Source organism: Solenopsis invicta, chromosome 4 (assembly GCF_016802725.1).
Source record: "Solenopsis invicta isolate M01_SB chromosome 4, UNIL_Sinv_3.0, whole genome shotgun sequence".
Classification (NCBI taxonomy): Eukaryota; Metazoa; Arthropoda; class Insecta; order Hymenoptera; family Formicidae; genus Solenopsis; species Solenopsis invicta.
The window spans coordinates 2,881,967-3,162,946 of NC_052667.1; the positions used below are offsets into that span (position 1 = coordinate 2,881,967).

Here is a 280,980-nt window from a genome sequence, read left to right on the forward strand (position 1 = left end):
ATAGAATCTCAAGATTTGACCATCTCAGATGAGACTTGACCGTCTCATTTATTTCAAACGTGATCTTTTGACTGATAATGTTAGTAGTCTTTTTGATATTATTTTTACGTTACAGCTCATTTTCTTATAAACTTTCCTCCTAGGTATCGATCATGTAACTTTTTCCCTAGAGCGAAAAGATGAAAAGTGAAGTCTTTAACCATTGAAGTTAATGGGGAAATTTTTCACTTTTCACCTTTCCGCCCTAGAGAAAAAGTTATATGATCGATACCCTGAACATGAGCCGTTTCCCCAGAAAAGAATTTTCAGGAAAAAGACATTCGATATTGTAGTCTCCAACGTCACTGTGTCCATTTCCACAACTACAGATTAACTTTAATCTCAGATTAACTTGCTCCTTATTTTTTCTTAATTTTTAAACCAAAATCAAAATTAATCTACATTGGAAATGGTTAAAATGGACATTAGGACTAGTTTCACAAACTTAACTGACCAGTTAAGTGTCAACTGTGGTTATTTCCAGGATTGAATAAGTTAATATTCCTTTTTAATTAAATTAAGTTAATGGCATATAAAATTAATTTAATTACGTTAAAAGTTAGGTACATGAACAAAAAAATTAACTCAATTAAAAATTACTTTTAAAATTAGATTAATTTAAGTTAAATGAGAAATTAATTTTGAAAAGCATTATTTATACTAAATTAGGAATTTAATAAAGTTGGATTAGAAAGAAGTCAGTAAATTAAAATTTATGTGCTTTAAAAATAGCTATTTGAAATTAAAAGTTAAATCATTTAAAATTAATTAAGTTAAAAGTTATTAACTTTTTACTTTTCTAGTTTCTACTCAACCCTGGTTATTTTTGATCAGTTCTACTTCATGACAAATACTTTTGGTCCGTTCCAATAGAAAAATCAGGTGTTAACTGGAGATTGTAAAACTAGTTTCTAAAGGATAAATTTGGCGAACAATCCGACCAAGCATTATGTTTAGTTTTTATGAATGTAAATGCATATTAATCTCGGTTCAACTTGCTCTTTAGGCTTTTCTAATTCTTAGAATAGTTAAACTGAGATTAAAGTTGATTCAGAAAAAGATAAAAAGAAAGTTAAATCGAGATTAAAGCTAATTTACATTAGTAGAAATGACACGTCTGGAAAAAAAAGAGTTGGACTCCTCGCAAATGCGACGTTTCGATATCGAAAAATATGGAAATTGCGTAACGCACGTAAAAAGTATAATAAAACGTGATGAACAAGCGGTGGATTTTACCTCGGGCGGGAGGTATAAGCAAGAAGAAACGTAAGATAGCGCGAAACGCGACGTCACGAATATGTGACGTGTACTACGTAACTCCGCGTACGTAAAGTATGTAAAGTGTGAATGCGACGCGAGATGTCAAAGTAGCGAACCATAGAGCGGTAGGGCGAGGTGATTTGACTTGAAATCGGGTCGATCGCTTCCGTTCGTTTCTCACGCGGAGGAGGCACCGCGGCGTCGCGATTCATCCCTGGCCGTACAACACGAGCATGAATGAAGTATCGCGTCTGGCTCGCTGTTTGTACGGTATACGCGATCGCGGGGCTGAGAGAGGAGGAGGAGGAGGAGGAGGAAAAGGAGAAAGAGAGCGAGCAAGCGAGAGAGAAGGGTCGCAGGCGTCACGGTGCGCCTTGTAGTGGCTGCGCGAGACGCTCGTGTGTGTGGGTGTGTCGTGTATATGTATGCGTAACTACCGCTCACGCATACCCGCCTTTCAACGTCGGAGCGCGCATGCGTACCCCACCCAGCCAGCGAGAAGATAGACGGAGGGAGAGAGACAGCGGCGAGCGGGAAAAGGAGACGGAGCGCCCGCTGGCGCTGTTTGTACGCTAACAGAGAGAGTCTACCAACGGCGCAGCAGCGCCGAGCATCAGCCGGTCGTTCCAGAAAGCCAGGGGCGCGACCGGAGCACCCGCGTGGAGAAAAGAGAGGAAAAACGGTGGAGAGGAAGCCCGTGGTTCCATTCGTAGCATTCGTAGTACTGCGTGAACGCGCGTACGTCGCGGCATCTCGGTGTTGTTGGATCGTGCGTGCATCGGCGGCATACGACGAGCGCGCGGCTGTCGCGCGAGTGCGTGTCGGCGCGTCTCGCCTCCTGCCCCCGCGAGGTCGCGAACTTTTCCGGATGTCCCTCTCCCCGATGCTCGCGACGAAATGCTCGACCGTCGACGGAGGTTAGGATACGCCGCGACGACGGCGAGTAAGAAGGAAGAAGAGGAGAAGGAGGAGGTTTAAGAAGAGAGAACGACATCGTCGAGATTGTCGAGAGCCGCCGGTGGCCCAAGCGGCGCGATGGTACGTGCCTGGCTCGTCGCGATCTACACCGGCATGGCCGCCGAGGCCAGCTGAACTTCTGCTGCGGCCGTCTCATTTCCGCGCGGTCGAACGAACGTCGCGCGGTCTCGCTCGCTCCCTCTCGCACGCCGATCAGCCGAGCGAGCGAGCGGAGCGAGCGAGCGAGCGAGCAACGAACGAACGAACGAGCAGCGCGCGCTCATTCGTTCACGCACACGCTCGCGCGCGCAATCACTCGCTCTTCGCGCCCCCTACGCCGCTCACCCGTCGTCCGGCTCCCTCGTCGATGGCCTCTCCTCTCCGTCTCTTTTTACTTCCTTCCATTCTGGCCCGCTCGTAATCCCGCGCGCCGTTCTCGTCTGTTCTCGTCTCGACGACGCCACGAGAGAAGGAGAGAGAAAGAAAGAAAAAGCGACACGAACGAGCGCGCACACACCGCGGGAGCGTATACCTCGTATCCCGGAGAGTAAGAGAGAAAGAACGCGAGCGAGCGAGTGCATGTGCATTAGTCCGACCGGAGGCTCGCCATTCGAGAGAACCAGCGGCGGAGGCGCAAATCCCCTACGCCGTTCGCGAGTCTGATCTATCTGTCGCGGATACCGCGTCTGCTCTCTTCTTTTCTCCCCCTTTCTCCAATCCCCTCCGTATCTTCTTCACCGAAAGATCGTGCCTGTCGTCGTCATTGACGCGTGTCGTCACTAAAGACGCGGCGCGGCGGCACGACGTTCGACGACACGAGAATAAACATTCAGAGAGAGAGCACTGTGGCACGTAGAAATTAGCGCAACGGGGACGGAGTTTGTCGGTTTTCTCATCTGGCGACAATGAAGTAGACGTCAACGAAACTATCGGCGAATCGGTCGAGAGCTCTATTGCGACACGAGAACGACGACGTCATCATCCGTCGGCACACCTGCCGTCGGCGACGCGACGTAACGCAAGACGATCACCACTAGCAGCAGCAGCAGCAGCAGCAGCAGCAGCAAGCATCCGCCCGCGCAGTCAACACATCCCTCGCGTGTATCGTAGAAGAGACAAGGAAAAAAGGACACCGGCGGCGCGTGCGGAGGGTGGAAGGATGCGCGAGGAGGAGCACGGCGACCACCGCCAACTCCCGCACGGCGACCACCGCCAACTCCCGCACAGCGCTTTTTCACGGAGACCAACGCGGTTATCTGAGATGCCAGCCGCGTGACACGAATGCGGGAGTGCGAGAGAAAGAAGAGCCAGAAACGCGGGAGGAAGAGAGAGAGAGAGAGAGAGGAGGAGGAGGTGAAGGAGGAGAGACAAAACGCGAGAGAACGTATCCGGCCCGTACGTACGAACGTACGTGCGTACGTGCATGCGTGCGTGCGTGCGTGCGTGCGTGCGTGCGAGCGACGAGGACGGGAGACGAGGGTGGCTATTTCTGTGGAGCACATAGGGGGCCGCTCGTATAAAATAAGCAGTGAATGAAGGAGCCTGTTTACTGGCAGACGGCCTACGCGAGATTCAGAGAGTCGCCTCTCTTTTTCCGTCTCTCTCTCCCATCTTTTTTCTCTTTTTCTTCCTCCTCCCCGGAATCGTCGGCGTATCTCCCTCTCTCTTCTTCCCTTCGCATCCATCTCTCTCGCGCGTCGCTGGTAATCGCGCGGTTGGTCTCGCTCGCTCGCTCGCTCGCTCGCTCCGACAGGCGAGTGAGTGCGCGCTTTGCGGGAAAAAGAGACGAAGATAGAGAAAAGTGGGAGAGAGAGAGAAAGAGAGAGGCAGAGAGGGAAGAAGACGGAGAAGGCAAGCAAGCAAGCAAGCAAGCAAGCAAGCAGGCAGGCAGGCAGGCAGGCGAGCAGGCAAGCGAGCGAGCGAGCGAGGCGAGAGCGCGTCGTGTCGGGGCACCGAAAGAGGGCCGTGTCTCGTGTGTGTGTTGGCTGGCCAGTGCGCGAGAGGACCCCGCGGTGTACCGATCTCTCCTCCTCGCTGTGTCGTGTCACCGCGCGCGCGCACGCGTTTCTCTCCTCTCTCCTCTCTCTCTCTTTCTCTCCTTCCTTCCTTCCTCCCTTCGCTCTATTACATCTCTTCTGTCTTTCCGTTTCGCTACGTTCGTCGCGGCCGCCGGTCTATTCAATTGCCGACGCGAGCGGCGAGAAAAGTCGAGGTTCGTTCGCTCGTCGTCCGCTGCTGCTTGGCTCACGCTCGCACCCGCGCGCGCGCGCGTGCGTGCGCTCCGGCTCGCCTCTAATGTCGCTTCCGCACTCCCTCGGATCGTGCTCGCCTTGGGAGATATACGTTGTACGTGTGCTTGCGTGCTGTGACGTTGTGACCTGTGCCGGAAGTGCGAGCGGAGGAGAGGAGGAGGAAGAGAAGGAGTAGTAGTAGTAGTAGAGGAGTCACAGAAGAAACGGCGGCGACAGTATAGTAGTAGTAGTAGTAGTAGTCGTCGTAGTAGGAAGAGGAGAAGGAGAAGGAGTAGCAGGAAGAGGAGTGGAATTCGAGTTCACGAACCGACACGTTCAGTCTCTCTCTCGGATACGTCGGAAGTGGCGAGGCGGGAGCTGCATCTCTCGCTTCGCGCGGTTCGCTCGTGTTGCCGCGTACACACACACACACACACATACACACACACACACAAACACATGCACATACACGCAGAATTAGGATTAACAAGAAGTACACGCGTGTTACATATACATATACGTATTCTCCGTTTCGTCAAAAGTGCGCGATCGTGCCTGGGGCACGACGACGTGATACACGACGACGTAACCACCCTGGGCGAGTGTGGAGAGTACAGGTGAAACGAAAGTGCCGAAAGTGTGGATACCTCGGACAACAACCCGCCGCCCCCGGCGCTGCCTCCGCGGCGGCCGCTCCGACCGCCGACGCGCCCGAACGCCGCCGCCGCCGCTGCCGCGTTCGTCGTCTTGAGGTGCGAGGACGCGCCGCGACGTACGGCGTCGACGGCGACGACGGATAATACGGCGTTAGCGACGGCGGCCACGACGACGACGACGACGACGACGACGGCGCCTCGGTGGGGAGAGAAGGAAGTGAACAACTTTCACGCGACGCCGCCGCCGACGACGACGACGACGACGACGACGACGACGACGATCCAGGTTGCGCCAGCCACGTTCTCCACGTCCCACGTTGTTCAAGTGTCGCCGCAGCAGCCGCTCTTGACGCCGCCCCAGTATCCTGCGCCTCCACGGCCCCCTAGTCGTACCGGTGAGTGCTCCAAGTTCTTTTATTTTCCCTTTACACTCTATTTTTCCTTCTGACGAGGGAAATCAGAAACGATGAGTCCGTCTTCCTTTCGTCTCTATACAAGTGCACGCGTGTCGCCGACGCGGCGTCTCTCGATCGACCTAGGATTGTACCGATCTACGAATAACGGCGTTTGACAAGGGTAATGTCGCGTTCTCACGACGCGTTCCGCGTTCCGCGTTCTATCGCCGGTGAGTGCGCGAAAATTCGTAATCGCATCTCCTTACGGTGCTTCTCGACCAGCGCCGCCGGCATTCCGCGCGGCGACGATGATGTGAGTCACTCTGGTGTTAACCGCTCGCTCCACGTGGTCTTCGACCTTCTCAGGTAGCAAGCTAGATTATTTTGACATCAAAATATCGTTAAAGATATCGTTTTGACGTTAAAGTAACAGTAGATAACGTCAGCTTGCTACCTGAAACGTTACACGTCTACAAGGAATTGCAACTTTTCTGAATTTGTTGAAAGTCTGCGTGTCTTCGTCGACTCTAGAGCCGTCGATTTCCTTGTCTTTCCTTTCGAACAAGAGTTAACGAAGAGTCGCTTTGCTATTAGCATTAGAATTATTTGTATTGTGCCGCGACATATTTCTGTATAATACGAAACGTTGAAAAAAAAAACGATTGAAATGATTAGCGGAGGCGAGTGTTAAGATGGGAGTGTCGAGGCCACTTTCCTCGCTTCCACCCTTGTCTATCTAAATTGCCGGTCTAAATCACACAATCATCCCCGTCCGGCAGCGCGTAATATACCACTCGCGGTATATCGCTCCTCGCTACCAGCGCAAATAATATCGCTGCCATTACGCTGGCATTATTACGACTATCGTTGGCAGCAGCGGGCATCGTGGCGAAGAACGAAACGGATGGGGTATTAACATTCCGCCAGATATAATGCCCTCCGGCGAACGACGGATGGTCGACCGGAGGGTTTATCGAAACGCCCGACGGCGGCGGCGGCGGCGGCGGCGGCGGCGGCGGTGGCGCGGCATGTACGATTTCGTCGGAAAAACGACGTCCGGGATGGACGGCTGTGTCGGGCAAATGACCCGGACCAACTGGCTCCCGACGCTCCTCTTTTTATTCCTCTGCCGCCCGTCGCACCATCGCCTTTCTGTTTATTTGCCCATGCCCTCCGTCCGCGATCTCCGTCCGCGTCAGAGACGAGAGGAGACGCAGTGTTTCGTAATGAGCGCATAACAGCCGATTCACAGCGCGCTAGTATCATTAGTAGGAGCGTACCGGAGCGCGCGTCTAGCAGATGTCCCCTCGAACGTTGCAAAAAAGAGTTATTAGCGTTTCCACTGTGTCCGGTGTGTTAATTGCCCTAGAATTAATAACGCAAAATAGCGTGTTCCATCTCGTCGAGGCGACCGAATTCGAGGAGAAACGTTTCGTGCTGACACGTTCGTCTGAAAAAAAACCTCGGCTTTAAAATGTGAGGCAATCTCCAATGTATAACATCCGCTTTGAAACACGAAATCCACTCGCGACACATCCGCTCGTCGAGTTTTCATCGAGCGAACGTCACATTAGGGCGATTCATCCAAAAGGCCGTGGGCCATAAGAGACACATCCGTTACGCTCGCGATACTACGTGTTATACTATTTACACGCCGCGTTCGATTCTCTTGGCGAAACGCGGATGGAACATCTGGAAGCGAGGAGACTCGCGGCGGCGAAGGAAAGAGATGGAGCGGGAGAGCGAGAGCGAGAGAGAAAGGGGCAGAACGCCGGGTATAAATCTAGAAACCGCGTGCTGTGCTCGTTTACGAAATTCCGCCTTGTTGTTTCCAAGCTGGCGCTAATCATCGTCGGCCGCGCGCGATACTCGGCGGAAACGGCCGGGAGCGATAAATCCCCGAAAAATATCTACGTCGTTCGCCGACGGAAATCGATCGAGAAATCGTGAGAGAGAATTCTCTCTCTCTTTCTCCCCTTCTGTCCCTCGATTCCGTTCGTTCTAACTTTTTGTCCCTGTACTTCTCTTCGCATCGTTTAAAATTACATTAGATCACTCGTAAGTTACGTCGAACGTCGAATCGTTCTTAAAAACGATTAATATTCTCAATTAATTTCTTACGTAAGTGTAAATTAATAACAATATTACGGAAAAGGCGATTTGAAGAAATTTAATTCTCTAAGTGTCATCTTTTTAAAGAATTTGATAATCTTGATTTCAGTAACATTATATTTTTATTTTGATATTATAATAGTTATTCGAACATGATTGTCTTGATAATAATAATCTTCTTTTCATGGAATTTGATACATTGAGAAAAAAAGTTAGTAACTTTGACTAAATTTTTCAACTTGATTAAATTTGTTAGTTCAAATATTTATGTATTTTAGTTAAATATACAAATGCTTAAACTGAAGTTCAAGTATTTTATAAATTTAAGTCAAATATATAAATACTTGAACTGAAGAGATTTAATTGAGTTGAAAAATTTAGTCAAGTTAACAATTTTTTTTCAGTATAATTATAATTTCAGTAATATGGTATTATATTTCTATTTCAATATTATAATAGTTATTCAAACCTTACAAAATAATTGTCTTGAAAATAACAAGGTTGCATTATTAATTCTTGCTTTGAAGATATTGCTATATCTTCAATATTTTTAGCCTTTATTTTTTTCTCTCAACTCATGAAAATTATTATTAAACAAGAATACATTTTTTTTTATAAAGTTACATAAATCAGTAATCAAGTTATATCTGTTTAATGCTATATAATTTTATTTCCACTTATACACTTTTAAAATAAAAAAAAATTGTTAAAATGAGGATATTTTTTACTGTGTACTTCAACATACAGAACAAGAGAATATTCTTGTACATGAAACGATAATTTTTAAATAGACTATATTATTTCGAATTTGATACGAATTTGATACTACTTCTTCTATACTTGTATCCTCTTAGAATTTTGATTCAGCAAAAGTGAATTGGGAATCTCTGAGGATTTTCCGCCTTTTTGCTCTCTCCTCGGGTCTGTTTTCTTCAATATTTTTAGCCGCTCACACTTCGATGTATTTTCATTGCACATTTGTTCTCTCGGAGGATTTTCTCGCGGAACACGATAAATCTGCCGGTCTCCCTCTTCGCGTCGCTATCTCTCTCTCTTGGACGAGGTCGCGCGACTTCGTGCCAACTCCATCGACGGTTAGACGAGCGTGACTCGTTGCGCGCATTGAGTCACACTACGCTTTCATAGAGACCGAACCAGTCACAGGGGCGAAGCGGTGAATGAAACCCACAGGTGTAGAAAGTTCGCGAGAAAGTCGCCGTCGCCTTTCCGTTCGTAAAACTCACACCATCGTGGCACACGCACGTGCGCTCGCGCCCGCGCGCACATCCTCCTCTCTCTTTCGTCATTATTGGCTGTTATTGATCGTTTAGACCTCAATGAAGCAATATCAGTTTTCAATGAATTTCGAAAAACGCATACTTGTCGCTGATAAGATTCTACGATATATAATATTACAGAGAGCGTAATTTCAGATATGCTTTCATTTTTCTCAATCATTGATTGCACCTTATCTGTCTTTATATTTTTAGAATTATCTCATAAATCTAAACAAGAATCATTCAAGAGAATGAATGAAATTATCTTGTTCAGGTCATGGAGACGTTTCGCCATTTTCCTCGCCTTAGCAAAACCTTTCGGGAGCCGTATTCGCGAGACACCCGTTACAGCGCAACGACGATCGCGTACGTGTGTGCACGGCTTATTGACACAGAGGCTCGGACACGTCGCTCGCCCGCTCTCATTGGCACCACACGCCGTGAATGCCACTCGGAATGGCACTCGGAGTCGCCGTGCGACTTTCGCATACGCGTCCACGCGGCCGTGCGTGCGTGCGTGCGTGCGTGCGTGCGTGCGTGCGTGCCTGCGCGAGTGAGTGCGTGAGTCTCTTGTGTGCAAGCGCGCAACGATACACATCGATTGTGTTCGGCACAGCCGTCGAGAATAGGTAGATACGCGTATTTCTCGCACGCCGCCGTGTCTCGCGCGAGTCGCGGCATACGCAGCGGCAGGAGCGCCATATACGCCTCGCGAAGTCGATCCGGCATGAATGAAACCATGATTTCCACGCATGGCGCAAAAGTAGGCGACTCGAGTGGCGGGGTGAGGCGGGGTGAGGCGAGGCGCGACGTGGCGCGGGTGAACTCTCGCGTGAATTTTTCACACGGCTCCTGCGCGACTCATTGAGAACACGCTCGGCAGGCACTCCGCGATAATTTAATTTTCAAATATCGCAAATTGACAATGCCTAATTGTCGCGTCTCGTAACGTTAATGTCGCAACATCAATTACGCTCGCGTTAACTTTGCTCTTTATCTTTGGGCTGATTAACTTATTATACACCCAAAGTTTTTCCTTTTGCAATTTTGCTCTTTATAATCACGATAGTCGCGCGACAACGTGGACACCTTGATAAATATCGTTGTTTGACAGAAAAACTAAAATTTAAAAGAATAAAAATAATAGTAATAAACAACATAACAAATAAACTTTATTATAATTTTAGTAAAAATGAGTAAAATTTACTGAAAATTTTTTAAGTTAAATTCCATAGAAAATTTTCTATATGTACCTTATATTTGAAAATTCCGAATGCTTCAGCTGATGGGAAACGATAAGAATTTTGGATGAAGAGCTCTCTCTCTCTCTCTCTCTCTCTCTCTGAACCCTTCCGTTCCCTTTTGTTTTACTTAAGCTCGCGTAACGCCATATCTCAAATAAAGAGTGAATAGCAGGTAAAGCGAATATATGTGCACATTGGTGCTGTTATATGCGCATAGTGACCGTTGCCCTCGTTTATTCATCGCCCCGTCATAGGTAGGAAACGGTTTCCAAGATAGTCCGGAAGTCGGCACTCATTTATATTACGAAGTATTTATATTTGAGTTATTTATTGCCGTACTAATCGCCTAAATACATTGCGAGAAAATTGCGTGGTATAAAAAACGCCTTTTATCAATACGTTCGATTGTTTTATCATTTAAAAAAAAACGTATTCGCTGTACGAGATTAACAATAAGTCGAGGAGAATTTAAAGCAGCATTTCCACGTCAAGCGATGCTCGTCGAACGTCACCGCGTTACGCGTGCAACAAATAATTCGGCTCCAATTTCTGGCAGCTTATTAATTTAGCTACACTGAGAAGAAGGTTGTTAATTTTTTTTTTTCAACTTGATTGCATACACATTTCTTTGATTCAAGTATTTATACATATATTAAATACATATTGAACTTCAGTTTGCGTTCAGTTTATTCATTTAACTTAAATAATAAGATACTCGAGCTGTAGTTCAAATATTTATGTATTTAGCTTAAGTAAATACTCGAACTAAAGAAATTTAATCGAGTTGAAAGATTTAATCAAATCGACATCTTTTTTCTCAATGTAATTTTACTTAGAATATATATGTATATCTAAGTCGAGGAGAGTAGATAAGATGAAATTACGTCGGAGGAATAAAAACGTGCAAAGATACTATCCTCATCTTTCGCAAGGGAATCAACCTTGTTTTGCCTCTCTACTATCGAGCAAGAATTTAATATAACGTAATAATGCACACAAAATGCGAATGCTGCCCAATTGAATATCTCGCTACTAGTTGGCGATCGGCAATCACAGTCCGACTGCACTTTACTATGGTAAATCCAACCGAACACGCGACCTTCTAGCAGTGACGTGTCTCTTGAAGCTCGACGCGCTATCGATACCTGGATCGTGTTAATCATACAGTAAGTAATCCTACACGCGCGCGCGCACCGCAGAGGCTCTCGATATCCTAAGGCTAAACCTATCGAGGCTCTCTCTCGACTCCAGTAGCGGATCGAACCCGCGCTCGAATCTCGCTATGTAATCGCGTTCTCTCTCGTGCCTTTTCTCTCTCTCTGTCTCTCTACCCTGCTATCTCCTTCCTTCTCGCTCGTTTTCTCTCTCTCTCTTTCTCGTTTAAGTAACACGAGAAACACCACGCTATCTTCATGTTTGCCAACTCCGTTATCTCACGTTCCTCCATTTCGATCTCCTCTCTCCTTTTATCCTCTCTGCCCTCCCCTTTTCTCTCTCCTTCTCTCTCTCTCTCTCTCTCACACGCGCACACGCTTACTTTTTGCTTATAATCTTTTCTCCTTGTCTATGTCCTGTCGACTCTTTCTTTCTTCCTCTCGTCTGGTTTTGCGCGAGCAGCGAGTGCAATCTACGAGCAAGTCGTCGTTATGCGTTGTCGCGTCACATCCGGCCTCTTCGCAATCATTCCCTCTCTCTCTCTCTCTCTCTCTCTCCTCCTCCTCCTCCTCCTCCTCCTCCTCCTCCTCCTCCTCCTCCTCCTCCTCTCTCTTACCACTGCCGACCGTTCGTCCTTCCCTCTCTCCCACCTCCTCCCGCCGCGCCTTTCATTCATTTACCGTGCAGCTCGAGTGTCTCTGTTTCTAGCACTCCTCTTCATCGACCTGTCCGGAGAATTCACGTTACGCGTCATCGATCTAAATGCCTTGTTCTCTCCGACCTTCTCTTTTCCTCTCCTTACAGTTATTTGGCAAAACGAACCACTCTGTCGAACCAATCTGTTCTCTTATCCCGTCTCTCTTTTCCCGGGTAAATAGCGATATCTTGGGATAACGTAAACTCTCCAGAATTCGTCATACGTTCGCAGGAAATCTTTTATTTACAACGGATACTGTGTGTGCCGTCTCGCGTCAAGTATTGACCTCTTCTCACGGTACACCCGGTATATTTCGTGGCAGAGATATTATTTCTTTTTTTCCCTCCCTATCAATCTATCTTTTTCTTCTCGCCTCCGTCCGATTACTCCGAGCGAGGGAATACAACGGGGTTAGAGCAGAGTAGCTTGACGAGCTCTCGCGGCACTTGGTCGATTTTTGACCGGAAGTCTGAACGTATCTGGCGATGCTGCCTCGCACCGATGATTTCCGGCGATTTCACATTGGCGGCAAGTGTCTTGATTTTATGAAGGGGGGGGGAGGGAGGACGATTAATCATGATTAACGCGAGTCTATACAGCAGGGCCGATTGATGCAGCGTAGATAACGATGGGATTACGCAATCGCGTCGATAACAAATGCGTTGTCGCGAGCTAGCTTGATGCTTCTTTGCTTCTCTTCTGGCAAGTATATTTGTTAAAAATAACTCGAATGGCAAAGTTAAAATTCAACTGCGAGAAATACAATAAAGTATATCATTTCTCTCATTTCTTTTCGATGCTTTTATAACATGTACATCTTGCGTCATTTATAATTCTTGCTTTGCGGCTTAGGATGGTGTTTTATAAAAACTGTTTCCATTCTACTTTACGTTGCGCTAAATCTTAAAACCGAATCTAAATCTACAATCAAAATAATATTTAAAGTAAACTAAATTAAATCAAATGCCGAAACAGTACCAAAACTGATTGCGTATATATTTTTTTCTTTACTAGGATTTTGTGTGATGCGCTGTAAAATTTAGTAACACAGGACGTAGAACAGCAGAATTTATTTTGACGTAGTAATTGTGAATAGAATATTTGACACCGGAATTATCAAATTAATCCGTCGAAGACGCAGGGAACGCGCGGTATTGTGTGTGTGTGTGTGTGTGTGTGTGTGTGTGTGTGTGTGTGTGTGTGTGTGTGTAAGATGCAAAACGATTCAAATTATATTCGCGCTTATGATAGCGTCCGGATCGGATTAAATGATATGTGCGTAAACGGTCGAGGTGAACGGAGGTGAGATAAACGAGATAAACTTATTTCCGGTGCATCGGTGAAAAACAAACGTCGGCGAGACGTCGTGGTATGCGTTATCCTGCTTACGTATATGCAAGAGGGATATTTCCTTTTTAGTTTATTGCTTTGTGTATCGTGTGCAATTTTCCTGCATCAGCACAAGTGGCACTTGTAATTGTCATCGCGCAAAATTATTCTCACGTCTACTCTTGAGAGAACTTTTTCTTAAAATCACGGTAGTCATTCTTCAAAAATTATATACTTTTAATAAAATTTTAGTAAATTTTGACCAAGCTATTTTATAATACAAAATTAAATTTTAATCTGATATAAAATTAACTTTCAGAAAAAATCTAGCCAAGCTACAGCCTTGGTCAAGATTATGAGACACCTACATCTATTTCATTTATCTGAAATTTTTTATCTGTATTATTTCAAATTATGCATAATGCATTATGCATAAATATAAAGGATTCCTGAAACAAAGAATAATTTTTATTTGAATTTCTATTTAAATCCTTCCAGTTAAAAGTATTTAAAAAACATAAGGTGTTTTTATAATTTTGACCAAGGTTGTATTTTCCTAAAAAATACAATTTTTACTAAAATCAAGTAAAATTCTTCAAAGTCCATGTTGTTCCACGACTAAATTTGAGGATAAATTGGAATTGTAAGAGAAAATCCTCTCCGTGCACGTATCGGCATGCGTCGGCGGCGTATTCGCGAAATGGATACGCGGAGGAACGAGAATAGCATGTGCGTCACGAATTAGGTGCGGTCTTGACAATTACATTCTGCTTTTATCCTAACGATGTCACGGAGCTTTCGACTTAAAAGGATTAACCCCCGTGTGTACCACACCTACTTCCCTACCGTACGAAAATATGCGATCTCCTGTGGGAACGCTACAATTCTTGCGCGGAAATTTGAGCTCTGTACCTTGGAGACGGAATTCAGAAGTCTTGGCGTGCAACAATTTCGAAGATGCGCGATTTCAGTTCGTTGCGAAAGGTGGTGCGGCGTAACTGATCATTTCTTCTGAGCGGAGAGAATTTTCTCGCGTAAAATTTACTCTGAAAATAGCATGGTAGTCACTTCAAGTGAATTCAGTAAAGTTTTTGTACACTGAAAAAAGAGTTTGGTAATAGCTATCAAATGTCGAGTGAAATAATGCCAATTAAATATTTGGTTAGCATAATCAAAAATAATTTTACTTTTCTGAATATTTAGCAAGTATCAAAGTATTATCAAGTTTACAAAATATTTAAAAAATTAAAATTATCTTTGGTTACATTCACCGGTGTATAATAAACTTTTACTCCTCGTTAAAAGTACAATAAAGTTCTTTCAAGTACATGTACGTTGTCCCACGCGACTAGCACGATTTTGAAAGGGACAAATCGTATAAGAGAAAATTCTCTCCGTGTGCCGCATCGCAAGTTATCGATTTAGAAATCGCTCACGTGATTCTCTTGAGTCACGTATTATCGGGAAAGGGGATAGATACACGAATGTCTACAACTTTGTTTTACTCAGCACTTTCCTCGCGCGCTCGCTAGGCATTCAGCGCGGATGCGGGGTCAATGCGACTCCGATGCACGTCTAGTCAAGGGTTAAGAGATCGAGAATCGATTCCCCTATCCCGTCTTGTCTTACCCGCCGCGCTTTCCTCCGCGCGTTGCGCGTCCCTCTTCGCTGCGACTCTCCTCGCATCCGTTCTCCCTTTGCGTATACGTGACTCTTTTACTGCCTCTTCCCCACACCTCGTTCCCCATACCCGGCTTCTTTAACTTTTCCCTGGCCGTCCTTGGGGGGGAAAGGGAACGTTGACCCCTCGCTGGTTCCTCTCAGGCGTGGTCTCGCTCGAGGTTTCATTCAGAATACAACGCCGAGAGCGAGATCCTCCGTCGATATATAGTATAAGGAATGATGTGGCGAAAGTGCATGAGCGTATGCTCGGCAACTATACAGAACTGTCCTAAATTTATAGGGCGATCTTCTCCTCGGGATACGTGCGATTGATCCTCGTCATAAATATTGAGGGGCGAAATCTTTAAATTAAATTGTCGAAAGTTTCATAGGATACCGGCGAATTGAACTTTACAAACGTAAACGAATAATGTAATATCATACTCGAGTTAATTTTAATGAAAGTGGATTGTGTGTGTGTGTGTGTGTGTGCGTGCGTGCGTGCGTGTGGGGCGAGATCTTATGGAGAGATTAAAGGTTTCGCATTCGCCGCAAAATCTGAACGGGGAATTGAGATTAAGATTGGCATTTGTATATAGGACGTGCCCGACTAGGCGGAGAAACGGCGGCTGCCGCCGCACTTCCGTTTATTTTCCCACTTACGGATTGACGCCGTTGCGCGAGTGCGGCGCCGAAGTTGCGGCCGTTCGGCTTTCGAGACGAGGCGCGAGACTGGTTGCGCATTGATCAATGATCGACGTCGGTCGTGGTGGACGTTGAATTGATTGATTGGCGCTTGAGCGAAGGCCGACGGGAATGGAGAGCGCGGGCGTGAGCGAGCGTGCGGGCGGGCGGGCGGGCGAGCGACTTGAATTAAACGGAGGCTTAATGAACCTCGTTCGAATGGGAGTCGCCGGCTTTAAATAGGACGGCAGAAGCCGAGCGAGCAAATTTGAAGAGCACGACGAACGTGTCATGGACGCGGAGGCGCGCGAGAGCGCGTACGTATCTTCGCGTGGATCCGCTTTATTTTAAGTAGGCGAGCCTGAAAATAAATTAGACCATTAGATCAATGAAAGATAACCTCCGTTGAGAGGTTATCTTTCATTGCCCCTCCCCTCCTCCCTCTCCTCGGAGATGGAATAAAGGGCGATTTTTTTTTTTTTTTTTTTTTTTTTGTTATTCCAATTGCAGAGCCACTCTTTGTTCGACTTGAGAAAGTTTGGAATTTTCATTTAACATCGTTGGCTAAAAATAATTTTTACACGTGCGGTAGTTTCGAATGCGCCATGTGTATTATCTTACGCATATCTAGAAGCAAAAGTAAAAAAACAAGTTCGAAAATGGCACGAAAAATTGTAAGTGGCGTCTATTTAAAGATAATTTTATTTTTACGAGAATGACGGCGTATGTGTAATTTGTCGAGTCGAGGCCTCTGATGTGTGTGTGACGATCATTGAATCAGCGTCAGATACGGTGAAACGTCGTCACAATGGGACCCGCCGTAATGTTGAATGAAACTACTCGGCGCGGCGGTGCACTCGGCGGGCTTCATTGCAATGCAAATTTTGTTGCGTAAATCTCCGACCACGTAAACACGTTCGGCTCGGTCCACGTTTGGTCCCCGTGAGCGTCCGGATTTTCGCACATTTTCGCTCGCGCCTCGTTCGTCGGGATTTCGGCGATCCGCACCGAAAATGGAGGTGGCATAAATTCCAGAACGGGTATCATTCGGCGTTAATGAGTCGATAAACGTTAGGAGGTCGTGTCGAAACTTAGGTTCGCGCGCGCACGCGCTAGCGGTCCGACGAGTGCGCGAAAAGGGAAAAGCGAAAATGGAGAGAAAAGAGTAAAGCGCGAGAGGAAAGAAAAAGAAAAAGAAAAAGAAAAAAAGAGGAAAAGAGGCGAATCGCGCGCGTCGCGCGTACACTCGTCGGCCGCTATAAATACGTAAGATGCAGTCGAATGCGGGCCGCGTGCGTGTGCCCGTGCGTACGCACGCCCACACGGGCGTGTAATTCCGACGTTCCAGCGTTTCTCCGCGCGTACACGACGCCGCTTGAATGCCGAAAATAGTTTTTCGCATGCGAGAGAGGAGGCGAGCGCGTGGGTCGACGTGCGTAGGCGTACACATCGTCTGTGTGTAAATATACATATTTATATGTGTTTTATATATATTTCATATATTCTTTCATTCGTATTTTTTGCACATGTATATATACCTACGTACGTACGTTGCCTAGCTAAATGTCGATGTAAGCGCATCTCAGAATCGTCACACTTGCCTTTCCGACGTTGCAGAGATATGTTAACTCATCCTTCCCGTCGTTCTATTTATAGAACAGCATCTCTCCAATTTTTTTTCTCTCCTTGTGTATCCAGCGCTTTTTTAAAATACTGTTTTGAGGTCTTTAGAGAGGTAAAAAGGTCGAGAGAAGTAATGGGTTACGGAAATCGTGAAACGGTGAAGGATCGATGTTTTAACATGAAAAATAGAGAAGAATTAAATATCGATGAATGAACCCGTTATGCTTTCTCCATTTCAAAAGTGGATTTTGCAGCGCCGGAACTCGAGCGTTCTTTCCTCATCTTCTTTTTCTCTTCGTTAAAACGGTAAGAATAATCGACGCGATCGCGCCAGATGTTCCCCAATTTGGTTTCCGTACTCCGTGCATTTCCGTACGCTGTTATTTCCTCATCCACATATTTCTGTTATAATAACCCGATAACCTTATACGCCGTTATGTCAAAGGAATCGGCTTATCTAGAGCTATGCTTCCGCTCGCCACAGACAGCCAGAGACTCATATCTGTGCGCAGGTTTTCGTCAAACACCACAGTTCGGTCTCTCGTTTTCGATTTTTCAACCGCGCTAAGGTCGTCCCGGAGAAACTCGATGACGATAATAGGCCTGCTTGTTCTCGTTGGTGTCGAGCACATCTCGTTCATAGGCCCGTCCCTGGGCTCAGCGAAATACGCAAAAAACGGGACACGGTCCGACGTAACTGACACACGCGTTCACGTATATACACACGTGCGAGGGAGACGATCGCGGGACAGATATATAAACTTTCTCGCGAATATCGTGCCTTGTGGAACGAGTGGGTGGTTGGTCGGTTGGTTGGTTGGTTGGTTGGTTGGTTGATTGGTTGGTTGGTTGGTTGGTTGGTTGGTCGGTTGGTCGGTTGGTCGGTTGGTCGGTCGGTTGGTCGGTCGGTCGGTTGGGCGAAGACCCCGACCATATGGCGTCCACATTCCGTTTCTCGGGTGGCAGCGATCGTGCGGGCGAATACATTTGTTCTGTCTGTAGATGTGCTCATCGTAGGAAGACGCGCGTAGTACGTTTAACTCTTTCGGCCCTAATTCTCTTTCCAACGGCAGGGGAGGGGGTACATTCAGCTCGGGGATACACCGCCCTCGGCGACGCCAAGAACATCAGGAAAAACTTCCCTTCCCGGTACTCGGCAGGTCCTTAACCCTGCCCACGCGTAAAAGCGTAAAGCCTACGCGCGAACGCGTGAAAATAATTAAAGGGAATTTAACGCTCGTTGATTCCGCGAGCGAGGAAAAATCGAGTGCCGATGATTGTAAAATGAAGGAAGTGTACGGAATACGTGTGAGCGTATTGCTACGAGTTAAATATTACTTTCCTGCAATGAGAAAAATATTAACTAAACGTTTAATTAGTGATTAAATGAATTTTGTAGTTATTGGTCTCAAAAACTTGGTTACGAACCATTTGGTTATAGTTGTATAAAAACCATTGTTTGGTTAGGACTACAGATTGTTTAAACAACTACATATTTAGAAAATTACAACTACAAAATTTACTTGATTACTATTTAACCAAACGTTTACTCTATCTCACCAAATAGTTCTCTCAGGGGCGAGCATGACACTTTCGAATTTTCCGCACACATTCCAAAGGAATGGTACATTTGAAATCCTATTGTTAAGAAACATGATAAAGGCGCATTTTTTTATCTTTTATTTTTGAAAAGATTTTGTATTGATTAATCTTTATGGGACGAGAAGTGTCACTATCCAGTGTCAAATTTTGAGTTAAAGTATTACAATAAATCTCAGTAGGAAAAGAAACTACATAGTGCCCTCCACAAAATCTGTTTAATCGAGGCATTTTTTAATACATGTAAATAAAATGGTTTTTTTTTGTTCAATACAATTTAACGAAATTTTTCGTTTATAGACCAATACATTTAAGAGTTGTGAGACTTTAATAGTAAACTTTCTCGCCCTTTAAAGAGATTAAGTATACATTTTAATTCATTTTTTCGTATGATTTTTGAGACGCCAAATATTATATCGATTTTGTGTCACACATCTATAAGATATTTTCGGAATCATATTTTCGTATTTATGCACTTAGAAAAAAAATTGTTGACTAAATTTTTCGACTTGTTTAAACTTTTTCGATTCAAATATGAATGAATTTAAGTTAAATATGTAAATGTATAAATGCTCGAACTGAAGGAGGAATTTAATCAAGTTGAAAAATGTAGTCAACAATTTTTTTCTCACTGCGAAGTTAGCTCCGCAGTACGCCCTCTGATTTAAAGTCCCCGCTGAACGTAAAATTCCGTCTTGCGACGGTATCCCTGATATGGAACTTGGCCAACCGTGTGTAAGACGAGCTTTATGTTCAAAAGGCTCGGTGTCGGTGACTCGAGACTGCAGGTACCTAGAACAATATCGAACTGCGAGCAGGTAGGCAGGTATCACGCTACAGTTGACGGAAAAGCCGGAAGACTGGGGTCGGAGTGTCCATTGTCCCCTTATGCTCCGCATGCCTCTCGTCCTCGCCAGGATCTCTTTCCCCGAAAAAATATCTTCGTTACATATCTTGGTCTCGTCCCGGGTCGATTTTACCTGCAACGGCGGATTTCTCAGCTGCGGCGTATAATGGCCACGTAATGAGGTACATCGTAAAGAACGAGAAAAGAAATCCTTTTTCCTGCCTTTACCTAGAAGCCCATAGTAAAACGGACAAGAATGGCCTTGAAAAACCATACACTGTCCGTGCTATCGATCACGCTTATCGATCATTGGGAAAAGTAAAATTCACCACGGAAAATTCGTTATCGCGAGTTGAACCGTTTTTCTTTTAATTTAAAATTTGAATGAAAGGATCAAGTATGTACGTCGTTAATTAAACGTCATCTTTTAATTACGGTTTCATCCCGCTTTATTGTTATAAATCATACATACGCCTTGCATTCGAATTTCGTACCGATCATCGTATTCGCGATTTCATTGATCGCCGTCGCTTGACAATTGTCGTCTGACTATTAGTTGCAAATCAGTTGTAACCGAGTACTTATTTATTCACTGATCCACGCTATTTTGTTGCTACGACGAGATGGATACTTTTGTCGACACTATATTAGACTATTGGCTACAAGCATGCACGCAAACTTGCACGGATGCACGCAAGCACGCCGCGTAGGCGTCGTCTGGGTGGTATCCGGTGTTTCGTATCCGTATGCTCACTCTTTATTATATCTTTCTCTTTTTCTCATTTCCTTCACCGCCGTGCTATTTCGCATGCTTTTCTATCCCTACGCAGCCATCGAAATTTCCATAATCCTTTCAGCAAACGTCCTTTCGCTGTTCAACATGTAGGGCGATTCGAGGAGCCGGGACAGTAGATGATTTATTGTGAATAAAAAGATTTATAAATATGCACATCGGATTCCGAGTAATCAACAAGAGTGGTAAAAGCAACTTCCAATTTCGAAAACAGATTTATGAGGCGGAATGGAATCATTATTATTTTTAATTTAAATTTTCCAAAGAGGAAGCAGATTATACGTCATTTCCCTTGGTTTACAGTTGTTATTTTCCATTTGATATTTCTTTCTCTCAATTCAAGAAAGTTATTATTGAATAATGAAACTATAATTTTTTTATAAAATTTTTTTGTGTGAGTAAGTTATGTCTGTTTAAAGCTAGATTATCTCATTTTAATTTTTATAGCCCTTATAATTTTAATTAATTGACAATCCTGAGAGTACCACACTTTGGTGTTTTACTTTGATTTACAATTCAAAAGGCTGTTCTCAAAGTAAAAATGTTTTTTTTTTTTTGTACGGATACGCGGTGGTGATTTTAAGATTTTTTACATTTTTAGGCTTAATTTTTTTGGAAAGGGGGGATACTTCCTGTATGTTTGTTATGTTGCGAATAATTCTCGGTGCGATATACTTCGCGCGATAAATCGCAGGTGGATTACGAGAGCAAATTGAAAATTGACTGTTCCCGTGCTTGATGGTATAACGTGCACCGCTCTATCCTCCCTGCCATCATTTTCCAGGCTCTCTTGCTGTTTTTTTTTTTTTTTTTGCGACATCCGAGAGCAAAACGCATGCCCCACGCGGCGAGAACGCCGCGACAGATGTTTTCGATTTGCCCCATTCGTCGCTCTCCGTTCATGACACCGGGACTAGATCTCATAAAATTTGCTTGCACAACGCATTATCTACAGAATCCCGTAATCCTCCGACAAAAACAATGTCCGAGCCACATGAGATCGTCGCCATGACGTCGCTAAATCCGCAAATATTTCAATCTTTCGAACCTCGAACGATTTTCTTTCTTCACAAAGAAAGTTTTACTGGCATGCGATTTCGTTAAACTTCTTCTGGAAGTATTTAAATCTTCAATGGTCAAGACATTTTTGGGATTTCTTTTTTCTTTGTTACATGAAGATTATATGCTAAACTATACAAAATGCTTTAAAACATACAAGTTTTATTTTGTCCTATGGATTACAAGTAAAATTTGCTGTAGATTTCTCTTTATCCGTTTATGGGTTTTCAAGATATTCTTAAGAAATTATTAAAGACTTAAAATTTTAATACAATTGAATAGAAAACCGCCCTATTCAACGTTGGAGCTTAGTGTTTATGATTTCTTGTAAATTTACATATATTTTCTATAACCCTTTAAACTTCGCCGAATATTTTTGATCTTGAAACACGTTTCTAAACTAAATTAGAACAGTAATGTTATAATATTAAATTTATAATGAATTTAATAATACTGTTAAACTAAAATGCATCTCTTAAAAACTACAAATAAAATAAATTATATATAAAAGTATAAATTCACACAAGGAATATTAAATACTAAGTACAGCTTGGACTATTTAGGACTTTCCTATCTTTTAATTATATTATTCACATAACTCTAATTTAATGTAATTTATGATTACATTTTTAATTTTATTAAAGTACGTATTCAAGTATATGCACTGAGAAAAAGGGTTTATTATTTCTGGCTAAATGTAAAAATTTATTATTATTTGTAACTGAATGTAAAAATAATTATGAATAAGAGAATAACATACAATGTGTTAGCATGAAATGATTATAAATTACAATCATTTTTTGTAACTTGTATATTATTATTATTATCATAATAGTAATAACTATAATAGATCTAATTATAATTATTTTTATATTCCGTTATAGTTATAAATAATAAATATCTTGAATATATACATTAAATAAAATTAAAAACATAATAAATAAAAATTAGAGTGTATATAATGGACATGGGGCATCGAAGGGTTGAAAGGGCGTTGAAACGGCGATAGGTGGAGGGAGAGTTGTCACTATTTATCTGGAGGCCTTTGCCGCCCCCTCCCCCCGTTCGTGTTACGCTCGCCGCGGAATTGCGGCGCGCATAGATTTTATCTGAAACGTGCGGGCGCACTCGCGCGCTCCGCTCCTCCAAGTTCGTTCGATTATGCGGCGAACGGCGCGACGTTTTCACGTCGAGTCGTACAGGATCTTCGTCGATCCGGGGGGGTTTCTTGGCAGTGGGATATTACCTGGAAACGCGTCGCTACTCTCGCGCGCGATCGCGCGCCGAGAGAACCGAATGTCGCGGCGGAAAGTTGCGTCCGTCGCGCTTAGCTAAGATCCTAAGCTTCGCTCGGCGAACCGCCTGTAAAGCGAAGATCGAGAGGATCGCGCCGACTAAAACGGGAGCTGAATCGTAACGCGTCTGAAATCGAAGCTGCACCAGCCTTTATTCCCCCGTGTAATCTCCTCCTCCCCTTCCTCCCCCTCCCCCGCGCGTTTGGACATAACTTTCTAAGTCTCACGTTAGATACGGTGTTGCGCTCAACGTCGACCACGTAAAACGACATTTAAATTCTATTTAAGCCTGCCAGATCGAGGACTTGGCGGATCTCGTTTCTCGCTGTCTCTCGAACGCGCCCCCCGCTGTCGAGATGACATAAACAAAGGCAACGCGTGGAAATGCAGGTACATAGTCCCCAAAGACTATACGCGAATCGTCGCGTGTACACAATTCGAATACTTAATTCTGTAAATTCAGGATCGTCCGACTTGTACAACTTTCCCAAGTAACGTCCTTAAGACGGGGGGGGGGGGATAAAATCGCGTCTGCCTCATCTCTGAATGTTTAAATCGACGCGACGGTTGCGCTATCGATTCGTTGTTTACGATAAAACGACTCTATTCCACATAGAATAAAATTCGAAGGAATACAATAAAGTATGCGCCGTAAAAAATTTATAGCCCCGCATGCCACCGGCTTTTTGATGTAGCTGATCTACATCCTGAGAAGAGGGTCGTGCTACTCTTTGTCTCGCGCTCTCAACTTTGCTCGCTCGCTCGTTTGAGAGAGTGACAGAGAGAGAGAGAGAGAGAACGCGCATCAGCCTTTCTTCCTCCCGATTCCGGGGCCGAAAATAAGCTGATCCAATTCCAGCCGCGGAGGATCCTTGATTTTTCGACGCCACTCTCGCGGCCGCCTCTCAAATTCCGGTAAGCATCGGGAGTTTTGCCGGCGCGGTGGCGGCGACGACGACTGCGGCGACACGGCGGCAGCGGCGCGGTCATTGTGTAATTGGCTCAGCCCGCGAGGCACGCGAGTCCGCCTCCCTCGCGCGCTCGCACACGCGAAATCGGAAATGCTCGAAATAAACCTACGCTCCTTCTCGACGCTCCGCACTCTGACGCACCGTCCGCGTACACGCGCTCGCCTCCTCGTGACCGTTGAGTACCGAACGACCGTGTCTCGCTGCTTTAATTTTTATTTAACGTCATATACTTGTACGTTTCGTATTATCACGTCGCATAGGTATGCGGAGAGAATTCACTCTGAGAATTTATCCTCGATTTACAAGAATTTTATTATAATTTTGATAAGTTAATTTAGTAATTTCAGTGAGAAAAAGGATAAATTCTAACAAGAAAGGTTTCTTTGGATGTAGATCTACATTTTTGACAATCTATCGAATTTGTCAATTGAATTTGATCGTTAATCTATTTATTCCCATGATCGTCCTCTACTTCAATTCCAGTTGAAATGCGATGCGTGATCGCCGCTTGCTTACAAAATTTGCGCGTATCTGCATACGTTACTCCGTTTCATTCTACTCTAATTCATGCGTCCCGCCACTATAAATAAGGATGTTTACTTCCGCAATATTGCGTCACGTCTCGCTCCCTCAAATATTTCTGAAGTTGACATCCTCGACGTTGCCCAAGTATCACTATCGTCTCGGGACATCTATCCAATTTTGTTAAAATATCAAAGGCACCGCGAGAGGAGATATTATTGAGGTATTGCCAAGAAATTCGTTTCTCGAGACGCAAGCGCCCCGTCTACACCTTGCGCGAAACTGTTTATTACGACGGCCGGCCTCTCGATTCATCGCTTATGCGAGCTCCGACGCGGGTGTGGCTGTTACTTCGCCGTCTCTCTGCCTTCCTCCGCGAGATACGACACGACAACCGATACGACCGCGCTGGAGAACGAGCGCGCCGCTTAAAATGGCGCACGTTGATGTACGCGATGTTGTACATCAATTGCGGATAGGGTGCTCCGCGCGTCTCCGTTCCGTTAAATCCCGACGGCGAAACATTTTATGGGGCCACCTGATCTGCCACGATTGATCTTGAGAATCGAACGGAAAAATTCGATCGAAAGGCAAAATTTGCAGGACAACGAAACTCTTCTTTGACTCTCCTATTTTTCTGTTCTCGACGCCGAAGAATATGTGTCAACAAATTTTAATATCAAATCTCATACAGAAAAAAAATTAGTGTATTAAACATTGAAACTAATATATTTTCTCTTTAACAATTATTGCCTCATACATAAGCAAGAACATAAAATATTGTATTCAAGTATTTGATAATCTTAAATATATGTATCTTTACGCAGTATAATAATTTTCATGAGATGAAGAAATATTGGAAATAACAAATCTTCAAAGAAAATAACAATATCTTCGAATTAAGAATTAACATTTTTGTATAATATTGTTATTATCGAAACAATCATGTGCTCTTTAGGTGACTATTATAATATTGAAATAAAAATGTATTTTGCTGAAATTTAAGATTATCGAATTCTTTAAAAAAGATTTTATATTCTTGTTTGTATATGAGATAATGATTATTAGATAGAATAGGTTATTTTAATTTGATATTTTAATTTTTCTTCTATACAGTATCTAAAATTTGTATCGAAGTCGAGATCTCTTGTGTATCTTTGTATATCTTTCGACTGATCGGACGAAGCTGTGGGAGAGAGAGGAGAGTACCGGATGTCGGGGGAAGCTTTAAATGACCGTGGTCCCTCGCAAGTCGCAGCTGATCGTCTTTGAAGAACGCGTATGACGTACTCGCGGGAGTAAAGAGCGTGTTATCGAGAGGGATAGGTACGAGTTATTTTCGCGATCAGATTTTTCGGCGTTAGAGAGGGTCCGCTCGCTTGCTCGCGATGCTGCTAAGCCAAGCGAGCCTTCGTCAACGTTTACTCGGCTGTTCACTCGTTTACTCGTTGCTCGTTGCTCGCCTGCCTCGCTTAACGTGCCTGCCTGCCTGCTTGCTTGCTTGCCTGCCTGCCTGCTTGCTTGCTTGCTTGCTTGCTTGCTTGCTTGCTGCTGCCTGCCTGCCTGCCTGCCTGCCTGCCTGCCTGCTTCCTGCCTGCCTGCCTGTCTGCCCGCCCGCCCGCCCGCTTCTCTCCTCGAATCAACGACGTACCGACAGATCGTCGAACCCTTGACGCTACGAAAATAAGCCAAAATTCTTTTGCTTTTTATTTGGCAGGAATCAAATAATTTTCAAGAATTTTCAAAGAAAAATATATCTTTGCAATTTTATTTTTTTCAATGAAATATACAAGATGATACTTAAAAGATTCTAAAAGATTTTAAGGGGCGATTTCTCACACTAATTTAAGACAAAAACTATAACCATATGTTCGAAACGAACGACTTATTAGTTTTAAAGATACAGAATGTCATAGTTGAAAGAAATATTTCTTTTTTTTTTTTCAAAATTTTGAAAACCATTTGATAGATTATTTTGATGAAACTTCAAAGAAATGAAGCATTATCTTTTTAGGGATCATATATTTTTGGAAAAAATAAAGTTTTTCTTTGACACACTGTATATTTAAAATTAAGCTATTTCAGTTGTACGCTGAGAAAAAAATTTGTTAAAAAACTAAAATATTTAGTTCAATACGTACAACTAAAAATTGAGTTGATTTAATTAATTCTTGGTTAAAAATTTGAATGGCAGACTTGGAAAAAACTGTACCTTTTTTGTACAACTAAATAATTGCTGAATCAACTCAATGTTTAATTGATTGTCTCGGACTAAATATTTTGGTTTTCTTACCAATTTTTCTTCTCAGTGTACAGCCGTAAAGTTTTCGTTTTCATTTAATTGAGAAATCACTATTTAAAATTTTTTAGAATACTCAAAGATCACTCATTGTCAGTATATATCGCGATACAATGAACGTCGATCGATCAAAGACTTAGCGTAGCGCAAACAATTTATTCTTACTAATAATTCGTTCGTAATGGTGAGATTGTAATCGGGACTTTTCCGAGAATGTTACTCCGAGACACAGACACTATTCTGCGCGAGACATTTTTCTAATAATAATAACTACGTCATTTTTCCGGATATACGCCCCGAATCCCACGAGCGTTAACATATGTTTCGCATTGCGTACACTGGTGGCAAACATTGGAAATGTCCCGACCGGGACGGCCGACTACCAGGAAACGATAAGTCAAGAAGTTTTGGCCGGTTCGCTCGGGTCTCGCAGCCGTTTTGCCGGAGAAACGAGGAGACGGCATTTTAACGCTCGATGCCAAACCCGTGGCGCAAGTGCTCACGCAAAATACCGGGAACGAGACCTCGCTGGCGGGATCCCCGACGTGCTCGTCTTTTGACGAAAGTCACTTTCGTTATGTCGAACAACTGGAAAATAAAATGGAACGTTCCCCGTCCGATCACATTGTCTCGGCCGACAAAACATTTTGGTCGACACTTTCAATCACTCGTTCCCGTTATTCGAATTGTAAATCTAATTATGTAAATAAGATAAAGAGATCAGTTTGATCATCGAATTGCTCTGTCTCATTTGTAGTTTTTGAATCATTTGTTCCAACATAACTTTGAAAGTACGGATCGTTTGATAAGATATTGGTGTTGAAACGAAGATATGGAACATTTCATTCATCATCGTGTATATCAATACGGCTCTTTGAGATCGCTCGAACGCTCGGGCTCGCGCTACGCGCGCGTACGTCACTGCAGCGCTGCGGATGTGTCAGATTGGTGGGAGGAGGGTGGGAGGGAGGAAAGGGAAAAGATGTCGCGGGGTGAAGAAAGGGGAACGAGTGGGAGCGACGTGCCCGGTTGCGCGAGCGGGAGCGGAGCGGTGGCGGCGAGAGGGAAAGAGGAAGCGAGTGAGAAAGAAAGGAGATGCGGAGAAAGAGACAGGTATAACGAGCGAGAGAGAAGATGAGAAGAAGGAGGAGGGGGGAATGTCGGCGATACGGGCGCTGGTCAGACAGAGACGAGCTGAATGAACGTGCGTGTTGCGCGAGCATGTAAGACGGAGAGGGAATGAGACAGAGCGAGAAGAAGGTAAGAGGGAGAGAGAAGTGGGCGCACGAATGAATGAACGGTACACGACGAGGATGGAATTAATGAGTGGGATAAATATAGAATCGAGTAGCGCGCCAGAACGAGACAGCCGCGCGCTGTTTCTCCTTCTCTCTCTTTCGTCCACCGTCGTTCTCTCTCTTTCCGTCTCTCTCTGTTCTTTTCTATACGCGCCCTCTGTCGGTCCCGGTCCCTGCACGCTCGCGAGCTCGCCTCGTTGCTCGCCCGTGCAGCCCGTCGTCCATGCTTGCGCGATCGTGAGCCGAAGCCGGAGAAGTAGCGCGATGAGTCTCTCGAGATCGACTCTCCTCGTGTGTAGGTAATTTTTAATACTTCAAATGACCCTAGGAACATGGGAGATCTGGAGGAACTCGCGAGATCAAACTTACTCCTATTTTATTCATGGAATGAACACTTGGATATCTACTTCGATGAATCATAACGTTATTTCTTTTCCCCTTTTTCCCTCGAATCTGAGATCAGCCAACAAATGGTTTTATCTCGTTCCAATTGTTACTATTATATTATTCTTCTCTATTTTTCATGTTCAACTGAGCGTCTTCGTAAATCCCACGCACCTATTCCACATGCTTCGCTTTCATTTCTGATGAAAATGGCGACGGGCAATGAACGTGTTTCGAGAAATCGCGTTACATGCCGTATCGCAAAGGGAGACAGAGAGGCTCTCCGTTCTTGAAACATCACGACGGTCACTGAAATGTGATGTCACGTCGTCGCGTCACATCACCCGCAAGTGTTTTTTCTCTCTCTCTCTCTCTCTCTCTCTCTCTCTCTCTCTCTCTCTCTCTCTTCTCTCTGTCATATCCGATCGATAATGCCTCCCTATCGATAATATTTCTTGCGCTCGCAAGACCGTATGTTGTTACGGTTGGTGAAAAAAGCGTGGGGAAAACGGGTGGGTAATTGACGACGAAGACGACGACATCGACGTCGACAACGCCGCTAGGCGGACGACGATGTCTCGTCTATCGCACTACCACCAGCACCATCATCATCATCATCATCATCATCATCATCATCATCATCACCACCACTATCATCATCGTCAGCGTCGCAACAGCTACCACCACTTCCTCCCGTCCATCGAACGCGAGCACGGCCGTCACTGGCGAGTCGCGCCGACGCCGTGTGTGACGGCGGCGCGGTGCCGCACGGCGGTGACGACGTAGAGGTAATGTTTTCATTCAATCCGAAGCTTCAATGATAGCTTCCGTCCATTCATAAAAAGCTTCGTGTGCGTCGGGGCTGGCCCCGGGAGCGGCGGCTCGCGTTGCGCCACGTTATCGCCAGATGGCGACGCCGTACCGTACGGCGCGAGGTGGTCCGCCGCCGCACCGCCCGAGGGAGTCCTTCCTTCCCCGGCCCGCCCCGCCGCTCCTCTTGCCGGCCGTACGAGACTTCCCTCCCCCCTCTCTTTTCCCCTCTCCACCCGCCTGCGCTCTCCCCGCTCTACCACCTCTTTTCACTTTTTCTCCTCCGTCCCCGCGTCCGACTGTCGCCATTCATGGCTTCCTTCCCACCGTCTCTTCCTGTTTCCCCTCCCTCCGCCTACGTTTCATCCCGCTGCTTCGCGCGTTCTGTCCCTCTGCTCTCCTCCACTGCCTTCTCGCTGTCTCTCTGTCTCTCTCTCCTTCCCTCCCTCCACCCTCTGACGTGTCCCCCTTCGCGTCGGCCGCCGCCTTTCCAGCTCGATTCGCTCGCGGCGTACCCATTGTCAGTCGTTGGTCGGCGGTCGTTGTGTGTGTCTCGTGACTTTCGGTATCTCTGTCTCACTCCCGTCGTTAATTCGCCGCTACTCCAGTATCCAGCTGTTGCCACGAGTTTCTTCGGCGAACGAGAAGGAGCCCTGTGCTCGTTTGAGAAATAGTGTGCCCGCGGGACACGGGAAATCGCGACGCGTGAGCAAGATCGTTACCCGTGATGTAATCCTCGTTGACGACTTGAACGTTGTCTCGTCGGTTGTACGTGGATCGGGAGGAGTACGTAAGCGACGGAGAGATACTCCGCCCCTCGCGTACAAGAACGCGTACGGACAGGCGAGGGGGCAAGTGTGGCAAGTGTGCGAAATGAACGGAGGACGAAAGTGCGAGTAGCGGATCTCTCGTGCTACCCGTCGTCGGTCGGTGCGCTCGCGAGCGAGCGAGCGAGCGAGCGAGTTCCACTTTGGGTCTCCCTCTCTGTCTCTCGTGTGCTCCTCTCTTTCTCTCTTCGTGGACGACGGCACGTCTCCGCCGATGCCGTCGCCGTGCCAGGTCGGGAGAGAATGCGGATTCGACCGTCGCTGCGAAGCGTCAGCCCGAACCCACGGCGACGACGGCGGCCACTCGGGAAGCACCGCGTTCTCGAGAGCGTTCTTCGCCCACGAGTGCCCACAGGATTCGCGTTCTTCTCGCCGTCGTACTCGCGACCGCGCGTGAGAGTGCGTTCTGCTGCTCCCGGCGAATCACGTCGGCCACGGCGGAACCCACGTTCTTTTCTGGCCGCTCGCTAGTCCTATGAATTTTCAGTAAGTTCTCTCTCTCTCTCTCTCTCTCTCTCTCTCCTTTTGTTGATATCAAACGATGTATAAAAAGAATCTATAAAGAAAATTATCAAACAACTAAAATATTTAATCCGATACGTTCAATTATTGGTTTAGTTAACTATTGATTCAAAAATTTTAATGATCGATATGAATGAACTATACCTTTTTTATGTATCTAAATAATTGTTAAATTAACCAGATGTTTAGTTGATTGTATCGAATTAGTTTTTCGACAAATTTTTTGTTGAGCGTATCAGCTAGCTCGAAAATAATTGTTAAATTAACTAAAATTTTCAAAATATTAGAGATGAGAAGAAAAGATCTCCTTGATCAAAAAAATTAATTATAAGTGCGAAATATTTTTTTTTTTATTTAAAGCAAATTAAAGAAAAATTGAGGCAAGGTCACTGTGAGAAATATTCGACTTTGTGCTTTCGATTTTCGGTCAATTGCGTAATTTTGAACTGGTTTCTTTCTTCTCACTCTTTGGTGCGATACAAAATAGAGCGATTTCGAAAAACCGTTTTTCTTAACAATTGTGATTTCTTTTAATCCGAGAATTTGTCGATACAAATTAGAATTGTACAACGAGTTTGTCGAATTTATTTATTAAATATGGCTGACGAACTCGTACAATTGGCACGTCGGTTTTATTATAGGTTCTTATTTTTCAAGATTTCCGGGCAAAGATACAGCCTTCCTCCTTTTTTCTCACAATCAATTCGTTATCGCTACTTGCAGACCGGATGTACATCCGCTAATATCGAAGTTGCGGCCGTAAAGTTCCACACGGCGGTTAACTGAGCTGGGCGAAGTCAGCCGAACATCAGTTGGTTAATTAGCTAGTTGGGCGATTTATTACTCGTGTTTCGTATTAATAGCGACATTAATTTTAAATCTGCATCTGAGTCGATGTTGCCAATTTAGCGGATTGTCTCTTAAAGTTGGAGTTTCTTCATTATTATTCCGAATTTTTTTTCCACTCAAAAGATTAATTTTTTTACGGCCAATAAATCTCTACACTAAGAAAAAATTATTAATTTGACCAAATTTCTCAACTCGATAAAATTTTTTCAGTTCAAGTATTTATATGTATTTGACTTAATTACATAAAATATTTGAATTTCAGTTTAACCATTTAAAAAAGTATTTAAATAATTAAGTATTTAAATGCATAAATACTCGAACTGAATAAATTCGATTATGTTGAAAAATTTAGTCAAGTTAACAACTTTTTTTTTTCAGTATAATAAAAGCAGAAAATCTTCAAGAAAAAGTCGGTCAAATTGACGATATTAATTTGAATTACAAATTTCGTTAGTTAACCGCGGTATTCGACTTCGAATCGTGGGCTTAGGATAGAACGGGATAGAAGATTTGAGGCTAAAAATTATCAATTTAACGAGGCAACATTTCGGACGTATTAATTAATGCAGACGGTCGTTGGAAACTTGTATACAAATCCTTGTCACTCGCGCCTCTATCTCTTGGAGTCTCTCCAGACGCGGCGAGATGAACATCGGAATGGAAGACCCGACGCCCCATAATCGCAAGCGTGGCGCTCTCGATTCCGATTGTAACTTGTAATGCGTTGCGTGTATAGGTGACGAGAGCGTAAAAACCCGCGATCGTGGTCTACGACGAATTTCACGAGATTCCGGCAACCCGCGATGATTTTCACGTTCGCGACACATCACGTGCACGCGCGCGAAGAGAGAGAAAGACGTGCGTTATCGTCCCATGTAATTGAAACTAGTTAGCGAATCGCGGCTATACGCACGAAACTGAAACCGCGCTGGGGAAACAGATAACGGGAGGAAGAACCGTATCCGGCCTTATCGCGCTCGTTTCCGAATGGAATTAAAGACCGCTATATTAAAACGCCCGGGGATTCATGAGCTCGCATCAAAGGAGCTTTATGCGCGCGACGTTCTAGCACTGGCTAGTCTCGATGCGACGGATAACGGGGTGAGACGAGTCTCCGTGTATTCATAAGGTCCCACACATTTTAAATATACAATCTCGCATTTGAAATGTGTCTTATAGATACGTGCTTCAAATATATTGATGAGAAAATATTATCCGTTTTGAAAAATGACACTTCCTCTTTCGGCGTTGTTCACACGATCTAATATCAAACTTATTGTTAAAATATATATTCTCTCTCTGCGCGATTTATAAAATGACTTCATAGACGTTTCTTTGTCCTCCGCCTTTACGTTCCGATTTTCTAAACTTTCAACACGTTTGAAATCCTATTCGGAGAGAGAATTTTCAACATAGTCTCCGAAGAATTTGATAATGTTTAAAAAATTATTGAAATTTTAATGAAATTTAATCAAACTATTTCATAAAGAATCAACATATAATATAAAATAGTTTGGTTAAATTTCTCGTACTAAACTTCTTTACTATTTTCTCACAAGTTTACAACAATATTCCAGATAACTATAAATTATACATTATGTTCGATCTTTTTTTAAGACTTTGCATTTTTTTATTGACTGCACTCTACACTGAGAAAAAAATTGTTAATTTGATTAAATTATTCACCTTCGTTAAATTTCTTTAATCATTTCTCTTCAAGTATTTATGTATTGAAGTTAAATATATAAATGTTTGAACTGAGGCAATGTAATTTAACATAAATATTTGAATTAAAGAATTTTATTCAAGTTGAAAAATTTAATCGAGTCAATAATCAATTTAATCAAGTTGACAATTTTTTTCTCAGCAATTTTTCCGGTTTAATAAAATTTCTGAATCATGTCGCTTGTTGTGAATTACATTGTATGACCTATTTCGCTCGAGGCTGGATAGTTTATCGTCCAGAATTCCCGCCAATTTACAAAATTTTACGATAATGTTGCTAAACGCGAATTTATTATGGTTCGCGGACAGAGACGTTTCGTAAATATTCCGAAATTCTTTCCCCTTATCGGCGTATTTAATGAAAACTTGTTAGTGCGACGGTTCGTTGGTTGTACATATCTAGACCGCAAAGGAAACCGATATCGGAGGAAGAACTTATCCGCTCTTATCGTGGACGTTTCCGACTGGCGTTAAAAAATGTTTATGCCGCGCGCGACGACGTGCATTCACTCGGTATCATGCTTCGTTCGCTCGATTTAAAATTAGAAAGAAGCTTACTTCACGAAAATATATACCGATTTACGATTTAATATTCGACTATCTCCGCTTGCGAATTATCTTTACATCTAACCGTACGCGGTTTGTTGAATTCGCACTTTTTTACAAACTTTCACACTATATAAATCTTCGATAAAGCTCCCTCACAAATGTATAAAATAAAAAAAACATTATTCGATCTTAATGAGCCTGTAAGATTCGAGAAGCATTATATTCCTTGTTTCTTTACACGATGTGAACCTAACATTCATTAGCAACTCGACAAACGTGCGGCACGCGGATATTGCATCGCATTATCATCGCGCTGTCATCGATTCGTTTATCAGAATTTTTTTTATAAACTTCTTTCGTTTTATGTACGCGCAACTTACGATTCAATATTTGTCTAATCACTACCGGGAAAATCCGTGAAGATGATCGGTCGACAGGATATCCGCGACGAAAAATAATGTTCAAGTATCTCCGCGAAAAGATTTACAATCCAATACGAAACGCGTCCTTTTAAAATCGATAGAACCTTTTAAAGATTTGCAAATAACAGATGGTCGTGGGGAATAAGTAAAACCGAGAATAAATTGACGCAAGTTAAACTGCATTCCAATAAGAAAAAAAAATGAGAATTTATAAAACCTACGATGTCGTATCGCGTGTTACTTGGGACTGTGTTTTCTCCTACACTTGCGAGTCTCTCGCAATCGATTACGGTTTTTTCTAACGCTCATTTTTCTATCTAACAATGTAGATTAACTTTAATTTTGATTTAATTTACTGTTTATCTTTTTCTAGTTATAATCAAAATATACTAATGTCAATACCACTCGATGTGATTTTACATATATCTTTTATTTCATAAAAATGACAAAAAAATTTACGTTGGAAAATATATTGTCTCATTAAACCTGTAAAAGGTTTTTCAAGAAATTTTTCGATCTCAGAGAGATACGAATTACATTAATATTAAATTGTTACATTAATATTAAATAAATGTTGCAAACTAAGAGTAGGTTTAACGTCCACTTTTAGCAATGTAAATTAACTTTAATCTCGGTTTAACTTTCTATCTTTTTCTACCTATTATCTAGTTCTGATTCTTAGAACTAAATGAAGATGAAAAGTTAAGCCGGGATTAAAGTTAATTCACAATGATAAAACTAGACACAATTCATATCCTTTCGCCGGTGCGTGATCTATTCGTCAATTCTAAGCGCAGCTCGCCGGACGAGGCGCATTTTCACGAGCGATTACGAGCGCTAGATTCAGCAAAATTGTAACGGCCAGCGAAATTATAATCGTACCGGGAGGGAAACGCGTGGTGTCGGGGGGCCACCAGTCGAAACGCACCGGCCGCACTCTCTTTCTCTCGTACGCGCGAGCTCGCTCGCGAAACGCTCGTCTTATCTGCGCGTTGCGGCGGACGGCTGGCGCGGTGCGGTTAAAAGCTTTGACCTATGGCAGTCGGTCGACGATAGCCGGCCCGTGCATTCCACTCCGAGCGCACCCTTTCTGAATGGCCCGCCTGTTTCTCGCCGCGATCGCTCGACGCCGCTCCGCTCCGCTCCGCCGCGACGACGAGCGCGAGTCACCGCCGCTAGCGTCGTCTAGCGCTCGAGTGGAGTAAATCCCGCGAGTGGCCGTAAGTCGAATTTTTAGATCAAACGCGTTGTCCGAGCGAACGGGGACCCCTAAATCTAAAGAAGCAGCTCTCTAAATAAAATAAAATATGCGTTAATCGTAATAGTTCATTTAAATGTTAATAATTCATTAGATACATCGATTTAAATATTATATGTACATAAAACCATTAGAATAGTTAAAGACCTAATGGACTCTGCCTGCTCGTTTGCGCTATAAATAGGTATTACCCGGATGAGGGTTAATAAGGCATCCACGATGTTCAAGAATGCAGTGTTCGTGCGAGGATTTTATTCATGATTCGAGGCTTTTATTTATTTATTTTTTTTTTGCGAGAAAAGACGATCGTGGGCTCTCGAGTATTCCGCGCCTCGTGAGCCACGACGATTAAAAAACAAACGCGTCGCTAACGTAAATAGAACGTTAACTGCGATTCGCGAGATAACAACGGGCGGACTCTCGGGCGCGGGCGCCTTGAGATTTTCGAACGGGATCGATGTATGTACGATCGCGTCGAGGGCCGCCGCGCCGCGAGTCGAAGCGCCACGCTGTACCAGGGGGAAACGACGAAGTGGAGCGAACTGATAAAACGGAGCCGGAGGAAACTCCGCGCGGCGGAGCGTCCACGATTAATGATCTCGATATACGCGCGATTCTCGGAACGCGTGTAATAATCGGGCGCGCCTCGAAAGCTGAACGCTCGCCGGGAGCTCGTTACACAGTCGCAGAATCTAATTCTGCGCCGTTCCACCGAGCCACGCCGCGCCGCTCCGCATCGTGTTGCGCCGCACCGCGTTGCGCCGCGCCATACCAGATCGCCGCCGTGGCTCAGGTGAATGAGCGCGGCGACGTGCGCGCGCGAACGTGTGTGCGTAATCGATGCAACAACGCGATTTCGAATGCAGGTTCGCGCGTAACTCGGGAGTGGCTCTCGCAGAGGAGTAGAACGTTTCAAGAGTTTGCTCTCGGAAAGTAATGCTCGGCTCTCTTGGTCTATATCACACACTCTCTCTCTCTCTCTCTCTCTCTCTCTCTCTCTCTCTCTCTATCTCTCTCTCTCTCTCGACTCTACGTTCATTCTCTCGGGATAGATTTTTGGCTTTCACTAGAAATTTAAATAAAGGAATATGTAAAATAAGTCGTAAATATTGTCACTGAAGACTGTCTTAAGATGAAATTTTATATACGTGTATAGGTATGTGTATTTTTTAAATATATACACTGAAAAAAACTTTTATTCAAGTATATTTATTTTAATATCAATTCCTTGATTTAAAAAAATATTTCCCGAGTTTAAAAATAAATTATTTCATACTGGCTAATATTTATTTAAATCAAAGAAATGATGTTAAAACAAATGTATGATGTTAATACAAATGTAACAATTTACTTGAACATAATCCAGAGTCCTTAGATCAATATTGTTTAATTTAAATTCTTACTTATTTAACTCTATTATTAACTCTTCATACGCTGAGGAAAAAAGTTGTTGACTTGACTAAATTTTTCAATTTGATTAAATTTTTTTGTTTCAAGTATTTATGTATTTAAGTTAAATATTTGTCTAGTTACGTCAAATATATAATTGCTTGAAGTTCTTTCAAGTATTTTACGCATTTGAATTAAATATATAAATACTTTGACTGAAGAAATTGAATCAAGTTGTAAAGCTTAGTCAATTTAACAACGTTTTTTCTCAGTGCAGTAAATATCGTATATTTCAAATTAACAATCGGACATATAAAGTAAATCTTTTTCACGCTTGATTATAACGTGACGCGCGTTAACATTCGAACAATTTGCTTTCCGCTTTCCATTTGCCGTACGAGAGTGTAAAAAAAAAAGTTAAAAATTCAAAGCGCGCGGCTTCAGTCGAGGTAAAAGCGCGCCGTCGAGGACGCGATCGGTCGCGCTCGAACGAGACTCTCCCGGTTCTTCCACACCGTGGGCGCCGCGAGTGGGTTGGTGACCACCGAATCGAGAACTACGCGGCCCACTCGTACGCGCGCTCGCCCACGTAGAAACCAAACCTCTCTTCGTGACCGCGTAGGTGCTGACCCGACGCCTCGCCGTAGCCCGTCGTCGTCTCTCGGCCATTCCAATTTCTTCGATTTTCGAAAACCCATGTCCAACGTCACTAGGAATCTCACACTTGGCAATGTGAATCGAGAGATTTCCATCTCTTCCTCCTACCTATTAAAGTACCTAGGAAAAATTGCGTTAAAGAAGAATAGTAGAAAAATCTCATGTTTTTTAATTTAATATTCTAATTGTTAATTTTTGGGGAATTTAAATAAGAGAAGGTGGGATTCAAAATTAAAACACTCAAAATATTTAAAGCATTAGATATTTAAGGACTTGTAAACTTAAACATAAAAAAATTTACTCATCTTAGGAACTTATTTAAGATAGAGATTTCATGTAAATAATATAAGTATTTTTTTGCACATATAAAATAATTGCTGAAAAGCTTTAGTATTTTTTAAGCGAAATATAATACGACGTTTTGATCGCAATGTTTTTAGGTGGGGATGAAGCGCGTGTCGCGAGGGCGAGAGGAAGCGGACGCGGAGCATTACCGAGCCCCATCCTCGCTAATGGAACGCCCTCGTCGAGAGTGTCACCACCTCGCGCGGGCCGGGCAGTGCGGACTACCGAGGCGACACTTATCCCAACGTCAACTCAGCGTCCATCGGTTCCAGATACATCGTCGACGTTCGTCGAACGATGGGCTAGCGAGCGGACGGCACCGGATTGGACGGGTCGTGCCGCAGCGTCGTTGTCAGCAGCAGCAGCAGCAGCAGCAGCAACAACGGCAACAAATACACGTGGAGGATCATTCTCCGCAGCGGATCGAGGACCAGCTAGCACAGCTGGTATCCGTCTCGAGCATCGTTGGATCGAGGAGAGGAAGGAGCTGGAGGCGACGAAGAAGGTGGAGCATTGGCAACAGCAACAGTGTCAGGATCAGCAGCAGCAGCAGCAGCAGCAGCAGCAGCAGCGGCGTCATTTCGAGACGCCAACGACGCAAAGTCCAGGAGCAGCAGGACGTTTTGAACTGAGCGGTCGGCCGATGTCGCGTAACGATGCGATACCGCCGCTCACGCGGCCTCCCTCCTCGCGAACGAACATTATCGCGGCGGATGGTAACGACGACGGCGAAGACGCGGCGGCGAACTCGCGGGTGCACGATCACAGCCGGCCGTTTCCGCCGCCGCGGTTGCCACTCGTGCACGTGACGTCGATGCCGTCCGTGCCGCCACCGCCGCCACCATCGGCGTCGCAGTCGGTGCCCGGATCGCCGACTCTTCGCGTAGCGCCCCTCACCATGCCTCTGACGCCGTTATCGAATTCCTTCCGGAGCAGGCCGTCCCTGCGTCGCCCACAGAACGTCGTCGTCACCGAGACGTCGTCGTCGCCGAGCGACGCGAATTCCAGGAGTCTGCGTCGCCGTCGTCCACGGACACGACGATAACGACGATCGCGACGTCGCCCAGGAGCCCGATCGGCGAGGTGAGTCTCGCCACGCCGCGACCGGACGGCGAGAGGACCATCAACGAGTACGTCGAGGCGCCGTTCAAGAACTCGCGTTGCAATCAGGAACGACGCCTCGATGCCGACAGCAAGACGGCCGGCGGCGACTGTCCGAAGGGCGAGAGGAGGCATCATCATCATCACCATCATAACCACCACCATCATCATAATAGAGGTCACGAGGATGCTACGGTAGTGCCGACGCATCGGGCGCGAGGTCGCGCGAGGAATCAGAGCGGTCTGCGTGGCTTCAGCGGCACGACGACCGGCGGCTCTCCCACCGTCGCCACGTCGGCGAACACGACGGCAGCGAACGCCGTCACGAAGCAGCCGGTCTCCTTCACCAAGGAGCCGGCTAACACGCTCGGCGTCAGGGACCCAGCTGGTCTGTCGATCATATGCGACTTTTGCGGTAGATGCCGATGCGAGTCGTGTCGAGAGCCACCTCCGTTGCCCAGCAAGTGGCTCTGCGACAATGCGTGCCTCTGTTCGGCAGAGACCGTCCTAGACTATGCGTCGTGCCTATGCTGCGTCAAGGGTCTCTTCTACCACTGCGTGGACGGCGGCAGCGGCGGTGGCGTCGCCAGCAGCAGCATGGAGGACAGCGAGGCCGCGGCGACGAGTTGCGCGGACGAGCCGTGCTCCTGCACCGGTAACCGCACGACGTCCAGGTGGGCCTGCCTAGGCGCCCTGTCGCTGGTGATGCCCTGCCTCTTGTGCTACTGGCCCCTCCGGGGCTGCGTCACCCTCTGTGAGGTGTGCTACGCGCGTCACGCCGCGCAGGGCTGCCGATGCAATCCGAACGCGACGACCGGTAACAGCAGGCATCATCCCATCACCAGCGATATCGGAGACTCGAGGGACCCGGAGAAGAGGCTGCTGGACCCGGTCACGCCGGAGCTTTGAGCCTTGGACACCTATCCAAGGTGTGGAAACGCCGCGTATTTTCCATGCCTCAGTGACTGGAAGGAGATCCAGGAAATCCAGGAACATAGGACCCTGCCTGCCCTGATGGACGTATCGAACGTGTGTGGGGAAGGGGTCAGAGGGAGCAAAAGTGAATTGCATCAAGTACAAGAGCTGCATTTAAGTCGAGGAGAACGATATCGGATTTTCACGAAACTGTACGTTTGACGTCGAATGCCTTTATTTATTATTCTTCCATGAAAAGTGCGTGCGTATGAGGGTATGTTCACACTTGGTGCGTTTTATGTGTGTGTGTGTGTGTGTGTGTGTGTGTGAGAGAGAGAGAGAGAGAATGAGAGAAAGAAAGCAGTGTACGAATGGGGCGAGTATGTTTTTGCGTGCGCGAACGGTAGAGGAATGAAGTACGCGGGTAGCGTATCGTCCAGACATACCACTTACGCATAGATAACTCTATACATAATGAATTATACGCATTGTACCACGCGCCGAGCGAAATCGAACGAACGGTAATATATCGGGGTCTGGGGCGAGGGGGGAGGGGGGAAAAATTACATACACACACAACAGAGTAAAGAAAAAAGCTAAAGTATATATTATATATATATAAATATATATAGATAGAAATGTATATTGTATATTATGTTTGTATAAAGAATAAACTTTTCTACGGTTAATTTATTTGCGGCTGTAACGCTAAGTGTATGGTTCATGATAGAGCGAGAGACGACTTGGTAGAACAAGGAGGGAAGAGAGGGGGGCGAGAAACGTAAGCAAATTGTACCAATGACGTGTGCACATGGACCAATATGGCCGCTGAGTTGAAACCCGCTAGCGTGATGAAGAAAGTTTTCTGATGATAAAAGGGATGGAGAAAGAGAGAGAGAGAAAGAGATAGGACTTTAAAGCGCTAATTTTTACGTTATACAATTGCGATTTATAAGTAATGACTTTTGAAACGCATTGCAAAGGAGCCATATTCGTAAAATCTAATTAGAATCACTGCACCAGTCACTGAAAAATCATTAAATAACAGTTTAAGAAAAATTAGAAACAATAAAAATTAAAAATAATAAGTTACATAAATTAATAAATTATATTAATAGATAATTTTTTAATCTAACTTTCATATAGAGTTGATTAAATTATTAATTTTTTATTTGAAAAAAAATGTAATTATATTAATCATGTTAAATCAATATATTGTTTTTATTTATTCTTTGATTGATTCAGTTTCTCGTCAATTCATTGACTCGTGTAGTGATCTTACATCAATGGTTGCACAAGCAAAAAAAAGGAGGGATGGGAACACGCGAGACGGAAAATAGCGAAGACTCGCCAGATCGTCGCGTTTTCCATTTCGTTAATCGTTTTCTCCAGTATTATCTAGTCTTGCGAACATCCTTTTCTCAGTTAACGTTTGTCATTTAAGAACGGGCCATGCGGCGTGCACGCGCGAGAACGAAGTCGCGAGAAAGAGGAAGTCCCTCTCCCTTCCTCCCCCTGTGCTCCCAGTCATCATGCCGTTTCCGGTGATTTCGTTAGCTATAAATAGGGACTTGAGATCGGTAACAGTTCGTAGATGAACTCCACGCTTTTCTCGCCGGTCGTGGCAAATGGCGAATTTACTTTTTCTCTCCATCTGTATTGCTCTTTTCTTCTCATTCTCTCTCTCTTTTTCTCTCGGGGCACCGGATGCGACACTGGTGCGTGATTTAACACTAGAACCACCATTCATTTTTACGATTTATTACGTTATTTACGCGTGCACACGTGCGTGTGCAAGAGTACGAAAATTTTGAACTTTGTGCTTGTACACATCACTTCAATGTGGTATAGATTTGTGTATTCTTGGCAGTTCTAAGTAATCGATCGTGTTAATCAAGGGAAAGAGGAATTGACCTACCAGGGACATGGCAATACGGTTCTAATGTTAAACGGTGACATGTGTGCGCCGGCGATTATTCTTTATTAAAAAAAAAAAAAATCAACCGCGCCATTTGTCGATGGGAATTCGTGTGTACGGCGACTGATTATTTTTTTCCCCCTTTCAGCGATATTCCTCGGCGCGAGTATTTTCGCACGATTTGGAAGCCGATCGATCGGAGTGGTACGGCTCGGTTTTAGCATTTCAGCGCGGGGCGTGGGCAGACGATTGTGTGTGAGCGAATGCTCGGGTGTAACTGGGTCGATTGCATGGGTAAAATAATCGCGCGCGGACGAAAACGGGCCGAGAGGCGACGTTGTTGCGAGCAGTATGCGAACAGAAAGACGCGATTCGATTTGAATGATCTATCATTGCACGCGTTCGAGGAGGATTACTAACAATAAGTGGAATGAGCGTTTTCTTTTTCTCTCTTCCTCTCTCTCGGTGGCTCGCTCGCCCTTCTCGCGAGAAAGGCGGGCACTGAGACAACGGGAATAAGAAGAGCACAATGGGACAGGAGCACGAAAAGAGCGTTATGGCCTCAGCGCGAGAACGTCTAGACGGTGCGAAAAAGCGTAACGAGGTTTCTAATGTAAGATGAATGCGACGGGGGAAAACACCGAGCCGGAATGATGTCGATGTGAGACGCCTTTGTCCTTCTTCGCGAGTCGATCGCGGACAATTATTGTCCAAATCCCAAAGAGCGTTTTCTCGCCCAAGTTGAGAAAACGGATAAACTATTTTTCCCGAGTCGAAGTGACTAGGGCCGGTATTCATAGACAATTCTTATATTTAAGATCGTCTTAAGTGTCACCTTAAAATATCATCAACCAATCAGAGAACCGTATTAGCATTAAGACATTACTTAAGACAATTTCAAATAATCTTGAAATAAGAATCCATCATGAATATCGGCCTAGAACAATAAACTCTGTCTGTCCAATCAGCAGACAACGTTTTTTAAATATTTATTCTTCATTATAATATTTTTCAAATATTAAAACAAAAAAACATTTTGGACGGATTCTTGGAATTTTTTAAAACACCGCTGTTAACGATGGTTTAATTGATTGCTCGTCTCTTTCCACTTCTAATTCGTTTTATCTCTTAATAGAACCAGAGTCAAGACTCACGTGCACCAGCCGTGTACATTTTATTTTATTTTTCTTTCGACATATCGCGAGATCGGTGAGATTTATGCTCGACTCGAATCAAAAATGCGAAACTGGACGTGGACGTTCGCCGAGGACAATGCGATTGCACGTCGATCAACTAGCGAAGGCGCGAAAGGACGCGAAGGCGCGAAAGGACGCGAAGGCGTGAATGGAACGCGAGAGTGCGTGTGTTTGTGTTCGTATGTGTGCGTGTGTATGTATGTGTGCATGCGTGCGTGCGTGCGTGCGTTTGTATGCACGCACGCGGGTGTGTCTCGCCGAGCGAAGGAAAAGAAGTTTTTATTCTTAATAAGTCTATACGATCTGTATATGTCTTGTAAATATATATATATACATATATATACATATATATATCATGCATAGATATGTATAACTTGTGCGTTTATTCGTTCGCAGAGAATTCTGTCTGCGGAGACGTATTTAACCATTCCGACAATTCACTTGTATCCTTTACATCCTTGATTCGGGAATAATCACTTAATTTGTTTTTGCCTGGAATAATTTTTAAATAATAGTGATTTTTACATCCCAATTAAAAATCAATTATATATATTACGATTGTTTTACAATTTATTAGTTTTGAGATCATTATGTATACATTGAAAATTTTTTATGTTTAAATATATGTATTTTAACATCATTTCCTTGATTAAAAAAAATATTTCTTAGGTTTAAAAATAAATTATTGTATACTGGTTAATATTTATTTAAACAAAAAAAATGTTTAAATATATTTACTTGAACATAAAAAAACTTTTCAGTGTAGATAAATTTAATATTTTCTAAAAAAAAAAGTTTCTCTCGATTAGTAAAGAAAATTACTGTGACTGATGATGAGCTTCGGTCTCTCGCTGCTGCGGTGCATTTAAAAATCAAGCATCGCAGATTTTGAACACTTTGAACAATGATGCTTCATTGCAAGATTTCGTCATGCGGCGCTACAACATTTCGAATATGAGAACGATCGATAACGGAATAGAATAAAACTCCACCATCTCGTTGTATCATTGGACATTTCGTCTCTTTCTCCTTTTGGTTGTGCGTATCCGAAGAGAGTACTTCCGTACTCCTGTCTTCTCATCATCGACGTCGCCATCGCCAAGAAGCCGAGATTCCTGCTTCTGCTCTGTTTGCTTTGCAGCCGATCGACAAGGCGATCATTACCGAGAGGTCCCAGATCGTCATTAGCGGGCAATTGAATGTGCCGTGGCGCGCGGTGAGGGAAGCGAGCGGATGTAAGCCCGTTAGCCCGGCGGCGCGCGGCGGGCGCGCGATGCAGTTCTGCCGTAACGCTCGCTGCAACCGTCGAGTCTCTCGAGGGATAAAATCGAGATAGACCGGCGTGGCTATACGAGGCGTTAACAGCAAGACTGTGATACGTCTTGCGCCACACGGGGCATAATTCATTCCAGGTGTATATGTAACGATCTTGAAATGAAGCGCCACTACTCTGCACAGAGATATTTTAGCAATGATAAAATAATCGGTGGATTCCGTTTTGGCCAAGTCACAGTTGATATCTATCTCGACGGAATTTTAATTTTTAATGTTAATTCGCGTGAAAACACGGTCAACACGAGAATGTCTATTAGCAGTATAAATTAATTTTAAACTCGATTTAACCTACTTTTTTCTAGTTCTAAAGAAAAGAAAATAAAAGATTAAATCAAGATTAAAATTGATTTACGTTGGCAAAAATGTTATGCTTCCTTGGTCTTTCATTATTAATCAGCGTTGTTTCGCACAGATATCAATACGATTCGAAATGTAATACCAAAGCAATGTCTTTATTCTGCGAAAAAGCATTATCTAACGATACCGCTTGACCGCAATGGTTCGCAGGTGCATCCCGCGTTTGAAATTATCGACCGGAGGTCCGCCGGGCAACGAATTCGTTAACGAAAGTCGAAAAACAGCCGTCCATCCATCCGGCGTCTGTTTCTCTCGTTCGTGACCGATTTGTGATGCCGCGCGTTAATCGAGAAAGAGGGAGAAGAACGAAGAGAAGGTAGATAGAGCGTAAAGGAAGAAGAGAAGACGTGGAGAGGTCCGGACGCGCGCGACGAGCCGAAAATAAGAAGAGAGCAAAGTGGCCGGCTGGTCCAGTGGTGTCATGTGACCGGAAGTGGCATTCCTTCCTCGCCTCCTCCCGTCCACCACTGCTGTCTTCCACGAAGAGTCTCGAGGAGCCAGTACCAGGCCTCCCTCTTTCATTTTCCTTTCCCTCCGCGACTCGTCCTCCTTCTCCATCGCCACCACCACCACCACCACCACCTCCTCCTCCATCTTTTCCCCTTCGTCCCTCGTCATGTTGTTACTTATCTCTTCCTCCACGCTCGAACGAACGCAGCGACAACGGAAGATTGCCCTCTCTTAGCGACTCGTTAAGCACGTCAAAAGACATCGGGGCATCACGAGGGACGTCGACAATGGATTTCCGCGTTTAAAACGCAATGTTGAGATACCGTGAAAATTATACGGGCGGATCCCTTTCCCGTTCCTCCTCCTCCTCCTCCTCCTCCTCCTACACGTCCCAATTGATGGGCTCAGATTAAACGTGGGAGTCGTTGCGCGACTGTCAATAAATCTGTTCTTTCTAGTCGCCCTATATACATAGTATACTATGTATTTTCCATGTATGAAAAAAGAGACCTACACAGAAGAAAAAGCTAGAATATTCTTGTTTCAAAAATATCTTTATTTTCGAAGTGTTAAATTGAAATGAGAGTATAAACAGACGTTAAACAGACACAGCTCGATTACACCTGAAGAAATTTTGTAGTTGCATGAAGAAAAATATTGGATACGAAATAACAATCTTCAAACTCAAATCAAGAATTCGAATTTTTTAGTATTATCAAAATCATATTGTGCTCTTTAGATAACTGTTAATATTGAAATAAAAATATAATATTTTGCTGTGTGTGTGTGAAATTTAACATCAAATTTTTTAACGAAAATAAAAGTTATATAAAAACAAGAGTAATTTATTTTTATTAAAGAATTTGATAATCGTAAACTTCAATAAAATAATATATTTTTATATTGTTAATATAAGCAAAAAATATAAATATTATATATATATATATATTTTTTTTTTATGAAATAATGATTGTTAAACAGAACATTATTTCCAATTTGATACTAATGTTTTTTTTAACGAATAGATTTCAAGTCACGAAAGTTTTGATATTTGCTCCATTTAACTCTGCTTCTTTCATTTTCCGCATTCGAGATAAATATTCATCCGGACTCTCTCTCTCTCTCTCTCTCTCTCTCTCTCTCTCTCTCTGTATGTGTGTTAAGAAAAAATATAAAAAATGTTGCAAAAAGATACGAGAAACTCTTTGCTCGAAAGAACGGTTTAAACTCGGACAATGTTATTCCGTGACCTGAAAACGGCAGAGAATAAACGTTACATCTACATACATTACGTTTTCATCCTTCAGCCGCTAAATTGCAGGATGACATCGATCTGGTTTCAAGGTATCGAAATAGGAGCCGTGCAAGATGACATAACGTTTTCATTCTTTCGACCCCTCCTACCGTCTCCCGCGGGCGAAGTTGGTCGTCAAATAACACCGATGTCGAAATACCGAAATAATATCCGGGAATCGATATAGGATTTCGCTTCCTTTCGCTTTCGCGAATTGCCGCAAACGACGCGACGGCCGGCCCGGTCCGGTCCGGTCCGAATCGACGTTCTCGTTTCGCGTCGCATCGAAATGAGAGAAGAATCACGGGAGCAGCGCGAGACGCCTCCGCGAATCGCCACGATAAGATCCCTGCGGCTTTCCTGCGGCGGTCGTTCCCGTTTCGCGATAGCGAGGGAACAGAGGAGGGAACGGAAGAAGGGAATCTGGCAGAACCGCGCGCGTTACGATCGTCGCCGTCGCCAATCGTCGATGCCACACTTGTTCCCGGGATATTCAAAGGTCGCTGCGTGCTACCGCGAGCGCACACCACTGTCACGGACAAAGACCTTCGACGAGTCCGGCTCTCCGGCGCGGATGTCATCCGCAACGGCGGCGACGACGACGATGACGGTAGCGGGCGGTGGCATTCGCCGAGCGAGTGGACACGAGCCTAATTTTAGGGGCCCCGCGCTTCGCGTCCGCCCGACCGAAGAGAGGAAGAAGGAGAAGAAGAAGAAGGCCAGGAGGAGCTGGCGACCGCGCGACGAGCCGAGCGAAAAGAAGGAGACGTTTTTCTCGGACGGATGAAGCGGAGAACGGGGGAGAGCGAGAGCAAGAGAAAGAGAAAAAGAGGAGGAACTCGCGCACGGTCGACGTCAGCGTGATGTTTTCGCGACGAAGCCGGCCGCGAGTGTTCTATATTAAACTCCGGGCGGACGCGAGCAGACCTATTGCGAAACGGACGCCCTGATATTTTCGTTGCATCGCGCGAGTAACTGCTTCCGGCCGAGTGTTCTCCGTCTCTCGGCTGGCGGCCGGAGTTCTCTCTCTCTCTCTCTCTCTCTCTCTCTCTCTCTCTTCGCTCCTTCTGTAGCTCTCCTCCTCTTCCATTCTTGCTACCACCTCGTCGTCATTCCGTCTCTCTTCCTCCTCTCTTTCCTTCTGTCTCCCCATCGTCTTTCCATCCTCTGCCTCGACCGTCCTCTTCTGGATCGATGGGCGCAGACGGCCGTGCTTCTTCAGCCGGCCGGAAACACCTACGCACCCGCTGGTAGCGTGTGAGAGCGCTATAAGGTGGGACGAAGGCAATGGGATAAGCCTACTCACGAGAGATTGCTGTCGTCGACGACCTCCTTGCTTCTTGCTCTTGTTGCGTTTCTTCCATCTCCTCTTCCTTCCCCTCTCGTTCTCCCCTTCCTCACGCCACCGCTCACCTCTCTCGCCATCTCTTCTTCCTTCTCGTCTTCCTCTCTTCCCGCCGACCCGTACGATAGAATTCACCCAAGTTTTTTGCGCCCGCGAATAAACACCACAGTACGGTGGAAGTAGAGACGACCCAACCCGAAAGCTGCGATCGGTCAAATCCCTCTCGGTCCTTTTCCCTTTTGATATTTATTTTCTACTCGGCCGGCGAGGGAAAAAGGAGCGGGCGTGATAGTGTTTATGACGAAATACGTCGGGCCAAGGCCCTCCATGTGGAATCTCTAATCAAAGTCTTGGAGACCCTAGACCGGCTCAGTCGCGATCCCTTTTCAACATTCGTTCCTCAGACCACTATTCTTCTGGTCCAGGATCAATGGATCGATTCAATATGAACATATAAATGACTATAGCTTTTAATAAAATAATGCATTGAAAGACTTACCGCTAAAGTAAATTTGCAAAAAAAAAACATAAAGGATTGTTAGTAAGCGAGATACATGCAATAGGCGTGACCTTTCCAAGGTCAAATTATACAAGGGAACAATAAGCAGAGCTCGACTGGATTAAGACATTACCTCTTCGATAAAGAAATTTTGAGTTCCCCAAAAAAACTGGTTTACTTATTTTCAGGATAACTGCACTTTTGATGCAATATAGACTTAATAAAGTAAATAAACAGAAATTTAATGCATCTTATGAAATTAGATAATCGCTATGTTCTATGTAAATATTGAAATTGCATCTTATAATAATTTTTCAGCAGTTTTATATTTTTTAAAACCTATTTTAAAACATAAAAGGATAAACCAGATTTCTAATCTCGTAAAGTTTTGCCTTATGTCTTTCTTCAGATTTGATTTAAATATGATTTTTCGTGCTCCAGGTCATTTAAAAGTCGCATCACAATTCATTATATTCTTCTTTTTGCTTGAAACTTGAAGCTTCAAACATTCAAAAAATATTAACAAGTTAAATAAAGCACTTTAACTTAGCATTTTTAGGAAGTTTTTATTAAAAATCAAATGAAAGAGACATAATGTTAAAGTGACAAGAATGATCAATTATGAGATAGAATTTTAATATTGATTTCAGATTTGTAAAAAACAATATAATTTTCTCATTGTTTTCAATCTTTAAAATCAAATATTTTCGAAAAACATTCAAGCAAAAATTAATAATTTGCATGTATAATATATTCCTAATTATTTTGTATACCCTTCGAGAAAACCTCATATAACATCAAAATCTCAGCACAAGTCTTAAGTGATGGAACTGTCTGCTGTATGTTCATCAGCCTGTACTATTTTTTTTTCAGTTTTATTTTGTGTAGTTGTATCTTCGCTTAATTTAATTTCTTCTTTCTCAGGTACTATTAGCTTGTGGTATCGACTTCCGGTTAATGGTAAGTGAGGTGCTATCGCACTTGGTTCCAGGAAGAGTGCCGGGGAAACCTTACGGGGAAATAATATATTTAGCTCCTATACTATTATCAACTCATCATTTATTATGATCGTTTGTTAGAATTGTAGACTTTAATTATTATCACTTCTAAATTAATTAATAATTAGAATAATAACATATTTATTTGCTACAACTTATATTTTAAAAATTGTAATTTTTCAGTTGTTTGCAAAAAAAAGAACAACTGTTTATTCAATATATTGAATGAAGAACTAATGATACTTTTATTTAATAATAAATAACAAAGAAAAACTCTCTTTATTTACAAACATAATCAATCGAAAGTTTAATAACGAGTAAATTGAAATATATCTCAATATATCTCAGATATTTTATTTATTTTCGAGTATAACCGAATATATCCTCTAATAATTCTATTCCAATTTAAAGTATCAAACGTTTTGACTTATACAGAGTTTTCTTCAGTGTATGATAGTAAATTTTGTTTTAAGAGATATTTAGTGGTATGACATTCAAACTTAATGAAACGCTATTAAGCTATCTTCAATTACAGAGTAAGTCAAAACGTTTGATATTTTGAATTTGAATTATTAAAGGATACAGTTATCCTCGGAAATAAATGAAATATCTATATATCCAAATGTATTTCAATTTGCTGATTATTGGTCGTTTATCCTTCGATTGATACTTTTATTCGTCTACATACAGTTATTACCAAAGCTGCATTTAAAAATAACAAAAATGCAATGACAAAATGCATTACAAAATTGTAATAACTTAAAACATTCACAATAACAAATGAAACTAAACCAATATGTAAATAAAGAAACGTTTTTTAAGCTTATTTCTTTCCTATTCAAATTATTTAAACTTTTGTTTTTTAACAATGAATAATAAAAGGCCAAGAACAAGCTATTTTTTGGTTTTTCGAATTACAACTTATTTCAATCTTAACAACCAAGATACAGTTAACAGTTGTTAAGATTGAAATAAGTTGTAATTCGAAAAACCAAAGAATAGTTCGTTCTCAGCTTTATATTATTGATTGTTTATTGATACGACCGTAAAAAATTTGTTTTTTAAGGTGTGTTGCAGCTGATGGACGATATGATATGTAATATATTTTTAATGTATTACGCAAATAAATTTGATGATGTTTTTATCTTCATTTAAATTTGATAAAAAATATAATGTTATTATGTGCATTACTTACATGAATATTTTGAACTTTAGCTTCCCTTGACGTAAACTCACGTAATAAGTAATTTTTCCCAAATTCATGGTAAATACGTGTATCATTTATTCTTAGCATTACATTATCGATTCTAAGAAAATATCGTAATAATATAAAAAAACTGCTGGGCATGACTCTCTACACAAAAAAATCAAGAAAATTGAAACATGTATACAACTTTGTTGCACATTATTTGAATCAGTCTATTATAAAATGACTTACAATTTTGACTGAGCTCACTGCAATGCCATTGTCATGAAGTTCATCTTCAAACAATGTTAAATCATGGTAAAACATAATCTTATCCCTCTGTTTTAATTTATCCATATCAATTCTTTCGTTTGTTTCCTCAATTTGAAAGCCAGATATTGTACCAGTATAATTAGTAGTAAACGTCCAATCAAAAGGCTTGATCTTTTCTTCTAAATATTCACTGCTTTCCGATCTGTTGATATATATGTAAATAGAAAAATTATTTACAACAATATAATTATGCATAAGCTTATTAAATTTAAGGTTCTCCAGCTTAAAAAAATGGGGAGGAGTCACATGAGATTTTTATATCTTTTTATGTATCTTTTAATACAGCTTCTGGGATTACCACCTTCAAAATAATTAATAAAATTTAAGTACTAAAATTAATTCATTTAAAAATATTTTTATGTTAATAAATATTGGAAAAAATTGAAAAAAATTATTTCTAATAATGATTTAAATGTAGCAATAAATGTTGCCATATTTCCACCACAGTATGTCATATTTAAAAAGAATTGATAACAATTTAGAATACATAAACATTTCATACTCTTACAGGAAAATGATACAATAAAACTTTATTTTTTTAATTGGCAAAATATTTTTTAAACTTTATTCCCTTGTAAATATAATTCTCCAAAGTTCTTAACTTATTGTTAGGAGAATTAGGAGAGTCTTAACTTAAGACTCCTAAGAGTCCCATTATACCAGTTACTGAACAAGTGTACAATCATTAGGTTATTTAAGAATTATATTAAAATAATAAAACTTCAAAATAATAAATTACAAATTGATATTTTTTAAATGTAATTTTCACAAAAATGTGATTAAATCATTTTTTTTACTTGGCAGTAGTTATATGAATTATTAATTATTAATTATATTAAGTTGTTTTTATTTGTTTGATTGGTGTAATGACTCTATTTTATTTGCGACGAAATTACTTAAAACTCTTCTTTCTTAGAGTTAACTGCTTTTAAGTTAATTAAAAAAAATATAAGCATTCCTGATTTTTTTTTTTTTATTTTATGACTGTGTACAGTCAAAAAATATTAATTGTATTAATCATAAACTTATTCTAAAAATTAGATGAAATTTTCACATTCTGTAATGGCTGAAAAACCTTAAAAAAAGCATTTCATACATTGCATTCATACCTCGATTCTTTCCATGCTTCAGCACAAGCGAGCTGCACATTGATCTTTCCATTGGAAACATATTTCAGAGCATCCAAAGCATTAAACTGCAGCAATGCCCCATTCTGATGCATCAGGGATAACACATTATTAGGAAATACCATGTCTGGCATGTGTGGTAATTCTAATGCATTACAATATCTATAAAAGAATGAAAGTTATATTTCTGAATGCACTGTTACAATATTTTCAAGAGAACTTGTTCTCGAGATTAACGAATAAAACATACACGCAAAACTGACAGGCATTTGCGTCATCAGTGCCGCAGCCTGTTTCGCTTTTGGAACACTTAGAGTGGAGTATATGGGACTGAGTGTACTTGATACGCCATGGAGGGCAAAAGTGTTCCTCCTCGTTTACCGGTAGCCTTAAAATATCGATGCCGCCGTGCACTTTTATAGCTGTCATGATCTAAAACTAAAAAGAAACTTCTGTTATATGAAAAGAATTTTACTTCAGATAATGTAAATTAGTTCCTAGAAGAATCGATGCAACAATTAGATATCTATAAATATCATTCTTGTTGTTGTACAATTAGAAAAAAATATTAAAAGTGTATATTATCATAAGAGACAAATTAGTACCCTTACCATTAGAATTAATTACCATTAGAATATTACCAAGCATTTATTGTCTTTTCAAAAAATGGAATTTAAATTTTGTCATTAATTAAACTAAATTTTTCAAAAATATTTATACTCTGCTTTTTATATTGTTTCATGTTCATTAGACTTACATTATAACAGCCGTTCTAAAAGTTTGTATCAATTTGTATATTTTCTAAGTGTTAACCTCACTTCATCTCACAATTTCACAGAACACCATTTCATGTCATGAATAAATAAGAATAAAGTAGTGCCAGAGAGGAACCCGAGAGGCGCCACGCCAGCCTTTTTCTACACTAGCGACGCACATCCATTTAGGCCGGAATATGAACTACAAGTCACATCCATTTTGCGACCCGCCGTTAAAAACAGTGTCTCGTGAAATGGATGTGGGTTGTTGTCCATACTAACATCCATTTTGCTATCGATAAAATCTGGGGGTCGACACGTAACTTTTTCCCTCGGGTGGAAAGATGAAAAGTGAAATATCTAACTATTAACTTCAATGGTTAGAAATTTCACGAATAATAGATTTCACAATTGTTCACAATTCCCCATTCTGATCAATTCGCAGATATTTCTCGCGGCTTCTGATTGGTTGAAATCTGTTGCCTGTTGTTATTTTCTGTTTCTATTGCCTGTGTTTTTCATTGTGCATTCAGCTTTATAGAAAAAAAGGCATGGCCGCTCTCAGGTTCCTCTCTGGCAACTGCTGGCAACATGCAACCGGCAATTTGCTGTTGGAGGAGTTAACCTATACGAGAAAAACATCGTGTTTTTGTAAATTTAATTGTCAATGGATTTGTCGAACGCTACGTAAAATAATATAGAAGTTCTTTATTTGCTTTACTATTTAGAATAATGCAGACGTTTATCTGATTTATTAATATAGATTAACGTTTTTACACAAATCGATTATCTTTTGTCAACACATCACGTGCGTCACTTTCAAGGAACAAGTCCTTTTTCGGTAATACATATTGAATATTGTTATTTTTCTATTGAATAAATAATTGTTAAATATTTGTTTTAGATCAATTTACTCTTTTTTTTTTTTTTTTTTTTTTTTACAATGGACGGTGTTGAGTTATTCAATGTGTTTCTCGCGACACATAAACCACAGCTCGACTCCTATGGCATCCCAAAATTATATTGGAAAGTTTTATATAAGAAGTTGAAAGATCAGATATATGATGCTGGCCTTGCCTTCCAGCTAGCAAGGGTGGAATATGAAAATGGAAAAAGACATGTTACAGAACCAATATGGAAGTTAATGGTATCTATGGAAAATGGTATTTCAGCGCAAGATCCCAATAATATTTATCTCATTGATCATGCGTGGACGTATGACGTTGGTAGCGCTCAACAGAATTTAACTCAGGTACCTCGTCTGCTTGATCGAATGTGTCTCCTCATGGGGTTGGACACCGAATTGGATGAGAGGCAAAAGATTGAGAATGTTACAAATGAGATGTGGCGTTACAATCAGTCGTATTCAGTCAACTATGGACAGATAGAAGACAGAATGCCAGTGTGGTATATTATGGACGAGGTCGGTTCAGCAATAAATCACAGTGACGAACCAAATTTTAGGGCTGTTCCCTTTTTGCATATGCCTGAAGCTGTAATTTATACACTTCTGTTTCCCATAAGAGACATTGCTATAGGGCATGAGGTTACAAGAGATTTTGTTGAAGGTCAGACGAAGGATCCTGAGAAAAGACGTGCGCTATTGCTGCCCTGGGTTTACAGCACCTTTGATGATGAAAATTTCGAGCAGAGCGAGCCAGACGCAGATTACTTTTCAGCGGGTCACATTCCCGAAAGCTTGCCGGAAATTCTGGATGCAATCAGAGCAGATAGGAGCAAAAAATTAAAGGTATTTTCACAGTACAGTTATGTGAATGAATACTTGACAGATCCAGCATTTGAGATTATCGACAATGAGGAAGAGGCGGACATACTGTGGCTTGTGACTCACTACAAGACGTACAAAGAACTGAATGCTTCCTCGCCCCACGTTTTTGTGAATCAATTTCCATATGAGAATGTTTTGACGACGAAGGATCTTTTGTCGATTGTATGCAGAAGAAAAGCAATAGACAAATTGTATGACTCGGATACTCTTGAAACTTATCCAGCGTGGTTGCCAACGACGTACAATCTCAGTACAGAATTGGTGCAATTTGTTACATATTTTACACAGCGAGCGAACAAGAATTTGGATAATCATTGGATTTGTAAGCCTTGGAATCTGGCGAGAGGCTTGGATACTCACATCACGAACAATCTTTATCACATTTTACGGTTACCCTGCACGGGCCCGAAAATCGCGCAGAAGTACATTGCGCGGCCAGTTTTGTACAACAGGCCGGACATTAATCAAGTGAAATTTGACGTGAGATATGTCGTTCTGCTCAAATCCGTGAAGCCGCTGCGTGCATATGCTTACACGAACTTCTTTCTGCGCTTTGCTAATCAATCGTTCGCACTGAACAACTTTGAGGCGTACGGACAGCATTTCACTGTGATGAACTATGCCGAAGAGAATTCGCTGTTCCACGTAAAGTGCGCCGACTTTATTGTAGAATGGGAAAAACAGTATCCTGATCATCCTTGGAAAACTTACGTCGAGCCGAAGATTCTCTCCGTTCTACGACAGACTTTCGAAGCCGCGGTTGCATTGCCGCCGCCGAGAGGAATAGCTGAGAGTCCACAGAGCAGAGCCGTATACGCCGCCGACCTGATGTTGGAGTGGAAGGACTGCGAGATGCAGCCTAAGCTGCTCGAGATTAATTTTACGCCCGATTGCCAGCGAGCATGCGAATACTACCCGGACTTCTATAACGACATTTTTAAATGCCTATTTCTGGATATTGATAATACAACTGTGTTTCATGCATTAGACTCAGTCAAAGAATAACATCATGATTTATAAAGCTTTATATAAGAGGAGATCAGATTTATCATGCTGGCGACGGGGGATTTATAAATAAAAAGAATTTGGATAAAATAAAACAGCGAGATCGCTTTAAAACACTTGTAAAAATGGACCTTGGCTATCCTCCTTCCGCCTAACAGTCAATAAATAGTCGTAAAAAGCACTTGAAGTAAAAGCCTATTCGGACAAGAAAACACGGATAGCTGTTGAAAAAGGGTGAAAAATATGCTTTTATGTATGAAATTCAAAGAAACTTTGCTTGCGGTCCATTTTTACGAATTTGATAAATATGAGACAAGTCACATTTTCACAATAAAACGCATAATAATAAAATGACATGCACAACGGTACCATCAACGCAGAGTTCCCGGCTGAGGCGCCAGGAGCCTTAATTAACTATTATGTTTTTGTGGCTGTTGGTTATAACTACATAATTAAATTATTCAAAATGCATGATTGTAAATGAATTCATGCTATGCATGATTGATGGAAATATATGTGATCGTTAAGCCTATTTCGAACTCGTATTCATACTGGTCCAATGAATCGTACGATATTTCATAATATCACCTTTGATATTTACATAGATATTTGATTTAGCATTAATTTATATTTGCATTAACTGAATGCAATAGGAAATTAATTACATTTGCGAATTATGTTCCAGGCAACTTTACGTTATCTTTTATTCATTAAAATTAATTAGCGTGAAAAATTATGGATTTAATCGCGAGATTTAGTCTGGTGTGTATGCAACTTCAAAATTAAGCGCCACGAATGGATTAGTTCGTGAGTAAACCGGCGTAGCAATCGCGACTTCTTTACAACCTCTGTTGGAGCAGTTTCTCCTTTCTCATCTCCTGCGTCTTCGAATTGTGTATGTATATTGACACGGGAGATGTAATTTTAACAACAAAATTTGTTCCCTTGCAATTAGAGACAATTATCCGACTATGAGAATTGTTTGCGCTGCGTTAAATTGCAAGTATTCCTCGGAAAGCGAGGATTCATCGAACGTCACTTTCATCAATTTTCCTAACAATGATGCGTAAGTAGAATATATTTTTCGATAGGTTAACAAACGTTCCACATTTATTCTTAACAATGCTTATAATAAACAATGCTTTATTTATTCTTAACAAGAGAAGGTTACCTCAATTTTAAAATTCAAAAAATTAAATTAAATTTTTTTTTATAATCTTTTGAATATATATTCTCTTAAGTGTAATGATTTCTTGTTTCCCAAATTTCCTGAAAGGGTAAAATTAATCTTAAAATTGACTCAGTTTTTGTTTTTGTTGTGTTATTCACCAACAAAAGAAGAAAGAACAAAATTTCATAGAGAAAATTTTATTTTTTTTTAATGAGAATAATTTATAAAAAAATTTATCAAAATGTAATTGTTTAATAATAAAACCAAAACAAAATATAGGTCATAATTTTCAGAAACTAATTTTTTCTCTTATATATATCTTTAATATATAACAAAATAAATTCATTTTGTTATATATTAAAAATCCCTCATGTATTGCTAAAGTTTTATAAATAAATTTCCGAGTTTTCTTTCTTAGTTAATAAATTCTTTTTTTCTACTTTCTCATTGCTAAAAAATTGTAATTATACTTAGTATTGTTTCAATAATTCGGAACTTGATCAATGATTTTTACAGAGCCAAGATCTGGGCAGAATGCTGCGGCAGATCGGATTTAGCGGCAAAGTCGAATGCGGAATTACATTTGAGTTATTACATTTGTTCTCACCACATTGAAGACCGATATTACGTGAGCAAAGCTGATCCTGTTATTATGGAAGAAGGTACCATTCCTACTTTATTTGGCACTGACTTGACTGCTGATGGTGAAGATTCAATAATTATGTTTGATAAGACGCAGCATCTGCAAGAAGTAGGCGACGGTACGTCTCTAACCTATTGCGATATGAACGTCGAGATAGACGATTATCACAATATTTCTGTAAGATTCGTCAATTTATGTCGAATCTGTGGCAAATCCACTATGGATGGAATAGACATCTTTGCAGCCAAGGGCATAGAAATGAAATTAAAAGAGAGGATAAATTTGCACATGCCCATCTCGATTGATATAGATGACTCGTTGCCGCAGAAGGTGTGTACCGATTGCTGTGACAAGTTGGAAATTGCGCACTCATTAGTCGTTTCATGTCTAAGAACCGACATGCGTTTAAAACAACTTCTAAATATCGAGAGAGAGGTAAGAGCTAGTGTATTAGTCGATTGTAACTGTAAATATTATTGTAAGTTACGTGTATTTGTGAAAAATATTTTTCAAATGCGTTTACTGTATAATCGGCGATTATTTTGTTTTGCAGCCAGAATATGAGAACAAGTACAATGCATTGATTGATGAATGTTCATTAGAGATAGGTCGAGAAATGTGTATGGATGAAAATACACATTCTAATCTATTTACTGCAAATAAGATGATAAATTCTAATTCAGAAACGAATTTGAGAGGATTGGGAAATAGCGAATGTTCTGAAATACGGAATAATAATTTCCAAAGCATTGGTAAGAATGTTGTGTCCTTAGAACTTGGTACTCTGATCCAAACTTGTAACGACAAAAGTAACGCGACTATCGCGGAAGAACTAGCAAAAGTTCAACAAATCCAAAATGAAAGTCTTAGCATTTTATGTCTTCAGTGCCAAACTCTGTGTGAAACACAGGAAATTTTTGAGAATCATAAAATATTTTGTAATAAGGAGCAAAATGTCTCTGGTCACATAGATACGTTTAGAACTAAGAAAAACGGAAAGTATGAGAGTAAGCACATTAATGACACTGAAGAAAATTGTCAGACATGCAACGAAAAATTTGATAGCGAGCAAGTTATCAATAATATTAAAAGCCATGATTCAATCCGCTGTACTGAATCTCGCAACCAAACATTCAAATGTCGGCAGGTCTACGATAATCACAAATATTTTCATGGAGATCTTACTGAAGTAAATAAAATATGTGGTCATTGTAAAAAGGCTTATCACAATAAGAAGGACTTGTTGGTTCATATCACAGAATCGCACAAGGGTCGATTATTATTCAAGTGTTTTACATGCGATAAAACGTACGAGAAATGGTCAAGTTTGGATATTCACGAGGCCACTCACAGAACAGATAAGCCCTATCTTTGTGATCTATGCGGGAAAAGTTTTAAGCATTCCAACAATTTAAGAGGACATAAAAGAATTCATTTGGACGAGTCCGTAAAGAAGAGACACGTGTGTGAAATTTGTGGCAACGCATTTAGATCACGGTAGTAATTACAAAGATTTACTCTCAAAATAATTTTAGCAAAACTCGTAAAAATAGAGTTATGTTTTATTTCTCTCGTTTGTATAGCTTTCACTTGCGGGAGCATATGAATCAACACGATGACAATAGACCATATTCCTGCGAGCAGTGCGGGAAAGCCTTCTACAAGAGGATTCAATTGCGACAACACAAATTATCGCATGGATCTAATAAGCACATGTGTTCGATTTGCGGTACAACGTTTAATCGTAGAGGGAACATGAACGCGCATATGAAACGGCATAGTAATGATAATGAAGGATATACATGCAGTGTAGGTATTTTACAAAATTTTTGTGCAAATTATTAAATTTCTTATCTTTAGTTTGTCATTAATATCACATTCTCATCGAAAATCGATTGGAAACGATAGGAATGATTGCGCTCTTTTATTATAGGTTTGTGCCTACAAATGTAAATCTATGAGCGAATTGAAGATACACAGGAAGAAGCATACCGAGGAGGAAATAGTGGACAGTATCAAGAGGAAATGTACCGACAAGGAGATATGGCGTTGTAACATTTGTAACAAAATATTTTCGAAACGCGCTACTCTGTTAAATCACGAACGCGTGCACGGAGACGACAAGTTTTACGAGTGCGACGAATGCGGCAAAAAATTAGCAACTAAGAGCTCGCTGATGTATCACAAGAAGTCGATGCATCTGAGGGAGAGGCCGCACATGTGTCATTATTGCGGAGACTCGTTCGTTTCGAGAGAGGCGCGGCTGATTCACGAGAGGATACACACTGGTGAACGTCCATACGTCTGCAAGGTGTGCAATATGCAATACAGATGCTCCAGCAATCTTAGCCAGCATATGAAGATCCACACAGGTCTGAAGCCGCACAAGTGTCGCTTTTGCAATAAAGATTTTGCGCGCAAAGGCACGTTAATTGTACACGAGAGAATCCACACGGGCGTTAAGCCTTATCCTTGCGAAACCTGTGGTAAGAGCTTCTCACAGAAAAATGACATGTTGAAGCACGCCAAACGCACGACGGCAGATCGATGTGGCGCGACCAGGTCAATAAGATCGTTAAACAAAAAGAAAAATATGTTGAAGCATTCCGCGGTGCATGAACAAGATGTCTTAACAATTTCGAATGTCAATTCATCACATATTCTTCAGGTTTACGTCAATACTAGTGCCTCTTCGGAAACTAAGTAATTTAGTAGTATCCATGTAATATAATTGTATACGATGAATCAAATGTCAAAGTTTCATACAAGAAGAACCAATTAAAATGTTCATCCTAGTTCAATTATTATCGAAAGAGGTATGAAAAAAATTTTACTTGGAAAACGCTAATGTTAATTCTGCAGTTGCTATATGCAGCACTTATTCGCTAAGTTACTCCTCATTCTAATTATCTTTTCATCTTACATATTACAGATTTCTGATTAGTACAAGTTTTTACAACAAATTATTGAATTTGTATGATTCATAGAGATAAAGATATCCTAAGAATAGATACAAGTTAAATAAAATTTTTATTATGGCAAAACAACACTTCTGACTGCTGTTATTGGAATATATATTGTTGAAAAGCTGAGAAGAGCTGTGCCAGAATATCCAGAAATCCCCATCTATTTGCGTGCATCTGAAAAAGTTAAATCGACGTGAGTACAATAACAAAATACAGAAATGTCATTGCCTTCTTTGAGAACTTCTCATCCAACATTCAATATTTGTACTTATATACATATATACAATCTATTTTATCTTCTATGATGTGCAACTAGGGTTTCGGTATCATCACGTTGTCATTACGCAGCTTTTTACCATATAAAATACTCGTAGCGAGAACTCTTAACGACAATGTCGATATCGTTATACTGTCATTGCGCAGATATTATATGTGGTAAAAAAACGCTGCACAACGACAACGTAACAATACCGAACTGTCGTTAAGAGTTACAAAATCCTGTTATTACGCAATAACAGTATAACGATACAGACACTATCATTTAGAGTTACAAAATAAATTTCTAGTAAATATTTAAGTATAAATTTTGTTCTCTTTTTTGCTGAATACTTCTTACCCCTAAAGTTAATTTCAAAAATCACATTTTTATTTAAATTCAAATATACGTAATAAATCTATTTTATTATTCTTTATGGTGAGACTAAGTAAATATTTATTGTCTAACATGTTTTCTAAATTTTCCAGATGTCCAAGAAACTACGTGTCTTCGTAAAGTGAAGATCATGTGCGATTTATGATGATTTGTTGGAGTCCGATGCTCTTATTTTCGCATAAGATTGTAGTTTGCTAACGAATCGCGTTGATACCTATAATACGAGAAAATAGCTTCGCAAATCATGTCTCGAATGTACAGGCAACGCTCAATCTGGTTTCACAAGCAATCATCTGTGAAAGCGCTTGTTTACATCTCGATACTCCGTCTTCCCGTATTGCTGAAAGATGAGAGGTACAATAAAAGCCGTTGTTATATATAGAATAATACTCTTTATTGTTTTTTGATAGTTGTTGTTTTTCATATCGTGCGCTGCAGTTTCTTTTTACTCAACTTTTGTCATTCAATATCCAGTTAAACGACACCCCGTTTTACTGTCAGTTCTGCTGCGGCTGCTGCTGCTAATATATTTTGGTAGAACAGTACGTGATACAACTCCACGATTTTAGAACAAAGAGAAACAAAAGGAAATGGCGACACGCCCGATCACTCGTGAACACACGTGTGCCGTATTATTCGTCGACCGCATATAGGACTAGAGTAATTGCGATTTCTCTCCCGTGTAACACTCTCGCTCGCCGAATATAATCTTTTTTTTTTTGTTCTCAATTCCTAAATGATCGAGGAGCACACGTGCTTTTGTGCGCAAGTAAAAACGTGCGCCCGATAGTCGCGTGCGTTTTTGTCTTGCTCGAACGGTGACGACTGACGGCCGCGGTGGTCTTCCTTCAAGATACGCTCGTTGTAATTTGCAAAGTTTTGTTTTTTTTTTTTTTAGACACAACGGCCTCACAATGCCACGTTTCCCCTACATTATGGTCTGCGAGTGATCGACGCGTGGTCGTCGACGATACAATTACGCATTTCTCAGAGAGTATAATCCCTGGCTGTTTTAGAAACACGCGTACCCGGCACGCGCATTGCGAGCGCACGGCATCAGGGTCAAATCAGGGCGGACGACTCGGAAGAGAGTTTGTTCGAGAAAGCGCGGAATAATTTTTTTTCTTTTTTTCAATTCGATGTCTCCGTTCCGATCGCGCTCGGTCAATCGCGGATCCGCACTCGCTCGCGAAACGGCACCACCGAAGGTGCGCTGCTGGGGGATGGGACAGCGGGAGAGAACGTTTCCGAGCTCTCGCCGTCCCCGTTGCGACGACGGGCGCTCACACACTTCCGGAGAGCGCTTGCGATCCGGATGATCCGAAAGTGCGCACCGCTGTGCCATGCGTTTGCTCGATGCGGCCGATGACACCGCCTCGATTCGCGACCGCCCCTCTTTTCCTTTTACCCCATATTACTCTCTTTCTCTCGCCTTTAAATTAATTATCTGTGTGTCTCTCTCTGTAACCATCGTTCTTCGCGCTACTATTTACAATGTACAACGTCGTGCGTTCTTCTTCCTGCCCTAATTTCTTACGACGGCGCCGTGCACGCCCGATCGCCTCCCGATCGACGGTTGCTCGCCATCGTCTCTCTTTCGCCCGAAACTCTTTTTTTTCTTTGTCTTTATTAACAACCTTCAACGAGATGGGACCGAGTCGAGAGGGAGAAATCGGTTCGCGCGATGACGGCTCAAGTTTTACGTAATACGCAAATTAAATGATTCTCTCTCGAACATCATTGTCATAATTAATTTACGTTTGTAACATAAGCTCAATGTTGAAACCAATTTTAATATACGAATCGATCGCGCTGAGAGAAAAATATTCTGGGTGTGACCTTTTTTACTAAATCTCGCGTGATCGTTAAAACTCGATCTTTGATCGTGAAGTTGGTTTGGGAGGAAAAAAAAAAAATTTGCTCACCGAACACTCTGAAAAAGAGAGAATTTCGATGAGTGACTACTGAATTGCCGCGAGCCGTCATGAGCGCGAATGAAAATGAATTTCGTCCGAATATCACCGCCGACGATGAGGAAGAATCGATCGCGAGCTCGTCACCGCCTCGTATTATTTACCAAGATAAATATATACATATATATGCATATAATAATAATAATAATAATAATAATAATAATAATAATAATCTTATACACATATACACGCACACGTACACGTATACGCATACATATATATATACAATTTTTTCTTTAATATATAATATATATCTTATTTATATATATTTTCTCAATATTAAACTTATTATATCCTCTTTTTCATTTCGCTTAAACGTATCTTCGCGCATGTGCTATTTATACTATTTACAAAACGCCTCCATCCGGCATCCCGTTAAAAAGGAAAAAAAAGAGAGAAAAAGGAAAAGGGTGCGGGGAAGGAGGGGAAGAACGGGAAGAAAACGCGAATAATCGCTAGAGTATAATCGTGTCGCACACACCGCTGCCACTTGTATGCACGTCGGCATATGCCGAGGACTTCGCACTTAACAGCCGTAACTTTCTCCCTTCGCGGCGGTTTTTAGGCACTTCACGAGATACGCGCGTCCGATCGCGAGTTACGCGTCAGCGTGGATTGCAAAGAAAAAAATAAAACAAAAAAAAGGCAAAGCCTCGCGTACCGATGCCGGCAGCGCTCGCATGATCTCGCGCTTTCGCCTCCGCGTAGGAGTCAAAGCGACGTCGGATCACACGGACGCAAAGAACGTCTCAGGGGTCTCTTGAACGTTTGAGAATGTCTCGGACATCTTCTAACGTTGAGAAGAGACTCGCAGACAAGAGCGGATTTCAATATCTTCTCTAAGAAGAAATACTTGTCATTGCACAGATAATTTTTGCACATTGGCTCAGGAACTGCGTGTAGTAACCAATAAAAATGGTTTTTTTTGTTTTATATCGGGATATATTCTTTTCATTAGTCAATTGTTACGTGTGATTTTACGATCGTGAGACGCTGCTGGCAAAGATATCCGGCACAGAGTTACTGCATCAATCGTTCAAGAATCACTAATAAACGATTATTTGACAACATTAAAGTAATAAGAGTTGATAATAAGAAAATAATAAATTGCAATTAAATGACATTTAAAAAAATCTAATTTTCATATGAATTTGATTGAAATATTATTTTTTAAATTGTCTTTACTTGTCTACTGACTGGTGCAGTGACCCTTTCTATATTACTTAATTTTTTAGAAATATGCAAATTTTTGTACCTGTTCAGATAAACAGAAGATACATAATATTTTCGAAATATATTAATATTGAATTTACTCAGTTTTTCTTTCTCTCTTTCTCAAAGGAGAAGGAAAAGTTTTATTTATGGAAACGTACGCGATTTGAGACACGCGACCGTATTATTCTCAGCTCTCAATAGCTTCGCTTGGTACTAACAACGTCCTAGAAGAACAACGCGGCTGCTCCACCGAAAAACAAGCAAAGCGAGCAAACAGTGTTGATGAATTGTTAATTCATTGTTTGCCGTTTCATGAAAGATTGGCGATTTACGGCGACTTACACTGAGAAAGAAATTGCAAACTTGACTGAATTTTTCAACTTGATTACATTTCTTTAGTTCAAGTATTATACACTTAAATATATACTTTCAAATTGAAAAATTCAGTTAATAACGTTTGTTTCTCAGTGTATATATAGCGACAAAATAATCACAAACATTAACAGCAATGTTAAAATTACAGTAAATCATAATTATGAGTAATTATGACAGAATAACGAATATTTTCTAAAAAAAAAGAGGATATTACATCATTCAGCTTTTCCATGGAGCAGTCAAACGCACACCGAAGCTTCCCTTCAGGTGTACAATAACTGGAGGGTGAACCTGAGGTTATAGAAACGAAAAACTCGCTTGTTAATACGTTTCCGCTTGTCTCGAGTCCAGTCGAAGCGAGATGTCATGATTCCAAAATCGAATATATTCCTAATTTCGGAGCTAGACGTTGAAGAGATTTAGAGTTGCGTCTTATCGAATTTAGTGTCGGAGTCGCATTCAGCGGATACAAGTTCCGTGAAACGTTAACAGCGAAAGATAGCCAATGACACAACTACGATACTTAAAATCTAAGACGAACTTCCTCTTCTCTTTCTCCTCTCTGCTGGAAAGGAACTACTCTTTCGCCTATAATCACGTTGCTCTTTTCTTGAGAGACGTGAGCTCCCGTATCTCCCGCGATCTCGTTCAACCCGCCGTTTACTAACGTTTGACGCCTAACGCGCATACAATGCACACGTAAGGGGCTCGTGTGTGACACTCGCGCGTGTGGATTTGTACGTACGCTCATTCCCTAAAATTCCCCGCGACTTGTTATAAGTAATATTGCTCGTCGTTTCCGCGAAGAAATCGCGCGGGGAGGGAGTATTATCGTCGGAGAAGGGCGGTTTGGTGAAAGGGGACAGAGGGAGAGATGGAAATGCACGTGTGAGAGGAGGTGTGTGCCGATCGTGTGTTACGGTACAAAGTAGAAAATAGAACTTGAGGAAGGATCTTCGAAGGAGCGAGGATAGTTGATGCGACTCGCGGAGTGAGGACGAGGGTGCGAAGGGTTCTCTTCTTTCTCGACGATTCGCGTTTATGCCTAAGAGCTTAGACTTAGTAAGTAACGCATGTTATATGTATGCATGTATGTATGTATGTATGTATGTATGTATGCATGTATGTACATACACATATGTACATACACACACACATACACAACAAGTACCTAGCATACCTCGCGTATATCTCCGTGTGTATGTATCGTGTGCCATGTGTGTGTCTGTCTCATATAAGAGAAAACATCATTATATTTAATTACAATTTAAATCAACTCTATCGCGATAATTACATCATCCCTTTTTACACACGCACACCGCTCCTTGCTCTCCCTCGTCTCTCGCACTCACATTCGCATTCACCCTCGCGTTTAAGTAATCAGTCGAGTCGATAAGTTATTATTATTACTCTCTTTCGTAACGTTAGACTTTCTTAAATCGTTTAGTTTTTAAGTATAGCTGCTCTCGAATAGATTCGTGGACGTTGAGGGCGAGATCGCGCACGGATTTCACGCGAGAAGGTGCGTCCGGGGTCGAGCGAGCTTTTAAATCGACCTTAACTCCGAGCGTTTCGCCTTCTTCACGCGCGCGCACGCCGGCCACTCTAATTTATTTTATATATATTTTATATATATTTTATATATATATATAAAAATATATATATATATATATATATATATATATATATATATGTGTGTGTACATATGATACATTTACGGGAGATCAGTGGCGCGCAGTGGCCACCGTGCGACGATCCGAAGGGGAAAACGTTATCCCGATCTCTAAAATGCAGGTACATTTGTCGACGTCGTATGTCAAGACACAAGATATCCACACGAAGGCGCCGGCGTCTCGCGTTAATCTCCTTGGGACGCGTGTCACCTATCTCTCGCACACATATACACACGCGTGTGTACATATATGTATACAGGCAGATATGTATGCGATGCGCGACGTGGCCTGTTGCACCCCATTTGTAATTATCTCCCTTCATGATTTTTTGATAATTTCGATCTTCTTCCGTCACTGAAGGGATAAATGATTCTAACATCTTTAGAAAATGTGATTTTTTAAATTCTCGTTATAATTCACTACGATAAATTTCATTAAACTTTATTTCACATTTCGTTTCTCTTCTTTATTCGCGATAATTTTAACTTACGAGTTCTTTATGCATTTTCTCTTTTTTTTTAATACGATGTTTCAATACTTTTATATTTATTTTTTATTTATTTATTGGCGGGAAGTCCGATGGTCATTCTGGTAAAATAATTAATGCGGAGTTCGCATTTAAAATCGAGTTACACGGCCCACGTCATGCATGTTAGGGTTAATCCATTGCGTTGAAGCTTAATGGACTTTGAAAACCTAATGGACTACTTTGCATGCTTAATTTTCACATTTCAACTGACGATTAGACTTTGTGATTTTGAATCGTGGCACACACTTCCTTGTCGAGTTGCGATGATTAAAGTACTGAAAAAATTCTAGATAAATATTGCTACTCGTCGAAATAATCAGTTGCACGGTTGATATTAATCAGTGAGTGTCTGTATTAAAAAACGTATCGCTTAACAAAAATTAAGTATTTTACAAAATTTTAAAAGTTTACATTATCACATTAATTCAAGTTAAAACTTTATATGTCCGAAACGACATAGTTAGTAAGGTACAGGACAAAAAAAATTCGTTTTTTTTTCAATTTTGAAAACCTCTCAGGTTATTTTGATAAAACTTTGTGTATATATCATAGAAAGCTAATCTTTTAAGACCATGCATTATTTTTTTATTCAATCAGGGACGAATCCAAAACAACTTTTGAATATAAGCTGTTTCGAACATATGATCATATAAAGTTTTTGTTTTGAATGTGAGGAATTATTCTTTGAAGTCATTTACAATACTTAAGAACCTTGTATATATCTGCGTCAACGTCATATATGTACGTGCGTTTATATCCTGGAGTGTAAAAAATCAAGATAGACAAAGATTATTTACGAGGTCATATCTCGTATGATCGCTGTATGAAAGTAACTTTTGTTCTGGTCGTAACGTGCTTAAACGAATGCACTCACTGGTTAAACGCGTGTTCTAATATCTAGCTTACGGTTTGTAATTTCAACGCAAATGTTTCAACCCTCTTTCTATTGTTCTTTCACTTTCTCGCAATACGTAAAACAATCGAGACCTTATTGCACCAACCCAATTCAGCCTGTTCAATGTGACTTGCTGTATCTTCATAAATTATTTTTATACGATAGACATTTCAACTCGAGTTTCATGTGCACATTTTCCAATTTATACATTAATTTATAATCAGACAGATGAAAATCATGTACAACCAAGTATTTCCGTTTTACTGAATTATATAGGATCCGATTAATTTTTTTTTAATCTACTCAAATCTTTTTAATTATAATATCCGCGATACGCGAGATGAAAATACTCGAACAAGCAGAATCTACGCTGCGACTGGTGGTGCTGAAGGTATCTCGAGATCGAGACGCCGACATCTCCGATTTACATCGTATCACGCTTACGACGATAGGACACGCGTCATGACGACCCCGAGCGACGGACGCTAAGCGAGCGATCCGTGCGAATTCGGTACGTCTTCGGCTTAATATATGCCCGGGTCTGTGTATATATGTACGTACATGCATGTGTGTTCGTGTGTCCAGAGGATACAAGCACCAGGATGCAGCCGCCCTGTAGCACCGTATGACTTGCGTGCACTCACGCTCGCACGTGTCTCTTCGTGTAATATAGGCCACAGCAGTTGTATGTATACTATCTGTTGTGCGTGTGTGTTGAATGCGTGTGGATACGTGTGTACATACACACACACATACATACATACATACATATATATATATATATATATATATATATATATATACACACACATACATACATACATATATATACATACAAATATATACACATACATACATATATATGCGCGGGTAGTGTATCGTCGGTGATTATCATCGATTGTTCCTCCCAAAGACGCGGACCTCGCACGCTGTTCCACGAAGGAAATTCCCCCTGGACAATCTGAGGCTGCGACTTACAAACGAGAACTGTGCGAGGGAACAGGAGCTCTCCAGGCCGGAAGACTTCGATCGCAACGTTCTCGTCGGTTTTTCCTGCCTCGAAGAGGAAGTTTCCTCGTGGTTGATACCATTTTCCCTCTTTCTCCAGCCTCTCGAATCTCTCTACGCTCTGCGTATTTTCTTGTACGTTTTAATTACCTTTCTAAAGGTTCGAACGTGGATTCTCGAGTTCGCAGATGCAATTGCAGAAACATTGCCTCGATCCTGTTATCCTATGGATGATCGTTATTACGCGCTATTGAAGGGTTGATGATTATCGACAGTTCTCTATCTCTCTCTCTTTCAAATCTTGAGACAAATTATCCCGAGGCGCATGTAAATTGCGTTTGCACCTGGTCTCGAAATTCCACGGTGGAAGAGATGATACGCGCGGGTCTCCATGATCTTGCACGCGGTAGCTCGATACGAAATTTGCCGTCCGAATATTTGTCAGGACACCAGATCATCGAGAGTAGCAGCACCTGTCGACACGCGGACAGTAAAGGCTTTCGTTCCCTTATTCTACACATACACACAACCCATCCTTCTCTTCACTCTCCCCGTTCTTAACTCGTTCGTTAAACCCTCAGAGCGCTCTATCTGCACCTGCGGATGCCGCGTGTCATGACGCGTCCGTCTCTCGGGGAGCAAATACATTGGGAGACACGTTGATTAGCGATAGTAATAATAATAGTAGTAGTATTAGTAAGAGTAGTGTGATATAGTATTACTCTAGCAATAGTAGCGATAGTAGTAGAAGTAACGATAACGGTAGTGGTAAATAGTCGCGGGAGGGATAGCAGTAGAAGTAATGGTAACGATAGAGTCAGTAATGGTAGCGATGGTGATAGTAGTAGTAGTAGTAGTAATAGCAGTGGTAAAAAGAGCGGAGGAAGAACAAAAGTGTCATAGAAGGTTGTATCGGTATCGGTGTACGTGTCCGATTGTATGTATCCGTGTGTACATGTGTAATTGACACGACAATAAATTAATACGAAACTGAAAGATGAAGGCGGCTCCTCGAGAGTCGCCGGCCGGATGTCGAGCGCTCCAGAGGGTGGGCGAGAGATCAGTATTCCATCACTTTGCCTCTCGCCCGCGCGCCTTTTCAGCAGCCCCGCGGGCTGCGAAACGCGGGCTGCATTGTCCATCGCCGCGGATTTATTTGCCCTGCGGCGTTAGCGGATAGAAATCGATGAGATGACTCAACGATGTCAAAGTCGAGGGCTATGATCCTACGCACATCAACGACTCGTGCGTACTACTGCTACTACCAACGTTGCTGACGCCAGCGCTTCCGATAACGTTGCTATTACCGCAGCTGCTGCCGCAACTGCTCCCCGATGACATTAGGTGTTGTTGCTGCTGTTGCTGCTGCTGCTGCTGTTGTTGTTGTTGCTGTTGATGATGGTGATGTTGATGGTGATGGTGATGATGGTGGTGGTGGTGATGATGATGCTGTTCCTGGGTCGTCGTTGTACTTCTCAGGATGTCATCCGTCGAAAGAGGCGTCAGCTTCCACCCGGGCATAAAATCCAGGTCGAGATCGGGCCCAATATCTACATCCAGTAGTTCGTTGTTATTGAGCGGGTCGAGCGGCGACTGGCTTGACAGAGACAGTACGCTACCCCAGTTGATCGATCGACTGTCGTCGCTATCACCAATGCCGGAATCGACGTCGGTCTCACCCGACGACGTCGGTGGCACAGGGAAAGGCGTTAACCTGCCCTGTTCGGGCGGTTGCAGTTGAGCGATCGGTGCCGGTACGACTGGCTCCATAGGTGGTGGACTCCTGTCCCTCTCCATCTCACGTTCCAGATGTCTCAAAGTGTTACAGATGAGTACCGATCGGTGGAGGCTCGGATCCGGGAATTGGCGGTACCTGGCGAGTTTGCACATAGAGATGTTGAGCACGGCAAGTCGCCGCTGTCGGTAGCAGGCCCGACCGCGCCGACACCAGCTGGATTTGGAACCTTCGCAACACCGTTCATTCGCACGGTAACTTGAACCAAGCTCCAGGTAGCTCTTGCCATTTTCCTCGCGACGTATCGTCGGCGGTTCGTAATGATGAAGGGCGCCCCATTGCGGCTGAGATCTCGATAGTTGGTTATAACCGTTGCTACCGATAGGGCTGACGGAGGCGCGTTGATGATGGTGATAATAGTGTTGCGCGTGATGATGCAACTGTGTCACCGTGGACGATGCCGACGTCGAGGGTGACGACGGCGATTGCTGCTGCTGCTGTTGCTGCTGCTGTTGTTGTTGCGATTGCTGCTGCTGCTGCTGTTGCGCCTGTTGTGGCGATTGGGAAGATGAATGGTGCTGCGAGGAGTGTTGCTGGGACTGCTGCTGCTGTTGCTGCTGCGAGGAACTCGTCGCCGAAGGCTGGCACGGATTCGTCGCCTGTAGGCAGGGCGAACTCACCTCCATCTCGTAATACGATGTCGGATTTAAGGGCGGCCCGTAACTATCGTCCATCGCCCACCAGCTACCATCCACACGTCCGAGCTTCGACGGACTCTCGCCTAAGTCCATGTGGAATTCCATGCAGCCGACACCACCCTCCAATTTGCGTTTTCCTGCCGTCGCCTGCAGACCCATCATTGCACAACTCTGAAAACATTCATAAATCGCTAACATTAGCTCCATGCATTTTTTTCTGCACATCCAACTCTATGCTAAAGTCATAGCTATCTCTAGTTTAATCATTTCATACATTCAGACGCTAATTGTGAGTTTGTTAAGAGTCAGCGTTATCTCCAAATTATTCTTCGGTGTTGATGCAACGAAGTCGAATGAGCGCGCTTAGTTTGTGCGACGCTCGGAGGCGAGAGAGTAGGCAAGAGAGGACGTGACTCAGACGCTCGGCACTCCGTCCGAGCGATGGAAAAAGTGACGTCACGCGACTCCCTAGCCCTGCCTGGAAGAAATCATCAGCGGAACGCGGACGATCGCTCGTTGGCAAGCGCGGGCCTGGCCTCAGACTTCCAGCAGCAATATCTTAGAAACGCTTGCTGACACTTACGAGAGAGAAGCTCATAAGCCGGACAGAGATGCTGTATATCTCATTTCTCGACAAGTTCTTAATTTTACAAAACAGCAAAACAGCTTGGTAACAAAATAATTTTTGCCTAAATAAAAAGATTTTTTTTTCATGTTGAGTTTAATTTAAATTAAAAAATTATCAAATTCTGTATTTTATTCGTTTAAAAATTGCATGCATTTTTCTTGCGAATTGAGAATGAGGTCGGGACACGTACGCTGGGATTATAATTTCTCTTCGTCTCGTCGTTGTCGATCGTAGGGTGAATCGAACTCGCGTGCGTATCTTGGCGCCGCGGACCCTACGAAAGCAGTACCCACGCAGCCGTGGATGATTTACGCGCGTACGAGGTCGCGCGAGTGAAAGTAAGTAAATAATCGTTCCTCCCTCCAAGCCCTTGCTCACCTCGGGAGACAGAGAGACGCGTTTCTCCGCTGGCGCAAGCAAGAACGCGGCTCTCGCGAGCGTGAGAAAGAGAGACCGGGAGTAGGGGAGTTAGAAGGGTGAGAGGATGATGAGGGGACGAGAGGAGGCAATGTATCGCCACGATAGCGTGCTCGGTTGTGCTCGGAGATGCCGTGAGATGTCACCAGCGACATGTTTGTCGGCTGGTCGAGTCCACGTGGCCTCCACATGACGTTTGATTTCACGGAAGGATAGGAAAGAGAGAAGAGAAGATATAGTATGTATGTATATATGTATACTTTATATACTTTATATAATATATATAAAACATTCTTTTTACAAAAAAGTTACGCACAGGTCTAGACTGTCGATCTTAAAATTGTTAGAACTTTGTGAAAAAAAATCGTATAATAATTTTCCTGGAGAAAGTTACTTAAAGTAGAGACTGCCCTTTAAAATGATCAGTGTATATATATATATATATATATATATATATACATCACATACACACACAAATAAACATGAATGTAAAGAGAAACGGATGCTGTGGGACTTCGAATGAGGGCGACGAAAAAATGACGATGACAATCATCGACTGAAAAAGGTGACGACGACTGTAGTTCCCTGTGGGCATACGGACGCATGAAATTCAAAATGAAGGAAGAAAACGTGAATCCTCCTCCCCCCTCATAATCACGCGATTAATCTCGTTACCGAAGTCGATTATCGTCTCTTTGACTTTCGTCGCTCGACTCGATTATAGAGCGAATTGCCACTTACCAAACTTTGATAATTCGCGCAACTTTCATAAATTCGCGTTAGAAATAGTTGCGGATACTATTTCTATCCCGAACGTTTCCAACTTACGACTTATCAAATTTAAAGTCCCCCTCTCCCTTTATCTTTCTTTCTCTCTCTCCTCTCACAAGAAAAAGGCGCTTCTTTCTTTTTACGCGATACGTAACTTTTGAAAGTCGAAAACTGCGAAATTAAATTATTCTATAGCTCCTTGACAGTCGAGAGCCTTCGGCGTGAGAGAGCCCTCGCTCGCCTTTTTTGTTCCGAAAAGTTGGAAATCGCCAACGCATAGTCGTAGCATACGTCTTTTCATAAGCGAGACCTGATAGATAAGAACGGCAGCGTGACGCGCGTTCGTCACTCCACTATGCTGAGCGACCAGCGAAATATTAAGTTTTATTAATTTTCAAACATATTCGCCCGTTCAAGAGGAAACGTTTTGCAAGCGAATTTTGTGCGCGATTTAATGGCTCGGGGAACAAACGTCACCGCGTTTCCATCGAACTCTCGGCGTCCGCGCGTCACTACCAACGCCGCCTCGAGCTGCGCTGATAGCGGCGGCCCCGCTGCAGCGGTAGTGAACGATGTGGTGACCGAGCTCGTGGCGAACGACGGACACTGGTGGACTTTGTAGGCAAAGCCAATGCGACGCGCGAACGCCACGTTCCCGCTATCGCAGCTCTATTCTGTATGATGATTCCGTTATATCCCACACAACAATAATAGGAAGTTCCAAGTTCGACAAAATCGACCGAGAAGCCAGTAAATAATAAAGTCAGTCTTTCGTGATTCGATTCATTTATATCCCGTAAATTACGCAATGTCGCGATCGCTATTCAAAGAGTTCCGCGCTATTCAGCTACTCGCGATCAAACGGGGCTTACGGGGCACGTTGGATTTGTGTGTAATTTTATACTCGGCTGAGAGTGACCTAGTTCGTCTTATCGGTCAAGACAGCAGACTTGGGTGGACTCTACTCCGAGCGTTTTCTACTTGCCACGGTTGCGGTAGCTACGTCCCTGGCCTGACTCGAGTGTCTCTAGCGGCAACGGCTCGCTCTTGCGACCGCGTACATCCGCCGCAGCCGGCCGTAGCGGCCTACTTGGAATATGACTCGCTCGCGGAGATTCTCCTTCTCCAACGCGACGACGGTGGTCAACCGGCCAGCTCGCAGCTCCGAGGAACGTTCGTGGAATCATCGTGGAGGAAAAACGACGCGCGATGGATCTAATCTCGCCTTCTAGCTGAGAGAATGATGCCGACTCTTTTCCAAACAACTTCTTTTTCTTTTTCTTTTTTTCGAACTAAAAGCGACATTCGCTGCAACAGCTCACTTCACGGAGTCCCTGAATGAGGATCTAAAAGACGTCTCGAGAGAATCTGAGACGAACGAATGGTATTAATTCAATGGTTCGAGAAAGATCTTGAAATTTTCGCTGCTTCGAGTCTATTAGTTACACTGTTTTGCTTATTATCGGACGGTATAGCAAATGTCTGACATTTTTATCTTCTATCCCACGCTTAACGCTGATAGATTACAATAGTGTACGAGTAATGCGAAACTGCTCGTTCAAATTGTTAAAAAGATTCACAAATTTCCGATTATCACAAAAAGATCTATTTGAAGCGAGCGGATCTCTCTACGTGTCGTGAAAGTGCGTTGGAAGGGAGACAAACTCGTGTGAAAATGAGGGTGTACGCGTAACGCGGGTTAATAATTTCGTCGATCGGCGAAACTTGGTCGTTGTCTCCCGCGGGGTAGGGGGTGGTACGTACTCGGGATACGTACTTGAAAATTTCGGCGAAACTCGGCGAATGGGGCGCACGCCCGACTACGGATGCGGATGTAATCTCCGGCATCTCCTCCTCTTACGTGCGATATTTGCGAAGCGTGACCGGGCACTTGTTGAATCGACAACGGGAACGGGAACAAGAGGAACCTGGGGGGCGACGGAGAAAGGAGGCGCGAGAAGGAAAGAGAAAGAGGGAGAGATCAGGGTAAACCGTGGAGGATAGTGCGGGAGAAAGGGGCAGGAGAGACGGATGGACTGTTAGAGGTAAGATGGTTAGGGAAAGGAGAAAGCACAAGGGGGAGGAGAAAGGACTAGGAGGTACAAAACGCGGGAGGAGGAGGTACGAAGAGGGTGACCGATGCGAAAGAGGGTTAGGGGTGATTCGGGAAGAAGAGGGTGAGGCGACGCACAGATGGGGCAATAAGGGTGAGGGAGGGACGCGGCAGGAGGAAATACACTGGAAAGGATTAGTTGTATGTGGTGATAATACGCGGTTCTTAACCGGCCGTAAATCAGAGTTGAGAGAAGCGCCACGCCCCGACGCTCCTTTTCCACTTGTGAAATCCTCGCGGCTTGCATCTCGTTTGTAAACCTCCTCGCGACCACGTGCCTGTATCGGCAGACGCCAGTGATTAATACGGGGCTTAATAGGGCCTTCGCTGCCACGAAGTCGCGATTCCACGATTAAAAAGTGACGATCATCTCGCAATGTATCACCGGCGTTTGATTCTTTTATGTTTGTGATATATGTGATAGGCTCAGCCGACTGCTACTTTATACAACGTACCCGAGTCAAAATTGTGATGCTACTTTGACATTCTTAAGCATAGTTTGCACCTACTTAAAGACTCTATGAATCGGGAAAAACCCTTTTTTGACGATATCACATTTATTAAATTTTTTTTAAACCTCTCTCATATAGAACAGAATAGTCAAGCAATGTTGCAACAATATTTCCAACTGTCTGTAACATTGCTGAAATATTGCAATATTACTGAAATGCTTTGTACTGTATGCGTCTAATTCTACAGATTTCATTTCAGTGTTACCACCAAGTTATTATGTAATGCTTCCCAAAGTTCTACTTTGACACTTAGATGCTCTGTAGTTGGAAAAAAAATTACTACCCTTGTTAAATCATCTTTTAAATCGTGAATTCCACAATATAGCTGAGTCAAAATTTGGACGCGTATGTGCATTCGTACGAGATTGGACGAGCCTAACAAACTTTCCAGGATCACGAGTGGTCGCGGGGGTGCACTCGCGCGTCACAGTTTCTCGAGAGGACGAGCTGCTGCACATAACTCACTTCGATATCGATACTTAAGTATAAAGGAAGTCGTAGATTCCGCGCGGCAGCTTTGACGTCGAGTGATAAAACGACCAGGATCTCGCCACGAGCGAGCAACAGGCGTCAAGCGAGAGCGAGGGAAGAATAACGAAAACACAGGGAATAAAACCCGGCAAAGTTTTATCGCGGTTCGAACTCGAGACGCGAGAGTGGGTAACGTAGTAACCCGAGGTGCGTCGCGGGACTTCAATAACCGCATAAATCGTCGCAGGGAGGTACGCAGGAGAGGGAGGCCTCGTCGCCGAAAGAATTCGTCGGTGCGAACCTACGAATGTGGATGATGGATTCGCGTTAGAAGTGGAGGAGCCTCGCGACGAATCCGACGACGTAATCGGATGTCGAGAGATAGATGTGAGTTCACGCGTGAGATGCACGGTAAGATACACTCGTGGACAATTGAACCAATCGATACATGAAGCGGGAATCTCTCGAAGGCAGCGTACGTAATCCCGGCGAGTTCGAAGTCCTTTGAAGTACGAATCGATATTCGACGTCTCCGCGACCGTTGGAAAATCCAAACTATCATTTATACATGTGATTCGAGTGCGCGATATAAGCGCAGACAACACAAGTTTACGGAGAATTCCAGATCTCACGGAGCATCATATCGGCGCGCTTAGACGTCCAGTGGGCGAGAGTGCTTTCGCTAATGAGCAAGAAATAACGGTGGCGGCGATAGATAAAGCCGTCGCGTCGGTAGATTGGTCGATGATCGTGCGGTAAGGGTTCGCGGACCGACAAGTACGCACGGCGCAAGGTGAAATAAAAGCTAGACGCGTTGCAAAAATTCAGCCAAGCAAAATTCAGCTATATATATGCGTATATATTATATATATATAAAAAAAAAAATATATATAAAATAGGTATATGTATAAATATATATATATATATTATAAGTGTGCATATATGTGTGCCGTATGTATATATACGCCGTTCTCGCGACGCGCATCCGCTCATCGGCTGAGAAAGGAGCGTTTTTGTCAGCGTGACGCGCGCACGGCAGTGGCGCAAGGTAGTAACGGCGCGCGGCTAGTAAAATCCTAAGTGGAGAAGGTTCACGGTGGATCCGGCTCTGCCGGACGATGAGGTAATGTTTGCCTCGACTCGACTCGACTCGACTCGACTCGACTCGACTCGGTACAGCCGCGCCGAGTCGAAGCTATCTAGCAACTCGCATAGACAGTACCGACGTTGGAAATCGCGGTGCCTAGGCCTCGCGAAAGTTAACAACGTTAGCTGAGAGTAGCTGCAGTCATACGTTGTTGTGTATCGCTCATCAAGAAGTAACTATAGATATTTTAAGTAATTTTTGCAGCTGTCTTCGCTGCAAGTGAAGGTCCTAATTATGGATTCTTTAAGGTTAAAAGTATTAATTCGTTTAAATTTAACGATCAAACGTCTGAAAGAGTTATTAATGTCAATATAAGCAGTATTATAATTTTAAAAAAAGGTTATTATATATTTCAAAGACTGATTGTGAATTTTGGAAAAAATATTTAAAAATTTAGGTATAAATCCCAATTGGTCAGCGTAATTACATAAATGCGTTAATGTTCTTTTTTAAAATATATTATTGTATCTATGTTTATTGTACTTAAATACAATCTACTAAGAGTATTAATTTTAAGAAATTATTAAAAAAATAAAAAAAAATTTTTTTGCAATTTTATTAATGCATGCCTGTTTGTAAAACATTTAAGTTTGTAAATTTAATACATATGTGGAACTGTCACCTTATATCATGGCTAAACAATGGAAGTCTCGCCAAGTTACAACATAAAATTTGTTTAGATTTTATTATAAAAAATGCTTCTCTTAAAAAATCGTCAAAAAAAATTAAAATTTAACGCGAATTGATTATTAACGTAACGATTTAATGTAAAGTGATGCTCCGTTAATGGATGTTTGATGCGATGTGTTTAGAAAAAGACGAGTGATCACTTGAGCCTTGATTAAAAGTGAATAATATTTATTTGAACGATGTCCGGAACGTCACTGGAGTCAAAGTCTAAATGAATATGAATTGTTTTTAAGAAAAAAATTAATACATATAAAATTATAACAGAACATTGCTGTATGTAACAGTTGTAATTTTTTATTGGCAAACAGAATAATTATGTTCTAAATTAATTCCAATCGGATAGCATCATTTTCCGGATGTTTTGTAGTATTCAACACTACTTTACTCATTCCTCAATAATATATCAGAATCAAATAAAAATTTAAACCAAGCAAACTAATTTACAAGTTTTACATTTAAAAGTTAAATATAGGAAACTTAAAATAATAAAATTCTTGATATAAATAACTGTATAAATATTTCATTAATAGAAACGTTAATAATTTAGATTCCGATACTTTGAAAGTATCACAAGACGATAAAATTTCATCAAATCTTTCAACTTCGCTCTCTATATCTACATCTTTTAGAAATTTTCTTCTATTTTTTCATCCTCAAAATTAAAAGTGAGAAAGAAAGAAATCAGTGTATGACGTCATCTTTCCGGGAAGAACATGATTCTTAAAACGATCAGACCTAATGTTGATTTTGTATTTATATTTCTAAATTTACTAGTGGCAGAAGTCGCCGTCTTCTGCCGGCCCTGCTGGCGAACGCGCTTCGAAGGCTGAGTCGGCCGAGAGACCAGTCGTCGGTAGATAAAAGTAGTCAGTGTATATGTGTGCGTGTGCGCGTGATGTGTGTATGTGCGTGTGTGCCGCGTGTGCTCACATGCGCTCGCCGTTGATATCGGCGCGATGGAACGAGCACGAGCGCGCAACGATAGCCGATGTACCTCCTCTATATGTGTGTGCGTATATATAAAAATATATACACACGCACGCGTATGCGTGTGCATGAGTAATGCCTCGCGTATGTGAGCGGGCGCGCGCGCGAGTTGAATTTTCTGCGCCGCGCAACACACGACGTCGGAGCGACGTTGGCGCGCCACGGTGGTCATGACAGCATGACGTCAACCGGCCGTGTGTTATTTTCGAAAGGGGACTCGACGGTGGCGACGCCGCGCGGAGAAATTGCGAAGCGGCGCAAACAGCCGGAGCACGTCGCTATCGGGCGGAGGAACAACGAGGCGAGCTTCGGGCGATGTGAGCGAGCGTGTGAGCGAACGAGCGAGCGAGCGAGCGAATGGAATATGTCGAAAGGACTCGCTCGGTTGCGTCTTGCGTGGATGGAAAGTATTTTTATTAAGGCACGCAAATCGCGCCACGACTGGAGCAAGAACCGTCGCTTTTTACGTAAAATAGTAACGAGCTTTTTATTTTTTACGATCGTGAGAAGACGTTTCTCTCCGGAATATATGTCGACTTACTTTCTTCAAGCTTTCTTATCTTTTATCTTTTTGCCTCCGATCGATATCTTAAATTATTATTATCTCCGTAATTTTATTTTTATACTTTCCAATTAATTTTTAAGATATTAATTATTTTAATGTAGCTTAGTCTCGGTTTATCTGATCTCTTTCTCTTTTCCTAATTTTTAAAACTAGAAAAGAATAAATCGAAATTATAAAAAAGCAAAACGCAAGATATGTCTTCGATATGATTCATGTCCACTTCTAACAACGTAGATAAACTTTACTCTTGGTTTAATTTATCTCTTTATCTCTTTCTAATTCTCAAAACTAGAAACGAATAAAAAGCAAGTTAAACTGAGATTACATAAAAATCTAAAATAAGTTTTCAGTGCGTTGCCATCTGATTTATGTCCATTTCTACCAATGTAGATGAACTTTAATCTCGGTTTAACTTATCTTTTTCTAGTTCACAGAAAAGTAAGTTATAAATTTGAGATTAAAATTAATCTGGTACTTATACTGGTAGAAATGGACATTAGACTGCGCGACACTGATTAAAATTATTTCGTGCGCGATAACAAATGTCAAAATAAAATATTTCGCAGTCGTCTGAAGAAAGAGTAGCGTGTTAATCTTCCACGTGTCTGTCTTTTTCTCTTTCCCTCTCGCTCTCGTTTTCTTCGTCTTGATACAGAAACCCATCCTGACGTTTCCCTTTCGTCACAGCAATCACGTGCGCACGACTGGATCGAACGGCTCGATTTGACAAATGTCCTCGGGGACGCGACCGGCGGTCCTCGAGTTTTACACGAACTGGGGCCAAGGTCAAAGCACTATCGCGCTTCTAAATCGTCGTGTTAGCGACGCGAAATTTAACATACATCCAAATACATCCATCATAGGTGCGAGAATTAGTCGGGGATAAAAATCTTTCTGCGTAAGCGCCGAAAGATATGGCGCGACGTCGAAAAGACGGGAGCTCTTGGCGCCCGAAGACGCCCGAGCGTTGAAATTCGTCGCTATTCTGGAGGCTGACCCAACTGATGCCGAGTTTAGCAGAGTAAAGTCCGCGGCAGATTAGCCACGCGCTATCGCAACGAGCGCGCGCGTGGATAAGATTGTGCTGCGCCGCGCCGGTCGACCGGCTTCAGGCTTCAAGGACTCCGCTTGTTCAAGGCGGTTAAGACGTCAAGACGAAATTTCTCGTCGAGACTCCCGAGTTGTCGAACACGCGACCTGTTTCACACAGCAGCGGCCATTGTGTGCCGCGATATAAATATTCAATAATAAATAGTAATTCAATTATAAATAATTATTTTAATGATAAAATATTTTTACACAAGAAAGTCCTACACGTAAATCGTCCTGTCATTTTTCGTTTAGAAATGCTAGCGTGATTTATATTGGAAAATATTACTCTTCTCGCATGATAGTTTTATCGAATCGTAAATTGCTTTCTTTCACAAATTAACTTTTCATCGAGAGCTATTAATGTATAGAATAATACACAATTCTACAAGTTTATTTCGCAAGTTAATTCCGTGCGATATTCCATTGTTTAACGTAAATAATACGAGCCCGATATGAATCTATATTTACACTGATGAAAAATTGATTGTTTCGAGGCACAGTTGTTTTTCTCGTCGAAAAAGTTTCAAAGTTTCTCATCATAAATGTCGACGGGAAGGTTGGCCGGTATTACAGATACCGTGCCGACCTTTTTCGGCAACACGCGACACCCGGCCGAAAACGGCGCGGAGATACGTCATCGGGCGCGAAACGCGCGCGAGACTCTGCGACGTTTCAACCCCCGAGGGACGACGGGCACGTGTACGAATCGGTGGTCGCAGAAGGGACGGCGAACGAGACGAGGCATACGGGGAGAGGGGGGTTGTTCCGATGCGTCTCGGCGGTAACTATCCAATAGGCGACGTCGACCCACTCATTCACTCCTCCGCCAACCCCCGGGGCACCCCGCGCGATACCAACGCGTAAGCGCGTAGGCGATCTCTCCCGCACGTAGGTACGCGCGCGCCCTTGCCTCGCTCGCACTATGTAACGTACATAACGCGCGTATATATGCCTCCCGACTGGTAAATACCCTACCCTATATACGGAGTGGCGAGGAGAGAGAGAGAGAGAGAGAGAGAACCTACGCGCCAGTCGGGCCTACATTAGGGGATGAATAAAGGAAGGTCGCCGAAAACGGAGGGTCGGTTCCCCTGGTCCCCAGTGTCTCTCATTTTATCCTAGAGGCACGCATGCCATGTGCGTTTTCGGGAAAACGTTCTTACGTTTATGCTCCTTTCTCGCACTGAAATTGTTGTTGATGAAAGCTGAAGTTAAGGCTACAGCTTTTCTTTACGTGTCTAAAGATAATATTAATTATCTTTGTGTATTCCATGTTACTATTAATGTATTTTACTATGCATGTGTGTATATATTCGGTTGATTAAAAAATAAAATAGAACTGATGATCGGGTCTAGGATTAGCTAACGACACGTGGCCTCTTTGCGTAAATCGGACTGAGCGCCGTTGATACCATCTATAGGGGCGCGCGACATCTGCGGTGTCCTGAACGAAGGGTCCTACCCCGAAAACCGGGGAATTGGGTGGGGGATCAGAAACGGGAGGAAGGCCGCGAGAGAGAAAGAAAAACTCGAGGACGGAAAATTGTGAGACGCCGGCGAGAGGGCGAGCGGAGATGAGAAGTAGAAAGGAGAGCGACAAGAGGAGAAAGAGACGGGAAATAGGAGAAAAAGGGAATCCTCGTCGGGATCCTCTCGAAATAAAGCGACGGAAAACGTCACCCTGTCGTTAATTGGTCCGTGCCAGTTCTAGAAGTCAAAGGTTTCCGCGCATCCCCCGGACTTCGCGATGTCTCAATTTGTTTCGACAACGGTAAGGACATTTCGAGCGTAGATGGTATACAAATTTAAGATGCTCTATTATTTATCAAATAGATATTACTTGTTTGATAAAAAATAATTGAATAGTTCTAATATATTTATTTGAATTTATTGAATCCAAATAATCTTTTTCTCTTATTGTTAGAAATAACTACGGTGACATAGTGAATAGGTAAATTATAATACTATAAAAAAATTAGTATGGCGTATTAATAGCCATTATTTCTGTAAAAATATACTATAATATATTATATTGTATTTTTACCATGCAAAGTAACGCGTGAGTCGTTCGTCATGAAAAACATAAATTCAAAGAGAATTGATAGTGGGTGAATATACATATATTTAAGACTATATTTGAAGGGGTAGCACGCACACGCATTCCGATATGATCAAAGTCTGTTATTTTTAACGAGTAAAAATGAGCTCTCGGCTCATCGAAAGCAATTCGCGTTAGGGTAAACTTCCCCTTTGTTCTATCGAGAATTCAAACAACTTGATGGATGCATCCGTGCGAGCATCGCGGTGCACGTTGCTCACGCATACGCGCGTACGCGTGCACGCACGCACGCACGCGGGTGGCTGTATCTTCTCCGTGTGGGAAAGCGGAGACGCACGCGGCGGCTGAAAAAGGGGGCCATATGTCGGGCAATGGCGGGCACCCCTTGCGCGTGGGAGTACCGGTGGGGATACGTATATACCACGCCACTCTCCCTTTCCGATACATTTTTTGCCTCCCGCCGGATTTTTTTTTAGCGAGGCGTCTTCCTGCTTACGCGCGTATGACGCGGCGTCCTCTCTCCCGGCCCGCCAACCTCCCCCGAGAGCCACCCTCCCCCTTTTCTCCCCCTCTGGTTCGCCTCGTTCGCCCTTCGGCGTTCGTCACCCAGCGTCATGTGGAGCACGGAGGTTTTTATTTCAAATATTTTCGATTTCGATGAAGAGACTTGTCGATGGACTCGTCTATGAATGGAACGCTACGATCGGTCACGCTGACGCTGTAAAGCGGTGTACCTCGCGAGATACTGTACTCAATATATGCTTATGTCGAATGATATACTGAGTGTTTTGTAAATATAGGCTACACTTTCAGCCACGGATTTTTTTAAATAAATTTCAAGTCATTCTTTTCGCTATAGTATAAATTGAAGTTTAAAATGCGTACTGCACACATATTCATCTGAAATTTTTTATATGTAAATAAAATATTAAATATTTTTATGTTAAATTGTGACGATAAATGTTGGATAAAGTAATACGTAGCCCGCAAAATTTCCACCTGTTTTGCTTAATGATAGAGCGAATCAATAAATAAAATCGAGAAATCCCCTGTCTTCCCGAGTTGTTTGTGTATACACGGACGACGGGGTTAAAATAGTACACCTAAGGTCCAAGTTGAGATAAAGCAAAACAAGTAAGGGAGAAAAGAAAGGAGAAAAGAGGAAGGCAGGGAGAACGAAGCGAGAGAGGCAATGTGTGTGTGTACGCGCGCGATCGCGCGCGCGGAACCTGTTCGCGTCTGACGAGTGGGCGCGCGGGATGAAGTTTACGATGTCCATAGGACACTTAAGAGAGAAAGAGAAAGAGAAAGAGAGAAAAGGAAAAGGACAAGTGGACAGTTCGGACATAGCAGGTGCCGGCTGGTCAACAATGAACACGCGTCTGGTTTGCGCATACGCGAGCACTTTCCACTTACGAGAGAGTGATGAATCGATGGTATTACGAAGAATGCACCGAATTACGGAGGGTTCGCGGTCGGGAAACAAAACCGACTACTCGGTTACAGTATCGTTTTGGTATCGACACGATACGGATACTTTTGCGGAGGAAAGTACAAATAGCAGAAATGAGAAATTTGGGCAGAAAATATTTCGCTGCAAAATAGTAATATTGCAAATATAGAAACTGAGCTTTGTAAAATTAAACTGAACTACTCCAGACCTGTTTTTCCTACCTCCTGACGTTTTAACTTTTAAAACGAGTAAAATATATTCGAACTGTAACGATTATTACCTATCTATTTTTCTCTCTTTCTCGTATAACAACATGTTTCAGTCATGCCAAGCCAATGTGTCATGACGCACAAATTAGTAAGATCCTATCCTTTTGTACTAGTCACGTACACGAAGACAAAGCCACCAAAGAATTTTGAGAAAGATGCCTGCTGGAAAAATTTGTCTTGGCGTCTTTTACCTACTTGTGGGGCCTGGGCATACCCTACCTGGGCCCAGGTAGGAAATACGGATGATCGTCGTGCTTGGGTCACGACGCTTGTGCTGCCTTGACGAGGGTCGGACGTAAGGGCGCATCGTGTGGTACGTTCGGAAGAGCCGACAATAAAACCCAGGGATTCTCATTTTAGCTTTCGTTCGTGAGAATGCAATGCAAGAGTGATACGGCAAAGTTACGTTGAAAAATGACCTATTGTAGAAAAGAGTAGTATTATAAATTTTGAATAAAATGGTTGCTAGCTAACTTTACAAACGTGTTCAATATAACAGTAATCGTGTTTAATTAATTGTGCTTTCAGACTGTACAATATATCGATAGGTTTATTTAAGGAAAAAAAAAAAAGAAAATTCTTCGAAAAAGAAAAGCTTTAGAAATTTGTAATTAATGAAACAATGCATCGATATTGATGTTTGTATTCGAACAACACATGTACATACTATACGAACAACAACATGTGGGTGGGATTCCGTTAATAGAAATGATCACCGTGCAATAGTGTATGAACAATGGTACACGAGGCCCTAAGGTTGAGATATGCTCTACTGGAAGCTGCGGGACCAGGTCGGATTTTGGTTCGGGGTAGTAGACCCTATATACACTACCCGAAGGGAGAGAGAACGAGGGTTGGAGCCTTTTATGCCGAAGGGTCCCCGGGTATAGTACGGGCTCGGCCCTTTTTGTTCGGACCGTCGAAGCGGCAGCGGAAAAAGTTCTTTCAGTAGCCAGTAGGTCTGCCGCTCCTGCGAATTGCGCAGGACGACCAGTTGGTTCGTTGTTTTGCCGTCAACATTTCGCACTCTAACGCATAATTATACTAATTAAATCCCAAGATACCCTAGAGGTTATATAATGCTTCTTACATATCGCAAAAATATAAAATCATTAAGATAATAAAGTCTTATTATAGACGATTCATACATATTAAAAAGATAATCTAGAAAAGGTTGTTTCATGTAAAATTTCAAGTTATATTCCGCTTATTTTAATTACCTAGATGTATTTTTCTATTTGATTTATGTAGTAAAAAGGAAAGCATTAAAATAAAAACTAAAGAAAGAGAACAAGTAAAAAGAATTTGGGGAAAAAGAGAAATAAATGTAATAGAGAAAGAGAAAGAAAGAGAAAGAGAGAAAAGGAAAGGGAGAGAGAAGACCCGACGATCCTTTAAAAACTTTAGAAAACTCAGCAGAAAATCTTTTGAAAATTACGAAACTTTTTATAGGCAAGAAAGAAAGAATTCCTTAGAACCAACAGAACCCAAAAAAATGTCAACATTTTCACTAGGTATTCTAGGTACTGTTCCTTGTTATACCTGAAAGATCGTTTTCAGAGTAAAAAAAAATTATAATTTCGATCTCGAAGATGTATCCGAATATAAGGCGAATCTATTTCACGTAATACCACAAAATTTACAAATAAATAAAATTAAAATAATAAATTTTTATTTTACTTCAAACTTCAAAAACCAAACAATTTACCCTTGAATTCAGAGTCGTAAAGTTGACTGATATATTGCGGAAAAAGCAGGAACAAAAACTATTCATGTCTATACTGAATGCTTTTTTCCGTACAAGCTTTCTTCAATTAAACTTTTCAGACTGTCAAATTTTCGGACATCGTAAATCCATCAAACAATTTAAAGAATCGTAAAGCAGCGACTTTCTTTAGAATTGTAAGAATCATCACAAAAAAAAAGTTTTAATCAAAACCATAAGACCATAAGCAAATCGATTCATCATTATAATCAAATTGCGTTTAGAAACTTACGTTTTAGAACGCACAATTGCGATTGGTCAATATGTTTACGACTTTACGGTTACGGTTTCTGTACGGGTATTGTGATGGCCTTAAGAATTATTTGAATCTTACGTCTCGACTTCTCGAACTACTATATTTGAGTAACTCTATCATTCTGCTCGTTCGATTCTATGTCTGAGCCCTACTTTCAATCCCTAAAACTATACGTAGTAACATACATGAAAAGAGACGCATATCGCATTTTAACACTCGTGAGTCGTTCGTGTTGGTTATTAGTTTAGAAAGCATTTATATAGATGTGTATTTAACAAAGGGCGTATATGAACGTTACAACTAATAGCCGGCAAGACATTTTTCAAAGAAACAAAATTATGCAGGCTACAAATATCTATTGTGTGTAATAAGTGTTGAGTTAGACGCATCAGCGTAACGAAAGCTCCTCAAGATCGAGGAGAGACAATCGCGAGCGTATTCTGTAAGAGTGACAGGAGAAATGTAATGAAAATCCTACAAGATCCTCTCCAAGGATTGTTGAAGCCGTCCGACGACGGAACAAAGCGAGAGAGACTTTACTGTTAGCTGGCTCTCGAGATGCGCGCGAATAGTCGTCGTATGGCCGGTCGCAGCGAGTGAGAGAGCGAGCGGGCGAGTCGAGCGACCGCGCCTGGCTGTTCCTTCGATCGGCAAGCCAAGTCATCGAGCTAGCCTAGCTAGCTAGCTAGCTAGCTAAGTGCGCTAGTCGAACCAGAGACCGTTGGGTTGGGTGTTGGTGAAAGGTGTGGCCGCATTAGCCACACGAGAAAAGGAGAATACAATATTCTAGCCATGGCGCACGATATTCACCGACGATGAGCGCCGCGTTGAGACGACGACGACGACGACGATGACGATGACGATGACGACGACGAGGAGGAGCGCAATCGTTCTCGTCCTGGTGTCTACCTTCTCTTCGTCGTCATCATCCAACGCAATATCGCGGCAGGCACACTGTAGCGGAGTAGAGAGGAGACTAAAGAAAAAGGAGAGAGAGAGAGAGAGAGAGAGACGCGGATGCGGAGACATCGGAGACTGAAAAAACGTCGGCGTACAGGTGGTCGGCAGCGAAACGATCGGAGAGTACCGCTTAATGGGATTCAACGACCTCCGTACGCCCGTTCGGTCGGCTCTAGGAGTACGCCGGCCTATATCGCTCGCCTGCCGATCCCGTCGGCACGTCAAGGCACCTCTCACGAGTCTATTTACTCCCGCATCGATCGCGCCCACGTCGCCAATATTTGGAACGGACGAATATTAACCGTGAAAATGAGAATTTCCCTGTTTGCCGGGAGAGACAAATCGTCACGTAGACGTCAATACAAAACTCGGATCATGGCTAATCGCGCCGTATCCAAATAAGCTGTACCAATGAGAGCGAACAAGAAAATTGCTCAATCCTCACTTAAATTTTAAATAGGTTTTATTTTTAATTTTTATTGTTTATTGAGCACAAGAGTAATAATTCGTGAAATGTCGAATGACGAAAGCAAGACAACATGACCCGTCGAATATTCATTAAGCCAAGGTCAATTTTGAATTCGAAAAGGAGAAAAGAATTGGGCGGAAGTGTGCAACGTTTTTCTCTGTAAATTCTATGTTGGGTAGATATCGCGTTCGTTCCAAGCGAACGATTCGCCGTTCGGCTTATTTTCTCGCTTTTTCTAAGGACGATTCGCAAGCTCGATCGCTAGGCGGGTCGCGCGAGAAATCGGCGCGATCAAAAATTCCCCGCGGACGGAAACACGATTTTTCGCGTCATAAATTCCTGCGGGAGGAGGGCGATTGAAGATCTTTGCCCGTAGCGGTACCGTCCTTGCCCGATCGCCTCGAGCAACACTGGTAACTGTTCCCGTATCCTGTCCCGACTATTTCCTAGCCGAGAGCGTCCGGTATGCTGCGCAAGCGAGCGTGCGATGTTCGAAATCGCACGCTCAAAATGGCGAGTCTCAGCATTTATTATTAGAGCCGCGCGTGTGAATGTCATTTAATATTCATAAGGCCATTTATATATTCCCTTTATATGGCATTAAAAAAAAAAACCAGATAAATTTAACTCTCTGCTGAATTTCTCTTGCTTAATAGACATCGTGAGAAACCAATTATATTTTTCAGAGAATTTTTGAGCTTAAAAAAATCTGAGCGAATCTTGGTGTGCTCTTTCAATAATTAGTAATACAATTTTACAGTTATTTAATTTGAAACGTTTCTTACTATTTTCGTACGTGTCCGAATTTAAGGTCGAGTAATTCAAGATCGAATAATCAAGATCTGGGTCTTACCAGACTCACGAAGTCTGCGGAGGGTTAAGAATGACGGCAGGAAGCGTATATCATGAAATAAGTGTTTATCGCGTATTCCAAAAAATCTAAAATGAAGAGTATTCGGAGAATCGTAAGGTAAAAATAATGAAACGTCGAAATTTTTAGCGCCAGCAACCAAAGAAGCCTCGCGTTCGTTTTGGCTATCCGCTCGTTCGGCACGTACTCGTTGTTCGACACCGTCCGAACATCATATCCGAAGTATCCACGACGGCGATCGCACGCCGCGGCTTTGAATTTACGAGTGTCAGCCGCGGCGCGCTGGGACAGCAAGATACTGGAGGGGGATGGCTGCTGACGGAGCCGGTGGCATCGGGGTCGCGGGACGCCACCGCGGTACGAAAATAAAATCCGTCTCGCCGTTGCGCGGCGAGAGAATCCGTTGATCGCGCGTGCAGCCAAGATTTCGAGTCCCGACCCGCGATGCTCCGCTATACAGATATACGCGACTTTCGTAGATATATTATCAGCACTCTTATTTAACACTTTCGATAATCACTCCCCGCAACGAGGCCCTAAAATGTTGTTCCGTATGCATTGTAAAGCTCAGCGCGCGTAGATTTCCCCTACAAACCCAAATACGATGCACTACGCACAGAAAAAAATTAGCGTATCAAATTCAAACTAATATATTATTCTACTTAACGAACTTTGTCTAGTTGATATCAAAGAAAAAATCATCTTTAAAGAATTTGTAATAATTTTGGACAAATATAACTTGTAGACATAAAAAATTTTTCAGTTTTATTAAAAGAAATATATTCTCACGTTATTCAATAATAATTTTTATTGAAAGAAAAAAATATCGGGTAAAAAATTGCAATATCTGGAAACTCTAAAAATAAGAATTTTTAATACTATTTCTATCAAAAGTATTGTAATCTTTGTGATATTGTGATAAATAATATAATATAGTATAAAAGTATAATATTATATATAGATATTTTGTCTATAAAGTTTAAAATTATCAAATTTTTCAGAATACAGAAAATTAAATTATACAGTTATATAAGCAAGAGTATAATTCCTTGCTTATACATAGAACTATATAATTGTTGAAATAAAATATATTAGTCTCAACTGATTACTAATGTTTTTTTTCTATTTTTATCATATCTTGCTTTCTCTTTACTCTTAAATTTATTTTAATGTGTGTTAAAATAATTTAAAAGCTTGTTGATTCAAATATAAGTGGCAGTCCTTCACGGATTTTTTAAGAACTTGTTTCCAAATTAAAATCAATAACACACTTTGGAAAACTCAACAATTCAACTTGATTCTGCTTTTCGATCTGCGATATGACTTAACTATACATCGGAATATACGTAAAGAATTGAGATCTGAAAAGCTTTTGCTTCAAGAAACTTGACAATGTATCAAGCACAGTGAATATGGATAACTGCGAATTTGTAAAATAATAAAATTTGACATATATGTCCTCTTCACGTAATAATAACAAGCAAACGATTGTCGCGATGAGAGAAGAGGGCCCGCGATAAACCTCGTCCGTCAAGTTTACGCCCGAAAGTCTACAAATACATCAACTCACAGGAGAGAAGTACGGGCTAAATAATTTCTGTTTTGCAAAAAGTGTAGGCACGGCCGAACAAATTTGCCTGGTGTTTTTACAGGCGCGAAAGTTTCGTGTGCGGAGCGGGAACGTGACAATTCGTCAACGAGATTTATAAATTCATCCCGACAAACACGCCGTTACCCAGCGACCAGGAAACTTTGCCCGAAATGATTATAATGCGTGTGTTCGCTAAGGACACGTATGGATAAAAACTCTGCCGTAACACGTAGAAGTCCGATAAAAATCCTGGAATCCATGGCGTGTAAGATATTAAAATTCCTGTGAAAAAAAAAAAGTCGAAACGGTGTGTGGCTCCGCTCCCTAGACTTCTTCGGCGCGACGACGCACAGCCGCGCTCAAGGCTATGTCGCAACGACGTTGGTAGCGTCATCGATATCGCCGTCCAGCTCAGCGGAGGAAGATACGAGCCAGCGGCAACAGTAACAGCGGCGGCAGTAGCGGTAAACGCAACGTGGACGATGTAGACGATGACGATGACGACGACGACGACGACGACGACGACGACGACGACGACGAGGAGGACGATGAGGACGACGAGGACCCGCTCCACCGCTGTTACTGTTATTTTTAACCCGACGCCGACGCGCCGAGTCCGTAGTCTAAAACCGCGTCTACCCTCCCGCGCCCCTCTCGTCTCCTCGTCATTCTTCCTCATCACGATTCTCTTTCTCTTTCTCTTCGGCTTCTTCCTCCTCGCCTCCTTCTTCTTCTTCTTCTTCTTCTTCTTCTTCTTAGCAGAGACGATAGGAGGGTTCGCCAGGCGCGCATATTTCGAAGCCTATTTTCAAAGTGACTTTCTATTTCCAAAGTCACAGGACGCCGGTCGGACGTTCGGGGCTTCTCGAAGACGAGAATCGAGCTTAGAAAGCGCAACAGACTCGATAAAGTTCGCTTTTCCCAAACACGTTACAGTCGTGAAGGAGACTACTCTCGAAAATAAAATATTGCCGCTGTAACACGGCGATCTAGTGTCGTTGTTCAGAAGTAATTTTAGATAACACGTTCGAGTCTATTTAACAAAAATAGACGTTACAATTCTGACTTCTATAATCATGATTTGGTTATATCGATGAAGATACTTAGTAATTTTGGAAAAAGCTGCAGCGCGTATAAAATATGCTGGCGCATATCGATTATTTTGCTTTGTGATTATCTTAGTTAATGCATCGAACAATCGACGCGATCAGTTTCTATGATCAATGGATAACGGTGCCTATGGTCGGGATTATCGCTCGCAATGTGGAGCCGAGCGAAAATGATTGCACGGTAGATGGAAATTGCGAAGAACAAGTCCTTCCAAATTGCACTTTATATTACAAGGGGAAGTGGAAATATCTCGCGGTATATTTGGAAAATTCACTACGAATCGACCTGCCTGATGTACTCTTGTTTCCGGTCATTAGCTTTCCATTTGCCGCGCACATTCAGGGCTACCGGCGTCACGCGTGATACAAAAGACAATACAATAGACGTGGTCTTTTATTGGGATGTCCCAAATCCGCTGCATCTCTTATTACCGCGTACATTTTTTTAATTTTATTCGCAAAAGCTTTTATTAATATGAATTTCAGCGCGAAACTTGTAGGTTTAATGTATGAGAAACTTGTGCATTCAATAAATACAAAATATCTGTATAGTTTTTTAAATAGTAGTTCATTTTAATTTTATAATCTTTATATTATCTTGCGTCTGAATTATAACGTATCCTGTTTAAATTGGATATTTGTCTGGTGATTGAGGATATGCTACACTGTTAAATTCATAATTATATCTAACTTGAGCCATTGTTCCTATTCAATATATCATTAATTAAATTAAAATAATAATTAATTTAATTCAAAAAATATATTTTTGATTCAATTTTAATTTATTATTTACTAGATCCCGTTTACACGAATGCTGCTTACCTTAAAACTAAACAATTTCAACCACTGAAATGGATTGATGGAACGTTTTTTTGATCATATGTTTTATATTAAAATAATAAATTTTGACAAATATAAAAGTTGAGAGAAACAAGCTGTCATTTAATTCAAAGAATTGGCTTCAATTTTAATCCTTTAAATTTAACAGTGTAGTGCTATTTTTCTACGTATCTGTGTAGTATTTACGTTACAAAATTGGCTTACCTTTAGGCCCAAAACATCTTCCCTTTCATTAGTTTTATGCTGAAAACAGAAAGAAAACAGATTGTTAATTCATTTAATCAATTTAATTTCAGGTTAATTTTTAAATGCTTTTTCATAAAAAGTTCAAGCTTAGTTAGATATAAGAAATGGATAGATTTATACAGAATGTAATTTATAATGACAAAACTAAATGGAAATAGATAACGTGTGCATCTTAAATGAGGATAAACGCGCCGTATATGCAACAAATGCGTCTATTGCTTTCTCCGCGAATGCGGTCATTGCTATTGTTATTGTTGACCGGGGGCAAACATTTTTCGAAAAATTCTCCACAATCGGAGTAAATCGTCGCTGGAAAGAATCGAAGCGGCTCGATGCGACCGCGGCTAGCGCGAAGTTAATGACGGTCGATAATGCTCGTCAAATGCCTGTTGTACCGATAGTCAGGTCCATGAGCCGAGCGCACAAAAGCGAGAAGCTAGCCGAGAAACGCTCGAGCCGTGTGTGCCCGTCGCGGGAAAATCCGTTTGAAGAGCCAGTTTTCCCGCCAGTCGAGTCAGCAACGTCGCGCGGCTCAGCGGCAAGAGGCGTCGAGGGAAAGAACGAGTCGGTCTGCTAGGCGCGAGGCGTCGGGGAGGAGGATGGCGAGGGAGGGAAAGGAGCGGAGCGGCCAAGGAGAGACGGAGAGAGGCGACGAAGAAGAAAAAGAGAGAGGAAGAGAGAGAGAGAACGAGAAAGAGGGAGAAAGAGAGAACCTCGAAACGTGACAACGCCGCGCTAATGCGTTGTAGACTCGGTTCCGTGCTGATACCCACGCTCCGAGGCCTCGCCTCGCCGCCTCACCTCGCTTCGTCTCGCCTCGCCTCAGCTCGCTTCAGCTCCGTCTTGCCTCGCCTCGCCTTGCTTCGCCTTGCCTCGCCTCGGCGGGAAGCCGCCGCGCCGCGTTGCCTCGGCGTAGAACGAAATATTTCTACTCGGCGAACTTTCTACTCGGCGCAAGAACCCGAGGGTTGCCGTGCGACCCGAGGTTTCAACCGATGCAACAGCACCGGGGTGGTGGAGATTCGCGCGCTTCCTCTTTTAATCCGTAAGGAATGCAACGTGCAGGGCGCGATGTGTCTCTTACCCCTACGTTGCATGAGATTCTAGTTTACGGTAATGGCACGAAAAAGGAAAAGAGATGCCGTTAATACTGGCATGTACCAATGCTTCATTCGCTGACATAGAGAGGATGGAGAAGATTTTGAATTAAAGGCAGAGCAATTTAATGCTGCGCCCCTACCTGCAGAGACAATTTTACAATTTCGCTAAGCGTAAAAGTCAAGCTTCGACTCCAATTACAATCGTAACGCTTTTAGACGAGGCAGCGCGGTATAAAATATTAAAGCGTAACTGAACCCTTCGTACATTATATACGGCGTGTAACATGTAGCAATGGTATATTATGTATACGCGACGCGCGCGCGCGCGCGTGTGTTCTGTGTGTGTGTGTGTGTGGTGGCGCATCGTTTGGCTTCCGACCAAATATACGCTCGATCGATCGCACCTACCGATCCGTGGCGAGCTCTCTCGCCGCCGCGCTCGCGAGAGAGCTAAACGCGGACGGAACGGATAACACGGGGGCTTTCGAAAACGCTCGGCGTTCGATCGCCCGCGCGTTGTTTTATACGTGCGGGGCTAGTGCTCGCGCACAGCCAGCAAGAGAGAGAATCGAGTGCGGCGCGCGCGCGCGCGCGCCGATCGAATTTTGCAGTTCGCCGGGACGCGCATGTCCGACGCGGCGCGACGCGGCGAGCGGCGTTTTATACGTAGAAAATATTCGCGGTTGAAATTCGAAAGGTAGCTCTAGCCCGAGCAGTTTCTTCGACCGGCGAGACGTCGGTCGGAGCAACTTTCTAGTTTAGCTGACGTGCATGTAGCGAGAAGCGTACGCGCGCCCGTGTGCGTACGTGTATGTGTGCGTGCATGTGTGTGTGTGTGCGTGTGTGTGTGTGTGTGTGTGCGCGTGGCGTGTGTACACGCGCTTACGGCTGCGCGGGAATGTGCGCGTGCATGCGGGCATACAACACACACGCGGACGTATCTCTCTCTTTCTTTTTCTCCTCTTCGTTCGCTCGCTCACTTTTATCTCTTTCTCGTTCTCTCTTGGTCTCTTTCTCTCTCCCTCTCTGTCTGCCCTTCTCCGACGCTCATGTCGAGGAAAACTGGTTTCAAGAGAATAGAGCAACTGCGCCTTACCAGCAACAGCCACGAAGAACGAAAGCTCCGAACACCCTCGCGCGCATGAGTTTAACATCGTATCCATATATGTTACCGAGCCGCGTTTAGGCGACGAAATAAGGGCATAAATCAGCGAAAACTTCGACGGGTGTCAATTCTTGCGTATATAATTGGCGGGATGAGACAAAATTCCAAATTATGCGAAAGTATGACCATTGATCATCTCGGAATCATCATAAATTCTTCGTTTATGTATTTTTCATCATTTCTAAATCCATTTTTAATGAAATTCCCTACAGGCTCAACATTAATAGAACAGGAATTGATTGATTTGTAAAACTAACATTAATATCAACATCTCTAATCTTGAAAAATAAAAATGTCACGGAATGTTATTTGGTTTAAAATGATCGAACTCGTCGACATCGCAGTAATATTAGTATTTTTTGTTCGGATCTCGATCGTAAGATGTAAGTATGTACGTCGATTATTCCTGGATGGAAAATTTTGCCGATTCCATAAGGATCTATCGGGAAGCGACTTTCCCCGTAAAGCGACTTCAGACTCTTCATCCACTCGGGCGTAGCTCGAGATACCGCGCGAGAGAGAAATGCCGATGATATTCTCCAGTGTGCAGCGCGTTATGTAAAATGCGAGTTTTGTAATGCTACAGGAGGAACAAAGTTTTCACAATTACGACACACCGAAATGGGTTTAACGCGGGCGGTGGATGACCCTGTTTCCCTCTTGCATCCCTCCACCAGTTTGTTGCTACTGCAAGGCGAATAATTCGTGGAACTTGCATCTTTCCGAGAGTAGAATCGTTATATCTATATTTCGTGATTACTCGCAAGTCGCGGGTCTTCGTCAAAGATCGTTGTCGCGGATCGAATTAAAAAAGCATGCGTGAATGATGGCCTCGAGATCTTTAATGCAGCGCGCTGCTTTATCGGCGGGGTCTCGTTACAGGTAGCGGCGAGCATCTAATCTCGCAATTTTGCCTGGTCTTTTTTCCACTCCGGCCACCCGTTTCTCTTTACCCCCGTCTCTATCTCGTTCTCCGCGCTCATTCCCTCCCTCTACATCTCCTACTTACTCGACGTATCACGTATATATTATATATATGTATACATATACGTATAAATACGTATATATACAATTTATATATAAATGCATTTTATATAAGTTATATAAAAAAGTATATTTTATATATATAATATATAAAATGTATATATTATATGTACACATATATACAGTGACGTGCGCGAGACTCCCTCCGCAATATACGTATCCTCGTCTGACTTCGGGATAGTTTTACCCTCGCGAGTGGGCAACGGGTTGATTGCACTGGCGGCTCCGCATTTGCCGGCTATCTTCCTCCAGCACGCGCTCTCTCGCTCGCCGCTCTGTTCTCGCTCGCTCCGTTCATCACCCACTCCCCTCTCGATATCACGTTGCCGTTTCTCTCGCTTCCACCCACCGTCGAGCCCATCACTCGCTCTTTTCTCTCTCTCTCTCTCTCTCTCTCTCTCTGTCTCTCGCTTTCCCATTCCCTCTCTTTCTTTCTCATTCCGCTCTTTCTCCCACCGACTTGTGCGACCAACTCGCTTCCCTCTCTCTCTCGCGCGCGCTTCGTCCTTTTTCTCTGTCGGTCGTCCTTTCGGTCTCTCTATTTCTGTCACCGTCTCCCTCTCCACCCCCCTCCCTCCCCCTTTCTCGTTCCCTCGTTCTCTCGCGTTGCCTGACGAGCGCGAGCGAAGGGATGGAGAACGAATAGGGGTTTCCGTGGTAACGCCCCATGCACGAGTAATGCCTTCTCTCCTTGTTCGACCACGCTGTCGGCGTCCTTCTTCCGCTATCGCGCTCCCTCCCGTTCACCGCCGCCGCTCCGCGGCCGTCGCTCGCTCGCTCGCCAGCAGCGAACACAGTGCGCGCACCGCGTTGTTTCTCTCCTTGCCGCGCGTTCCCCCTCGTTCGCCCACGCTCCCCACTACGAGCGCTTCTGCGTACAGGCTGCTCCATACACTATCGTCGAAAGCTTTTGCCGAGAGTCGGATGAGCGGACGAGCGAACGGAATTCTCTCCTCTGAACCGAAATTACGCGATCGCAGTGGCGAAAAGCGTCAGTCCGAAAACTGGCGGTTCATCGTCAAGTCGAATGTAAATTATATCTATCCGCGTGAAAATGAAATAAAATGGAGATCTACCCGCTCGATCCATCGATCACTGTCACACGCTCGCGATGTACGAAAACGGGAAATTGGCGATTGCTGGAAATTCAAAATTGTTTGAAAAATTAACGCTAGATAACTTAGCTGTTGTTTATAAGGAAAGTGGTAACGTTTCCTGAATCGAACCGTAGAATGCTCCGCGCCTAGTTTCCATCTAGCGTATAGATTTTCTCCATCTCGTCCGAGGAGGAGTACAGTTAGGAGAAGTTTAGTCTTATGGTTTTTTGAAAAATGCACTTTTTTGAAATTGCCGTAGCGAGGAGAGATAGGTCGGCGAGAGACTATACGGAGGCGTGGAGAAGCAGGAGGAAGGGATATATAGTTGGAGGCGGAGGTGGGACGAGAGGATGGGGAAGTGCGCGGTGGTAAATGCGCAGGTGTATGGGAAAAGTCGCTTACGCCCGTAGTAGAACCGGGGCAAAACGAATCCCGTTGAAGAGCAGCTATGGAAAATTTGCAAATTCGTGCCGGCGCGATGATGAACGTCTACCTAGCGAAAATAATTTCGCGTGCGGCGCAAAAACACGAAAAGAGAGAGAGAGAGAGAGAGAGAGGGAAGGAGAGAGGGACGTACTTATTATGTGAAAAGTAACTGATTTCGAAATGCCGCGTTTCACCCCGCGGCCTTAGGTTTAGGGGTACATTAAACCTGACCTTTCATATCAGCGTTATATCAAAAGCGCACGTGATATTTTCTTGGAATTCTAATGAACGCGTTATTACTGAAACGTTATTTTCCTCTTCGAACGTACACGCGCAAAGGTAGACCAGTGTGTTCCATTTCGCGTTGGCGGTTATTTTAAGGGAACGTTAGAAATAAATTCTGTACTGCGGCTAGTAATATTACGTTAAAAGTTTTCATACGATTCCACCATGATATAGCGCCCAAAATTTAATCAACGTTATTGAACGTCATTTCGTTTAATATATATAAGCATAAAAATGAACTATGACTCATTAATGTCTGAAATTTTGTTACGTAACAACGTCGTCGCAACAACGTAAAGGCAGAACGTGATGTTTTTATTCTTTTATTCTTCTATTCTTACAATATTAAGAAAATAACAAGGCACGTGTTATACATTTTTCCGGATCAACGTTAATGAAATTATCGTTCGCGAAAACTACGTGCAAGTACGAAAGCGATCTCAGTCTACTGGTATCCGTATAACATTAATGTTTTGTATCTGTCACATTAGACAATCATCAAGTGTAAAAGAATTTTCGTGAGTATCGCTATCGGCAATTACTCATGAAAGAATAAACTATCAGATGGATACACCTTCTTGATCGTCAGCACACTTCTCATCCCCCGCGGGAATATTTAGGCAAGGAAGACCGGTGATCCTCGTCTGGAGGGTCCGGCGTAACGTAACGCGGCTATCCAACGGGTAATTATTATTACCGGTTCGAGGTTCGTGTCGGCAATTAGAGACGGCCACCTCTAGCTACCGCGGAGACCAACAACAGTAAGCGCCATTAAGCAAATAACCGCGGGATTGTTACTCGTTAGTTGGCAGTTGCAGCCGACTGTAGGCATTCTCTCTCTCTCTCTCTCTCTCTCTCTCTCTCCCTTGCGTAACCCCTTCGTCACTCCCTTGTATCCTTTCTCCCTGCCCCCTCGACATTCACCCCCGCAATCACGCTTCTTTATTTTTTTCACTCACGTACACGCATCCTTCTTCATCTCTTCTCCTTGCCTCTATCTCTTTCCATTTCATCCTTGCGTGTAAACGAGAGAGAGTTGATGATACGTTCACCGTTGACACGCGGGGGGGAAAAAAAAAATAAAGCGAGCTTTCGGAATAACGAGTTACATGACGCGCTCGCGTATGCAGAGATCGCGAGCTTATTCTCGCGGTTACGCTTCCGTGTTGTTCTTTGGCTCGGCACACACTCGAGAGTTTTGTCCCCCGAGAGAGCGACAGTTACGAGTTAGCGGACACATGAATGCGAGTAATTATTGATGGGTATTCGGCCGAGAGAGAACTTTATTCTGCGGCAACAACTTTTAACAGTGGACGTTGTCAGTGGACGCATACTCGGTAAAGACCGAGGTCAGTAAATGTTCCTTTAAAAGTCAACGCTTCTGAGAGCGCGGTAGATGATTATCAACGAATATTAAATTTTATTCTTCGAGAATCACTTTCAGAAGAAAAAGTCATTGACGTCATAGAGATTTAATTCTAGAAGTACCGACGTTTTTTTTACTCTCTAAAAGGATCAAGCGAATAAATTACTATGAAACTGAAGAATGTGATTAAAAATCAAATATTTCATAAAAAAAAACACGATTACCAAAAAGTCAAGGAATTTCAGAATGTTCTTTTAAATTCAAGAAATATAAAAGTAATCTAAAAAATGGAAACAGTCAATAATGACCGCTTGGTACTCATAGCGTTAATAAGATCTGAATAGTTGAATACAGAATATGCAGTTCCGGAAATATGACTGCTCGGAGCAAAATTTTCATGTCTACACCCTAATTAAGGGAAGCCCCAATTTCGAAGGATTATTTCCTTTCCGCTAGTTCTCTCGAACTAACTCGGCGCACGTATTTATCGCTGAGGGAACATCGTCGAGTCGAACTATGTGGATCGTATTAAGCCGTGGGCCAAGTCGGAACCAATGAACGGGCGAAGGTTTTGTCAGACGACGGCGTGCACTTGCTCAAATATATGACTATCTCTGTTGCCTGATGAAGAAGGCGCTGCTACGCCGTGTTCCGTTTCGCGGAGAACTGGAAACGTCGAACGCTCGTCTGGCACCTTTCTCGGGACTAACACTTCAATTTCTCGCGTCTACGCTTACATTTCCGAGATCGAGTTAATGCAATCGCAATCGTTTGGATAAGGACGCGCAGACTTTACGTGCGACCATCGCGACCATTATGACCATTACGATTCCATTATGCGTAAACAAAACAGTTGTACGTACAACGTGAATAAAACGCATCGTTGTATGTCTTAGAATAAAACTTGGTTAAAAATAATTATACGACAATGACAACTACTACGATGAATTCCTATTCGTTGAGATAGTTTGTAGAATGTTCGGAAAGAGATTTGTAACAATTTTTTTATTACATTAATCGATACAATAATAAGTGACGGGAATCGGTACCATGTGCGATGCACGTCGAAAGTTCGGAGTGGAAATTATTGCTAGGGAGAATTTACGTTCGCTCGGTGAGCGAATGTTTAAACTGAAATTTAATTCAACTAAAATATACTAGAAACAATCTAAAAGGTAACGATGTTATTAGAATCTGTTCAGTCGCGTAGTTACATTATTTTAACCAAGTAATATTATAAATACAATGGTCGAGGGAAGAACTCTAAAGTTTGGTACGTTCTTCGTTATATTTTAGACAAAGTTTACATCTGGACCGCGATCTCTTTTTTTTTCCACATAAAACGTAATTTACTCGTTGTCTGTCGTGCAGCATTCGCTGTTCGAAATCTAAGAATGGAAAATGTCGCTGAATAATTATGTCCGCGGGCAAATGGATCGCCATTCGAGTTTACGCGCGTTCGATGACCGAACGAAAATGTCGCTAAATGAAAATTGACGTAACGCGCGCGCGAGAGAGGCGAAATCGTCGCTGTCGCCATCGTCGAAACGAAGCGCGGCCGATCGTCTCTCTCTCCGAGAAGCTGCGCGCGTTACGTGTGTCGCCGCTCGGAAAGAGCCCCGAAATTCGGCGGGGCGTCGGTAATGGCATAAACTGTATACCTCGTGTTCAGCGACTTCTCTCGCGCGCGCGATATATCCAGCTCATTCTGAGATACAGCTGTGTACGGGAGAGAGAGCCGCGGGTATACGAGCACCGCGCGTATATACGGCCACGTCCATGTACGTAGATGTACATAACGATACGTACCTATATACGTGCCATAGTTTAGCGTGGCGTGTATAAGGGTTAGGGGCGTGGTGGTGGTAGTGGTAGTGATAGTAACGATGGTGGTGGTAGTAGCACCGCGGTGTGTGTGTGTGTGTGTGCGAGCGCGATGCCGGGTGCGGGGATAAACGGGGAGTGAGAGGGTGAGATGAAGCGAGGCGGTCGGAGTTGGGGGTGGGAGGGGAGGCCGAGGGGTGGCGGTAGGTGACACGGGGGAATGACGGGGCTGAGGGTGGGCAGGGTGGATCGGGGGATGGCGGCCGTTCGATAGCGAGCGCACGTGGCCGCGCTTCCCGGAGCCGCCGTAGTGGCGCCAACGTCCTATTAACCCTCCACCCGGCCGATCCGCGTTCGCGAGCGCGCACCTACGCGCGGCCACGCACACAGACACCGTTCGCCACCCTCGCGCTCGCGATACGCCCTACCACCGCCGCCACATGGCCGCAGGACCACCACCGGTCGAGAATTTCCAGCGTCGATTCGCGCAGGCGCCTAACTTACTTAAAGGACACTGACTCCTCCGCGCCGTAGCGCCCTGATGGGATCCTCTCTCTTTCTTTCCCTTTTTTTGCGCTCTCCTTCTATCTCTCCCTCCTCCCCCCTCCCCTCCCTCCCTCTCTCACTCTTTTGCCCTCGCTCCACCTCGATACTTTTCGGAGGAGGTCGTTGAAAATAACGGCTGGCGTTCGCGCGCGCGAGAGAGAGGCGATATATTAAAACTTCGCTGGTCCGCGCGCAATCAATTTTCGTTAGCGCGAATATCTAAAATCCATGGATACTCGTGTACTCGGGCGATAGACACGGGCGATCGAGATCTTTTATTATGGAATACTTTCGTGATTCAAGAGAATCTTATTATGACCAAATAATAGGCAAAGCGAAATAATATATTATAGAAACAACCCTTTTGACCGGGCAATGCTATTTTCATGGTAATATATGTTGAGCAAAATACGAAATGCGTATATATTCTTTTCCATCCTCAAAATTTCCGAGAGGCACTTAACGCCGATGCTCTTTTGTGAACTGATACATCCTCTATAACGATCCCAATGATAGGGCCTCCACCGATTGCCGCACCAAGTTCAGCGATACGATCTTCTTGGACGGCATACGGGGTTAGATAAATGGCCGCGATCGGATTATCCGCGATCGTGCGAGGTAACGCTCACGCGATTGAATCGTCATCGCGACCATGGAATAAAAAAAGGGGGTGGGTGAGGCGACACCCGAGTAACGCGGCTCGACGAGTGGTCAAAACTAAACTAAAGCTTATCTCCGATGCTATCAGCTAATAGCCTCGGATTTTTTTTCACGGGAGAATATCTATTCGCAGCACGGCACGCCGAAGGAGAATGATTACTGATACATTTTTAGAATAATTATATTTGTAACGTGCTCAACAATTATTTGTCAAAGCCGTTTGTTAATTCATTGCAGTATCTCGTCAGTCTGCTGTCAATAGCTTTTCGAGGAAATACGTATTAATATTCGCCGTTTCCGGTACTCGGTACCGTCGGTCGTCCAAATTTAAATACCCTAGACCGAGGTACACGCTCTAAATCCGCCCAAACATACCGTTTACATTCGTTGTAGACCACGTTACATTGCCGTCATTGAAAATTGTGTGCTTACCGGATGACGCATCTCTAAAATAAGCCGGGACTGCGTAATAGAAAAAAAAAGAAGCGCGATCTACGCGCGAGCCTCGCGGCTATAGCTTGTATCCTGCTTAACGTAACCTATCCTGTTTGACGAACGTACAATCCGCGACGCAAATTGTAATTCTGGCGCCAGAACTCGTTGCTCTATTTGTAATTGGTGCGTTTTCTCGGGAGAAGAGAGAATTAGGTGAAGAGTCTCTATATATACGTATATATAATAAGAACTTGATTAGAGGAGCAAAGAGGGAAAGAAATTTCTGGATTTTTTTCCAAGAGCCTTTCTAAATAAAATTTCATTTTTATTATATTATTTATCCCAAACAGTACATTCAACAAACTTATATTCATACGAGTCGTATAATAAAATTTTAGACATGATTCAGATGACTTACATATCTAACAGATGTCACAAAGATGTTTAAAAGGTGACTTAAAGAAGATGCCTTTATGATGTCTTTTAGACAAGCGTGTTATCTAGGAATACAATCCTCAAATGAACTTTTTTTCCAAAAACTTGGAGAACAGAATTAAAAAAAAAAAAAAAAAAAAAAAAACACATAAACGCGCGGTTTGTACGTTAGTCAGTATAACTAGAAATAGGTCGCTTATTTTTCTATCGAATCTGCTAAACAGACAGAAATTTCAATTGCAGAGGGGAGGGGAGTGGGGAAGAGGAATCAGCAACAGTTTGAGAAGTTGACTATCGTTTCGACGATTGAACTTTCGTTGGGATGAGATGGGGAATCGTCCCGTTCTAATTCGAAGCGGAATTCTTCGGCGACCCCGAGTATAAAATTATACTCGAACGGGGAATGGCGATCTCCAGTTGCGATCGACGAACGGCGACGGCGGTGGCGGCGGCGGCAGCGGCAGCGGCGACGACCTAGCCTCGCGATACCCAAGCTCTCCCGCAGGATCAATGCGGACTATCAACCCTCGGCGCTATCGAGCGAGCGAGCGGAGCCGCGACGGTGACGGCGTAGCGCGTCGATCGCGCCAAAGTGTTATACCCCGTTCACGAGGACGACGGTGGCGGCGGCGGTGCGCGTCAACGCGCCGAGAAATCGCGCGATTGTTCGCAAGCGTTTGCGCCGGCGATGTTAGACACAATGTTGCCAAACGTTAACGTCGACCGCAGTCGGTCGATGAAACGCGAAATGTAGAGAAATCCGCCGACGTTAGGGAAAACGTAAAAAATTCTAGTTGCTTTAGAATAAAACGGTGAACTCGTAATATACTGGAGCTCACTTCTCTCTCCTCTTTCTTCACTTTTGCTAAAAAAAGAAAAATTATCTACGCTCGAACGTTATTCGAACGTAGCGTTTTATGTCATAAATATTTACTGGCCGAAGAGAAGTTCGATTGCGTAATTGCCTTTTACTCGACTGAAAGCTCCTGCGCGCCAAGATATCGCTTCTGGTACCGTCGCCTTCCCGGGCGTTACGTCGGCACGCGATAATTCGATATTATCGAAGCATCGATACGCTGTTTTCGATATACATATATCTTTTGCGCGGATATCTCACTTCCTTCAATCTATCTGGCCAATATCAAAGACCTTCGGTACCGCACCTGTGCCGGTATTGATGCCAAAACGTACTTGGCACTGAAAGAAATATTAAAATGAGCAAAAATACTCTGAATAATATCGATCCCGACAGAATATCCGGCAGCGAGATACGCATACGGTATATACCGGCGCGCGGGCAAAAAAAAAACGCGGTAGAAGGAAGCCACGAGTCGGCGCGATTAAGTTGACGAAGAAATATGTACACGCGTGTGCGCGCGGAAAGGGGGGAAGGAAGGCCGTCGCGAAGAAGCGCGCACGCCGCAAAAACACGTTGCTTGCGTGAGCGACGCGGCACGGCCGCGAGGCGAGGCGGGACGAGGCGAGGCGAGACGGAGCGAGACAAGGAGAGGTAAGGCAAGACAAGACGAGGCGAGGCGCTTTCGCGCGAGCGAGGACATAGCCGCGCGTGACGTCGGCGCGACGCGGCACAGTATGTGTGTATGTGTATGAACGCGAAGGTGTATCGCGGCGTGCTGCCACCTGCACGAGAGCGCGCGACTCACCGCACGTGGTTGGCCTTTCGCACGCAATAAAACGCGAGTCGCGTGCGTTGCGAAGGGCCTGGCGCGGCGACTCGCATCCCCCGACTTGGGTCGCCCTCGCTGTAGAATGGAATAACGTAAAAAAAAAGAAAAGGATGATATACACGCTCTGCATACGTATTTTGCTTGCGAAACAAAGTTTCAGGGGTACTTTTCCGACGTGATGGTATTGAAAAGCTACTAGACCTTTGCAATCGGAGTCTGGCCGTGGAAGGTCAGATTTTGTCAAAAGAGAGGATATACATTTGCGCTGGTTAGAACGAGAAAGAGCTATGTCTTTCTCTTCTATCTTTTTCTTATCTCTTTCTCTCTCCGGGAGTTGACAAAGCATGGAACATTCAAAATTGACTGTCTTATAGCCAGACTCTGATTCGAGTGTGTAGGAGCTACTAAGCATACTGAAAACATCTAAAATAAATTTGATATTAATAATATTTTGGAAATAATTTACAGATTTTATGTACAACATGTACATCCGATAAATTAAGTTTAATATTATCTGATATACAGAAATTTTTCGACTTCTCAAGATGAGACGAGTACGACTTATATACATATATATATATATATATATATATATATATATATATATATATTCGTTGAATTCTGGATATCTAAAATCTAAATTTTATTCATGTCTGCGAGAGTCGCTTTTAAACGAACGAAAAAAAGGATCGCTCAAATAACGAGTAATTGGAAGGAAACAGCATTCTCGCGCAACGCTGTTCTCGCAGCAGGTGAAAGAGAGCTGGCGAGGCCCATTCGCCGGCGCGGATCATCGTCTCGCGCGAGGACCATCTCGCAAGGGTACTTATTGCTGAATGAGAGTGCCGATATCTGCCTCGCGTCCGCGGAGTGGCCGCTTTTTACCGTCGTCGTCGCGCGCACGTTGCCGACTCCCGTTTGCATACGATAAGCACTCGTCGTTTCCCCCACTACGTTCCCCCGCGCGTTTAGACGCGCTTGCTATCTCCAAAGGGAGTCCGCCTGTATGCACTTGGCAAAAGAGCGGTGCCACCTGTGTGTAGGCGCGTGAATTTATAGCTCGTGGGAATGTCGCGAAGGGAGAAAGGGAGGAGCGGGCCGCGAGAAAAAGACAGGAGATAGGTGGCCGGGGGGACAGGGCAGGGCAGGGATAGGCGCGGGGGAGACGAGGGGCGCGAGGGATGACCCGAACCACGTGGCGATCTATTTGTCACGCGAGAGCGGTCACTCCTATCGCGTTAAGTTTGGTTAGGCAATCGATGGATCTTGGCCGCGCGACTCGAACCGGCGCCTTTCGCGAGACTGAAATACTAGCCGCGCGAATGGCAGCGCGAAAGATGATATTTCGCGGATTGGACGAGTATTTCGCATACGTGCCGAAAAATCGGAGACTGTGAACTCAGCGAGATCTCGGCCCGTCGGTTTAGAAGAGTTATGCGAAAACAATTTGGATCGGATACTCTTACCGTTCTAGACAAAGTTACGCGTTACGTATCCCGCTACACTGTAAAATCGGGGCCTCGAATTAAATTTCTCTAAATTGGAATTCGTTAAAAATTGATCGACGATAAGAAAAATACCCTCTTTAAGATCCATTCGCCAAAGTTCGTTAGCATGAACTCTTAACACTAAATAAATCTATAATTAGATCTCGACTAAAATTGCGCTAAGAGAAGATCGATCCTGATTTCGTAAGAAGACTATCCTTTTTCTCTCCCGGTTTTCTCTATCCACCCGAACACTCGAGCACTCGCGTATACTCTCGAGAGCTCGCATGATGCCTAGTACAACCACCGAGCATACACGGTACCATGTTGCTCTCTTGGTGGCCTTGAAGTAAGTATCATCGCATACTAAGGCTCAAGGTAAAGGAGGTAGGGGGCATAGGCCTGAGAGATCGGTTATCGGAGTCACACCCTCGTATCCTTCTCTTTCTATCTGTCTAGCAGCCTTTCCCGTCGTCTTTCCTGCTTCATTCTATTTCTACGTTCCGTCTTTTTGCCACCCCCGGTGCTCTACCGCCCCCGCTACCCTATCCTTTTCCTTCAATCTCCCTCCCTTTCTATAGCTCGTTTTTCCTCCGCTCTCCCCACTGCGCTGGCCTCTTTCCCGTGTATATACATTATATATCTCTATATATATATATATATATATATGTATGTATGTATATACTATATATACATATATATATCACTATCCTGCCGCATCCTCCTCTCGCTCCCACCACGCCAGCTCGTTTGATTCCGGTTCGATGGAATGCTATACGATCTTAGGAAGCGAAGGGAGGACAGAGATGCCGACGGAGAAGCGAGAAGGGAGAATAGGGGAAGACGACGAGAGAGAGGGAGAGAAAGAGAGAGAGAGAGAGAGGGAGGAAGAGAGAGGAAAAGAGGGAAAGAGAGAGCGTGGCAGAAGAGAAGTAGAGGGAGGGAAGAGAGACGGAGTCGACGGAGGAAAGGCGAGAGGGGAAGACGGAGGGAGTGACGAGCAAAACAAGGTGGGGGAAAGGAGAGTAAGAGTGGGGGTGTTGGAGGAGAGGACGAGGGATTGCGTACATGTACCTTCGGTACTCTAGGCGCACACGGTTGATATACATACAACGTTGATCGTTAAAAGAGGATTTCCATTACCGGGTCAGTGCCGGACGGAGGAACGACGAGGAGAGCGCTCTGACCGTCGCTGTCTCCGCTCGCGCAATCGCGAGTTAGCGATTAACCGGGATACGCCGGTCGTCAAAAGCGCCCGAAATTGCCGCGAGCGCCTCTCCGCACAGCCCTTTGCATATAGATGTAAAAATCATCTAATATTTAAGATGATGAAAACCCTGTTAAACGTATCGCGCACGAACGATAATTGTAACGTAACTCGTCGTGTTAGATTCTTTTTTATGTCGCAACTTCATTTTACGTACTCGCTCGTACGGTCACAAATTTGCAGCGTAAAGGTCACGACGTCAAACTATTTCAGACTCGAAAGCTTAAATGTATTACGTGTCTGCCGCTTGACTAGCTCTAAATCACATTGTTTTGAGTCGTCCTGAACTGACAGCATAATCCTGTCTTAAAGGGGGTATTTCTGTCAATAGGTAGTCATCGACGCTCGTTGTGTGAACGATTTACAGGATTTGTGTACGGCTTACGAACTAGATATACTCGATCGCATCGCCGGGCGCTAATAATAAACGTACGAATCGATATTGTTACTGAGTATCCGTCTGGGATTTGCTTTAACAATGTTTTTGCCAAATAACAAACTTGAAATAATTTTCAAGAGTATCTGCTTCTCTTCCATATTTATTCACAAATAAATGTAGTTATAAGCGATATATTTTTACTAAAAATACGACGATGAAACATTTCGCAAACATTTTAAACAAGTATATACTATTGTGAATTTTGTCTATCTCGTGACAAAATCTGACAACGATCTTGCGATTATTCTTTATGTTTTTTTTGCGAGGTAGCTATAAATTGTAAGCTTTTTATTATTTTTGCTTTTCGATTCATTATGCATCGGTCATTTTACCGGTATAGTTGCATGAACTTCCGCAAAAACGACACGCAAGAGATGGTTATAGCAGGATATAGCGTTATCTATAAAATATAAATATATGTGTGCGTGTGTGTATGTATATACATACATACATACATATATATATATATAAATAAAATACACACACATATATAGATATATGTATGTGTATATAGAGACACATCATATGTATATATGAAATATCTGTACAATATAACATAAATATTCATCGCTCAATAAAAACATCGGTGAAAAAAACAATATTTTAATCAATTATACTAGAGATATTTAAAAAACCGTTGAAAATACAAGGCTAAACCTTCAATAAAACGTCAAACTAGGCGCACTAATTTCTTTCATCGCATACCGAAATTAGATCAACGAGACGAGACACCGCTAAAATAATTCCGTTCCGTTCAGATTCCCTAAAGCTGCGAATCCCATTAATGATTAACGAAAGTGTGATTCTCTCAAGTCGTCGAATATAGCGCAGCCAGTTACAGTGACGGAAACTGATCCGGTGACACATTGGCCGAACTCCGAGTCAAACGTCTCACTGAGGCGATGAGGAAACATCGGGAGCCACCGTGCGCGCGTTGCCGACGTGTCACGGCACGACACAGTGCTCCAACTAGTGCTCGTAAGTGTCCGTGACACTCGTCGTCGGAAGCAGCCACCTCGCGCGCGGGAGAATACACGCATATCCGTGAGGGTATAGGCGCCACGCGGCCCGACGCACGGCGCGGCGCGGCGCGGTGCGGTACGGAGAGGAGCGGCGCGGCTACGGCTCCTTCAAACGGCGCTATCCACGTGGTTCCTAAACGCCCCTCCCTTCGTGTTTACGATCCCTTCTACGGCCCGCCCGCCCGCCGCTCGCCGCACCGTCGCATACCCAGCCCCTCTTTTTACCGATAGGGAAGGTAAACAGCCGTCGAGTGTCACCTGTTATTACTCGTACGCAAATAGGCTTTCATTCATGGTCAACCGTCGTGCACGCGCGTACGCGCGCCGCGCTCTAATCCGGAAACGTTTGCGTTACGAGCAATACTACGCGGCGCCTCAGGTGTGCCTCCTCTTCTTCCTGATACGGAGTCTTGTAACTTTTTTTACCTACTTTTATTCGCGGAACCTACGTCGTAACGCTCGGAATATACGTGTCGCATTTCTCCTTATGCGTCTGATAGAAAAATAATCTTTTACTAAAATCGTTTACTTTATTTAGACTTATTTGAATATATTTCACGTAGTTACTCATCCCATTTTAATTTCCGTAATAACAATTCTCCACGTTATGATACAAATTACGTTATTTCATTATGCATTTATCTGCATTACTTTTAACTCGTATTCTCGGATGAGCAATAAAAGACTAACGTAAACAAAAATTTAAATCCAATATTATATTTACCGTTTAATTTTTATGCGTTAAAACATAAAAAAAATAATAGAAATATTAAGAAAAGTACATGTATGGAAACATAGTACAAACGGTACTAATGAAAGTATCGCATATTCATAATACTTTCATAGCGATATTAATCGGATGTGACAGAATATACTCTTCAATTTTCTGCCATGTGGGTCTCGGGTCATTTCGAATGAGACAGATGCACGTGCGACGGACGCGAATCTCCGCGCGAACCTCGCCGGCATCCGAACCGAAACCGACTGAGCCGCGGAATAGAAGCAGCGGCGGCGACTACACGACGACAACAAAGTGCATCGCTCGTTGCACCGCGAGAGCGAGAGCGTCGCGGGGAAGAGATTGCGGCGGCAGAGAGCGAGAAAGAGGAAGAAGCATGAGAGGCGGGGGAGGACGGGGCGAGACGCACAACGAGGTGAATCTCCAGTGTGGTCGAAAGGGATGGATGCGGAAAGGCAGAGACGAGGGGGCAGGCAGAGCGTACGTAGGGCACGGGGGAGAGGAGAACACGGACGCGTGGGGCGGCGGGTGGCGGGGCAAAGAGGAGCGGTACACATAGCGCGCCGGCTGTGCCGGGGTGTGGAGGGAGAGAACATCTACAATGCACCCGACATGCACGCGCGTACACACACACACACACACACACACACACACACACACACATACGCGCGCGCGGGACGAATTCACGAACTTCGGTCGACTCTCTCGCGTAGTCTCCACCCTCCCTTCCTCCCGCCCGACGTGGGAAACCTCTTCCCCAACGCGTCACCCAGCGGGGCGCGTGTTGTCTATCTCTGTCACCCTCTCGTCCGTCTCCCTCCTCAAACTCCCTCACGCCTCCCCCTCCCCCTTCGTCCCGATCCTCCACCCAGTCGTGTGTGTTTATACCGCACTTTATGGTACATACGTACCATATAGCGTACGTATATACATCGCTCTCGTGACGAGCGTAACGCGAGAACCTCTCTCACGCATACGCGCGAGTCCTTCGTACGGCGCGCGCCGTAGAAAGTACATAAACCGTCCTCATTCACGTCGATATCGTCAACTGTTGCTTCCTCCGTCGTCGCGCCGGTGGGTAAACCACCGACACCGCGTGTGTCCCGCGTGTTAAGGCGGGCTCGCTCAAGAGGAGCACGCGACTCTCCGAACGTGGGAGGGAGGAAACCGAACGACCGTATTAAACCATCCCGCTGCGTGGAAAGGTCCTGTCTGCGGACTACACCAAGGAAAATTTCCTTACGTTAAGGCAGGGAACAATGACTCTTCGAGTTATGCGGTTTATTCAATACTTGACATTAGACACTTCTTCTTGACTGACCGCAGAGGGATAATAGATCATAAATCACTGTGACAAAATAAGTCGAAGATTCGCAATTTGTTTTGTTGCCAACAGCAGTGACAAAAGTCACCGACACCTGCCACGTGGACAGTCACGTCCTCCTGGTTACGAGTCCGAGAGCAGCAGGTGCCATTGTGTTCCGGGGAGGACAACCCCCGCCGCCGTAGGCTGATTCCCGCTAGCCATTAACTGGCGGTGGGCGTGAAATTCACCCGCACAAAAGGCTCGCGGCGGTCTCGTTAATGGAGAGGGAAGAAAACGGGGCCGCGAAACTCTCCGTTCACATCTCGTTCTCTCTCTCTCTCTCTCCTCCCCTTCCCTCTCTTTGTTTCTCACCCTGTGTGTCTTCTCTTCTCCCTGTTCTCTTCTCTTCTCACGCTTAACCTTAACCTACCGCAAGAGGACTGGAGAGTTTCGCGCGGCGCGCGACTCCATCAGAACGCGACGCATCCCCGGAAGCCGAAGGTGTTCCGTACGAGGATGTGCGCTGTGATTTAAGCTCGACCCACGAATTTAGGGCACTCACAAGCGCTAACCTTAACCTTTATGTAAGCTACGCGGTACGATGAGTATATAGCGTACCGTATTCTTTCGAAGCGGAAAATCACCTACTTTTTTAGAAATAGAATAGAAATACAGTATTTAATTTAAGGGCGTCTGTGATGTTTAAGATATAAGACAGTCATATTTTGTACTTATGAAAAATTATATCTTCTTGCTACAAGATCATTTAATGAATCTTTTGGCAAAGATTTTTAGAGCTGTAAAAATTTATTTTATTTAAATTTATTTATATCATCCGTATTTCTATTTTATGCGCCGTTTTCAATTATATTTTATATGTCGAAAGAAAATTAAAATCGCGTTTCGTCTAAGCAACACGTGATTCTGGCTTACGGAATGTAGTGAAGAACCAACGAAAAACTATTCAACAAGAGTTTCTTCATAGACGATATGAAGCTACCTCGTTCTCTCCGCGAGCTCGCAAAGTATCGCTAACGGTTACTTCTATGGAAGATTCCCGCGGACGGAATCGCGCGAGAAAAGCCCGGATGAGAGCGACGAGGCCGGACAAAATCCGCTATTCTTCCACTTAACTCGTGAATGGTCGCACTACGAGTGTTTCATTCAGATAAATGATTTTTTTTTCACGCAGTGATTATATGAAATATGATTTACAACAAGTATTTTCTTCAAGTATTTTCTTATTATATTTATGCGCGTGTACAGTACCTCTTACTTTTTCAGAGTCGTCACCCTACAGAATGGAGCAGAGTATTAGAAAAGAATTAATTATGTGTACGTGTGTGTGTGTTGTGTGTGTACGTGTGTGTATGAACGGTGAGTTTCGCGCGTTTCTACTTTCTAACTAAACGTACCCTTTGTTTCGGTGCGGTTTATCGCTCCACATTAATGCCAGAAAGATGGAAAACATAAATGCGTTTCTCGAGTGAGTATTTCAAATAGCGAAGAAACAGATCTCCGTTCCTGAAAAACTTGATTCTATTGCCTGTCTTTAAGTCCGTAGGATTTATTTCGTCGACAACTGTCAAGTTATAACAATTAAGAAGAATCATTTTAAAGCCATGCGCGACATACAACGTTGTATAATAAAAAAAAGTGTATATATGTTTGAAATTAAACGGAGAACAATGACATTTATTGTCTGAAATTCAATGTCTCAATAGAGCTTCCGTAGTAAAAAGATTCGATACCTTCTATCAACATCTCGAGAATGGATCTACTTTGTAGGGAAACTCTTTCCCTCTCACTTTGTCGCAAGACAGACTAAAACCGTCAAAGAAGGTAATTTGTTTCAAAACTAGGATGACAGCTCTTTAAAAATAAACGCACGTATCGATGAAACTTCTCAAGAATTTACGTGTTACATAAAATAAGTGCTGTGCAGTTTCCTTTATCGGGAACAAATCGTGTGAAAGGATCGACGGTGCTTTCATCTAAATCCGATGAAAGAAAGAGGGATGAATCGAGAGGGAGGTGCGATAGATTCCACGCCGCGCCGTCTTTCGATACTGATCGTACCCGCGTACGCTCGCCGCACATGATTGACGTATCGATTACGCCGGGCGAATTTTTCAATCGCCGCAAACCGCTCGTACGTAACGTAAACAAAACAATGCGCAACGACGCGATGCCGATGCGAGGCGCGTACGATGCACCACGTGCCACGATGTCTCCGATGTCGGCGGAGGGGGATCACGAGAGGTGGGGTCGGGTGGAGACAGACAGCGGACGCGTTACAATATTCGTAATTCGTGATTCATCGATCTCGTAGACGATATGCTACACGCGCTCAGACATTTTTATGCCGCAGGCCACGTGTCCGCGTCGAATTTTATTGGCGATTTACGACAAACGTGACCTGAATTCGTTTAACTTTTTTGTGTGGACGTTCTAATTCTGCGCACATGAAATTAGAAATTGTTGTGGACAAAGAAAAGGAATGTTTCCTAGTGTTCATTATGCAGGGTGAGGCATTTCAAATGTTAAAAAATATTACCTCTGAAACTATGTATCATAGCAAAAAATATTTTAGATAAAAGTTATGTGATCAGAAAGAGGACAAAAAAAAATGATAAAATTCTCGAAAAGAGGTTCAAGAGAGGTTATATAAAAAAGTTATCATCATTTTTTCAATGGAATTATGTAATTTCTCTCATTACTTTGCACACAAAAGCATTAAAGCAGTGTCATCGAAAAACCAATAGTTTAAAGATATTTTATATTTTATTCTGGTATTTTTTAAAATATAAAATATTTAATAAACTATTAATTTTTTGATAAATGTACTTTAATGCTTTTATACACGAAATAATAAATCAATTAGTACAAAGAAAATATTGCAAAGAAACGTAGTGGGGACGCTTTAAGTGCATCTTAAAGTGGCTTCAATATACATTTTTCTATTAGCAAATTTTTAATTCGGCTTAATTAAATTCTTCTCGTGTATTACATCAGTTGGAAACTGCTGAAATGATAACTTTTATCTGAGAATGATACACGTGCAAGATGAGCAAGAAAAAGAGGAGTAAAAGTTAAGAATGTAACGAGCGAAGCTGCGTCAGAAGGTCACCAACTCAATCGCAATATTATTAATGATACTAACGTTGCTTAATCTGGTACGAATGATATGATATCGAAAAAGCATCGACGTTGCAGAAATACATTGAGGGCTTTTATCCAAGATGTACCGACAACGATAAATATGACCGAGAAAAAAGATAAACGAGAATAAAGAGAAACTTGTTTCGCTTTTATTAGAAAAAAAGTATACACAATGCTAAAGAATTATAAAAAGCACGATAAAAATGTAACAAAAGACGCAATTTTTTTTTTTAGATTTAAGTCGCATCGAGTCTTCTAAAACTTCAGATTTTAATACTAGAAAACTTGGAGGGCTCGCGAGCGGAATCTCCATGCCTAACAAGAAGACACGTGAAAGGTCGAAAAAGAGAGAAGATGATGTAATAAATATTGCTTAATTTTCGATCACGTTAAGGATGGCGCTCGTCCAACCGATCCTCACGCATTCGGTTACAAGTCGCGATCACAGACACGCGCGACGAGGAGGACAGGCTCGAGGCACTCGTGCCCGCTTCCCATGCATTTAAAAACGAGGACGCCGGCCGTAAATCACGCGGTTAGAGCGGAGCCCGGTCGCGTAGCGTAACACGACGGAGGTGTCCGTCCCTCCGTACGTACGTATGCACGTACGTACATACGTACGTACGCCTCGTCTCGTGGTTGCCGCCGCCACCGCCGCCGCCACGTGGTTTCTGCGGCAAAACTATGCGGCCACCGCCGCACGCCGGCCCGGCGAATTTATGAATGGGAGAAGCCTATTGACAGATCGCGCGTCGATAACTCTCTCGTTAATGGCCCGTGATGGTGGGCGCGCGAGGGCCGCCGGCGGCGGCGGGACGAAGGAGGCGGAGGTGCTCTCGGAGGGCGGGTGGGAGATAGGGGAAACTTGGACTCACTTTGTACTGACTCGCGGCGCGCCGCGCCGACGGACGGACGGGCCGCCACGATATGCAGCGATCCAAGTAACGTGCGCGGGAACGCGGAGTTCGGAAATCGATCGAAATAATGCATCTCGCGGGGTATAGTCGGCGCGTTTAGCAGCGCGTTCATCCCGCGGCGCGGAGAGAAATGCAATATTGAAATATGATTTCGAGCGTAAACCGCGCACGTACGTAAGCCCTCCACACCGAGAGTTGAATATTACTTGATATTTTGACATATGCATTAAAAAATATGTGTACAGGTATATGTATATGTGGGTGTAGAAAGAGAGAGAGAGAGAGAGAGAGAGAGAGAGAGAGAGGGAGATTTTGTACTAAATAGTATAAAAATTGAAAAACTTCCGTATTGTCGCTCTCATTACTTTAGGCTGAATATACGTAATTGTTTCCGAGCGATTAATGAAGCGAGATCCATTCTCATATGCAATCCCAGCTATTATGGGATTAGCGTATACGTTTTTGGTTAGCGGTTTGCCTCTCGGCATCAAATCAAATGCGCGGTCCGGTACCGCCACGCCGCTTACGTCGATAATACGGAAATACATCGCGAACAGAAATAGATTTCGCGGAGGAGTTATGTCACACACGTTGCGCTGGATCCGGTGAATCGATCGTAGTTGTGTTTATACGCTCATCTCGATAAAATTTGCCGGTACAGAGTTACAGTAAGTCAGCTTACGTGCGTTCAACGCGATGCGCTCGTGGTTTCCCGCGAAAAACTACAGTTTATTTTCATCAACAGAATTTAGGAATCACTGTCGGCGAAAGACTAAACACATACGCGCTAAATGTCGAACAATGCAGAATGTATTTGCAGAGTGAGATTGTATTTCAGTTCAGTAAAAATATTTCAACAGTATTTATGCATATTGGCTATTCTTTCTCTGTACTCATTTCCACTCTCTGTATCATAAATTAGCCCGAGATAATTAAGAATGATTGATATTGAATTGATAATAAAAATATTGTTTCTTCTTTCGAATATTTAGAGAAAATATCCGCCTGAGAGATTGTATCAATCGTTAAAAATAATTACGTTATAATTCCAATTTTATTATGTAATTCATTATAATAAAATATAATATTAAAAATTAAAGATTAATTTGGAAACGAGAATAATGAGTACATTAAACTACAGGTATTTTTTGGTATCTCTTGTAAAGCAAAAAGGATGTGCAACTTTGATGATAGTAATAGTAAAAATAATAGTATACAAGGCTGACGGATCTATGTCAAATCCTAATATTAATTAGATTATTATTGCTTCGTGGTATCGTCTCGCTTTTAATAAAATTAATCGAGTCCCAGCTCAATATTTCCTATTAGGCTTAAAGCACTAAATCATCGCTTCTTTCAAGAAATGGTCGGTCTTAGTGTTTTTAATCCGAAAATATTGAAAATTTTAGGAAAAAAACTATTTTTCTATCCAAGTTTCTTTGTCATTCTTTGTTATTTTTTTTTCTTATGGCCCCTTTACTGTCTTGTACATCAATTCTACAATTTTCTTTCCTATTTAGAAGCTCCAAATAATTCATAATAAATACATATAAGTAATTAATAAGTGATTAATCAGTAAAGTTTGCTTTTTATACAATTTCTATTAGAGTTTATTTAAATAATAAATTTCTTTCTGTAAAGCAATGAATGTTAATTAAAAAAAAAGAAGCCATTCAAATAGTAATGTATTGATAACTTTACTAAATGATAAATAATTGTTTCGTGCATGTGCATATTTCAAAAATGTATTAGCAAGTTGTCTTTGTATTATAGAATAGAAAAGGAAAATTTGCAGAATTTTAGTACGAGGTTATACAGTTAAACTTTATTTTTGACAAAAATAAAAAATACTGATACTGTACTTCACATCTCATTATCAATCGTTTTTTTTTGTATTTTTCGAAAAAATCTCGGCTCTTTTTTCGATTTTATTTTCCCAGAAAAGTAAGAACATCAATCAAGCTATAAAAATGTGCTGCCCAAGAACATAATGAATTGATAAAAATTATCGCTCAGTACACTATTACATAATTATAAGGTCAAAAGCTACAAATAAGACTTTGTAACTCATTGGATTGAAGGACAATTTGATAATAATCTGTATTTCTCTTTTACACTTGAAATAAACTTGTATGCTTGCAATTAAATTGTTTTATTTTACTGGAACCAGTTTGTATCGAAAACCAGTGACCGAATAGACATGAATTCGTGCAAAAGGGCGTGAGAGCGCGGGCGCGAATTTTTCCGTCAAGTTTAACGATGCGCCGACGACACGTGCACACCGAGACAACCATTTGTCGCGTACGATGCGAAACCACGTGGAAAAACTGCTGGTTTTGTCGGTCATCGGGCCACCGATGGTGCACCGGCCGTCGGAAGCGCCGAAAAACCCTCTCCTCTCCCTCATCTCTTCCTCCCCGTGCTTGCACCACCTTCATTCCCTAGACACACTGCTGTATTTATCGCCCGAATTTTGGCGCGTCCGTCGTTTGTGCGCCAATTTTACGCAGAAATGCAACGCTCGTCCGTTTGACGATTCCAAACGATTACTATTTTCCACAGTCGACAAAAGTCGCGAATCCAACACACCAATTTACGCTTATTGCGATCTAATTCAATCTAATCTAAAAAGGATAAAGTGAGATTTTTTTAGATTTTTTAGATCTTAGATTTCCAATAGAGTGCCAAAGTTGTCGAAGAAAAATCTCGAAATATTCCAATACATTTCTTTTGGTTGCTCTTCCACCCTTTTAATTTGTGAATTAAAAGATTTCTCAAGCTCTGGGTATGTGTGTGTGTTGAAGAATTTTAGAAATTCCTCACTAATTCCTCTCAATTCTGTCCGCCTAAGAAGTTCTTGCAATGTAAATCTACGTAAATTTGCATAAATTCGTATACGGGGAACTTTTGAACCGTCTCGGGATTTGAGTGGCACGCGACGCTGTTTACATACGCGTTTCGTTGTGAATAGCTATTCTACATGAAGTCCTTCGGACAAAAACATGAAAAGATAATCCTATTATCGTTAACATCTAATGACAGAGCAAGTTCCCTATATACGTAGGCCGGTTTCTTTCTGATTTCGGATAGCTCTATTAGGAGCGATCGTCGAAAGCAAACTCGGTAAGGGTGTGTGTTTCGACGGTATAATTTCACAAGAATGAACCTGCAGGTAATCGCAGAAATAGAACGGCGTTCGCGATCAACACTAAAAAGTGTCACACGATAGAGCGGTCCTTTTTTTCTTTCAATAGTAAAAACGCAGCGGGCGACAAGTCACCAATAATTTTCCTCACCCAGAGTGATAAATTGAAAAAAACCCCGGCGTAATAACGTCGGGATAAACAAGTTATACGGCAGATTGAAAAAAAATCAGTACTTTGATTAGCTTCAAAATTTATAACAGGTTCAACTTCATGGCAATTAACAGACTCATTTTTATAGCAAATGAGATTTGCGAATAATTTTCTAATTGAATTCAAGAGCTGTATATTAAATTTTGTATCCCGCAATCTCCGTGCAATCATTGTCGAGGGATATGGAGAGAAGAAATATTCGATAGAGAATATTTTATCTCGAGGTTTCTTACGATGGTGCGATGATTAACAAACCGGGGTCTAAATAACGCATGTGACGGTAACCTTTCCGCCGCGGCGAGAAATATCTCGGAAAACAATTCGGATGACGGTGGTGCAGAATTATGAGCGCGCTCTCCTCGTGGATTACGATTCGACGATATCGCGCCCCTCTCCTTCGATTTTGTCGCAAAACATTTCGCGCCGCTCAAAGACCTCGTGATGAAAAACAATCGCTAGGAAGAGGAACAGGAGGAGGGGAAAAAGGAAAAAGGACGAAAGCGAGGGAGAGAAAGGTAGAGTGGAGAACTCTACGAGAGAGGGGGGAGGGGGGAGAGGGAGAGAAAGAGAAAAAGAGAGAGAGAGAGCAAAAGCGAATATGTCTTTAAAAACACCCCCCTAGACCAGATCGGGTTGTTGTCGTCGTGGTAACCATGACGACGCTGCCCCTTGATGGTTGGTTACAACCGTATCCCCACCTAGCGTCTCCGAGCCGACGCTAGGTTTCCTCGCGGCGCTGGCCAAGCGAAGAGGAGGCACACAGCCAGCAGCTTCGGGGCGATCTCGCTCTCCCTCTCTGCCTTCCCCCGCGCTTTCCCTATCCACACCACTCGCTCCTCTTCACCGCGCTCTCCGCGCGGTGCTCCCTTCTCGTCCCAAGCCCCACCAAGCGCTATCAAGCTGCCGCTCTGTCGTTCGCTCTCCTCCCCCCTTTTCTCGCCCTCCCCGCTGACTCCACGACCCACACACACATATACACACACACACACACACACACACACACACACACACACACACACACACACACATATACATAGTACGCAAGCCACCTCGTCGTCGTTCCCCCTTCGACGAGCTTCGCCTCGTCATCCTCTTTCCCCTTGCGGCTGCCCTCCCGCCGCGGCCGCCGCCGCCGCCGCCACCGCCATTCTCCCTCCCCCTGCAACCCCGCGCCGGGCCAAGGAAACGCGGGATCGCTTCGAATTCAAACTACCGAACACGAGGTTACCACGCGTCAAATCTGACACTTGGTCGTCCTCGCGCCTCGCGCGCGGAGCAAGTAGATTTTTCCATGGGTGCTTTCCGCTACGAGCGAGCGAGCGGGAAACGTCGATCGATTTTCAAGAACGATGTTACGCGCGCCACGAACGAACGGCGAGTCCTCGTTTCTTTTCTTTTTCGTTCTACTTTGCATCCAAAGTAGGCGGTTGTACGATAGAGCTTGCTATTAGTCGCGATTAAAAATTCCTCGATGATAAAACTCGGGATTTGATTTTCCCGGGAGAGCGCAATGTTTCAATATTTCTCCCATCGGTGTTTCGTGCGTGCCCCGCGTACCTAGTAACGTTGTTATCGAAAAGACTAAAGGTCCCGACGGCAAAATACTCGGAGTCGTCGTCTCGTCGCTCTCTTACGCCGAGCGACAAGCGCGCGCGCGCGCGGGCGATCACGTAACCCGCTCGCTCTCCTCGACCGGCACGTAACGCGGAAACGCGGCACGCGTGTCGTACACGCCGAAGGAAGGGAACGCGTACACACGGGGAAGCGCGAGCGCGCGCGAGGGAGGGGATAGGGGGTTGCGGCGAAAAAAGGACGGCGGCCTGAGCGACGCGGCATGCGGGAGCAAAAGTGAGAAAGAGAGAGAGAAAAGTGTATGTGTATGTGTGTAGGTGTATGTGTGTGTACGATGCGCGCGGAACCGCGCGCGAAACTCACCTGACTGACGTCGCACCACATTATTATTTCGCTGACACTGATGACAGCATCTTGGTACGCTGCTGCTGCACTGCCACCGCGCACGGTGCCACCGCGACGGTCCGTTTTTATTTTCCCTGCTCTCCGCGTGACTCGGTGATTCGCGGCGAGAACGGAGAGAAAAGTCACGACGACGTACGGCGGTACGTGGAACCGAAGTTCCACGTTACTTCAGCCGTGGGCACGATGAGGTTCCTGTTCCGCAAATGCCCGTCCCCTTTCTCTCTCTCTCTCTCTCTCTCTCTGTAACCTCTGTCTCTCGCGTTTCTCTTTCACACTGTGTGTCTCTTCACTTCCCGTCCGTCTTTCCCGGTAACGTGTCTGTTAGCGTTTCGTTACTTTCTTTCTTTTTTTTATTTTTTGTTTGATTCACAGTCTCACGAAAAACGCACTCGCGCGACGTTAAGTGTCGGCCGCCGGTAGCCCGGTTAGCTCCTCAAGTAACATCGCACGATCACTCTCCGAACAGATGACAACGCGACTGTCATCGACGCACACGACAGCAGCTAGCTGGCCATGCAAAGCATTACTGAATACTCTGACAACACTCCTCGCCGAGTAGCGCCGCTCGGTTTTCTCCCGAGCGCGCTCGGCCGTTTCCGGCTGCGCTCGGCCCACCTGCACTCCGACACGAAACGTACGCCAGTGCCGTAGACTCGCTCCGACGAGCCACCGTCTTTGCCAAGTGCGACGCGCGCGCTTTGTCGCCCGCGTCGAATTTCGGCATCGACGCACAGAGAAATGCCGTAATGCCGACGTACGATCGCCCGAGGAGCGATCATCCAGAAATAATTTGTTATCGCGACTCGCAAAATTGTCGCTAATGCACACGCTTGGAGAGAAAAGTACGAGCCTTCGACCTGGCGCGACCGTTTCGATCGACGATAACATATGCTTTGTGTCGTTCTTAACGTGACATTTCGAGAAAAAAAGTCGATCGCCCGTGCGGGGTGCATAATGCCATATTGTTAGCGCCCGAACGCCCTGATGGTAATTGATATAAATGGAAGGATACGTTTCATTCACGTCGCGTAAATTAATTACATAATTAATATCGGATTTAATATCGTAGGACTGTGTATGTCACTCTGTTCGCTCGCAAAAGGAAATTCATTGTCGAAGTGTGTGCACAGCTTTTCAGGGATAAACAATGCTTTTATGTCGAATGATCGGTGGCGCTCATTAGTGCGCGGAGTGACCGAGGGATGAAGGGGAGAGGAGGATACCAGAGGAGGTTGCGCGTCGTAGCATATAATAATAAAAGAAACGGATTCTCTAGGATTCGCGTTGAATATCCTCCTCTCCCCTTCATCCCATACAACATACTTCATCCGAAGGACATTTTTGGGGAACGTCTTTAGAATAGTACGAACGTTCTTAGGATGTCCTTCGGAGGAGTCTATGTTGTCTAGACTCTCCTCTCTGTCTTCCCCGCGATCGAGAAAAATCGTTCTGTACGAGAAAGTCCGTGATAGCGCGGGCTGGTCGATGAAAGTTATCGGAGAATGGATCGGCGTTGCGCGGCCGTTGAAATATTTCAGCGACGCAGCAAAAACTCAAAATGACTCTGCGAGCGCGCAGCCCGCGCGCGGATCGCGCCGATTCCCCGACTCGTCGCGCCGTCGTGCCGCTTAATATCTTACGAGACGACCGAGATAGCACGGTCAATCGCGCCACTGCGCGACACCAGGACCTTGCGCGGCCAGCAAGGTGATCACGCGCGAAGAGCGACGGAGAAGTGTTCCCCGTCACTTCTTTCGTTCTCCAAACAAAAATCAAAGGAACAATTTGTCCTATTCTATTTGACCAACGTGCATTCTACATAATTTTCCTTTGCATCGTGTGATGTTATTTATCGATATGATAACAATTGCGATATAGAAATTAAGATGAAATTAATCCGAGCAAGGAGAATAACACAATTAATATATTGCGAAAGGTGAATTTATCTGGTTAACGATTTCCAAAACGTACAACATTCGCTGAGACGCGACGTTCGCGTGTTGGCTCATGAGGAGGAAAAAAAGGGGAGAACCGAGAGAAAACGGAGAAGAGGACGCGCAGAGAGGAACTCCCGCGCGCGCGCGCGCGTGCGGGAGTGAGGCTACGTGAGCGCGTCCGTGAGTAAATTTTCATGCGGCCTTAAAAACTCAAGGCGTATAGAGCCTCGGAGGTTCGTACGTCGGGAACGTACGTTGAGAGCGTCGAGAGCAGCGACAGCGGTGGCGGTGGCGGTGGCGGCGGCGGCGGCGGCGGCGATGGTGGCGGTGGTGGTGGTGGCGGCGACAGCAGCAGCAGCAGCCTTCACCTCCTCGGGAACCTCCTCGTGGCACAGGGGCCCCCGAGAGCACGAGGGAGTCGGCCTAACGCCACTAGGTTCGAAACTCGCCACTGTGACTGGCTGGCTGTATACGGCGCGCAGCGTAAGAGAGCAGCTGAGAGAGGAGGTCTCGGCTCTCGCTCGCTCGCTCGCTCGCTCGCTCGCGCAGCCGAGCCAGCCAGCCAGCCAAGCCAGCGAGCCAGCCAGCCAGCCAGCCAGCCTGCGAAAGCAGCGTAAGCAGCGACGGCGCGGCGCGGCGCGGCGCGGCGCGGCGACGGGCGGTCGGGGACGGAGGAAAGGGCAGACAACGCGCGAGCCACGTTCTATACGGCACGCAGCCTAAGAAAATTCACCGGGAACATTTTTATTCCCTATCGGGTAAAAGGGGCGCGTCATCGGGACGCCGCGACGGCGAAAGGACGCTGGGGGACGTGCGCCGTCGTTCTACGATCGGCTGACCTCCCGGCGTCGGCCAATTCCGCGAATTTTGCGCGTCATTCCGTATGCGGCCGCGAGGCAGAGCGCGCGGGCTTCGAGGTCTTTCTCCACAGCGGAGAGACCGAGAGCGCGCGGGCCGTTGCTATACGCTGCCGACGACGACGCGGCTCCAAGCCGACGCGTAACGTCCGAGCCTCGGCGTTTCTCTTCGGAGGCGACGGCGACGGCGACGGCGACGGTGGATATGGCGGGGCGACTCGGCGTATATTTTCAGCATAGCTCATCGCGATATCGCATCAGCAAACGTGCTTCTTTAACTTATTAAACTGCGCGGAAAAAATGTCGTAAATATACATAAGGAGCTGATATTCCTTCTCTCTCTCTTTCTTTTCTTTCATACAATTTTAACAAATTTTATCTCTCGATACAATATTATCGAACGCGGCAATAGCGCTCTATCGAGCTTGCCGAGACTCGATAAAATCGATAGCGAAAATTCTTCGTGAAAAATTTTGAAATCGCGAAATATAAATTTACCATTCTTCTTTCTAATTATTTCATTTTTAAAGCCAAGATATTCCATCGTTTATCAGAAAGAACCTATGCGATGTGGATCAATGAAAACGACAGTAACTCAAGTTTCTTTATTGTACTATACAGAGGATGAATGTACAAGATGCATGAGATCGAGAGGAGATCGACGTTCGGCGGAAGCCAGATGTCCTGGCGAAGCGCGCGCCGGGATTTCCCGGTGACGATTCTTCGTCGACCGGCGCGTAACGTGTTCGGTTGTCGTTGTTGCCGCGGAAACTGAAGCCACGGAACGAGAGAGCGGCTGTGAGTCGTACGATGGATGGTGACTTTTAACTGGTCGGCGCGAGATTGCGCGGACATTGCCAAGCATTGAAACGGCCACACGTCGCGAGCGCGCTTACGTGGACGCACGGCGACGAGGACGAGGACGAGGACGACGACGACGACGGCGACGGCGACGAGGACGGTGACGAGGATGGGGACTCCAGCACGAGAGAAAAGCGACCGGCCGAGTTTACGATTGGCTAGCTACGGCACGGAGGATGAATTGTGGCCAATGAATGTCCTTGCTCGCCCAACGAGGCCGTGGCGACGCGAACACGCCTTATTCGAACACGGGGCGCGCATGCACGGCCGCGCGACGACCGCGAAAACGGCCGCGAGGTAGAAGGGAATTTAGAATTTGGCACGATGCTGCGCGCTTCCGCCCGCATTCGGTAGTTCTCTGCCTTTCCCATTCGCGACGTCGACGCGTCATTTCATTTCAAATATTTCAGACGAATCCTCGATAGTTTTATTATTAAATTATTATTTAATTATTTATCAATTATTTTATTATTAAATGTCTTCGTTTTGATTCGATTTCTTGTTAAACTCTTGATGATACGGAGTAATTTCTGCACAAGTATTTCTCAAATGCATTTCTCAATATACTTCAATGTATTTCTCAATATATTTCAACGTATTTCTCAATAATATATTTCACGCATAAAAATTCTAAAAAAAAAAGAGTATCGCATGGAAGGAAGAATTCCCTGGGACATAGAAAATATTTCTACAAGAACAATTCTATTGCAGCGTCTAAAAATTTAGTTAAGATGCAGATCAGAAAATAATGTTGTTGCGCAATCAAAATAATTATATAAGCATAATATTGCTGCAGTTATGACATTTAAGCAATCAAGTTAAGCATCTGATACAATTTTTTTAAATGATTCAACATAATTATTTTCAAATCGGTACTTCAGCAAAATTATTCTTTCCATGCATATTTATGATTAGAACAATCAATTTGGTAGTTTCAGACTGCAAGAGGGGCTATATTGTGTGTAACTGCGTAAAGTTACAGAACAGAAACTTGTCCTTGAATATTTTTATTTCCCATATTTCTCAACGAACGCACCGTTTAATACAAAGGTACCCGCAGAATTCAGTTCGTCGAGATTTGCCGCGCACAGGCGCCGCCGGACTTTCTCGCCGAGACTCTAGGAGCGTTCGTTAGTGCCTCGGCGAAGCTACTCGGCGAGAGATACCCAACGGTGGGGATCAGGAAACAGCAGAGATGTGGCGGGACGTTTTACGATCGTCTTCGAAAGCTGCGACTCCTGTGTGCATTTCCGGCCTGAATTCTTAAACCACTGTCGAATAGACTTCTTTACGCGAAAGACGAGAATCGTTCGACCTGTCTCGAAAACGCGACTCAAGAGCCAAATTCCTTCACTTATTAAACGCTCCTATCACGAACTGTTCACATTTGTTTTGCAGACAAGCAACCGCTTATTGGAAAATTTAACTTAATTATTAGAAAGCGAAATCCAAAATAAAATATAACACAGAAGTTAGATGAATGAACGTTGGAGCTCGTGAACGTTTATATATCGAGAAATGTTTTCTACGGAAATAGCAAATTTAAACATAAAAAAATATGTAAAATATGAACGAAATATACATGTATGTAGGATATATTAAAGAAAACCACGTGCTTTCTCGTCAAATATCAAATAATTCTTTTTTTACAAAAAATTATTACTAGGTACCTATTAATTCTTCCATTGATCATAACTTTTTATGACAAATTAATATCCATTTCTATCAATGTAGATTAACTCTAATCTAGACTTGACTTACTTTTCCTAGTTTTAAGAATTAGAAACATACCATATAAGGAGCAAATTAAACTGATATTAATGTTAATCTACATTGGTAGAAATGTAAAGAAGTGATCCAAAATAAAGAATTAAAATTGCAGATAGACATCACACGCAAGATTAACTGGAAAGATGCATCGCGCGTTACATCAATACGCGACGTCGAACCAAGCGAAATCCGCGCGTTGTTCGTGTACAGTTATGGCACGATTCTGCCTAGCTGTAACTCCGAGAAAGAGCCGGTGAAAACCGTATTACACCGGCGATGTGGTGCAGCAACAAGATATACCGGGACGGTTGGCTCAATTTTCCCGCCGTTCCCGCCACTCTCGCCATTCCCGCCTTTCGCCTCCGCGACACCAAAAGTTGTTTCACGGGCGCGTCTCTCTTGCGCCTTGAGAACATCGTCGCGGAGAGATGCGTCTTTGCACCCTCTCTCCTTCACAATGATGGTTTAATAATCTTCTTAGTCAAATTGCAGTGTACATATTTTCAATAAACAACGTTGTTAACAAATATATTTGGTATAATCTGTTTCAACCTTGTTACAGTTTATCTGTAGAAATGTATATTATAAGATACAGTGAAAAAAGATTGGTCATAACTATCAAATGTGAATAAAATGTAAATAATGTCAATTAAATATTTGGTTAACAACGAAAAATAAATTTAAATTAAGATCCTGGTTACACCAGTCAAAAGCAGTCTTAGTGCTCAGTAATATTTTCCTGAGTGAATTTACATACTAAAAATAAGCAAAAATAATTTTGGTAATATTTATTAAATATTTAAGAAAGTAAATTATTTTTTATAAAATATTTATTTTATTCAACGGTAACTATTGCTTTACTTATTTTATTTTTCTAAAAATTTTCTTTTATAGGGTTAAAAAAATAGAATTTTAAAAACTCTAATAAAGAGTTTTTAGAAAATAAACGAGTCGTCAAAATCTCTACGGCCATTTACAGTTTTATTCGAGGGATCTAATGGATGGCGCAATTTTTGACCGCATACATTCGTGTTCTATCTCATATGCCCTGCAAGATAAAACTCTAGCCACGAATCGAGCGGCGTTGCTCGGCGATTCGGAATCGGAGGCACCTGTTAACACAGGCCGCCTCGGCGCGCCGGTGACACCGACATCCGGGGACGATGACAGGTGCTGTAGGCTAATCGGTTAATTCGACAGCTCGTGCATACGCGTGACTTCCATTCGCCGAGCGGCTCGTGCCGATTGTTATCGGCCCATGAATTAGAGCGCTAATATAGGAGCAATCAGGGAGGGACGGCCAAATGAACAATCTGGACAAAACATCCTTACCGAGGGTGAGAGGATGACCGTGATTATTTAAAAAATTTCAGACTTTACCTTCAATACGGGTCAATTAATTATAAAATTTTCATAAAGATACAATATTCTCGACGTGCGTACGCGGATACCGATGAATTTATATGCGGATGCAGAAACGGTTACCGCAAAGTGTCGATCGTTAAGATATGTAGAAATATACGGGAAAAGTATTTGCATACAGACAAATTTGTGTGTTTTTTTTTGCAAAGTATTTACAGAGTGTCCGAAAGTTTTTCTTTCTCTTCAACGTAAAATGGATTTTTTCTCCTGTTATGGACAATATTTAATTATTCCTCGTATAAATGTATGTTTAATACTTTATTTTATTTTCTTCTGTCGAAAAAATCAGATTTCTCTCATCTATAATAATTTTATTTTTACCAAGTTTACTTTAAGTTTAAGAATTGGCCTTTTAAAAATTTGTAGCAATATGTGTATTGTGTAAGACTACCGACTTTTCATGCGTAGTCGAGCATCGTCTGATACCAACGTCGCGTCGATACGAGGCATCGATATCTGGTTTCGTCATAACTATCATAAGTCTATACATAGAGTGCTGTCTAAGAATCTCTAAGAAAACAGCTTGGAACACTTCACGTGGCCCGTCCAGCACATGCATAAGTATAAAAATGTATTTTTCCTATTACAGAGCGGTTAAAATCCACAAAATTAAAGCCGCAGCTTAAAATTGAAGAATATGAAGTTAGTATCTTTCTCACTCTGTTGCCTCTTCTAACAAAGAGATGCTACCGAGTTATAGTATGAGAAAGATACTACGACCGAAGCAATTAACATTTTCAATCTTAAACCGCCAATTATGGGCTTTCTGGCGGGCGGCGAAATCTTTTCTTTTCGGTCTACGTATATAATATCGGTGACTCTCTGAAGATGATCGTCGACCGCTAATAAAGCGGAAAGAGAGAAAGGAAGCCGAATGCATCAACAGTCGTTTCACGCGACACGTCTTATCGGCGCGTCGGGGGTGATAAGGCTATCTTTATCAGTGATAAAGTCGTTTTGAAGCTCGACTTTATCTCGGTCGCGAGAACACGAGCGCGAAAGTACGTCATAACGCACAACACGCAGAGATTATACGATGCTTCGAGATATCGATAATTATCTCTCGATATCACGTATTTTTAGTATCGATACTTTATCTTTGATATATTTATCAATAGAAATTAACGAAAATTAATGTATCATAAGAAATGTAAATTGAGATCATTAATGCCGTTTGATACAATTATATTTAGCGATTAAATTTCTCTGTGATATTTAAAAGATTTATCTTTTCATTTACACAATTAAGAGTATGGCTCAATTCTCAGACGACAAGTCTAAAATCGGATCATAAAACACCTTTAAGACGCCTCGTGGCCTGATTTTAGATTATGCGCTATTTGGCTTTTTTTGTAAAAGAACAATGAATCTACTATTAAAAGCGAATCTTACCTTAGATTTAATTATAATTCAATCAAAAATTTAATTGAATTTAATTATAATCATTTTTATTTGAAATTATTTTAAGAATTTGAATCTATGATTTTAATCCAAATTATTTAAAAAAATATATTTAAAATGTCCATCATCATATAATCAATCATGTAATCAATAGTATTTTCTTTTACATAAAAACCTTTTTTATTAATATATATTAAAATTTGATTCGAGAATAATTACGTTGTTAATTGAAAGTTATGTTTCGATTCGATTTAATTTAATTTAATTCGGTATCAAAAAACCTTTGCGCATTTCTATATACTTAAAGATATTATAAATATTTTTATTAATTTACTATTTCAATTTTATTAATTTAAGGGAAAAGCATCAAAAAGCATTACATCTTTTTTATTGACTAATGCAATAAATTAAATTAGGGAATATGACATTAAATATTAACATTTATCTTATTCATGAACTTTGCACTTTTCGCAAATAACATCATTTCATGGGAAACTGATGAAATTTCTCGCGAAATTAAGTGAAGAGACAACTGAATCTCTCATTACTGTGCGATAAATTGTGTTCTGCTACATTTCAACAAATACTATTTTAATTAATGTTGAATTTATTTAATTTATATCGATACGGTATATTGTATGCGCTGTATAGTGTCGTTTTTCCAGGACAACAATTAATCTCGAGGCTCGTGGGCCTAAAGTAGTGGATCGTCGTGCTGACGCATAAGTGAAACTGCAAAAAATCTCGGAACTATTTCGAACGGGCGATGCAACGTACAAAGTTCATTGAATTCTATATGTTTTGTGCAGAGCCATTGTTCTGATAAAAATCCTTCGATTTTCAACGGTTTCCTAATGTTAATCAAATAATTCCACGATGGTTGATCTAATTAGCCGAGTCGAGATAAATTTTTGCCTTCGCACGGAAATGATTCGCGATGGCCAGCGCAATTACTTCGAGTTCATTTTTATTCAAGGTTGGCATGCTGATATCATAGAGAAAGAAGACAGTAATGGATAAATAGATAGATAAATAGGCAAAGAGAAAGAGAGCGAATCCTCATAGTAGTAGTAATAGTAGTACGTAAAACTCTCGCCCCACCTCTTCCTCCTCTTCCACCCCCGCCTCTCGCCACGTTCCTCTTTCCGCCTCTGTAACCCTGACCTCCCGTAAAACACACCGAGAAAAAGACTTTTCCGGCGTGTACGCACGAGCGCACCGCCACTTCTGCCACGCTGCTGCCGCTGCTGGCCGAACTCATGAATGGACCCGCGACTCTATTTACGAGCGCGTGCGATTCGCCCGCCACCGCTCCGCTTTTATCGCCGTCTCGACCGTCATGGGACGGCGGGGTAAGGTGAGGTGCTTTCGGAATCCCCGGGGTCTCTCTCTCTTTCCCTCATGTACTTGTCGGAGGGTCTTGTCGGCTCTTCCTACCTACCTACCAGACTCCGACTATATCGTGCCGCGCCGAGATATGTATCGGCTCGCGAAATTGTTTTCGAACAGCCGATTGTTTGGCACACTCCGGCGTTACCGAGGTTGAAGAAGAAGAAGAAGAAGAAGATGCCGAGGGGATTTCTCTTTTCTTTTTCTTCTTCTACGTCCGTGGATATTTCGCCTTCGTGTAAACAGACGTGGAAACGCGGTCGCAGGAAATGTTTGCGAACGCCGACCTACCCGCGATCGAAACGCGCTCGGCGAGCAAATCGATGATGTATCGACGTTTCTTTGCAATTAATTAAAATTCTTTTTCTTTTCATCCGATTCAATGTTACTTTAGAAAATTATTTAAAGAAGAATACATGGTAAAGAAAGTAGATAAATTTCAGGAATGTTTATATAATCGCAAACTTATTCTAAAAATTTGATAAATTTCTTATATTATGCGAAAAGATTGGAAAGACGACATAAATGTTTTTACACCGAGAAAAACAGTCGAAATAATTACAAGCTCAATGTTACTTGTGACGCTCTCTTCGATATTTATTGGTGATAAAAAAGTTTCACTGTGATGACGGAATATAAATTTCTGTGAAATAAATCTTTTTTTTTTGTATTAATTGATTTATTTGCTATAAAAGAAATTTTGCTTCGCCGTATTTCAATAAGGATTTATTTCAATGAAATACATAATAGAATTATATCCCAGAAATAAATTTTTAAAAATCTTTTTTTTCAGTGCACTTGCGAATAATCGAAAATATTTATAACATCTACGAAATGTGTTTCTCGAGAAAATAACGATATTAATTTTTACATTAGTTTCTTCACAAGAATAAAAAAACAGATACTTTTAAGGTATAGAATAAATAAGATGGAGCATAGGAGCGGCGGGCCACGAAATCATTACATTCCAATTAATCAAATTGATTCTAAAAATCAATTTATAATTTAACAATCAGTTATAAACGTATTAATATACCGATAAATTCACGATAAATTATTTTCTCTCATATACCACATTAAATTTCAGTGTATACTGATACTTATTACTTGTCCCAAGATACGAATAAACGATTCTCTCCCTTTCTGTACCTCTACTTCTCTCCAATCTTTGCCTCCGATCATTATTGTTATTGCGCCGAGTTTATGGTGAGCGTAATTTGTCACACATATAAGAGGCGTATCCCGCGGACCTTTAAAGCAGGATCGTTAATAAGAAGCGCGCGGTTAAGGCCCACCATGACCTACGGTAAATTTCATCCCGCCGGGTTTTAAGTTCGATCGCACGGCGCGAATAACTAAGGATCATTAATACATCTCACCGGACTATAATTCATGTCGCGTGACCGACCGACGCAATGGTGCGCTTACGTGGTGGACGAAGGTCCGCTGATGAAAGCCGTCGATTTGAGAAATCTGCCTATTTAAAAAAAGACGTAATTTCGCGAAACTGGCGGAATCTTATTCTGGAATCTGTATACGCTTGGAGCGCGGGTTTTTTTTTTTTTTTTCAACAACGACGTTAGAATGCAACAACGCGGGGTAAACAAAGCTGTGAGGGTAAATATCATAACAGCATCTCGATGGAAGCGTTTCTTCTTTTCGCGATAGGGATAAGCTTGCCTTCTACTTGGAATATTTGTCTTTCTAAAGTTGCTGGTCGTTGCTCGTGAGAGAAGTATGAAAACTCGGGATTGATGGATCTTGCGTTTGCCGAACAACAATATACATCAAGTCAATTAGACGATATATCGTTGCGCTATTCATCCCGTTCGCAGTGAATGCGGTAAAGCGGTGTTTGCGTAGGATAAATCAGTTAAGTGCTTTCTTCCATTGCGATCGCAATGTATACGTTACATTGCGCAAATACGCGCTTGCGAGCGCGTACCGCGTATCGAGAAAAATTCGCAGGAATCCCAAACGATTATGCAGTAATTACATTGCGACTGCGATTCGGGATCTGCAAAATTAATATTACTCTTCTTATTTATTCTTGGATACAAGGAATGTCCTTGTAATATTTATCACCCCGTTATGGAATTTTCCATAGATTGAAAATTTTTTTCTTTTCCTTAAACAATAAATTTTTTTTTGTTTTTAATATTAGTATTAAATTCATCAAAATAATTTTTTCTGCTACGTGATTGGTTAAAAGTTTTTAGTAGGAGATTATGCACCCATGGTTTAAAGATAAGTTTTACCTACAGGTTTACTCAATCAATCTGAATTAGCGATTTCGTGCTCATAAAGTGTAGTCTTTGGTGTAAATAGAAGAGGAATTTATTTAGATGAAGACTGACCAATCTTAACTAGAACCAATCTTGGTACGACTGACTTTAATAGGTTTCGACAAGCTATGATTTTTGCGGTCGCGTAACAAGCTTGAGCGAATCTCGCTTAGCTAACTTTGGTTAGGAATTCTCCGGCTCTTTCTAAATTACAGTTCCTGACATAACATAGATAGAGGAGGAAACTTTGAGAAGGGATGACTAGGACTGAGCAACGTCGGGGGTTCCAATAGGGGTTTCCAACAATTGTCATTTTTGCGTGCACATAATGCAGCGTAACAGATATCAAATAACAAGTTGCCCTCTACTGAATCTACTCTCGTAATCAGAATTAGAAGTCACAGAACCAATCTCCCGCGCGTCAGCCGCATATAATTCCTACTCTTCTCCCAGACATCATCTTCTTTATTGCACCGTCTGTGTGCGCAGTATTACCAACGTGCTCGCACAGTGCACAGGTTCCATCGAATATCTAAAATGACATCGTCCAACCCACACCCCACTTCCCCTCCCCTCTCGGACTCGCTCCATCTCTCTATGGTCTCGCTCATCTCCCACCTTCATCTCGCTTTCCCTCCCACCTCTGCCACTCGAACCCTTCCACACGCCACTTCGTTCCCTCGTCCTCCTTCTCCTCCTCCTCCTCCTCCTCCACGAGAGTGCGTTCTGCCCCTACCCCACATCCACTCACCCTATCCTCCCTCGTCCTCCCGACCTGTTCGCGTTATCCTCCACCATCCCCTGCGTCCTCTGCGCGATCCTCTCCTATCGGCCTCTCTACCCCGTTATCTTCTTCATCCTTCCTTCTTCCATTTCCCGCCTTTCGTCCCTTACGAATTATCGACGGGCGCAATTCCGATGGATAAAAGCGGCGGCAGCGGCCTATTATCGACGCCCTGCAGTACCGACCAGACGTACGCGGATACCGACTAACCGTAATGCCAACGGACTGCGATACCGGCGCGCGGGGTCCACGATGCTGCGCTGATTATACGCGAAATGCGGACAAACCGGAACGCGGCGAGAAAAATGTATTGACACGCTGTAACGCCCACGGCGCAAAGTGCGAAGATATAACGTCGGGATGCATACCGTACGGGTCTCTCTCGTTAACCCGGCAGTAGCCACAAGATTTTCTGCAACGCGAACCGTTGGACAACATACCTTTTGCGTCATGCAATTACATATAATTGTATTTATTATGAATGTGTTTGTTATATAAATATCAATATGCATTTTTGTTATTATAATTTTATTTCTTAAAAAGTTATAAAATTATCTGATTATCTGATGAAATCGCGCGCACACACAGGCGTTACTATTACTCCTTATTATATTTTAAACAAGAATTGCGAAGCACTTTATTCATTTTTTAATACATGAAGTTAAAGTACATAAGTGAATCAATAAATTTATAATGACTAATTTTACCGCTGTACATACTTTATTTATTTTTATTAATAGAATGGTAATTTTATGTTGGTGAGCTTCAAAAAATTTCAACAGAATATAAAATGATTTAATTGAAATATATTCATCTTTTTCTCATTCTTTATTCTTCCTGTTTTTTTCATCTTTTCGTGAAAATATAACTCAGAAATTCTCAGCGGAATTGGATATTGAGGTACGGAGTATTCGGCGCTCTGAAAAGTGGAAGAGCCAAACGATGCGCGTCGTTATAATTGAAGAAACGAGTAGATAGGACGAGCTATGTCACATTTTTATAAAAGTTATCTTCGCCGTGGACAAATCATTATTTTCAACCGCGTTATTATTATTTTTTTTATTATATTCTAAATGCTATATGTACCTAGGTTAGTTTAATGATTATTGACCTTTCTGTTTCGTTATACTTTTACAAATAATAAAATTAATGCGCGGTATTAATTCGTACTACTGCGAACTTAAGTGAACTCATGAAACAAGTTGAAATTTTTCCAATTATATAGGGATTCAGTTCTAAATACATCAAGAAACGTGATCAAATTAAATTCAAATTAAAAAAAAAAAAAGACAAATTAAAATAAAGAAATTTTACTAATTTCAGTGCTATCCTTTTAACTATTTCAATTAGCGAAATACGCACTGTTTTTTAATGATAATACACTCATTCCGATTAGTGAGAATTTCCCCCTTTAATCGAAATTATTGAATAGACAGATTAAAACTGCCTGATTTTCACAGTTATAAGTATAACACTGCAAATCAGTGAATAATAACACTGATTCCGATTTAGAAAGTGGAAATCTAACAACACCATGAAATTAATACATTGCTTCCACATTACTTGTAGAGAGCTTGAAAGAATTAATTTGTGATTAGCTCCAAGTTATGTTTAACTTATGTTTAATAAAATTAATTATTAATAATTAATTTTAAAATATGCAGTCTATTTTTTCTCTCTCCTAAATAATTTTATATTTTTGACTCATGTCACTTGTTTTGCAGGGGTGCGTTATATTATTCTCCTACATTCGTTTATTATTTGCCAATACACAAAGATCGGATTTACATATAATTGTAGGATGTCCATCGTTATTTACCGAATTCGCGTTGTTAATATGTCATGATGAAAAGAGGCGCCGACATCACAAGGCAGAGAATGCGTGTCCGGTGCATTTTTATGCATCAATGATGCATGAGCAGCGCGCATATCGAGATGAACGCTGCGATGAATGGACTTTCGAGCTATTCGATTCGTTTGGATTGGAATAGTTATACGCAGCGAATTGCATATATAGCCACGCGTGCGCAACGTTAATTCCGTATGTAAAATGGCTCTCTCCCCGGCTGGAATTTCGAAAATGCACACGAAGCGAGCGCGCAAACCCCTCGATTCGTTCCCGATTCCTGAAAATCATTTGATCATCGACAACTTTCTACCACCCTCCTACCACCACCTCGCCCGTTGGTTCTCTCTTGTCCTCTCGTTTACGCGATCCCTCACAACCGAATGTCCAATGAACACGCAAAATTGGATGTTCGTTCCGATATTCTTTAACCCAATTATTCGTTCACGCAGGACACACGCACGCGATAAAAAAAATCAAATCTTCTGCCGCTACATATATATAAATAGAATTTGTTTCGTAAATTACGTTTTTAACTGAACATTATATCACATTTAATTTTCTGAAAATTGTATTAATATTTGTAAGATAGATATTGGTATATATTAATTTTCGAATTTTCGAACTTCCAATTTTATTTTTCCTTTGTAAGAAAAACCTCTGTTACTGAATAAACAAATGTGCGTTTTGTAATTTGTTCGATTCTCTTTGATTTTATATTATATTAGTAAAATTATTGAATCATTCTGACATTTTGTGTTTTCATGTATTTAACGATATGTTGAAATTGGCGTGAGTATTTTTCGCAGACAAAAATATTATAAATAAAAAAACATGATAAAATTAATCGATTGCAATTAAAAAAAAAAAAATTATCATCATATCATCTACGATCAATCTCATTTACTTCGGAAGTTACAAGGGGGCGTACGCCCTTATCTTTCTCGTTGGAGATGACCGTGACGGACACCTTTCGAGCCCACGTTCCCTTTAGCGCTCCGTAATTTGAAAGGTTTCTCATCTTATCTAGGAAAATTAACCCTAAAGCTTCCAAGAACGACAAACATCGCCGACGGTTAAGACACGAAGAATTGAACAAAAATTAAAAATTATGCGCTGTGTCGTTACATTAATTTTCGCCTATCGAATTTGGACCCCGTTTTTCACGAAGCCACGGGGCTCGAGATGATTTTCGTCCCGGACGATCATCAGAAATTACACACGGGACGGGAATAAACTCGGCCCAATCGGACAATCGCGATTACGCGAAATAGCACGAGGCGAACGAAGCTTTACTCAGGATTTCGAGGAACTTTTCCGTATCGATCGTACGCCCTTACGGAACCGTGGCCTTCTGCGTGTCTTCAACTCTCCGTGAACTCGATTGTAAATTTTCCACCTCGAATATTCGAACTTGAGGTGGACCACCAGATGCACTCCCCGCGAGATGACCGCCGGAGTGTGCGCGTGTGCGCCGGAACTCGCGATTTATCCGCGCAGAAAAATTTATAATACACACATCGCATGTGTCCGAAGTCAGCTAAAATATCTCCGGCGACTTTTCTCATACTGAATTTCATCCGAGAGCGACTAATCCAATTTAATCGATATGAGAAATGAATTTTTTTCTCATCGATAAATCTATCCGTTACGATCGACGCCTTTGATGTTCGCGCCTGGACCAGCTTATACGCGCGATACTTGGTCATATTATATAATTACGCTATAGTCGCCACAGTCCGTTCTATCATTACTTTCTTTTGATGACTATAGCCCCAAGAGAGAGTAATGTCGTTTTACTAATAGCGCTCTTGCAATATCGTAAGGTGAAGTTAGATTGCACCAGCGGGGATAATTTTGCCCTAATGAACGAAAATTGTAGTACAGTGTAATTTATTAGTTTCGGTGTACTTATCCTTCTTTTACGAAGGCAGAGATCAGAACTGGTATGATCGTCGCGTGTCCATTGTTAGGAATAAAGAGACCATTTTCCCGCATCGAATGCTGGGATCGACTTCATCGAAATTATGTCGATTCGTATCAGTTTCAATTCTTATTTTAACGAAGAGCGCGAGAGAATTACATAGATTTACAACGATTAATCGGCGTGGTATCGAAAATTCATCCCAGCTAAAAACGCGGACAATTTTAGCCTCGGCGTTGCTCCTGCTCTTCGAGCGGGGTTCGGATTTGGGTTTTGCCGCAGGGGTAGGTGCGCAGAGTGAACGCGGATCGATCCCCCTCGGCGCGAGTGCGAATGGGGGGTTGCGACCGAGTCGCCATCTCCGTTGCTCGGTATCCTGGCGTGTTCATCCCCGAAAACGGGAACGCGTTTAAAGGGTGCCACGTTACCCGACGAAACCCCCAAAATTCGAACGTAATTCGGCGCGGATATTGAAAGAGCTAGGCTCGTTTGGCGACGAAGAATTTTTTCTGCAAAGGGGAGAAGAGGGGGGAGGAAGCGGGCAGAAAAGAAAACTTAGATTAGAAAAATCGGCAAGACTATTTTTCGTGGAAAAAAAAGTAACGAGTCGTTATCGGCACGGTACGCCGTGAGTCTCATTATCGGACGCGTTTTATCAGACTTCGTACCGCCGTTATAACTCGAATGTAGGTTAGCGGCGGCGGATCCAAGAGAAGGGATGCCGAGTTTTCTTCGAAAAATCAATAGACATTTCTGCCCCTGGGTTTCACCTTGTCGCGCTAATAACGCCTGCCGTTAACTCGCTTTCGAAGATTCGTATCGCGAGTATTTGTATCGAAGGACCTAATAGCTAAACTTATGGGGGAAATCTTTATGCAGGATTCATTGCTACTCGTAAACGATTGTAAAGGCAAAGACTTTTTCCAAATACAACGTATTTGCGAACATTTCAAGCGATAGATCAAAATTTCTCTTGAATGTTTCAGTTTCTTTATATTACCATTGTTAATTATATGTAGAGTCTGCGTCAGAATAATTACCAAATAACTGTTTAAGAAAAATATTAAGATAACAAGATTTCAAAAGTATAAATTATAAATTATTTGATATTTTTTTAAATTTGATGCAGATTTCATTTTTTACGTGAAAATGTTAATTATATTATTGTTCTTGTTTGTACATTTTGAGAGCAACAATGACCCTACCGTTTATATAGTTTTGAAAGCACGTAATTCCCGTTTAAAATTAAATAAAAAAAATAAAATTTTTATTCGCATCGCAGTTTGCTGACATTTTATTATCAAAATTATTGATACTTCTCCTGATTTACACAAAAGAATAAGTCGGTTCTAAATTAGTCAAAGAATTTGCAAATGAAGGCCGTCGGAATGGACTTCGTAAACATCTCGTGTAGTAGTCCAGGATTAACCGCAGAGCGCGTGCATCTCGCAGTGCAACTCGTCTTGCAATAGATTTCCGACGTAATCGTGGTGCCACAACAATAGTGTCGCGAATAAATCCGCGCGGCCTTACGTACGCGCGTACACGCGATAATTCGCGGGTGGACTCTCGTCGATCATTGGTCGATCGTTGGTCGCGAATCGAAGTTGGGACGAGGTCGAGCGTGAAGAGATCCCGTTTACCTTCGCAAGTACGTTTCCACCTGGCTCGTACATACCTGAGGAACCTGTACAGTCATGCTCGCACGGTTTCTAGCGATCGCCGCTCTGTACCCTCAACTACTTCAGTGTCCAAATACTTATGAGATGCACTTATTACAAGTACGCGTGTAATGTGTCGTAATTAGTACTTCCAAAATATGCTAGCATTTATTCGTCTATCCGTGACATTTCTTCCGGTATTCGTGACTCATCCAATTTCATCAACGAGGAGTAAACCCGATAAGTCGTTCACGCAACGGATCTACGTAGAAACTAATAAAACTTAATCTTGTAACTATACGAAAATCTCTATGAAATAATGTTTGTTGAGAAATGTTGATCAATTTTTTGAATCTTATATATACATATATACATTGAGGAAAAAATTATTTTTAGGAATTTTTTTCTCTGTATATGTATACACACATACAACGGGATAAGCAAAATAATGTAAATACCTATGATATATGCTACTTTTTTATTAATATGAGAATCTAGTATTTAATATAGCTTTTATGATTATATGAAATGAAGTCATACAATACTTGAATAGTCACCAATGGAATGTTGTACTATATTTTTAGCAAAACATCTTTCAATTGATTAGATATTGAAGAAAAAAAATTGTTTTAAATCATTTTAAAACTACTCTGTTCTTCAAAATTTCAACATCTCAGAAATTGTTTTAAATATCATTATCATCGTATGAGTCATTGTGAGCAATTTTAAAAGGCAGAGTAGAAAAAAAAACCAAGTTTTTTCTCCAATGTCTCACAACCTCCAATATTTTTTAAAAGACATTCTAAGAAAAATGACATAATATTACATTGGTAATTATTTATAGTATTGTAAGACCTTAATGTAAACAAAGATAAAATTTGTGGAAATTGAGGAAAAACGTGTGATGAGCCAACTTCTTAATAAAATAAATTTCTGAGGTGTTCACATTATTTTATCTATCTTCTGTTTTTTTTTCTGTGAATATATTACCATTAACAGGTTTCCTTTGGTTACGTTATTGCTGGGAATACCCACAAGTATTTTTAATTTTAAAGTTCGAGTAAAAAGTCGTTATTATTTGTATTATATCGCGATTATTCGTCAAATACTACTGATATTCTTCTTCCTCAAAACAAATTATTCTTTATTTTTATTTTACAATCTTTTCATTTCTATTTTTATTTTAATAGATTTTTAATTTAAAGTTTAGCAAAATATATCGAAAGCTCGAGGGACTGCCAGTATATCCTTTCTTCAATTTTCTTTCACGTTTTCTCGTTTCCAATTGATTTTATTGTCCTCCTCCAGGATTGCTACCATTAACAGATGCTGTTATTAATTATACTTTGCTTCTAGATTTTTATTAGAACAATGCTATTATATAGAACTGCTTTCGACAAAATTTGTATTTGCGCAAATTTCGATAGACAAGCGCTGCCAATTATAAAAAAAAGATCAAACACAAAACCATTTTTTATGTTTCAATTGCCTTCATATTTTATATTAAATTGTCACTGCTTTCACATTTTTACCGCAATTTTACATATTGTGGTTGATATTCCATTTGCTTCATATTTCCCACGATTACTATATAGAATATTTCTGAATCAAATGACTCATGTATGAGATATTTTCTGAATAATTAAAAATGTGTTAAAGAAAAGTTGTCATAAGTTCGTCATTTCCAACACTTTACATGATTCACAAATTAAGAATTTATTCAAATCTTTTTTTAAATTAGATAAATAATATGATCTCATTTTCTGTTTGCGCATCTAAAACTTATTTTCTTCGAAACATTTTTTTTAATTTTAATTGCTCTCTTGAAAACTATTGATCTCTTAAAGTTTTTTTGGGAACCGTTAAAATAAAACAAAAAACCAATAAAATTAATTTTTAAAAAATTATTAAAAGATTAATAGTTTTTGAAAAATCAATAATGAGAAATTCTGGATTAATCAAACACTATATAATTTACGTATAAAAGATGATTTAGCAGTTTGTATCTCTTTGATAGAATAATGTCAGTCACATTTTCTCAGTCTCGAAAAACAAATTGAAATTGCGAGAGCAAGTCTAATACAGGATTAATCTATTTAATACAGAAATGCCGCTTTGTTATAGTAATTCTGCCAGTCTGCAACGCAATCCTGCTTGAGAAAGGACCGAGAGGACCTCCTCCGGCAGCCCCTACTACCCGCTCTCTACGATGCTGCGCGAGATGAACGGAGGTCCTATTTCCGGCCGATATTTAAATCCGAGGGGGACCGAATCCGCTCGACCTTAACCGAAGCGTTCGGGTCCGGCTGTCACATTCGTGGCGTACCGAATGCCCGTCTCTCGTGGCGGCGACGGCGACGGCGTACGGCGGCGGTGGCGGCGGCGACGGCAGGCGGCAGGCGGCGTATAACGCGTTAATGAAAATGGCAACGCGTCGCGACGCCATGCGGCAGCCTCGACGGGGTACGTACGGCCACAAATTGCGCTGCTTTATCAATCCGAAATAACGTCGGCGCGAGAACAATTAGCAACGACGTGAGACTTATGGGAACTTGGCTGACCTAAGGAAGGATCACGTTGCGGTATGGCTGACACGTATGTCTGATTTCCTAAACGTTACAACGAATCACACGTTACAGGGCAACACTATATATAGTTTTGCACGTTTTATTATAGATAGAAGGATGTATCCAGGAGATACCGTGACTGCGAGAGGTGTCGGAGAGTCCATCGTGACAAACAGTGTAAGTTATTACTATTTATTAATATTTATCAAATATTTTTTATCTGTCTCTCTATTGTTTTGTCAAAGCAGTTGATGAACATTAATTGTACGTTACGTATTAGTCTAGTGGTGTACGTGTTATCTATGTAAATGTTTTTGTTTTTTTGTTCCGGCATAAAACTTTGAATTTTGTAAAGTGTTTTATAAATCATGCAAAGATGCAACACTTAAAATTTAATACATTCTATGTTTTCTTTTATAATGGAAGAAATATGGTATAATTATGGTATAAGAATAAAAAAAAAAAAAAAATATAGATCTTTTGTAGCAGCAAAGATATCTCATATATATATATATATATATATATATATATATATATGAAAAAAAAGATGTATTTATGTATTACATACAGATGGTACTTTTATTACAGTTCATGTTATTAAAAACAGCTTTGATATATTATTTTCTTTCTTATAAATATTTTTATAAGTATGTAAAACATGTGTGCCACTCAAGTTCTTGATTAACTATCAAAAATAAGAAAAAATGTCAATGTTAGAGAAAGATAGCACTGTTAACAATTTAAGATATTTTTGGCACTACTTTTCTATAATCTTTCCATGTAAAGGAATATAAAAAGCTTTCATTATTGTTATCCTTACAGATATTTTCAGTTCGCAAGCAGAGGATAGTGAAAGCATTAATTCGCAAAACAAATGACATGACATATGCAGCAACTTAGAAATACACAAGGAACCTTCAGGATAGTCCAATGAGAAATATTTCTGGGAGAGCAGTGCATTTATTGTGTTAAATTTGCTGCAAAACTGCGTTAATAAAAAAACATTGTAAAAAAGAAAGATATTTTTAGGGAATATTAGTACTTTGTTTATATTATATCCATTCTGCCTGTGTAAATACAACATTGTCTATTCTGTCACACGTCAAGATAAATTATTCAACATCTTTTTTATAACATTACTTTTGGTTCTTATTTAGCTTCTTTATTGTATGTGTATGTATACGTCTGAATTTATGTATTTTGTCTGAAAGGTAATGGAAAACGTTTACTGTCCTAAAAAATTTATTTCATGTTAGCTTGTATAATTATTTTCATTAACAGATGATTTCTATGAACTTGTAAAAGGATAACATGCAACATAGTACAAAGTAGAATAGATAATATACTTAATATTTCAAAGTTTGGTTAATTTATCTTTTTAGGTGGCTTCTGCTTCCGCAATGCTAATTTATAATTGCGACAATCTATTTTTTAATCACGTGCATCACAATAAATAAATAGTAGCGTGCAATATATCTTTGATGTGATAATAAAGCTCCTGCTTATCCCATTGTGATTAAGTTATAAGTCTATACTTAACGATATCAATGTCGAAACTAAATCTAGATCTAAAGTTTGTGAAATTTACATTAAGGCACTCTCGGTCCTTTATCCGCGGCCATGTTGGATTATGACCTTTTATGATAGTTAATCAATGTTTACAACCATCCATTAGTCCACGTTCCATAAATCTATCCCATTGAATATGGAGTTGTGACATGCGCAAAAACTAATTTATTTCTACGCACGCGGCGCAGAAAAAAATATTCCATATGGCTATTCTGCACATCTGACGTTATGATCCAATGTAGTTTTAGTGGGACTGAGAGCCCTAAACATAATTTTCTAACTTAAGCGAAAAATCGGTGGATTTTATATTGGGCAGAATTTAATTTTAGGTTTATTTGCTATATTACTCATAAATTAATAATAAAATCGATGTTGTCGGTTAATGACGAGGCTCTTGGCGACTCGACGGGCGCCGGGGTCACCGCGAACTCACGGTCGACCCTGCCTTCGTGAATTGATCGGATTCTCTTAAATATCTATTTGTCCCGATATCCGTTTTTATCCAGTATTGCGAATGCTATTTTGGTGCATATTTTCTCATTTTACGTCGCCGGAATTGCAAATAACTATCCGCGGCCCATCGCTACAATTAACATTACAGTCTTTTTTTATTATTATTATTATTATGGCGCTGCGGTCGCGCGGATGTAACGCCAGTCAACGTCCCAACAAAGTCGGAAAATTTATCGCGAACGGCTCTCTCGGTTAATATACATAACGCCGGCTAATATTCGTCGCGCGTTTATATTTTTGTATAAATTTTACATCTCACGGTTACCGAGCGCGGTCGAAAATATCCGAGATTTTTATTCCGCTGCATCCATCGCGCGCGTCGAACGCGCTCTTCCCTTCTCGTCGTCGTCCTCCCTCCGCCCGTACCCCACCAACCCCTTTCCTGACCCTTCCGTCACTCTTCCACAGCTACATTCTACCTCACCGCTCGTTCGCTCGATCCTCCTCTCTCTGTCTCTCCGTTTCTGCGCCCCGTTGTATTGTCTTCCTCTCCATCTCGCCGCAACTTCGAGCGTTGTCGGGCACGCTCGTGCGACATCGGCTCTGACTTTTGTTGCGCGCTTTGTAGAACGTATAAACGGATGAGGCTTTTTCCGGGATCGGCAACGCGTGCTACCTTGTGCCGCTCGCGCGGGTAGAGTCAACCGGAGCGAATGCTTTCGAGTACGCTCTACTCCTCCAATGATTCGGGGTCGGTCATGGCATGCGATCAATTCCGATCTTGAATAAATTCAGTAACGTACGCGTTTCCGTCGCCGTCAAATTAATTCAACAGTAATAACACGATCGATTTAATGTATACGAGAGAGAGAGAGAGAGAGAGAGAGAGAGAGAGAGAGAGAGAGAGAGAGAGGGAGAGAGAGAGAGCGCGTGAATTTCTCGTTATAACATCGAAAGGCATATAATCGAGTTCTCCAGGATCTGCCGGCGCGGCGCGTCATTCACTCTCGGTCGGAGCCGGGTATAGCCCGTCACCGTGGCTGCATCACGGTTATACCCGTAGACTCTCTCGGCGCTCTCTCGGTCCCCGATGTTAGCGCGATCGATACGACGACCATCCCCCGTCGTCAGCCCGGCCGATTTTTTTCCGTTCGACCCTCGCGCTTGCGCGCACCGTCGCGGTCTCCCCTTTCCGATTCCGAGCGTGTGGCAGTTGGAGAGGAGGGTACCGCCACCCGGCGAAGCGGGACCGAGCGAACGGGCGAGTGAGCGAGTGAGCGAGCGAGCGCGCGCGCGCGCGCGGCAACAGCACGAGGCAAGAGACGAGGAGAGGCGAGATGAGACGAGGCGAGATGAGACGAGGCGAGACGAGGCGGGATGACACGAGGAGAGGAGAGGAGAGAAGAGAGGAGAAGAGAGAAGAGAGGAGAGCGAAGCGGAGAGGAGAGGAGAGGAGAGGAGAGGCGAGAGCAGGCGGGGCACGGGAGAAGTGGGGAAAGAGGAGAGCGCGCCTTTATTATAGCCGTGCGCTTCTGCCATACCCCCGGCGCTCGAGCCAGAAACTCGGCGCTGCCAGGGATCGCCAATACCAATTTTGGAACGCGCCAACGTCGACCGAAATTCACAAACGAGATCTCGGAATTAGCAGGGAAAATGTGGGACCGCGCGGCTCGATCGATCTCTCGAAAAATATCAGGAGGGCAGCAAGAGCGCGAGATTAAATGTATTTATGTACATTACGTCGGGGAGGGCACGGAAAGAGAGAGCGAGTGAGAGAGAGTGAATCGGGGGATGGCGGGACGGGGGGAGGGTGACGCATTACGCGCGGACGACGCGAAACGAGCGTGGGCGGGTAATTTAACGAGAGGCGCCGTATTATTTTCGAATGGGGCGTAAGGACGCTCCGCGCGCGCGGAGAGATACCCTCGCGCTTCTCTCTGCTCCGCGTCTTGCGCTTCGCAAGCACGAGTTTCGTGGAAAATGAATCTAACGAGAACCTGCTAGACTTTTGACATTTCTTGCGAATTATTCGACGCACCGCCTGCGCCCTCTCTTACGTCTTACGCATATTTTATTCAGCACTCGGCGTCTTCTATGATAATTTTATTATTTTTTTTATTACTTTTAAACCGAGTCTTAATGGATTTTATTGATTTTTCGATATACCTCTAATTTCTATTTCCATCCAAAATTGATATATTGATTTGAAATAACAACTTAGTCTTTCAGATATATACTAAGCGTGACTCAATAAATAATAAAATAAAACAGATATTTTAAAATATATAATATATACATAAATAATACATATATATATATATATATATAATATTGTATATTGGTTTTGATTTATCGGTTCAATATTCTCGAAGGCAGTTCAAGTTACATTGGTAAAGAGGAAAATTTGATTTACAATAGTTTCTATTGCAATCCTAAAACGGAAGTTGCATGCGACATTAATCGAAATAAGTCTCTGATCACATTCGCGATAGAAGTCTTCAATTTTACAATTTTAATGAATATTAAAATTATTGTGACGCTAAGCAAATTCGAGAATAGTATATTTTTACGAGCGTATGAAGGCGGGAGGATTAAACGAATTCCCTTTAGAATACTTAGTAAGAACTTCCTTAATTTTAACGAACTCTGACAAAACGAAGAAAACTCCTTTCATGACAATTCAAATTTGAAGTTTTAATATTACATCATAATTTAGCCAAGAAAAACGATGCATTCGATTGTTAAATTATTTTTATAATTATACAACAAACGCGCTGCGAATTGATGGAATCGAATTGGGTCTCATTTTTCATTGTTAAATGTACTTCAAATGCAAGCATTTTTGTCTTAGTCGCTTAGCGCCATATTAACGACTGGAATTGGAGAGTGAAAAGGGGGTGACTCGAAGACTCGTTTCTTAGTGAAAATAGTGATCGGCTATGAAAGTATAATTGTTTCGAGGAAATCGGAAAAGTTAGTAAAATTAATCTGAGTAAAATAAAAGTTACTGCTCAAATTTTTAATTTACAATTCAATACGTCCATTGTAACTATAGTGACAAGTACTTCGACTGTCTTTCACTTTATCCTATTCTCATCAGGTATCTTTTTTTTTAAATATTATTGTAAATTTTTTTTTTGTAATAACGTTGGATATTTAATAACTAAAATGATCAGCGAATAGACGACGATTAACGAGGAAAGGAGAACATTGACGTCAAGAAATTAAACGCGATTCATCGTAGGAGAGACGGTTCTAGAATTTCTACCTGCTTGAAGAAGGCAAAAAATTGAAAGCCGGAGAAACTAAAAATGATTGGAAAAACTACAAAATTCCTGAAATTTTTTATTACAAAGGGTGGTAAAATCGTATTGCATCAAATAAAGAATTGCTTGAGATCTGTTGATCTTGTCATTACATCAATTGTAATTTTTATAATTAAGATTATTGTAGTCATCCATAGTACTATAATTATCCATCATTATTTCAACGATGCAATATGATTATTATATTAAATAATTCATAAAATATTGTTCAATTTTTTATTTAGGCGAGTTTATGTTTGTAAAATAATGAATCTGATAATACTGGTTTCATAAATACATTAATTCTTACTCTGTTAACATATTTCCAATTATTTACGATTTTATGTCCATGAATGTCTGAGAGGATACAAGCAAAAGTAAGGATGAGATACAAACTTTTCAATTTTCAATTTTTCTCTTTTCAAATTTCTTGTAACAATTACAAAATAATTTCTGCAAAACACCTCCATTTATTTCATTGAACAACGAAAAAATTTCGACAAGTAAGCATAGATGATTAATTTACGCAAGCTTATGGATTAACGCTAATGAGGGAACTTAAGTTTCCTCATATAACGTTCGTAATTACCACGGATCGAATAGTCGTGATTGTAAAAGCGACAAAGCACATTATCGAAATTATCACCTAATTATTTACGTAATTCTGGCAAACACATCTCATCTCGTACATATTTATATTTATATGCATAAAATACGATTTTATAACAAGAGTGAAATTAGTATCAGTTATTTTGTGTATACTCTGAAGTTTCTTGTGTACATTGTATTTGCAATGAAAAAGTTAATAATAAAATTAGATATTTCTGTTTCAATCTGACTGAAATTTCATTAATTTAAACAAAATTTAATTTAAAGCTTAAATGTTAGAATATTCGAGAAACAAAATTATTGCTTCTATCAATTGTAATTCCTATCTTTCTTTCCCATGGGTTTTTTAACAATTTCTTTGGGTAATGGCTATTTCTGAGAACGTAAATCTTCGAAGCGCGTAATCCAGGAGAACTTGCACTTTTTACGCAAGAACATGCAACAATGATAGTTTGAAATTACAGAGTGACTGTTTTAATTTTTGCTTGTGCGAATTGATCGACAATTCGACTTGTGCTGTATGTGAGAAGGATATTAGTGTATCTCGTCAAGATTTTAACACAGCGATCGATCAAGTCGGAGTTTATCAGCGGTACGGCGTATGTTTATGCGTAATATATGTATACATAAACAAAAAATATATATATGCCTACTTAATTACAAAAAGTCGAAATCGTCGTCCCGTGGTCGAAATTCGGTTTGATCCCTTCTACGAACGTATATATTAAGCATGCTACAAAATAATACATGGCCATGGTGATGTCCATGCAGCTGCAACTGGCCGTGCAAGCTGGACGCGTAGCAGTGAGCTCTCTCTCTCTCTCTCTCTCTCTCGCTCGTTTGGTCTCTCGTTCTCTTTCCTTCCCCACTACCTTCTATCACGTTAACTCTCTCTCTTTCTCCCTTACTCTCTCGCTTTCCCTCCCATTTCTTCTCCCTTCTACTCTCTCCTACTCGCTCGTTCACTCGCTCGCGCGCGTGCGCGCGCGTACTTCCCTCCGTTTCTCCGCTTCTGAGTTATATTTAGGTGAACTCTGGTATTATCCGACGGGCTGACGGACGTACGAGCGGATGGACGTACGGACGGATGTACGAACGGACCCGTCGTACCAACTGGAACCAGAGGGCTTTTACTATCCTGTCCGTTACGTCTGACGGCCCGCGCGACACGGTAGCTCGCGGGTCCAGTTCGATGGATCGATATACGTCGACATCCGGCAGGCGCGACCGGCACGACGGTCGGACAATCCGCGAGTTTATCTCTCATTAGGCCGTTAGATCGACCGGCCGAAATCGACGATCGCTGAACTTTCGAGCGGTTCGTTCGGAAGTTCATCGAGAGTCACGAGGAAAATGTGCTGCAGTGAGCACGGCAGTAGTCGGGTGTTACCGACGAAGAAGAGACTTTACCGCGTTGAGTTTAATGAAATTCCTGGAGACGTCAAATTTCTGCATAAAATTTTTTCAAATATATTTTTAATTTCCATTTATATTATTATACAAGGCATACAGGATAAGTCTGAAAAGTCCACTTTTTTTTTTTAAATGGTAGAGATAGAAGGAAAATACGTATTGTGAAAATTGTAGAATTAATAGGGAGACATCTTACAATGTGGACACATTATTTTAGGTGGAGAAGTCTTTGAGATTTTAAAGTCATTTATTTTAATAGAATTGCGATTTTTTAAAAACAATATAATTTTTCTAATTATTCTGCATATAAAAGTATTAGATACGGTCATGGGAAAATTAATAATTTATGAGATATTTTAGACTTTATTTTAGCACATGAAGTATGATATATTACGTATAGCACTCATTTTATGATAACTGTACCTTAGTATTTTTATGCATAAAATAATGTGCTGAATCAATTGATGTAGAAAAAATATAATTACTTAAAAAAAATTTTTTTTTAATTATTTAAAAAATTGTACAATTTTTTATCTTTGTGACTGTATCTAATTTTATATATGATATAATTATGTGAATATAATAATAATAAACAAGATAATGATACTGTTATAATCTCTTTTCATCGAACAATATAATATGATAATAAAAGATATCAAGTTCCTAAAAGACATCACACATAGAAATATGCATACATATTTAATTATGTAAGGTTTTATTAATAATTATGTAATTATGTAAAGTTTTATTTTACTTAATTAATCCAAATAGTAAGGCAATATTAAATGACATGCTAATGACGTCTCTAATGTCAATAAGATATCAATGAAACGTCACATTATTACTTGGGCATTTATATTATAATCAAAACAATTTATTTAAAAAAATATAACTTTTATCTATGTAAAAGAGAATTATTGTAATAAATGAGTTATTATAATAGAATATTAAAAAGTTACTCTCTAATAAATGTGATACAGTATTCTCTCTAAAATAATAGTGTACATAATATTTTTAAATTAAAATAAGTGCAGAAGTAATAATTGTCTGCAATAAACTTACACATCGTTTAATAAATATTATAACTTGAAAGAAATAAACGGGAATAAAAAGATTAAGAAGTAATTAGTGTACCGTAATATTTTTATTATAAAAATATTCACTTTAAATTATTTCATTAATCCGTAACGAAACGCAAGCAAGCCGGCTAAACGTACATGCTTATCCAGGATGCAATTAGTATAGATACAGGTAAGAGAGTACAGAGGGTGAGGGAGAACACAGAGAGAGGGACAAAAAAGCCCATCAGCGTTATACAGATTGTACAAATTGAAGGATGTTTCGCGCGATTTTGGGTGGCCCGTGCGCTTCGGGAATCGCGTGGTACTATTTTGCAATTTCTATTTTATTTATCGCCACGCGCGCTGCGCGCCTGTAGAACAACGCGCTGCTACTAATGTTTTTTTATTTCTACTTTATATATTTATTATACTAGCTGACCGCGAATACTCGTCATAGCATAATTGTATTATTTGTTGGCCCGCGCGCGCTGTATATAGCCGGCGGTATATAGTGTTTCGAGCACCGTGTCGATGGATCGATACGTCCATCTGCTTTCTCGCCGCGCAATTCCGAGCGTAGAAGCGAGTCGAATGTTTTCCGTCGTTCTCGCGTCACCTCGATTCGATCGACTCCTCGCGATAAACGCCTCATCGCCGATATCGCGCGTTAGAGCCCGATTTTTCCGAAAAGCTAATCGGTCTCGGCTGTCTTGGAAATGATAGGAGGATACGAGATTGAGTAGAAATTGGAAAGACATTGCGCAGTGCGCGCGATTGACTTTTCACGAGAAGATATAAAAAAAAATGTTGAATGCATGGCAATAAAGTTCTTTTATTTAAAAACATGTGCCAATTTTTTATACTTAAGTATTATGGTGGGATTATATGTTTCTTATAACTTTTATTACTCTTATATTTATAATTCATTTTATTTTATTAAAAAACATTTATTAAATTTATTTTATAGAAATTGATTATTTTACGCTTAAGTGAGCCATTTACTAATTAATACTAATAAAACTATCTTTATTTACCACAATACTAATTTTAGTTTTCATCGCAAATCAAATTTTCAAAAATATCTCGCAAAATAATTACTGTAATTGGTTAAGTTTTCTCATTGTTCAATTATATCGATTTTATATATACAAGAGCGGACTTGATACTTTCATCATAGTTAAATAAATATAAATATTAATTGATTTAATATTATTATTGTAATATTAAGATATTAATATAATATAATATTAAGCATTTTAATATAATATATAATTACTGTAACATTAAAATTAATATTAATATATAAATAAATTTTAAGTTTTATATATTTAACTTACACAAAATATTATTTTAATGTTATTTTCCTAAAAATATTAACAAAAAATCTGCTACTTACTTTAATTCAAAATGAATCTAATATTACGATATGGAATGTAATATCAAAACAAAATCATAAAACATTTACGTTAAAGCGCTTAATCCGATTTTCCAGGTGTCTCCATGAATTTTTTTTAATGGCATAATTTTGGAGCAGTGTAAATACAGAGCTCGCGAAAGTTGGACGATATTGATCCGAAATTTTCGTAAATGTCGCGAAAGCAGACAAGCTTATTTAAATTAGTTATCAAGTAATTTTTAAGAATAATTTAAAAAAAAAAACGTCTCTCGTCAAAATTATCGATGACGTAGACAACGATAAATATAACCAGAAATGTTGGTATCTGATACTTTCAAAAATTTATGACAGTTTAATTGAAACACACAAAATTCCTCTCTCTGAGGTACAAAGCGACTAATTCCGCTGGTAATGCGCAGCCGTTACACGCGTGTATTTATTCGTTTGCCGTAATGCATACATTAATATCCTAATAACACCCTCAATATTGCGAATTTCAATAAATCCAATCGATTTTTCCACCATAGGCATTCGACAGGTTGGCTGTTTCGTTGCACGACGGGTACATGTTGCAAATAATATAATAGTTCTGTTTTTATAAAATATTACTCGTATATATTTATCTGATTTTTTTTATAGATAAAAAACATTTTAATATACAAACTACTTCAAAATAGACACCATTATGCGATATATTTCAAATACTATATAAATTTTAATATTTAATTGCTTAGTGATTAATAATAATCTAAATTGAAATACTACAGATTAAAGATTTAAAGAATCGCGAATAAATTTGTAGTACAAAATTTCAGTTTTATTAAAATATAAATCACACCGTGCGAGACACAAACGAGACTCGAAAGCCTCACTGCACTTTGTTGCATGCGACGCATCGTACTTGCGTAGAATGAGAGCATCTATCTAGAAGGAAAACGGGCGCGAGAAAGAAATTATGCGCGCGTTTCCCTTGTAGCTAGGTAGGCCAAATGATCGTCGTGAGAACGTAGACACCATACTGCCTATCCGCAAGTAAATCTTATACCCCAAGTACACTGAGAGAAAAGTGTTTGGTATGTGTGATTATAATTGCATGGCAAAATAATTATGATTAGAAACTCCATTTTTATAGTTATTATTGCTACATTGTCAGTAATAATAATCTTGTATTTATAGTTTACCAACTATGAAAAAGTTTTGCTATAAATTATCATTTCATTATAAATGATAATTTCAAACATTAATATAGTAAAATAGCAAGACATTGACGGTAAAAATAAAATGGATATTTCTATGTAGTAAATGCAATAATAATTATAGTAAATATAATTATCTATTACATTAATAATTAAAAAATTATGGTAATTGCAACCATTTTTTTTCTTTCAGTGTAATTACTTATAGCACCTTGCTAATAATCTCAAGTAGTTAATTGTTAATTTCATAATCGCTGTTAAGCAAGTTCTTAAGTATACATATGTAAGTATATATGTACAACCCATTTTGTAACAGGTGGAAATTGATGCGAATTTATTCCATGAAATTGCAGACTTATTTTTAGAACCACAGAATTAATCTGAAAAGTTTGCAATTTCTTTTTCGCTTTTTCTGCTTCTGTTCCGGACATAAAAATCGTGATGGAGACCAGAGACGTACAACACTCATGGCTAAAGTCGCGTTTTAGTAATAACAAATAATATGGACGAATGCACTTCTTAAATCTGAAATGTCAAATCGTAGCAAATGCCTTGCGATCGTTCATCGTCGTTCGCGGAAACTTTTGAGATTTTCGAAAAACACGAACGTTGCCGGAATCGATCGTGTGGTAGCAGGCAGTGACGATTTGCGGAATCGCCAACTCGGTAGCAGAATCATGAGAGCGACAGAGATAAACGAGAGAGAGAGAGAGAGAGAGAGAGAGAGAGAGAGAGACGTGTGTGTGTGTGTGTGTGTGTGTGTGTGTGTGTGTGTGTGTGTGTGTATGATAACAGCAGTAAGGGGATAGAGACAGAGTGATAGAGACAAATAAATGCAAAAGGAGAGAGAAGACAAGATAAGAGAAAAGAAATAAAGAGAGAAAAAGATAAAGAGAAAGAAAGATAAAGTTAAAATGTAGAAAGAGCGAGATAAGAAGGTAGGGAAAAAGAGTGACAGAGAATGAGGTAAAAAGAGAAAGAGAAGTAGTAAGACAGAGAGAAAGAGAGATGAGGGAGAGAAGGGGGGAAGGAAGAGGGGGTGTTGAATCGAGAGCGCTGCGCAGAAACCGCGGCAGCATCGTCGTCGTAGCCTCATCGACCTAACCTACTTTAGCGAGGGACGCCCGCACGAGGTCGATGGTGGCGCCGTCGTCTGAAGATGTTCGACGTCGACGGCGACGGCGACGGCGACGCGAGCGACGATGACGACAATGACGATGCCGTCGGAGTTTAGCGAACAGTCGTTCTCCAATGCGTCCCTCGTATCCACGGCGTATGGCTCATTTCGTTTTGTTCTCTCTCTCTCTCTCTCTCTCTTTTCTCTCATCCTCTCTCTACCCTCTCGTTTTCTCTTTTCTTCTTCGTTCCTGCCGGCACCCTCCCCCTCACTTCTCTCTTTTTTCCTCACCAATTCTTTTCCACGCCATTATAACCTTATCCTTTTCTCGTTTCCTCCCTTTTTTAATTTATAATCGCTCGGACCTCCAGAGAACAGGTGGATTAAAAGGAATTGGCGGGAATCCACTCGGAGGAATTGAATTCCTAATCTTCGAAAACGCGCATTGGTTACCGAATTTTTGAACTCCCTTCTATTAATCCTTCTGGTTTCGGCCAGTTTTGGGTCCTCTTTGTAATAAATTAGAGGGATGATTTTTTTTTATATTTAATCTTTCACCTATGTTTCCTTTTGTTACAAGCGTTCAAGCTCTTAAGTTTGTCCGATAAATGAAATCTTCCAAAAAGCAGAAATAATATCTGCAGTGGTTTTCAAAGATTTCGTACGCATACATGTCGTAACTGACAGCGGGAGCGGATTTATATTCATAAGTGCGTTTTTGTCGATATGCGTCTGCTGCTCAACAACGAACGGTTTATTATTTTGCGTAATTTCCGACCTAGAGATAAATTAGTAATGATATTTGGATTGTAAACGACGAAATTCCGTGGATATACAACAACCGTGTTCGCGCGTGTGTTACGAATTTCGTTTGTTATCCACTCAATACGCGTTCGCGATCATTATAAAAAAGTGGGTGAGATAAACGTGTGGCATTTCCTCCTCATTCGATCGTTCTAAAAATTTCATTACCTTTCGAATTTCGTATGCTTACGGTATTGCAATTGGTATTAACTTGGCAGTATAAAAAATTTTAATTCATTTAATTTTATGAAATGTATTTCGCAGTTTATACAATTTTCATGTATTTTTATAAATTATATACAAATATAATTGAAAATTGTGTACACAAGATGTGGACTTTAGTGATTACATTTTATACATTTTTTTTTATCACATCCGAAATAAACTTCTGCTCCAAGCACTGTACAATGAGCCATAAATATATATTATACAAACAGATTTATATCGAGTAATGAAATATACGCCTATTAATATCGGGATTAAGTTTGCGGCTTATTGCAAAAAATTGAAAGAAGTGCCGGTATTGGTGACGTGACACGCGCAAGCATACTCGCTTAACTCTTTCTTTCCACGACATTAACTGCGGGGAGAAGTCGCTGACTCGGATTGGAAAACGTTATGCCGTGATCCGGGTGCGCCTTCTACCGCGCGGCTAGAGCTACCGAAGCGACTAGAGCTTGAGTCATAGAGTGAATCACGCGTTATCCGCTATCCGCTCACCGCCCCGGACACATTCTTACGGGATCCATTCCTCTCTCACGTTAATGCGTCATTTGCAGTAATGCGTGATGGTGCAGGTTGAAGAAGAAAGATCATAAATCGAAGAGTCTCGATAATAACTCAATCAAGTTATATTTTATTTTAACATAAAAATATTCTCTAAATTGCAAAAGAACTTGATTATTTTGCAAAAAAGTTGTACAATTTTTATTTGGAATTTTTATTCACAACTTTTTAATTTTTAATTTTTAAATCGATTCTCCGAAACAGATAGGATTATCATAATATATACTTTCTTTCCAAAATAGTTTTAAAGATGTGGAAATTGACACGAAAATTTTGATGAAACCGATTAAAACAAAAATTATTTCGACAATGATAACTACGTAGGAACAAAATCCAGAAATTGCTCGAAACGACATTTCTTTTCCCAATCTCTCGAGAGTTGAGAAAGAAAGACGCAAAGCGGCAGGAGTGTACATAGAAACTGTATTGTAGCTCAGAATTTATATATAAGAAATATAAAACATTTCTTACATTTTTCTCCCATTCACAACTGAATTGTAATTAAAAATCTAAATCGTCAATTATAACATTATTACGTTATGTTTATATATCTTAGAATTTATATATTCTTATATCGTACAAAAAATACAGAATTGGAATAAATCATATTTTAGGATGATATATCGTATATTTTCTGTGTGGAAAAAAAATTTTTTATTTGACCGCGGACATTCGCGAGTTAAGGAAGTTAAGTAATCGTTGAGAGAGTGATAAATCGATGCGATTTGTCTAGCTGAGATTTTTTTTTCATGAAAATCACGTTTCGCCAGGTAACAGGCCGCCGGAACTCAATAATAGCGGAACGTTCATAGAAAATCGGGTTTTCTTGTTTTGCAATCAAATTAAATGCATATAGATGTATACTAATTCGGCAGCGCACTCATCAGCCCCGATCGGGAGTTGACAGGTGATAAATTATTAATCGTGTGGCCACCGAGAGTAGGACCGCGCTGTTTTCGACAGGTACGTGATATTAAAACGCCTTCTCTCTCGAGTGCCTTTTTCGTCATATTAAATTTCAATCAATGCCTCGTTCTAGCGGTGCACCGATTTATTATGTTTGAGCGCTGCCAACGATAAGAGATACCGATATGCGCCACTTGTCGACGAAAAAATCAAACTTCGAAATTGCCTTTTCTTACACACCGTGCTGTTATAGCATCGATATCGATTCTGCGGGAAAACCTTTTAAAAACAGTTCTCTCATGGAAAAAAAAAATAAAAGATTTAAAATAATATTTCAAAAGTCGTGCCTTTAAAAGATTCCTTTCGCATTAATTAACTCCGATCCTATCTATCATGAATAGAAACTTTCTTTATATCCTTTTTGCCTTTTTTTTGCGTGATTTGCGCTTCTATATCGGCCTGGATTTTTGCGCATCCGGTCACGCGAATATTCGTCCCAAACGCAACGGAAACGAAATATAATACAGCAAAAGAAAGCACCGAGACGCGAGAAAATACAAAAATAAGATCTGCAGCATTGTTATTTGAAGATAAATTTTACTAAAAGCGAATTTAGTTAAGCAAGTATTTCAAAAATATATTATGAGATGTAATTCATTCTCAAAATAATCAATATCATGTATTACAAAATAATTAGAATCATACATAAATAAACGTACAATTCAAATATTAAATCGTTCTCTTATTAAATTTTAATTGAACCGATTTAAATAATTTATATTCTTCATCCCATCGATGCATTGTGAATCAGATATTGTATAGTTATAAGAATTTAGATGGTCAAAATCTGAGTTGTCAAAATCTAAATTATAATTTTTCTAAGGAAAAATAATATAGATAATATAATTTTATATAAAAAAACATTCATTAAAATTATAATAAAACACGAAGATTTTGAGATAGCGTACAAAATATGCAATATCTATCCTGAAAGAATAATTTTGTTGAAATACAGATCTGAATATAATTATGTTGCACCATTTAAAAAATTGTATAAGATATTCAACTTGGTTGCTAGAATGTCAAAACTGCACAGAAAAAAATAATATGAAATCAACAATTTATTGTTTACATAGGCAAGAATATAAAATCTTCTTGAAAAAATTTGATAATCTTAAACAGAAACAAAATTTCTTCATGTTGGCAAAGTGTGTCTGTTTAAGATTATATATTCTTTCAAGATTTTATATTCTTGCTTATATATGAAACAATGTTGATACTATTTAATTTTTTTATTTTGGCCAAAATAAAATTATTTTCCGATCTGTATCTAGCTAAATTTTTACATGCTGTAGTAAAACTGTTTTTTCCGTATAGATACTATTTTATTTGTAATATCTAGATTATCAAAAATATAAAAATTTTATAGAATATTCTAGTACTATGTTTAAGTATCTGTGTAAAATTTGAGCATAGTTCACTTATTGATTTAAAAATTATTTAATTTTTTGTTTACTTTTGATTCTTACGGAAAATCGCGTTTCGCAATACTTATTTCCAAATTTGATGGGAAAGTAGCATTATCAATTAAATTTTTACACATACATTAATAAAACTGTAATAAATATTCGTGCAAAAATTCATTCAGATCCACAGTCGTTTAAAAGTTATTTATTTGAAACTGCAGCAAAATGTAATAATTTTCGCTGCAAGTCATTATAAATCAAATTGTTCATTGTTTTTTTTTCTTTGCAGCTAGTTTCAGGGTCAAAACTCGGGCATTCGCGATAAAAAATGTTTTCTTGTTAATTAGGAAAAATAGAATAAACCTAGAGAAACCTTCAGTTTTTAAATTTCGATAATCATTACCTCGCATCGTATAGCCAAAACATCTTCAAGAATATCAGTTCGGTCAAAACGTTTTATAATCGAAAAACCGATATTTGCCTCGATGCGATAATCGGTATACGTGGCCGCACGACTCGCTACGCCTCGCTACGACTCGCAAGGTCTCGACCTTGCGCGAACACGATTTCTCGCCCGGGAGAAGAGGAAAGATTTCGCCGCGGCGCGGCGGCGGCGGCGGCGGCGCGCTCTCGTCCGACAGCGGAGATCTTCTTTGGGGCTGAAAGGCGCGCGTGAAGTGGCGAGGTGAGTTTCCCATGCCGCGTGGCCATGGTATGACGGGGCGCGTGGTTTATCAAAAATAAATTATCAAGAGAGGAATCGGAGGAGGCGCGGCGAGGACGACGGGCGGCGGGTTGGCGCGGCGTATACCGCGTGCCTTCGCGCGTGCATGGCCGCATACAGGAAACTCTGGGGACCAGAAGACGGGCGCCGACTGGTGAGATAGGCGAGCGCGGCGAGAGGAGGAAGCTCGACGAAGACGAAGAAGACGCCGAAGAAGCAGCGGCTGTTCACGAGCGAGCGAGCGAGTCACGGGGGAACGGGGGAAGACACGGACCGACCACGAAGAAGCAACTTACGGCGACGCACAGCCGCTGCTCGAAGGACGGAAAGGTGGAAGAGCATCCTTTGGAACCGGTCCGTCTTCTCGAAGCTTGCTCCGAGCCGCGGCCAGCTGAAGCCAGAAGGCGAATCTTCGCGACGCTCGTCCTGGCGCGCGTCCGCCGAGTACGATGTTTCGTATTTCGAAAAACGATCCCGAAATACATCGTTCGATTAGAACAACATCAAAAGATCGATAGGTGTTGGCAATTATATGCGAAAATTCGATACTGCAGCATATGGTAATTTGCGAGCGATACTGTATTATTTTGAAAAGTATTTTCTCTTTTCTATATATAGAGATAGTCGATCGATAGTCGATATTCGCGTATACGGAAAGAACAATTTGGCTAAAAACAGATCTGTGAAAATAATTTTGTTAGATAACCATGAAATCATTGTGCAGGATGCTCAAGCTAGTTGCTAGAACGTCGAAAATTTTTGCGACGTGCTTATCATACTTGGAGCCCTACATAAATTATTTTCATGATTCAACAAAATTATTTTTAAATCTGTATTTAGCTGAATGTGTAGATACTTTAGTAAAAATGTTTTTCCCGTGTACTTCTTTAAAGAACGTCGCCACAGTTAAAATTGCTTTGGTATATACGCGACATCGTTGATATACGCACACAGTGAAAAATATAATTTTTATTCAATTTCGTAAGCAATTGTTGATCTCGTATTTGAAAATGTATATACTTTGCGTGTGCAACTCCAAATGTATGAAGTATGTTTCAAATGAAACGCAAATTGAAAGGGTTAAAAGGGTAATGACACGGCTGAGGGAATAAAAGGGTTAATAAGAGAACTCGAAAAAGAGCTCTGTTGCACGGGAACGGGATGAAACTGATCCCATCTTTTCGATACGTAGCTTATCATCACGATCGCAGGAACCAGTACTGTTACACTTAGAATGTATTATCCCAGTTTTGCCTTGTGTGAAAGTCATATATAATATCCCTGGTAGTTTTGCAGTTAGAACAAGTGTCGCATTCGGTACATTGAATGTATGCCGCAGAATAATATTGGCTGCTCTTCTGCGCGGCTTTGAAGTTGAAATTTAGTATAATATAAAATTTAGTATAACATTTAAATATCGCGTATTGTTCTCGCACAAAGTGCGCGCGTATCTATACTCGTACTGAACAAAAATTTTTATTTTTAAATAAATATATTTTTTAACATTTCCTTAATTAAAACAAATATTTCCCAAGTTTAAAAATAAATTATTTTATACTAATATTTATTTAAATCAAAGAAAATGATTTAATCGAAAGAAACTTTTTTTCAGTGTAAAAATTAAAACAACTTGAAAATTTTAATTTTAAAGTTAAAAAATAATAAATTTCTCGTATATTTCAGAGATTATATTTCATCTTCACGCGTGTGTCACAAAATGGCGTTGACTCCCCTACACACATTGCAGTTCTCACTAAATTTACAGATATGATTCAGCAATTAAATTTCTATGTATCGATACTTGTACTTGTTTTATTCAAGCAGTGATTCTTTAAATATTAAAATATCCTATTTTTTCTTAATTTCTCCTAATTCTCTGCTATTTTTCTTTGGTATTTTATTTCTACGATAAATTCCTGTATATGTGTATGTACATATATATCGTTAAATGCAAAATAAATTATATATATATATATATATATATATATATATATATACACACACACACACACACACACACATACATACATACATACATACATACATACATACATACATATATATAATTCATTTTACGTCTAACGGCGTGTAACGGTATTTCGTGATATAGCGTAAGCACATCGGAGCAGTAAGTTGATTAAATCGATTATCGACCTATTCGAATCTCCGAACTTTTCAATGGGGAGTTTGGAAATCATTAATTATAACAGAATGCGTCAAAATGTCAAATATAAAGTAAAACAATACTTGGGTTACGGAAAAGTGATGAGCCTGCGTAATTGAGAACAAGGATAGTGAATATTGAAGTGGAAGAGCGAATGAGAGAGAGAGAGAGAGAGAGAGAGAGAGAGAGAGAAAGAAAGAGAGAAAGAGGGGAGAAAGAGAGAAAGAGAAAGACATGGATGAGAGGAAAGAGCGGCAAGGAGGGGTAAGCAAGAAGACAAGCGGGGGAACCCAGGAGGGTGACAGGATCACAAGGTGAGAGGATGAGAGAAAGAGAGAAGAGGAGGGGGCATAGAGCAGGTTAAGAACGACAACGGAGAAAGAGAGAGAGAGGGAAGGGGAGGCAAAGGAGTGAAAGAGAAAAAGACACAGCGTAGATGAAAAGAGAAAAGAGGAAGAAACGAAAGGAAGGCGGCGAGGAGTGGGTGGAAGAGTGAAGAGCGAAGAAACGGGGACTGAGGGAAATTGTAAGGTTGAAGGAGGATATCAAAAAAGAAATATGCAGAGAAAGAGAGAAAGGAAGTGAGGGTTGGAGGTAGGCCTAGTGACAGCGTGAGATGGGGTGAGATGAAGGAAGGGGTGCAACCTCCCAATAATTGTGAATGGGGATTCGGTTTTCTCATCGGCTGTTTTGTATGCGAGAGAGAATGCCGTCGCGTTGCTACCGAAGAGTAAAGGAGGTCTGTATCGCGAGGCCTATGGGAGTAACTGTAAACGCATGGTATTATAGCAATAAACTTGTACTTGCCGGCGATGCTTGTGTTTTATGACGCTGCGATTAACCCTCATGCGACCGATATCTCTTTGTAATTAAAGAAATATTTTAGAACAACTATTCGCGTAGAATAAGTATTTAGAAAGTATTTATGAATTTGCAGTCGGAGAGAGTAGATTAGTTGAGAGATTTTAAAATAAATATTTGAAATTTTGGACAAATGTACGAAATAGAACCGAAATAGATACAGTTTCCGTTATCTAAAATAGAAACTTATAACCTGGTTGTTAGATAGAATAATTGACTCTAGCACATTTCTGTATAAATTGTATAAATTTCAATCTAAATGTTGTATACATATACATATTGTATATACATACAATTTTTAAATCATGTTAATATCAGTTCTGACTAATTTTGTACATTCTATAAGATTTATTTTCAAAGATATTTTAAATAAGATTAATCAAGATTATCGATCAAGTACGCGTTAAATATTATTCCACATGCATAAAAAAGATTGTTAAATACGTTTAGTTGAAATATATAAATTATTTATAGATGTTACTGATGTTTAAAAAGAAATAAATAAAAAAAATAATTAAAACCACATGTAAACGTACATGTATGATTAATGGAAAATCAAACATTCAATACATTTTGGCAGTGCCATCTTTACGTGACATTCAAAAGTACGACAGGACTTGGTAAAATTTAAGTCTCGATAAAATCGAAAATAAAGCACACTCGGTAAATCATAATTCTATTATAACATTCAATAACAGAATAAGCTTTGCAATATTTAATGCAAAATATGTATATGTTTCGCATATTTTATCTCCATACTGTAGATGGCATCAAATGATATTTAATAATTAAAAACAATATTTTCATATAAACTTTTTAAAAATCTAGTTTCTCATTATATGTATAAATTTATATTAATAACTCTATAATTTTACATATCTGAAAGTAACATTTTTTTTACGTTATTTACATGCTACATGCATGTATTTTAATGAAAAAAGTTATAGTCGGTAAATGCGTTTTACATTATCAACGGTCGAAGAATAACTTTAATCGTCAGTTGCTCAGGCAAATTTCAATGTACCACGATTGATATCACGATGTGGCAAAAAATACGAAATGGAAAATAATTGCGATCAACATAAATTAATCGTTTTTGATATGCGTTTTTAAATTTTTTAATATAAAAATCTCATATACGGAGACAAAGATAGACTTGAGATCTGAGAATAAAGCCATAGCTAAATCGTAGCCGTGACTACTCTCAAACTTTTGTTACGAAAAGATGTTTTTGCTGTGCTCAGGAAAAAAAAACATTATTTCTACAATTGTCTCGCGAATGACTGTTACATATTTTCCCGATTTAAATTGATTTTTTATGCATTTTCGTCATATAACGTAATTTTAGTTAGCACCCAACAAACACAAAGTTACAATTATATAAATGTTGTAATTTCTCATTCAGCAATGTAACTGTTGTACAACACACTCATGGGAAATTACAACCAACATTTATATAACTTGATGTTTGTTGGGTACCATCGGATTGTTCATCTAAAAAAATATAAAAAAAATATGTTTTACTTTCCCCAAATACAGCTAAAGCACACCTTTCCGTAACATCCGTAACATCTTTTCCAGTCACCCACAATTATACTTCGTTAGTGTAAATGACAAAGAATTAGAGAATTAAAAGAAAATGTTATAATTTAATGTCTCGTAATGTACGGAAATGGATGGGCAAAAACAAACTGCAAATATTTATCTACAATATTATACCTTCGCTATATATAAGTTTATAAAATTATTACAATGTGTGAAATTAATTTTTCTATTTTTTTTTGTAGCCCCTTTATTCTTATTTATCGATGATTTATGTCATATGAAAAAAATGATACGCAACAAGACTAGTAAATATTTGCCTTTTACTGAATGGAAAATTGTTTTAATATATTATTTCTAATTTTACTGGTTATCAATTATATTAAAATACTTGATCAATTACATTTTAAGTAATATTTGTAATAAATTATATAAATAAATAATTGTAATATATTACAATTAAATCGACAAAATAGCAATGATGAAACGCAAGACAAAGACAAATATTGTTCTTGAGATCTGAGAAACAATTACAAATTCAGATCTTAATCTCTCAGTCTTCTCTTTGTCAGAGAATGCACAAATACGCAAATATGTTAATTGATAAAATAATACACTCACCGAGATGTCTTCTTTCAGTCTCCCTTCACAGGTGTCCTGTTTCCTTGCTGTTCTCGAACATTCCGTCCACCAATGTCGTCTTGATATTTTCTTCGGTATTTCATTCCTGGACTTATTACGCAAACATCACACGCGAATGCGAAACGAAGGCAAAAGTTCAACTTGTCGCGACGATATTCGTCACTATATCAATGTACATTTGCACTTGAAAAATGCGTAAGCGTACGGAGCGTCCAATCAGCGATAAAATAAAAATAAACATGGTAACAGCAAGGAAAACCGTTAAAGCTGGAGCCGTGACGTCATGCAATGATATGCTACGTAGCCCGGGAGAGATGGCGAAAGCCATTTGTACGAATGCACACGTAAACACGGTAGAGGACGGGACAATTCGCTCCAGTTCAAAAATGTTTTGTCTAATATAATCGCACGATGACTACGCACTACGCGGTATTCACACACTCGACACACTCGCGGATTTCACTGTGCAAACGACGAACGAATACGCGCGCGCGCAAAGTTCTCGAAGCAACACGACAAGCAAAAAACGCCGCGTACTTCGTAAACGAGCGATCGCGCATTCTACCTACAACACCGTGTAACCTACGTTGACTTCCGTGTCGAAACAATCGTCCGGCTATTACATCGGCACTTTCAACACACCGTATCTGCGCAATTCAGATTTGGAGAACGCGGAGGAGCACGGACCGGCGGGAAAGCGAGAAGCAACATGGCCGCGACACCAAGTGGCGCCACTAGCTGGAGTAGCACTGCTAGCAGCAGCGGCGGTTCCGGCTGCCCGGGAGAGGTGACAACCATTAGTACGAATGCACACGAAAACACAGTGACCAGAGGACGGAACAATTCGCTCCCGTTTAAAAATGTTTGGTCTAATATGATCGCACGACGACTAAGCACCTTCCTCGACACACTCGCGGTATTTCGATGCACGGACGACGAGTGAACACGCGCGCGCGAAAGTTCTCGAAGCGACACGACAAGCACATGACGCCGTACTTGGTAAACGAGCGACCACGTATTTTACGCACGATCCGTTTGATCCCCGTATCGAAACAATCGTCCGGCTATTACATCGGCGTTTTCAACACATCGTATTTGCGCAATTCCGATTTAGAGAAGCAAGGAAAACCACGGACACGACGAAAAAGCGAGACGCAACATGGCAGCGACGCTAGTTAACTGGAGCAGCACTGATGGCAGCAGCGGCGATGCCGGCAATGGCTGCCCGGGAGAAGTGAAGAGTGCCATTCGTACGAACGCACACGAAAACACAGTGACCAGAGGACGGAACAATTCGTTCCCGTTTAAAAATGTCTTGTTCAATATGATCGCACGACGACCAAGCACCTTCTTCGACACACTCGCGGCATTTCGATGCACGGACGACGGACGACGAGCGAACACGCGCGCGCGAAAGTTCTCGAAGCGACACGACAAGCAAATGACGCCGTACTTCGTAAACGAGCGATCACGCATTCTACATACAACACCGTGTGACCTACGTTGACTTATGAATCGCGACAGTCGCCCGGCTATTACATCGGCACTCTCAACACACCGTATCTGCGTAGCTCAGATTTGAAGAAGCAAGGAGTAAGATGATAGAAGCGCCAAACGGCGCCAAGCGGCGCCAAGCGGCGCCACTAACTGGACGAGTCGACTGGTACTGCAGGTACTGGCGGTACTGCTGCGCAGCAGCGGCGGCGGCAAGCCGTGCCGAGCGGCGGCGGAGACGGCCGAGCGTCGCCGAGCGCCGCCGAGCGGCCCGGGCAGCCGAAGCAGCGCAATACCGTTGCTGGAGCGCTGCCCTTGCCAGTGCTGCTATCGCCATATTGCTTACAGTCCGCTCCGCCGTTGATCGCGCGCGTATGGAGTGTGATTTTCGGTTCAAGTTTGAATTGTGCGAAAGTAGTGAGAGTGACGAATATGAAATAGCGGTCTTGATACGCGAGTGACGGTATTGTGCGGAGAAGAGATCGTGCTCCTTCGTGAAGCGTGTCCTTCGGAATTGTGTACTTCGAGTAGAGTTCCCGCGGGTGCGTGTGCGCGGGCGTATTCACTCGGAAGAACGCGTTAGTAAAAATCGCGCAGTAAAATACCGCGAATGCCGAATGAGATGTTATTAGTCGTGCGATATTAAAATTCTTGAACGGGAACGAGTCATTTCGCCTTCGTCCGTTGTGTCTACGTGAAAATTCATACGAAAGAAACTTGTCTCGGGCTAGATCAGGGCTTGTGACGTCACGCTTCGCCGCGTCGGTTACGTGTACGTCACATTTAATTCGAATGTTCCGTACTTTCCGCATTTTTCAGGTGCAAATTGCTCACAGATCGGTGTCAAAAGTTACGATCATTTTAATACGCAATCGTGTGTGATACGTAAAAATAACCGCCGCGTGTGTAAAATATTTCTTTGTGCAATATTAACATCTGCAGCTGGTGGAGCACCCATGGAGCAGCTCATCGGTAAGTTTATTAATTTATTAATTATATTATTTCTATTATATCTATATAATAGATACAATGAATTTAAAAATTATATCTATATAATTATATATTTCCTTTTTATTTTTAATATTATATATTTTTATTTGTTTAGTATACTAAAGTCAGATATATTAATATTTTTATAGCTTATAATTATTTTTTTCTGTACTGTATTATCCAATTTATAATAATTTATATTTTTTATATTGTGAATTTCAGTGAAACGATGGCATCTGTGCAGAGAGCAGCGTGGTAAGTTTATTAATTTATTAATTACTACATAGTTCAATGTTTATAAATCTCGTAGCTAATTCAGGAGTGAGATTGCCTAAATAGACAGATGTGTGTTAGATTTATTGTTTGTCTAATCTGCTTCTGTATTATCCAATTTATAATAATTTATATTTTTTATATTGTGAATTTCAGTGAAACGATGGCATCTGTGCAGAGAGCAGCTTGGTAAGTTTATTAATTTATTAATTACTACATAGTTCAATGTTTATAAATCTCGAAGGAAATTCAGGAGTGAAACGGCTTAAATAGACAGATGTCTGTCAGATTTATTGTTTGTCTAATCTGCTTCGCTCATAATCAGGGTTGGGCATTAACTCACAAAATATAAATACTTTACATGTATGCAATGTAAATTTTATAAACTCTATTTTACTTGTTATCATGTAAACAACCAGTAGTTCACATAGAAGATTCAGATATCACCAGAAATAGTGAAAATTATATTTATATAATTATATATTTCATTTTCTATTTTTAATATCACATATTTTTATTTTTTTAATATACTAAAATCAGATATATTAACATTCTTATAATTTAATTATTTTTTTTGTACTGTATTATCCAATTTATAATAATTTACATTTTTTATATTGTGAATTTTAGTGAGGCGATGGCTTCCATGGATTGCAGCTTGGTGAGTTTATTATTTTATTATCTACTACATAGCTCAATGTTTATAAATCTTGTAGGTACTTCCCATAGGTAATTCAGGAATGAAATGGGTTAAATAGACATCTGTCAGACTTATTGTTCGTCTAATCCACTTCGCTCAGAATCAGAGTTGGACATTAACTCACAAAATATAAATACTTTACATGTATGCAATGTAAATTTTGTAAACTCTATTTTACTTGTTGCAAACAATTAGTAATTCACATAGAAGATTCAGATATCATTAGAAACAGTGAAAATTTATATATATATATATATATATATATATATATATTCTAATTATATATTCCATTTTCTATTTTTAATATTACATATTTTTATTTTTTGAATATAATAACATGTTTATAACTTAATTAATTTTACTGTACTGTATTATCCAATTTATAATAATTTACAATTCTTATATATTGTCTACAAAAGATTTGTGTAATAAATATAACGCAAATGATACGTAAATAATCCATGTAGACATAATATTGAAATTTATTGCACAAAGAGTTTAGTTAGCACAGAAGAGAATATCAAAATCATGGATATTACCTACAGGCTTCACAGATATTGGCTACGTAGTTTTACATCCATATTTAATGGATGTAGAGGCGCTTCAAAGTAGACATGCTAAATCACAGCTGTGATCACTTAAGGCTCCTCTTTGCTACGAAAAGGCATATATTAATGTGCTTAGAGAAAAAAAGGCATCATTTCTACAACCATCTTTTGCATTCAGAGTAATTTTATCTTAGTAAAAATGTTGAAAAATTAACAGTTGTCATATAAATGATCAAGAATAATTTTATCGAATAAAACTCTATGCAGAATTAGAAAAGATATAATATTTAGATATAATATTTAAGAGATTAAGAGTTCATAGCAAATAATATTCTTCATTGAAAATTAGAAACAATTATCGGATTTATAAAAAAATTAATTAAAGACTGAATGATGAAGCATTCTTTACTTCATTAGCAATTATAGTACAAATATATAAATTCTGTAGTAAATTCCGAGTATATAAAACTCACAATTTCAGTTCTACAAGAGAATTTTTTGCAGTTTGCATTATCAGGAACAAAATTTAAATCAAGACACTGATATTGCATCTTAATATGTAGCACTGTTTAATAGTACTATAAACACATGATGTTAGGTCTCAATTTATAGGTCTCAATAACAATTTGAGAATGTATATGTGTTGGGAACAACGTTTATACTATCACATAAACTGTACTTTACATAGTTATTCTCTGACTAAAATTTGTTATTCTGAGTTTGGCATCTCGATCAAGTCTTTTACCCGAAACTATACGAATCTAACAAATTAATGGTCCATCCATACACATATTAAAATTAATGATAAAAAAAAAAAGAAACAATTTTATCTTTCGTAAATCGATTGATTATTGATCAAGTTCGATTAGCATATGTATACAGTTCGCATTTTTTTTTTCAATACACATAACTTTTAGAATTCGTACATACATATTACACGATACGTTACATGGGTGACTGAAATAAAAATAAACGTCATAATTCTAGTTGCAAAATTTATTTATTTTGCTCTACGAATGCAATCAAAATTCAAAGAAAGAACAAAATTTACTGATTAGTTCTGTACAACGCATATTTTTGGGGATTTATTTAGTAAATATATAATATAGGGATCCAGCGATAGAGTGATTGATGTACGAGCAAATATAAATTAAAAAATCAAACTCAGCTATATACCACTCGTGTTTTCATAATCTAACGTACACACACGAATATTTGCGAGAACACTATGAAGAATAATAATCATAACTATAATTTTCCCGTGGGGAAAGAACTTAAAGCCGTGATCAGACTACCTAGAGATTGAGATTGGATTGGAATATGACTAATCGAAACAAAGTTCACTAAACTTGAGATTGGTTAAATTCCAATTCAATTTCAATCTCTAATCTAGCACGGACTTTAAGTGATTCGTCGAAAGCACAAGTGTGAGAAGAAAACGAAACTAAAGGGAAATGCGACGGGTTTGTAGGAACAACTGAGGAGTGGAAACCAAATACCAGATGTACATACAAAGTTGATATTCAAAGTGATAGAAAGATATTTCAAATTTTTTTAAGAGTGATTAGTGCCTTAAGATACATAGAATTACAAATTATAAAAATCTTAAAAAAAGAAAGATCATTTTAGCTGTTACATATATTGATGCAATCATTATAAATTAAAAATTTCTCAACCTCAGATTCAATGATAGAAAATATTTAGATACATACATATTCAAATTGTATATAAACGGCACAAATTATTCTTATTTTAAATAAATATATATATTTGCTTAAAAAAGTTTTCATACGTATAGCTCTATAATTAAAACATTAATAATAAACACATATAAAAAAACGAATTTTACCAAGAAAAATTATTAATTGAATTTTAAGTGAAAAATTTTCTTGGTATTTAATTTCCACTCTTCTCCCCGTGGGGATATCTAGTCTTAAAAGTTAGAAAGTATCGATGAAGTCCTTACATCTCTCCTACAATTATATTGATGTATTACAGATAATATAGCCAATGAATTACAAACAATAATATTGCTAATGAATATGGTAAGGTTACTCTTGTTAATAGACCTACGTTGGATTTTTTTTTATTCGAGCATTTCGCCTGTATAATTTTAACGCTTTGAAAAGACGGCAGTTTCTCGTGAGTTACGTTCGAATAAAGACGCAATGTTACAGAAATTTTTTTTTCTATTTTTTTTATCGGAGTCGCAACTTACAAATTTATTGCTAAATTGCGAAACTACGAAACCGCGTTGCACGTGTCGTCTTAAAATTGAACATAATCCGAATCTCAATAGTAATACATGATTGATATGGATTTTAATCGAGACATTTTCGTATAAACAACGAGGCAGTGTTACATCGGGTTTTGTTCATTCACAGTCTTTTATGCATGAGTTAAAACATTGAATGCATTAGACCTTAAACTGTTAAAAACTTTGCATTAATAATAATTGGAAAAAACATGATAATAAATATAATAATATTTGCCCACATACAGTGTAATGCATATAATAGAAAGATACGAAATTCTAAAAAATGTATTCAAATTTATATGATGTAAAGTCGATTATTTTGTATGAAATTATTTTTCGTTTCCAAAGTAAAAAAATTTGTAACAAAAAATTAACACAATACTTTGATATTATTTTCATTACTTCAATAAAATTCTAATTCAAAATTTAATTACAAAGATATTTAATGTTACAAATACACAAGCAGCACAAAATTTTATTTCAAAAGATTATATAAACTTTTATCGTTTTACTGAGTTTTACGAAATAGGCCCAAACGCAACAGTCTTAATTTTTTGGGGCAAGATCCCCGAGTTAAAATAGTCAATAATTTAATACTGTCCTCATTCAATATTATTTAAAGCTCGATAAATCAGTTCAATCATCGCTAGAATTAACACATTCAATGTTGTATAGATACATTTTTGTAAAAGCCCAATTAGAGATTATATATTCTATGATTGTAATTTAAATGTAAGTAAATGTTAGTTTTTTTTTTCAATTAGCAACATCTGCAAATATCTAACATTTCATACATGTTAATAAAACGAACATTGGCATGATCACCATGACATTGAAAGTGTTAAAAAATCATATAACGTGATCAGGAATTGAGTATGACTTGTACTCGAACGTGTGATCAAGATGTGCACTTTGGCCTTCTCGACTATTGACGCAAAACAGTAGTATGAATGATATGGAAGTGATGATTTGGGCGATGTCGTGAAAGTCAGCCGAAAAGAGCCTGGAACACATCGTCACCTCACCTTCGAGCTAACTTTTGTTATAAATCATGGCAGTTTTTTTTACTTTTATATAATAATATCAGTCAATGATCAGTCGATAGGTAGAAAAAATTTGAGAAACTCGTATCATGCGTTTCCTCTGATTATTTGATTTCTCAGTTAATCTACACAATTATAGGACATAACACTTGCCATTCTCGTTAATTCATACATCGATTTTAAAATCGCTATTAAAATGCGTATATATTCGGTGGAATAGATAAGTGAGATCGAGTCATTTATCCATGCCATCGTACATGTACATATGAAAAATGATTCGATCTTAAGAGCCTGTTCTACAATAGCATAAACACAAGACCGTAAGGTTGTAAGGCATGGTTTTAAGAGCTCGTAAGAGAATGAAAAATTTTCATTTCTTACATTACAACCTTACGTCTTGTGTTTACTGTTATTGTAGAACAGACTTTAGACTATGAGTGTCTCGGTGAACGTGAAAAACATGTTTCGCTCTTGTCTTGACTACTTCGAGACGAGTGATATAATGGTGAGAATAATACAATCTGTCGCAAGTATCGAACCGCCACACACCTTTTCGAAAGGACTTATAAATAAAATATGCGAGGTCTGTCAAGAATATATACCGTAAAATATGAAATTGTGCTTGCTCTCGTATTGATTATCTGTGTTCACTCCTGTTACACACTAACGTAGACGTACGAGACATATCGCGTTTCCTTCTCATCGCGTCTTCCTAGCATAGTTGGCAAACGTAATGTAAAGCAAACAACGCGAAATCGTCTATCGATCTATAGAAGTCTCCGCCACTTCTAACTTCTGACTGACTTCGACTAGACGCGGGCACACTAAATCCGAATAAAAATAATAGTCGCAATGGAATATCATTCGACGAAGACGATCGCTTTCGCGCATTGATAACAACGAATCATTTCGAGCAACCTATGTCTATCAATATTCTTAAATCACAGTCAATTTAACAGGAATGGATATAATGATTAGCAGTAAAAATAATAATAAGCGATTCTTTGCTGAAAGCGCGATCCCACTTTAACCGCTATTGTCATTATTTTCTAGTATTATTTCCATAGACATTTTAAAATATTGAGCATCACAAAAATGAGCGATAGTCTACACACGATATATCTACATTATCGCTTTGCACGTAATCTAAATAGTTAGCTGACAAAGATACAAAGTATCTTTATCATCATTTATCTACCTATAGCAACTTCATATAAAAGCACAAAAAGAAGATACACCAAAAGCTACTATAAAATATATAAAACTGGGTAAAATTATATAAAAGCATAAATATTTTGTCCGATAAAATCGATATTAATCACATTTTTGGCACAATATATATATTATATGTGTATACGTATATATACGTATATTAGATATAATATACATGTATATATGTATATATATTAGATGCTATGAGTCAAAGTACATGTATTTTGCATTTTACATTTCTATACTTGTGGATATTTTCATGTATAGTAGCTTTTAGAGTACATTAGTGCAGAGTATAATATGCAGACGATTACATTTACTATTAGATTAACTGTAAAGCGATAATATAAACGCGTTCCATATGTGTAGACTCTATAACACAATATTAATTTATAGGAATGACAGAGTAAATCTACCAGTCGATATGCTCTTCCGCGAGTGTTTCCCAATTATGTAATTAAACATAGAAGAGAATGGATCCAATTGGTTACGTAACTTTTATTAAAATTGTAATTACCGATTTATTCAAGTAATCATATAGAACCATTCCCCTCTAAAACTGAGCAACTGTGAACTAAATCACGAAACTGTAAAATATAAAAATTATAAAGTACACTTTTTTTAGGCTCTTTGAAAATGTTTCGCGACATTAGCTAGTCGACGGTTCCGTATTGCAACGTTCATTAAAAAGAAAATTACATTACGCGAACCATGTTAGGCAGACGACGGCAGAAAGCGTATCGATATTAAAAAGTCCTAATATTAAAAAAAATGTTAAAACCTTATGTAACAAAAACGCGAGCAAAATTAACGTAATCGAGTGAAGCTTATTGTGCGATGTATCTACAATTATTTAAACTTGAAATTCATTGTTTATTAATTCACAAAGTTAAATATGCTGTGCGCAACGAAGATTTATGATATAATCTACAAGATAGCAACTGTTAAAGGCGGTACCAATACCAGTCTTAAAATAATTATTCTTAGCCAATTTCACGGCAGCAGTAAAATAAAACATCGACCAGATCTCTGAATGTTACTTGTAAAATTATCAAGTGAAAAACACTAAAAAGAAAAATAAAGGCAACAAAATTTCAAACAGTGAAATTCATTTGGCACAGATACAATCGATATTTTAACATACTGCAACTCTATTGAAATTACCTATCCTATCAGTTTTCATGTATAGTTTCGTTTAGGCAGTATAAAAAAGATGTCAATACACGTTGTAGAGTAATATTAGAAAAAAGCCCCTCAAGAATACGTAGTAAATAATTATAGTTGACGACATATTTGATTACTTCTAGAACGATCACGTGCGAGATTACAGCTCTAAAAAATTTTGTAACTTTAATTACAACAATTCATTGTTTTTCCTTATAAAAATTGTCACAATCGAAAATCAAACATGAAAAAATTAACGATAAAAGCCGACTTTCGTAATATAGAAAAGCAGCGTATATATATACGAGTTAACATAAAACATTAACGATAAATAGAAGTTGATAATCATTAAAAAATTGTACAGCTGTGATAATAGAAGAATAAAAAATCCGAAGCGTCTTTCCGTATCATACTATTTTTCTAATTCTTTCGTTATAGAGCCGCCGAAACAAACGGTGGTTTTACGAACTGCATCTTAAAGTAGCGCGTTACGTTTTTGACGTACGATTTACATAAAGTATACGTGAGGATCAATTAATATCAGTTTATACCTGCGAATAAGTACTTGTGGATGGGGGTTATGCATGAAGGGCTTCCTTAAATTGTAAGAACAAAGTTAAGACGTCGCTACTACTACAGGAGGAACAACGTCGGATTCTCCGGCACCGTCGGCTACAGCGGAATCGACGACTTTTTTAACTTTTATGGATTCCGCACTATTTTCTGACAAACTCTCAGGCTCACCATTTTGCGCTGCCGCGTCTTCGTTCGTCGCCTCCTTCGATGACCCTTCATTCAGTCCGTTACTATGTAATTTGTCATCCAACACTGGCACATCCGTATCTCCGTTTTGCGTGGTTCCGTTGAGTTTTTGCTTTTCCAAATCCACTGTATTTTTGTCCTTCGTATCCACTACATTCTCTTCTTTCACTGTCTCCTCTTCTTTTATTGTCTCCTGCGTAGTTTCATTCTCACGTGTATCAGCATCAGTCGTCTTCGTTTCTATTCCTTGGACCGCCTTTTCTTCAACTTTTTCAGATTCTGCAACTTCTAAACTCTTCTCTGCAGATACTTCGGTAGATGCTGTTTCTTCTTTTCTTGTGTCCGTAACTGTTACTTCCGTTTCTGTCGTTACTGATACTGTTGTTTTTTCCGCGGCTGTTTCTACGGTCTCTCCATTTTCTGTGATATCTGTTGCAGTCGTCTCCATTTTTGTTACTTCTTGTTCGCTCTTTGCTAAAGAATTCTCGCTTTCAGATGTATCTGAAATAATCTTTGATTCTTCCTTTTCTTCATCTTTTTTCGCTGTCAAGCATTCTTCAGATTTGTTTGCTATATTTTTATCACAAATTTTTGACTGTGACTCAATGTCATCTGTTTTTTTGTCATCTTCAGTAGTTTGAATTTTATCGACATCTTCGGCCTGTTTATCTTTTGCAATGTCTGTAGAATCTTCAAGCTTTTTTTCGGAAGATGTGGGAGTGGTCTCAGACTTTGACACAGATTCTGATACGGATACATCCATAGAATCATCGGCAGCGGCAGTAATTTCAGTAGCAATTGTATCTAAAGTTTCTTCAGTCTTCTCTGTTACAGTGCTTTTGTCATCGTCTTTTGTGGCTAGAGTTGTAACATCATCTTTCCCGGTAGATTTCGCGTCTTCAGAGGAACCTGTATCCTCATTTGTATCTTTAGGTTTGGCATCGGATTGTGTTATCTCCTGTTCAGTTTTTGGAAGATCTTTCTCAACCGCCATTGATTCTTCCACTTGCCCAGAAGAAACTGAAGTATCTCCTGACGGTTGATCCTTTACACATTCGCTTCCTACCGATTCAATTGTTTCTTTCACATCGTTTTTTTCAATTTTTTTATCGCTGACATCAGTCATTTCTACATCTTCAGAAGTGTCCATTGGCTCACTGACGTTGGTTGTGCCTTCATCAACTTTGTCATCTGCTGTTTCTAACTTTTGCCGCTTTGTGGACGTTTGAAATGTTAAATCCGAGAAAGACTTAATGGTTGTATAAGTAGCTTTTTCTTCATCAGTTAGTGCAGCATTACCCTCACGTACTACGATTATTGTTGATAGACCTGCTTTGTTGGCAGCTGCAGCTTCTGTTATTGATTAAAGGAAGCAAAAAATGAGCAAAGAAAAAACATTTTCAATTATTGTCCAAATATGATATAGAAAAGTTCTAATTATTTAAATAATACTGTTAATTACAAATAAAAATTAATAACTTCCTTTTCCTAAATCAATATGTCCCTTATTCAGAAAATAAGAAAATATACGAACCTTTTACAACATCAGTAAGGAAAACAACATCGGATGCTTTCTCGTCGATTTTACTTAGTATATTTTTATAGCTGTCACTTTCTTGTTTTGCACCTACTTCTGTATCAAAGAAACCACTGAAATACTAAAACAAGAAAAAATATCATAGTTTATACTTCACTAAAACATTCGATAAGAAATCTCCATAGTCTGTTAATGTGAAATACCTTAAGCAAATCACCATGTACAGAATACCCGAAAAGAAGCTTTTGTGCCTCAACACTGCCACTTGAATAGACGTATATTTTTTTACTATTGCTTGTCCATGATTCAAACGCTTTGGGAACATCTTCATAAACGCTAAACAAAATGTAATCTGTGTTGAAGCTTATTATCAAGATTAACTTAAATTCTTTTTATTTTCTTGATCAATTTTAAAGTCTTTATTTTTCACTAAATTGTGATAATTTTAATATTAAAAAAAATTTAATTGTGGATACTATCCTAGAGAAAAATTAAAATTAAAGCTATATTTATACAATTTTTGAATAATAAAAATAGCTGTTTAGGAAGAAAGTAATTTGTAATGCACCAATACTCAGAATGTAAAATATTTATAAATTAAAGTATAAAATTAAAAACACAAGCACATCACAGAATTTATACACATAAAGGCCTACCTAAAATAAGTTATTAGTTGGTATCATAAGTCATAAGCCATAAGAATTGATCAATCACAGTCTAATATCCTCTTCACATGTGGCTGTGATTGGTCAATTTAAACGGATCTTATTTGAAGAATAAATATAAATAAGATGACTGAAGTGAGCCCAAGTACTACTATTCACCTCATTATTTAGTTATATGTCTAGTACGTTACACAATTTTTTGTATGTATGTCTTCACATTTTTACCTAGCTGTGTAATACCACTGTGTAATACCACTATAGACTGTCACAATCCTGTGACTTTGTTTTATGTGTGAGAACGATTTGTATAGAGATTTTATAAAAACAATGTAGTGTATATAGAATTAATTTAATTATTAAAAACAGATGAAACTAAATTAGAAAAAAAAGAATAACTTACTGTCCTTTAACTGTTCCTGTTTTATATGCTTCACGCCACATATGTCCTTGCAATTGTTTCAATGCACCTGTCTTACGATCGTTATCCATTTGCCACAAAATATTTTTCAAAAGTGATTCTTTCTTTTCTTCGGGATTATCACCAGTAATCGCAACAAAGCCATCTGACTTATCTTCCTCATCCTTTTTTGCCTAAAAAAGTGTATTAATAAACCATTGGTATGATTAATATAGAATTGATAAAAAACATAAAAGAAATTATTATTTGAATAAAGTAAGATATTAAAATGTACTTCAAAAGTGGTTGCATTTTGTACAAATTCATAAAATAAATATATCTATATACAGTGCAAAAAAATAAATGTCATTAAACATATTTATGTGAAAAAGTATAAAAAAAAATACACAATTAAAAATACAGAACAGAAATATTTTGATGTTAGAGAAAAGAATTTAATATTAGAGAAGATATTTGTACAAATCATACTAGAAACTTAATATTTTGAAAAAAACACTTTTTACTACTACTTTTGAAGGGATAAGGGAAAAGAGGAACAAGGATCATTTTTGTTTATCTATTTTTGATATTACAATTATATTATTTTTATTATAAGAATAAATGCAACATAATTATTCAATTTCTCTATTATAATAGGATCTAAATTTTATCATTTGTAATATGACAATCACTGATTGGAGATTCTTGTTTTTATTTGTATTACTAGCATAATTGCTAAATAAATGGCATTTTCTAATATGTATTTTAAACATTATTTTAAAACAAAAGATTTCACCTTAAAACTTTATAATAAGTCAGTTTCTTTTACATCATAAACATCATAAACAACATTAAATTGTTTTTCATCAAAAACATTCAATTAATGTAAACAAAGGAAAAATACCCAATGCTTCTGACGTACAAATTATGATACAAAATTCCTAGTGTGCATTTCTCTTACAAACAAAGGCGAAGGTCATGTTCTTCATCTTGTTAAATCCCTTTTATTTCCCTTTGACTAGTCAAAACCCTGTATTTACCTGTTCTTTCAACTTTTCGTAATCTTGCTTGAATTCTTCGTCTTCCCACTTTGTCTCGATGTAATCTTTCAAGTTCTGGCGCACGTAAGGAAAGAGGGTCTCCTGCAAGAGAAAACAAGCCGCGCTCGTAAGATTGGCGCAGGGGCGCCGTCTCGCCGACGAGAAACGTTCACGCTGGGAAAGATCACGCGCGTGTCCCGTTGTTTCCCGGCGGCGTTCTCCGCGGCGGCGTCTCGGCGTCGCGCCGCGTCAATATACATATAGCATGCCAGCGCACGACCGACGTCTAGCTAAAAGAACAGCATTTGTTTTTAAGTCGTGTTCCACGGCCCTCCGAGGTCGTCCGTCTATTAACGGTCGATGGATCGCGACCTTTCGATCGAAAACTCAAACCCTTTAGCTCGAAAAATCTCCTCGTTCTTTTTTCATTGGCGGTCACAAACACGGCGGTAGCGACGACAGCCGGCGGTGGTGGTAGTGGTGGTGGTGGTGGTGGCTGCTGCTGCGGCAGCGAAGGAGGAGGATCATGGTCGGCCGAAAACTCGCGACTCGAGCCGGCACACCGCCCCGACGCGAGGACAATAACCCGCCGCCGTGGAATTCGATGTATATACGCGCGACGAGAGCGAAGAGACGATCTCCTCAGCGAGACGACTTCCCGGGAGGAAGGAAAGGAGGGGGAGGGAAACCGTAAGCTCGTGTGCTCAAAGACGAAACGCCAAAAACGAAATCTCTCTCTGGAAGATTCGCGAGGCCGCTCCCCGGAATGGAGCCGACGCGAAACCGAGACGACCCGGCCGGTACGGTCTAGACTGCCGCGAGGACGTATTCGAGTTGTCGCCAATTCCGCGACTTTCCCTTTACCTTAACGAAGCTGATGCTCGTGGTGGTGCCTTCGATGTCGACGAGTATCGTCCTCGCGAACGAGATCTCGTCCTGATCCTGGTTGCGCTTTTCCCCGGCCATTTTCACGGAACCGACTCGCCCACGACCGTAGGATTAATAGCGGTTATATCTATATACGTTCTCCCCCTCGGTTAGGTTGGCGCTCACGCTGTGTATGTCGGCGACGACGCGTTCTTGTTGGGAGCCGGCGAACGAATTCGCCGTTGGCCGTGCGCCAATGTACGCTGCCGGTATATGCGTGCGAACTTGCGAGTCCCCCTCTGCTCGTGGCCCGCGCCCTGCTGTACCCGGTAACCATACCTGTAGCAAGACTTATCGTGTGCCCGAGGTTTCATCCGATCCGCTGATCTAACGTGCAGAAAAGTTCTTGGTCTTAAGACATTAGGCAGGATTGGATAATAACTACCGTAACAGCACGTGATATCTAACGAATATCGCGATATCGCATGATGAATGATGATATGAATATACGTGCGACATCACATCGCACAAATATTCGTATATGTGTTATTAGAGTAGTTAAAAAATTAACCTAGCTCCCTACACATGGGTCTGACGGACCTTACCCTAACAGCACAGATCTCCCAGGGACATCCGCACGTCCTAAGGATGTCTCAGAGACATTCCCTGAATGAAGTGTGCTGTTAGGGTATGCGAGCACTCATGTTTTGCGATTTTGTGCAACCCAATTTTTTGCATTAATCTTGCTTTTATTAGCTACCTATCTCTTAATTAACATCTTACTAATTTCTACATCGCGATCTTATTTTCTTAGCTAACGTTTCTATTTCTAATGGGTTTATTTCCGTGCAATTGTAGCTGATATGAGCGAGAAGTACAATTTTCCAAGAGGCAAGCGCCGGGTTCCGTGGCAAGTAACGACGACTCTGCATTGAATACAAAACTGCGGCCCGTATCGGCGCGTAGATACTCGCGTTCGCGCCGCGAATCACTCGTTCCACCTCGAGTTCTCGTCCAATGAGTTCGGTCGTCGCGAATCGAGATGCGCGCTCGTGTGCGCTTCGCGCACGCGACCCTCTTGCCTTCGCGAAATTTCGCGACAATGGACCTCGCGGAAAAATCGCCCACCTTGACGGGTCTCTCCGCGACGGATCGTGAAAATTAAATGACGTTACCTCTCGTTACCTCTCCCGCGGATGAAGGCAACGATCGGTTTAATCTTCGTAAATTCATTCGAATATCGACTCGTTGAACCTGTTTCGCCGATATCACTCCGCGAGAAAGTAGTCCTCCCGTCGCGTGTTGTTTTTTCACGTTGATTTTCGATGGTTGACACGTGACTCGACGAGCATTCTCTCTCTCGAAATTCTCCCGTGTCTCGTATGTCGCGATAACAGTCGCCTCGTGATTCTGAAATAGACATTTCGCCGTTGTGGCCAACGATCCGACAAACTGCCTTGATTGCGTGGTTGTTCGTGGATGAGCATGTTGGCGACCACCTGATTTTTACATTATCGCTGCGTCCATTTAAATTTCTGTGAGACGCGCGCACGATAGTTGCCATTTAAATTTGAATGAGGACAACCATGCCGCTTTGTCATCCCGGCGATGTTGCATCATGCGAACCTTTGCGCGATATATTAATGTAGTAACGTACGAGATATATACTACATCTTAATGATATTACTTAAGATGTGTCATAATCTCTCTGGGAATTAAAATAAAAAAATTTATTATTTGATTGTGTGGAATAAAAATTAAAAGTTAGAGATTAAGGAATACAATAAAAAGATGATGAAAATTAAAGAATAATTAAAGAAGATTAAAGAATAGCCACAACTAGATGAGGTGTGACATATCTCAACAAGAAATACGTGGATTCCTATAACTTTTAGTTTTTGTTTTAAAAGATTAAAGAGTTTATTCCCTTTTCATCTTGTTTTATTTGTATACCTTAAGGGACAAGAATCGCTGTTATAATTGTGAAATTACAGTCACATTAAATTAGTATACTTATAGTGAAGTATAACATGAGTAGCATGAGATATGAGATACTCCACAGGATGTTGACTTTTTCCACTTGGTTTGCGGAAGATGATTATTTATATGAAGCAAAACATTAATGTTAAATGCGAAATGATTGAATCATGAATGAACGACGCCTATGAAAGTATTAATACTAAGTATATTTATATTAAGGACATATTTATTCTTATACAAATTTTATTTTATATTGACACAGCTAAAAAACAAACTGAATTATATGAAATACGATAAAAAGTATTATAATGAAAACATACAATCTAAAATCTAAAATCTAAAAACATCAAAAATTAACCTGAAGATAATATTGAACGTACGAAAACACCATTAAGATAATTGGTATATTACAATTTATTATACGTCAATTTGTATGAACTAAATTTATTTATTTAATGTATCATGTAGAGCAAGAATGATAGAAATCATTTAATACAATTACTATGCTCTTGCTATCTTATTACTACATTTTATTTAAAAAAAATTTGTATAAGATTTTGTAAGATTCAAGAAAATTATTTTCATATTTTGTACACATAACTGCATTATTTCCGCGATATTATGGGGTTTTTAACTTATCTAATTTTTCGCCAAGATGATTATTCAAATGAATTCTGATTTCTTGCTTATCGCTACATTTCTGTCCGCACTCCGGACACTCAACCTCCTTGTCCCCGTGTGCCTTCTTGCGATGATTTGAGCGACTGGTGTAGTTAGTGAAGGACTCGTCGCAATCTGTGCATTGGTAAGGTCGACTGTTTGTGTGTTTACGGCGATGTATGTCCCTAGCGTCTTTTCGTCTGAAACTCATGTTGCAGTACTCGCAGGTGAACGGCTTCCTTCCAATGTGTCGCGAGACGTGGTGATATAGCGTTTTAACATCCGCGAATCTCTTACTGCATTGCATACACTTGAATCGTTTCTCGGTGTGTTTGCTCCTAATGTGATTTATTAGCATCTGCTTGACTCTGTATTCGATTTTGCATATATCGCATTGAAATATACGAGGTATAATTTTACCCTCGTGCACTCTCTCCTTGTGCGCTTTGAGCGACATTTGATGTTTAAATTTCTCCTGACACTCGTCACATTCGTGTAATGGTTTTTGTTTCATTATCAAAGGGTCTTGACAGTCGAGTTGATGAATTTGAGTCATGTGATGTCTCAACATGCGAAAAGTCGGTAACTCGCTATCGCACATGGAACATGTGAATTTTCGAGGCAGTGATACATTCTTGTCTTTCTTCCAGTGCTTCTCCAGATGCTCATTCAAATTCTGTTTCTTGATGAACGATTTGTTACATATCTCGCAAGTGTGGCGATGCGCGAGATGAGACTTCTTATGGAATTTCAGTGCGTGCGTAGTCATACAACGCAGACCACATATCTCGCATTGATAAGGCTTCTCACCCGTGTGTTTTCTAAGGTGTTCCTTCAATCGCACCTTCAGCTGAAACGACTTACCGCATACTTCGCAAATATGTGGTCTAACCCCCTTGTGCACGAACAGATAATGCTCGTACAAAGAATTCTCCCCGCTGAACTCCTTACCGCAAGTACTGCAGATAAACTCATCCATGTTTTCGTTGTGTCGCATCTCGTGGAACTCAAGTCTCTCCCGACGCATAAAGTGTTTACGGCATTTCGAACAGTGATACTGCCGCTGTGTAATCATTTTCGCTGTACTCCCAACCATCAGATATGTGCTGGCTTCTTCGCACGAATCGCACGTCAATACATCGTTGGTAGCATTAGGATCTACATTCTTTATCAGTTTTCTACAGATAGTGCATCTTCTGTGCTTCTGCTTTATAATGACCTTCTGTGTCTGATTGTTGTCCATATCTATTGGAATTGTTGGAATAATTGGAATATTTAATATAGTTTTGTATTTGGTATGCTTAAATTTTTTCTGATGTTGAAACAAGTTTGGTTTATTCACAAATGTTTTGTCGCAATCCAAGCAGGTATATTGTGTCGGACTCTTGTGCGTGTGGAGATAGTGCTCCCACAATTGGTTTTCATTTTTAGTCACTTTATCGCATGTTATACAAATGTATTTATCTATTTTGTTTAACTTGTGTCTCTCCATGTGAAATTCATATTTTAGCTGGGAAAAATAACGAGCTCCACACAAATTGCATACATGCCTTACTCTACGTGTTGAACTGCCAATGGCATTCGTATCGTTGTTAATACATTCTTCTTCAGTTTCAATCATGTCCATTATATTGGAATCTTTAACTTCTACATCGCTAGTTGTGCATTTTACCTCATTGTCTCCTGGTTGGAATGTCAAATCAGCTAGATTCAACATATCATAATCATTCATCTTCAATTCATCTTGATTCCTTGCATTTAATTTAATAAGATTCTTGTTGAGGCATTTGCTTTCCATTGTGTATTCTGTACTATATTTCTCTTTGTTTACTTCTTCACAGAGATATTCTACACCATTGTTTATTGGTTGAATTGTTATGAAGTCATTTATACTTGATTTATTATGATCATTGTCCAATTCATCAACATTTTGTTCTATTTCGTTTAATTTTGCTTGTAGTTTGTATAACTTAGCAGGCGTATCACCATCAGTTGTTTCAGTAAAAGTATTTTCTTGAAGCTTTCTCTTGTTACCTTTGAGTGGTTTACATGACATGTCAGTCAGAGTTTCTTGTGATGTAATGTAAAAATTTGAATGATTCATATCATTTTGTGAGCTCCCATGCACTTCATTGATACTTTGTTTGTCATTTGATGCATCCTCGTTGATGTCATTATTCAATGATGATTCATGTAACTCATCTTCTATACTTGCTTGCTGTGTATAGACGTTAACAAATTCTATTGGGTCTACAAGCATTTGGACATTTTGTTCATCTGATTTTATTAAATGATCTACAGCAGCTAATGAAATTTGAAACTCATAATTGTTATCCTCAGGATTGTTCGTTATAATTATTAAATTTGTGTTGCAATTTGGACAAGAATATATCATGTCACTTTGTATCTTAGAAATTATTATACTGTCCAATTTCTCATTTCTATTGACCTCCAAGAAAGTGGTTTTTGCTTCATTATTCTCTGAATTCGTCAATACATTTTGAATAAAATCATAATGACTGATAACTTTATTATAACAGTCTAAACATATATATTCGGAATGATCATCTTGTGAGACCTGTGAAAAATTGAAAATATAGTAATGTACTTATATACAGCAATTAAATTAATTACCTTAATTGGTAAAGTCTCATTTATTATCTGCTCCAAATTAGCCGTTTCATCAAAGATATATTTTAAATGCTCAATTTCTGATTTAATGCCACAAAGACGACATGTAGTATTTTCCATTTTTGTAATTTCTGTAAACTATATCTGAAAACTTATTGATGCTGTCAATAAGTTTTATATTTTCGAAAAACGCTTCATTGATGTTGGTATTGATGAGATTTTTTTCATAATATAACCTATGGAGAAAGAGAAAAAATGATTTAAACATTTTATAAAATAAATCTTGTTAATTACAATTATAAAAAATGAATTAATTATATAATTATCTCTGATCGTTTATACATACATGTGCATAAAAACAATGCTTGGTAAAATGATTTAATATCAAAGTGCAGGTTAGAACAAATATTTATCAACCAACTTTCACACGTACCATTTAGGAATATTGTAGACTCCATAAGATATTCTTACCGCTGAAATCGGTAGATATTTTTTCGTTAACTTTTTAACACTTTAAATTGCAATTGAATATTTACATATTATCCTTTTTTTGAAATGCCGAAGCGTTCAACGTAATGGCTGTATAGGTTAGAAGCATACAAGTGCATACAAGACTGCGCTCCAAAACCGTACTACTATAGTAACTAAAAAGCTATAGTTTACGTTACATATGCTATAGCTTTTTGTTGCAGTACGGTTTTGGAACGCACCCCAAGAGGTCACCGACGTAATAATAGTTTGTAACTAGGATCCTATCGGTAATTGAAGAGCATTGACATTATCGACTATTGTTATAAATTTGTAATTGTTTATTATAATTTAAATAATACACATTATTAAATTTATAATTTTTTATTATAAAATTATTGTATATTCCACAAAATTACAATTTTTCTACTGTTGATAACATTTTAAAAAATTGCAGTTTTAAATAAAAATTATTATTAATCGAGTATTATCAAGTTATAAATTTAGATACATGTGCCTACAAAACATCAGAATAGTAATAAAATAAATTATATACTATATTATCAGCTAAAGTTCCGTAATATTGTCGGTTTTTAATAGTAACTTGTTGGTATTAATCGTCCATTAAAGGGTCTGAGGTAATGAAAGTAATCGATATTTTAAATCGCGAATATAAATTTTTCAACACCAAAAAGTTATTATTTAATAATTATACCAAAAATTTAAAGATATTATTGTTAGGTAATTTTGTGTCAGTGTTATTTAACTTATCTACAGTTAGTAGGTGTATCATTCTAAACGATCGATTGAGGTGATTGCGTTGAAGGTTTCATCATCAAACGCGTACCGCGACAAAATCATGTCGCACCTTGAAATCTCGTGGACGTCATGGCCGGTACTTATAAGAATTTTATGAAACTATTGGAATCGTGGCCGTTAGACAAAAGCAAAGCTGGCAGGTAATTACGATATGATACTAGGCAAAGTATCGTGCATGTAATTGTTTCGAATGCAACGATTGTTAGTCATATATCATTGGCAACGTACAATATTTCTAAATATATCAGCTAGGTTAGAATATTTAGAAGTAATAGAATAATCCTTTATATTTATGCTTTCAATGAGCATTGATGAGAAAACATAATTTGTCATGTCATTAATTTTTACGACGTATTTAAATTTCTCTATCTTCCTATCGATCTGATTTGATTCGGTGGTTTTTAGCGACTTGGGACAACACATTCGTGACCAGTTGAAGATTGCGTTTGTGAAGGGTGAAGCTGCTAGCCAACCGAATCCGGAGCAGTGTGACCGATATTATTCGAGTTTGAAAAGGATTTCATCCAATTATTATGGGCAGCTTTATAAACGTTCTTTATTGAGCACTGCGAGTGGGTTGAACAGGGAGCAGTGTAATTTGGCGTTGACGCCAGAAATGTTAGAATATTTGAAGGAAGAGGATAAAGGGTTCTTACGTAGGTTTTATGGAACAATAAGAAATTTTGTAAGAAATGATAAGGATTAGGATTGTATACTTTGCAAATAGGTTTGGTACGAATAGGCGTTTTGTTAATAGAACACTATTGCTAGCGAAGACTAACTCTCCATCTTTAGTTAACGTGAGGCGATTTAGTTTGAAATACAATGTCGCTGATAGAAATTTTCATGTGCCCGTTATGGCAAAAGAAGTGTTGGATTATATGGCTCCATCACCTGGCAAAATATATATAGATATGACGTTTGGTTCCGGTGGACATACCATGAAACTGTTAGAACATTCACCCGATATAAAAATATTCGCGTTAGATAGAGATCCTTTAGCATATGAATATGCAAAAGAGCTATCGCAGAGATATCCAGAACAAGTAGTTCCTTTATTAGGTAAATTCTCCGAGTTACCACAGTTACTTAAACAATACAACGTTCAAGAAAATAGTATTGATGGCATTTTGTTCGATTTTGGTTGCTCGTCAATGCAATTTGACATAGCGAATAGAGGTTTCTCCTTATCGAAAGATGGACCGTTAGATATGAGAATGGACGGATCTCGGTGTCCGGAGCAAGTTACTGCCGCGGTTGTGTTAGAGAAGGCGACCGAAGAGGATTTGGCTCGTATCATAAAAGTTTATGGGCAAGAGAAGCGTGCTAAGAAAATCGCGCGTGCTATTATTGAAGCTAGATACATGTTTCGAAAATTAGAAACGACGAAAGAACTGGCACAGTTGATCGAGTCCACTCTGGGTGGTGAGATCAGGAAGGATAGTCTCGGTAGATTTTCGCACAGTGCGACGAAAACGTTTCAGGCGCTTAGAATTTTTGTCAATAATGAATTAAATGAAATTAATTACGGTATGCTTCTCGCGCAAGTGTACTTGAAGCTATCTGGCCGTTTAATAACGATCTCTTTTCACTCGCTCGAAGATACTATAGTCAAGAGGCATATTTCAGGAAATATAACAGATAATGTGGCCAATACTGTAGCGTTAAAATACGCGAATTATGGTAAGGTGTTTGATAAGGACGATATCGAACAATTGACGGAAACACCTTGGAAAATGATGCACAAGCATGTTTTAACGCCTACGGCTGAAGAAATTGAGGCAAATCCGAGATCGCGTTCGGCAAAATTGCGTGCTATCATGAAGGTGAAATAAATATCTTGTACGATATATTAAAGTTTGTAATCACACTTTTTTATCAATTTACAAACTTGTTGAGATGATAGATGCGTAATATGTGTACGCGATATATTTATTTTAACAGAATGTATTGTTTTGTTGTATGTAAATAATAAAGAATGTAAACTTTTCTTGAATACAAAAATATCTATTGTCGATTAAACATTATACATCGACATGTATTGACATATATGAACTTGCTGAGGAATTATTAATACACATCACGTATCGTGAAAATCTTTTTGAAAAATAGACTTTTAATTTAGAACAGGCCTTCTATTTCATTCGTTTCGCTATTCAAATCCATATCGTAGATACTTGGTCTAGTAGAAAGTCCGGGCATCATCATAATCTATAATGAAATATATAATGAAATTATGTGAAAATACAGGAGATAATTTTATTATTAAGTTTATACAATTGAAAAAATTATTCACCTCTCCCACCATGGGAACAACAAATTTGGCGCCAACCGAAACAAATATATCTGTAATATCAAGGGTGAAACCAGTTGGTGCACCTTTAATAGCTGGATCTCCAGTTAACGAATTCGATGTTTTTGCCATACATATTGGAAGTTTGTCGTATCCTAACTTGTTATAGCTTTCGATCTTTTTCTGTACCTGTAACGAATGGCAAAAGTTTATATATCACGATAATTTATATTATGACAATATAAAATATAACAGTAAACTTGCTTAACGTAAGATGTTAGAATTTCTTGTGTAACAAATATCATTTTACAAATATAACTAATTATTTTCTTCATATTAAAATATGTAATTCCAAATATTCTTAATAACATTAGTAATATTTTGTGGCAACACAGTTCATAAGTAAGCATAAAAATATTTCTTCACCTGGTCCGCGAAAACTACTTGACCGGCACCGTATATCTCTTTGGCGATCTTGTTAATTTTCTCTTCGATACTGTCCTCGAGATCGTACAATAGTTTGAAATTGGAATTTTTGTTAGTAGCGACTATCACTGCATCCGCAAGATCTGTAGCACCAGCCCCACCTTCGGCCCAATGAGTGCATATTATCGCATCAGTTGCACCGCTATCTAACGCTCCTTGTCTAACGAGCTCTAGCTCCGCTTGAGTATCGGTACTGAAAGATTATGTACTCGTCTCTGGTCACTTATATTAATTCATTTATAACTTTAATCCGTTTTTTGTTTAAAAAATTACGTTAGGATAATAATATCAAATCGTTTTAAAACAAAGTTTTAGAATTGTCGAAATTCTTAGCTGGCGTAAAACTTTGATAGCATAATAAAATAAGAATTACAACAAAAATTTTATATGAAACAAATAATACAGATTCAAGATTAGTATTCTTACGGATTATTCGGTTTTTGTCATTATTTATTTGTAAAAAAAAGATAAGCAACACACCTGTGAGAGTTGATTGCAACAACAACTGGCACGCCATATTTCAGACCATTGCTGATATGTTTCTGCAGATTTGGCAGACCTTTCCTAACAAGTTCAACATTTTCTTCGACATACTCTTTCTTTAGCGGTGCCCCGGTCGTCACCGTCGGCCCACCGCCGTGCATCTTCAATGCTCTGATAGTCGCCACGAGTACGACGGCATTCGGCACGAGTCCGGAAGTACGACACTTGATGTCGAAGAACTTTTCCATACCTATGTCTGAACCGAATCCGGCTTCTGTCACTACAATACCTTGCGGTCCTACCAATTTTAGGGCAATAGCGTCGGCGATAATGGATGAACAACCGTGGGCTATATTAGCGAACGGTCCAGCATGTACCATTACCGGTGTACCTTCCAATGATTGCATAAGTGTCGGTTCTATAGCATCTTTTAGCAGAATCGCCATTGCTCCCGTCATACCCTGAGGATTAGATAGATATTTAGATAAGCGCTGCAAATTGTTTTCGTTACGCGCAATTATGAAGACACAGAGAACATTGTAAATGGCGTATTTATATCTAATACCGCAACCGTACATGATTATACTATTTATTTAAATGATTAACGTGCATGTTAAACAAAACAGATAATAACAATAATTTCTGTATAAATGATAGAAAAATCGAATGAGAAAGAGATACTCTATACTTATAAGTTTATAGTTATACTAACAAAATCTTCTGCAGTTAAAGGCTCGCCGCTTTTGCTAAATCCGACAACGATATTACCAAGTCGATGCTTCATATCCTCGACACTAGTTGATAACGCTAAGATTGCCATTATTTCAGACCCAACGGAAATGCAGAACGAGGTTTCTCTTGTTTTTCCTTTCTCAGTTGGGCTCTGACCAATTGTGATCTTTCGCAAAAATCGATCGTTGATATCCACCGCTGTAAAAAAACTGTGTTAGTAAATACAATCTTTTTCGCGGAATATATCATTTTTAAATTTAAGAATTTAAGTATCGCACTTCGTTTCCACGTGATGTTGTTTGGATCGATGTCAAGTCTTGCAAATCGACGTTGCTCTTCTTCCGTTAACGAGTTCGGATCAGTTTTCGCGATGCCAAGCTTTTGCAATCGTTTCAGCTGAATTTTCGAGAATTTTCTGACACCCTTAATAGTCGGTACCAGCCGATCGTAGAGGGCTTTGTCACTTTGAGTCGATTCGTGGAAGTATCGCGCATCAATTTGCGCCGCCAAAAGATTATTCGCGGCGGTAACAGCGTGAATGTCCCCGGTCAGGTGAAGATTAAATTCCTCCATAGGTATCACCTACAATAACGATGTCGATGTTAATTAGATCATAATGAATGTAATGAACAGATGGTCTTTCCGTAAATATCGATAGTATCACTATCTGAAGAAATTTCTCTGTCGTACCTGTGAGTATCCTCCTCCAGCAGCTCCTCCTTTAACGCCGAATGTAGGTCCCTGACTAGGTTGTCTTACATTAACGAAAGAATTTATGCCTTTGTGCGCCGTGAGTGCTTGCACCAATCCGAGGGCAGTCGTGCTTTTTCCTTCGCCAAACGGCGTTGGCGTGATACCCGCCACCACGACATACTTTCCATTTTGTTGATTCCTTAGTCGTTCCAGCACGCTGAGACCGACCTTGGCCTTTTTGCTGCCGTAAGGGCTAAACTCGTTTGGCCCTAATCCGATTTCTTCGGCTAGTACGGTGATCGGTTTCGGCTCCTGACTCCTGGAGATGTCGATGTCGCTCGGTACAGGTTTCACTAGATTCAGTTTAAGAGGCCGCAATTTCCATTGATTGTCGAGGAGCTTTTGCGCTGATCTTTGCGCGGATATCACGGTATTTTTCATTAACATTGCCACTGTCATTGGTCCAACGCCGCCTGGTACTGGTGTAATGTACGAAGCTACTTTAGCAGCTTCCTGGTACGCTACGTCGCCCACCAAACGTTGTCCGCTTTTCTTTGTTGGATCTGAAACGTCCTTAATGTTATTGATCGAGCATGTAAATTCTTTGATTATGTTTATGTCTCGAAGCTTTCTATTAAATTATATTTATTTTTAGTTAAATATAAAAGAAAAAGAGAAAATTTTCTTTAAAATAAAACTATAATTGGCTGTAATATAGCTATTTGATGGTAAACTAATTCAAATTTATTGTCTTATACGAGTATTTTGGGAGATAAATGCTTTACATACTTGTGTGTTATCAGAAACTAATGTGTTGTGCGTGACGCACGTACTCGGACACGACTGATCTTGAACTAACAATCGACTATGTTTTCTATACGTTTTGTTCATCTTTAGAGATATGGGTAGGATAATATGTCTGTCGCAATGAAGGAAAGATCGGATACAAGCGTAAGACACAACCCGTAGTTGTAAGTATATTATATGTTTCAAGATAAAAATTATATTTACTAATTTATTTTTAAATAATAAGTTATAATATATTATGAAAAAAACTATAATAAATATTTTGCTTTTTCGTATCATCGCCGCAGTGCATTTATATTTTTTTAGTTCGAAAATAATAAATATGTTAACATCTCATTTAATTAAAGGCGATATATCAGTATTTTTCAAAGGTTCAAGACGTTCAAGACGTTTCATATAGAGATTAATTTTAAAAATAGATTCTTTGATGAATTCGAATTGGATGAATTTATTTTTTAAACGTATTGTAAAGAAAAAACGGAGCTGCATACCTGGTAAAGGATTGATACCGCAATCGATGACAACGGCACCCGGTTTAATCCAATCACCCTTAACCATTTCGGGTTGTCCTATGCCAACTACTAAAATGTCAGCTTGACGTACCTGAGACAAATTTTTAAAAATTTGCTAGTCTTGTTAGTAGGAGCTGACTTTAAAAAAAATTAAAGTCAAGCACATCTATTTTTTATATTCAGAATAACAATATATATTTAAATAACTGAGACTTTGCTCAACTTTGTTAATTAGGATAATAAAATCTGAGCTATACAGAAAGAATGATTTTGCTGAAGTATCTAAAAATTTAGATCTAAAAATAATTTTATTGGGTCATCAGTATAATCACGTGAGACACTAAAATTAATTGCTGAAATATCAAAATTTTTTACAGCCTTGCTCATTATGTTTGAGCATCTTATAATTATTTCGATGGACCAACAAATTATTTTCAAATCTTTAACTAAATTTTTTGATTTTTAGCAAAACCGTTCTTTCTCTATTTGAATTCGTTAATTTGAAAGTGAGCGCAAACTTGTTCGTATAAATAAAGTGTATATAAATAGTTTTACTATACTAAAGTTATAACTTGAATGATTGCTTACAACATCAGGAAGATTCTTCGTTTTCGAATGGCAAACTGTTACGGTAGCATTATTCCATTTTAATAGTTCGGCAACGGGAGTACCGACAATCTTGCTTCTTCCTAAAACAACGGCTTGAGCACCGGCAATAGTCACGCCGCTCCTAAAAAGTGTTTTCTCAGTTTAACACGTAATTGCATAATGATGAAAGAAACTCCTTGCGTCGCGTAATTAAATAATTTACTGAGATAAGTAACAAACCTCTTAATTAATTCGATACAACCGTTCGGAGTGCATGGTACAAATCCAGACATGTCACCGATCGCAGTTCGCCCTTCGTTAATGGTATTCAATCTGCAATTGAACAATTATATATTTGAATGAAACAAATTTATATATTTACGATGAGTGTATCATTGATATGAAAAAAATATTTTTGTGAAAGTTATTATTACAATGTACATTGCTTCTCTTTCTAAATTCTTAAAGCCGAACATGTTTGTTCGAATTGGCGCCTATGTGCTACTATCAAAGTAGTATGTCAAAGGGCACATTATTTCTGTTTTCTCTCTTAGTAATCATCCGTTAATGCGTTACAAAACTCCTTCGATATAACACACTTTCGTAACAACAAATATATCTGTTTTACGTATATCAGCAAGATGTCGTCAATGTAATAATATGTTAATAATTATCAATGATTAAAAAAAGTCAAATATATTAAAATTGGGATCAATACTAAAGATAATAATTTAAAAAAATACACTAATAATTTTATTAAAAATATAAAGCTAATGAAATTTAAATTAGTAAGTAATCCAGATATTAATGGCTTAAAAATCTATTGTTTATTAAGAAAGGAAATGTTAAGTTTAATATTATAATAATTATATGTTTTTAAAGTAATATTTTTTTTTGAGTTATAAAGCGCGAATTTTTGAGTGAATAATTTTTTTCATTTTTATTATCAAAATAAAACGTATTTTTTCAAATAGAAAAAGGAGGATCTATTTCAGAGATGGATCCTCCCCCCCCCCTAAATGGATAAAAAAATAAAGGTTATTTTAAATAATAGTTATGTATTTACCCATCGACGTCTTTTTCCGGTGAAACCAGATCGGTGATTAGATGAGAATTGATTTTATTGACACTGTCAAGCGGCATTTGTACAATAATTCCATGAACGTTTGGATCATTATTCAGTTTGCTAACTTTGTTGATGAGCTCTATCTCCGTTGTGGTGTTGGGAAGCTGACAACGTTGAACATCGATACCTATTTCGCGGGCTGCGTTTATTTTCATCTTTATGTAGACGTTTGAGTCTTCTCTCGCGCCTACCTGGACGATAGCCAGGCCAGGTGCGAAATCAGGTAATTTTTCTTTTAAAACGCTCACATCTCTGATTAGGCCTTGTCGGATCTCTCTATAAAGTTTTATTACGCATAATTTATTAAATACGCTAAAATAGGTTCATGTAAATTGCTTATACTTTTATGGAAAAATTAAAAAAAAAATTTAAGCTTTAAATTTCATAAAATTTACTAATTTGTAAAAGCTTTTCTGCACTTTTATAAATTTATTATTTATTTGCAGAATATTTATTTAAAATTAGATCTATATAAATAGACTATCTGCAATAATTTATTATAAGGAAACGTACTTGTATATAATTAAAAGTTCTCTTTTGATCTACCGACATTTGAATTTCGCGGCAATTTCTAGATACTCCTAATATTAATGATTAGGTATATTTCAAATGTAGGTGTAATGACAAAGAATCGCCATGAAATTTCAGTTCTTACATTTAGTTTATTACTCTACTGTATTCTTTTTTGTATTTTATTATGGAAAAACATGTTTTCGCATATTTTTAATACCATAACCTCATAAAGACACGTGATACTGTGTATATATGTATATTATTCGTTTTGAAACATTCTATATATATCATTCATTACAATATTCTTATACGTTTTTATATTATAATTAGTAAACTTAATAAGCATTTAAAATGTTATTGATAGTATCAAAAATTTTTTGACATATCTTTGTTAAATCGTTGTGTCACTGTTCCGAACGACTGTGTCGTTGCAGCAAATGATTAATTAAATGAACGATCAATCTCTTGCGTAACGAATGTTTGCACGAAATAAATTAACGTTACTCACTTGGCCAATTCAGTTCCAGACAATACAACTCCTCGCACGTCCGTGGACATGGCTCTGTTCAGAATTCTGGAAAATGAAAAAAGATTTATAAATTTTTAGTCAGTTTAATCGACATTAGATTTACTGGATTTAGAAATTCGATTAGATTCGGGTATCACTACTTCTTTACATTCACGAATCAATATGAATTGCCTACGGTTATGAACCGTATGTTTATTGACTGACTGGTGAAGATCAAATGGATCTCGTTAGTGTTGCCGACCGGTTTACAAGTGGTTCCCAGGTTTATACAAGGTGTCTTAAAAATACATATTACTCTAAAACTAATATACTCGAATAAACTGCTAAAATCTTCGACGAGAAGAATAATTTTTTGTCTGTTTAAGATTTACATGTAATTTCACTGTCATAAAATATTTAACTGTTTTTGGAGAAATTGTAAATTAATTTCCATTCAGTCTTTTTAATTATATATATTTATATTTTAATTATTTATATTCTTTGAAATCAATTTATGAAGACACTTTTGATTTTAAATATTTTAACGTAATATTAATGCAAATATTATTTGGATCGATGTATCGACCATTTTTCTGAAGCACCTTATGTACGTGGTTATCGTAGTTGTTTGTGTTACATCACTCACAGTACGATTCTTATATGCGCAGAAACTTGCACGATATAAACCAACGTAAAATCACCGTCATTCGTGACATGAATTTAAATTCTTGATGGTATTCTATGTCATTAAGCTTTTTACCGATTCAGTGGTTCTCATTTCTTTTCGCGAACATTTAAAAATCGCGTTTTATCAGCATATTCTAAATATTTTATAAAGAACTTTCTTTAATTATAAGATGCTTATAAATTTAAAAAACTGATAATTTTTATTATAACTTTTTTACAGTTTTTTTCGATTTTACAAAACATTTTAATGGAGTATAAGGTATGAATTTTAGTTTCAAGTAAATTTTTTCCTGATAGAAAAATTATTCTTGGAACATAATATTGGTTAAATGAATGCCAGCCTTACTTAAAGATTCCCGATATTCGTATCATGAGACGATTTGACGCAACGATTTCACGACAACTGTTAGTTTTGCTTAGTTTTCGCCGATAAATGTAACTTTAAAGTATGTAAAAAGTAATATTAGGAAATATCGAATGTGTTTGTTAATTATGCATATTACGATATTCAGCGCGATAAACTCTGACTCGTTGTACAATCGGATTTATATTAGAGCTGGCATAATTATGCTGTTTTCATAGATTTCCACATTTAATCTGTACACACTGCGTATATAAATTTGCAATACCATTTATTTAAATATTTGAATATTTATTCAGATGAAATACATCATTTATTGTTATACGCAAATTTGCACAATTATGCTATCATCGTTTGATCAATCACGCACAGTATGTGAGATGCATATTTAAATGCATCACTCGTTATCCGTTTGCCGCAGACGATATATACTTCGTCGTAATCAAAATCCATTCGTTACAATCATAATGGCACCGAATGTATCTCTATTTATCTCCAATCATATTATCTAATCTTCTTAGAATCACAAAAATATCAAAATGCAGTCATAATAACAAATATATCTTTACAGTATTGTTCAAACAGAAATAAACATTTAAAAAATCAGATCGTAAAATAATAGTGACTATTAATTATAAAGAGACACGATAGTGTTTTTGATTCTTTGGCAGAGGGAAAAAATTTCGAATTAATTGTTCTGAATTTCTCTTTTTAAAAAAATAGTTAAGTTTTATTTTTCTAGAAAGTTATTATTGCAATCACTTGGCAAAAATGTTATAGATGCAACTAAAAACGATTAATAAATTTGTATTTCATCAAATGAATTCTGATTCGATTGTCGTCAGCGACAATACAAAGAGAATTTGTTTAGAATTTAGTCAGTTTACCTGCGGTTAGTCCGCGTTGAACATCATCGTCTTCATCCCTCTATGCCGGTGATTGGCGAATCTGTAATATCGTTAGACCGCGGTTTTGATCGGCCACTGCGCAGTTCCGCCACTAGAGAACAATCTTTTGAAGATTAGTAAGATTAACCAAGATCCTCTTTCCGCCTGGATTGTTTATTCGCTGAAAGATCGCGTGTCCGAGAAAGACGTAATAACATGAAAGAATAATATCGTGAGCTTTTAGAAGCTTCTCGCGTCCCGATTCTTCGATCTCCATCATTTATTATGAATTTTGATGGTGAAATGAATTGTTATGATTTCAGAAAACTCGGTTGTCAGTTTTCTTGTTAGATATTACAATAGTTGATCGTGTCCTTTGTCTCGCCTGTTTAATTTGCAGTAGTAGCACTTGCTTGAAGGCAATCCATAGGTCTATTAATTATGGATTCCTACAGACAATTTGTCTAAATAATAATAATAATTTACTGATTGCAACGGGTATATTTACTCAGTAAATTATTATGTGCAGTTGATTACGTTATTGCACATAAGTGCTTTAAGATCGTGCCGTTTCGATATCTTTTAGTCTTTTTTTTTATTGAAATATAAATTGGAGTAAAAAAGGACATCTCCAGTTTGCATCAAAAGTTTGATATCTTAACGAGACTATCGCTAGTTTCAATATAACGATGACTTTAACTAAAGATATGTCCATCTTATTGAAACACTGTCCCTCACGGCGCATCGATCTGATACTCCTCCGAGACGCATCCAAATCGTTCTAAGTTCCGATGATTTCCTTGACGACCTTCGGCAGCTTTGCGCCTTGCGGGCCTCGTGCTCGTAACTTAAGCTTAATTAATTCCAAGTCGCAGCGACTAGATCACGTGGAAATTGGCGGTCTACGCGAAATTGTCAGATCGATGCCGGCATCCATAATTGCCCGACTCTAGTTTCGCGTCGGACTCCATAATCTAGTCGCCCCTCCTTTGAGGAAATCTCGTGGGTCCTTATCGTCTTTGCTGGTTGGATGAAGAGACTCGCTTTCTCTCTCTCTCTCTCTCTCTCTCTCTCTCTCTCTCTCTCTCTTTCTCTCTTTCTCTCTTTTCACTTTCGCATGTCGTTTATTCGCTCGTACCTTCATTCTTCTTTATCCTTTTCAATCTCAATCTGCGAATCTTGTCAACGGTGATTTCGTACGAAATAGATATGCCGAAAAACATGTCTTTTGAATTTAGCTGTTCTTCTTAACTACTCTTCAAACTACTTTATCAACTTAATGTCGTTGTATTTCCGTCGTTGTATTTCCGGGCGTAAGTAGTTATTCATACAGATTAGATGGTCCAGCTGCTAGTACGCTGACCGGTTTGAAAAGAGAACCAGAATCAAAACCGGAATCGCAATAAAAACTTTTGTATAAGATATAACGAAACAAGTTTTATTATGTTTCCGATCTCTTTCATCGTAAAATCTGAATATTTTTGAATGATTTTTTTCTGAATTGCTTGGTAATTATTGTGCGAGATACAATATATAAAGAAATAGCTTTTCGTTTCAAAAGCATTCTAGAAGAAATTTTAGAACAAATGTAATTTATATTAAAGCTAGTACAAATTTTATATAAAAAAAATATTAAATTGAAAATTCCACGATAAATTTAAGAATCTTTGAAAGAATTAAAAAATAATTATGCGATATGTTTAAAAAAGTGCTGTTGTTTTTAATTATTTTAATATATTGAAGTATTTTTCTTTATTAATATAAATAAACATTTTAAATATTTTAATATATTAAACTTATTTTTTAAAATGCTTTTAATTGCATTAATGTGTGTGTATATTATATCGAATCTTTGTTGAGAAGAATCTTATACGCTTGCTCTCATCCTAGTCTCTACCGTGATAATTGAAGCCTCTTGATCATCGAGGTCAGCAGAACTAATATACCTACACACGGCGAAATCTTGGGCTGCGGCTATATCGAGCGACGCAGCTTGCTACGAAAAGGGGCGAGTTTGTAGCTTCGTCGCGACGTAGGTACCTACAGATTCCAACTTCTGCGGATAGTTGGGCTTAAGGGTTTCGGGGAGAAACTAGCCTTGGGGTGACTGGGGGCTACGGATGATCGGGGCTGAAGCAAACCGTTGGGATGGGTAGTGCGAGGGCGAGAAGGATGGGCAAGGAGCCCAAGGTGTAGGGGTGAAAGGTCGCTGCAGATCTCGGAGAGCGTAGCAACTCGGACCGCAAATTCCTTTACGGTGTTCAGTGTGCGGCGCATTCGCAGTTAGAAGCAAGGAATCGGCTCGTTTTCGCTAATAGGGCGCGTCCAACTTCGCGCGGAGCAACCCGCGCCGGTGAGCTTCGGTGATACTTCGAAGGGCGCGCGTTGTCCCAATTCTCCGCTACGTTTCCGAGATTTCCGTTTCGGGATTTCTATGTTTATCGCGCCGCCGGACACACAAAGCTCCACAGAGACCGCTTGCGAGCGCTTGCGTCTCGGTGGTCCATTTTGATTGTTCGTTCATGCGTTTATATTATCGATTAGGCACATATTATTCTTTTTCAATTTTACTTTTATTCTTTTTAACTGGCTGTTAAACCCATTGCAAAGAAATGTATCTTATTTTGTAATGTTAACGTTCAGTATTATTTAATTTATAAAATGTTATATATTTAATGTTACAGACTTATTTATACCAATCAATTCTTGGAGTTAATTTAACTTGAACTTAATTCAAATTGTTTGATTAATTGAATATAAATTTAGAATATTTCTAATGACAACTAACGTAGCTTTATTAGTAGTATATCTAGTGCTCATGGATTTGTTGTCAGATAAGCCATAAATCTATATTGAAAGTGTGATAATTTCGGGACGGTTGTTTGACACGTTTATCAAATTTACGTTACGGTCGCTTCGTGTAATTTAGTCACTGTACAGGTGAGACTCGTGATGTGTTTTCCATCAGCGATCCTCAGTGGGGTGCTAGTGGAAATTAATGACCAGTCGCCACTCCCTCGTATCTAGGCGATATCTCGAAAAGAGAAAGAGAGAGAGAGAGAGATAGAGACAGAGTATTACCGGATTGGACGCGACCGGCAATAAATAGATGATTGAACGCAGTCCCGCCGTCAGACGGCGGAAGGGATATGAAATTAATACAAGTCCTGCAGGCCTACCCTTGCAAGGCGTTTATACCATCTCGCGAAGGTATTTCTGGCATCCTTAAGCTCCTCGAGCGGAAGGACCCTTCGATGCGAATATCAAGGAAATTAGAGACCTTAGTAGGCAGGCCTGAATTATCGACGCTTCGTCGGACAGTCATACGACACCGTCTTTGGTATTTCGTGATTCGTCCTGATGACCATTACAGCTATCTGCGGCTTTGGACCTCGGTCTAATTTAATTCTTTTCAAATTCAATAATTCTCCGGCGCATTCAATAAATGCACAGGTGGCATGTTTTAGTTTTAAATTCAAGAAAGATAAGATAGATTAACAAGTTTTTAGACGGGCAACGCAGGAAAGTAGTTTTAGCATCTTGTCTGTTCGATAGAATTTATTTTAGATGAAATTTCGTTATTAATTTTTATAAATTATATTGATAATAAATCAGCAGTGAATATAACATCTTTTAAAATTACTCATACTTGGAGTATTATAAATTTGATAATATCTACAAGGTGCTTTCCTTGCTAATTTTACAGAACGTGAAGATCGTTGCGTAGGAAACATGGTGTTTACGTGAGATTACACGGTGTCGCCCGTGAGATTACACGTCGGGCACGGACAGTCGCGAAAAAAAATTGGATCACGGCGATTTCCATAGAATTGCCGTAGTAACGATGAATTATGACTCGCGAAAATTGCACTAAAGCGAATTAACCGAAGCGTCGCGAAATATCGCGCTCTGGCACCCCCTTCTCCCCTTCCCCCCACGACCGTTCTTATTTTTCCCGACGGGTGATAAAATCTATGGCAAAAGTTTGAAGGTTCTACGAGATTGAAAATGCGTCGGGCACACGTAGCTTAAACTAGTAGAAGTTTATATGGGATAACTTTGCGGCAGGCTCACGAAATAGGATTGACATTATCGCTCCGAGTTTGGCTACTCATGCTGATTGGATGCGGAAAATCGATAGCTGCGTAATAGGTTTGCTCCGAAATAGAAAGTGCATTTTCATTCATATTATATTTTTTTTTTTTTGCAAACCACATTGGTACTGAATACGTCCGCAAGCGTTATATTATGCTGACACATTGTAACATGTAATTATATCGTTTTCAAATATTGCTCAATATTTTCGTGTAAATCGAATACAATTTAAACACAAAGAGATGAATATTGATCTTACATTCGATAATATACAGTTGAGTAGATATACGATTAAGATAATTCATTTGCATTGAAAAGAATGCAGTCGATACTATACATTTCATCATATAATAAAAGAATAGAACAGATATCTCTCTTATATTGTTATAAAAATGTTATAGCTGTTCTTGTCGTTGGAGAGTTGATTACTCACTCGACATGCTTTAGTAACCCTGATCTTCAAATATTCCATTTAAACGGAATATTATTCACATAGAATTATCGCCGTGATATACATATGGGAAATATTAAAGAAACTTGCGTCTTCTTTAGTAACATGAGCACCGATTGATCGTTACGATGGTCGAGAGTGGTTCGGTCAATAGTTGAGAATTTCGAGGGTACCCTAACTGTGTTCAGGGCAGGGGCAAGAAAGATAACTTTGTAGAGAGGGTAAGACGTGGCTTGCTGGGGGTTGATTGGGCGACCCCTCACCATCCTTGCCGGCTCGGCAACGTCACCCTCCATCCAGCATCCTGTTTTCTCTTCTCTATGATGAAAGCGATTTCATCCCTTCCGTACGCTTCCTAGAAAAATGGCCGACTAAATACAATTTTGAAGGGGTCCGAACAGTTCGATCTAACGGCCGAACAACGAACAGGGCGAATATAGACCGTTTTTGGCAAACATCACGAAAGTTTTCAACGTTTTTGAAGAATTTATTGTAATATAATATATTTTTACGTGTTAATAATCTTACGATATTTAATGAAAATCATGATATTATTTTTGAAAAATGTTCAAAGTCTGAAAAGTGATATTAATAATTTTGTTCGTATAATATATAAGAATTACGTGTTACAATATTGGTATTATAATATTAATATTTCAATCTTACAAATTATAAAAAAGTGAAAAATAAGAAATGTTTATGTTTTATGCATGGGACAGATGAATAATTATGTTTAATAATATTTCTATATAATTTTATATGATTCTCGATTGTTATTAAATTATATGTGTAAAAAAAGTCACTGTTAATAATGTCTTAAATAATTTTCTTTTTGAACAGATTGCGTAATGAACAAAAATTGCAGGATCGGAATTAACTCGAATGTTGTGATTGAATAAAGAAAATAAAGAAGCTAAAGAGGGTAGTTATCGTTAACAGGCGAGATTGATTTTCATCTAACGAGAATCACGGTAAATAACATAGATTCAGAAAAATTGGAAGATGTTGTTTAAGAGAAATGGGATAAATTCTTGATAAATTGGATGTCGGACGCGATAGTTAGAAAATTATCTGTGATTCTAAATCGAAACTTGATTACTTGATTAGTTCTAATTATGCAAGATTGAAGAATAATTATTGATGATATTTACGTTAAAATAACATTTTTCTTTAATAAATTTACGTAAAAAGAATTCTTATCTCGAAAAGAGGGGACTACCGCTTTTACTTGGATATTATCAAGCGATCAAAGTAATTTCATGTATAGAGATGTATCGAATTCTAACGCATACCGATTCGAAGGTGCTCTGTACTTGTACCGATTGTGAGAAGTTCACGTCAAAGATAAAGTTTCGCTGGTAAACTTTAAGGAATATCGAGGTGCAGTCGTGCCGAAGCATCGAGATCTCTCGTAACAGAACAATAGTAGAGACGCCGGATTCCCTTCTTAGATAGCATCTACATCGTCGGGGGAGGGAGGAGGGAGGTGGTTAATGCAGGAAGGGTAACTACAACCCATTTCTGACCTCCGTGAAAGTCCGCGCTTAGATCGTCTCGGGGTGTCTACCATCTTACCAGCCATATTGAATTATGGTTATTAGGAGGTCTCGTCCTTCGGATACTTCGTACCCTTTGAAGTCACCGAAGTTTCTATTCCGGGGCAAGTCAAATCGCCTTTTTGCTTGCGGTCGAGGGAACCATTTGATGAAGAGAATTTGTGCGTTCTTAGACTTTTCGTATGCCTGAGAGATTATAGCTTTACGATGCAAAACCAAATCATCTCTTCTCTCTGTATTTATACACTTAACAAGAGGAAAAAAATAAAATCAGGGATACTGAATATCATTAGAGAAATATTAATGGTTTAATTTAAATCAGTTTTAGAGAGAGAGAGAGAGAGAGAGAGAGAGAGAGAGAGAGAGAGAGAGAGAGAGAGCGATGTAGAAAAGGAATATAATTGTGGCTACAACTGAAACTGATAAGCCCTCATTACACTGGATCTCTTTTATGTGAAACTCAGTTTATTTTGCATTCGAAAGTTTTAATCTCTCTCTAACCTGCGGGCTTTGTCTGATTTAAACGCGAATACCCACGAGATTGAAATAATTCATGCCGTGCGTCACTCATCATCTTGGGTGCTCAGTCAACGCGTATTGCTTATCCAAGTAAGAACTTACTGACTCGAGACGCGCGTCGCATGGGATATTCCGTTCAATCACGATCTTCCGGTATTCCCGGAGGTGCGATTACTTGGCCAGGGGTACATCGATGCAGACGTATCGCGCGATGCATCCCTCCGGTCGGCCTCTCCTCCCTCTCACCCGGCTCCGATATTCCGCGAGCTTCTTGCCACCCTCGCCTCCTTGCCACCCGTCGCGTCCACGCACCCCCGAATAACCTTAGTTACTTTGCTCGACTGTTAGGTACCCGAAGCCAGCGCGCTGCCGAAGTACGAAACTCCCGGCTCCTAGGAGAGTCCTAGGTAATCACCGAACTTCGCTGCTCCCTCGGGAACGGGCAGCGGGGCCTCATCCCACGACTCCGATCCCGGCACCAGGAGCCGATATAACTTTGTTCCTGGGGGTGCAGTACCGCTTCACGAGCCAAGGCGACTCCATAGCCATGATTTCCATTGCCTTGTGCAACTCGCATTATCATTGCTATTCATATTTCACGTTTTAAAGAAAGTTTGAAAATATTGAAGTTTGAAAAGTATTTTGATTCAATTGCTGCATCTTCTTTCTGTAAAATGATAAAAAATCGGATTTCTTCCCCCCCCCTCACTTTCTCTCTCTCTCTTTGACTTGAAAGTGTAACACATGTTTAAAAATCTTTTATATTTTATGATTTTGGCGCTTAAAAGAATTCTATCCTGATACGTAATAAATAACGATTTTCTCTCTCTCCCATCATTATAAATTTTTCAATGTAACTTTAATATATAACATCGTATCGTACATATACTTGCTTATTGTGATTTTTCTTTATTTCAAAAGCGTTGCGTGAAAAAGAAACGGTTTTGCTGAAATATCTAAAAATTTAGCTAGATATATAAATCTGAAAATAATTTTACTGAACTATCAAAATAATTATGTAGAACACTTAAGCATGAGAAGCAAAACAAATGTTGATTCAAGAATGTTAATTTTAGATTTGTATTTAGCTATTAAGATAACATTATTAAAATAAAAAATAAATTTACTCATTCTATCATTTTATAGACCATATAGCATTCAATCTTAGAAAAACGCAATAAGTTATAAATTTTTTCTATTAATCGCCTCTTTTATTATTATATTTATTTTTTAAAGACTATAGGTCAATTAATATTTTTGAAGAATTTATCTGTCATATCATTTAGTTTATTTATATCAAAATTTATTTAATCCATATCAAAAGTAATTAATAAAAGTAAATATTTTAAAAAATAAAATTTTATGTTAATTTTTTTCTGACGTTTTCTGATTATTATATTTGTAAATACGTTTTTTTTTTTTAAATAATTTTGAACAGAATTAGATAATTTCCTCTAATATCCGAAGCTGCTTGAAATAATACATGGGCGAAAAGCAAACATTAACATTTAATTAATAACAAACTTAAGCATGTACAGTAAGCTATATATTTCTATTTAAGTTTTATGAAAGTATTAAAAATTAAATAATCTTTACTTTAATACAAAGTTTAACGAGAAATTTGATTGCGAGGCAGATTTAATAATTTGTCGGATAATTTTTTAAAACGACACTAGAGAGAGTTTAGAGCTCGGGTTTGAACGCAGTCGATTGAAGCGTTCTTGACAGAAAACGATGACCCGTGCTTGTTACGACCGGGTCTACGAATCTCGAGAATTTCACTCTTATCGCGGCTATTCTCGGCAAAGCGGGTCGATGGACAATAAGGCCGTTGGATGGATCCGCGTATCTCAACAATGGCGGCTTATTATCTCGAACAAAAGCAGAGTTATGCTTCCCCCTCGTCGGAGGTGGATGCTGGCCACCCTCGGGAAAGACGACGGCGACGACCGTAAGCCTACTAATGGATTCCTTCAGCGGCAGCTGTCGCCTTAAGATTGACCGACTTCAACTGAATTAATCTCAATGTCCGTGCCACGCTGTTTTCAGTAAATTACGGCTGCCAAGAAAACATACCTCTTTCGTTGCAGCCCTAATAAGACTTACGTAAACTTGGCACGGAACTAACAAGAGCTTATCTCGTTACGAAACATTTTATTTATTGTGCAAAATTATTTTATTAATAATTACATATTTTTTACACACTTGGCGCTCAGTCTTTGATTACATTTCTGACACATTTTTCATTCGTGACGACACTAAAATCGACTCCGTTGATACTTTTACGACAGAGAATAAGAAGTTAATTTGAAACGTTCTTGGAAGAAAACGCATTTGTTGATTAAACAAAGCAAATTATGTAACTTGTCCAGCGATTTTCTCAGAGATGGCGTATGGAGCCATTTTGCGAATTGCTCCAGCACGCAGGAGAAGGGTTAATTATTGATCGTAGATGCTCCGGCGCCTTGCTGCAGCCATCTACGCAACTTGGGGGTAAGTTTTTGGTCTCTGCTCTCCGAATTGGTCGGAGAATTGGTCGGTAACTCGCACGTATCTTTAATTAAAATATTAATTTGCAGAATTTCATTCGTTTTAAATTGTTCGTAGGCAAGTAGTGTTCAAAACATTTCTTTGTTCCAGTAAAAGACACACGATAACTTAGCTCACATATTTATTATTAATTAAAATTTATTATTTAATTTTTAATTGCACGGATTAAGTGGTCAACAATAATCGAGTTTAAACTTGTAAAAGAGTTTGTTTCTCTGAAGATTTGCTCTTTACGAAGCACTTTATATGTGTTTCCGGTGTGACGTTTCAAATTTTTACATGGTTGTTAAAATTCTCACTCGCCACTGTGCAAATCGAATTCCGTCTTACTCCCGTCGCGGTGCTTACTGATCTAACTACGGTTCGCCGCAAAGACCGATGAGAGATGAATCCCTTGCAAAGATGCGACTTTCCGAAACCAGTCCTCGCCCATTACCGGAATTACGAGCTGGTCAAACGCGTTCGCTTCCGTAACGGACGAACTGGTCTTGCGAATCGAGGTGCGCGCAGCATCGTGATGGACCAGAGAGCGGCGACCGGTTCGCATTACGCGCGAGAAAAGAATATCGGGGATTCAATTTGAGACCGGACATCGAGATGACCGACCGGTCCAGCAGATGTTACTTCAGCTGCTGGACTAGTAGCGATTATTAAACGTAAATGAAATGAACGGAAGGAGAAGAATGGGATGCGGATTCTGTTTTGTAGGACAAATTTTATTGTCACTCTCTTCCCGGACCATATAGAAATTTGTTTATTTGTTTCAAAGATACATTTATTGCTCGTGCAATATGAAACAAGTGTGCGCGCATTCGTGTCCAAAATAAGTTCTGTACCTCAGAGTCAAGCTATCGTATATTTGCTTCTCTTTTATTATTACAACAAGAAGTGCACTGTATTGTATTTATAAAAAATATAATGTTTTATACGTATTTGATAATATAAATTAGCACTTTTCTTTCTTATTAAAGACGTTTGTAAAAAATTTATTATAAAGTATATAAATATTTAACATTTACCTGTTTTGTAAATTTTTTCAAAACGATGTATGAATAAATGCGTAAAATCAGAGACGTCCCATTTCAGGCTTAAAAATAAGAAATCTATAATGCAAAAAAATAAAAATTTAAAATTAATTTTTTTTTGAATAATAAATATTTTTTACGATAGTTTGACTTTGAGGTGCAGATTAAATTAAAAGAGTAATAATTTAAGTAATAATTTAAGACAATATATTGACATAGAGTGTCTCGACGATAACGATTCATGCCATTGACGTCTATTTTGATAAATATGAATTTGATAAATGTATTCGCGCGAATAGTACAGAATGAATTTATGATTCATAAATAAATAAATGTTTGTTACATTAGTCAGGCATGTGTGAAGTAATTTACGTAATTAGAGGTACCATATTATTAGAGTAAATTACAATCGATCGAAAATACCGCACGTCGAACTAAATATCAGCTGATAATTGTTTGCCAGTGGTTATTTTAATTTGCTGAACGCAATAATCATTCTATCTTCTACAAGCATATTTTTTTACAGAGGATATTTGGTCAAGTTGTCACTCATCTAGCTAGTTGAAAATATAAGACAAAAGTCTCGCTAAAGCCGATACAGCACACGAATTTTGTACTTAAAAGATTCATGTTTCGAAACTTGATTTACAACAAAATCATCTCAAAATAATATACATGCATATGCGATTATCTGTGAAGCTTATGATGAAGCAATTTCTCATTTGTTCATGCTCGCAGAAATAAAATTCAAGCAACGTGTATATATTTCAACAGTTTTAATTATTTTTAGCGTGATAAAATTGTATTTCACTAAAGTTAGACCAAAGAAGTCCGGATTTTCGTTCTGTCCGGTTTGAAAATTTTATCTTTTTTGTACAATTTTCATATTTTTTTGCCATATATTTGTCAGGATGTACTCTGTAATCTATAATTTTTAATGATTATTTTCCGCAATACTATCAAATATATCGTTTGTACATAGCCGCAGACATTGTTTAAAATTTATAACATCCGTAATTAACAAAAGCAGTTAGCAATGATCAAAAATTCTCAAACAATAATTTCATCGCGCAATGTAAATAACGCAGTCCCTAAAGTCAAAGGAACGAAATTAAACTCGTTTAAAATGTGCAAGGGCTGATTAGTGCGTAAACACCGAGTAGTGGAGAGTCGCTTTGTAAACAATTAGTCGTCTGCAGGAGCCGCGAAGGTGGAGCATAGGCGGTGGCGATGTGTTAATAGGCCGCGATGAAGAATGAAACTTGCACGGCCACACCGGATATAATCCGCTGAAATGAAGCCGGTAAATAAATAATTAAATAATTAGCGCGCGCGCGCGCGCGCGGCAGTCGTCATGCCGCCAACTGTCGTGCGTTTTCTCAACCGCGCGTGTTTAACAGTCGCCGGCGTGAAAGAAAAGGTGAGAAAAAAGATGGTGCCTGCGGTAGAATTAGATGGGAAAGTGTTTGACCGTATTACGTTCGCGAACTACACCGAGGCCAGGGACAATTTCTTCGCGTTACCTCGCCGTCGTGAATTTCTCGTAAAGGCCTGAAAATAGCGAGCTACCCGCGTCCGGTGACTCTCAACCCTTCGTCTTCGCGAATTTTCGCCCTTCCGCGGAAATGCAAATTACGCGTTTTGCATAGTAGTGGCGAAATTTTTTTATTAGTGAGTTAAATGCGACATTTGGTGGTAAAATAAAAAGCGCTTTAATAGTGGCTTCATGAAAGTATTTCGTGAAAGATATAAATAACAACCTTGAAAGTATATCTTCATTAAATTTAATGTCGCGAATTTATTTTGAATATCCACAGACGTGTTTGTGTGGCGTAAGAAAATTTGTAGTTTGACGTATTATCGAGTTAATTATTTGATGAAGAATGAAATCCGGTTCATTGTTAATTACGATTACACTTTTTGATCTTATTTAATTTATTACAATTTTGCCATAATCAGTTACAGTTATATTACAATAGTTTTACTTCTTTATAATAGCATGAATCGTGTCATTGAAAATGTTTATTAGCTCGCGGACGAATTTCGCGAATAAAAGTCGAGATTGATATTTTGATCCTAACATATTCGTAAATATTAATTTATAAGTTGAATTTGTCCGTTAGTTAAATATCATATTTCTCTACTTCTGATTTTATTTGTAATGCAATCTTTCGTTTAAATGCATGCTTCGTCGAATCATGACAAATTAAAGACAATGTATAATGTTAGTTGTTGAGATCAATTTAATTTCAGTTGAAATTGTTTGAATTTTATTTGTAGAAATAAAATGTATCATGTAGATTATAATAATCATTAAAAATAAAAACGATGCGCGAATTAAGTTGTTGTTTAAATTAAAAATTTGGTATTAGCAACACGTGAATGATTGACATTTGTAAATGCGCGAGAGTTTAATACAAAAGAGATCGCCTACACGCTGACAAGCGTATGCCACGCGAAGAAAAAGACATCAAATATATTTAACAACATAGATTTTAATTTACAGTAGATGGACAGATTTGGATAGAATTTTTGTATTCTGTTTTTATATTTCTTTTCTTTCATTTTATGTGACTTTTTGGATAAATAGTAGAATTTGCAACATTATGTGAACATTATATAAACATGCGTATTTATGACATGAATTTTACATAAAATTGTAATCTTGAATTCTATTTTGTTCATTATAAATTTGTTCACTACTTTAACACAGCTTTTTTTTCTTTTGTTAAAATTTCTGTTTGTTAAAATAATGCCTGGAAGATGAAATAAAGAATATACTTTTATCTTTTCGTAAATCCGAAGTGTCTATAACTTTAGTTTTTTTTATAAAGTTCTTTAGGTTCTTTCTAACTTGTAGTTAAAATATTGATACTCTCTTTAACATTTTCAAAGTAATTAAACTTTGAGTAACTTAAAAAATTTGTAGATGAAAAAAGGGTGTACCGCGATGAACCCCAAGATATCAAGCGCTTCGGAGAAACAATTTAGCTGAAAAAAAAAAACAGTTGAGAAGTATAAGTTATATATGATTTTAATCAAGTTTCTTTCAACGAGCCAAATGTTTTCGCTACCGGGATCTCTCGCGACGCGTGTAAGCTTGCAAAATATTTGAACTCCCGTCCACCGTATTATTTACATGTTAAATCTCTGAGAGTCACCTAAGTCAGCGGGATGCGACGCGGGATATGAACTCTTCTTGGCCGTGTCTCTCCGCCGTTTCTACTTTACCGCCCTTCCGGTGGTGTGCGCGCGCGTGAAGCTAGAATGAGTAAAAAGGAAAAAAAAGAAGGATGCGGCAGAGCCGAGGGCGCAAGGGCGGGGTGTGACGCGAGCGTGTACCGTTTTATCGCGCGGTTTATCTCGCTGCCTCGCATCCCGTCGCCGTCCTGAAGCCCGGCATTTGCCCCGCGGCCGTCGAGACGGGGTAAGAACGCTAATTGGGAACCCGAGGCCGTTTCTTCCACCCGTCTTGGGGAAAAAAAAACGCGCGACTCCCTCTGCCCTCTGCCCTCTGCCGTCTGCCGGTTTTTTACTGACGCCCCCGTTAAAACAGATTAAGGCTCCGAGTCCTTCGCGCGCTCACTTACGCAGCTCGCGTTAATTTGAATATATGCATGTTGATTCGGAGAGAATTTCGTGATACGCGATTAACACAGAAGTCAGACTTATATTTTAACGCATCGCTCGTGCTTCCCAGCTTATTTTTTATGTGCTCGTTTACGGGATATGGACGAACCGGGTCGTTTTATTACTTTTTAGCCTGAATTTCAAGGCACGTGTGTGTCACAGATTGCATTGGAGCATATGGATTTTAGCATTAACGACGATTAAATTTAAATAGCGATTTAATTGAGATTTATCAGAAGATATGATTTACCGAAATGAATATTTAAGAATTCATGTCGATTTATTTCGATCTTGAATAGCTTCATTCGACAGCTTCAAAATATTTCTTAGATTAATTGAAATTAAAACGAGCGAGCGTGTGTATACAGGCAACTAAATTGCATCGCATGGGAGATTTCAGTCATTTTACGATAAAGTGAATAATTTGAGTTGCTATGTAAACGATAATATTAATTTGTGATATATGTATTTTAATTCCGGGATTACGTAGAGGTTTATTATATACCTCTCGTATGTTATGTCTCGTTATAAATTTCGTTCGTACGTCCTGACAACTTGATGAAATTATGTAAAAGCTAATTTTCAATTTGCGCATACTCCCAAAAACCCGCATGCAATAATCAAACGCTTTTAATACAAGAATACCAAGCACTTCTGTAAGACAGATTTATATGTTTTCCTTCACCGACTGTACATAGTCGAGGTTTCGAAACGGAAAAAGTTTTGTCCATTGAACGGGTTTGAACTTTTGGTCAACCCCGAACGCGGAGGGTTGGGAAAGGAAGGCGATGGCAACAAGGGATTTAAAGAATTCATGTAGGTAGTGCCGGAAGTTAAGGTCGCTGCATAGGGGCGTGGCAGTGCTTTAAGTAGTAGGACCATAACTTGTTTAATGGCGTGCTGCACTCTCGAAAAATGGAGCAGTCCTAATTTATTTTTATCATTTTAAATCGTAGTCGCGGCTCGTTGTCATTGCGTCGATAGAGTTGAATTTTCAATAACTCGTTTCGTTTATCATTGTTCATTGATCTTTTTTTATAGATTTTAATTAACTTTAATCGGACGAAAATCGCAATTATGTATAAATGTAGAATACTTGCGCTGAATGCAAATAGCAAAATTTAATAAAGAAACATGGGGAAAAGGTTTTGTAGCTTTTGAAGAGTCTATCTAAAAAGTAATGCTTATAAATAAACTAATAACAAGAGTAAATGTAAATAAAAGTTGAAAAACTCGGAAATAAGCATTGTAACGTGATCTTTTTTTTACACAGTATGTATATTCGATTATTTTAAGATAATGAAAGTTTCTTTTAGTGCATATTCTCGTCGCGCTCATTAAAGTTTTCCCACTGTAAGAGAGATAAAAGCTGGTAAGGAAATTACGTTAAAAGTTTCTCCGCCAGCAAAAATTTTTCCCCTTGCTGAACATGTTCGAATAATATAATTAAGGCGCTAAACTAAACTAGAACTATTTTTGTCGCATTACTACAGTTATACGTTGAAAAACATGGAAAAATTAAAATCTTTTTTATTAAAAAACTTTAAATGTTTCTATTGATGTACGTACACATTGTGAAAAGAAAATTGCTTATTACAGTAACAGTATTTTCTAAATTTTTCCATGATTAGCTAAAATTTAATAGTTTAAAAGTGTGAAAAAAATATTAATACAATCATGTATTTTATTCCTCATGTTTCATGCCTTATTATGCCAATTTTTTTATGTGTATTTTTAAAGTTAATTAATTTCATACGTATTTTCTATATGTTGAAATTTGATTTTTGTCTTTAAATAAAAACAAGTAGAAAGTTTTTTTGCTGTTAAACAGTCTTCAGAAAGTATGAAGTGAATCAGTTTAGATCCTTGATCCGCGAATCCTATTTTTAATTTATTTTTATCTGATCCTCGAATTATAGATCTTATTTATCATGACGCGCTGCCATCTCATTCTACCGATAAATGTCGTCGAAAGATGCGCGTATGTTCTCTTTTACAAAAAAGGCAATTTAATCCTGCAAGTCCATTTTCACGGTTTACCAGCGAAAGTATACTTTTGCTCCGTCCACATTTCATTGTTGCAAAAACATTTTTTTTTTTTTTTTTTCGAGTCAGCGGTTATTTCTTCAGTGGTAAGGCCGCGGCGGCTACGAGGTCGTTCTGGATAATTTTCGGAAGGGTCGCGCACGGCGACCGCCGCAGAAAACGCTTGAAGTGGCCTCCACTTTTGCGTGGGTTTATGCTTTCCGGTTCCTCCCGTCGCTATTATCCGGGCCTCCTCTGTTCTCCAGTCGTTGTGCCTGAAACAATAAAACACGTTCATGAATGAAACCCTTCTCCGGCCATCACCGCACCCTTCTCCCGTCCCGTGGCAGTGCGTTCCGACACCCTTGCACCCCGTCCGCGCCCTCAGGAGTGGCCTACCACCCTCTTTTAACGCGCTTTATCATACTCCTTCCATTCATTCGCGGCCGCTGGTAATAAAGTCAAAGGTAGGACGCGGGTGATGGAAGTCGGAGGTCGGGGTCGGAAGATCTTCCTACGTGACTTCACATACGCATGTAGGCGCATCCGTACGCACGCACGCACGCACGCACGCACGCACGCAATGTGCGTGAAGAAAAGTCATGCAGTACCTTGTACTCGTAAGGGGACGAGCTCCGATAATTATATTTAGAAAGAAGACTTGAGCTTTTCAAATGACAGAGCTCTACCCTCTTCATTACTTTCTATAATAATTGCTCCGTAGCTTCATTTTCACTCCATTTTATCATTACTATATTACATTTGTAAGAGGAGAAACGTGATATATAATATTTTCATGGTGTGATAGGATTACCATTGTAACTGGTTTAGAAAATCAATGTTGCAGAATTAAATGAGCTATTTAATCTTTGAAATATGATAATATGAGTAAATTTATGTTGCTTCCGCGGTATCTATAAGATTCAAAACTCGTGCATCAGAGGCATAATGGTGCGCGATTCGCTGGCAAGGAGCGCGAACTGTATGCAGTCGAGAGCGAGACCGAGTGTATCTTCGTGCATTATAAAAGGGCTCCTTTGCCTCCCATCGAGGAAACGAATAGGTGCATTTAAATGTTAAGAGACACTCGAGATGCAGGAGAGTGAGAAGGGGAGGGAGGAAGACAGAGTTGGCGAGAAACCCCGGGAGTTGTAATATAGATAGATATGTATATATACATACATATGTACATATACACATATATATCTGCGTATATACTTATGTACCTATAGCGAGAGGAGAGAGAAGACATAGAAGGAGCAGAGAGAGAAAGCTCCTCATTCGTAGCACAGACCTAGAGATCGCAGTGGGCATCCATTGGCCAGAACTATGGGGTGGGTTGGCAGCGCTATGGGCTACTATCGGCTCCTTGGGGATGTTTCCACCCCTATTTCTACCAACTACCCCCTTACGGTGTACACCGAATACACTGGTATAGTTATACAGACTCGTACGTGCCGGGCTGTTGGGTATTGATCGTCGTTGGCTCCAGAATACCACGTTCTACCTACTTCTCCTTCACCTGCAGTAACGCGTCCTTACACATCCTTGCTCGTCCTTCCGCGGCCCGAGTCGCATCCCGTACCGTCCCATCCCACGATTCGATTTTCTGTACCGGCCAGTTGCCCGGAGCGAGGTCGAGTAGTGCTCGATATCGATTAAATGCGTCAATTCGACGAGGAACTTGCACAGAACTTCTGTAGTTTCTATAAATACTAATCGAAATAATAGATTCTTTAAATTTCTTTTTTTGCTTTTAAAAGATGTCACACGTGATTATATCCGTAGATTTTATTTAGAAATTTTCTTTATTTTTTAGTAAATATTAAACTATTATTTTTTTTTGTTTTAATATTTAAAGTTAAAAATAAATCTTGATAATCAAGTTTCAAATTAAAGTAATGTACAAGGCACGTGAAGCTGTCGGATGTTGAAATGAATTAAACAATATTACGCTTAAAGAATTTTCATGTAACAACCAGAGACATGTTAATTGTAAGATTAGCACGATTAGGAAGACGATGGTCATAACGTAGATACGCAATTGTGATTTTTTTGAATTCCATAGCCACTTTCTCGCAGAAAACGTTTGTGAAATCAAATGGAAGTACAGTGGGGGAGAAACCAGAAAAGGGGAGAAAAAGAAGTAGCGCGATAGAAGAAGGGAGAGACCATCTGCCGTAATCGAAGATTCTTATCTTTATTGGTGGAATACCGCGTACCTTCGGAAGTGAAAGGGCTGATTGGAATGAGGACATTCCTTTCTCTGACAGGATTGGGTTTCTCCGATTAAGGATCTAATACTTACTTCCAATCTGTCCTGCAGCCACCTATCATTTCTCTTTCATTCTCTGTCTTTCTACTACTCTTCCTTCACATACTTAAACGAGATGCTTACACTCGCAAATAAATGCAAATGTGTGCTTGATGTGGGTTAGCTGAGAAACTATTTGCAACGGTTCTTCGTGTAAAACCGAGCGTTACCAAAGCCCTTATAATTAAATCAGACACTTAAAATGTAATTGTAGTATGCAAATGAACTTAAAAATTTTTGAATAAAATTCTCAAAATGCAATCGAGATAGAAGTAGTTATTACAGGTAATGCGCGATAATAAGATTGCTGGATTTTATTATTAATATAATTAGAAAATAATATATCGTTAAAAATTTCTTCTCTTACCAAAAAAATAAAAGATAGAGCAAAATGCAATAATTATTGCTTTGAAAAAGATTAGATTAATTTTTACTTTACCTCAATAGATGTGTAATACACTTTTTCCGCACATCTTTTCATAAAAACAGTAGTAAATAAAGGTGATTGAATTATGAGATATAAACTCAATCTTTTTCTACTGCTGAAGCACCGCGGCGCGTTGCGATCAGCTACGAGAGGGTCAAGTGATTTCTGCCGGACTTTCTTATTTCTATCGAATCGCGCTAATTTTGTGCAGTAAGCTTATAATTGAAATTCTGTTTTATAATACATGATTTAAAAAAAAAATACCAAACACAATTATAACATTTGTGAAACAAGTAGTAAATTCCATTGCATTTTATATATACGTGTTGCAACTTTAAATAATTTGCATAATGTAAGAAATATATTATCTAAGGAATGTACGAACAGAGGTAATCTAATTAAGAGATTTCTTTCAAGTTTCAACGATGAGAAATTTTCCAAGCTACTTTGGCGTCTTTCCATGTTTCCTTCGGCTGGAGGGGGTAAGTCAGAATAGTGTATAAAGGGGGTGGGGCGAATGGTGTGGGGAGCCACATTTTCCAGAGAGGGTAAGACGAGGGACTGCGAGGGTTACGTGGTGGTAGTGATGGTGGTGGTGGCAGTCTAACGTTCGCAGGGGGAATACAGGGGAGACTCGAAAGGAAAGGCGGGGTAACAAGATGGCCGCGGCCACTGGCGAAGTAGGGGAAGTAAGACATTTAGCCGTAAACAAGAGGTTGCTCCCCTACGTGGTATGTCTACCGTACCGAAAAAGTAACGTCCACGAGTATCTTCGTTTCGATTAGCACTCTTCGCGCTCCTACGATTACACGGCGACGTCTCAACGTGGCAGTTTGCAAGCAACTTGACAATAATACGATTTTCATCCGCTAATACGTGTATGATGTCTGTTTCCGGATAATTAGTCGGGCATTACCGGTCCTACCTAACATATAGGAAAACGTGGTATTAGTTGTTTGTAAGCTCATTTTGAAGCGTCCTGTAAGAGGCACCTACGGCGCACCCCCAGATGTGAGTAACCCCGTGGTCGCTCTCACACGCATCCAAATTAACTCCCGGCTCTGTTCTATTAATTAATCTCATTACGTTAATATCACCGCGGGTCCGAAACCCGGATCTTTTGTATCGCGCGTATCTGTCAACGCGCGATGTTTCCGTGTCGCGGATATCACAGACGTGTTTAGAAAGCCATTAGCTCTATTCGAAAATTGTTTCCTTATCAAGCGATTCTATCGCGGCACGCGCGCGATGACTAATTAAATAATAATTTACAAATGAATTTTAAAATCTAGGACACGTATATAAATTTATAAGAAATATCAAGCATTCTGTTTTCACGGTTTAGAGCGCTTCTCCATTTTAATTATGTTACAAATAAATTAAAATTCTTTAGGCAAGTTATCTCAACTAACGCGCCTTCCAATAAATGTTTATCTTATTCTATATATTTCATGTAAGAATTGCAATATTCCATGTGTATTAACGCACGGTGGAAACAAGTTTTTTTTTAGGGAAGAAAGTCGGTCATCGATTACAAAACGCGATTCTCGAGGAACCGATGCGTGCGCGTTACGCCGATTATTGCTACCACATTATCTACGTCAGCTTATACCAAATTTTGGTTAATAACTACTGGCACGGTAATCCTTTATTATGGAGCGGCAGAATCGCATTAGCATAAAAACGTAATTATACCGGCGCGTCAGAGTGCGCTATTCGTAATATTCTGTAATACGGCGGAATAGTCGAACGCCTCTCGATAATTCTGTCTCAGTCGCGCGTGCACAAGTTTCCACCAGCCCATGGGACCCGTACCCCATACTCTATGTTTGGATCTTGTACAGACATTCCATTATGTGAACGTATTAAATTTTTTTCTTTCATGATTGGTTTCATTGCATTAATTCCACTTTAGGCGATTTATAATTAGCGTCAGATCTCAATATCGAATTGTATGTGTACATTATATTTGTATATATATTTTCTGATATGTACATTGAGAAATAGTTGTTTTAACTGAAAAACATTTTTTTCTTAAAATCATATATTTTAATACAAGCATTTTAATACAATTGTTTATTCTCTCTAAGTAAAAATATTTACTCTTAAGTAAATAAATATATTATCTTAAGTATATAATTTTATATTTTTACATTTTTTATATTTAAATAATGATTTTACAAATTAATGATAAATAAGTTAATGATATTATTAAGCTATGATATTATAATTAAATTATTTTCTTAGATTAAAAAATCCGATTACCTTGAATAACAAAATTGTCTAACAGTAAATATTTTCTAGAACTTCAAGAAAAAATTACTTGAATAAAAATTAATTCTTCATTTTATTTATTGTACATAAATAATTCAATTAAGAAATTTTCAACTTGACTGCAAGTAAATAATATGAGATCCATCGAGTGAGTAATTTTTTTGTACTAAGTAAAATTTTTTTGTTGTAAGATATTTTTTCTCTCATCGGACTTCAAGCATGAAAAATTATATAAATTGAATTTAAAAAAAATGAGAAAAATAATATAAATCAAAAATAGTTTTTAGGGATCTAATATAATACTATAATAAAATTAATATTACAGCAATTTGATTAGATTTAAATTACTTAGCTTGTGTTTAATACTACTGTAAATAATTAACTTTAATTTTCGCAATTTTCTTTTCTCTCTCCCGAACAAGAATTATTTTTTACTTGTATGACGTTTCTTGCTGGATGCGATATATAATTTATGTATTCCAAGTCTTTATAAATGTTTTCCGTGATACGCAGTAAGAGCACGTAAAATTATAAAAATAGATTTCTGTCACAAATCATGAAGATGATTAAAAATGAGTTTTACACGAAAAAAAGAATAGAAAATTCGATAAATCTTGAGGATTATTACGGACGATTTTCTATTACTTTCGATTTGTCATCTTTAATGTTTCTCAGCGCTCTCACGACTTGCAGAAAGAAGCAGATCCCCTACTATTACACGCGAATGTATCTGCCTACGTGCTCGGATAAACAGCGTGACGCTGCGGTGAGAAAGCACGCGACCTTCTTTTTCTTGCCGGTCTGCGATCGCGAGGAGGCGAGCGGGTAGCGAGCGGTATGATCGATCCGACGGTAACGCGTCAGCCGGTACTCGGGCGGAAAATAGCGTTCGGTGGATGTTGACTACGGCGGCTCTACCCTTCGACAACTCGAACGAGAATGCCCGGTTGGATGTACATAGCTTTACAGGAAGTCACTCTGTACCTTCGTTGAATGACCAGTAACACACATGCTCGCCGTGGCACGTCTGTGTATGCTCGCGCGCGTGTTTTCTCCTCGCGCTCGATGTGTGCGTGCTACGTTCCGCGCACCGACACCATCGAAGCGCGCGTTTTTGTGTGCGTGCGTGCACGCGTTCACGCGCTTGTGTTGGTGCACGGACCGCATACGTAGTGGCGCGGGGCAGACGGGACACGGAGGAGGGTGGTGGTGGTAGCTGCCCGGACAGAGAAATGAGAATAGTGTCGGTCTACGAGCTGAGTGGAGTTGGTGAGCAAATTGCTCAAAGTAATTAATCGCTTTTGCCGGGTTGGCTTGCCACGCTGCCGGCTGAAGCTCATCCGAGGGGTGGCACCAGGTACCCCTGGAAAAGCTATCGAGGGACTCGCTTAAAATGGCCGACTTAGCGTCTAGCTTCGGCGAAATGCCCGGGTGACAATAGCAGAGTTCGTGTGTACACACACGACGCTCGGCTTCTAAGAAAGTCGTCTTGGCAGTTTTATTTTAACAAGTAGTCAAATTCCCATATAATCAGCCAGGTGCATGATACATTCTCGGTCGTTTATTCATAAGTTTACTGGATTTTATCTATGTATATGTTCCATGAGGATAAAAGATAATGTAATAATCACATACCGTTCCTCGTTAAAACTCGGTCGATTTCTAAGAGAAAGTCGTCTTGGCAGCTTTATTTTAAAAAGTAGTACAGTTCCCATATAATCAGCCAAGTGCACGATATTGTACATTCTCGGTTGTTTATTCATAAGTAGTAAAATTCCCATATAATCAGCCAAGTGCATGATGTATGCTCGGTTGTTTATTCGTATAAATCAATTTTTTATTTACGTATATAAATTTCATGTGACGATGAAAAATATAATAATGCATTACCTCTCTTCTTTAAAAGCACGAATAGAAGAAGCAAAAAAGGATATCTCTACGATATCATTTTTATAACGTTGTTAATGTACTTGCACATTTATGTCAGTTGCCTGTTGTTTGATGTCTAGAAAGCATTATACATGCGCGGTAAAGTATAATAATATCGCTGATGAGTGTGTTAGAAATTTAGTAACATCGGTTTTAGGATCGGACATGTAAAGTTTGAAGTACTCGTTATCCTCTTTCGTACGTTCGCCATGCAACTTTTCGAAACATCGTTGGTGGGTTTGAATCTACATATCGTTTTATTCCATTCGCGCGGTACAAACTCATTCCGGATAACTTTGCCACGTTGGAGTGGTCTCTTACGTATCTTTAAAGCATAAATACGTGTTTATCGCTGGCAAAATACGATGATAAATTTCAATGATTTACATAATACCGTGTAAAAAGGAGACGTATAGCTATATAAATTATTTTTCTCAAATTATTTCACGAATGTACAATTAACTTACGAGCTTGTGTCAATCAAATGTACAATATATTCAGTTCACAAATTTTACTATAATGTCGCAAAAGTTATTTCTGCATAATTCTAATCTAAAACATTTATGCGGGCAGAATCAGCAGTTTCTGAGCACAATAGCTGAGATTTTCTGTTCGTCAAATATCTTGTTCTTCTTCGTGAAATGAGAATTGTATAATAATAAGAAAAAAATATAAAAAGAAAGATAAAAAAATATATAAAGTTAATTACTTTCTTAATTTGATAAATTATTATTGTTATCGTTAGCGATATTTTAACATCTTAACATAGCGAATTCGATCGGAAAAACTTTATGTTAATATCGCAAAGTTTAATCACGTTGAGAAGAAGCATTAGGCCAATATATATGAACGAGCATCAATATCGTCATTTATATAATTACAAAGATAATGAGCTAATGGGAGCAAGTAGATCAACTACTTATTCTACCACAAATAAACAAGTGTAAAATGTTGAAAGTAGGTGAAACCTCGTTCTGGCATGCGGTTTGAATTTTGTAGAGGATGAAAACGGAGCAATTTGGAAAATTAGCTCTCGTCCCCGGTGACGTTCGGTAGGTCGGTGGCGTATCTTCGCCTGGAGACGTCATGTCTCGTGAGATCCTACCGCAGGCATCGCGTGTACATCGCGGTGGTTTCGCGGAAACTGCATCAGGATAGACGCATGCGCGCTGATCGCGGCCTCCCCCCGGTCACGGGGGGTGGCTGGACGAAAGGCACGAAAGAGCGAAGGGCGGGAGAGAGCGGGGGCGACTAAGACAGACTGTGAGGAAGGCGCGAGCGAAGAACGAAGAGGCCGGTCTCAACAACGGCGCGAAATAGATGCGGCGGAACGAGCGAGAACGTGCCGAGAGGACAATCGGCTAAGGGGGAAAGCGCAAACGAAGGGCGAAGACGAAGACCCGATGTAATGAGAACCCAATGTAAACGAAACGACGCACACAAGGGACGTAATCGGACGGAGAATGAATATCTTAGATGATATAAACGTAAAACTGTAAAATGATAGCAAAGACATGGAAAAAGGAGGAAATAAGGAAATTAACAGATTAGAAAAAGAGTGTGGATGTGGAAAGATGAGAGATACGAAAGATGATATGTTAATGAGAAAGTTGAAGGTAAGAAAAGCTTTTAAATAATATGAAAAGGTGACGATTTGGCTCTAAGATAACAAAGATGTGTAAAAGGAAGCAAATAAATGAATTAAAAGATAGACAAAAGATGACGTTAAGGCAAGGAGGAGAAGAGTGTGAGAAATGTGCAGATGAAAGGATCACACGGATATATCCCTCTGTTGTGTTAGAAAGCAAGAAAGTAAGTGAACGTGTCGGTCGAGTTTTCAGCCGAGCCTGGAGAGACGAAGAGAGTGGGATAAGAAAACGGCGACGAGAATCGGTCGGGCGACTTTCTACCTTGGGAAGGCAGCCAGAGCTGACTACCACCGTCTAGCACAGCGCCTAGAAAAGGGGGTGGGTGCTTTCATCCGCGGAACTGGGCGCGACTAACCTCTATCGATCGTAAGAAGACTTCCACACCTACGAACCTCACACTTCCTCGCGCCGCGTCCTATACTGGGTGGATCGCGTATAAATAAATAAACCGGCCGAGGCACCTGAGCGGCTGCCCATCCGCGTGATTGCACGCAGCGTTCCATTACTCATGCTACTTCATAGCTTCCCGGTTGATTTCGCACCTCGTAAGTTCTTCTCGCGTCTGATAGGTTACTCAACTTCCACGCTTATAATGGAAACGTATATTTAGATCAACATTAATACTATTAAATTATATTAAAGTGTAGCAGAGTATTAATGAGATTTAAGTAAAAGATACTTAAAAGAAATTGTTACGTGCAGCTTTGAAGGTTTAGAAAATTGCGTGGAGCACTTGTATTTTCTATACTACGATATATTTTTACTTGATGTCAAATCGTATCTCTTAATCTTAATTTATTTTAATTGATATAATTTATAATCTTCTTCTATAAACGATGTTTAAACGTAAAGGTGATAAAGTGTATTCCGGGACTGTCGTATACTTATTTATAACATTGTTGATCAACTTTATAAAACGAGGTATCTAATCTTTTTTATAACAATAATTATTTAAGTAGTTTAATACGATAACAAGTGGTCGATTATTCTTTTATGAGTGTAACGTGTTCCGTTTCTGTAAAGTGGTCGGCTATTAATTACGACGCTGCACGTCTGCAGCGCGCGTTGCACGTAGGTGCATAAAAACCGGGGTTGAAGCGTTCTTAAATCACTTTATGCGAGCGCACGTCGTGTCGCCGCGACGACTCGTGCTCCCGGCGAGTCGGTTGGCGTTCCTCGCCACATTTAAATCCCTTTATCTTGGACCACCCGTTGCATCCGCCAGATTCAAAGGTCGGTTTTGCAGAACCGCGGCTTCGTAAGAAGCGCAGCTTCGCCGTGCTGGTTCGCGACATAAGAACATCACCGGTGGTGGTGGCGGCGGTGGCGGTGACGGCGGCGGCGGTGGTGGCGGCGGCGACGACGGCGGCGGCGGCGGCGGAGGCAGTAGTGGCGCAAAGGGGCAGCTGGGGGTGAGAAGAGTGGCGGGAGGGGGTGGCGAGGGTTGAGACGGGAAACTAAGTTGTATTGATCCTAGGCTGCAGGGGTGGAAAACCAGGCAGGGTTAGTACGTGTTCTTAATCGCCAAGTGACCGCCCTCTCTCTCTCTCTCTCTCTCTCTCTCTCTTCTCCTCTGCCTCCGCCACCTTCGCCTCTTCCTGTTTCTCCACCTTCCACCCGCTTTCGCCCCCTACCTCCATTCGGCCGTCGCCACATCCGACCGGCTAAAGGGACTTCTCTTCTCGCCCTCGAGAATCGTGCATCCCCTCACTCCCCCACGGAATCGCCGACGCCATTCGGCCGAGGGATTGTTTCAGGATTAGGTAAGGAATCGCGGCATTGTTCGTCGTTCTGCCGTATAAAGTTATTACGCGGAACGACGAGTCGCGTCTTAAATTGCTCGTAAATAGAAATAGATTTATGTGATTCATGTCCCTGTTGACAATATTTAAATTCTTTTCATTTTATTAATTGGTTAATTCAATTGCGTTCAACTCTTAAAGATGAAATGTCCATAGATGGAAAAGAAATGTGCTATTTACTCGAATAACTCTCGCTATCTCTTGTCCGAGTAAAAAAGTTCACGTTTTAATAGCGAGAAACGAAACGGACTAATATATTATTTCTATTTTCGACACGAATATTTTATTCGCAGCGCGTCTGCTGTATTTTTGTATGTTACGTAAGTTAATATTAGTCGCTTTATTATTATCCCGCGTTCTATAATGGCAACTACTTTTTATATAATTTTTTATGCGGTTTTTTTTTCAACGACAGTCTCCAGTCTCACCCTCGGCCACAGACAGTTTTTTTTTAACGCGTCCTACGCCTTCTTTTATAAGCGCGTCTAACGATAGACACGGCCTTGAAACGATTGCAGCTGCAACGACGGCAGTTTCGAATTAATTAACAGTTCCTAGGCAAGTTTAATAGCGAGTTTAACCGAACTTTTAGACAATCGTTTTAGATTGGTCCGTTGTTTTCCGCGTTATTGCTGTGACATATACGAGGGTCTCGTACGAAGTTCGAATTAAACTATCGCACGTTGTTCCTCGGCGGAGCGCGGAGCGCTAAATACGAGCTTACATCTGCAAGCCAGAAATTCCAGTTTATCTTCTGAATTCCTGACCGAACACTTTTCGTACAATATACTCCTCGTCTCCCGCGCGTTCTCGCCGCGCGTTTAACAACGTAAACATGACTATTTAATTCCCAATCCTTTTATCTCTAATCCTTCACTCTACATCGAAGGTATATGCCTCGCGTATATCAACGAAACGAAATCCGGCATCGAGCAGCCATTAACGTTAGAGACGCGATATGTCCGGAGAAATTTTTCGTTATTAGTCTTTCGACTATGGTAAACGTGTAATATCGTATCAAGTCTCGTGTACCGTGAATGATAATGCGTAATGCTAACATGAAAATTCATAGTCGCATCGCCCCGGGCATTCACCGGATTTGATGCATTTAACATATCGCAAATACGATACATTACAAACATTCCTTATTACATCATGTGAAATAACGCGCTTTCCTGTCCGATATCCTAATTTTTTTAGCGTAATTTTACAAAAAAAATTCTTTTTTCCTTGCAAACAACTAAATTTGTTTAAATCACATTTTTCGTTTTCTGTTAATACACTCGTGTCGTTTCGCGCTTTCGAACGATATTCGATTTCGCTCGAAGGAAGACGTGATAGGTAGTTCGAGAAGCTGACACGTCGTGTCAGTCAGCATATTATGTCACTTAAAATTCAAAATGGTGAAAGACACGCGGCGAGATGTCGGCATTAATTGGATTCTACCGAGACTCGTGCGTTACCATCGCGCTGACTGGATAGGAAGGATGACGTGAAGGGGTGAAAACACTATTAACGAGTACATCCGGCCGTTGTGCTATAATTCGATACCATCGCGCGCGGAAAAGACTTTTAATATTTGTGACGCGATGACAATTAATCGTTTTTTAATCATTTCCTTATGGGAAATGTGACTTCATTATCGAAATAAATTCTATTTGCATAACATAATATTCGATATTCAGACACCTTTTCCAACTGTTGATGCAAATTTCATTATATAAAACATTTATAAATTATTTATTTGAATAAATATGTAGAATAAATGGGCTGGGTTGTAATTAGTCAAAAAGTTAAATAATAATGTTAAAAAGTTAATACCTTTTCACTTAATTTGATTAAAATTTAATTTTTAACTAGTTATTTTTGAAACACAAACTTTAATTATTAATTTTTTTCTTAAAATTATCTAAGTAAAAGAAAGAAATTATAAAAGAAACAATATATTCCTACGTAAGAAATAATTTTTTTTTATTTCATGTAAACTTAATTTATTAGTAAAATATTACAAATTTGTTTGCTGATTCATATTATAATTGCTTTGAGCTATCTAACTTTAAAAAAATTACGAATTTCTAATTTAATATGAATACTTTTACTTTTGAAAATCAACTTTTAAATTTAATTTAATTTAATCTTAACGTAACTTTTAACTGAGATAGTATTTTATTCATGTAACTATTAACGTAACTAAATTAATTTTGTGAGCCATTAACTTTAACTTAATTTAGTTAAAAAAATATATTAATTTATTCAATGTGGTAAAATTATACGTATACTTATAATGCTCGAAGATATAATTTTGTGGTTTTTAAGATTGTTAAATCAATTTCGTAGTTACTATACATATGAGATTTTTAATAACTTTAATGCAAAATTATTAAAAATCTCGATAGTTAAATTAACAAAGCATATGATTGTACGAAATAACATTTTCTCAGATCGGTCTTGAACCGGTTTCTAAAGAAGAAATTATCCCACGATCCCCTTGACTTCTCCAAAATGTTTCCCTCCTGACAGGAGAAGTATCCTGCTTCGAGATCCGGATCTTGCGGTCCAGAGGCTTTACTATTTAGAAGATACCCGGTGGGATTTCAATTCTGATTGTATAAGAGAACAACATCTCAGTCACTTTTATTCGATCAACTAGTATTTTGAATAGATAAATGGACAGATCTAAAATTACTATTATTTTATTATTCAGATTAAGCATCGGAATAAATAAATCATTGAAAAGCAATGAAATAAAGAAAAATTAATAACGAAGTATTTTATTGGTGTTTATTAAATTATAATAATTTTCATTAAATAATTTAATGAAATGATATCAAATTAATGAATCTGATTTCTCGTATACATAGTACAGTGCATTCTTCGTATGGTACAACACGAGTCGCACGTCATTAATTTCATTAAACTGCGGTCGTGAAATCGTGTAAACAGACTTTCAACATTTTCACAACGCAAATTAAGTTAGTAATCGCACGTAATGATTTTGGCCGCTACATCGGAAGTGATCGATATCAATCGTCGGGAGGAGGGAGGAGGGGGTTATCGAGTAAAATTCGCTGCCATCCAGGCTGAATCGTGCTGGATGCTGCGTTGCAGCCACGTTGATCGCATAATTTCTCGCGGTGCAACGGTAATATTTCCGGCTTGTCTCATTGCGTGGCCGCGGCGTAGTTCGGCCGCAAACAAACCCCGAAACAACAATTGATTCCGGGGAACACGTCGCGTCGCACACCGTGTGCAAAACACCGAACAACGGGTTTTCTTGCTCGCCATTGGACAGGGGGCAGGGCCGCGCCAGTCCGGAAATTTACGGGATTGTATCCGCGCGAGTATCTTTTTGCTTGGCAACGACACGACTTTGCTTCGTCGTTAATTACACGCTGATAAGTTCCTGACCTATGGCGGAAAAGGGAGAGAGAAAGAGAGAGAGACAAGGAGGGTGAGATAGAGAAATCAGTGACGAGGCAGGATAACTCATAGTCTGGATTTTTTGTTTGTATTGTATTTTCAATTCAACACGCGAAAAATGTTTTAATCATATAAATCAAGATGTTTACTTCGTTCAGATATGCGCTCAGCTGTTACTGTCGCTATTAAAATTTATCCGTTACATTTCTGTAATAGATCGCGAAAATTATTCCTCAGAATCACGAGAGGTCACATCTAAGGAAAAAAAAGATATACATATATTTTTTAATTATAAATTATATGCTGTTGTAGAGTTTGTACATTTTTCTTCACTTTTACATTGTCCTTTTTCCAGGAAAATTGTTCAGGAAAATATAATTGGAGTGTTGGTTGAAACGAAAGTGATATTTCTGCGTGGAAAGAATGATTTTGAAGTGTATAAAAATTAAGTTACAAATCTGAAAATAATTTTGTTAGACTATCGAAATAATTGTGTCGGATATTCAAGTTAGCTGCTATTAAGGCGATGCTGGACCAGTCTCTATATGTGTATATTTTTGTGCACAGATAACTCCTAATTGGTTTTACAGATCACAAAATCCTTTTAAACAATTAAAGTAGTGACAAAAACACACCTCGCTAGCTATAAATAAATACGAAAAACGAAAGTTGATTAAAAAATTATAGTTTAATTATCGGCTTCTGCAGCCGACTCTTGACAATACATACCCATATAAAAGTTTTAGACATTGTGTGTATGAAATAAGTAGCTAGCGAGGTGTGAATTAAATCAAAGAACAATACGGTGCTTGCAAAATAATCTTAGAAGCTTTAGTATAAAAGATATAAATGTATGAAAATCGGTTATGTAATTTTCACGTGTATTGGTGCAAAGAGCAGAAATTGGGTTCATTGTAGTTCAAAGATCTTGCATTAGAGGCGCTGAAGTAAAAAAAACAAGGACAGATGAGTGCGTTTGACAAAATGCGCTAGCCTATTCCCCTTACTCTTCGCCTCACGCGCGACTCGGAGTTCGTCGAAAAAAAATCTACAGCAATCTGCAGTACCGACGTCAAGTGAGTTCCACCGTCAGTCCAGCATCGCCTTAATGTCAAAATTATTTGCAGCTTGACTCATGCTTGAGCTTCCTACATAATTATTTTGATGGCCCAACAAAATTATTTTTCAATTATTTTTGAATCTAACTACATTTTTAGATATTTTAGCAAATCGTTCCTTGCGTGTGTAAGCAGAGTAAGATAGATGACACAGGAATGGTATTTTTGTGAATTTTATTTCATCCCTCGAAGATTGTTTTGCTGACGTGTCATTTGCCATCGCTCACGTTTAGCTTCCGTTTAACTGTTTTAACTGTCTGTTCGTATCCGACGGTCATCGAGTTCTCGGAAAATCTCATTCTCCTGCCGAATGTCAGGCGAATCTTAATCGCCCGCCGGAAATACGCTGCGAGATGTATAATACTCGGTAGGAAATGACGTCATCACTCAGTGTAACGTTAGAGAGAGGTACAGAGAGAGAGAGAGAGAGAGAGAGGAGAGTGAAGTGTGTAGCGAGAGGGCGAGACGATGGAAGCTATGCGAGACAGGAGAAAGCTAGGTATATATATAGAGAGACAGAGAGAGAGAGTAAGAGGAGAGCGAAGGGGGATTTTCGCGAAATCCTGGCAGGTAGCATCGGCTGAGTTATGCTCGTATTTCCCGTCAACACATCCGATGATGTCTACGGTAATGTAACCGAAATGTATGAACGTTTCGTGCTGCCACATTTGCACGGTAAACCTCCACCGTTACGATCAGCTGGCGAGTATGTGTTGCGTGAAGCCACGCAGGGGATCGGGAAGCCACATGGAAGCCGACCCTCGAATGTAAAGATGGAGAAAGAACGCCACGTTTTGCGTCACGTGGTAATATCAGAATTAACAAGTTTAAAAGCACAAAATAATCTACAAACGTCAAGTTTAAATTTTAAAAAATATTATTTTAAAATATTTAAAAAAATAACTTTGGAAAAAGTTAAAGTTATTAAAGATACGTTAAAGTCCTAAAGATGTAGCAACTTTGTAAGTATTACTAAAATAAATATGTCAGTAAATAGTATATTGAATAGATAGATAATATAAATGCATATTACTCAGTATTATTTAGATACTTGGATTTTTTTAGTCAGTATTTCGATTTATGATGCGCCGTAGTTAACATTTTTTTTCCAAGCGGATCGTTGGTAAGTTTTTGTTGGAAGCCGCTTCCGCATATTTTTTTTTTTTTTTTTTTTTTTGTTCGAATACATTCCTCGATGTGACCGATGGATCGATAGTATTTTGCTCACTTTCTCCGAAAAATAAACGCTGAACACGCGGGAACGAGAGGGAAGAAGGGTGAACCGGGTGGTGAGTTCGATTCTCTTTCCGCCCCACCACCGGCTTTTCCCGCGGAACAGCCGCATGCGCCGTAAAAAAGCACGGCCGCTACGAGTTTCGTTTCACTCTTCGGGGTTCGTCTACCCATTGCCCGATAAAAAAGCTCCGCTTGCGCGGCTCTCGTTCGTCGCGGACATAACTGTTCGTCCGCGGTTCGTGTCTTCATCGTCATTATCATCGCCGTCGTCTTCGTTGTTATCTTCGTTGCACAAACGCCTCGTCATCGTCGTGCGATTTTCGTCTCGTGTTGTTTCGAGGGAAGAAACGAGACGACTGATAGTCGAGAACGAAGAAGAAGAAGAAGAAGAAGAGTGCAGCGGGGCTTCGTGCCGACAGGGATGTCGCGATGCGAAGAAAGAAGTGCATCCATACGGGTGTGGACGGATGAGAATGGGACGAGGAGGTGGGGACGCTGCGACGGACGGTGAGAGAGAGTGTTAAGAAGATGAAAATCCGGCTCTGGATGCTAGGAGCGGTGTCTTTCCACCCGCCACCTACGTACGTTTCGCTACAATCGTCGTGACCGACGTCCATGGTGGCTTCCAGTACGTCGGCGATAAGGGTTGCTTCTCGGTGGAAAGCCGTGGGGTGAGAACGACGTACAGACCACGCCTCTTGTCTAAGGTTACCCCCACCGACGACCTGAACTCTCTCTCGCTCCCTCACAGGTCTCTCCTCGCGCGCGCGGGGAACCTAAGATTTTTCCACTTTGCTCCCCTCGCCCCGCTTTTCCACCCTTGCCGTTGTTACCCTCTTTGCTTCTTCCCCCTCTCCCCCTCTCCTTCTCTCTGTAGCTCTCGGCCACCTCCCCCCCGTCCGCTTCCTTCTCCATGGTAGGAGAGTACCGACTCCCCCTTCTTCTATTGATCCGGCACTAAGGCGGTTTCTTGCGCCCTCCGGAGACCGCTACACGGATCTCGCAACGCCGCCCGAAAGCTTCGTCGTATCTTCTTTTTTTCTTCGTCCCCTACTTCACACTCCGTAACCTTGAATGTTCCCTCCGCCAGCGCTTTTTTGCACGTTTCTCGCCTTTTGGCACATTGTCCAGCGCTTTCGAGCTTTCCGCACGTAATGTAGTATACGCGTGTATAGATGGCTTTTATACAAAGAGACAAACGCTTCTCCGTTCATCTTGATAAACCGGCTCTTTGGTGAAAACATTTTACGATTAAATGTGCATGTACTTACGCGATTACACTCGTATACTTTTAATTAATGTCTGATAAGTTGACTTTACTTTCTCGCTATCTTACAAATATGTAGATTGTTGGAGCAAGGTTTATGCATCTCTTGCTTTTAAACGCACAAGTTCCAGTTTGTCAAGACTTTATACACGTCAGGATTGTAATTTTAACCGTATTGTGAGATGAATTTGTGTATTTTGTGTAAGGGAGACCTTACACAATTTTCTACACCTTCTCAGCACGCGTTTTCCATTGGAACTGTCGACATTTCAGACTAGATCGCTATAAGATCGCAACGATTACGTAGAATGTTCCATGGTAGTTCCATAGATACGCGTATATAACACGGTCTATGTTCTATGGTGAATGAGCATGGGGTGTGGGTCGCGCGCGGGGCGGCGGGGAGGAGGGGAGAAAACGGGAGGAAGGCGGGCTTGAGCGGTGCTTTAGCCGGGGGCTGTTAAACACGGCGGGTCTTATCGGTAAAACTGTTCTGTACAGGACTACCACGTCCAGCCATTGGCCGCGGGAGTATCTCTGGCCTTATACTCGTTGTCTGCTAGATATGCATGCGAGGTACATTACGCGACGTTAATGCCCGCGCGCTAAAATCGTTCGTAGGAAGCGAAGACTCGCTGAAACCCTGTAAACCCTGTCGAGACGTTGCTTAAACTGTCACGCTCGCTCGCATCGAGGTCAGACAATCTGATTTTTGGTCCGAGCGCAGCATCGGACGACGGAACGTCTTTCCATCTGTATACGCGGCTGCGTCGCTGAACGACTTTTAAACTTGAACAATTTTTCAATTCAACTCGCATTAGTCGTGGGGATATCAAAATATCTCTTGTAACTGCGAATAGATGGAAATGGTATTACCTGCACAAAATCATATTTTGAACATAAAATGCCTTTCGAAATTGTAAATATCATGATGTTTTAATTGATAGAGAGAAAATGATAGTATTTTTGTATGTTGTTCATTTCTTTTCCTTTCTATTGCCATTTAAATAATAGTCGTTACTATTTTAATAATAATTATATCGTGAAAGAATGAGAAAAGAATGTCTTAAATTAAATGAATTTGTCCCTGAATCGCTTCGACTTTGCATCAGGTAAACAATCAGATATCTATTTGATGCGAGTCCGTTCGACTTTTCGAGCATTTAAAGGAAGCGCCCGATTGTGGAGAGTGGGCGCTTCCAGTGAAGAAACTTCAACAAGTTTCCTAGGAATTGTTCCAGTTTGCACAATTGTCCATAGTGCACAATCAGCCATTCGACGTTTTCCTTATCTGGCGTTGATTGTGATTGAATTTTCTCGCTCTTATTGTAGAGACGTTCGTGACATTCGCGATCAACCGGATTAATTTATTTAACTTGATCAATCTTTCTTATTTCAACTTTTGTGCAATAATTTTAACTGTAATTTTATTTTTATTAGAATATTTGCGATAAGATTCGTAAAGATATGCATGTAAAAATTAAACGTTAAAAAATAAAAAGTTGAAGAAAGCTTACGGAAAAAAACATATATATACATATATGTAGAAAGAGAGAGAGAGAGAGAGAGAGAGAGAAAAGAAGAATAAATTTTCTTCAGCTTTAAAATCTTCAGCCGAAGAAAATCTATGTTTTTCTCTCTATATATTTTTGACGTAAGCTTATTTTAATTTTTCAATTTCTACATACATATTTTTACGAACTTACATACAAAAAATAAGACAAGTAATTTCTTCTTCAAACCTTTCCTCGTTCGTTCGTGTTTCGTCCGTGTAAACCCCGGCCTTAATCTTTAGCGACGATTTAAATTCTTATCACCTCATTTGATGTGCGTCGTTTCGAGTGTCGGGGTGATACGCGGACGCGGCGAATAATGCGAGCGCGAGCAGCCGAGTATATAGGCAGGATCACTTATAAGCCCCGAGCTTGTATATATGTATTCCTGGGTAGCCTTTCTCGGCATTAGGTAGTCGGGCTAAGGCCTTAGAGGTCTCCTGGCAACCAAGCCTATCAAACTATCTTACGGTCTAACCCTTACCAACCCCTCCCCGAAACCTTCCTCGACCCCCTGGAATCTCACTTCGCCCTTAACGACCGACCCCATGAGAGACACGGCGAAATTGAGAAAATTATCCTGCCCCACGTTATGCGGAGACGATGACCACGGGGTTCTCGGCTCTCTCCCTCCCCTCTGATACGATCCGACACATAGACAGGAGCTTATAGAGACCAGCAAGAAGTCCTGCGGGATCGCTGGGGAAACTAAATGGCCGACGAGTCGGCTGCCATCTTAGTTGCGAATTAAGGAAAGGGTAGTTCGACCCTAGTAGATAGACGCACCCTTGAAACGTTCGAAGGGGTAGCCGATATAATTTGGATTCGAGGGGCATGACAGCGTCCATTTTTGTGCATTCACATTTTTGTTGTGAATTTATGTTTACTATTAGAACAAAATAATTACAACTTTTTTTTATTGAATTAATGACAACAATTCGGTTGATGTTTGTATTTGTGTAATTTTGATAAAGTTTTGTTAGTTACTGTCGATTCACCAAATATTGCACTGTTAACTTATTAGTGACCTACATTTGTTGCTTTGTGCAAATGCAGAATATACATCAGGCTCAAAGTAGCGACCACCGTATTCGATAAGCATTAAAGAGCGTTAAAGAGATGGAGGCAATCGTCGAAACGTTTTTAGAAGTTTAGAGGAGTAATTAATACCTCTTGTGTTCGATTATCTTTGAAAGATCGATAAGATTGGTTTAAATATTTCTTTAATAGACTGATTATATTAAGTTTTAAATTACTGAATATTGTATAATAATTGAAGTTAAAATTGATAGAAATACTGGGAATTAATGATTTTTTAAGTCAGTTAACAAAAAATTTTTGTTCTATTTTGACTCGCATTTTATCGCTTACTTTTGCTTATTTTTCGAAAAGCTGCAAAATTCGAAGCTATATTATAAAAATGGCTATATTGGTAAGAAAGACTTTTTGTATTTATGTTTCCAAATTTTTATTTTTAGTTTTTGTTTGAGAAATATAATTCAAAAACGAAGTGGTACGAAGTCAGTCTTGGCGACCTTCTTTCACTAATTTGTATTTTTTAAAGCGGAGGCTATCTTCAATTATCGTAAAGAGAATAGGATGAAAACGTCTTGGGACGTGGTCTGAAAATGCCGAACTTGCGACACGTAGACAGAAACTCTCGTGACGAGTTCCGAAATTGCCAGCTATTTATCCTCCAAGCCAAAGTTTCGTACTCAATGATCGCAGTGTTTTCGCGTGCACAATGAGAAGTCGTAGTCGTTAACTCGGTCGGTGCACTCGTTTCGCGGCGCGCGGTGTGGGCGAGTACCGAGTGTGGGCCGTGAGTCTGCACTCGCGCGAGCTGATCGTGGGAGGGACGCCGAGGACCAAAAGGGTCGGTCTGTCGTCATTCTAGTATGGTTACAGCGGGCGCGGAGCTTGACAGAAGTTGTAAACTTTATGGTAAACCGTGGCGGGGCGACGCCGGCCACGGCCAGTAAATGGGGAAGGTGCCGCACCGTGCAGCGCCGTGTGCTTAATCCAATCCGGAGTTTGTTCTTTCGACGATCGACGTAATCACCGGCCTCACGTAGTTTCCAACCTGGCCTGGCCTTCTCCTGCATCGTCTCCCTCCGTCCCCATTCCTCTCAAGCGACCGACCGACCGACCGACCTAACACTTCGCTCTAAGGTTCCACCTCCGGCGTATGTACCTCGTTTACGAGTGTTTGTCGATGCTCCAGCTTCGGGATCATCGAGGTGGTAATGGACGTTCGCGCCCACCAAGCCCTCAGAAAACATCAATGACTCTAGAACTTTGATAGTAAAAGACTTTACCCATCTCCGAATTTGAAGAGAGCGAAGAGAAAAAGTACTCCTGCCATAGTACTTTCGAAAAACAGTAATACTAGCAATGCGACGTCTGAAATTTTACGTTAGAATTCTGATAAAAATAAAAGTCGGAGCGTAAGTCTAATGCGAGGGGAGAATGACACAAAATTAACGAAAATTCTAAGGGGCATGAATTAGAATAGCGGAACGTAAAAAGAGTTTTAAGAGTACACCTCTTTTTCTGCTTCAATTTGCGCTACCTAAAAGTTTCGTTTACGCTTTCATCATTCTCCCCTCACATTCAATCTACGCTTTTGTGTACTTTGTTTACTTTTTGCCAGGATAGACATTAGAAGACGTTAGGTTTTCTCATTTGATAATTGTGATATTTTTTTTCCATTTGCAATTAGCGTCGATCTAGTCCCTATTTAATTTGTCGATAAAACGTCGATCAGCTGAACTTTAAACGAAAAGAAATTTAATTTCCTAGGTGAACGACTGAACAGCCTTTAATACCTACGGAATTATCGAATAACAAATGTCGCTCGATACGCTGAGTGACAATTAAACATGAAGCGATCTATTTATGTTTTATGTGAGAATGATGAACTCTTGTTTGTTTTATACCTAATCCTCTTCATCATTTTATTAATATGTTAAACATGCTGTCTATATTTGATCAGTTTCGCCTATATTTAATCAACGCCACTTAATACTACTTGATTACTACTTTTTTTATCTTTTCTTAGATTTTTAATTGTGGAAAAAGTGCAGCATAATTAGTTAAAACATATTTCACCGAGGTTGATACAGTTATAATTCGTAAAGATTCTAGCTGGATTGCATATCTAACGCAGCTGCAGAGACTCTTCGCGGAACTCTACGGGGAATTCAGTTAGCTATAGCGACAGACTACCTTCGTTCGGGGTGTTTCGCCCGGGACGCGATTAATTATGGGGCTCCTTTTGGGGCTGCGAACCTCGAGGCTTTGAGCTCAGTCGGGAGAGCGCGGCGCGTGTGGGATGGGAAGTATAAGATACGCTCAGAACCAACGTAGACACCCGGCTTAGCTTCCTCGAGTATTAGATCAATAATTCTAACCTCAAACTGGCTCGGTCACGGACGTCGAACGCTCGGATGTAACTCGATATTCCTTCGTCCTGAATATTACTTCATACTCGGTATCCCTAAGGGCGATTTAATAATTTGCAGTAAAACCGGATGTGTCGTTATTCTTTAATCGCTACATGCGTAATGCGCTCAAATGCCGAAAGATGAATGATCGAAATCCGGAAGTAGAAAGGAGGAAGAATACAATTTTTATAATGTACGAAAAATATAGTTATAGTAAAAATAAAAAAAAGATTCACACAAAATAAAAATAAAAAAATAAAATTTCTATAAATCTAACATAGAATAATTGGCTTACCATGATTTGTAGTAGAAACGAGAAAATTGTTTGTTTTATCGATGAGACTCTTCAGCTAGTAGCTCGTATATTGTAGCCCGACTGGAGGAGTCGCCAAATTGTGCGAATGATCGCTCCTGGATGACAGGATGAAAAACTGCATGATGATGATGATGATGATGATGATGACGATGAATTTAATGCGCGACGGGTCTCCACAAGGTTCCTCGGTGAGAATCTTCGAATGTCAGAAAGATGTTTTACGATCCGTAGGGATGCCGCGCGCCGCCGTAATTTCAACGATCGTAAATTTCGAGAGTTGCCCGCCCGGGAGAAAAACTGTTTTATGAGCAGGAGGGATGCTGCGTGGACCGCAGCATCCTCGATACTGACCGACAGACCTAGATTTTCGTCTCTTGAAATACGCGGAACCAGCTCGCGGGTTACCGCACGCGTGCAATTTGCGATGTAGAATTTCGGTCTTTAGATTTCGAGAACCTGCCGCCCCTCTTTACGGGATCTAGTTTCTTCTCCGCCGAGAGAACACATGCAGGAGATCACCATTGGTCCAGGCTTACCGTGAGAACGTGCAGCGGTCAAGTAGCGAGATGTCGGGAAGCCGCGGCGCGGAACAGGTTTTCTTCTCGTTCAATATCACGTAAACGACGTAATTTATTCACCAATATGACATATATACTTTACAAAACCTTCAGAGATAGTGTGTGGCGAACTTCTTTGTGTTTAATTTCTTTAACGACACGCGCAGATGCGTGGCGGATATTAAAAATATGAAAGGAGAATTTGCTACATCGATAAATCTGTACAAAAAGTACAGAAATATTTCTAACGAAACAAAATATAAGATATATTTAATAAAATTTGAATAAAAATAATAAATAATTATCCATTTCTTTCTATCGTCCTACTTATAGAACAGCATGTCTTTTAATTTTTTTTCCGTGAGTATATAATATTTTTTAAAAATAATTGTTTTTTAATTATAAATTAATGGGTCAGTAATTATAAAATACGGTAATTATCAAAATTTTTATAGACTTGGCCATGTAAAATGAATTAATTTAGAGATATGATTAGATTTAAAGATATGCTAGTGAAAACGGTAAGCGGCTACTTGGGTATTATTATTTATTATTGCAATGCGACTTCGTAATTGCGGAACACAATTTGCATAATGTATTTTTTGTAAAGTAAGTTAATATGAAGATGTTATTGAGACCTAGAACATGACAAGACGAGTATTGCTCGAGTCATATATACGTTATCGTCAACCCGGTCCGACCAGTTTCATCCCCTGGACCTGATTTAAGGGATACGTTCTTCCGCATGATAATCGCTCATCTCGTGAGATGACCGACGGTCATCGGTATCGTGAGAAAGCTTCGCAATTCTTCAGAGCAGTTCTCAACGAAACAGGTTTTCGAAAATTTGGTCCAGGGCTAGATCGCGTATTCTCATCCATCTCGTTTCACTTTGTTAAGTGTGACACACTTCCGAGTTCTACAATAACGTATAAGCTTCCTTTATATTATTAACGTTGCAACGTTTAAAATTAGAATAATGCGGATTAAAAATTAGCATAATAATAATATATTACTTATTTTTTTGAGACGATAATTGTGACGTCGGATATCTGGCAAAATTGAGATACACACATATGCTTTCTATAGATAGATGTAGGCATTTAATTGATCCATTGATTTAATTTCTGAGGCATCGAGGCGAAAGAGGTCGTTAATAAAGATCGAAGGGTCGCTCTGTCCCTTCCAAATTTTCACTCTGTTTCTTCTCTCCTTCGCGCGTTATGAGTTTCTCCGAGGATTATACGGATCTATCGTTTGCGAAATCGTGTTACTACACATCGGTGTTTAAGCAACTAAGGGCTCGAGCTGCCGACGGTTTAGGGGCGTAATGTACGTATCATTAATCGAGCGTCAAATAACTTGGCGCGAAATGGAGTTCACCCTCAACGCCGGAATTTTCCGTAAAATGAAATCCCCGCATCGTCTCGACGGAAGTGGCAATTATTTCATACGCGCAATTAAATTCAGCGCCTACGCGTACTATCGTTACGATGCAAATGTGTACTTAAACTTGTGCGGCGATTTGACGTTTCTTTTCGTTTCTCTCACAGTATCGTTATACATTGAGTTCTCTACGTAGTTAGTTTAATAACGGCAACTCAGATGATGCAGATCGCATTGACGTCAGTATCGATATATTGCAGCATATGCATTTACTGCGCCCGATGGAAACTTATTCCACGGTTCCACGGGGCTCCGGTAACTTCAATTACGATCGGGTATAAATTCCATTTCTAGTCAATGGTAGTCACGAGACTCCAGCCATATTTGCGTGGTTTGCGAACGGCGATTACAGAGACCGCTGATTTTCCATGAATTTCGCGCCATGTGCAGAGAAGGCACGAAGACATTTAACTGTGTAACTCCGCACGTTGAAAGGTATCACGCTATTCACATCAACATCAGTGTGATTAATAGCATTAATCTTGAACATATAAATATATTAGACCAGCATTTACTTTCTACAGAAGTATTTTAATCAGTCGCACATGTACATTTAGATATTGCGCATAGATATAATTTCTACGCAATTTTTTAAGTAGAAAAAGTTTTACTTTGTTTCGCACTTGGGACAAGTCTGGTACGCGAATTAAAATATATAATCTATACAGATTTAATAAAAAAAAATATTTTATAAAAAATAAATTTCTAATTAAGTTAACTGTCATGGATCGATGAGGATTTCGCGCGCTTTCTTTTATACGACTACAAAGTGTCGCAGATATAGGTTGCAATTCGCTTTCTTTTCCAGTTTCCAATATCGAACCAGTTGGAAACACCGTGCGCGGTCTTTCCGACTCTCGCGACCATGTGACTGCATATCCCGCAGAGTCAATCGCCTTCTTCCCCTCTCGCCCGCCCAGGGGAGAACCGCGTAGTGGATAGCGACGATTGCAAGTCGGCAATTTAATACGAACGCGATAGTGTACGAAGGAGAGGACTCGAATGAAACTCCGAGTGAGGGTGGCGGAGGAAAGAGGGGAAGGTCGACCGGTGGGAACGACTGAGAGAGAAGATCTGGGTGGAAAACGGGAGCGGAGGGGGTGGTTGCCGGTAGTGGAGGCCGTGGTGTTTGGAGGTTAGACCGCAGTTACAATATCGCTTGATTAGAAATGTACATAGCGTATATGCGCGCGGGCCGCATATCCAGATGGTGGGTGGGCGGGTTGGGTCGGGTCGATGCCTGGGCAACTCCATAGTTTAATGCACGGACCGTGGAACTTGCAATAAGGAAGGGTGAACGGCGAGCAGGGGGTAGCCGCGGGGCTTTCGTGGAAGAGGAGGAGGAGGAGGAGGAGGAGGAGGAGGAGGAGGAGGAGGAAGAGGAGGAGGATGGAGAAGGAGGTAGAGGGTGGTTTGGTCGTGGGTGGCAATGGTGAGGAGGTGAGGAGGACTTGGGAGTCTCGCGGGCTAAAGGGGGGACAGTGCGGTGCGGAGTCTCCGTGCATACTCGCGCACACCTACGCAAACGATAGTTCCAGTCTGCGGCATAACGCGATCGCGCTACTTGCTCGAGGGTAGCCGTGGGGCCCTCCAGAGGCGAAATGCCTGCGTTGCTCTCGTATACCTTCGCATACCTTCGCATTTGAACTTACTCGCGACGCCAATCGGATCGCTGCCACCACCGCCGACATTCAGCTACCGATAACTCGAGATGCTCTTTCGCGAGATCTGCAGATGCATCGCGAACACGGATTATTGTCTTGTTTTATGACGACCCAGAAGTGGTTCACGTATACCGATGCTCAACGATGCTTTCTCTGTTATTTTTATAGCTATCTAATTTATAGCTTTCCAAAAATCCACTGTTAAGTATCAACCATCGTTGAGAAACACACATTTGAATTTTAAGTTAAGACTTTGTTAAATCGAAAAAAAAACATATAAAAGAATTCTTTTAAAAGTATACAGACATTTATGAACTTTTTTTTTAATGAATAAAACTAAAGATGCATAATTAGTTAAACTTTGTAGAAAAAGTATGTGCAAAAGTCACTAAAATAAACTTGTTTTATATATTAATTTTGCAGAACAATTTTGTAAATAATATTTTAACATTTCGATTTTTGTTATTACAGATTACAGTATAACGAAAAAAAAGAAAAATATTTTTATTGGCAACTCTTTTTCTTAGAAAGAGTACGAGAAATGTGAGACTCTTGCATCCGTTATCGCTGTATAAAGCAAGTAAGATGAGTTTTTACGAAGGTCATCTTTAAAAAGAGAGATATGCGCAGCTTGAGCTCTGCTTGAGTGCCATACTAATAATGAAGGCGACGATCCATATTCTCACGGTGCATTTAACGCTAAATGTGGTCGTATAATTTTTATCTCACATTGACACTGAACGTGATAATGATAAATAGATAAAACATCGGGAGAATTGAACGATCATATTTTATAAGAAACGAGTGCAGACACGATACATGTACTTTCGCGCAAGCGAAGAATAGGAATCGTAATTATAACTTGAAAAGAGATAGTTCGAGACCATTCTTCTACTGCGACCGTTGTTAAATTTTAAGCTGCTGCCGTTTTATATTTTAGTGTTCACTTTGCGATTTTGCCGACAGGGGAATGAGATCGAGATAAATATGATTTTGCAAACTGCGTAGCTCTGAAACGCGGCAAAGGTACCTCGCATGTCCATCCGTGCGGTATCAAGATAGTTCTGTATTAAAGCTATACCTGGTTTCTGGTTTCTGGTTTCTGGATCGGCTACGCCTAGACTCCGGCCGTTGCCGCTCTACACCGACGGAGTGCTCGTCCTCGAGGAATATTCAGCCATTCTCCCATTTCCAGCATCGCCTTTCCCGTTTCTCTGCGGCCGCGCCCCCCCTTTCCCGTCTCCCTCCTCTTATCCTCCTTTGCCATCTCCTCGATTCGACCAAAGTTTAGAGAGCTCGCGCTTGAGAGGAACGCCGAACGTCACTGCAATATCGCGTAGTGTTCCCGAAGAAGATGGCGGTCGCAACGTTGAACATGATTGCCAAACTCGGAATACCTCGTTCGTGCTCCGCTGCTCTTCAAATCAATACGAAAGGCTGATGGCAGGTTGAATATAGGTTTCCTCAGTTGGAGTCTCCTCACGTATCTATAAACTTCTTTCAGTTTCAAAATATTTCCTTTATCGCAGCAAAGTCATATTTTTGGAAAATTCACTAAACTACTCACTCTTAATAATAACGCGATCTCTCAACGAATGGTACGCGTCATTAGAGATTTTTGCTGATGTACAAAGAGAATATTTTATCTAATATTTTATCATTGTAGTTGATAGATTGAGGTATTATTGAAGTTATACGCGAAGCTTTAAATACTTGAGTACTTAGAAATCTTGAAACGGGAACCAGCGATCGCGTCGTTCTTCAACGCGGGAGCACGTTCAGTAAACGCAACGGACAAGTTTGAAAGGCCAATAATGCAAAAAGCTTATATCTGCGACGGTGCCGAGCGAGTATCTCCGAGAGTAGAGGTGCAAGACAAACGACGTTGTTTCCATGGGGGGATACCGAAAACAGCGGGCCGGGCCGGTTCCTAGCAGTTAATTAGCTGAATAATGCAGCGTTAATCTAGTCAAAATTGCATACATCTAGACCACGCATGTAGTTTCGTTCTGGCAAACTCACGAGTGTGGTTGTTCGCGCGCGGGCGTGTATGCACGGAACAGGATTCACTTTTGGTTGAACGCGAAGGGCATCTCTCGCCCCGTTATACATATTTCAGAAGCACCATTTGCGCGATAATTCTTTGTAGCCACGTGTGCCAATTGAATATTGATAGCGCAAACTGGGCTGCAGAGTAGAACAATTAAATTCGTTTCCGCCGTGAAATATACATTAGAATTTGAACAGTTAAATACCGAGTATGATTAGTCTCGCATTAAGTAAGTTTGCGGTAGAAATAAACTTAGCACAAAGGGTGAACCTTAAGGCTTACCTTGAGTTATTCATGTACGTAAAGAAATGACAAAGGTCGTACAGCAGTGATCTCGAGTAAAGGTCAATATGTATTTTGCATCACAAAAGCAATCTTAGACAGAAAATAACGATGTGGCGCATATTGTTGTTTTCCGTCTAAGATGGAATTACCCAAGTTCACAGTTAATTTCAATTTAATTATTATTTTCTTTGATATGAATTATATATAAAAAAAATTGACAAGATATTCCATTGTGTGAAGTTTCTAACATCATTCAGGTAAAGAAACGTATTAATATATATGGATAAAGCACTGAGGAAATTTTCATTTAAAAATAAATTCCAATGTTACCATGAAGATGAACATAATAACATTCTTTAATGAAGTTCTCTCTTACAGATGCGGTATATATCTGTAAGAGAAAAATACGGGTAGTCGAAGCTTTTCTACTGGCAATATTCTTTATTCTCATTGACGCAGTAAAGTAGTCAAAAGATCAAGTCGATGAAATGAAGGAGAAATGTTTGCGCGCGTGTGCGTGTATACGAAAGTATACGAAAGTGCACGTACATCGCGTCCGTGCGTGCGCGGAGCACGCAATCTCATGGCGAGCCGACGCGGTAGCCTGGAAAACGAGGATAGAGAGACGGCCCCCCACCCCCCTCTTTCCCCCTGTCGTTCTCCTGCCTTCCGTGTATAATCGAAAGTAATTATATTAATTGCATCGCGTATCCCCGGGACCGCTACGAGAGGTATTGGCCCGTCGGTTAATTCCACGCAAGTACACGCGTGCAAATGCGCCGTTCACGCAGAGTACTAGATCAGGGGAGGGAGAGAGGGTGGCCAGCGGGGAATGGCCAAGTTGCGCAATTAAACGTTAACGAATTAACGTCTCTCTGCAAGAGACGTCGCGTCGACTTCACGGCGGAGCGTCGAGTTGTTAAATAAATGTCCGCGGTTTGGTCCCTGTAATTAGAAAGTGCGATCCACGTGCGGCGTGCCTTCGTTCCTCGACGCTTTCGTCTAGAGGAATTAATTGAGATGCACACGATTCATTCTACATTCGTATCGAGATTTACGTTTTTTTCTTTTTGCCTCGGTGCTCCGCCGCATCCTTCCGTACTCGCCGTTCCATCTAACTTTCTTCTTATCAATAAAATGTTCAAGCGGAGGACACGCGGTCGCCGACGGTCAACTTGATTCGTGTAAAATGCGTATTTAAAATCAAATCGAGTTAAAACGCATTAAGTGTGCATCCTAGAAATTACAATATACATAATACATGATACATTACGGTGCGTCGATAATCTCGCCCGGTATTAGAATTCTCATGTTTGGGAGTCGCGGTTTATCGGAGGGAAGCAAAAGCCCTCCCCCCAAGGTCTCAATACCCACCACACGGACAACGCCCGTTATTTCCTTATAATTACTCCATTTCCTCCCTCGCGTGTATAGTTACAGGCCGAGGCTTGTATAGCTAAATCGATGGGAGAAAACGGCAGATATTGGAACGCGATGCTTGGCCGGGACCAAACGATGGAGAGACAGCGAAACGCGGCGGTGGCGGTGGCGGCAGCGGCAGCAGCGGCTTGTCCGAAGATATCGAGGAAATGAACGGGAATGGTTGCCGAGCAAAATCATACCGCGATAATTACCTATTAACTGCATTGTACCCGGCGCCGCCGTCGGCGTTCGTCTTTGGTCAGATGGCCGAATGCCAAAGTGCTTCTCTCGGTTCTTTATAGTTCGCAGTCAACGTTATGGGAAGGGCTGGTAGAGATCTTCCAAAATTGATATCTAGTGGACGAGATATAAATTGCTCGATTGAACGAACAGGCCTCGAGTTATTATTAAGCGGAACCTCGAGAAATAGATTTCTATTTTATCTCTATCGGCGTTCTTGTTTTCAGATTAAATAAGGAAATGCGGGTTTTTAACTTGAAGCGAGATACGGAGAAATAAATCTCCCCTTATAATCTTCATTACTGACGATGCTAATAAAAAATTGATAAAAATACGTGCCTCGTGGCTAATGCGGGAAACAAGTATTTAGCGGTCAAACTGACCAGTTTGGCCGTTGGAGTGTAAATAATTTATACCTTACTAGACACAGATTAAACATAGAAGCCTTTGAGAGCTTCCCGGCGACGGGTTCGCATTAATCAACGAGCATTAATCAATAGACAAGACGCTAATCAGGAACGTCCGGCAAGTAGGTCGATCGGAGGTTCGCCCGAAACTTTTCGATCTTGCTCGCCGCAGAGTTGGAGATTCCACGTCGCGCGATGAATGCATGCCTACGCGCGTACGTGTTCGTGGCTGCATGTGTGCGCACACAGCCGTTCGTTTGCAGCGGACTGTGCAGCAACAGGGTTACCCACGAGTTCGGCCGACGCTTTCGTCTTTCGAGATAGAGAGACGTTCCTGTGAAGACTGGAAAGCCGCGATCCCCGGTGCAGACCGGCCGAGATGCCTGAGGGTTGATTGATTAGAGGGTACGGCGTAGGAGAGAAACTGGGAGAGTTCCGGGGTGCGGGTTAGTTCGGCAGGGGGCTTCCTGGGTTATTTGGAGTCGGGGGCGAGGGATGGTTGGCGCAGAGCGACGGCGGCGGCGGCGGCGGTGGCGGTGAAGGCGGCGGTGAAGCCGGCGGTGGTGTGGGGAACGGTGTTGGATTCGAGGTGGAAGCAAGGTAAAGGGCGGAGGCGAGGGACGACCGGGCGAAGAAGGGTGGCGGCCCGTCCGGTGTTAGAGAAGGAAGGCTGGAGGCGGTAGTTCGAGGTGCTACAGTTTATAATAGTTGCCGCCGCCCTCGGGCCAACCGACCCTGCCCGCAACTTCCACAGAGTTGCTTAAACCTAACCTTCTCTCACGGGTACACGGGACGATCAAGTGTGGTCCGCGGCTCGGCTGAAAGAATGTGGGTTACTCGGTCCCGGTCGACCGCCGATGCCGCACCATTTTTGCATCGTCGCCGCTCTCACCCGCTCGTGCCGTAGCCGCGAAAGGGGCCCGCGGTAACGCACGGTGCCGCGGGAAAGAGCACGAACGATGCTTTCGAGCCGCCAATAGTATATCCGCCGAGCGACAGCGCGCGTGTGCCGTAGATTAGTTTGTAGTTCGTCGTTAAAGAAAAAGCCGAGTTATTAGTTGCGGCTTAGGGAAGGTGAGGGAAGAAGGGGGGGCAGGGAACCAGCGGGAAGATGAGGAGGTCAGGCGGCCCTCGCGCAATTTAGCGCAAGCTTATCAGATCCGCTGTACTTCCGCCGCAATTTATGCTACTTACTTAGGCGACGCGCGCTATCTTCTGCTATTTATAAGAACAATGATTAATGACTGATAATCTGCCTTGATAAATTAAATGCGAATAATATTCATGCTTATGGAATCTTTGATATTACGATTTTATCCGTCGGAAGTTTTACGTACGTAAAATATTCTTAACTTTCTTCTTCGATTTTTCGATCGAAATTTAGGTAAGATTTTTTGACCAATTTGGAATTGGAATTTTCATCAACTGAAATAGAAGCAACGAATTAACATGCCGATTACAATAATGTCTCAGGTATCGATTCTCTCTTTCCCGGTTCGTGAATTAATTCGAAAGAAAGCGGTTTCTACGTATTCACGTGTACGCGTACCTCCTGTACGTCGCGGCATACGATTTCTCGGTCCCGCGACAGCGGCCTCCGTTATAATTCTCCGTTATCTATGGAAATTCTAAACCATACTAAACAACAATATATATCCCAAAACTATGTAATTCCTCGTGCTTGCGCGTACGCGGTATGCAATATGTGGTAGCGAGGGTTGCAAACTGGTCGCAGTACTAATTTGTTTTGTGCTGCCTTTTTGATAATTTATGATCTCTCGAATAAAATGCATTGCCCTCTGATCTATTTGATGCTTCAGAAAATAATACTAGACGCAGAAATAATATTTAAAGAAACTTGAAAAATTAACGAGAAAAAAAATTTATATAAATAATTGTATAAAAAAAAGTATAATTTTTTCCAACTGTTGGCATAAATGCAGAAAAATCGTGATGCTCTAAATTTGCAGTTTTATTTTATTAAATTAAGCAATACTATATATACAAACTTGTTGCTACAACGAAAAATATTTTTCTTCTGATTATCCAAATATTTTATTTGCTAACATTCTTCGTTATGTAATTTAAATTTATTTCGGAACAGATAAAAGTTTCGGGGTAATTTTCAACGCGAGGACGTCCGTTATCAGAGTGTAGCGACGAAAGAAGGAGACGCAACGTACCTTTACGCCCCGAGACTCTCGACTAAGAGTTGACGTTCCTTCGAAGCGTTCGAAGTCGTCTATGCCTTAGAACTGGCATGTAATCATGCCAGTCCGCTATTACTTCCTATAACGCTATCTACGCCAGGAAACGCCATTGCTCGCTCGTTCCTACGTGGTCCAGGGACGCCGAGGATGATGAGATCTGCAGGCTTGCATCCTGATGAGACTATTAGGATGGCTTGATAAGTCCATAATATTCTGGTCGATGCTGGGCAACGCCGTCGACTCCACCCGGTGTCCTCGCCAAACCGCTACCTCCTCCTCTCCTTCTCCTCTACCGCTCGTCCGGCACCCAACTCCATTCCCTTCCGTCGTCGCCAACCCTTTTACGTGCACGAACGATGCCCGGCTTCGGTCGTAGTAACAACAAGATAGGTGACGCTTCCAATTTCTATCGACTTTGTCAACGCGATCGTTTCTCAATTTGCAGGAGACTTTATTTTTTCTAGAAACTCTGACATTTGTGTCTACGACTATTATATTAGTGTATCTCAAAAATTCGTCGTTTAATATTAGCGAGTTTTCCTCATCTGTATAAATAGTGCTATATTAAATGGTTGAACTTTTCGGTTCTTTCAACATCGCATGAATTATTGAGTATGCTAGAAGTCTATGTTGCCTCTTACTACTTCAATTTTATATTATTTTTAAAAAAATATTAAATTTTCTTAGCACTTTGAAGATGCTTTTATTAAAAAAAAATTTTAATAATGAGGAACGTGATAAATAATACATTGAATTGTTTATTCTAACGTCTATTTATTTTAATACAATTTACATTTTGCGTGTACTCTTAAAAGTTTGAAAGAGTCTATCTAATTTTTAATGAATTTTTCTTAATACGAAGGCACCTAGGAAGCGTTCTTCGGAAGCTTCAGACGAGGAACCTCGTCCGTTGCTCGTCTCTTGCGGGCGAACGGTCGATGTTGCGCCCTCGAAGCGGCTGAAATTAACTTTGAGCATTACAGATGTCGAGGCGCGCCGCGGCGAGAAGCTAACACCTTGTTAGCCTGACAAATTCGGTCCATCTCTCCTTCCTATCGTCCCTCACGACACTCGCCGTCTCCACCCGTGCTTTCTATCCCCGCGACAATATCCCAGCCTTTACCAGAAATTGAGGAAACTCGGCTCTTAACCCTTTAAATGGATACGCAAAATTGCGATCTGTCACAAGAAATGCCACATGTCCGTGTATGCAAAGGAAATATAAGGAAAGTTCTATTATTAGTTCTATTATAAATATCTGAAAAAACCGTCACGTTCATTTGCCTAAAGTTTAAATCGATTTTTGAAAGTTGGTCTATCGCGAGTGGCGTTTCAACATTTTCTCATTACACAAAGTGCAAGTGTGACGCTCAATCTATCTTGGAATTTATTGCAACATTTGCATAGATTTCGCAAAGCTCGCTGCTATGTGTTTTGCGCTCGTATTCGTAATAGCGTCGCTTCTCGCACGTATTTTGCGAGCCGGATGATAATCGACTTCTTACGCTACATGCCAAAGCTACCCTCCGTCTTCATCGGTCTCCCGAAATTGGCGCGAATGGAATCCCGAGCAGCTGCGGGAGTTCTCGTCGTACGTGCGGAGAGTGTCGAGCGTCGCAGGACGCCGCTTAATCGGGTCGTACCCTCCCGCGATCCGGGACTGCCATCGCCGTCAGCCCTTTCTAGACCTCCGCGTCGTCGCGCAATCCATGACGACTGGAAAGTGATATCGAGGATTTCGAGAACTTCACTCGATATTGGACGATTTCCAGGCACTTCCTTTGTGCCGCGTTACACGAAATGGGGTGGGTAAAACGGGTGGGTGGCGTAGAGGTATGACAATTGTGGTGGCGGCTACGGCACGACCGACCAACGGTCACGGGATGAGAACGGCGCGCCGAGACGCATCATCGTGTTTACGTCGAAAGGCGGAAGGGTAATGCCATTGCACGGCCGAGGAGTGCCAATATCCATGGGCTCGTCGGGCGGCATTTAATTGCGTTAGTATTTCATCGCGAGAGTCCGCGCCGAGAGGAGACTTTTCAATTAGGGTCGCGCAGTCGGTCGAGCAGCCGGTTAAAGCCTTTGGCGGAGTTGGCCATGTATATAATACGTAGAGATAGATAGAGATAAAGGCTGAATACTCCTCATTGAATGCGCGTAAAGGAAAAGTTTTCTACTTTATTACCTGGCTGGAGTTTTTCGTAATAAATTCTATAGTGTTTAAAAGATGGTTACTAGCATCAGCACCATAAAAGATATTTATTAGCATCGGTATCATTAAATTCATTATCAATTTAATATCATTTCTGACTTAATTTACAATTTGTATTTCAAGATCGAAAATATTCGGCGCTCAGTTTGAAGAATTAGAAAATATATGTAAATACGTAAGAAATATTAATCATTAAGATCCAGCTTTGACAGTTATTATAAATAGGAAAGTGGTTAAGGCGCTGTGATTGATTTTGCAATACGTTGAATACAAACATTTATAATACTCGACAATGAGAAATTATATAAGAACTTTGTCAATTTGAAGTATATAAATTATAAAGAATTAACAAATAACAGGAAAACTTTTATTTTTCTCTAAAATGATAACGTCAAAAATAAAAATTGAAAGAAGATAATAAAATAAGTTGTATGTGACATGTATGTACTTAGAATATTGTTATTAAATGTAAGCTACTATTTGATTTTATTACTAATTCATACTAATTATTTTATGTTTCAGGTACGTAGTAATGACAATAAAAAAATATCTCCGTAAAGGTAAGACGATTCGAGAAAGCAATTACATGGTAATAAATTGTAACAGACGAAGCGTCAATTTTATATTAGCTAGTTATTCAGCTCATTAATTATTAATCGCTGCGCGGAAATAGATATACAAGAATTAAAAAATTAATGCATAGATATCTATACATATATGTATAGATATTACATAGTTGAATATTCTGATTTAGGGATTTTTGATGTTAGCATTTAAAATTGATCTACGTCACGTTAATAATAAAATAAGATAAATTAAATTAAATTAAGTTTATGATTGAATATTCGTTTTTTGATTCATTGTACATAAGTTAAGGTTTATATAATAGAAACGTTTGGATTAAGCTTCCATATTTAATTATTGTTTATTAATATAGCAGAAATGTACTAATAGAAAGATTTAATACTTTAATTACATTGCGATTATATTAAAGAGATGAGTCGCTCCCTTAATGCATATCCCTGAAATGGAAAATAAAGATATCCTTATTCTAACCGATCCACGCTTTCCACCTGCATTTATTCCATCCGGCTGACTCGGTACTTTGCGTCGCATCGGAAGAGATTCAAGGGTGAGGAACATCAGCCGACGGTGGTTAGTATCCGGGTAAAATGATGTGAAAGCTTATGAAATGGCGGTCTAGTCCAGTGCGATACCAGCGCATAGTGTGTTTCCACCTCGCACCCAGAGATAATACGGCGGGGTGGTAACAGCCAGAGGTTTATCTTTGTAGGACCATAAAACTAACCCGTTCTACGCTTGATGATGACCGCTCCTCAGATACCAGTCTACAGCTCGTTTTAAAACTCGTTTGAAATTTTAGCCAGGCAATTCGCGATTGTTTCAAAATTTTAAATGTTAGTCCGATGTTCATTCCGCGTGATTTGTTTCCGACAAACTGTGCGAAATTCGACCTGCATGATCAGGATTAATGCTTAATTCTTAAATGAGTTAATTAACGAAATTAACGAAAATATTCTTTTTCTAGTACATTTGCTTATTACCATTAGTATTTCACAGTTATGTCTGCCAATATTTAAATGTACATTGTTATACAATAATATAGTTAGATCTAAAAGATCGTCAGGCTTCACATACGAGCAACAATAATCATTACAAAGTTACACGAATATCGCCGTGTGGTCCGATGTCAAAGTACATCGTGCACTTTGTCTCGGTGGTGAAAGGCACAATTGCCGAAAACGCAAAGTCGCCGTCGGAGAAGTTCGCGACAGCTTGATATTTTGGCGACGCATGTACGCGGCGATCGTAAATTGTAAAATCTATCAAGACCAACGCGGTCGACATAACTCAGGGGGGTTGCTATCCCGGTGGTATGAAGCATGGCGGCCAGACTCGGCATAAATACCCGGTTGCAGAACACTGCAGGAGCAGAGAGCAAGCCCAGACCCGTTGTGGCGTGGCAACATCATCTATCTCGAATAATTTATTATCGCACGACTACCGCGTCCTCTCGAAACCCGGACAAGAACGCAACTATAGGAACTACGAACGGGAAACGAGTGTCGTGCATATGCACCCGACCCTCATCGACCTTCCATCAGCTGGATTTCGAGATCGCGAACCTTGCAGTCATGCAAGGTGTTTGTGCCTTCTTTACTGACGAGGAACTTGTGATTTTCACATCAATTCTTATATAGTTGTCAGCACATAATGATATTAAGATCAAAGTGACAAATTCAATGTCCAAAAATTGCAATCACATTAATATTACTTAATGTATTGAGATAAACATGTGCAGCATATGCATTAAGCACTAAGTTTAATTTGATGTTGCTAAAGATATAACTTTAAAAGTGGAGTACCTTTCATATTTTTTATAGAAAAGTATCACTATATTTATGCACGTGCGTGCATTTTTATATAGATTATTTCATAAAAATGATGCTTATTCTACGAATGTTTCGGTATTATAACAACTCCATGTTTTTCGTAAATTTCAAACACACATATATATATATATATATATATAATACATATTTAAAAAGCTGACCTAATGATATCTAATCAAGAGTTCGCACGCAATAGGTACGTAAAACAAACAGTTTGCTCATATCAAATAGAAGTTATTGGTACAGACTAATTTGATTGATATGTCAACGAAGAAATCGATACACATATAATATCAGTATCATATCCAATATAATTAAATCACCTAAAATTTTATAAATAAAATACATTACAAGAATTACATATATTCATAAAATAACCTCGTTAAAATGCAGAAAAAAATATTTAAAAAAAGAGAACTATTAGTTTTCTTAAAAAAAGATAAGTTACATATCTTTAGTTGTTATACTAGTTAGGTGAAAAAAGTTAGTAAGTTTATTTAATTATACAAAATTTATATTATTACTAGACGAGGTGATATTTATTTTATTCATTACTCTTTTATATGAGAAACATTAACGGTTTAAGAAGCATGACTATAAAAATTACGCTAAACTAAATTTCTTATTTTTTTGTAAGTTTTATTGAGGACTAAAATAATTTCATAGTTATATATATAATAATTTAAAAGTAAAAAATACTTAATATTATGGTTTAATATTGCGTCAAGCTATATTGCTTTATATTCATATATAATTTTTCTGGAAAGCCAAGCTGTTAATTTAAGTGACAAAAAATTAAAAAATAATGTAAACAATTTTTAAAAATGGAATTTGCTTAGTGGCGCCATCCTACAGGGGGTTGATGAACTCATACGTGCGCTTGCCCGACGAATGTATGTAAGGGGTGAAGAGCGAAGAATAGCTCGTGCAAAAAATGCCACTAGATGGCACCAGGCTTCCCTTTAGGACGAAGAAAGAATCCTTTTTCGCTTTTTTGTACCTTCCGGGTGCAGATCGCGCTTGTAAAAGCGAGAGGGCGGCTCTGTACAATTCTTTTTACGCGCGGGAACGCCACGGTTAAATCATTTTTTTTAAAGAAAGCGATTTTTTTACACTCGTGCAAATGGAATATTCATATAAGATTATATTGTTTTTCATATCTGGATGCACGCTCGTCGACATTTCTGTCGTTGAGTGCAGCTTCTTCGGGCAAAATGGCGATGTTAGGTAAATCGAACAAGTCGACAGCAAAATGGTGTATTCACGGCGTCGCTACGTTTCCCCATCTTGGTATGCGGTTCAGATGTAGACACTGCGGAGGGGATAAACAAGGGGCAGTACTAGGTTGGCGGGCAGATTTTCAAAAAACCGGAGGGGCTGCGCGCGCTTCGCCTTCATTGATCGGAGGGCTGTGTCCGGCTGCCACCCTCTCCGCTGCACCACGTATGCAAACTATCCTCTTCGTTGGCCGGGCAGCCGAAGAGGGACTCGTTCGCTCTCGACTTTCAGGGCGGAGCCCAGGAATCTCTGAGGGTTTCTGACGTAAAAAAAAATTTAAAAATTTTTAAATGAAAAAAATGTAGAAAATTGTAAAAAATTTTGCTCGTTATTATTTGTATTTTTGGCGGAAAAAAAGTGAAAGATTAAGAAAAGATGTAGACGAAAAAATTCTAAAAATTTCTTTTATTGCCATAAATAACTTACATTCATAAAAACACACAATATATCAACTGTTTCTTAACTATTAAAGACGTTTAGAGATGGTAAAATATTCATTTTATTATCGTAGAAAGAGTTTAGCGAGAGGATCAATGATGTATGAGAACTCCTTGTTGAACGCTTCGTGTTGCGGATGGGAGGGTCGCAGCCGCTTAAATATCAGCCGGCTCAATCTAAGTTATGGGAAAAAAGCGAGGAGCTTGCAAGTTAAGTACGGTGCGTGGCAAATAGAATTACGAGCGGACCGCCGTGGTCATTTCGGCGATTCTCAGTGAGCCGAGAGCTCGGCTGGCTGAAAATCGGCGAGTGAGTTTCTCATTACAGTTTCGGGAGGATTTCGAAAAGGACCCCCATGTCCGACCGGTACACCGCAGCATTTTTCAGTCTAGGGGACCAACCCCTACTAGCTTCTCTGGACTCACTCGAGGGAGAGCGACCGGCGAGAGATAGGTGCTCGCGGCAGGGAAGAAGAGAGGAGGAGAACAAGTGAACGATGGAGAGTGAGTGAACGAAGAGAGAGAGAGAGAGAGAGAAAGAGAAAGAGGCAGGGAGTAGAACGAAGAGGCCGAGAGTAAGAGGAAAGAGGGAGCGAGAGCGAGTTAACCTAGCCTCAAAATTCCAGCATCAATTCTGGAGCCCCTCTAGTGTCTCACCCACCCGGTGCAATTAGGAACTACCCCTTCTATCCTATTCTGGCTCTATCCTCACTTCCCTTCGACCTCCCACCCCTTGAGAGCGGCGGAACCACGTGATCCGGCAACTACACTCTTGTTTTTAGGGTGGAGGCTCGGGTATCGGTGATGGAGGGCGAGGGGCGCGGGACCAGAATAGGGGGTGGAGGGTAGAAGGACGTAGGAAGAGGAGGAGGTAGGACGGGGCGAGTTGCCGGGTAGGAATACCACGTCCGTGTTGCCATGGTTACCGTAGGGGGTGGTTTATACTTGAAGGGTTACCCCCGCGGTACAGTCTCCGCAAAATTGTGAAAACTGCCGGCGCACCGCGGCGTCGTTGCGCGGAAAAACTTCCGCTAACGGCACTCGTACTTTTGCTAAAGCTGTTACCCAGGGGCTTTCCCTTTCGCGACCTCCAGTGTTTACATCGCTTAAACGTCTAAGACAATTAATGACCGGGTTTTGGGGGTTTTCCGCCGTGATACTTAGTCGAGGCTCGCATTCATCCGGTCACCTTCGCACGCATAATCATACGATTTCGTGAATTATTTAAGCATATTCAACCTCACGAGGCTAAGAAGCTCACGTTTCGTTTCATTGCTCTCATCTAATAGACAAATAGATATTATTGTAAATGCCTGATTACACAGATTGCATATATGTATTTAAAAATGTTTATTTTTCGTAAAAAATTGTTGAAATATTGCTATAACAATTCAAAATAATTCTTCTATAAATATTTTTACATACACATATATGTACACAACTTTCATATGATTAAATTGTTTCAATGGATACATGTGTACGCGCAGGGCGCATGTATCTTCAGCTTTATATCTATCAATTAAAGAATTTTCACAGCGGTGGTTGATTTTACATGGCCTTGTGCGGCAACTATCAGATATATTTTTCGATGTTTTCTCGCAGAGACAGCTATTCCCGGTTGGCAGTTACGAAAACGGTTATGTTTACTGGTCACGAAGATAGTAAAAAGTAACGACATTACTGCGACTCGATTTGAACCATGGGAGGAATCCCGTTTGTATAATTTCACCACTGTCGGCACACGGTAGAAATATTCATCCGCGGATAAAAAAATGAAAGGGATATGCAAGGGAGCCACTCATTACACTATCTTTATCAGCTGCAAAGAAATGACGACGCTCGCGAAAAATATAATAACATGTAGATAAGAACGAAATGGATAAGAGTTAAACACAATCTAAGATAATACAGATAGATAGAATTTTGCGAATAAATTTTCTTTTTCTTTTTTTTTTTTTTTCATTTAAAGATATTATTAAATTGCTAGATATTAATTCTGTTTAATTGCTCAATCGAGATAGTTTTGAAATTTATATAATACTTTTTACATAATTCTTGAAAGAGAGATTATTGCCATAATCCTAATGGCGTTTATAATTATATATTAAATCTATTGAAATTATATTAAATTTGCTATGCGTCAAAAATTTAAATTAATTACTTGTAGTCATTCATATATATGAAATTATTCTGTTTTATACATGAAAAATGACTGATTCAATTAAGGATATATAGGACAAATTAATAATTATTTAAATATTTTTTTCAAAATATTAAGAAAATTATTAAAAAGTTATATAAAACAATCTGTTTTATATTGCATTTAAAAGTAGTAGAAAAAAAATTGGTGGCGATTTTCTATCTGAATAAAAAAGAATATTTCAATAAAAAATAAACATGTGCTCCGACCAAAATGTAATTAATAATGAAATAAAAAACAATGAAAAAATCTGAATGTTTTATTTAAGTACTTTATATATTCAAGATAATTTATGTGAAGTTTTAGTGTGATGCAGAGATCAGTTTTGTAAAATAAACAAAAGTTATTTATTTATTTAGAAAATAACTAAACAATCACAATAAAATTTTGTATAATTTATCTCGAATACTTAAACTACTTACACAAAAAATTGAAATTTTTTTTAATGTCATAAAAAATAATTTAATTTTTAATAACAAATAAACTAAATAAATTATAAAAATGTTATTAAATAAAAATATAATCTTATTCACACAACTTTCATATGTATATAGTTTATTTGAAGTGTTAACATTAAACACGTTTTCAAATTTTATTTACTTTGCAGGGACTGTATGTCCGATACATCCTTATATAAAATTGTGTATGTGATAAATCTCAATACATACATAATTATGTTAATTTTTGGAAGGTTAAAATTAAAACTATGAAAACATCCTTGGTTGCATCAAGTACTATATATAGAAAAATGAGGAAAAAATATTTTTGCAAGAAACGATACGAGAAAACTCGCTCGGCGAAATCTTCTCACAAATCGATCCGTTCCCGATACCTGACCGTTGACAACGTAACGGGTATGCCATTCGCGCACGTCGTAGCACCGGAAACGCATCCACTCTGGCCAAGAACACCTCGCGGTTTCAGATAATGCACTCGAGCAGAGAGCCAACGCGCCCTAAGCTCGTTAGAGTTACACGGCCGGCGCTAAAGGCACCGGGAGAGGAGGATGCGGACTTGTCAACACTCAACGGACCGAATTCGCTAACGTGCTGAACCTAGTCGGACGCCTGGAGCACAAGCCACAATCTAATCATGGCTCGCCGCATTCGCAAGCCCCTATTTTACAGGAGCTTCCTGGATATCGCGTGGGGTCTGTAACGCTTTTTCTTGTCGTTTTATCTCGCGGCTCCTTGGAAACCGCGAAGCTTGTTAATCGGTCACCCGACGATCGAGCTTCGTGGCTTGGGTTGTAGTTTTGTACGGTTTTGTTTGTCGGTTTATAATTAGAAGTCGTTTCGAGGACTTTTTTTATGTGAGCATCCTCCTCTCTCACGAGAAATGTCAGGATTCTACTGTACGGATTTTTACTATGAAAGATTTTTAACATAAAACATTTTCGTTATTTATACTTATGTATTGATTTTTGAAATTTTATTTATTACGGGACTTTACTAAAAACTGTGAGCTTTTTACAAAAATTGAAACGCAAGTCTTCCAAAGTTGCTAAGATGGTCGGTGAAATCGATTACTCGCACCTGCTTCCAGCTGTTCTACTATTCATTGTCTTGCGGCATTTATATATCTTTTGTGCGAGCAGTACTGTGCATGAAATACCACGTTAATGTGCACATATGAGATTCCAATGTCCTAAGGGAATTATGACGATACCAAGATATATCATTTAATATCGGCAAATGTTAACCTCGTCGCATAAACCATTAATCGCCAGCGCAACGGATAATTCATGCAGTATGACTCGTACGCTAAAATATAAAACGCATTTAAAAGGCTACATCAACTCTGTGAAAAACAAAGCAACGTGGTACTTGGGAAATACGTGTGACGCTACTTTAAATGTAAAGCTTTTTTCTTTTTTGTTAACGACGACTGCAATAATCTTAGACATTGTGGAAAATTAATAAATTGTCTGTACCTTCAAAATAATTACTTAATAATTACTTATTAAGACTTAGTTTTTAGAAAATACAAAAATATTTGTATCATCGTGGTAATCGTGGGAAGCTCTACCCCCCCTCTCTCTCTCTCTCTCTCTCCCCTTGACGCGCGAGAAATGAAATAATCAGCCCAAACCGGAGACCGTGGTCGAACGCACACGCGAAAAGTGACCACGTGAGCGTACACGCGGTCGATGGGGTGAGTAACATTTTTTTCCTTGATCGGCGCGAAATGAACTTTGTCGCGCGTGCACCAGTTAAGTATGGAAATGATGCGTCCTGTGCGCGCCCGCGCGCAACCCTGCGCCGCGTTCATCTACAGATGGTCATCTGGTCGGGTAGTATCTAGGCGGCGATCGGACCGTATCTATAGCTAGTAGATGAAGGCGGAGTCTACCCCCGTAGTAACATAGCATTAGGTAAGCTTTTCGTTTTATTGATTTTTCGAAAAAGCGCGTGCGCGCCCGGAGCTGCCCTCCGCACTATCGCCTACGAGCTGTACCAACGTCGTGAAAAGCACTCGTCCCCCCACCATCCGTCTCACCCTTCTCTCTCCATCTTTCGCCCCGTCCCTTGCCCGCTCTCATTTTCTACCCCTCTTTCTCCCCGACGGCGTCCTTGTCCCACCTTCAGCTCTCTTTCTCTCTCTTTCTCGTTCGCTCTCTCGTTCCGCGAGCATCCCTCTCGCGCTCTTAGAGTGCTATTGGGTTGCGCAATGTTTAACTTGCACCCTGCCGTTGCCGTCTCCCTCTCCCTCTCCCGTTTCCATCCGTGTTTTGAAAATCGTGAAAGAAAGAAGCGGAGAAAGTCCCGCTAATTCCGCGCGCCTTTTTTCGCGCCCTCGAGAAAGTTGGAATCCCTTTCCTTACGCGCGTGCGCCGTTTTTCTACCCCGACGTTGACTTAATCATTTTAACTTTCCCCAAGAAAATGCACGCTCTTACGATATTATTTTCTGCACTACTCGCTTAGTCTTCTCGCGAGGCGCGAGAGAGCAGCGACCTGTTACGTGCTGCTAAGTATACAATTAGGTGTTTTTCTTATTTCTTCTTAGATTTTTAAATAATCAAAAAATAAAAAAAATAAAATATTAAATTTTTTTAATAGAAAAGAATAATAAAAAAATAATGAAAAATATTCCATAGGTATTATCTTTAGAAGGCGATGCTTTCGAGGGCGTGTATCTTCCGTTTGTAATTGATGATTTTTCATGATTCCTGTTTTCGGAGATGAGATCATATTAGGAAAGGACAATAACGTTATCATTTGGTAAAAGATTCAAAGTAGAAAACAAAAGAATGTGCACAATCCTGTTAAATTTTTTTTTTTTTTTTTCAATTTTTGTCATTGGAATAAAACAGACGAGTGGACAGAGGAACGCACTGTTACGCCTGTGCAGCGTTGTTCGCGAGGAATAATCGTAGGAATCATTTCCGTCGAGCTCGTAGCCTTGAAATCCGGAACTCGACGGAATTAAACCGGTTCTCTTATTTATAGGGGGTAAGGGGAGGGGAGGGGAGGGGGATACCCCCCCGCCGGTGTTCGCGTCTCTTGGCAGTTTGAAACCGGAGGAGACCGGATGGTGAATCGGCGCGTGATCGCGAACGGAGGGTCGGAAGGCGACTCGACGCGAGGCGACGCGACGCGCGAGGAGCCTCATCCGCGCGCGCGGTTGAAGCAGCGAAAATGAAGGCTTAGCCGGCGGCAACAAACATTCATTATTACTCGTCGCGAGTACCCCGTCCGTTCTCCTCCACTTCCGTCATCCCTCCCGGTCATTCTCTCCCTTCTTCCCGTCTCACTCCCTCTCTCTCTTCGTCATCGCGTATCGCCGTCGCCCGGCCGGCGAGTAGACGCGCTGCCATTGGTCGGCACACAGGCCGCCGTGTTTTCCGAAATCATCGTGCCCTCTCGCGCGCGCACTCACACACTCCTGTGCGCGCACAAGAGCGCACGCACGTACGCACGTACACACATACGCGTGCCTGCACGCACGCAAGGCAGCCTTCGATGAGAAGTATGCACACTCGTTTGCGCACACGCACACGCACACGCACACATGCCCGTCTCCACGCCGTAGTCTGCCGCCGCCGCCGCTGCCGCCGATACCGCTGCCGCCGCCGCCGCCGCCGCCGTCGTCGTCAATCATCGAATGCCACCGCCAGCGCCGACATTTTCCGCGGAAAGCACACGCACGTACGCGGGCCACGCAACGCACGCTTTGCCCATTCCGTATCGATACGTCGAGCTAGGCCACCCAACGAAAAGGCCTGTTGCGGGGTTGCCTTCTCTCTTACCCACCGCGCCCTTCCGCCTCCGATCCTTGAGAGGCCTTGACTCTCTCTCTCTCTCTCTCTCTCTCTCCCTCTCGAGGGGGCGAGGGTTAAGTTCGAGACGCGCCGTACGGTCGTCGACCACGCGAGCTCGCGACACATTTATAGCACGGCGGTTTTCGCGGATAGCCGCGCACGGCAGACGGGCCCTGGTTGCCGCGCCGCGTAAAAACGCGGAACTGAATCCGCGGACCAGCCACGGGCACAGAGGGGTACGCCGCGGCAACGTATGATTGGCAACAATCGGCACTCTGATCGAACGTTTGTTTCAGAACACATATGCGGCCGTCTCGCTCCCTCCGCCGGCCACGCCGACGCGCGCCTTCTCTCTCTCGTCCTCCCGCTTTCCACCCTCGCGCGGCCCCTCTCTCTCGCTCCCTCTCTCGATATCGTTCCGCCTCTCTTTCCTCTCTCGTGTACCTTCTCTCTTTTTCATCCTCCTCCCCCTTTTCCCCCGCGCTCCCTCTCGCTCGCTCGTTTGCGTCCGCCCTGTACTGCTACCCGTATACTCTTTCGGTCTCCTCTCGTCGCTCGTCTCCCTCCTCTCCCGCCTCACCATTCCCGTTCGTATCGGCTCGTGTCCTCCTCCGCTCCTCTCGCGTCGCCGATCCTCTCTTTCGAGGCCTCTCTTTCCGCCGCGGTACATAACCACCCTTTCGCGGCTCGCTCGGTCCTCGTCGAATCCACCACCGCCCGCTCGCCACCTCGCCGCCGCCACCACCGCCGCCACCACCGCGTGCATCTTCGCATTCTTCTCGCTCGCACCTCTTCACCCCTTCCGTACGTTTCCTCTCTGTCGAAACCGCTGTCTCTCTATTTTTCTCTCCCTCTCTCTCTCTCCCTCTCCCCCTTTTCCTTGCCGCTCCTTTTCGCTCCCCCGGGCATTTTCCTTCTCCGACCAACGCTTTTTCGCTCGGACGTTTATGTATCGTCTGGTGTCTGGTATGCGGAGCGTACATCATACAAGCGTGTGCGTACGTGTGCACCCAGGTCATCCTTCTCGCGCTCATCTCGCTGCGGGGTGGAGGCGTGCGCGCGATGTTCGGATCGCTTCGATACGCGTTCATGGGGAAAAAAAAAATGGGCGGATGTATCGTCGGCGCTTGTCACCGCGGCGTGTAAATACACCGCGCGGCCGAGGGTGCGCGCACGCGCCACGCGTGCACTGGGTCAGTGGAGGAACTTCTCCCGTTTCTTTCTGCTTCCTTTTTGTATCGGTCCGGCTTTTCGAATATATTTGCGCGTTATCCGCTTCGCCGCGGGATATAATACGTGCCCGGCGTCGGATGGATGCCGCGGCTCGCGTGCGGTGGCGTTACCGTGATATTGCCCTTGCTTCCACAAAGTTGCATTAGCACGCTTTTCAGACATTCTCCGTACGCTAATTTAATCGATTACACAGAAAATTATGCCAAGCGTTTACGATCTATAGCCTCATGAATTTCTGATCCATATTTTCTATTAATCGTTGCTATTATAGACAGAAGCCGCCCTACGCGTTCGCCAAGTCAACGTTAATCCTGTTCTGTTTGAAGTTCTTATGTTGTCATATTGTTTGATCAATACGATGAAAAAGCTGTAAAAAAAATAAAAAATAAAAAACAAAACATTTTTACACAAGGAAAATCTTATATTAATAAATGAAAATTTTATTAACAGAGAAAAAAAATTTTATTAAAAGCTGAAAAAAAAGTTTTTAAATAAAAACTTTTATTAACAAGAAAATGATGTGCGTTTTTCAAATAGACTCGAATAAAACAGCAAAAGATAGATATTTGTTTTATGCTTATCTGACAGTTTGATTAGGGAATACAACGAAACTTAATATCCTTTCCATTTTTTCTCGATTTGTTAAATTATCTTGGAGTTTGCTCATTTACAATTCTAAATGACAAAATCCTATTGTAATTTATTAAATTTGATATGGTAATTTCTAGCCTAATGAGTTTCCATTAGTTTCTATCGTTAATATTTATTTATTTGTCTCAACGAATGACCTAACCAAGTTGCACTCTGCGCAAATTATAATCTTCGATCACAATCCGTTTTCCTCTATGCATTAAATACAATTATGCAAACATTATCGTGCGTATGTAAAAGAGTTGACGAAACTTTTTTGAACTATCTTTCGCCGACAGCAGCGACCCTTTCGCGACCACCCCGAATTCGTTGCATCCCCTTACAAATGCCGGTAAGAGAGCTTTCTACCGCGCAGCGAGGCAGCGAGTCGGTAAGGGATGAAATTCGACGATTCGTCGCGGTGAACATCGGGAAACTTGATTTATCGGGAAGCGCCAATTTATCGGAATTTATACGTTCAATTGCCGTGACCTTCGCCAGCCGCGGTTAATTTCTCACGCGCGGCTTCTGCAACGCCGCAAAAATATCGGGTGTCGGGGGAAACAAGAACGGTCAAAACACCGTGTCCGCGCTCGCGGCCCGTCCTCTTTTCTCTTTTTTCCTGCAACGGTCAACCCGTTATCGTTCTCGTTTCGGCGGAAACCGCACGCCGATTAATCGCCCGAAAATCTTCGGCCCGGTCGGCCGAGTTCACGGCCGACATGCGGTTTTTTCGTAGATTCGTTGGAAACCGCGCGGCCAGCCGCAGCGTCGAGCCGTCATTGTCGTGGAAATTCGTTCGGCCGGCGCCGCGAGGTGATTATGAGATTTGACCGCGATGACGAGAAGACAATGGGGGAAAAAAGAAGGGATTAAAAAAATCATATAAGAGGGTACGGAATAGCGGAAGGAAATGCATCGGTTGGAGGAAATGGGTGTGTTCGCGCGCTTCATCCGGCTTATTGCTCGCGCTTGTCGCGCTGAGAAAATGTTGTCGCTCGTCGGCTCGTACCGCGCTGCGTTTCTCTGTCCAGCGGACAATCGTCGCTCTCCATCCGCGAGAGTAAATCATATCGATTTACGGATGTCGGTTCGCGCGTTCGCACATTCCCGTACTCGATTTCTCCGCAGTGTGACAATTCTTCGCGCGCCTGTCGCCAGCCCGAGTGTCAACTAAATACAATTAACACGATCTGGAAATTGTTTTCATTCGTTTTTTATTGGTCTCTATTCGATCATCTGTTGACGAGTCTTTTTTTTAACCTTTAAGAAAAAGTGTTTTTATGAACTGATTAGTTTGGTCAGTACCTAATGATATTTCATTAATTTTCATCAGTTATTGATGAAATATCATCGATTACTGATATAACTAATCAATTTATTAAATCACTTTTTTTTTTAAAGAAAAGCCATAGAGAAAAGCTTTGACGAGATATCAAAATATCTTATCGTCTTTTCTTCACTGAGAGACATCATTTGATGAGATCAACCAAAGTTTAGTTAAATGGTGATCAAATGAATTTTGTAGTTACTGATATACCAAAAGCTTAATTACATTTAACGAAATTTTTTATAAGTAGTTGTATGAAAATAATTGTTTGATCAAATCAACTATATTTAGTAATTATAAGATTCGTTTGATAGTTAATTAAACTTTGGTTTCATCCAACATTTCTCTCAGTGTTTCGTCATACTGTACGACAATCTATATTTGTCAATTTTCCATTAATATGAAACCTACAATGCTTATTAATTTTTTCATTAACGTAATACGGTGTCTCGATTGTGTGAATAGGGTCCATTTAATTTTTTTTTTATTTTTAAAAAGTTTTATTAATAATTGATAAATTTTTTAAAATCTCTAAAAAAATAAATTAAGTGGGTTTTATTCAGTATCTTTTAAAGGTAAATATTTGAATTCGTGCTTTACACTGTGTTCTGTTGTAAAAAAAATTTATTATACAAGCAACGAATTGACTTCTACATGCAATTTTTTAGCATATTCGGAAAATGGTTTTAACACTCGATCTATCCATTAATATTATTTTTGTGGAATATTTGCGACATAACCATTTGCTTTTTAACAGGGGAGCGAGAACGATATACATGGAATATTTTCAGAAACAAAACGCGCGCGTTTTCGCCGCAGATGTAACTTACGCCACGATCGTTTTAATCGACCCATTTATAAAGATCATTTTACTTTCGCGCGTGTTCAGCTGCCCGCATCCGCGAGCTTGAAACTCTCTTTTTTTTTCAGCGTTTCGAGAGCGCGGCTGCGTGTAGCAAACGCCGGTCAATTTCCTCGATGTCGGCGTGGCCGACACCGAACTGCACTTCCCAGATCGGTCATCGCATGAAGCGCCGCTCTATTTTTTGTATTTTTATTCAGCCCGAGGGCCACGCGTACGCGGGGCGAGGAGAGGGCGCGGATTCTGCCGGGAATCATCGAAAAATCACGCGTCTCGCGACTCGGATGTGGGGACCCGGGCGCCGAGCGTCATTGGCTCCCGATATTTCCGCAGCGTGACGCGAGCATTGGAAGGACACAATCCTCGCGCCTGATTAAACAGCACGCTAATTCGGCAAACTCATACATCCTGAAGCGAGCGCGTCGGTAAACTGACGTCGTACAAACAGGACACCCGTTGAATCCTACGAAAATATTGATTGGCGGTGGAGTTTCGCGGGATACACCTAGGACTCCTTTGTACGTGTAACAAATATGTATCCGGGTCCGCCTATTTAAAAATTGATGATTCTGCAAAATCGATGTAAAAATACAGCAGCCTCGCTGCTGGAACACACCTGTGATAAGAATATCCTTGTGGTCTCGATAAGCGACTGCTACAAATTTGCTTATAATCATAGAGTGATATAGTGCAAAATTTGCATCTTATCAAGGTTGCCTAAGGATGTATCGAACACACAGTCCTTAGTAAATAAAATTTGGAAATGTGTTTAATATCACTTGAAATAAATTATATGTATAAAAGTTTCATGAATAACATTATATTTTTATTTAATAACATATTTTTACAGTTTGTTCTATTTGTAATTAAAAATAAAATTATTTTTACAAAATTAAGAAAAATCTCTTTTTTTTTTGTTTAGTACTTCAAATAATCAAGATGATCAAGATGATTTATACAAAGTTTCATTGTAATTGTTGGTTTAATTATTTTGTGAATAAATAGATAATTAAATTTTATTTATTTTACAAAACTGATCTCGACATTGCAATAAAACTTTACATAAATTATCTTGAATATTTAAGGTACTTGAATTAAAAAATTCAGATTTTTTCATTATTTCTTATCTCATTATTAATTTCAGTATATTTTCATTAGAGCACATGTTTACTTATTGAAATAATTTTTTATCCACATAGAAAATCGTTTCCAAATTTTTTCTCTTAATTTCAAATGCAGTATAAAATAATGTGTAGTTTTTTCATCATTTTCATAATGTTTTGAGAAATGTTCTATACACCATTAAATTAGGATACAATATAAATATAAAGCGTGAAATAAAAAAGTATTCTTACATTATATTAAAGTATAATTTTTTAAATGTGCAGTCACTTCCTCTAAATATTCATTAAAAAAATAATTTTTTGTCAATTTAATTAAACAGTTATCTAAAAGTAAAATTAATTTCTCCATTTTCTCAAATTTGACATAATGCATCTTGAGATACGAGAATCTTAAGATCGATTCAGTGTATATATTGCGTGTTCTCCTTTTTTCTTATCATCGCATTCAATTGCATATCTGTGCATTGATATCGCGTTACTATGATTTTATTAGACGAGAAAAAAATGTATTTTATTTGGCGACGAATTTATCCTCGAATAACATAGAGCCGCGAGAAAAATGATCTCGTCAGTTTTGAAGTAGGCGAATTCGAGAGTTTCTGTAAACGGCGGGGCGAGTTGACGACGAGTATCGGACTTTTAATTGGCGTTGGCATTAAATGCCTCTCCACCCCACGCGGCTTTAATACCGCAAACATGATATTTTTAGCAAATTTTCTTTTTAGGTGTTATATTCTATTTGTCTACGTTTATTCGTAACCAAATCACGCACAGCCGTCAATCGCGTAAATGTCTCTCGACATTCCGATGTTTCAGATTTCGATATTCCACTTTTTCCACGAAAAAAGTTCTAAATCGTTAATTAGGTATGATTGACGATATCTACAGTAATTTTATAATATTTTTTTTATTCATTGTATTACATTTTTTCATTAATCGCCTAGATTGTTTTACCATTTATAGGTTGGGGTTTTATGAAAAAAAATAACAGTAAACAAAATTATTTCGTATAACATTCATATAAAAAAAAAGACAATAATCAGTTTTTAGGATTTTTCTTAAAATTAGGGTAATTAAAATAAAATTATTTATATCCACTTTTAATTGATGAAATTATCACTTTGTCAGTATAAAACTTGTTTTAAATAAGTTTAAAATTTGTTAGATAACTTTTCTCTCTCTCTCTCTCTCTCTAATTTATTAAATTTTATTATAACTACTTATGTATCTGAAATAATTATACATAGCAAATTAATCAAACTTTCTTATTTTTTTGGCCTTTTATCACATACATGTATACGTTCCCAATATTGCAAAAATTTTATATGCGTTCCTATACATAAATAAAAATTTCGCAGTATTTCGGTATCGAGATACGAGGTAAAATAAAAACGTAAACAATACTCTTAAAAAATAATACGGGAAAGAGGAAAAGAAAGAAAAGCTTATCGAACATGGATACAAGCGGAGATTATCAAATGAAGATATAATCGAAATCCATCGATAGGGCAATTAAATTATCGCGATAAAAATATTACGGTCGTGGTAGGATCGATTTAATCTTCGATGGGCACCAGAACGGGTGGTCCATGAGAATCAGCCCGCATGTTTCTGCGGCTTACGCGAGCCGAACTTTGATATTCCGACGTCCCAGGGGGAAAGTAGAGCCCGCTCGTTCTATCTTCAAAGTCCCCCTCATACGAATTTCCCACCCTCCTCCTTTCTCCAGCCGTTTGCTTCTCTCCCTTCGTCCCATGTCACGCGCTCGCATTCGTGTCGAGTAAGCCGCTTGGTCATCCATCGGCACTTTCGTGTGCGTTCGCACATAGAGCTCGTCACCACGTGTGTATAGGCTTCCGTTCACACACGTGGAAAAAGTATCCCATGTGTGCGAGATACCACTTGCTAGTTGCGTATTCCTAATCAGACCTTCCGCGCTCGACGCTCATATCTTTGAGTCGAACATCCTGGTGACAAGGAGAGCACCTATGCGCGGACATCGAGATAAGAAAATACATGACGATGACCAGTATAAGAAAGGAGATTTTCGAGATTGAATCAAGCCAACCCATTATACCTCATTAAGATTACGCATCTGCGTGCTAATGTGAATAGGGATGAAGCAGCGTCTAAGGATAGAATTGGTGAGGGAGAGTCCGATGTCCGATGTATGAGTTCGTATGGTTTTCTGGGTTGGTATACCTCTGGGTACGTAACCCAGTATAATACCAACGTGCGGCGGTGGTGGCGGCGGCAGCGGCGGCGGCGGCGGCGGCGGCGGTGGCGGCGGCGGCGGCGGTGGCGGCGGTGGTGGCGGCGGTGGTGGTGGCGGCGGCAGGCGGCGGCGGCGGCGGCGGCGGCGGTGATAGTGGCGGCGTCGTCGTCGACGGGTTCTGCTACCACCGCCGCCGCCGCCGCCGCCGCCGCGCCGACGGTGGCCCAGGCCTGCGTCTCTCATTGATTACGCGAGAAAGAGGGAAAATTCCGGTCGTGCGTGCCTGGAAAGGTAGCGTAGGCGTGGCAACGCGTCGGCGTCTCGGCGCCTTATTCGTTGAAAACTTTGCGCAAAAGCACCGCCCCGGCCGCGCGAGCGCGGTGTTCTCGGCACGTGTGCGTGAAGCCCAGCTGGGCTTTCGGAGGACCCGGCATGCCGGTGTAACATTGCGGCCGGCGTGTGTACGTGTGCGAGAGGAAAGAAGAACGGGGAGGATGCCAAGCGGTTTCCCCGCCGCCGCCACCGCCGCCGCCGCTGCTGCTGCTGCTGTTGCTGCTGCTGCCTTCCCTCGAGCCCTCTGCTCCACTCGTCGACGGCGACGGCGCCATCATTCCCCGCCAATTTTTTTCAAATGCTAGCTCCCTCTGCTCGGCCGACGCCGGAACTGCCATTCCTCTTTCTCTCTTCTACCCCCATTCGTTCCTCTTTCCGATACGCTTTCTCTCCTCTACCGTTTTACTACCCTCTCCCTGTCCCTCCTCCTTCGCAACCCCCCTCTGTGCCCTTCCATCGCGCTTGTTCGGCTTCGTTCGCGCTTGTCCCTTTTCCGTCCTCGTTCCGGCGATCGCTCTTTTGCTTCCTCTTGCTCTTCGTGCTCGAAGAACAGCCGTGTGGAAGGGCGCGCCGCGAAAAGGGATGGCAAGGACGAGAGCAATAAAGAGGGGGAGATCCTCGAGCGCGGCGATAAGCGTCGAGGGGTCTCTCCGTCTCTTCGTCTCTCCGTTGTGGGACGCGAGGGTCGATTTCCGGTGGTGGGAATTTTTCTCGACGTGGAGGCGACGAACACTAACGCTCACCCTCTCCCCCTCCCCTCCCTCTCCCTCGTCTCTATCTTCGTTCGCTTTTCCTTTTGCAGCGCTGCAATCGACGACTCTATTACTTCCGCGAAAGGGAGAGAAAATGCAGCAAACGGAGGAAGACCAGGAGAATGGCCGGGGGCTGTTTGACACACGGCGGAGGAGTGGGTGCGAGGGGCAGGGAGGGAAAGTAGATGCGAGGCGATCGCGCAGCTGGTAACGCAGACAGAACCTTCGTCCTTTTCTTCGTTAAGGGCAACTTGTGTCGCGCGTACCTGTTTAGCAATTCTCGAAATGCGACCGGTGCGATTTATACGAGAGACATCGTGTACAATACTACATCCCCGACTATACATGACGAGGAGCTACATTTATATCGCGTTACAACCACCCTCGTTGATATACGTTATTCCGATAGAATTTCACCTGCTAGCTAACTATTGTTTTTTTACATTCTCTCGAAATAAGCTTTTTTCTATGACATTAGTTGCTACTATTGGCCTACATCTATGTCCTGTGGGTGAGAATGAAAATGGAGAAAGGCAGTCGCTAATTTTCTAATGCATTCGCTAATTATCTAATTATACGTGTGTTCATATAAATACTTTTATTAATGTTTTTACACGCATATATACATATGTTTATGTCCATCTAGATCTTCAGAGACATTATTATTTTTGAATAATCTTTGGATGTTGAACAGTGATAGAAAAATACGTTGTTTTTTCTCCTATAAAAATAAGATCATTATAAGACAGACGAGCATAATATATTACTAAAGCTATTTTATGTATAAATTATTCGTGATACCACGACTTGATTGTATAGATAATGTTAAAGCAATTTCCAATCTTTTCTTAAATTATAATTGGTGATTTTAAATAATTTGATTTTATTAAAAAAAGAAAAATTTATTATGCACAGTTACAGTGGTCAGATATCTCGCATCTATTAAAATTATGTTGAGATTGTGACTTATAGAAAATGTACCCAAAGAGGTTGATTTGGATGCAGTCACGATAAATGACGATAAACGGTCTCGCTGCGAGCGATCCTAAGACATTCGTTGCGGGAAACCGGAACGCGACGGGCATTCGCAGTGGCATTCCTTGACGGCGGCAGCCGATCGCGGCGCGCACGTGTCTCGAATCGCGGAGAACGCGTGCGCGTATTGACACGCGCTGATCGAACGCAGTGACGCGCGGGCCTCGTCACGAGGGCGAACCAATACCGGCGTGATCCAGGCCGGTATCCAGCACGACCACGTGCGCGACCCGAAGTAGGCATTCACCTACGAAGGTAGGCCACGTTGCCGGGGGTTAATAAGTAGTTGTCGCTCCATCTCCGAGAGGCGAAACATCCCCGGACACCCGACCGTCCGACCACCCGCCCACCACCCCTGCGTCAGCGAGGGCGTTGAAAAATCAGTCTCCTTACAAAAAGGGCTCGTTGAAAGGGACCGCGTAAGGGTGGGATTCCACGCGGGAGACCGGGATGGCCGGACGGAACGTCGGAAGGGGGGAACGAGTGGTGAGTTTGAAGGGGGATGGAAAAGTAGTAACGGCGTGTGCGGTGGTTGGGGGGGTGGGGAGGGGAGTGGGAAGGCGGGAAATCGGGCAACGTAAATACGGAGCACGTTGCTATGCGCCGTAAGCGTCCGCCCAGCCACCCTTTTTACAAAGGGTGCCCTGAAAGTACGGTACGTGTTACCGCCGGGTAAAAAGGAACGAATGAATAAATTAGCCTCCACCCATGTGCGACGACGTAGAGAGAAGGGTCGGGCGTATCGCGCGCGGCACGCCATTTTGGAGAACGAAGGTCCCCCACGGGGAAAGGACACGGCATACGAAGGATTCTTCTAGTCGCTCGATGCATTTTACATGGACCTCACGGCCTTCCGCTTTTTTTTTGTGTGTCCCACCCCCTCGTCTGTTCACCTTTTCGAATTATCGCACCGTTCTTCGATCAGCTCGTTCGTGATCATTCATGAGAAGAAAGTGGATCGCCACCCTAATTATGATAATGTCCCGGAATGCCGACGCATTCATATTACGTTAAGCGTTTAGTACATATATATGAATATGAAAATTATGGAAATATCAGGAAAAGGTTAATTCTTTCCGGATAATCAACTAATCGTATTACGATCACATCTTTTATTGTATTTTGAGTTATCGGGAAGCAACGATTAACATTTATTACTGTATTAATAAGATATTTTCGTTGGTAATGATTTTATAAGATGACCAAAATCTGTCGCCGCGTAATTTTATTCCAATCGTGAGCTTTGCGTTTGTAGTGGAAGGGCAATGATTCGATCGGTAGCAACGTTCCATCATGAATTCGAAATGGTAAATAGCAATAATTAAATCGGAAGTCGAGCGAATTCCGCACGTTGCACCGATGAATTCGACATAATCGCCGACAGATTAACCAATAGCGTCGCTAATCACTACCGGACGCGACAAGCTCGCGTTAGTTGTGTACTAGTAATAAATCGTGTGGCGCGTTTGACGGCCGAAATCGAAATCGAAACTCTCCGAGGAGGAAGGTGGGCGCATTCGCTCGGAAGAAACGAAATGTTTCGCTTCACGAAAGTGGTGGAGTGGTTCCTCCAAAATCTGCCTTTATCACGTAGCATGCACCTTTGCGTGGCACGCGGAGTGCTTTAGCTATATTCATTTATTCATCGTGCGGATTAAACTCTGCATTATCTCGGAACATTCCTTAAATACTGTACATCTAATAACAAATTCAAACTTTATGGAATATTAATTTGCACAGCGATTAAATTTCGTAAAATGAAACAACATGTCCGCATCCACAACCGATATTATACAGATAAGCGTAAACATTGCGGTGGTATTTTGATATCATACCCCTGAATGCGCACGGCGCATTCAGGTATAATAATTAATTCGCATGATAATTATCGTGGGATTCTCTCTCGAACAAAAGGATAGACTTAATCGATTGCAAAGTGACAAAAGCTAATCGTCGATGTCCTTTTTCGGAATCGATAACTGGCTGGAAACATAAAGTGGCGATCTACAGGGCGATTGGAATCGGCGGCAGGGAGGAGGGAGGAGGATGAAGAGAGCGAGTCGCGCAGGAGGAAAAAAGAATTCGTTTAATATCCAATTTCCGAGACGTCAATCCTTTAACAAATTACTGGTCATCTCTGCGAGAGGGCTACAAGCTCGGAGCACATCTCATTTCCCGTCTTTTTCATCTGTCCGCCGCGAAAGAACGGACGTGCACGCGTGCATACGTGCATGAATGCGTACGTGCGTACCAGGAGTTTGCAGTACCGTGCCTGAATTTACAATGTCCCTTTACCCACACGGTACGTCCGCCAGACACGAGATTCATCCGCCGTTCTAACGATTGCGAGTTCACGTTTTTGTTCGGTCATCTTCATCAAATACGCACGTCCTCCTTCCGTCTGCAAAGAAAAAGTGGGAGTGCGTTAGTTCAACAGCGCAATAAAAACAGCATCCCCTCGGCATGACGTTCTCGCGAGCTCTGTCGAATATGTCTCTCTCTCTGCGAAATTGATCGCGACCGATCGCCGTCGGCGAAGCTCGTAGAAACGCCGATATATCACGTATATATAGGTATGCGCACGTGCACTCTCACGCGCGGCGTCGAGAATCGCCGAGAAATTCCCGCGCGCATATCTCGCGCGTATTCTCGCCTCGCGCTATCGCGGAGGTAGCTTTATTTCGCCGGATGTCCCCCTCGTTTTGCTTTCTCGCGGATGTCCGAACGCTTCGGCCGCACCCACCATAGATCGGTGGAAAAGGGTCGCCGCGGCGCGGTCGGTCGGCTGGCCGGTCGGCCGGTCGGCCGGTCGGTCGGTCGGTCGGTCGGTCGCTCTACTCGCTCTACTCGCTCATTCGTGGTGGGGGAAGAGTTGCTCGGAGATAGTAAGCTCATTTATACCTGGGACGTGCTTGCGAGGTAAAACTGCTGAAAAATGATATCCGAGCCCGCGTCCCGCGGATTCTCTCCCGTCCGCCATGGCCATCGCCGCGCCGCGCCGCGCGTTACCATCGCACAGTCGGGACCGCGTCCCTCGCCCTCGCCCTCGTTCGCATCCGCCCTCCTAGCCCTCATCACTGCCCTCGCCGCCCGCGGTCTCATATCGCAGATAGGAAATTCTATCCTTCCGTTTTCGTTGCGCGCCCTCCCCCTTCTCGTTCCGCGTCCGCCGTTTCCACCTTCGCCACCCCCCGCGGCACGGCCGGCGCGGCCCCGCGACGGCAACTATTAAAATCTGGGATTCCATTTAACGGTTCACGGCAAAAGACTGAATATTTTCATGGATAATTCGCGCGATGAAATGTTACGGCGCTGCGTTACATCGGCGAAATGTTTTAAAAGCGTCGGCGCTGCGCGACGGTTCAACTACTTTACAATTCCGCGAGAGAAATGTTACGATTCGACAGCGTTATTTGCGATAGATTGGAACATTGTCAAAATATTTCCCTTCGTTTCGACGGCTGGATAATTATCCGTGGAAATTCGTTACCTCCACAGATAGAAATACATACCTTCCCTTCCTCACGAGTCGATTGAGCCACAATTGCGCGCGATAGTGATGAGCGCTTCGTTTATCTTTTATTAGTATTGCGCGGACGGTGGCCCGCATTGTAGCCCATATTTAGCGTCGATGATCTTCAATCCGCGAAAACATCACGTGGAATGTAACAATTACGTTGGAACATCTATTAATTTCGATGTTGTTTTACCGAATCGAAACGAGAGAAGGATCGAGAATGAGAACGATCGTCTTTTCTGATACACGTCGTGCGTTCAATTTTCTTCGTGCGGCACGGTAGGTTCTTAATCACCGAAGGCATTCTGTCGAGTTCACGGAGTGGAAACGTGGTGGCTAGAAAGTGACTCGCGGTCGCGGGATTCGGAGAAAGAGGAGGAGGAGGAGGAAGAGGACGAGAAAGGTAGGACATGCGAGATGGAGGAGCAGTCGGTCTCACGGCAAAAAGAGCTGGACGAAGGTTAGATTAATGGTTGAGAAATGCAAATTGTCCGGTAACCCCCGGAGGGAGGGGGCGGACGAGGTGGACCAGAGGGGAGGTATGTGCGGTGGCCTCTCCTGTGGGTGGATAACGGCGTCTCACCCGCTTACCAACCAGCAAAAACCCCTTAGAAATATATCGTAGGTCATTTCCCTTGCTAAACTCGAGGAGAAAAAATTGCTAGCGAACCCTGGAACCGACCGTGCCGCCGCGTCCACAAACTCACACCCTCGCGCCCGCCACCCACTAACTTCCCGCCGCCCTCTCACTCTCTCTCTCTCTCTCTTTCTCTCTCTCTTTCTCGTCCCATCTCTCGCCTCATCCCGTTAACCAGCCTCGGTCCGACGTCCAGAAAGCGGACCGACCCACCGACTGCCGCCTCCCGGCGCCTTTTTCGCGGCGCGGAACACGCGCCTCCGCGGAAGGAGAGACGCCGGGATATATATGCGGGGCACAGAACAGAAAAATGGCCGCGAATTTGTTTTGGGTAGGCGAGGGTCGACGAGGGACGAGCGTTGCGCGGCGAGCATGGTCTGGCCACGGACGCGGGGAAAGAGTGTGTACGTGGAATTCCTATGCCACGCGGAAAGGGTGGCCGTTTACAGACGGGCCCGGATAATCGACGATAGTTTATTTTTCCTAGCGTACCCCTCTCTCCCATGTTTCCTTTCAATTCACTCGACCGATTTATCGACTATGTTCAATTGATTATCCGAGGCTACGTTCCACCTTTCTTCGCCCTTCATCCATCTCTTGAGTCGTATCACTTGTACTTGATCGATCGGCACGGCGAGAAGAAGCTTTGGAAATTTATCAAAGTAGAACTTCAGTTTTGAAATTTTTTCAATTTTTTTTATAATGATACGTCTCTCTCTCTCCCTCTCTCTCTCTCTTTCTCTGTCTCTCTTTCTTTTTATCAATAACATTTAGAAGCTGTTTCCACAAATTATTAAATTATTGATTGAACTGTCCTATTTTTATTTTCTTCATGAAAGTCAACCTTGCAATCTCTTAGCAACGAGAACTTGTTTTTTATATTTAAACAGTATTTTTCAGTGGAAAGTAATTTAATTATGTTATTATGTATGAATTAACATAATCATGAATTAATTATGCTAATTCATGACCCTAAATGAACATGAAAAGGAGTTGGCTATTTTTAATATTCTTGAAAATAAAAAAACGTAGTTTGTGAAATATTAAAAAAATTTTAATATCAATCAAATTATCAAAAGTTTTGAAAGTTATAATTAAATTAGTCTAATTAATTAAAAGAATTATAGTGCAGGGAGTGCCGCAGTATCCAAAAAGTTACGCCGTGCATGGGATTGTTATTTTCGCTAAAGGATCGAGATTATTGTTTGCGAAAACTCTAGTTGCTATTTTATAAATTTCTTTTAAGTAATAATGTTTGCGCTACTTTTCGCAGCGTGCCGATAATAAAAAAAAAAAAAAAATATCCGAGCCTTAAAGGGTACGGGCCGGTACACCGGGCGATAAAAAATCCCGTTACAGCGCGTCACGTCGTGTCCGTTTCATCAAATCTTCCGACCGATAAAGAGCGATGCCTCGGCATCAACCTGTGGCGTCCTTCCACCAGGACGCCCGCGTACCAATATTGGCGCATCTCGGTCGTTCGGACGTAGTGTCAATCGCGTCACTTCATCCGTGCACATTGCGCGCGCGCATATACGTGTACACGTACACGTACGTATTCGACCCGGTTCTTTTTGCTACATGCACACTCGTATAATCTTTGTTTTATTCGATTTATCGTTTTCGCACGCGAAAGCCGCTTGACAAAAAACAACGCATTCTTTTTGCGCATTTGTCGAAATAACAGATCGGATCGTCGGATTTGAGAATCGCGCAAACATTTTTATTAGCTCCTTAATTTACATCGTAGAACCTGTCTTTCCAAGAAGACAGCCACGCTCCTCATTTGCGAGGCGCATCACCCGGACGGCGGAAGTCGCTTGAAAAATAAATGAGAAGTTTTAATAAAGCACGGTACGCTGAAAAAAAAAACAAGAAAAAAAGAAAGAAACGAAATGCGAAAAAATGTCAGCCGGGCGGCAGAAGTTGCGCAACATGTGAATATGCGAACGCGGAGGAAGTTACATTTCCGTTTCGTACAACGAAGAGACGTGGCGGCGGCGGCGGTGGCGGCGGCGGTGGTGGCGGCCAGTATTTCGCAATTAACGCATTCCTTAATCCCCAGTAACTGCTGAATATTTCCGCATTTGCCCCTGGCACACCGTACCCACCGGCGGCGTTGTAGCGGCCGGTAACGGCTGGTACCGGCGATAATCGTGAACCACCCCTCGCTTATGCCACACCAGTAACGGTCGCCAAGAGTTGCGCGCCGTTGCGAGGACACGGCTGTACGCGCGCGTAAATCTCGGAAGGCGTTTTTCGGGGGGTTGGAGAGAGGCGGGAGGGATAAAGTCGCGGGGGCGTCGTTTAAAATCCCGGGGAAACGAAACGAGCAGAGATACCTGAAAACCTCCTGGTGGACGTTGCGACCGAAGGAGGTAGTGTGTGCGCGCACAAAGGGGGAAGAAGGAGGAAATGATGAAAAAAGGCGCCTGGGCGAGAAGCGGGGTACACTTATTTTCATTCCCGCCACCTCAGTCGGAAGAGGGTCCTGCGGGAGGACTACGCGCGGCCTCATTTGTTACCCTTAATGTCCTGCAGCCTCCTCCTGTCCTCCTGTCCCGCTGCCTCCGGGATCTTATGAGGGAGAGGGCGCCCGGGAGTTACCGTCATCGTGTGCGTACACGTGTGTGTGTGTGTGTGTGTGTGTGTGTGTGTATGTATGTGCGATATGGCCTTAGCGCGGTAGCCCTCTCCAGGAATATATTTCAGGAATTATGGGAAATTCTATCGAGCAATGTACCGTGATGATTTATCGCTGCCGGCATCCGTGAAAGTAATAATGGAGAACGTATCGCCCTCTCCTTTGGCGAACGGCTTGGCGCGCCGTCCCCACCGTAATCTCGTCGCTCCAATTTCGAGATCTATTTTTCAACTTTTTTTTTTCTTCAACGGTGACAGGATGAAAATAATTATTTTACGTTAGTCTCTTTTAAGGATCGAATTTTTTTTCCAAACTCCGCTCTTCGTCGCATATCGTAATAATGTTACTAAATAATGTGTAAAAGACAATTATATTTTCTTCAGCAATTGCATTTTACCTCTGCGTGAACTTCCGTCGTTGCTTTAATTTAGTTAAATAATAGGATGAAATTTCAGCATCGATGAATCAGCTAATTCTAAGCGTGATACGTGATACGTGTACAGGGTAGCTTCAATTTCATAAACCGACGGCATCTCGACGCGTGTCGCGCCGTCAAAGACTTCTTTTTTTTTCTTTTTTTTCGATCTCACTTTCTCCATGGCGACGATTGATACCCACTGTCTATATAGTAGAGTGCCTATATTTCAAAAACCGGTGGAACGGGGGCTCCTCGAGAGGAAGTTGCCTCGGAGTAATTAACGATTACCAATCAGCAGCGCCCACTTGGATTCTCTCGAGGACGGTAGTTAGGAGGGTCGGTACGGTTTCCACGGTGAACGCGAGAAGAGACGCGGGAGAGGAGGAGAGGAGACGCGGAGACAGAGGAAGAGAAAGAGTGGACGACGTGTGGTCGTTTGCTAATATGAATGTCCTGTCAGTAGCAGCGGCTCCTTGCCAAGAACGTACCGCTTGCTAATATGGCCGGTTGAAGGGAATATTTACGAGGGTGAAAAAAATATCGCCGCGATACCCTTCCCCCCTCCCCCAGTCACCTTCCTCCGTCATCTCTGGTTTGATGAGGGATCCACCCGTTACCCGGCTATGAAGGCGCGAATTGGATTTTCTGGGAATCAATTAGGATGCTCCTCTACGCGCGCTTATTCTTCACGATCTGTATGTGTCAGTACGAAAAATCGGTGTAGATGCGAAAGAATTTTTCATCGCGGTGGCACGGCTTCCGCGTGGTTTCCACGCACACCACCGTACGTGTATCGATAGAGATCAGTGGCTCTCAGAGAGCGTATCGAAAAATCCTGTTACGCTACATTCGTACAAACACACGTATATTTTTTCTTGTAAAAAATTATACGTGTGTATACATATACAATTTATGTTTACGTATAATTTTGTTTAACGGAAACATTATTCGGCACGTATAATACAGTAGATTTAACGTTATACGTGGCGCGAGTGAAAAACTTTGAGAACCGCCTACGTATTTCACACAATCGATATTCTATATATAAATTTATCAAGGGCGCGAAAAGAATATCACACTGTTGATGAAAATAATCACATTTGTCAGGAGCTCTGTGTACATTTCTAAAGTTCCCACGTTATACACTATGATTAAAATAATGTGTGTCATTATCGAGTTACGTAAACGTACATTGTTTGACGTCCAAATACATAGTCTCGGAGTGCTTCTGATTCCATAATAATTTCGTAAAACAGACAAACGGCGTAATACATTTTTACATAATTCGGGGATTTTGCATTGATTAAAAAAAATAATAGTTTAGAAAATGAGCATTTGGAAATGCAACGTTTGGTTAGTTCGGCGCCATTACACCACTGCGACGATCGTTTGAATGTCCTTGAACGAATCGCAAGGGTGGATTTAATAACGGTGTTATAATGAATATCATGGTATTGATCGCGTTTCGGCGTCGCCTTATTACGGGCAGCGAGATATTTTTTATGACTCTTTCTGCGTTTTCCAGTGACATAAATTACGGGCATTTCCTAGCCACGTAGCCGCGGACCCCTTCGATTTATCCATAAAAATAGCCGCATTGTCGAAACTCCGTTTCCCGAATGCCGCGCTGGGCGTTCCTTTTTTTTCATGTAAATTTTACTGCGCGGCGGAAGGAGGCCTAATTTTTTTCGCAAGGGCGGTTCCCGCCGCCATTTTGCGCGGCTGGAAGGGTCGCCAGGAGCCCCTGAATTTACTCTAATTACTTTCCCGGGATATTACGGCTCTGCAGAAATGTTATTGATAACAACTGCTTGTTGCCTCCGCGCTGTATGGGATTCTCTCGGCTGTAAATTGTTCTTACAATCGGTGATTATTTCTAATTTGCGACAAATATCGTCATTAGATCTTACGGCCTATTATTAGCGTTGCTGAACGTTATTATTACTCTCCCGTCTGGCATTAAGGGGAATCTTTATTGTTGTGGTTGGGTGACGCTCGTTTCAAGAAATAAAAATTTATCGTTTTATACACAGGGGCGAATTTTCTCGCATAAATATAGTTTTTAATTGCAAGTTTCTGTTCGCGTGATTACATCTGAATTTTTCGCGTGTCATATATATTTTTCTTATTTTCTTATTTTCTCCCGTTAATAATTGGAATGTCATAATACGCTTACAAATAGTTGAAGAGGCGTGAGTCTCGTCAAATTGTCGTAAAATCTGTGTATTTGCCTGATGATAAAAAATGATGATGCAATAACGCCGTTTGCAAATAGCGCGCGATTGAACATGACGAGAATTGGCGATTAACAATTTTTCAAGAATTTTACAACTGCTCTCTGTACTACTGCCGTTAAATGATACTCTATTTGCATTTAACGCTCTTAACAATAATTGCGACACAATGTGCTCACTTTCTAATTCAAGCGCAGCGTGTACGCGAATTTTAAAGAGTTGTTTAAATGTAAATGAGGTGTAAAAGGACGTCCATTTTCCTTGTTCAGTGTTTGCCTATGTTATTGCAAGTGCGACATTGATTAAAATCCTGACGTTTAAAATAAATTATTTGAACCGTAGAGGAATGCGATTGAATAAAGTTACTCTCTCTCTCTCATTCGATCCATTGTTATTACATTTGTCTGCGTTCGTCAATAATCAGTCAAAAAGAAAACATTCGCGGAAGAATTACATTTTTATTCTCATGCAATTTCTTCGAGATTTTTGCTCGTTAAAAAAAAAATTTACCTATTTTCAATGCGCGCCTCATAAATTATTAATGGATCGTGTCGGGCTCTTGTTTGAGCTTCAAAGCACGCAAACTAAAAAAAGATGTGCACTTTTGTGTAACATTGATTTTGATGCCACTCATACATTTAACAATATTTTTATGGATTTGGCATGCCTTTTTCGCCGGCAAAACTCTCGACAAAATGGCGAGCGTCGGGATATCACGCGCCGTCGGATGGGAGTTGCGTCGATGAAGACACACGATTCTTTTTTTTTCCTCATTTTTACCGAATCACCATCGAAATTTTATCAAAGTGATATCAGTCTTTTGGAAGACTGCATTAAAATTAATACAATTAACTTTTAAACTTTTTGATACGCACAACAATTTTGTATCACAAACTATCCTAGAAGGAATGCTTTGTGTGCTTTTGGAAATGACATAAATAAAATATAAAATATTTTCTCTCTTTATTTTACAAAAAAAAAAAAAAAAAATATGATAGGAATAATGACTATGTCACGCATTCTGCTACAGGGACAATACTGTAGCAAGTTTCGATGACCGACTTAAATGCCAACAATTTCGCAGTTTCGATGTCTGGAATCGTAGAACACGAGTGTTGTGAGAGATCATGGGAGAGACCTTTGTCTTCATTAGGCTATCGATCGGCAAGTGCATTACTATCGGTGCATGAACGTCGAATGAAGTCAATCCCTCACACTAACATCGATACTATTACACCAGACAATACCGTACGGTCGACAGTATCAGAGTGTTTCGTTTTCACGTGCGCGGTGTGATTTATAAGACGAGACAAAACGGTATCGACGCTCTACTTCACACACACTATTGCTTGTTAATTCAATTTTCAAGTGCAATAACGTATCCTTTCTAGGAAAATCTTTGTAGACTTGAGAAACGTCGTGGATACCCGTTACCGACGTCGTATATTTTCGATTTTATTTATCGTTATGTAAGCCAATGAAAACTGTTTTACGTCGGTGTGAATTTGCGTTAACCCCAAATCAATATTTGTAATGCACATACTTCGATTGTGCGAGCGGAACAATATCGGGAATAAATTTTCCGGTATTTCTATCCGCTTGCGGTTCATTGATAGACATATTAATGTGTACATGTGTAACGAAACAAATGAAATCGGCTTGTTACTTGTAGCCACGATACTACGATTATACGTATTCCAATAAACGCCGGAGGCTGCTGGAAGCTCAAGCTAATTCGAAAACGGCAACTGCGTCGTAGATATTATTCATCGGATATATTTCCACGATATAGTAAGTAGTGAAAAAGGGATATCCGAGCCGGCGGTGGCGCGATAACCGCATTCATTATGCAAACATTTTTCTGAGTAGATGCATTATCCTTGCTGCAAATTCATTTATTTCATTTTTAAATTTTAGAATATTACAAGATATCATCATATTATCGATTCTTGCATTTGTACGTTTATTATCTTTTACGAATTAAAAGAAGATTTATTATTGACAGAGATGCGCAAACATATTATGCGTTACAATTGTACTCGAATTAAAAAAAAAAAAAAAAGAATCTAACGCCATCCCGATCGAGTCACGCGTGGTTTATTGAACTTTTTCCTTCGGGCTTCTTGTTTGTGTTCCGTATAACGCGGCTGTTTCGTAAATTTTGGTGCCGCTACGCGCAACCAAGTTGAAAGCATTACGTAAATTTTAAACAGATCCGGCAAATCCTATCGCTGCGAGGGAAATCTCGGAGAGCGCGGGAGGACCTAATGCCAAACAATTTCGAAAAATTCCGGATCGATCTAACCCAGTAACGGGCGTCGCACGTGTAACGGATTGAATTTAATCTCGGCCATTGTTCGTAACCAGAATTCACCAATCATACGCGGGTCGATCCAAACCCAGATGTAGGTATATCGTAGACAGGTCGAGGAGTTGAACAGCAGAAACGCTCGGCTGCCTCTCAGAATTGGTTAGCAAGGAAGCTCCATGTTATGGTGCAAAATAAGCATTGTATTTCGTAATTTAATCAGTCAATTATGAAGATCCGGTTTGTTTTCGAACTAGATCAGATCTGACGAAGAAAATGACAGTACAAACACGATATGGTATACGTAAAAAAAAAAACTTATATAAAAATTCCGATTATTCGATCGTCCGTTTTTAGAATACTTTCCTGAAGAAATTGAATAGAATATTCTTTATCCATTTTATCCATTTTACCCTTGTCAATTTTTTTAGAGTAGGAAAAAACCCAAGATTAATTAAAGATCTCAAGTCTTATCACAGAAATATAACTTATCTTGAATTGTTCGTCGAACGCTACTCGTCTGCAGATAAATGTGAAAGTGTTAAATTCGTAGCCGGTAGTATCTTTTATCTAGGAAATTAAATTATACCGTCGACACAATTGCAATTTTACGATGGCTAGGAATCGGTGACCGCAATACTATTCAGCAGCCTTTGTGCTGCACGATGGTCTCGCTACGGTTTTCTCTGGTGAGAGTGTGTTCGAAAACACTCGAGCGAATATTAAAACCGCACGCGTAGGGGACCATGTGGATTTTCGATTCGCGCGCTGATCCTCCCCGGCCGCTTCTTTGCCGACTTCCAAACAGGCGGACGCCACGGCAACGAAAGCGACAAGCGGACAAAAAGCGTAGTCACAGCCTAATCCTTGAGGAGGCCGCTCGATATCGCCCCGGCCGCACGATCCTCCGGGAGGATTCGTTCCCAGGAGGGCGTCGAATGTTGCTGCTGTTGCTGCCGCTGCTGCCGAAGCCACGCGCGTGCGGTGGCGCATAATAAGCATTAGCCCTCCCGTTTATAATCGCGCGATCGGCCCGCTTATCCAGGCCAGGGCTGCCTGGGCGCGCTTGTGGCCCTTTGTTTGCGGAGACTTGCTTTTTCGAACGACCAGGGGTCGCGGGGGAGGATGTAGGGGATGAACGGAGCGCGAGAGAGCGATGCTGTACGAGCGGGTCGGGGACAGAGCCGGAGGAACGCACCCCTACAGAAACGAAAACGACGACGAATGCTAAACGATCCCTCAACCTCAGGCCAACCCTCGGCAACCCTCTTTTCCTCGTGTTTCTCCGCGTTGTACGGCCTCGCTGATAGGGTGGCGTCGGTGCTCGTCGTTGATGCGAACCTTGCGAAAGATGGCTGCCCGCCATTGTCCCCGCCCGTTTTGGTTAGGCACTTTGAAATATTATGCCGACCGTATCGTCGGTGGTTGCCTCTGTACGTTCTTGTGACTGTTACATCATACACATTAGAACCGTCGATGATAAGCGACATCGCGTTGATAAGAACGCAGTCGCCGCGGTGATACCCGCTCGGTTGCGGTTGAATTTCGTCTTTGAAACATTTTTCGTCATCCTCTGATATACCCAAAGCCTCTGATACCCTGCTTTCTCCCCTTTCAGCATGGCTACTGGAAGAGTTCCATATGAAATTCCAATGTATAACGATCCGCAGATATTGCTAGGATCATCCTGATTTCAATGGCACTCCGATGCATCACAGTCATCAGCACGTCATTATCCACGAACTTCATTTGAATAATGGAAACCAAATTTTAGTCTTGCAGTAATTTCAATATTAGCTTTAAGAAGTGTAATAAGGCTTTAAGCGATCTAGACAATCGCCATTGGCATAGAATAATTTTAAGAATTTAATCGAGATGAAAATCGTTGAATTAATGGTAACAAGATGATTAATATATTTAATTACCTTGTTACCATTAACACTTGCTGTCATGTCATGTCATCGATGATAAAAATTACGCTGCGCTTGAGAGCAAATCGACGTTATTCCACTGGAAGATCGTGGTCTTCCGTTCAGCACAAATCGCTATTTCATTAAACATCGGTGAGGGGATAGATCGATTGGGTGAAACGCAACGTCCGGAAAAAGTTTGCGAATCAGGTTTCCGAAATGCACACGTCAATAATTTGCATTCCAGTATCGTTGCTATCGCAGCGGTATCAACTTTGATTATTATCCTTTTCCCCACGTTTGTTTCTTTTCCGTTGCATATCGCGAGCGCTTTTTTTCGTATCCTTTCCATATCGAGACATTAATTGTATCTTCATGTCGATAAAAACGGCTCTTTTTACGATAATATAAACGTTACATCCGAATAGTCCAACCAATTTTAAAAGCTTATTTATAATACGATACGCGTACATTTAATTTTTATATCTGTCTCAGGAAGTTTTATTCAAACTAAGTCTCCGAAGTTATATTCAATTTACTGTTATGGACTGTTATTACTTTCCCATATTAAATTGTTGCTATTCTTTACGCTATTATCATCGCATAAAAATTTTAATACGATGAAGGAAAGTCATTCTCTTTGCTGCGTTAGACATACAATTATATGTACATGTGTGTGTGTGTGTGTGTGTGTGTGTGTGTGTACACACACACACACACACACACACACACACACATGTATAAATGATTTGCAAAAAGATCAAGTCTGAATTGTCATAGATTGGTTTAGAAATAAGCCGCGAGAAAATCTAGTGATTCACTAGCGTTTTCATTTATCTGCACACACATCGCGCAGCATCGCGAACGTATCGTCCACGACTGGTGCATCGGTCAGGTGCAGTTTGCCATGGCTATGCTCGTTCATTTGACGGAGAATCGGATTTCATTATACATAGCGCGGCTAGATTGAACGGATCAAACGAAATGCCGATGAAAAGTTTGCAAATAGGCTTTTTAGAAGGAGATCAACACGATATCGCGTTGGTTTACATAGAAGCCGTCATATCGCGAGCCAATTCTGCGGAAAAGTAACATTATCGGTTATTTTTAGTGAATTCCAAGCTTTCGCAGCTTGACTGCCGCGTTTTCTAACAGCAAACTCTATAACAGAAATTTATTTAGGTAAATTTTATTTTTGAGATTTTGCTCAAGTATCATGTAGTACGATGTAGCGAGAGGAAGAGATAATTTATAGAAACTGAAACAGTCAAATATACCGCAGGTCCCTCTCTATTGAGGACGAGCA

The 280,980-nt window shown here is 40.7% G+C and overlaps 9 protein-coding genes and 3 long non-coding RNA genes across 19 annotated transcripts; 6 read left to right on the plus strand and 6 right to left on the minus strand.

The window, feature by feature from the left end:
* The first annotated feature begins 1,147 nt into the window (after positions 1–1,147).
* On the plus strand, positions 1,148–43,241 carry LOC105195672 (flocculation protein FLO11). The gene is made up of 4 exons (XM_039447958.1): positions 1,148–1,287; positions 5,126–5,538; positions 37,837–38,705; positions 38,750–43,241. Exons 1-4 carry the CDS (start codon positions 1,148–1,150, stop codon positions 39,749–39,751), a joined length of 2,424 nt encoding a protein of 807 aa, XP_039303892.1. The 3' UTR covers positions 39,752–43,241.
* A 5,217-nt stretch (positions 43,242–48,458) lies between these two features.
* LOC105195671 (TIP41-like protein) lies at positions 48,459–52,695 on the minus strand. Of its 2 annotated transcripts, none has more exons than XM_011161182.3 (6): positions 52,553–52,695; positions 52,046–52,233; positions 51,778–51,957; positions 50,588–50,810; positions 50,345–50,503; positions 48,459–49,160 (listed from the first exon to the last, which is right to left on the minus strand). In XM_011161182.3, the coding sequence occupies exons 2-6, from the start codon at positions 52,222–52,224 to the stop codon at positions 48,969–48,971; spliced, it is 933 nt and encodes a 310-aa protein (XP_011159484.1). In that variant the 5' UTR covers positions 52,225–52,233; positions 52,553–52,695; the 3' UTR covers positions 48,459–48,968. The 2 variants fall into 2 exon arrangements, with proteins under 2 accessions (XP_011159484.1, XP_011159485.1); XM_011161183.3 differs by lacking the exon at positions 52,553–52,695 and adding an exon at positions 52,407–52,514.
* A 286-nt stretch (positions 52,696–52,981) lies between these two features.
* Positions 52,982–55,874, plus strand: LOC105195668 (tubulin--tyrosine ligase-like protein 12). Its single transcript, XM_011161180.3, has 2 exons — positions 52,982–53,391; positions 53,455–55,874. The coding sequence occupies exon 2, from the start codon at positions 53,494–53,496 to the stop codon at positions 55,342–55,344; it is 1,851 nt and encodes a 616-aa protein (XP_011159482.1). The 5' UTR covers positions 52,982–53,391; positions 53,455–53,493; the 3' UTR covers positions 55,345–55,874.
* A 157-nt stretch (positions 55,875–56,031) lies between these two features.
* Positions 56,032–62,692, plus strand: LOC105195670 (zinc finger protein 2 homolog). Of its 2 annotated transcripts, none has more exons than XM_011161181.3 (7): positions 56,032–56,410; positions 57,032–57,593; positions 57,712–58,655; positions 58,742–58,967; positions 59,092–59,974; positions 60,091–60,317; positions 60,869–62,692. In XM_011161181.3, exons 1-5 carry the CDS (start codon positions 56,316–56,318, stop codon positions 59,863–59,865), a joined length of 2,601 nt encoding a protein of 866 aa, XP_011159483.1. In that variant the 5' UTR covers positions 56,032–56,315; the 3' UTR covers positions 59,866–59,974; positions 60,091–60,317; positions 60,869–62,692. The 2 variants fall into 2 exon arrangements, with proteins under 2 accessions (XP_011159483.1, XP_025989393.1); XM_026133608.2 differs by lacking the exon at positions 56,032–56,410 and having other exon boundaries at positions 57,032–57,177; positions 57,249–57,593.
* On the minus strand, positions 61,650–163,238 carry LOC105195667 (basic-leucine zipper transcription factor A). Of its 2 annotated transcripts, none has more exons than XM_039448374.1 (3): positions 162,599–163,238; positions 92,117–92,155; positions 61,650–71,048 (listed from the first exon to the last, which is right to left on the minus strand). In XM_039448374.1, the coding sequence occupies exon 3, from the start codon at positions 71,037–71,039 to the stop codon at positions 69,663–69,665; it is 1,377 nt and encodes a 458-aa protein (XP_039304308.1). In that variant the 5' UTR covers positions 71,040–71,048; positions 92,117–92,155; positions 162,599–163,238; the 3' UTR covers positions 61,650–69,662. The 2 variants fall into 2 exon arrangements, with proteins under 2 accessions (XP_039304308.1, XP_025989417.1); XM_026133632.2 differs by lacking the exon at positions 162,599–163,238 and adding an exon at positions 119,860–121,422.
* LOC113003581 lies at positions 138,014–142,080 on the plus strand. Of its 2 annotated transcripts, none has more exons than XR_005574589.1 (4): positions 138,014–138,028; positions 140,163–140,633; positions 140,715–140,782; positions 141,428–142,080. It is a non-coding gene; the product is annotated as an uncharacterized LOC113003581 (long non-coding RNA). The 2 variants fall into 2 exon arrangements; XR_003268568.2 differs by lacking the exon at positions 138,014–138,028 and adding an exon at positions 138,144–138,158.
* A 4,025-nt stretch (positions 163,239–167,263) lies between the features above and the next one.
* LOC105195665 (enolase-phosphatase E1) lies at positions 167,264–177,872 on the minus strand. Its single transcript, XM_011161176.3, has 6 exons — positions 177,566–177,872; positions 176,702–176,803; positions 175,665–175,855; positions 174,803–174,935; positions 174,597–174,720; positions 167,264–174,415 (listed from the first exon to the last, which is right to left on the minus strand). Exons 1-6 carry the CDS (start codon positions 177,665–177,667, stop codon positions 172,917–172,919), a joined length of 2,151 nt encoding a protein of 716 aa, XP_011159478.1. The 5' UTR covers positions 177,668–177,872; the 3' UTR covers positions 167,264–172,916.
* Positions 177,873–179,491: 1,619 nt separating this feature from the next.
* On the minus strand, positions 179,492–183,475 carry LOC105195664 (zinc finger protein 84). Its single transcript, XM_011161175.3, has 3 exons — positions 183,273–183,475; positions 182,843–183,075; positions 179,492–182,786 (listed from the first exon to the last, which is right to left on the minus strand). Exons 2-3 carry the CDS (start codon positions 182,957–182,959, stop codon positions 180,168–180,170), a joined length of 2,736 nt encoding a protein of 911 aa, XP_011159477.1. The 5' UTR covers positions 182,960–183,075; positions 183,273–183,475; the 3' UTR covers positions 179,492–180,167.
* A 638-nt stretch (positions 183,476–184,113) lies between these two features.
* LOC105195663 (probable methyltransferase-like protein 15 homolog) lies at positions 184,114–186,130 on the plus strand. The gene is made up of 2 exons (XM_011161174.3): positions 184,114–184,266; positions 184,532–186,130. The coding sequence occupies exon 2, from the start codon at positions 184,819–184,821 to the stop codon at positions 185,959–185,961; it is 1,143 nt and encodes a 380-aa protein (XP_011159476.1). The 5' UTR covers positions 184,114–184,266; positions 184,532–184,818; the 3' UTR covers positions 185,962–186,130.
* Positions 186,021–193,987, minus strand: LOC105195662 (C-1-tetrahydrofolate synthase, cytoplasmic). Of its 4 annotated transcripts, none has more exons than XM_011161170.3 (13): positions 193,901–193,987; positions 192,868–192,933; positions 191,787–192,122; positions 190,961–191,053; positions 190,721–190,862; positions 190,112–190,223; positions 188,811–189,376; positions 188,399–188,702; positions 188,101–188,318; positions 187,386–187,849; positions 186,846–187,098; positions 186,423–186,608; positions 186,021–186,337 (listed from the first exon to the last, which is right to left on the minus strand). In XM_011161170.3, the coding sequence occupies exons 1-13, from the start codon at positions 193,924–193,926 to the stop codon at positions 186,248–186,250; spliced, it is 2,856 nt and encodes a 951-aa protein (XP_011159472.1). In that variant the 5' UTR covers positions 193,927–193,987; the 3' UTR covers positions 186,021–186,247. The 4 variants fall into 4 exon arrangements, with proteins under 4 accessions (XP_011159472.1, XP_011159473.1, XP_011159474.1 ...); XM_011161171.3 differs by lacking the exon at positions 193,901–193,987 and adding an exon at positions 193,037–193,161; XM_011161172.3 differs by lacking the exon at positions 193,901–193,987 and adding an exon at positions 193,029–193,124.
* A 10,716-nt stretch (positions 193,988–204,703) lies between these two features.
* LOC113003594 lies at positions 204,704–234,230 on the minus strand. The gene is made up of 2 exons (XR_003268581.2): positions 233,384–234,230; positions 204,704–210,928 (listed from the first exon to the last, which is right to left on the minus strand). It is a non-coding gene; the product is annotated as an uncharacterized LOC113003594 (long non-coding RNA).
* Positions 226,763–246,959, plus strand: LOC120357562. Its single transcript, XR_005574562.1, has 2 exons — positions 226,763–227,493; positions 246,423–246,959. It is a non-coding gene; the product is annotated as an uncharacterized LOC120357562 (long non-coding RNA).
* The last annotated feature ends 34,021 nt before the right edge of the window (positions 246,960–280,980 follow it).

What these genes read in the sequence shown, in the direction of transcription:
- LOC105195672 (XM_039447958.1), top strand. Translation starts at nt 1,148, where the DNA reads ATGACACGTCTGGAAAAAAAAGAGTTGGACTCCTCGCAAATGCGACGT. An exon ending in GATTTTACCTCGGGCGGGAG is followed by an intron (nt 1,288 to 5,125) that starts GTATAAGCAAGA and finishes AAGTGCCGAAAG; the next exon opens with TGTGGATACCTCGGACAACA. An exon ending in ACGGCCCCCTAGTCGTACCG is followed by an intron (nt 5,539 to 37,836) that starts GTGAGTGCTCCA and finishes CAATGTTTTTAG; the next exon opens with GTGGGGATGAAGCGCGTGTC.
- LOC105195671 (XM_011161182.3), bottom strand. Translation starts at nt 52,224, where the DNA reads ATGACAGCTATAAAAGTGCACGGCGGCATCGATATTTTAAGGCTACCG. An exon ending in AATGCCTGTCAGTTTTGCGT is followed by an intron (nt 51,958 to 52,045) that starts GTATGTTTTATT and finishes ATTCTTTTATAG; the next exon opens with ATATTGTAATGCATTAGAAT. An exon ending in GAAGCATGGAAAGAATCGAG is followed by an intron (nt 50,811 to 51,777) that starts GTATGAATGCAA and finishes ATATATCAACAG; the next exon opens with ATCGGAAAGCAGTGAATATT.
- LOC105195668 (XM_011161180.3), top strand. Translation starts at nt 53,494, where the DNA reads ATGGACGGTGTTGAGTTATTCAATGTGTTTCTCGCGACACATAAACCA.
- LOC105195670 (XM_011161181.3), top strand. Translation starts at nt 56,316, where the DNA reads ATGAGAATTGTTTGCGCTGCGTTAAATTGCAAGTATTCCTCGGAAAGC. An exon ending in GGCAACGCATTTAGATCACG is followed by an intron (nt 58,656 to 58,741) that starts GTAGTAATTACA and finishes TCGTTTGTATAG; the next exon opens with CTTTCACTTGCGGGAGCATA. An exon ending in ATGAAGGATATACATGCAGT is followed by an intron (nt 58,968 to 59,091) that starts GTAGGTATTTTA and finishes CTTTTATTATAG; the next exon opens with GTTTGTGCCTACAAATGTAA.
- LOC105195667 (XM_026133632.2), bottom strand. Translation starts at nt 119,880, where the DNA reads ATGTGGTGCGACGTCAGTCAG. An exon ending in TGTGGTGCGACGTCAGTCAG is followed by an intron (nt 92,156 to 119,859) that starts GTGAGTTTCGCG and finishes TTCTGTTTTCAG; the next exon opens with CATAAAACTAATGAAAGGGA. An exon ending in AAGATGTTTTGGGCCTAAAG is followed by an intron (nt 71,049 to 92,116) that starts GTAAGCCAATTT and finishes GAATGTTTTCAG; the next exon opens with AGTTGTGCAATGATGGGTCT.
- LOC105195665 (XM_011161176.3), bottom strand. Translation starts at nt 177,667, where the DNA reads ATGGCCGGGGAAAAGCGCAACCAGGATCAGGACGAGATCTCGTTCGCG. An exon ending in ACAGGAACAGTTAAAGGACA is followed by an intron (nt 174,936 to 175,664) that starts GTAAGTTATTCT and finishes CATTTTGTTTAG; the next exon opens with CGTTTATGAAGATGTTCCCA. An exon ending in TACATGGTGATTTGCTTAAG is followed by an intron (nt 174,721 to 174,802) that starts GTATTTCACATT and finishes TTCTTGTTTTAG; the next exon opens with TATTTCAGTGGTTTCTTTGA.
- LOC105195664 (XM_011161175.3), bottom strand. Translation starts at nt 182,959, where the DNA reads ATGGAAAATACTACATGTCGTCTTTGTGGCATTAAATCAGAAATTGAG. An exon ending in ATGAGACTTTACCAATTAAG is followed by an intron (nt 182,787 to 182,842) that starts GTAATTAATTTA and finishes AATTTTTCACAG; the next exon opens with GTCTCACAAGATGATCATTC.
- LOC105195663 (XM_011161174.3), top strand. Translation starts at nt 184,819, where the DNA reads ATGATAAGGATTAGGATTGTATACTTTGCAAATAGGTTTGGTACGAAT.
- LOC105195662 (XM_011161170.3), bottom strand. Translation starts at nt 193,926, where the DNA reads ATGATACGAATATCGGGAATCTTTAA. An exon ending in GTTGCAATCAACTCTCACAG is followed by an intron (nt 187,099 to 187,385) that starts GTGTGTTGCTTA and finishes ATAATCTTTCAG; the next exon opens with TACCGATACTCAAGCGGAGC. An exon ending in AAGTAGTTTTCGCGGACCAG is followed by an intron (nt 186,609 to 186,845) that starts GTGAAGAAATAT and finishes CATTCGTTACAG; the next exon opens with GTACAGAAAAAGATCGAAAG.